General features: G+C 42.6%; 3 protein-coding genes across 14 annotated transcripts; 2 read left to right on the forward strand and 1 right to left on the reverse strand.

The window, feature by feature from the left end:
* The first annotated feature begins 2,505 nt into the window (after window positions 1–2,505).
* On the forward strand, window positions 2,506–160,965 carry LOC106583006 (rap1 GTPase-activating protein 1). 11 transcript variants are annotated; one of them, XM_045705841.2, is made up of 24 exons: window positions 2,506–2,802; window positions 37,006–37,042; window positions 80,740–80,775; window positions 128,864–128,957; window positions 141,227–141,274; window positions 141,653–141,691; window positions 141,865–142,050; window positions 142,419–142,522; window positions 144,450–144,528; window positions 144,667–144,720; window positions 145,097–145,180; window positions 145,439–145,539; window positions 145,894–146,023; window positions 149,549–149,704; window positions 149,945–150,016; window positions 150,113–150,199; window positions 150,496–150,636; window positions 151,688–151,807; window positions 154,016–154,125; window positions 157,012–157,128; window positions 158,140–158,293; window positions 158,436–158,547; window positions 158,638–158,738; window positions 159,320–160,965. In XM_045705841.2, exons 5-24 carry the CDS (start codon window positions 141,236–141,238, stop codon window positions 159,401–159,403), a joined length of 2,070 nt encoding a protein of 689 aa, XP_045561797.1. In that variant the 5' UTR covers window positions 2,506–2,802; window positions 37,006–37,042; window positions 80,740–80,775; window positions 128,864–128,957; window positions 141,227–141,235; the 3' UTR covers window positions 159,404–160,965. The 11 variants fall into 11 exon arrangements, 8 of the variants coding, with proteins under 8 accessions (XP_045561797.1, XP_045561799.1, XP_045561793.1 ...); XR_014382142.1 differs by lacking the exons at window positions 2,506–2,802; window positions 37,006–37,042; window positions 80,740–80,775; window positions 128,864–128,957 and adding exons at window positions 137,780–138,154; window positions 139,915–139,950; window positions 158,858–159,030; window positions 159,151–159,216; XR_014382141.1 differs by lacking the exons at window positions 2,506–2,802; window positions 37,006–37,042; window positions 80,740–80,775; window positions 128,864–128,957 and adding exons at window positions 137,780–138,154; window positions 139,915–139,950; window positions 158,858–159,030; window positions 159,151–159,198.
* On the reverse strand, window positions 160,918–182,781 carry LOC106583007 (protein-arginine deiminase type-2). The gene is made up of 16 exons (XM_014166724.3): window positions 182,475–182,781; window positions 178,764–178,932; window positions 178,208–178,277; window positions 177,629–177,690; window positions 177,217–177,334; window positions 176,802–176,954; window positions 175,463–175,656; window positions 174,385–174,488; window positions 174,155–174,266; window positions 173,793–173,900; window positions 173,535–173,686; window positions 170,795–170,942; window positions 170,456–170,549; window positions 167,889–167,965; window positions 162,157–162,282; window positions 160,918–161,908 (listed from the first exon to the last, which is right to left on the reverse strand). The coding sequence occupies exons 1-16, from the start codon at window positions 182,648–182,650 to the stop codon at window positions 161,675–161,677; spliced, it is 2,097 nt and encodes a 698-aa protein (XP_014022199.1). The 5' UTR covers window positions 182,651–182,781; the 3' UTR covers window positions 160,918–161,674.
* Window positions 182,782–200,491: 17,710 nt separating this feature from the next.
* On the forward strand, window positions 200,492–210,424 carry lrig2 (leucine-rich repeats and immunoglobulin-like domains 2). Of its 2 annotated transcripts, none has more exons than XM_014166713.3 (17): window positions 200,492–201,156; window positions 201,426–201,500; window positions 201,730–201,864; window positions 202,030–202,173; window positions 202,356–202,499; window positions 202,629–202,772; window positions 203,021–203,164; window positions 204,110–204,190; window positions 204,293–204,364; window positions 204,566–204,634; window positions 204,760–204,923; window positions 205,744–206,055; window positions 206,236–206,517; window positions 206,615–207,208; window positions 207,390–207,530; window positions 207,643–207,959; window positions 208,195–210,424. In XM_014166713.3, the coding sequence occupies exons 1-16, from the start codon at window positions 200,969–200,971 to the stop codon at window positions 207,918–207,920; spliced, it is 2,967 nt and encodes a 988-aa protein (XP_014022188.1). In that variant the 5' UTR covers window positions 200,492–200,968; the 3' UTR covers window positions 207,921–207,959; window positions 208,195–210,424. The 2 variants fall into 2 exon arrangements, with proteins under 2 accessions (XP_014022188.1, XP_014022187.2); XM_014166712.3 differs by having other exon boundaries at window positions 200,493–201,156; window positions 207,660–207,959.
* The last annotated feature ends 13,388 nt before the right edge of the window (window positions 210,425–223,812 follow it).

A 223,812-nucleotide genomic window follows, 5' to 3' on the forward strand; every position in this document is an offset into this window, starting at 1 on the left:
CTTCTATTTAAGAATGATGGAGGCCATTGTGCTCTTGGGGTCATACAATTCCTTTGGCTTGGAGGAATGGCTTGGTTTTTGCTCTGACATGCACTGTCAACTGTGGGACCTTATGTAGACAGGTGTGGGCCTTTCCAAATCATGTCCAATCAATTGAATTTACCGCAGTTGGACTCCAATCAAGTTGTAGAAACATCTCAAAGATGATCAATGGAAACGGGATGCACCTGAGCTCAATTTCAAGTCTCATAGCAAAGGGTCTGAACAGTTATGTAAATAAGATACTTCTGTTTTTTTATTTCTTAAAACCTGTCTTCGTTTTGCCAGTATGGGGTATTGTGTGTAGATTGCTGATGATTTTTATTTAATCAATTTTAGAATAAAGCTGTAACTTATCAAAATGTGTAAAAAGTCAAGGGGTCTGAATACTTTCCGAAAGCACTGTTTCTTGAAAGAAAGATTACAAAGGAACTCAATGGTGAGTCACTCAAAGGCCCTTGTCGTAGATACATAGATCTATTCTACTAATAGCAGAATATCTGTCTCAAAGCCTTCCATTCATATGATGATAAATATACAAGACACTTGAAAATATATTAAATGTCACGACTTCTGCCGAAGTCGATGCCCCTCCTTGTTCGGGTGGTGCTCGGTGGTCGACGTCACCGGTCTTCTAGCCATCATTGATCCATTTTTCATTTTCCATTGCTTTTGTCTTGTCTTCCTACACACCTGGTTCCTATCCCATTCATTACATGTTGTATATTTAACCCTCTGTTTCCCCTCATGTCCTTGTCAGAGATTGTTTGTTGTTATGTGCTCGTGTTGTTGGATTGGTGCGCGATGGGTTATTGTACCCATGTTTATTTTATTATGTACTTTGGCTTTGGAGTTTGTTTTTACTTTATTAAACTACTCCAGTTACACCAAGTTTGTTTCTCCTGCGCCTGACTTCCCTGCCACCTACACACACGACGTGACATTAAAGGTCTTGAGGAGTTTCAAGAGAGCTAATGTGGCTGTGGAAATGGGACTTGGATATCAGTATGTTTTGTATGTTCACCGGTAGCAGACGAGTTTCACATCTCTCTATGAAAAGCAGAGATCAAATACTCTGATTAAACAGAGGATGAGATAAAATGATACAGATGTAGGATCTTAATTTGATCACCCTGTTGCAGGAAAACTTTCCTGCAACGCAGGACATTTTAAACTTGTAGGGTATATTGAGGTTGTAAAAGGCGAAGTTTGAAATTTCCACTCTGAAATTTCTGACTTGATTTCCCCTTACGAAAAATGTATAAGCCCCTACAAAAATTTACATTACTTGACATTCATGTAATAATTTACATTTCCTGTTGCTGCAGGATTATGTTCCTGCTATAGCAAACTGGCTCAATTTAAGATCTTACATCTGTATACACTTTATGAACATTTGTGCTTTTAAGTGTGACACTATCATATGAAACAAGTCCAAGATTAAAATCAAGATTATCATCAGTAAAAACTGATCAAACATGCAGTTCAACAGGGAGTAATATTTTTGGTGTATTTTAAGAATGGATACTGGACTGTTATTCACTTGTTGCATGATTCTTGTACTGACATGGTCCATGACTAAAACAAGTTACCCTGTCTGGGATACGTTGTGATACAGCCAGGGAAGTACATTTACTGTTATTATCTTTGATTGACAGGGAGAGTGGGAGAAATGAAGATGGATGAGACTTATTTAAGAAAAGTCACAGACGGAGGGGTCATGACTTTGAAAATGGCAGAGATATTTCAGTTTAAAATACATTTTGAGTCAGACTCACTCTGTCTTTCAGGTGTTAAAGGAGAGGGATGTAAAAGAACAGAGATATATTTAACAGAGCAGAGGGTGGGAGGACTGAATAAAAGTTTTCATCTGTATATCACCCTGTACATGTCCTGTCAAGTAGTCAGATCAGAAGAGAGCCAGTTTCCCCCTGGGCCAATGGGTGTGTCAAACTGCTGGCCAATGCTGTTTTTCTAGGTCTATAAGTATTTGGGGGGGGGGGGGGGGGGGGGGGGGGGGGGGGGGGGGGGGGAACGTATAGAATTTGAGCAGCCTTCTTCTAAAGGGAAGATAACAATCTACTGCTGGTATTCTATCAAGGAGAATAACGATTATCAGCACGTAGCCTGTATGTTAACATAAACATGACTAATCAATCAATCAATCAATCAATCAATCAATCAATATAGATATTTTTTTCAACAGTGAGAAAATATTAAAAGGCTAAGCCTACAAACACATCTTCCCTTCCACAGAAGTGAGTGCTGGTCAATGAGATTGGACAATTCATTTTTAATTGGCGATAATAAAATATGAAAGTCTTTATTCTTCCATTGTAGGGATGGCTTTTTTTTGCTACCTTACTATTTGGCGTGTATCGAACATTGGGTATTGAGGGGTCTGTGGGGATTGAGCACGTGACAGTGACAGCATATTTTATAAGATCTCAAGGAAAAACTGTTTATTTCACTTGCTACGTTAGGTTACACTGTACCAGATCTGCGCTGATACGTCGAGAGCGGATTTGTCGAACATCACAACTGCTCTGCTCAGGCTTTCTGAATAGGGAGAATTGGCCAAATTAAACATTGAGAGCTACCCAAACGCTTGAGACGTGAAGAAACATCGATTAACTGTTTTTTTTTTTGAGTAATGCAAGCAGCCTTCCTTCAACGAGTTCACCTGTATTGCGGTTAGTCGCGCGCCAAGCATACAAGAACCGATTCATCCAGTGGATTCAGCCGTACGGGCTCCACCAAAAGGTAAGATATTGTTTTTGTTTTTTAAGAGTCGGCGTGTTGCATTTTATAGTGTCCATATGGTTGTAGTTTTTATTTCCTTTCACTGATTATCAAGTCTCATAAAGCGCAACGTTCAACCATCTAATTTGTCTTCTATGTTAGGCTATACCTAAATTAGCGAACGATCTGCCGAAACAACCCTCACGTGTTTATTTCACTGACCATAACACGCTCCGCTGATGTACATAGCACAATACATTGTTGCGCTCTAGTAGCCTGTCGAGAGCGCAGTAAGGAGTGGCAACTCCTTTATTTATGATGTAGCAGCCTACACAGTTTCTTACTACCTGGTATATCAAGTTGTATATCACGACTCTGCTCTATGAGTCCCAGTGAAACAGAACAGTTGATATATTGTTATGTAGGCATGTTACCAGGTAGTTAACGTTATAAGACTGTAATAATAACATTTAGACGTATGGCCCGCTGTAAAATAAAGTCCATATAGCAGGTGTCACACAGCTCCTTATTATGCACCTGTAATAGTACTGTCCATGGCCTCTAGTTGATCATGAATACCTATTACCTTACTATGATGGCAACTACAGTTGATAAATACATGATTTGATTTCCAAATATATCCTTGAAGGCCCAATCCAGAAAAGGGATAAAGGCTTAATTTCCAGTTACAAAAGCTGATTTAAAAACCAGTTGGCTTTAGGTCAACAGTGTCAAAGTCATTTTTTTCCGGGGGTTGCTCAGTGTACTAATACCTGTTAGTCATATCTAGATGTTTTATCTACAGTATACTATGACTAATTATCTTTGGGTGCAAGCTATAAGCCTGGTGAATGAGACTCTGACCCTTGTCTGTTTGTATCATTGCCAGAGATATTTTTTCCATCTCAGCAATGAGAGTTAGACTCAGTGCTGCCTGCTGTGGAGCGGGGGCAAGCAGGCAGACGATTTTATCTCTCTCTCTATCCACAGTTAGTTTGCTTCGTCAGCCTTATGTCTCAGCAGAAATTGGAAAAACAAATTAGCAGTTGATTCAGTATGGGTTTTTGATTGCTTGTGCAAACCATTTGCAACAACAAGGAAGGTCTGTTAACTAAGGTTAAAAAAACACTGCACTCTCCAGAAATTCATGGATTGAGATATTTTATATTGAGAGAAAAATGTAAGACTGTCAGTGTCTCCAAGCCTTAACATCAACATAGTATTCCCCTGTTGCTTATGGGTGGATAGGCTTACATTGTCCCCTCCTCTCTGTGAAGAGAAACTGACAGCTGCTTGGGTGCTATGTAGTCCAGGGTCCTAAAGCTATTTGCTTATTGTTTCCTTCTAGACTGACCTTCTGGATGTAATTAATGGGCCTCTACACTTCACAGGAATAAAACAGAAAAATTCCATTATTTTCTGCTGAAAGAGTGGGAGCCTACTGACAGCTCAATTTTGCCGCTGGCCAATGCTGATAGTCTGTTGGCCTAGTTCAGTTTTTGGTTTGTTTATGTAAATTCCACTTGATGATGTACGTATGAGGCCGTGTATTTCAGGGACAGACTGTTGTCATTGGTGATGTTGTCATCGTTGCTCTTGTTACCATATTAAGACGTTGTCATGAAGTTCCTTGGAAAACTACAACGCTCCCTCCCTCCAGTAGTTTTCTATGCAATTAAGTAAGTTAACGTCATCCAGATGATCTGTTGGCAGATATGCCAATACTTTAGGAGCCATCTGAGCATCCCTCATTGGTATCAGCCCAACATTTTCCTGAAATAAGTCTGCTAAATAAGCAAAGATATAAACTAAGATTCCATTGCCTTGAAATTTCCCAGGTTTGTCTTTAAAAACACTTGAGCTGGAACCCATGTATCCCTCTTTCTATATTCTGGAACATGCCTGTGTTAATTCTTCTATGTAAAATGAAAATTAGAGTGAACTCAAGATTAACCATAAAACATTGCGACCTACTCAACAATCTCAGAATCTACACTCTGTGGTGTATATTCAGGAGTCTTGAAGAAGCACTTGCAGTTTAATCTAATTGATCGTTTTATTCCCTATTGTTTTACAATGCTAAACTTAGGGAAAGGGAAATTGGAACAATAATCACAATCAGAAGTAGCATTCGTTCCCCCTGATGCTGCAGCCGTAGCAGTTTGAGTCTAGATTGTCTCCCCCTTTGAAGAGGGGGATGACTGCGGCAGCTTTCCAATCTTTGGGGATCTCAGACGATACGAAAGAGAAGTTGAAAAGGCTAGTAATAGGGGTTGCAACAATTTCGGCTAATAATTTTAGAAAGAGAGGGTCCAGATTGTCTAGCCCGGCTGATTTGTAGGGGTCCAGATTTTGCAGCTATTTCAGAACATCAGCTATCTGGATTTGGGTGAAGGAGAAATGGGGGAGGCTTCGGCAAGTTGCTGTGGGGGGTGCAGGGTTGTTGACCAGGGTAGGGGTTGCCAAGTGGAAAACATGGCCAGGCGTAGAAAAATGCTTATTGAAATTCTCAATTATCATGGATTTATCGGTGGTGACAGTGTTTCCTAGCCTCAGTGCAGTGGGCAGCTGGGAGGAAGTGCTCTTATTCTCCATGGACTTTACAGTGTCCCAGAACTTTTTGGAGTTTGTGCTACAGGATGCAAATTTCTGTTTTAAAAAGCTAGCCTTTGCTTTCCTAACTGACTGTGTATATTGGTTCCTAACTTCCCTGAAAAGTTGCATATCGCTGGGCTATTTGATTCTAATGCAGTACGCCACAGGACGTTTTTGTGCTGGTCAAGGGCAGTCAGGTCCAAGGGCTATATCTGTTCCTGGTTCATTTTTTTAAATGGGGTATGTTTCTTTAAGATTGTGAGGAAAGCACTTTTAAAGAATAACCAGGCATCTTCTACTGACGGAATGAGGTCAATATCCTTCCAGGTCGATTAGAAAGGCCTACTCGCTGAAGTGTTTTTTGGGAGCGTTTGACAGTGATGAGGGGTGGTCGTTTGACCGCAGACCCATTACAGACGCAGGCGATGAGGCAGTGATCGTGCTGAGATCCTGGTTGAAGACAGCAGAGGTGAATTTGGAGGGCAGGTTGGTTAGGATGATATCTATGAGGTTGCCTGTGTTTACAGATTTGGGGTTGTACCTGGTAGGTTCATTGATCATTTGTTTGAGATTGAGGGCATCACCTTAGATTGTAGGATGGCCGGGGTGTTAAGCATGTCCCAGTTTAGGTCACCTAACAGCACGAGCTCTGAAGATAGATTGGGGGCAATCAATTCACATATGGTGTCCAGGGCACATCTGGGCGCAGAAGGTGGTCTATAGCAAGTGGCAATGGTGAGAGACTTGTTTCTGAAAGGTGGATCTTTAAAAGTAGAAGCACATTTGTTTGGGCACAGACCTAGATAGCCTGCAGAGTTCTGTTGTACTATCTCTGCAATAGATTGCAACTCCGCCCACTTTGGCAGTTCTATCTTGTCAGAAAATGTTATAGTTAAGGATGGACATTTCAGGGTTTTTGGTGGCCTTCCTAAGCCAGGATTCAGACACAACTAGGACATCCAAGTTGGCAGAGTGTGCTAAAGCAGTGAATAAAACAAACTTAAGGAGGAGGCTTCTAATGTTAACATGCATGAAACCAAGGCTTTTACTGTTACAGAAGTCAACAAATGAGAGCGCCTGGGGAATGGGAGTGGAGCTAGGCACTGCAGGGCCTGGATTAACCTCTACATCACCACAGGAGCAGAGGAGGAGTAGGATGAGGGTACGGCTAAAGGCTATCAGAACTGGTTGTCTAGTGCTTTCGGAACAGAGAGTAAAAGGAGCAGGTTTCTAGGCGCGGTAGAATAGATTCAATGAATAATGTACAGACAAAGGTATGGTAGGATGTGCGTACAGTGGAGATAAACCTAGGCATTGAGTGACAATGAGAGAGGTTTTGTCTCTAGAGATATCAATTAAACCAGGTGTGGTCACCACATGTGTAGGAGGTGGGACAAGAGGGTTAGCTGAGGCATATTGAGCAGGGCTGGAGGCTCTATAGTGAGATAAGACAATAATCACTAACCAAAACAGCAATGGACAAGGCATATTGACATTAGGGAGAGGCATGCGTAGCCGAGTGATCATTTCGTCCAGTGAGTTGCTGGGAGGGCTGGAGACACGGCGATTCAGACAGCTAACGGGTTGGGGCTAGCAGGCTATCAGAAGGGCCTTAGAGGGACGTCGCAACGGAATAAGTCTGTTGTAGCCCCTTCGTGCTGTTACGTCTGCAGACCAGTCGTGATTGATCAGCAGGTGTCCGTGTAAAAAAAGGGTCCAGGCCAATTGGCAAAATAGGTATAGTAGCCCAAAAAATTGGCTGATGGACCTCTTCAGCGAACATTCCGGTATGCTCTAGACAGCTAGCAGGCCGCGGCTAGCAGATGGGCATTCAGGGGACATCGCGATGGAGGAGCCTGTTGAAAACCCCCTCGGGCGGATTACTTCGGTAGTCCAGTTGTGATGGATCGGCGGGGCTCCGTATCGGCAATAAAAGGGGTCCAGGCCAATTGGCAAAATAGGTATTGTAGCCCAAGGAGTGGCTGATGGACCTCTTCAGCTAGCTGGGAGATGGGCTTAGCACAGGCTAGCTCCAGGCTAATTGGTGCTTGCTTCGGGACAGAGATTTTTGCCAGGAGAAGCCAATCGGATAGCAGCTAGCTAGCTGCGATGATCCAGGTGAAGATCCGGGGATCTGGAGAAAAAGATGTCCGATAAGCTCTGGGTTGAATCGCGTTGTCCAGACTGGCAGGAGTTGTCCGGGCTAAAGGTTAGCTGATGACCTCTAGCAGTGGCTAGCTGACTACTAGCTAGTAGCTAGTTAGATGGCTAGCTGCTGTTGGGGGTTCCGGTTCTAAAGTAAAGAAAATAGCAGATACATACCACATTGGGTGAGGCGGGTTGCAGGAGAGTATTTTGAAGTTGGGGTTAAGAAAAATATAAAAAAATATATGTGAAGAAAAAAATATATAAAAAGATATATACACGGGACACGACAAGACGTAGACAAAAGACGCCTGACTGCTACGCCATCTTGGATCTAAATAATAAGAATGATGCATTAATATATTACACATCTCTCTGTATTCTTCATTGTTCCCTTCTTGCACAATTCACGCATCTCCGCTGGCAACTGCACTGGCCTATCTCTTGTTCGTCTCTCTAGCTCTTGAACGAGTAGCCTAGATAGGCAGTGAATAGCAATATAGTTTGAAACTTACTTAACTAATAGGCCTAGGCCTATTCGAGGAGAGAAGCATAGATCGATCCTCTTGCTTGCTGAATGGCTATAAAATAGGCTACAGTGTTGGCAATGAACTTGCGGTGAAGTTATAATGGTGAGAGCGATGTGAAGCTCTGGTGTGATGTGTTGGCTAAATTGATGCAATGCTGCGCTGATTCATTGCAAACGTAAAATAAAAAGCAGAGAGAAATTAATTCATCCATTCACACAACAAACCCACAGGCCTCTAAGTGGCCGTGCGTGGCCTGTCAGTGTCCCAGATAACAATTTCTATTGGTCAACAGCTTATTTTCGCATGCGAAAAAAGACGCAAAAATGTAACCTGTTCCGAATATATAATTGCAGCAGGATGATATTTCGCAATTGGTGTGAATGGAGTCATAAACAAGATTTATTTATTCGTCCGAATTATTTGGCTGAAAATAATGGACTTGGTGAGAAAGGGCCTTAAGTCAGTCAATGAATGAGAACGTTTTAAATGTGCTACCACCAGAAAAGTCTAATAGTTTGGGAGAAGGACAAATTAATTTGAATGGGACTTGGGGCGCCGATATTTTAAGCAGAGTTTGCCCTCTGAGTACAGCGGTGTTGCACAGGACTTACTGAAGCCAACACTCCAAGTCCCAATATCCTTCAAAGCTGTTTGTTACAAACCAGCACTGAACAAAAATATAAATGCAACATGTAAAGTCTTGGTCCCATGTTTCATGAGTTGAAATAAAAGATCCCAGAAATTTTACATACACACAAAAAGCGTATTTCTCTCAAATATTGTGCACAAATTTCTTTACATCCATGTTAGTGAGCATTTCTCCTTTGCCAAGATAATCCATCCATCTGACAGGTGTGACAAGCTGATTAAAAAGTATGATCATTACACAGTTGCACCCTGTGCTGGGGACAATAACAGAGCACTGTAAAATGTGCAGTTTTGGCACACAAAACAATGCCACGTATGTCTCAAGTTTTGAGGGAGTGTGCAATTGGCATGTTGACTCCAGGAATGTCCACCAGAGAATTGAATGTTCATTTATTTATCATGCCGCGTCCAACGTCGCTTTAGAGAATTTGGCACTTCCTCCAATCGGCCTTACAACCACAGATCACGTATATGGCGACGTGTGTGCGAGTGGTTTGCTGATGTCAACGTTGTGAACAGTGTCCCATGGTGGCAGTGGGGTTATGATATGGGCAGACATAAGCTACGGACAACGAACACAATTGCATTTTATCAATGGCAATTTGAATGCACAGAGATACCGTAATGAGATCCTGAGGCACATTGACATGCCATTCATCCCCTGCCATCACCTCATGTTTCAGCATGATAATACACAGCCTTATGTCGCAAGGATCTATACAGAATTCCTGGAAGCTGAAAATTTCCCAGTTCTTATACTCACCATTGACCATGTTTGGGATGCTCTGGATCGACACGTACGGCAGAGTGTTCCAGTTCCCACCAATATCCAGGAACTTCGCACAGCCATTGACATGGCATTGGCATTGACATTCCAAAGTAGTGGCTTCCATCTGGCCACTCTACCGTAAAGGCCTGATTGGTGGAGTGCTGCAGAGATGGTTGTCCTTCTGGAAGGTTCTCACATCTCCACAGAGGAACTTTGGAGCTCTGTCAGAGTGACCACTGGGTTCCTGGTCACCTCCCTGACCAAGGCCCTTCTCCCCGGATTGCTCAGTTTGGCCATGCAGCCAGCTCTAGAAAGCGTCTTGGTGGTTCCAAACTTCTTCCATTGAATAATGATGTAGGCCACTGTGTTCTTGGGGACCTTCAATGCTGCAGAACGTTTTTGATACCCTTCCCCAGATCTGTGTCTTGACACAATCCTGTCTCGTAGCTCTACGGACAATTCCTTCGATCTCATGGCTTGGTTTTTGCTTTGACATGCACTGTCAACTGTGGGACCTTATACAGACACGTGTGTGCCTTTCCAAATAAATGTCCAATTGAATTTACCACAGGTGGACTCCAATCAAGTTGTAGAAACATCACAAGGATGATCAATGGAATCAGGATGCACCTGAGCTCAATCTTGAGTCTCATAGCAAAGGGTCTGAGTACTTATGCAAATAAGGTATTTTCTGTTTTTTATATTTAATATATTTGCAAACATTTCTAAAAAACTGTTTTTTGCTTTGTCGTTATGGGGTATTGTGTGTAAATTGATGAGGGAAAAAATGTATTTATTCCATTTTAGAATAAGGCCGTAACATAACAAAATGTGGAAAAAGTCAAGAAGACTGAATAATTTACGAATGTGCTGTATTTTCTCTCAGAGCTTTTCCGTCCAACTATGGAGTGAACACAGAATAATTGTATTGTTGGTCTGAAAATTATATCTGAGGTGTTTGAAGTGTCTGGGAATGACATGGTTATCATTCCAGTTAGGTTTTACATGAAAATTCTGCAGAAATTGCTAAATTTGTCATTTTCAAGTTTCTTTAATGACTTTTAATGGGCGAGTCTGCAAATTGAATAACATATTGACCTACTGTAATAAACGTTAATAAACTTACACCCAAGTGAATGAGTGGGATGTTGCTGAAATATTTTTTCTTATTCATGGGTTTTGATCAAATGAAAACTGTAATCAGTGAAGGGCTAAAAATAATGATTTTGACTTAGAACAGAATGACTCATTTCTGGAGCTACAGTACCTGAAGAGCTGTCACCATAAAACATATGTTGATTGCCTTGTCTTTTGACATTTCCAAAAAGGGTTGCTTGTAAGATAGAGGGGCAGAGCTATATAAAGACATGTCTTTGATGGTTGAAGTGCCAGTAGGCACACCATGAGCATCCTTTCCCCATGACTCAGTGTTTGCCCCCTCGATTGCAGGATGTATGCTCCAACGAGTCTCTGTCTGTCTGTCTGAGTTGTTTCCTGATGTGTTTATTTTACAATGCATGCATAAGGAAGTCAGTCAATTTGCGATTCCCTGTTAGAGACTGTTTTTCTTAGGTTACATAAATCATAAAAGTTTAGCCTTTTGTTTTCTATGCAGACATTGAAATTGAGCATGTTCGAAAGCAATCATGATATTACAAAAAAAGAGTGATAATTTAAAAAAATGAAATAATCAATCATATATGCAGCTGAAAATGAACAAAACCAGTGGCTTTCCTTTAAAACTAAAATCCTTAGTTGAAAAAATAACAAAGCGTCACCCCTCTGTTTTAGTAAAAAGCTGAGGGATTGGCCTGGAGAAATAAATCACTCTCAAATTCATACAGACCTACGGATGCAAGGACTGGCCATCGATGATATCAAAATTATAATTATAGTTTAACCATGTTTGTTTACATTTAGGTTAAACGTTACTGTATATTTTGGATTTTGATGGGGTATGACAGTTTAACAGTATTTCTAAGTTAAATTCTCTAAGAATCAATGGGTATGTATAATTAATTTATATAGCAACTAAGGATTCTACCTGCAGTTTATGACCTTTCTATTGATCCCTTTAAGAGTGTCTGGTGCTTTAAGAGTGTCTGGCTTTTTTACACAGCGAGAAATCCATTGTTTCCCTTCAGTCAACTGACACAGACATGTATCTGTAATGGACAATTTACACCACTCTGTGTAACACAGGTTTAATTCCATGGCAATTTGGCTTGTCCAACGTGATGGACACATCCATCTGTCCTTAGTAACAGCGCTGGTATATCTCTATGGCTGCAGGGACCAGTGTCAATGGCCACAGGTAAATGGCTGACAGCTCACACTCTTGATTGTGACCGTTTTAAGAGATAGGTGGCTTCATGTGTGGTGTAACCAATGACTTTGATGTAATGCAGGTTAGGTTTGGGGTTATCCTCAGGTGTTAAGCTCCTGTTATGAAAATCGATAAAACAGGAGAGCCCAATTCACTCAACATTTGCATTGGTGTGAAGCCGACCTGAAATAATTAGTGAGGATGGAACATCTCAGGTGTTACTATTTCCATGCTTTCAACACAGCATACAACAACATAACATTAGCATACAATTGATTCAGATGCTGAATGTACTCCATGTAAATGGTTGTCTATAATTTTAGTGTTACCCACACAGTTAACGGTGATGCTGTATTTATTGACCTTGTATTAAATCTCTCTTTTTTTACGTTAATAAAAAGTCAATTTAAAAATGGAATCCACAGGAGGTTGGTGGTACCTTAATTTGGGAGGACGGCTTGTGGTAATGGCTGGAGCGGAAGAGGTGGAATAGTATCAAATACATCAAACACATTGTTTCCATCTGTTTGATGCCATTCCATTTGCTCCATTCCGGCCATTATTGTAAGCCGTCCTCCCCTCAGCAGCCTCCAGTCAGTAATAAAATGTAATACTGTGCAATATTCAGAAGATCTGTAAACCACACCATTTATCTGAAATAGAGATGTGATAAAAATATAGATAAATAAAACATTCGAAAAAGGAATGAATGCAGAATTTTTGGGGGGAGAACATACATACTCAGTAGTAGCAAGCTGATTTATCCTCGTTCTGTATGTAAAACAAATCCCTATAGTCGCTGTAATGGTATGTGGAAAGGCAAGTTTAATTGATTCAAATCTAAGGATTCTATAATTGGTTCTCAGATTATTCTCGCTCTGTAGTGGTTTCATATTGTGAGATCATATACTGTTTTTTAGAATACTGATTTGGTCCAGTGTATACAGTACAGTATATTACTCCAGCATCAACTAAAAGATGGTTGAAGTTGTAGAGGGTCTTATGTTATAATGGTTTCCTTTATTTTTCTTTATCATAATAGCCATTTCAGCTGCTTAACCAATGAATAACTGTCAGTCTTTTACTACTATGGACCTGAACATTGACTTCCTTCCACTCTTATTTGACAACGGTTCCCTAATTGCCGTCCTTTTTTCTATCGCTCCCTTCCTCTGATTTCCCCCACCCTCTCCAGTTTGTCTTCATTATATAAACTAATTCACTGTGCTCTAAGTGCAAGGTCACTGCCCATGTTTTGCATTCAAATGGAAACATTTTCTTATGGCCAGAAAGTAATTTGCTGCGTCTGTTATGACGGCGAAAGGCAAAGTAAGACATAGTTACTGTGGCTCTCTGCCTTCGAGAAGAGTGGAAACTATGTTCAGTATTCCAGGAAGCCGCTTGTTAAGATATGCCTTATCACACAATGGCTCTGGTTATTGCTAGACAGAAGCTCCAGACCAAATTCTTCATTCCTCCCTTTTCAGAATAGTTTAACAGTGTGTCTGATTTGTTTACATGCGTAATGCATGCCTGCCAGCTGTTTTATAGATTCTCTGAGACAAGCCTAAGATATGCTGTGCCTTTTGTTTTGCACACAGATTTGTTTTTGATTGCCTCACTATTACATTTCATAGAAACATGGAATACATTATCGTTCCAGTAACCACACGCACCGTCGCAGAGACAGAGTAGGTTATCAAAAGAATCCTGAAATGTTATTCGATTTTTGTCTTGTCCTCTCCACCGTTATAAAACACTTTGTCAAAATGTCCCCCTGATGTTGGTGTGAGATTGATCAATTCTCTGTGTTTACTGTGTGTCTAGAATATGAAATTGCCTACTGTAGATGTTGTTGGAACATCAGACCAACTTCTTTGCTAACAGACAGTAACCCCTGAACGGTCTCAGTGAGGCGCTGACAATAGCAGTGGTCCGACGAAGCAGACAGGAGGCTATAAGACTGTTTTGTTAGCACAGACTGGGATATGTTCCCGGGATTCATCTGATAGCATTGAGGCGTTTACCACATCAGTCATTGGCTTCATCATTAAGTGCATAGATGACGTCGTCCCCACATTGACTATACGAATGTATCCAAAGCAAAAACCAGGAAATATTCGCGTTAGCCTAAAGGATAGATTTAATGCTTAAAAGGAACGGGACCCGGCATGGATGCATACAAGAAAGCCCGCTACGACCTCCGAAGAGGAATCAACCATGCAAAATGACAATATAGGAGGAAGTGGAATCCTATTACACCAGCTCTGACGCTCGTCGTATGTGGAAGGGCTTGCAGACGATAACGGTTTACAAAGGGAAACCCAGCCATGAGTGGCCCAGTGATGCAGAACTCCCAAACTACACTAAATGCCTTTTATGCTCGCTTCGAGAAATACAACACAGAGTCTTGCGTGAAAGCCCCTGTTGTTCCAGATGACTGCGTGATCTTGCTCTCTGTGGCTGTGAGTAAAACTTTTAAACAGGTTAACACTCACAAGGCTGCCGGGCCAGACGGAAAACCAGGGCACATTCTCAAAGCTTGTGCAGACCAGCTGGCAAGTGTCTTCACAGATATTTTCAATCTATCCTTGTCCCAGTCTGTAATCCCAACATGTTTCAAGCTGACCACCAAATACACTATATATACAAACAAATGTGGACAACCCTTCAAATTAGTGGATTTGGCTATTTTAGCCACACCCATTGCTGACAGGTGTATAAAATCCAGCACACAGTCTTGCAATCTCCATAGACAAACAATGGCAGTAGAATGGCCCATACTGAAGAGCTCAGTGACTTTCAACGTGGCACCGCTTGATATAGAGGTCCTGGATGGCAGAGAATGCGGCCCGTGTGGTGTACTGGGCTGTCCGCACCACCCTCTGTAGCACTTTGCGGTTGAGAGCAGTGCATTTTCCATACCAAGGGGTGAGGCAGCCTTTCAAGATGCTCAATTTTATACACCTGTCAGCAACGGGTGTGGCTGAAATAGCTGAATCCACTAATTTGAAGGGGTGTCCACATACTTGTATATATAGAGTATCTACCTCAAATACCTAATACCTCTGCACATTGATTTGGTACTGGTACTCCCTGTATATCGCTTAATTCCTGTGTATTTTATTAATCTTGTGTTACTATTTTTCTTTGTATTATAATTTTTGTACTCTGCGTCATTGGAAAGGGCTCATAAGTAAGCATTTCACGGTAAAGTCTACACCGTTGTATTTTGCTTTTTTGACAAATAGAATTTGATTTGTGAGTCATTGTTTAAAGAGTTGTGGGGTCAGTGGGGTCATCGGTGTAACATGAAGAGCAATGATTAATCAGTTTAATAGTAATGCCTGGAGCCACTGGGGAGCACATCTAACCTGCTGTGAGTGGATTCCACACAGGGCTCAGTCTGGGTGCGACAATGACACTCCCGAGGCCACTGCTTTCTTTCTTTCCCCTCTCTCTCCTTGTTCTAGTTGTGTTCTATGAGGCAGCTGAGTTTTAATGGAGAAATATTTCAAACCTTTTTCTTTCAGTCTTTGCAGCCTCTCTTCCTGTGCACTGTAGTGCAGCATTCTCCAAATGTCCAGAGATGAATACATGGAGCCTCTAGAAAGTAGATATTTCCTGATAGGGTGTCTTGGAGCTTTTCTCCATTTGCCTTTTCTATTCTCTCTGGAATCAGATTTGGTTCTGAATAGGTGTGTAGAATGGTTCATAAAGGTGCAACACTACAGAAGTATGGTTGTGTGCTCAAGAGATGGCAAGGACGGTCGCATATAACTATATTTAATGCCTACTGCTTGCATGGGGGATGACAAATGTGTTTGATATTATGATAATGACCTTCCACTTATTTTTCATACATGTCCTTGGGTGATCATATTTTCTCCCCATTAAAATGTGCATAGAAATTAGGAAACTCTGAAAGGGGGGTATGCGTGCAGGGTCACTGAAGGTGAATTACCACATGACAAACAGTAGGAGCATGGTGCTTTTCGCTAGGGGAGGAGGAAGCCAACACCCTATACCGCTGTTGATGCTTCAACAAGTTCGCTCTACCAAAGCAAGGCAGGGCTCAATACCCTAGTGTATGTTTTGGAGTCTTGTTTTATTGGGAAATTACTGTATCAATATCTTCACCAATCTGAAGATGGAATTGGGCCACTTTGCTGTATTGACCCATCCCTCTTTCTTTACCACTAGTACCACTCAGTGGCAGGTTGTCCTGGTGTACATCTTTTTGATATCATTATCTTTTTATTATTATAGTTTTTTTGTACTTTTACCCATTTTTTCCCCCAATTGGTAGTTACAGTCCTGTCCCATTGCTCTAACTCAAGCCCAAATATCATACTTTCACTAAAACAATGACTTTTTGACTTACATTGTTGTGCAACATCATGGATAAGCTCTGGCCATCGTCTTTCAGCACGAAAAAGTGGATTCCACTGTTGTGGGTGTTTAAGAGGCATTAGAAAAAGACAAAAAGGATCTATCAAACGCATTTGGTGTGTCATCATAGTGGTCTATGACTCGTGGTCAGACTTGCTCTGGTGGAACAAACATAAACTTGTGCCTTTGTTAAATGCAAATTTCATGTATTTGAGAAATCAGAAAGGTGTCATAATGTATTTTCACATGTAGGGTGTCCAATCAAAAACGCATCTTTTGACCAATGGGTAAAATAATAGATACTCATCTAAGAAAACCAACGGTCCAAACCTCATGTCCCTATCATAATCCGTTCAAAAGTTTTGGGAGATTTTACACTTGTAGGATGGTCAGAATTAGGGGCACTAAATCAATGGAGGCCAGAGAAAAAAGAGGTCAAATATCAGGAAAATTGCATCACGTCAACTAGGCTGCATTCTGTGCAAGAATTAAAGCTACTGGCTACCTGACAGGCTCACTTTCCTGTTGAACTCATCGTCTTTCATTTCGAATCCGTTGGACAGAAAACAATATAGCGGTAAGATGGCTATCGATTTTGAGACATTACATGTACTAATTTCATATTTGATATACGCTTTTCATATGACTTCAAAATTCTTGTTATTTTTCAAAGATTTTGTTCAAAAACAAGCGTCTCTATGTGAAATATCAACGGAGCACTGAGCGTATACCAATATTTTTATTTTCAAAGCCTTTTACATTTAAATCAGCTAGTGTCATGCTAATTTAGCTTTTTGCGAACCGTGGAAGTAATTTTGAAGACGACCACAAAATGTTAAATACTTAAAAATTGTTATGAGAAGCCCTGCACCTCTATGTCAACTAGGGTTGCAAAGGGCCTGAAACTTTCCGGTAAATTTCCAGATTTTCCCCCGTAAATATTCCATGGGAAGTTAAGCCTGGGAATTTAGGGAGTTTTGCTTAAATTCATCAAAAAAGTTAGCTTATAACAGTGAACTTTTTTTTGTGGGATATATATATGGCAATTCTAGCTCTTGTGGCATATTATCCCCAATTCAAAGGAATTGCAAACCTCTGCATGCACAGTGCATTCTTCCATCACATGTGCAGTGCACTCTTCCATTACATGTACAGCTGATTCAAGATCTTGCACACTAATGAGATGCTACTGAGCCCATACTACTACACTGTCTGAGCCAAGGACTACATGCTTTCTGGTAAGTTTTGATTACATTACTGGATGGGGTGAATATATGTTATATGACATACAATATTTTTTGTTAACTAGTAAATAGTAGCCCACAGCAAAGTATGTTTAAAACATTTCTAACTTGTTAACAATTTCTGCTAATTAGTTTTTGCTGCCATGTGGGTTTTAGCTTGCTTGAGCCTGCTAACTGAGGAGTGTTAATTCACCTGTTTCCATACATGTTTCATTTGAAAACATTAATCTTACAAAGGAGTTGAACAATTTATCTGTACATGGAATTGTAGTATTTTTTTTAACTCATTTTTTTCTCATCTTTATGTAATGAACACGAGGGGAGACAGAGAGCTGGTTTCAAATGCAGGGCGCAGCAGGTGTTTATTGCAAAGGACCACAGGAGGAGGCAGGTAGCTGGGTCCAGGGGCAGGCAGAACGTCATACACAGGGGGTCCAAAAGGGCAATAGTACAGGCAGGGAAAAGGCTAGTAACGTAGTCCGGGAGATCAGGAAATAGGTAGATAACAGGAAATCCTGTTACCTAAAGGGCTACAGTACAGGCAGCGAACAGGCAAAAAGGTGTCGTTAGTGAGGCAGGCAAAAACTATCATACACAGGAGGAATAAATCACTGGAAAACCAGCGCTCTGAATGACGTGTGTCACAAAACATCAACACCTCACAGTGATGGGGTGCAAAGAACTGAACTAAATAGTGTGTGATAATGACATACAGGTGTGTGAACAGGTGATTAGAATTCAGATGATTGGGATCTTGAGAGTGAGTTGCTTCCAGGGGATCTAGGTGTTTGAGAGTGTGAGCTGGAAAGTGAGCTGGAAAGTGAGCTGCGTTCAGGGGATCTACGTGTTTGAGGGTGTGAGTTGGAAGCAGACATTACACTTTACAGGAAAAAACAAAGGGCACTATCGGATGTGTGGAGACATTTCATTTCAGCTAATGTAGAAGGAAAAGATACTGTGCCAAATCATATGTGAAGAATGCAACAAAGCTGCAGAATCATCTGGCAAAGTGCATAAAGTTCGCTCAGCGCTCACAACAAGCAAAAGTCCCTCTACCTCTATTCGAGGTGAAAATGATGAATCAGACACCTTAACGATAGCAACAGCTCATGGTCCTCCTGGAATCAGAAGTTTTTTTTGACTCAATGGAGGAACGTAGTCAAAGAAATGCTGATGAATGTCTTGCTCGAGCTGTGTATGCAACTGGTTCACCTCTGATGCTCACAGGCAATGTGTATTGGAAGAGATTTCTGAATGTTCCTCGCCCAGCATACACCCCTCCAACCAGACATACTTTATCTACTAATTTGCTAGATGCAGAGTTCAACAGTTCAAGTGAAGGTCAAGCAAATCATAGAGAAAGCAGACTGTATTGCAATCATCTCTGATGGGTGGTCGTTTGTTAGTGGGCAAGGAATAATTAACTACATCATCTCCACCCCTCAACCAGTATTCTTCAAGGGCACAGACACAAGGGACAACAGACACACCGGTCTCTACCTTGCAGATGAGCTGAAGGCAGTCATCAATGACCTTGGACCACAGAAGGTATTTTCACTGGTGACAGACAATGCTGTAACATGAAGGCTGCTTGGTCTGAAGTGGAGGAGTCCTACCCTCACATCACATCCATTGGCTGTGCTGTTCATGCTTTGAATCTTCTCCTCAAGGACATCATGGCACTGAAAACAATGGATATACCGTCTACAAGAGAGCCAAGGAAATGGTTAGCTATGTGAAGGGACATCAAGTTATAGCAGCAATCTACCACAACAAGCAAAGTGAGAAGAATAAGAGCAACGTCCATTGGGGTGGTGTTGTCATCATGTTTGAGGGTGGGGAAGGAGTCTCTCCGAGAAATGGCCATATCACAGTCTGCCGATATGGACAGCCCCATCAAGAGGATCCTCCTGGATGATGTATTTTGGGAGAGAGTGGTAAGCAGTCTGAAACTCCTGAAACCTATAGCAGTAGCCATTGCACGGATTGAGGGAGACAATGCCATCCTGTCTTATGTTCAGACTTTGCTTGCAGATGTAAGAGAAGAAATCTGTACTGCCCTGCCCACTTCACTATTGCTCCAAGCAGAGGAAACTGCAGTTCTAAAATACATCAAAAAGCGTGAAGACTTCTGCCTGAAGCCCATACACGCTGCAGCGTACATGTTGGACCCCAAGTATGCTGGCAAGAGCATCCTGTCTGGTGCAGAGATCAACAAGGCCTATGGTGTCATCACTATCGTGTCTTGCCACCTTGGCCTGGATAATGGCAATGTTCTTGGCAGTCTGGCGAAGTCCTCTTCCAAGCAAGGGCTTTAGGATGGAGATGCAATATGGCAGTTGTGCCAACATACCTCATCAGCCACCTGGTGGAAGGGACTTTGTGGATCTGAGGCTCTTTCCCCTGTTGCCTCCATCTTCCTCCAAATCCCACCAACATCAGCCACCTCAGAGCGCAACTGGTCCTTGTTTGGGAACACACACACCAAAGCACGCAACAGGCTGACCAATACAAGATTTGAGAAATTGGTGGCCACCTGGGAAATGTTGAGTCTTTTTGAGTCTGCTACAAGCCATCCTCAACAAGGTTGGAAAGTGACAGTGAAGATGAGGCCTCAGAGTCTGATGTTCAAGAGGTGTACATTGAGGAGGTCCACAGAGAAGACATGGAAGTCAACCAAAGCTTTTGTTTCTAGACTATCATTTTACAGTATGTTGAAAATGTTTTTGGGAGAAGCGATGGATCATTGGGGATCATTCAATATTCCCTTTCTTTTGTTGTTCAATGAAATCATCCCATGTGAAGAGTCAACTCATTTAATTAAAGTTCAATTTGCAACTAAATAGTTTTTTTTCTTTCTATTGGAAGGATTTAATCATTTGCAATTATGTCTACTTATGATAAGGTAAAAGGTTTATGTTTTTGTCTTCATATGATATGTTAAATATATCCAATGCAAAATACATCTACATTGAAACGGTATTAATATTCATTTGCATATGTTTCTGTTAATTCCCATATATTCCCTTTAATTCTGTCACGTCCTGACCAGCAGAGGGAGTAATTGTATTATAATTTGGTCAGGACGTGGCAGAAGGGTATTTGTTTTGTATGGTTGGGGTTGTGTGTGTTATTAAAGGGGTGTTTGGTGTATGTAGTCTGGGGTTTGAGTATATGTTCTAGTGTTGGTTTTCTATGGTTTTCTAGTCTGTCTATTTCTGTGTGGTTTGTGTGGCTCCCGATCAGGAACAGCTGTATGTCATTGTTCCTGATTGGGAGTCATATATTAGATGCTTGTTTTCACCTGGGGATTTTGTGGGTAGTTATCTTTTGCACTGCTAGTTGTCTTAGCCTGTGAAACTGTCTTCTGTCGTTCTTTGTTTTGTTGTTTTTGAGGTTCTCTTTATTTAATAAATTATAAAGATGAGCATCCACATTCCTGCTGCGTTTTGGTCATCTCTACCCAACGACACCCGTTACAAATTCCCAAATATTCCTGTTAATTCCCACGGAAAGTTTCCACCTCTGAATATTCCCCAAAATGTGCAATCCTAATGTCAACAGATTTATTAGTTTACGAAATCAGACTTTTTGGAAATAATGTTAATGATATGTTCACGAAAGACCCCAACGTGAATAATCATATTTTTCTTGGTAAAATGTATTTTATAACATAAGGAAGTGAAATTTCACCACCAAAGCACATTTTCACCCACTCTGGGTAGAGTGGGTGGACAATATATTACATGTAACTAATTACATGGAATCATTTATTCCCCAACCCTGCTAAAAGGTCAGGAAGGAAGGATGAACCCAGTATAAGAGTCATTATCCGCTCAGTGGGCATCTTGGCAGTGCCACCTCCACCATTACTCAGGCAGTGTGCATGGGGACCTTGGCTGGCACCGCCTCTGTCATTATCTAGACCACAGATGGACTCACCACCACCCTATCAATAGCCACTTAATGGCCAGGGAGACGTAGAGAGCTGATGGTTGGTTTCTTGGGTTGCTTCCCTGCTACAAGGATCTTTTCCAAGTCAACATTAAGGATTTACATAAAAGTAAGGGCCCAGCAAGGCCTGACTCAATGCTTTTCTTTGGTCTAATTCATGGACAGAAGAGTGATTATTGGACAGTCAAGTCAATCAGAATATTTAAAGGTTTGAAAATAAGTTGATCTCAGTAACGTAAATGTATTGTTTTCTGAACAGTTGGTGTGTGTGTCACAGTTGTGTAAGCGTGGCCTATTGACTGGAGTGGAATTAGGAAATGGATACTGCAGTGTGCAGCCAAGGTCCAGATGCTCCTGTGAAGCTCGCCTTCAGCATCATGACATCAGGAGGAAGAGGGAAGGTTAGCTGGGGCTCTCTGCAACGCTTATAGGCCTGCAAGGGTCATGAGTCACTCTTGTGACGAACAGATGACCTGTTTGTCTGCTTTCCGCTCCGTCAAATGTCAATCACATCTCAGCTTGTTCCTGTTTCTCCTAGCATTCTGCTTCCTGGAGTGACATTGGTCGTCATGTAACAATGTGTAACTCAGAGGTTTGAAATTCCCAGCTTGAGCTGATATTTGATTGACACATAAGTAATGCACATAGGGGGAAATTCCAACCCGAGTTAAGCATGCGTAAATGGAACGTAATTCCTTTTTTATGCACTATTTTATCTATGTGTATTCTGACCTTCAACTTAAGCATGAGAATAGCATGCTATCCAACCCAGGGGCGGAAATCCCGGGGGGGGGGGGGACGACACGACCCCCCCATCCTGGGAAAAATATGATTTGTCCCCCCCAATATATCACTGAAACATAACTATGTAATTTAAATAATATGAATAATACGCAATGAAAGCAATTGTGCTGATTATAGACACTTAATAGCGCGTTTTTAAGTTTCAAAAGATTGCAACCCCCCCACCCTTTGCCTCACAATGGTTTGATCCACTGCCAGTTCCTTAGTTGGCAAGGTAACAGAGGGGTGGTATCCACTGTCTGAAAGGCACTCAATGAACGTAACTGACGTGAGGTTAATCCAGTCAATCGCGCACACACACTAGCTGAATATGCAGAGCTAGAGGGCAAATATTAACTATTAAGCTAGCTAGTACCTAATCCATTTATGTGGCCTCGTCAAAGATGGAATCTTTGCTATCGTCAATTTATTCCAAGATCAGCACGCAGATGATGTAAGTTAGTGCTTCAAAGTCCCTGTGATAAGGTTAGCGATAAACTGAAGTCCAAACTGAACAGAACTACACTCTCTTCTACCATTGTCTTAAATATATTTAATGGTCTCTTTGCAAAAGCTAAATTGTCGCAAGGGAACTTTTATTTATTTATTTTATTTCACCTTTATTTAACCCGGGTAGCAAAGATTATAGCAAACACCACTGAAACGGAATTGGTGCTCGCTAGCTTTGCAAATTCAGCTATTGTTGGAAGCCAGCCAATATGAAACAAACTATTAAAATTACAAAAGGTTGCAGCATATGTTGTGTAAATGGTGAACTCATACAGCTGTCAACTCTTGTCATTTTAATCCGTTTCACATTTGCTAGCTACCTTTTAGATCGAAGCCCAAATAGAATGATAAAAGATAAGATGATAGAAGCCCATCTCCTACTGTAAATAACCTACACACTGTGTGTAGCCAGCCAGCCAGGTAGAAAAATGGCAGAAAAATAAAAGACGGACATCAGAGTATTTTTCAGTACACCAAAACGCAAAGTAAGAACCCTAGTAGCCTAATATCTCAAAGACTAGTTGATAAAATGTTCATAAGAAAGAAATGAAATTCTAATGGAAATGTTTCACAATGATGGCACACAGACAGCAGAGTTGGGGACAGATATGCAGGGACAGACTGGCAGAGACAGGGAGTCTCAGGTAAGTTTGTTGAGTCTTTGTTTGGCAACATTATGAAAGGTTCTCAATTTTTTTGACTTGCAAAATAGGAACATAATTGGAAAATGCCATGGATACCCCCACTCTCAACTTAAACTGGTGACTGAACTAAGATTTGTTAAAGGCAATGGTATTGCTGTTGTGATTAGTTGTGTAGTTTTGGGTACCGGTAGTTAGGAGTACGGCAAACACCTTATTTCTTTGGTTCCTCAATATACATTCCACCCACTATTCGTTTGGGATGGTGATTGAATAAATGAAGGTGTGTCTACGTATTCTGACCTTGACTTAAATACTTAATAATTCCACTACCTCTACTTGCGAGGAAACCATGAATACGGTCTAGGTTTCTTTCTTTCGTGCATAAAGGCTCTCCAAACTATTTTTTTTAGGATTCATAAATATTTTCCTAACCCTAATAATCTACAAGATCAGAGTATTTTTAAATGTACGAATTGGTGCTGAAACGGAGATGGATATGCATATACAGTTGAAGTTGGAAGTTTACACACACCTTAGCTAAATACATTTAAACTCAGTTTTTCACAATTCCTGACATTTAATTCCAGTAGAAATTCCCTGTCTTAGGTCAGTTAGGATCACCACTTTATTTTAAAGAATGTGAAATGTCAGAATAATACAATAGAGAATAATTTACTTCAGCTTTTATTTCTTTCATCACATTCCAAGTGGGTCAGAAGTCTACATATACTCAATTAATATTTGGTAGCATTGCCTTTAAATTGTTTAACTTGGGTCAAATGTTTCAGGTAGCCTTCCACAGGCTTCCCACAATAAGTTGGGTGAATTTTGGCCCATTCCTTCTGACAGAGCTGGTGCAGCTGAGTCAGGTTTGTAGGCCTCCTTGCTCGCGCACGCTTTTTCAGTTCTGCCCACAAATTTTCTATAGGATTGAGGTCAGGGCTTTGTGATGGCCACTCCAATACCTTGACTTTGTTATCCTTAAGCCTATTTACCACCACTTTGGAAGTATGCTTGGGGTCATTGTCCATTTCGAAGACCCATTTACGACCAAGCTTTAACTTCCTGACTGATGTCTTGAGCATCCTGACTGATGTCTTGAGATGCTGCTTTAAATATATCCACATTGCAAGCATCCCCCTTTTTCCTCCAAATATAATGATGGTCATAATGGCCAAACAGTTATATTTTTGTTTCGTCATACCAGAGGACTTTTCTCCAAAAAGTACGATCTTTTGTCCCCATGTGCAGTTGCAAACCATAGTCTGGCTTTTTTATGACGGTTTTGGAGCAGTGGCTTCTTCCTTGCTGAACTGCCTTTCAGGTTATGTTGATATAGGACTCGTTTTACTGTGGATATAGATACTTTTGTACCTGTTTCCTCCAGCATCTTCACAAGGTCCTTTTGCTGTTATTCTGGGATTGATTTGCATTTTTCGCACCAACGTACGTTCATCTCTAGAAGACAGAACGCGCCTCCTTCCTGAGCGGTATGATGGCTGCGTGGTCCCAAGGTGTTTATACTTGCGTACTATTTTTTTGTATAGATGAGTGTGGTACCTTCAGGTCTACAATTAGTTTTCTGAGGTCTTGGCTGATTTCTTTTGATTTTCCCATGATGTCAAGCAAATAGGCACTGCGTTTGAAGGTAGGCCTTGAAATATATCCACAGGTACACCTCCAATTGACTCAAAGGATGTCAATTAGCCTATCAGAAGCTTATAAAGCCATGACATAATTTTCTGGAAATTTCCAAGCTGTTTAAAGGCAGAGTCAACTTAGTGTATGTAAACTTCTGACCCACTGGAATTGTGATACAGTGAGTTATAAGTGAAATAATCTGTCTGTAAACAATTGTTGGAAAAATGACTTGTCTCATGCTCAAAGTAGATGTCCTAACCGACTTGCCAAAACTATAGTTTGTTTAACAAGAAATTTGTGGAGTGGTTGAAAAAAGAGTTTTAATGACTCCAACCTAAGTGTATGTAAACTTCTGACTTCAACTGTATTTAGATCATTTTCTTTCATTACCCTAATATTCTGAACCCGTTCTCTTGATATTACAGATATTATAGATATTATAACTTAAAGGTACACTGTATTTAATCGGATGTTTTTTTTTCTTTTAAGATAACCTTATTGAAAACTCCATGAGAAAATCTGTTGGCCAGTAAGTGGGATGGTTTTCAGCGGTTCAATTACATTTATTCAGAGCAGCGCGCAAGGTAGCCATATCTGCAAAGGGTGTTACGTGACTGGATAAAGTAAGTATGATACCAAATACTGACAAGTGGTAGGAAAGCCATACATTCCCTATGTCTGATACTGCCCCATAGTGTGGATGAATAAGCCCAGACACAAGAAACACAAATTATGATTTTTCTTAATAAACTGTAATCTGTAGTTTGTTACTGTAGGTAACAACACACAAAGAGAGAGAACATCCTGCCACACTGGGAGGCATGCACACCAGTAGAGGCTGCTGAGGGGAGGACGGCTCATAATAATGGCTGGAATTGAGTGAATGGAATGGTATCAACCACATGTTTTTCATGCCATTTACCATTTCATTCCAGCCATTACACACCATTCCAGACATTATTATGAGCCAACCTCCCCTCAGCAGCCTCCACTGATGCACACAGCACACGCAGTGCACATGCTGAAGTGAAATGCCAGGGAGATAAACTAAATTGTTTTGCAGCTCCCCATGGAGTAGGGAGCAAGGAGCACAGAGATACAATTACCTTAATGAGGCGCTAATGCTGTCTGCCGTACTATAACACTACTCACAGTGTTCAGGCTCACGTCTCAGCCACGTACGTACTTACACACAGACATATCCATCAGTTTGACTACAGTGGCTGGTTTCTTCCTGCACTTTATGACTGGAGAAAGTATCGTTTTCTAGGGCTGTGAAGGTCATGGAATTTTCAATGACGGTAATCAGCCAGCTAAATGACCGCAGTCACCCTAATAATCTTTTGATAGCAACAGTTTTTTTTTATTGACTCACATTTTCTCCTCCGCTCCTGACTGCATGTGCTGCCATAGAAATAGAATGAATAGAACATTCAAGTCAGTAATGGCATAATGAGTGGACTGGCGGCCATTGCTAGTGTACCCATAGGTGCAAAGCAGGAAGAAAAAGCATGGAGTGTACCCATTTATATGTGTTGTGATTTGTTGATTTAACTCAACTGACATTACAAAAAATACATTCCATTGCATGAGCCACACCAGTTAACATAATTTGAATGAACATTTTAAATTTCAGCAAGGAGCAACAAAGTTTTTATCACGTTGTTAAAAGTCCATGTTACTGCAGAAATACCCCGCCGTCCCCAGTAAGCTGTTTGTTTCACACACCAAAAAATTCATCCATAACCGTCGGTTACACGTTAACCTCTTGAGGATACCCTAGGATAGGGGGCGCCACAGCGCATTTTGAAAAAAAATCGTTCCCATTTTCAACGGCCTACTAATCAAACTCAGAAGATAGGGCATGCATATACTTATTATATATGGATAGAAAACACTCTAAAGTTTCTAAAACTGTTTGAATGGTGTCTGTGAGTATAACAGAACTCATTTGGCAGGCAAAACCCTGAGACATTTTCTGACAGGAAGTGGATACCTGATGTGTTGTATTGACTTTAAACCTATCCCATTGAAAAACACAGGGGTTTAGGAATATTTTGGCACTTCCTATTGCTTCCACTAGATGTCGCCAGTCCTTTCACAGTGGTTTGAGCCTTATAGAGTCAAAACTCAGTGAATGACACTAGTTTGAAATTGGTCACAGGGGATGGGCCATCACCATTATGACGCCGGCGGCCATGTCTGCCCCCACCTTTGGAAACGGTTTTAAAGGCCATGACATCATCCCCCTCGAATCTTATTGGCTCTCTTGGTGTTAGAGGCCCTGAAGATTTATTTTATACAACGTTTGACATGTTTGAACGAACCTACATGCGCGAGGATTGCTTTCATTATGAACTTCAGAGCTGCGCTTGGAGAGAGCCATAGGACGCGCTACCAACATCAGGCTAATGGAACGTGAAGTATGGACTTTTTGACCGAAAATACATCTGTTGTGGACCTGGGATGCTTTCTGATGAAGACAACTAAAGGTAGGCGATTATTGACAATATTATAGAAGATGAGATGGTTCATGGTGTTGCGTCCAAGATGGCGCCGAGCACTGTATATTAGCTCATTTTCTGAGTATCGCATCTCCTTTTATCGCAAAGTGTGATTACCCAGTAAAGTTAATTTAAAATCTGGTATGACGGGTGTTCTCAAGAGATATTCATCTATAAATGTTAGATTGACAATATACATTTAAAAAATCGTTATAGTATAGCAATTTATTGAAACGTAGCATTGTTTACCGGGACGCTTTTGAGGGGAAATTAGGTAGTCAACGTCAGACAGAGATGTAAAATGCTGTTTTTATATATAAATATGACCTTTATTGAACAAAAGAATGCATGCATTGTATAACATGATGTCCTAGGGGTGCCATCTGATGAAGTTTGTAAAAGGTTAGTGCTACATTTAGCTGTTTATTGATTATATGTGATGCAAGTGGTTGGTCGGAAAATGGCTATGAAGCTGCTTTTTACGATGGACTCATCTAATATAATCTAATGATTTGCTTTTCCTGTAAAACCTTTTTGAAATCGGACGACGTGGGTCGATTCAGGAGAGGTGTATCTATAAAAAAAAATATATATATATTTTTTATTTAAAAAAAAAATTATGATATTTTTTTAATGCTAATTGGCGATATGATTTTTCGCTGGATTTTGATCCCGCTAACGGGATCAGATATTGTGCCAGCCCTAGTTCTGACTCAATCCATTTTAAAATCATACGCTGTTTAAAATCAATTTTAATGCTATTTTTCTCGTAAAATAGCGATAATATTCCAACCAGACAACGTTGTATTCATTCAAAGAGAGAAAGAAAAAAATGGCGAAGTCTCGTGAACGCGCATCTCCAGTGTCACTGTCCTCAGCTGACCCCCACTCTCCTTTTGTCTAACAAGCCGCCATACCAGTTTAGCCCACTAGGGCACATTCCTCTATCATTTCTTTGTAACCATATCTACTTTGTTTGTTTTTGTTATGCATTTCTGTGAATTACCTAGTTAGTAAATAAATGATTTTAAGACAATTGATGTATGGATGACTCATAGTGAAGACTGGGTTCGTGCAGATAACCAAGAATTTACGACGTTTGGAATGAGACTAATGTGAGGTAAATAATTCATTAATTCGAAGACTAATTGATCAGATATTAAAATATCTGAAAGTTATATTAGGATAATTATAACTTTGTAATCTGAATATTTTCCTTGGTGCCCCGACTTCCTAGTTAATAACAGTTACATGATTAATCAGTTTAATCGCATAATAATAATTACAGAGTTATTTGATAAATAAGTCTTCAGTTTTAATGATGCCAAAGACACGACACTGCTTTCAAATGCTAGTAAAACTAAATGCATTCTCTTCAACCGATTGCTGCCCGTACCCGCCCGCCCGCCCGACTAGCATCACTAATCTGGACGGTTCTGACTTAGAATGTACGTTTGCTTATCCCATGTGTAACTCTGTGTTGTTGTTTTTGCCATACTGCTTTGCTTAATCTCGGCCAGGTCGCAGTTGTAAATGAGAACTTGCTCTCAACTGGCCTACCTGGTTAAATAAAGGTGAAATAAAACATTTTTAAATTGTCCGGGTGGACATTTTATAAATTTTTCAGCAGTCTTATGGGTTGGGGGTAGAAGCTGTTAAGGAGCCTTTTGGTCCTAGACTTGGTGCTCCGACACAGCTTGCCGCAGAGAGAAGAGTCTATGACTTGGGTGACTGGAGTCTTTGACAATTTTTAGTTCTTTCCTCTGACACCGCCTAGTATATAGGTCCTGGATGGCAGGAAGCTTAGCCCTAGTGATGTACTGGGACATACGCACTACCATCTGTAGTGCCTTATGGTCAGATGCCGAGCAGTTGCCATCCCAGGCGGTGATGCAACCAGTCAGGATGCTTTCGATGGTTCAGCTGTATAACCTTTTGAGGCTCTGGGGACCCATGCCAAATCTTTTCAGTCTCCTGAGGGGTGAAAAGGTGTTGTCGTGCCCTCTTCACGACTGATGTGGACATCAAGGAACTTGAAAATCTCGACCCGCTCCACTACAGCCCCGTCAATGTTAATGGGGGCCTGTTCGGCCCTCCTTTTCCAATAGTCCATGATCAGCTCCTTTGTCTTGCACACTTTGAGGGAGAGGTTGTTGTCCTGGCACCACACTGCCAGGTCTCTGATCTCCTCCCTATACGCAGTCTCACCGTTGTCATTGGATGAGTCCTGGAACATATTAATGTCTGTGCTAGCAAAACAGTCCTGTAGCATAGCATCCTCGTCATCTGATCACTTCTGTATTGAGCGAGTCACTGATACTTCCTGCTATAGTTTTTGCTTGTAAGCAGGAATCAGGAGGATAGAATTATGGTCAGATTTGCCAAATGGAGGGTGAGGGGTGTGTAGGTAGATGGTCTAGATTTTTTTCTCCCTCTGGTTGCACATGTGACATGCTGGTACAAAGGAGTTAAAACGGATTTAAGTTTGCCTGCATTAAAGTCTTGTTATGTCCTTATACAGCTGGTTGAGTGCAGTCTTAGCATAGGTTTGTGGTGGTACTGTAAGTAGACAGCTACGAATAATATAGATGAGAAGTCTCTTGGTAGATGGTGTGGTCTCCAGCTTATCATATGGTACTCTACCTCAGGCAAGCAATGAGTCGAGAAGCAAGTACAGGGGGTGAATTTAATAATTCATTAAACATGGAACAATACACAACAAGAGTAGCGTCTGGACATGAAAACATAACTAATACGGCCTGGGGAATGAACCAAAGGGAGTGACAGATATAGGGGAGGTAATCATAGAAGTGATGGAGTCCATGTGAGTCTCATGATGCACAGGTACGCGTAATGATGGTGCCAGGTGTGTGTAATGATAAGTAAACTAGCGAGGTCGAGTGCCGGAGAGGGGGAGTGGGAGTACGTGACAATTACCCCCCGTCCCCGTCCCCGTCCCGTCCCCCCGACACGTGGCCCCAGGTGCAGGACGATGCCAGGGAGCGGGAGTAGACGTGACAGCATACAAGCTGTTATTGACAAATAGACATACACCCTCACGTAGCTTCTCTGTCCTGCCGATGCATGGAAATCCCGCCAGCTCTATATTATCCGTGTTGTCGTTCAGCCACGACTCGTAGAAACATAAAATATTACAGTTTTTAATGTCCCGTTGGTAGGATACTCTTGATCGTAGGTCATCCATTTTGTTTTCCAATGATTGCACGATGGCCAATAGAACGGATGGTAGTGGGGGTTTACTAACTAGCCTATGAATTCTCAGAAGGCAGCCCGACCTCCGCCCCCTTTTTCTCCGTCTTTTCTTCACCCAAATGACGGGGATTTGGGCCTGTTCCTAAAAAAGCAGTATATCCTTCGCATCGGACTCATTATAGAAAACAATCTTTGTACAGTTCGAGGTGGGTAATCGCTGTTCTGATGTCCAGAAGTTATTTTCGGTCATAAGAGACAGTAGCAGCAACATTATGTACAAAATAAGTTGCAAACAACGCGAAAAAATTAACAAAATAGCACATTTGGTTAGGAGCCGGTAAAACGGCAGCCATCCACTCCGGTGCCATTCTAGTGTTCGCCATTCTTGAGATTGTGTAAACAATTTTGTATGCTCTAGATATGAAATATTTAGATAGTTCTACTCATTCACTTTTAAGTTTCAAATGTAATAATTGAATATTAAAGATGATTTGAATTACATTTCGTTCAGATTTTTTCTGTGAGCTCAATGTGCACATTGCACTGCATATTTTCCAGAGCTAAATCAGATCACATCCGAACTGTGCGATGTAGTAGGGAGTTGTAGTTTCCAACAGGCCAATGTTCTACCATAATCCATTGCGCGGTTATTTGTCTGGTCTGTGTTTCTTTAATGCCTGCTACATAAGAGACAGATGAATGTGTGGTCAAGAAGGGATACATAGAGAGCAGTTTCTTCGTGAGGTATCTCTACCTGAAAATACATGATCTAAGTGATTGATAAAAATATGCCTTATTTACTATTAAAATAGTGATTTTGTCAGACAGCATAGGCAGCAGCTCTAGAGAGATGAGATTATGATTTGAAATATGATTTGAAATAATAAAGTCGTCAAATAAAACAAATGTATTATACACAACAAATGTTTTGTTAAAGTAATGTGAATTAACTGAAGGTTAATAAGTGATAAGCAGTCATGGGCAGTCACTACCATCATGGGACTTTTATTTATTGTTTTATTCTGTGTTTTTACAGTATTCAAATTGAGTTTTAAAAAAATAATCGAAACCATAATAGTAAATCTTGCTAATTTTTTTTAGAACTGACCTGAAAATGCACTAATCACTCAGCACTATTGCATGTGTCTGAGAAGCCAAAACCAGATCATTTTTAATAATGTTTAAAACATTAGCCTAATGTCATGTATGACTACATGTGTAATGTCAAGCCCTATGATGTATTTACCATAGGAGAACATTGTTCGATAAAATTGCACATGCTCTGCATGTGTCACTTGATCTGTTCACAGAACTTCATCCCAGTCTCCGTGGAGCAAGCTGAATGTGAGATAACAGTAACATCCTCCTCCTCCTTTCTGTTCTGCTTGAAGAGGTTTCTCTGTATGCTGCAGATGGAGGATCACAGCTATCATCATCAGATGGATGTGTGTGGGTTCTGTTGTCCGAGGGGTTCTGTGTAGGTGTTATAGCCCGAGAGGTTTTATAGTCAACATTATTTTGGTGGAACGTGTCATGGTATTATACAAAGACACCTGGTGGTGAACATGCTGCCTAGCTACTGCACTCTGAGATGTAAAGCTTGAGCATCTTTCCCAGTTTCTCTTCGTTATTCTCTGCATTTTCTGAACTTCAGATAAAATGAGGGTCAGTTTGCTGTGGCCTTTCTTTTGGCATACAACAACAGCCTCCATGGGTTTGAGCTTTTGGTAACAGTCACATCTAGCAGATAACATGAACAAAAAATACTAAAATCAATAGATTCAAGAAAAAGAAGGCTTTCTTTACCACAGTATAAAGGTATTAGTTATTATCTCTTTTATTCTCTGGCAATGTATTTCTGGGTTGCTGATGTATTGATTTCCAAAAGAAAAGCCCTTGTCAACCTTTATAAACCCTGTATTTTACTGCCGTTTCTCCTGTCTCTCACTTAGAGATAAATCCAATACGGCCATGCTATTTTACCATCCAGAGGAAGTGGGCTAGTTATGCAGATTTTGTCTGTGCAGGTGACACAACTGTGTGCAGAGGTGCAGAAACATTGGTAGATCAATTATTGATACGAACACGTTTTCTCAAACTACAGTGGCAAGAAAAAGTTTGTGAACCCTTTGGAATTACCTGGATTTCTGCATAAATTGGTCATCAAATTTGATCTGATCTTCATCAAAGTCACAACAATAGACAAACATCGTGTGCTTAAACTAATAACACACAAATTATTGTATTTTCTTGTCTATATCGAATACATAATTTAAACATTCACAGTGTTGGTTGGAAAAAGTATGTGAACCCCTAAGCTAATGACTTCTCCAAGAGCTTATTGGAGTCATGTGTCAGCTAACCTGGAGTCCAATCAATGAGACGAGATTGGAGATGTTGGTTAGAGCTGCTTTGCCCTATAAAAACACTCACAAAATTTTTGTTTGCTATTCACAAGAAGCATTGCCTGATGTGAACCATGACTCGAACAAAAGAGATCTCAGAAGACTTAAAATTAAGAATTGCTGACTTGCATAAAGCTGGAAAGGGTTACAAAAGTGTCTCTAAAATCCTTGATGTTCATGAGTCCACGGTATGACAAATTGTCGTAAAAAACACATGTCAAAAATGTTATAAAATTATTTGCATTTTAATGAGGGAAATAAGTATTTGACCCCTCTGCAAAACATGACTTAGTACTTGGTGGCAAAACCCTTGTTGGCAATCACAGAGGTCAGACGTTTCTTGTAGTTGGCCACCAGGTTTGCACACATCTCAGGAGGGATTTTGTCCCACTCTTCTTTGCAGATCTTCTCCAAGTCATTATGGTTTCGAGGCTGACGTTTGGCAACTCGAACCTTCAGCTCCCTCCACAGATTTTCTATGGGATTAAGAACTGGAGACTGGCTAGGCCACTCCAGGATCTTAATGTGCTTCTTCTTGAGCCATTCCTTTGTTGCCTTGGCCGTGTGTTTTGGGTCGACCCATTTTTAATGCCCTGGCTGAGGGAAGGAGGTTCTCACCCAAGATTTGACGGTACATGGCCCCGTCCATCGTCCCTTTTGATGCGGTGAAGTTGTCCTGTCCCCTTAGACGAAAAACACCCCCAAAGCATAATGTTTCCACCTCCATGTTTGACGGTGGAGATGGTGTTCTTGGGGTCATAGGCAGCATTCCTCCTCCTCCAAACACGGCGAGTTGAGTTGATGCCAAAGAGCTCCATTTGTCTCATCTGACCACAACACTTTCACCAGTTGTCCTCTGAGTCATTCAGATGTTCATCGGCAAACTTCAGACGGGCATTTATATGTATTCTTGAGCAGGGGGACCTTGCGGGCGCTGCAGGATTTCAGTCCTTCACGGCGTAGTGTGTTACCAATTGTTTTCTTGGTGACTACGGTCCCAGCTGCCTTTAGATCATTGACAAGATCCTCCTGTGTAGTTCTGGGCTGATTCCTTACCGTTCTCATGATCATTGCAACTCCACGAGGTGAGATCTTGCATGGAGCCCCAGGCCGAGGAATATTGACAGTTCTTTTGTGTTTCTTCCATCTGCGAATAATCGCACCAAATGTTGTCACCTTGTCACCAAGCTGCTTGGCGATGGTCTTGTAACCCATTCCAGCCTTGTGTAGGTCTACAATCTTGTTCCTGACATCCTTGGAGAGTTCTTTGGTCTTGGCCATGGTGGAGAGTTTGGAATCTGATTGATTGATTGCTTCTGTGGACAGGTGTCTTTTTTATAGGTAACAAGCTGCGGTTAGGAGCACACCCTTTAAGAGTGTGCTCCTAATCTCAGCTCGTTACCTGTATAAAAGACACCTGGGAGCCAGAAATCTTTCTGATTGAGAGGGGGTCAAATACTTATTTCCCTCATTAAAATGCAAATCAATTTATAACATTTTTGACATGCATTATTCTGGATTTTTGTGTTGTTATTCTGTCTCTCACTGTTCAAATAAACCTACCATTATAATTATAGACCGATCATTTCTTTGTAAGTGGGCAAACGTACAAAATCAGCAGGGGATCAAATACTTTTTCCCCCCACTGTATGCTGGGCTTGAATGACTGTTAACCACAGTCGACCGATTATGATTTTTCAGCGCCGATACCGATTATTTGCGGACCCAAAAAAAGCCGATGCCGGTTAATCGGCCAATTAAATATATATATATATAAATAAATAAAAAAATGTATATATAAAAAAATATATAAAAAAATCTTTGTAATAATGACAATTACAACAATACTGAATGAACACTTATTTTAACTTAATATAATACGTAAATAATATCAATTTAGCCTCAAATAAATAATGAAACATGTTCAATTTGGTTTAAATAATGCAAAAAGTGTTATTCTACGTTGTAGCCAATAGTGAAAATAAAGAAAAACCCTTGAATGAGTAGGTGTATCCAAACTTTTGACTGGTACCGTGTCTATGAAGCCTCTCATCATAATCAAGGTTGCGGATATATCACCGTATCACTGTATTGATAGTATGTCATCTACATTCATGTTGCGTCATTGTACCTTAAAAAATATTGATTTGTGAAAGGTCAGTGGTACTTTTTCTATTACTTCTATATCAGTATTTCTCTATAGTTGTACAGTATAATTTGCCCCATGGCTACTGATATTCTAGTTCCACCTGGAAAGAAGGATATGTAGGAGGTATTCATTTAAAAACTATGATATAAATAAATATGTTTGAGTATTGTTGTCCTTGGTCTCTCCCTCCAGCTCCTCATTACCAATGAGTTAATGAGTGTAGCCTGCCCAGGCCTCCATCTTGATAACAAACTAACTAATTACCTACTGTTTTTCCCACTAATTAGACATAGTGGCTGACAGATTACAGTATAACTGATGATGCTGGTACAGTCACAATGATAATTGTCAGAGTACATTGTTTATTTCTTGTTCAACACGTGACTGTCTGAGCTAAATACAGCATAGTCAGATTCAATAAGCTCATCTCTGCAGCAAATATTTACTTTGAGATAAACACACTGCAGTTTTTAATCAACACTATCACACACTCAATTCAGGCAAATATGTAAAAAAATTATTTCAACAGAAATTGTGCGTTTTTGTGTGGCTTAATTCGTGTGAAAATGCGCACATTTTTGTTCGACTGAATTTGTAGGAAAATGCACATTTTTGTGCGACTTAATTCATAGGAAATTCATTTTGTGGGGGGGGGGGGGGGGGGCAAACTTCGGGACAATCTTTTGAAAGTTATTGGAGCAATGCATTTTGGGCAATTGTGTTCTACACTGCCTTTTTTTGTGTCCCACAAAAAAACTAAAAGAATCCAGATAAAACGCATGTCAAAAATGTTATAAATTGTTTTGCATTTTAATGGCTCCCAGGTGTCTTTTATACAGGTAACGAGCTGTACAGAACCTTTGGGAAGAATTAAACTTGGTTAAAGCTTCACTAGTGTCCGTGAGTTATTTACTCTGAAAAATAAGAACCTAACAACAGGGATGCTGGCCCATGTTGACTCCAATGCTTCCCACAGTTGTGTCACGTTGCCTGAATGTCCTTGGGGTGGTGGACCATTCTTGATACACACAGGAAACTGTTGTGTGAAAAACCCAGCATTGTTGAATTTCTTGACACATTTAAACTGGTGCACCTGGCACCTAGTACCATACACTGTTCAAAGGCACTTAAATCTTTTGTCTTGGCCATTCACCCTCTGAATGGCACACATACACAATCCATGTCTCAATTGTCTCAAGGCTTAAAAATCCTTCTTTAATCTGTCTCCTCCCCTTCCCCTTGATTGAAGTGGATTTAACAAGTGACATAAATAAGTGATCATTGCTTTCACCTGGATTCACCTGGTCAGTCTATGTCATGGAAAGAGCAGGTGTTCCTTATGTTTTCTACACTCAGTGTATGTTGCCATACATATCAATTCACCCAGCCCCCAAAGTAAGAATTTTCCTGGTGGCTTTGTTCTGGCATTAACCTGTGATGTTAACCGCCCATGTGCATTTCCATCAGCCCACACAATGGAACTGCCTGCACATTTTCACAGCTCCACTTTAGGAATAATTGATATTCATGATGCATACTCATGCAGCTGAAAGTTTAATTCAGTTTACTTATGCAGAAAGATGGCATTCACAGCACTATGCAGTTTAGTGTGCCAGTGACTATGACAAGTTTCAAGAAAAAAAAAATATATTTTAGTTAAAATGTTATTCCAACACTGATGGTAGAATACATCAAATCCTGAAATTGTTAGGGTGTTAATTAGGATGTTTACGTTTTCTTTGTAATTTTAAAGGTCCTTTCCTCTTTTTCAGGAAAACCGTAAGAGGAGAATACACAGACATAAAACAGGTAAGAAAATGGACATGTGTATCACACTGCCGACAATATTGAGAGCTAAATGAAATCAAGCTGTTTGTTGAACCTGTAGTGTGTTTGTTGGTGAACTGATGAACACAACATTGCCAGTCATCATTGTCTGTCAGCCAGGAACAAACAGAGCACTTGCAGCACTATTCCCTGCTGTTGATGCGAGCAGCAGCAGCAGTGAGAATAACTCCGGGTTATGAATGTGGCATTTGAAATGGGACTGGCCAGTCTGGTGACGCCATGGGCTCAGATTATTGCCCCAGCGTGGAGGCAGCAGCAGGAGGAGTATGCATGGCTTCAGCCCTTTCTGTTTGTTACGCGCCTCAGTACTGAATCGATTTGGAGAGGGATGGATGGTTGTGTTTTGATGTGAGTGTTTCATCTGCCCGGAGGCAGCATGCATTCTGCGCTCTGCCTGTTTTATCTGCTATAGCACGTTAAGGCCTCCTGTATTTTGTATTTTCAACTGACATTAGTACTCTGACCTGCCGTGCCTCTCTTCTCAGGAGTTTTATAGATACAGTTGAAGTCAGAAGTTTACATGCACCTTAGCCAAATACATATAAACTTGGTTTTTCACAATTCCTGACATTTAATCCTAGTAAAAATTCCCTGACTTAGGTCAGTTAGGATCACCACTTTATTTTAAGAATGTGAAATGTCAGAATAATAGTAGAGAGAATTATTTATTTCAGCTTTTATTTCTTTCATCACATTTCCAGTGGGTCAGAAGTTTACAAACACTCAATTAGTATTTGGTAGCATTGCCTTTAAATTGTTTAACTTGGGTCAAACGTTTTGGGTAGCCTTCCACAAGCATCCCACAATAACTTTGGTGAATTTTGGCCCATTCCTCCTGACAGAGCTGGTGTAACTGAGTCAGGTTTGTAGTCCTCCTTGCTCACACACGCTTTTTCAGTTCTGCCCACAAATCTTTTAAAGGCTTGAAGTCAGGGCTTTCTGATGGCCACTCCAATACCTTGACTTTGTTGTCCTTAAGCCATTTTGCCACAACTTTGGAAGTATGCTTGGGGTCATTGTCCATTTGGAAGACCCATTTGCGACCAAGCTTTAACTTCCTGACTGATGTCTTGAGATGTTGCTTCAATATATCCACAGAATTATCTTTCCTCATGATGCCATCTATTTTGTGAAGTGCACCAGTCCCTCCTGCAGCAAAGCACCCCCACAACATGATGCTGCCACCCCCGTGCTTCACGGTTGGGATGGTGTTCTTCGGCTTGCAAGCGTTCCCCTTTTTCCTCCAAACATAACGATGGTCATTGTTGCCAAACAGTTCTATTTTTATTTCATCAGACCAGAGGACATTTCTCCAAAAAGTATGATCCTTGTCCCCATGTGCAGTTGCAAACCATAGTCTGGCGTTTGAACCCAAAACGTTTGAACGTGGTACCTTCAGGCGTTTGGAAATTCCTCCTAAGGATGAGGTCTTGGCTGATTTCTTTTGATATTCCCGTGATGTCAATCAAAGAGGCACTGAATTTGAAGGTAGGCCTTGAAATACATCCACAGGTACACCTCCAATTGACTCAAATTATGTCAATTAGCCTATCAGAAGCTTCTAAAGCCATGACATCATTTTCTGGAATTTTGCAAGCTGTTTAAAGGCACAGTGTATGTAAACTTCTGACCCACTGGAATTGTGATACAGTGAGTTATAAGTGAAATAATCTGTCTGTAAACAATTGTTGGAAAAATGTATTGTGTTGTCCTAACTGACTTGCCAAAACTGTAGTATGTTATTTTTCTACATTTCCGACTGACTGATGTGCCCAAAGTAAACTGTCTGTTACTCAGGCCCAGAAGCCAGGATATGCATATAATTGGTAACATTGGATAGAAAACACTTTGAAGTTTGTAGAAATATTAAAATAATGTATGAGACTATAAAACAATTGATATGGTAGACGAAAATCAAAAGAAAAACCAACTTTTTTTTACGTCCCAGGCTCTTATAATGGAAAGCTATGCAATTCTAGCTCCCAGATTGCAATTCCTATGGCTTCCAATAAATGTCAACAGTCTTTGTTCAAGGTTTCAGGCTTGTTTCTTCAAAACGAAGAAGAATTTTGAGTTTTGGTACAAAGAGTCAGTGGAAAATCAGTCTGCTAATTTTTGTTTTCTATCGAACGAACTTCTTTCCGTATGAAATATTATAGTTTATTTACATTTTCGGGTACCTGAGGATTAAATAGAAACATAGTTTGACTTGTTTGATCAAAGTTTAGCGGTAGCTTTTTGGATTCCTTTGTCTGCGTGTTGAACGAGTGGATTACCGAAATCGATGGCACCAACTAAACAGACTTTTTGGGATATAAAGAAGGATTTTTTTCTAACAAAATGACCATTCATGTTGTAGCTGAGACGCTTGGGATTGCAAACAGAGGAAGATTTTCAAAAGTAAGTGATTTATTTAATCGCTATTTGTGATTTTATGAAGCCTGTGCTGGTTGAAAAATGTTGTTGTGGGGCGCCTTCCTCAAACAATCGGATGGTATGCTTTCGCTGTAAAGCCTATTGTAAATTGGACAATGCAGTTAGATTAACAAGAATTTAAGCTTTTAACCGATATAAGATACTTGTATGTTCATAATGTTTAATATTACGATTATCTATTTGAATTGCGCGCCCCCCAATTTCACTGGATGTTGTTAATTAATAGGGATAGGCGTCCCGTCAGCGGGATACCTATCCCTATTAATTAACAAGACATTTTTGGAGTGGTTGAAAAACATTTTGGAGTGGTTGTAAACTTCCGACTTCAACTACAGGTCTATACCCAGAGCTCCAAATGATTGTTCTATATTAAACTCAAATATAAATGCAACTTGTAAAGTGTTGGTCCCATGTTTTCATGAGCTGAAATAAAAGATCCCAGAGATGTTCCATATGCACTTTTTTTTTTTTTTTTTTAGCAATTTGTCCCTGTTAGTGAGCATTGCTCCTTTGCCAAGATAATCCATCCATCTGACAGGTGTGGCATACAGTATCAAGAAGCTGATTAAACAGTGATCAGTACAATGGTGCACCTTGTGCTGGGGACAATAAAAGGCCACTCTAAAATGTGCAGTTGTCACACAACACAATGCCGCAGATGTCTCAAGTTGAGGGAGGGTGCAATTGGCATGCTGATTGCAGGAATGTCCGCCAGATCTGTTGCCAGAAAATGAAATGTTAATTTCTCTACCATAAGCCGCCTCCAATGTCATTTTAGAGAATTTGGCAGTCAGTCCAACCAGCTTCACAACCGCAGACCACGTGTAACCACGCCAGCCCAGGACCTCCACATCCGGTCTTCACCTGCTGGATCGTCTGAGACCAGCCACCCAGACAGCTGATGAAACTGGAGAGTATTTCTGTCTGAAATAAAGCCCTTTTTTGCGGAAAAACTCATTCTGACTGTCTGGCCCTGGCCCTCCATGGCTGCGCCCCTGCCAATTCATGTGAAATCCATAGATTAGGGCCTAATGGATTTATTTCAATTGTCTGATTTCTTTTTATGATCTGTAACTCAGTAAAATCGTTGAAATTGTCACGTGTTCTATTTATATTTTTGTTCAGTATTTATAGGAGAAATAGGTATTTCATTTTCCTTCTCTCTTTAATATCTCTCCAGTCCAGGGGCCTCATTTAACAACCGTGCGTACATTACTTACTTAATTCTGGTGTACATGGAGATTCTAGGATTTGCGTGCACCACAAATGATTAGATTTTATGGTAACAAAGACGCCCTTATTTGCTGTATGATTGGAGATTTTGGAACTGGGCCATGATAGTTCCTAAAAGAAAGCTTAATGGCAAATTTGATCGCATTTATGTAGAGGTCTGGGCAGAATGCTGCAGTGTCTTTCCCAAAGTACAAATGATTGCCGCCTAGCGAGTGCAAATACGGGCCGCACATTCTGCAAGATTTATTGTCCTTTCGAACAATTTAAAAGTAAATGCTACAGCCCACAATTGTCATTCTATTTTTATCAATGCATGATTGTGTTTCTATTACCTGCCTTTGTATAGGCTCTGAAATTAAATGAGCTAGGCTGATGTCATGCTCCTAATCCTATTGCACAGCAATACTGTAGCCTACCCATAAAAATCGAATCAAATCAAATTGTATTGGTCGCGTACACATATTTGTTATTGCAGGTGCGGCGAAATGCTTATGTTTCTACCGCCAACAGTGCAGTAACACCTAACAATACATACAAATCCCCCAAAATTTAAATTAATAAATATCAGAACAAGCAATGTCCGAGTCTGGAATATGTAGTGAGCTGCAAAAAGTACTGGGACAGTGACATATTTGTTGTTTTGGCTCTGTACTCCAGCACTTTGGATTTGATACAATGACTATGAGGATGAAGTGCGGACTGTGAGCTTTAATTTTATGGTATTTTCATCCATATGTTTAGAAATTACAGTACTTTTTTGTACATAGTCCCCCCATTTTAGGAGACCAAAAGTATTGGGGACAAATTAACATGTGTATTAAAGTTAAGAATTTGGTCCCATATTCATAGCACGTAATGACTACATCAAGCTTGTGACTCTAGAAATTTGTTGGATGCATTTTGCTGTTTGTTTTGGTTGTTTCATATTATTTTATACCCAATAGAAATGAATGGTAAATAATGTATTACAGTGCCTTGCAAAAGTATTCATCCCCCTTGGCGTTTTTCCTATTTTGTTGTATTACAACCTGTAATTTAAATAGATTTTTATTTGGATTTCATGTAATTGACATACACAAAATAGTCCAAATTGGTGAAGTGAAATGAAAAAATATGCATTCACCCCCTTTGTTATGAAGCCCCTAAATAAGATCTGGTGCAACCAATTACCTCCAGAAGTCACATAATTAGTTAAATAAAGTCCACCTGTGTGCAATCGAAGTGTCACATGATCTCAGTATATATACACCTGTTCTGAAAGGCCCCAGAGTCTGCAACACCACTAAGCAAGTGGCACCACCAAGCACACAGCACCATGAAGACCAAGGAACTCTCCAAACAGGTCAGGGACAAAGTTGTGGAGAAGTACAGATCAGGGTTGGGTTATAAAAAAATATCCGAAACTTTGAACATCCCACGGAGCATCATTAAACCCATTATTAATAAATGGAAATAATGTCACCACAACAAACCTGCCAAGAGAGGGCCACCCACCAAAACTCACGGACCAGGCAATGAGGGCATTAATCAGAGATCAACAAAGAGACCAAAGATAACCCTGAAGGAGCTGCAAATCTCCACAGCGGAGATTGGAGTATCAGTCCATACGACCACTTTAAGCCGTACACTCCACAGAGCTGGGCTTTATGGAAGAGTGGCCAGAAAAAGCCATTGCTTAAAGAAAAAAATAAGCGAACACATTTGGTGTTCGCCAAAAGGGATGTAGGAGACTCCCCAAACATATGGAAGCATGTACTCTGGTCAGATGAGACTAAAATTGAGCTTTTTGGCCATCAAGGAAAACGCTATGTCTAGTGCAAACTCAACACCTCCCATCACCCCGAGAACACCATCCCCACAATGAAGCATGGTGGTGGCAGCATCATGCTTTGGGGATGTTTTTCATCTGCAGTGACTGGGAAACTGGTCAGAATTGAAGGAATGATGGATGGTGCTAAATACAGGGAAATTATTGAGGGAAACCTGTTTCAGTCTTCCAGAGATTTGAAACTGGGACGGAGGTTCACCTTCCAGCAGGACAATGACCCTAAGCATACTGCTAAGCAACACTCGAGTGGTTTAAGGGGAAACATTTAAATGTCTTGGAATGGCCTAGTCAAAGCCCAGACCTCAATCCAATTGAGAATCTGTGGTATGACTTAAAGATTGCTGTACACCAGCGGAACCCATCCAACTTGAAGGAGCTAGACCAGTTTTGCCTTGAAGAATGGGCAAAAATCCCAGTGGCTAGATGTACCAAGCTTATAGAGACATACCTCAAGAGACTTGCAACTATAATTGCTGCAAAAGTTGGCTCTACAAATTACTGACTTTGAAGATGTACAAAGTGTATCTTCAAAGTGGTAGGCATGTTGTGTAAATCAAATGATACAACCCCCCCCCCCAAAAAAACATTTTAATTCCAGGTTGTAAGGCAACAAAATAGGAAAATTGCCAAGAGGGGTGAATACTTTCGCAAGTCACTGTATGTAACTTTTGAGTAACTTTTGTTGTAAATAAGCATAGAATGTTTCTAAACACTTCTACATTAATGTGGATGCTACCATGATTGCAGATAATCCTGAATGAATCGTGAATAATGATGAGTGAGAAGATTACAGAGACATAAATATCCTACTATTTGTTGTGTAGCGGGAATAATTTAAATGAGTTACAGTATGTCAGAAAAGGAGAGAACTCTCCTGCAATATGAGTATGATTTAGGCCTATATAATAAAAGTTAAATAAACATATTAGATGACCAACGGCAAATGCATCTGTTTTATCATTAGACGTATGTTTTAATGTTTTTATTAGCCTACCGTTATTATAATTCCTGTGCATCAAACACCCCAAAATGAACACCCCCAAAATGAACAATAGGCCTATTTACTTGCAATAAGTTGATCAACCTTCTAGAAGTTGTGCACATGCATGGTTTGAGATCTTTGTGGAGAGGGGCACACTTGGATAAATACCAATCTCTGCAGGAAAACTGCCTGCCGCATGCAAGGAGTATTTTTTTTGTGCACACACACCTTTGATAAATTAAGCCCCAGGACCTGTTGATTTCTTCTCCTCTCTCTATGTGTGTCTCCCTCTGTTTGGCCATGTGTATGAAGAGTCTTATGGTCTGGATAGGAGACTTGGCTGTGACTGGAATGTAATTGTCACTGTGACTCTGAATACAGATCACTCACCATACCTGACTTAGTCTGGAAAGTGTATTAAACTGGCTTTCTTTACATTTATTTAACTTGTATTTATTCAGGTGAGCCCAATTAAGACCAGGGTATCATTCTCAATATTGCTCTGAGAACAAACAACTCATGAACATGATAATTCAATAAAAAGCAGATAATAAACTACAACATACAGCAGACACATCCCATCTCAACATCAGGAACCTGCTTGATGAAAGAACCATCCAATGCATAAATGTGTAAACCATCTGAAATATTTATTCGAGAATTAGAAAACATACTGTACATTTTTGTTTTTCCCGCAATATGTACCAATATTACATCAACAAGGGCTTTCTGCAAGGCAACAAAATCAGATTGCAGCTGTAACAGCCTGGTCAGCAGTAAGGGCAGTAGCGTACATAACAGTGTCATCTGCCGACTGTTGCAGGTTTTTTTCAGATAGACCAATATTATTTACAGTGGTGTAAAGTACTAAGTAAAAATACTTAAGTACTAATTAAGTCATTTTTTGGGGTATCTGTACTTTACTTTACTACATTCCTAAAGAAAATGTATGTACTTTTTACTCCATACATTTTCCCTGACACCCAAAAGTGCTCATTACGTTTTGAATGCTTAGCAGGACAGAAAATGGTTAAATTCACGCACTTATCAAGAGAACTTCCCTGGTCATCTCTACTGCCTCTGATCTGGTGGACTCACTAAACACACATGCTTCGTTTGTAAATTATATCTAAGTGTTGGAGTGTGCCCCTGGTTGTCTGTAAATAAAAAAAACAAGGAAATGGTGGCATGTTTTTTTGGAATTTGAAATTATTTATACTTTTACTTTTGATACTTAAGTATATTTTAGCAAGTAGATTTACTTTTGATACTTAAGTATATTTAGAACCAAATACTTCCAAACTTTCACTTTTACTTGTCATTTTCTATTAAGGTATCTTTACTTTTACTCAATGACAATTAGTTACTTTTTCCACCACTGATTATTTATAGAAATAGAGGACAGGTCCCAAAATCCACCCCCAAAATTGCAGGTCCCAATTTACATGGTTTGATTCTGTAGGAAATCACAGTTTAGGGCCTCTTTACACAACACTTCTTTGACGACAGAAAGAGATACTTGTGTAGTGCAAATAGACGGATCCAGTTCAAATCTCTTCAAATCTCATCTACACCACATAGTTATTATTTATTGAAAGTAATTCCAAATACAGTATCAGTCAAAAGTTTAGGCACACCTATTTCCCTGAGCCTTCTTTCGCCATAATAACATTCACAGCCCTGATTGGCGGATAGGATCGTCTAGACTCTAGTGACTACCCCGTTTACCCCTTAAAAATAGGAGGATACATATGCAAATAAAAAATGACTGGGCATTGGTCAAAATAATCAGATTGTGATGTCATGCTGTGGGCCAAAAACTCCATCCCACCTGAACAGGCTGAAAATCCAGGTGTTTTTTTTCTCTCAAAAAGCTCTTAATGCCCTTTAGTGTATCATCATTTTCCAAATGTCAGTGTTTTTTTGACCTCAGTGTAATTTTTTTTTAATAAAAATGAAAATCACATGTTTGACTGCACTGCCCCTTTAATACCAATAGACTATTAGCCAAATTGAAAATTAAAATATCCACATGTGTGAATCATTGCATTAATCAAGTGTGCAACACTATGTGCAATATGGTTTAGATGAGAAGCTCCTGTACAGTTTGAATTGCTGTCCTTATTTTGTTTGTCAATATACTATGGTGTTTTTACAGTGTGCTAATAGCTGCACTCACATGAAGCAGGAATGTGGTTTTGGCCACACCATTGCATTTTAGTCACTTAGCAGATGCTCTTATCCAGAGCGACTTAAAATTAGGGTTAATTAACATTAACATGGATTCAAATCAGCGACCTTTCGGTTACTGGCCCAATGCTTTTAACCACGAGGCTACCTGGCTAGGCTAGTGTAAACAGAAAAGTTGCAAATCTGATGTTAAAGAGAGTGAGATCTCACTAGACATATTTTACTAATGTAAATCCACCCTTAGTTCCAGTGCAATAATTGAGTGCAGCTATCTATGTAGCTGGTTGCTCAGTTATCTACAGTTAGGTAACTTGAGTCATTTTTTAGCAGCAGTAAGACTAATCAATATAGGTTGCACATGTCTTTTTTTTAAACAATTCATTAACTTGGCCAATCCTGCTATCAATATAATAAATCAAATGTATTTATAAAGCCCTTTTTACATCAACAGATGTCACAAAGTGCTTATACAGAAACCCAGCCTAAAACCCCAATGAGCAAGCAATGCAGAAGCACGGTGACTAGGAAAAACTCCCTTGAAAGAAACCTAGAGAGGAACCAGGCTCTGAGGGGTGGCCAGTCCGCTTCTTGCTGTGCACAGTGGAGATTATAAGAGTACATGGCCATTAAGGCTAGGTTATTCTTTAAGATGTTCAAGCGTTCATAGATGACCAGCAGCCAATAATCAATAACAGGTCAGCACCTCAGGTCAGTGTTCCATAGCCACAGGCAGAACAGCAGAAACTTGATCAGCAGCACGACCAGCCAGGAGTTGGAGCGAGAGAGAGACTTAAGAAGTTGTGAACAGGCGCACACTTTATTTAGGCAGAGGCAATAAAACAGAGACGCCACTGTGTCAAAACCTCCAGGTAAAAAGTGCAAGGCACGAAACGGTCACAAAAATAAGCAGATGTTTAACAATTAAACATCCTTCGTGAAATACAGGGGGAAACCCAGCCTGGCGCGTAACACGAAACACGACAAAAACAATTTCACACAAAGACATGGGGGGAACAGAGAAATAAATACATGCAGTGTGATTAGGGAATGTAAACCAGGTTTGCAGGGAACAAGACAAAACAAATGGAACAATGAAAAAATGGAGCCGCGATGGCTAGAAAGCCGGTGACGTTGACCGCCAAACGCCGCCTGAACAAGGAGAGGAGCCGACTTCGTGACAGTACCAGTACCACCCCTTGACACGCGGCTCCAGCGGCGTGCCGACACCGGCCTCGGGGATGACCCGGAGGGCGAGGCGCAGGGCGATCCGGCCGGCGACGGTGGAACTCCCGCAGCAGTTCAGGGTCCAACACATCTGCCACCGGAACCCATCACCTCTCCTCCGGACCGTACCCCTCCCACTCCATGAGGTACTGAAGGCCCCTCGCCCGACGCCTCGAATCCAGGATGGAACGAATGGAGTACGCCGGGAACCCCTCGATGTCCAGAGGAGGCGGAGGAACCTCCCGTACCTCAGATTCCTGGAGCGGACCAACCACCACCGGCCTGAGGAGAGACACATGGAACGAGGGGTTAATACGGTAATCGGGGGGGGAGCTGTAACCTGTAACACACCTCGTTCAGTCTCCTCAGGACTTTGAATGGCCCCACAAACCGCGGACCCAGCTTCCGTGCGAACACCGGGGCCTCACTGCGGTGACGGTCCGCGCTGGTTTTCTGGCACAGCGCGGCTCTCTGGAGGTGAACATGGGCGGCTTCCCATGTCTCCTCTGCGCGCCTGAAACAGTCATCCACCACAGGAGCCTCGGTTTGACTCTGATGCCACGGCGCCAGAACCGGCTGGTACCCCAATACGCACTGAAAGGGGGAGAGGTTAGTGGAGGAGTGGCGGAGCGAGTTCTGCGCCATCTCGGCCCAGGGCACGAATGCCGCCCACTCCCCCGGCCGGTCCTGGCAATAAGACCGCAGAAACATGCCCACATCCTGGTTCCATGAATGCCCTCCAGACTCTCAAAGTGAATTGGGGACCCCGATCAGACACTATCCTCAGGCACCCCGTAGTGCCGGAAGACGTGTGTAAACAAGGCTTCCGCAGTTTGTAGGGAGACCAGGCAGAGGGAGGAGATGACAGGACTTAGAGAAATGATCCACAATGACCAGGATCATGGTGTTCGGTCAGATCGGTCAGAAAATCCACCGACAGGTGTGACAAAGGCCATTGTGGAATGGGTAAGGGGTGTAGCTTACCTCTGGGCAGATGTCTAGGAGCCTTACACTGGGCACACACCGAGCAGGAGAAAACATAAACCCTCACATCCTTTGCCAAGGTGGGCCACCGGTACTTCCCAGTCAAACAGTGCACCGTCCGACCGATCCCCGGATGACCAGAGTAGGGTGACGTGTGGGCCCAATAGATCAACTGGTCACGGACAGCAGACGGAACGTACAGACGCCCGACGGGACACTGGAAGGGAGCGGGCTCTGTACGCAATGTCTGCTCAATGTCTGCGTCCAGCTCCCACACAACGGGCGCTACCAGGCAGGAGGCCGGGAGTATGGGAGTCTGATCCATGGGCCACTCCTCTGTCATACAGCCTTCATATTCTGGGAACCTGGTCTGTAGGACAGGGTAAACACAAAACGGGTAAAGAACATGGCCCACCTTGCCTGACGAGGACCCTCTCTTCGCTGCCCGGATGTACTCCAGGTTGCAGTGGTCAGTCCAGATGAGGAAAGGGTGTTTAGCCCCCTCAAGCCAATGTCTCCACACCTTCAAAGCTTTAACCACAGCCAACAACTCCTGCTCCCCCACATCATAGTTCCGCTCCGCTGGGCTGAGCTTCTTCGAGAAGAAAGCACAGGGGCGGAGCTTCGGTGGCGTGCCCGAGCGCTGAGAGAGCATGGTTCCTATCCCAGCCTCGGATGCGTCCACCTCCACTATGAACGCCAAAGAGGGATCTGGATGTGCCAGCATGGGAGCCGAGGTAAACAGAGCTCTTAGATGCCCAAAAGCCCTGTCCGCCTCAGCTGACCACTGCAGACGTACAGGACCCCCCTTCAGCAGTGAGGTAATGGGAGCAGCCACCTGGCCAAAACCCCAGATAAATCTCAGGTAGTAATTGGCAAACCCTAAAAAACGCTGCACCTCCTTTACCGTGGTGGGAGTCAGCCAATTACGCACAGCTGAAATGCGGTCACTCTCCATCTCCACCCCTGATGTGGAAATGCGATATCTTAGGAAGGAGACAGCCTGCTGAAAGAACAGGCATTTCTCAGCCTTGACGTACAGGTCATGCTCCAACAGTTGTCCAAGTACCCTGCGCACCAGGGACACATGCTCGGCGCGTGTAGCGGAGTATATCAGAATGTCATCGATATACACCACTACACCCTGCCCATGCAGGTCCCTGAAAATCTTGTCTACAAAGAATTGGACTACTGATGGAGCATTCATCAACCCGTATGGCATGACGAGGTACTCATAATGCCCTGAGGTGGTACTAAATGCCGTCTTCCACTCGTCTCCCTCCCGGATACGCACCAGGTTGTACTCACTCCTAAGATCCAGTTTAGTGAAGAAGCGTGCCCCGTGCATTGACTAAATCGCCATGGCGATGAAAGGTAGCAGGTAACTATACCTCACCGTGATTTGATTGAGACCTCGATAGTCAATGCACGGGCGCAGACCTCTCTCCTTCATAAAAAAGAAACTCGAGGAGGCGGGTGAAGTGGAGGACCGAATGTACCCCTGACACAGGGATTCAGAGACATATGTCTCCATAGCCGCCGTCTCCGCTTGCGACAGGGAACACACGTGACTCCTGGGAAGTGCAGCGTCTACCAGGAGATTTATCGCACAATCCCCCCGTCGATGGGGTGGTAATTGAGTCGCCTTCTTTTTACAGAAGGCAAGAGCCAAATCGGCATGTTCTGGGGGGATGCTCACGGTGGAGACCTGGTCTGGACTTTCCACCGTGGTAGCACCAACGGAAACCCCTACACACCTCCCCGAGCACTCTCGCAACCACCCCGTGAGAGCCCTCTGTTGCCAGGAAATGGTGGGGTCATGACGAGCTAACCAGGGAAGGCCTAGTACCACGGGAAACACAGGAGAGTTAATGAGGAAGACTGACTGACTGATTCTCTCCTCATGACCCCCCTGCGTCACCATGGCCAGGGAGATGGTGGCTTCCCTGATTAGCCCGGACCCTAATGGTCAACTATCCAGAGCGTGTACCGGGAAAGGTCTAACCACAGGAATAATGGGGATCCCTAAACTAAGGGCGAACGCTCTGCCGATAAAATTCCCAGTCGCGCCTGAATCGACGAGCGCCTTATGCTGGGAATGCGGGGGAAACTCAGGAAAACAAACAGGTACAAACAGGTGGACACCAGAGGACTCTGGATGAGAGTGGTGCAGACTCACCTGGGGTGACGCCAGAGTGCCCTGCCTGCTGCCTCGACTCCCAGAGGGACCAACCTGGCACCGACCGGCAATGTGCCCTCTGCGGCCACCGATGGTGCACGTGAAGGCCCCTCCTCCAGCCTCCCTAAGCGCAGCCCCTCCCAGCTCCATGGACACCGGAGCAGGGGGTGCTGGAAGATTGAACCGACAGAGCCCTCTCTGGACGTCCACGGGTGACCAGCAGGTTATCCAACCGGATGGACAGATCCACTAGTTGGTCAAAAGTGATGGTGGCATCCCTGCAGGCCAACTCCCATCGGACGTCCTCGCACAGGCTGCATCGGTAGAGGTCGATAAGGGCCCGGTCGTCCATCCTGCTCCGGCGGCCAAGGTCCGGAATTCCAGGGCGAACTCCTGGGCACTCCTTGTCCCCTACCTCAAGTGGAAGAGCCGTTCCACCGCCGCTCTACCCTCGGGCAGATGGTCGAATACGGCCCAAAAGGCGGCGGATAAACTCCTCGAAGTGGAGCGTTTGCCCACTCCAGAGCTCTCCCCGAGAGGCATGAGACGAGGGCGGACACCCTCTCCCTCCCCGAGGGTGCTGGGTGAACGGTGGCCAGGTATAGGTCCAGCTGTAATAGGAACCCCTGGCACCGTGCTGCCTTCCCATCATACTCCCTAGGAAGGGTGAGACGCATCCCACTGGGACTGGATCCAGGAGGGACGGGTAGAGGTAACCCCGGTTGCGCTGGTCGAGGCGCTGGAGAGACTTCCTGTTTCTCCCAGCGATCCATGGTCTGGACAACGCGGTCCATCGTGGCACCGAGATGTTGCAGCATTGCCGAGTGTTCCCGGACGCGCTCCTCGACTCCTCTGACCGGGGTACCTGCTCCTGCTGACTCCATGGGTGGTGTGAAATTCTGTCAAGGTTGTGCGCTACTGGTGGAGGACTCAGGTGCAGGAGAGCAGAGAGTTGTGAAGAGGCGCACACTTTATTTAGGCAGAGGCAATAAAACAGACAGACGCCACTGCATCAAAACCTCCAGCCAAAGGTAAAAAGTGCAAGGCGCGAAACAGTTACAAAAATTAGCAAATGTTTAACAATTAAACATCCTTCGTGAAATGCCACGGAAATACAGGGGAAAATCCAGCCTGGCACGTAACAGGAAACACGACAAAAACTATTTCAAAAAAAGACATGGGGGGGGGGAACAGAGGAAAAATACATGCAGTGTGATTAGGGAATGTAAACCAGGTTTGCAGGGAACAAGACAAAACAAATGGAACAATGAAAAAATGGAGCGGCAATGGCTAGAAAGCCGGTGACGGCGACCGCCGAACGCCGCCCGAACAAGGACAGGAGCCGACTTCGGCGGAAGTCGTGACACAGATAAGATAGGAGAATTACACCAGATAAAACAGACTTTAGCCCCAGCACATAGACTTGCAGCATAGACACTGGAGACTGAGGCAGGAAAGAAAAAAGAGAGATCAGGGTCCAGAGTAACGCCAAAGTCCTTCACGGTTTTATTTGAGATGACTGTACAACCATTGAGATTAATTGTCAGATCAAACAGCAGGTGTCTTTGTTTCTTGGGACATAGAACTAGCATCTCTGTTTTGTCTGAGTTTATAAATAAAAAAAAATCCAAGATTCACTTCCTTATGTCTGAAACACAGGCTTCTAAGGTAGACAATTTTGGGGCTTCACCAAGTTTCATCGAAATGTACAGCTGTTGGTCGTCTGTATAGCAGTGAAAGTTGACAGTGTGTTTCTGAATGACATCACCAAGAGGTAGCCTATAAAGTGAAAACAATAGTGGTCCTTAATCGGAACCTTGAAGAACACTGAAACTTACCATTCATTTCTCAAGGGACAAACCATATACAGATACAAACTGATATCTTTCCGACAGATAAGATCTAAACCAAGCAAGAACTTGTCCGTGTAGACCAATTAGGGTTTCCAATCTCTCCAAAATAATGTGGCGATCACCTTGTGTTTCCTTTGTGACAGTGGAATAATTTTGTGAGGGATTTCGAGGTTCTGATTTGAAAAGTGTTTGAGCCGAATAGATTCATCATCATACAAGGGAGCTGAAGATTTCCCCCTGTTATTTCTGCTGAACGTAGGCTGTGCATCCCCATATCCTATCAACCAAAAGCGGCAGTATGAATAGGGAAAACCTAGTCAGTTGTCCAACTGAAATGTGTCTTCCTCATTTAACCCAACCCCTCTGAATTAGAGAGGTGCGGGGAGCTGCCTTAGTCAACATCCACTACGCCTGCAGAACAGTGGGTTAACTGCCTTGCTCAGGGGCAGAACAACATATTTTTACCTTGTCAGCTCAGGGATTCGATCCAGCAACCTTTCAGTTACTGACACAATGCTCTAACCACTAGGCTACCTGCCAAATACTAATGTTACCGAAGATTGATGAAGAATCTTCTATATCATCTCTAATGCAGTTTGACTATGCATGTTCAGAGACTTTCCATAAAACATAATTTGACATAAAATAAAAAAGCAAGAGAAAAACTCTCATTTTGCTTTATTGCGCTATAGCCTAATTTATTTTGAGTTTAGTACTTGGCTAGAACTAGCAGAGAAAGAGCTTGTGGATGTTATGTGATGAATGGTCTGGCCCTCAAAGCAGTTTAAGTTTAGTGTGTGAGTCAGCAAAAGAGGAATGGGAATGTATTCAGCAAAGATGATTTTTCTCCTCTCCTTTTTGTTTTATCTTGCACTCATAAGCAGAGAAGAACTCACTATAACTATAGGGTAATATAACAGCTACCACCTGCCTCATTTTCATTAGACACAAACATCCCCACATCCTTCATGGTACTATTCCCCAACAACATGTGATACACAACTGTTGTTATGTCTGTAACTGTCAAGGTATACCAGTCATGTTAACTTGTCAAACATGTTCTCACCAGGATCTGCCTAAAACCCAGTCTATTTGTATGAAAAACCGTTGGGACAATTTAACACTACTGTTGAGTTGCCATGTTTTGGTCTGTGAGTTTCATCTCCATGGATGATTCCTCCCCTCCCCCCTCGTAGACTGGAGGATGGCATCATGAGCCTTTAGAGTTACAGTTATGACTCACTCTCTCTCTCCCCCTCTCTCTCCCTCTCTCTTTGTGAGCATTATCTCATCAATCTAAAGAAAACTCCACCTCTTGAGTCATGATTTGTTAACACTAGATCTTATGTGTTTCATAGTATATAAGTTAGTTCTGTAGTGACAAGCAGATAGCATTATGTACCATTTGGGATCTAGTAGGGTAGCCATCAGAGGTGAGATTTAAATTAAAAGGGAAGCAAGGCACATACTCACTCTCTCTGATGGCTACTAGCTTTTGTTGAGTGGCTGATGTAGAGGCATCTATCGCTAAAGCCTTGGGCTAGGCCAAGAGGCTAACAGCTCCATCAATTCAAGCCTCCTCTATTGGCTCATACGGTATAGTAAAATGATCACAACAGAAAAATAAACGTTCAGTGCTTAAGTACCTTTCATGGGTAGCCTATGCCCATTCAGCATAATTTATGCAACCTTGGCTTCAACTGGAGGAAGCTTGACCTGTTGACTATGATGCAAACTTCACTTGATCAGCCTAATGCAGTTCAGGATAAACACATGCAGATGGCAGAAAAACCCCAACCCCAAAGACAACATCCAGAGTGTCAGTAGAGTTGCTGTGAGTGGTTGTTAATGCTGGTACCAGCCTTTTATTGATCGTCACATTACTGTGCTGCAACCTATCCTTCTTGTGGAACCTCTGTCATCAGGTAGGCCTGAAAGACAACCTTTTTAGAGATACCTACAGTAGCAACATAAGCGTTGGAACAGAAACCTTAATAATGGGGGCAACAGTTCTGTTGGTGATCTGCTCGCGCCATGTGTCCTCGCTGTCTTGATGAGCCTTATGGTGGACAGCAGGAGATGGGCAAGGTCTTGGCCGGGTCTTGGGCTCACCATGACCACCACAGGACTGGTGCCGGTCCTAACCATGACCAGAGGCTGGCCCAGGGAGAAGTAGAGGAAATAAATCCTGCCCCTGACAAGAGAGAGAAACACAGGGAACATGGAAATTAGACAAGTACTGTCTGTTCCTAATATATAGTCTAGACAGTAACACAGAGCAGAAACTATAATATTCTGATCACTATACAAAATTATAAATACCTATGCCTAGGTTTCTGCTATTGTTTGAGCCAAAACAGTTGGCATTCATTGGGTTTGCAAAGAAATATTTTGTATATATTTGTCACATCCTGACCAGTAAAATGGGTTATTTGTCATTGTCGTTTGGTCAGTGCGTGGCTGTTTTGTGTGTTTCTGTGTTTTTGGTTTAGGTTCTATGTTTTCTATTTCTATGTTTAAATCTAGTTTTCTATTTCTATGTTGGGTTTTTGGTAGGACCTCCAATTAGAGGCAGCTGGTTGTCGTTGCCATATTTAGTTGAGGTTTGTTTCACTTGTGTTGTGTGGGTGGTTGTTTCCTGTGTTGCCTTACGGAACTGTTTCGTCGTTTTATTTTGTTTAAGTGTAATCTTTAAATAAATTAAGAAGATGAGCACTATACCCGCTGCGCCTTGGTCCTATCCTTACGACGAATATTACAATATTGCATCATACTGTATATGCTAGGCCTTACCTGTGCAGTGCCACCTCGTGAGGATAGGTGGGCAGGTAATAATGGTTTGGATTTATATCACACCTTTAGGGCTGGGTGATATGGCCAAAATATCATATCATAGTATGATATGGTATTTGACAGTATTTTATGTTTTTGAATAATACAAGTTCTAAATTAGCTTTTTGGTCCTACGATGGCAACACATACATTCTAAGTGATTTCAATGGGTTTTTCTCCATTCTGATTGGTTTATTCTGTTCATTTCAACCCAAAAAATGTTTGTGCATGTGAGATCATTTCTCATTTGAGATCATTTTCACAATGCCACGTAGGTATGGGCAAAAAGACTAGGCCTTATTTTTAACCAAATGTTGCAATTATGATTTGACTTGCGATTTAGATGAAAACATTTGGGTGAACTGTTAGAATCATGGAAATAGAATGATTATTATAATTCTATAGTTAGAATATAATAGTGTGCACATTGAATACAGTGTTGACATGACAACAAATGAAAATACTAGGGAGGAGTTATTGTGACAGTTTAGGAACCAAAGTGTTGGTCATTGTTTCTTAGGTGAACCTATAATCTTTGGCTACATTAAATGTGTCTTACATGTAGCCAACATATTCATGCTTTGCCTATTCGTCTTTGATTTAGAAGATACTGTTGCACAAGCACCATGCTGATTAAGGCCTACACCAACACTGGTATCAGGCTGTGTTAGCTAGCTGACTCAGTACATTTATTAGCTAGCCAGCTAACTAGCGATTAGCATTAGCGGATGTTCCCAGTTTGCTGGGACTAGCCTGATTGCCTTCAGAATATAGCCACAGAAGATCTGGGTTTCCAATCTCTCCAATCATACAAGACAACATTAATAAAGCACCGTTTCTCTGAAAAAAACAAAACTCCATTCCAATTATTGTGTTTTTTAAGGCTTGTAAAAAGCCATTTTAGACAGTGGCCTAGGATTTGATTCAATGTAATTATTCACCATTAGGTACCTCTTTTCTAACATAAAGGTCTAAGGAATATTTTTACCAATGCTAAAGTTTAGTTTATTGTATCCAACTGGTAGTAAAAACAGCACTACTGTGTGAATTCTTGGCTTTAGTTTAAGTATTACAAACTACTCTGCGGTTGTTGTTTTTTACCATAGCTCTAATGGGTCTTAAAAAAGTGTTCACATCTCAAGGTGCTACTTTATACTGCATTAAAACATCAAACTCCATTTGAATAACACTTTGTTTTTTGACATTTTATAAAACACTAGTAGAAATAGCCATAGGTTATCAAGGGGCCAAATTCGCTGTCTGGACGAGTTGGATTCCTACAAGCGTAGATGCCATAAAGGCAAATCCAAACTCGTATTTTACCCTTAGCATCTCTCAGTGCCTCAGGTCGTCCATCATTCCCAACACACCCATGGTGATTGGGTTTGGTGTGAAAGGAAGACCGGGGGAGAGGCAGTTTTTCATCCCTTAGCAGAATACTATTATGATGATGAAATGGGATGTTGCTGTTGACCTACACCTCTGTCACTCTGCTTTAGTCACCCCCTCACTCTCCAACACTATTTATGGCTTTTACAGACACTGTCCTCCAATCCATTCCCAAATGACTTGTGCAGTACTATGCACTGTACCATATACTGAAAGGAAGACTGCAGCAAGAGTAATGGAGTGTGTGTGTGTGTGTGTGTGTGTGTGTTTATTTTTGGAAATAGGCACACAGAGGTAAAATAAAATGTTTATTAAAGTGAAAGTTTATCTAAAATGTTCTAATTGATTCCATACATTGAAACTAGTTTGCCTTTTCCCACTCTCTCTCCCTAGTCTAGAACTGGAAATCTGCACAAAAAGCTGGCTTGTGACTTTTTACATTTTAGTCATTTAGCAGACACTCTTATCCAGAGTGACTTACAGTAGTGAATGCATACATTTCATAATTATTTTTCTCCGTACTGGTCCCCCGTGGGAATCGAACCCACAACCCTGGCGTTGCAAACACCATGCTCTACCAACTGAGCCACACGGCTCAGTTGTGATGTATCTTTGTGCACTGCTAGCTCTGCTACGTTGTCAGTCAAAGATCGATTGAGAAATCCGCAATTTGTTGACACATTTCTTGTTGTATTGAAAGCGTACGGCCGAAATAGCTGTTTTTAATCGCACGTACTATCGGAGTCAGGAAATGTGTACTTTTCCACCTAAAAAAATGATAGCAAAAATAATAGTTTTATGTGGCCGACTGTAACAATAGCGGAAATAGGTAACAACTGTGCATGTGTGCTCTCGTGGGGGAATCATAAGGCCCTTATTCACAATCACAGATGTGATTATTTTTCGGGGGAGAAGTGTAGACATTACTGATTAGTTATACAAAGTAAACAACAACTTACAAACATGTCTGACGATGAAATACTAGCGAGTGATGAAGAAAACTACTGGAGGGCCGCTGATGTTTATAATCTGTAATACATTTTTTATGGTTATGGGGCTAAAAGTAATTATATTGTTAGGATACTTATTGACAGGGGGGGGGGGGGGCTTATGAATACACAGTAGACCGGACTACATGCAACCAAATAGGCCTACCCCAGGTGGTTCCTGGGACCATGTGTTTCACGCAAGGCTATATAGTTGTCATAAGCATGCGAGGCTGGAGCCTGGTTCCCTGAGGGTGAGGCACAGCAGGGGCTGGCCATGGCACTAAAATAAAGTAAATGCCACTGCCGCCCACTACAAAGGAAAATGAAAGAAGGCAGTGGCCCTTTGGTGTGACTGAAGACGAAGGCTATCGGAGGGGGCAGGGTGGAAGGACTACAGACCTATCACAGGGATCACACTACGAACAGGGGCCGTTCCACTAATGTACTGTCCATACCTTCAGCACTGTCCATACCTTCAGCAATACAGCTGTCATTGAAAAGCATCAGGTTCATGATCTGGGAAATAGTCAGGGATAATCCCTACCACTAGACTAACGTGTGTGTGTGTGTGTGTGTGTGTGTGTGTGTGTGTGTGTGTGTGTGTGTGTGTGTGAATTAAAGAGACGTACACAGTCCTGGGTGCTGAAACACACTCCAGACATAGAAACAATAGAGTTGAGCAAAACCCAAAGAGTGGCGTGTTGCCGGGGAACAGCATCTGTCATTCATCCAAAAGCTCCCAGTGAGATCAGTCCTTTTGAAGCAGTATTATTTTCAGCCTCTCCTTTTCCGCGTGGTCTGATCCACTATTGCTAGTGTAAGTCGCTCTGGATAAGAGCATCTGCTAAATGACTAAAATGTTTCCAGGGATTCAGGTTGGCATTTTGTGGAAGTTCTGTAATTGATTGCTTTTTCATTATGATTTTCAAAATGTATGTGAGGCTGTTACATTAGGTATAAGCAGCTCAAGGTTGTTAAAACACCTTAATTCATTAATAACGCAGTGAGAGCTAGTAGGCAAGCCTGTGTTATTTCAATAAAGCAGTGTGATGAGACATCCCCACTGTGTCTGTCCCTCTCTGTGTCTGTCCCTCGCCTCTGGATAAATGAAAATAGATCTCAAACTGTGTCCTTCAAGCCTCTGTGTTTGCACAGTCATTAACCCAGGCTCGTGGCTGCTCTCTCCCTAGTTGAGCTGAAAGAAAAATCAGCTCTGGTCTTTTCTCTCCCTCTTCCTCCCTTCATATCTCTCTGTTGTTTTTCTCTAGAGGCCTCTGCCTCTCAGTATTCACCTAAGAGAATGTGTTGCGTGTGGTGTGTATCTGTTATACTGTAGTGTCTGTGTGGGTTGGTCCAGTTGAGAGAGACAGGCAGGCGGGGATTCTGTCCATGTCTCTCTGCAGTATTGCGATAAAAGATTATGCCATATTACACGTTCTCTGCTGGAGAGAGGTGAGAGGAGGAGAGAGCATGGATGCGAGAAGGAATACAAAGTGGCTGTGTGTTTACACGTGATCAGGGGTGTATTAATTCCACCAATTTTGTTAAAAACCGTTTCTTAAACAGAACAAAACGGGCGTAAACATACTTGAATTTGTCCAACAGAACTCTCGTTTGCAACTGTTGGACTAATGGTTACATCCTATATCAGCTAGATGCAGGCAAGAGTGTGCAAGGCGTTATTGAATGTCACTGTCTATCCAAATTTGTCTCCCGACCTGTTAGCACCTACATTGTAAACTTTCATTCACAGGCTAGGTTGTAGCAACCTCATGATGGGTATAGGGAAAATTTGAGTATCATGTAGTAGCCTAAACCTATCGATGTTGCATTGAACTGGGTGAATGGAATATGAATGACAGTCATCCAATATGCTGTAATGGAAAAGGAAAGAAATCGTCTTTTCTCATCTTAAACGGCACTGACCGCCACTGGTTTCTTTCTACTGGAAACTGTCTGCTTTGATGACAGGGTTATTCATTATCTTTCTGTTAATGTGTGTTTTACAATGTGAGACAGGCAATAATAAAATAGCTACTATTTGAATATCATTTTCATCTCTGGCTTGGTCAATTAATGGGATATATTTTCTGAAGATGTTTTCCTTCACCTGGCTCATTATTCTAATTCTCTTCTGTTGGTATGGGGTGTATCGGGGCCTCTGACAGCATCTGTTAACTCAACCTTAAGAAATCGATTGCAGTTTGAGTTTCTCGCAAGATCCTTTTGTTAAAAGACAACAAAGAACTGTAGCTTGCAAGTGACACATCACATAGTGCATGAAATATGACACACACAGCTTTTGAAATAGCCCCTAATATGATCCCCTCCGTTGCACATCTGAAATGGAAAGTAGTTCCTCTTCTGAACAGAGGGGGTGATGGTGCTCTTAGAGGACTGCATTAGTCCACTCCTTGACTGGTATTGCTTTTCAGTGCATTGTGATTTAGTAGATACTGTTAAACTTTAAGTAGGGGACTCTAATAGTACAGGGTACACATTGTATGAATTCTGATTCAGATCAATCTAACCTAACATATTAAACAGTATGGTTAACAGTATTTTTTTTTCATGGAAAGGTGCTATCACACTCATCTCTCTGTGCCTCTGTGTCTGTGTCCTTTTCTCTGCCAATGTTTCCTGATTTAATTGGTGCTGAAGGCTTCTGACAACATCTGTCTGGTTAGTCAATTGGGGTGGGATGGTGGGCGGCACTAAGTATACTTGGCAACAAAACAACAGAGTGTGGAACTGTGATGTCAGTCAGTGGTGGAGAGGGTGGAGAACTAGCAACAAGCATGTCCCGCACACCTGAGGATCTGTCTTTTTCAGCCATCTATTTCCTGCGTTTGAGGGGTGCAAAATCCTCTTGTCATTTAAATCTCGCTGGATTGATTGCTTTCATTTTACTCCTGCAACTCTTATACTCTTGCTTGTGTCTGACGTTTTTTCCCGTTAACAGTATGACCGTGGAAATGTTTGTAATGACCTGTCAAACACACTCCGGTAATGGCTGAAATGGGCTCAATGGAATACATTGTCTTTCCGTTGAATCTATAAGAACACTAAAGCTTCTTGCACTTGAAAAAGTTATCATTTAATACAGTTGAAATGTTTACAAATTAGATGCGCTAAAGTGAATGCAACTTCCAAAAATGAACACTCGGATTATAATAATATTTTTGATCTCGCAAACAATGTAAAGTATGTTTAGATAGGTGTAATCTAGAACAGTTTAGTGTTGCTGCCTGTAACTGATGCTGTTGTACATCCTGTGTGTAGTTGAGAAACAGTAAACATGTCTTTTGGACACGAGAAATGTCGATAACAAATAGACACTGCAACAAAATCCTGCACACATTGCAGTACTGCAAGACAGACGTTGTCCAACCATGACGTGTGCGATTCTTGGTCATTTATCAGACCTTTGCAGACTAGATGGGAAAAACCTTCAGATTGCATCATGGGTGTAGTTGTGTGGACAGAGAGTAAATATAAAAAAATACAAAATAATTTAAATCTGCCTTTTTCATTGTTTTCCTTTTTATTATTTTCCTCTAACCCCACCACCCTTCTGCTAATTGGAGTAAACTAATGGACAACATTTAGGCTTCTACTTCCAGCTTATACATACTATATACATTTTATGGACACAGTATATTTTACAATAGTTATCTTTTGTTTGTTTTTAGTCCCATCCTTCAGCTACCCTCAACCCCTCTCATTTATCTCTGAACACCATCCAGTATTTGCCATATATGTGCTGTAATGTTTCATAAGGGTTCTGAACCTTTCTATTCTCATAGTTTCTACACATTGTAAATTAAAGATAAACATTTTCGCTAAGAGTATAAAAATATTATTGATTAATTGACTATGACTTTTCAAATCACCCAGCAGTGCTATTTGTAGAGTTAGCTCCAGGTAAATGTTGCAATTCTTCAGCCATTCCTGAACCTGACCACAATCATGAGGCTTGGTATGATGATGAAGACCCTTATGATCCCCACAACATTCTTGTGGACACGACTGACACCCATCTCCAAAAAGGCACGGTTGATGAATCTTATGATATCCCCTATCACATAACCATCGGATTTTAGCAGACAAACATCGGGCAATAGCATACTTGATAACCTGGATGAGGATGAAAAAAATAACCACAACTCCCACTATTGGAAGTATCACGCTCACCAAAAAACGTCTCCATGTACCAAATGTGGAAGACAACCACATGACCAAGCCTAAATAATCTGGATTGCAATCATGATATTTAGCGCTCTCAGTCCTGATCTTTTGGATTAGGTCAGTTATTTCCTCAGAATTATCAGGAATGTAAGTACAGCATTCAGCACATGTACCCCCTTGTGCGGACAGAAGATAATCAAGAGCCAAACGATTTTGCATCACCACAGTCCGAATGTCAACCATCTCAGCTGTAATTAACTCAAGACTCTCAGCTGTTCTATTCGCTAGAATTTTCAAAGAGTTAGCCATATTAATAAGTTCCCGTGCTATTTTAGAAATACCATAAGATGGAAAAGCAATCACAAAGAATCTCTCAGTTTCTGTAATCACACTTTTATGACGGTGTGAAAAAGGAGAATTCACAGAATGTCTTACATGGGGTAGGACATATTCCAAATAACATGACCCTTGCCACAACTTTGGTAACCAAGAATAGGCCCTGGAGTATCAGGCCTCCTCCAGCACCTATCTGCAGTACTACAGTTGAAGTCAGAAGTTTACATACACTTAGGTTGGAGTAGTCATTAAAACTAATTTTTCAGCCACTCCACAAATTTCTTGTTAACAGACTATAGTTTTGGCGAGTCGGTTAGGACATCTACTTAGTGCATGACAAGTCATTTTTCCAACAATTGTTTATAGACAGATTATTTCACTTATAACTCACTGTATCACAATTACAGTGGGTCAGAAGTTTACATACACTAAGTTGACTGTGCCTTTAAACAGCTTGGAAAATTCCAGAAAATTATGTCATCATTTGAGTCAATTGGAGGTGTACCTGTGGATGTATTTCAAGGCCTACCTTCAAACTCAGTGCCTCTGCTTAACATCATGGGAAAATCAAAAGAAATCAGCTAAGATCTCAGAAAAAAAATGGTAGACCTCCACAAGTCTGGTTCATCCTTGGGAGCAATTTCCAAACGCCTGAAGGTACCACGTTCATCTGTACAAACAATGGTACGCAAGTATAAACACCATGGGACCACGCAACCGTCATACCGCTCAGGAAGGAGACGCGTTCTGTCTCGTAGAGATGAACGTACTTTGGTGCGAAAAGTGCAAATCATTCCCAGAACAACAGCAGAGGACCTTGTGAAGATGCTGGAGGAAACGGGTACAAAAGTATCTATATCCACAATAAAATGAGTCCAATATCGACGTAACCTGAAATGCCGCTCAGCAAGGAAGAAGCCACTGCTTCAAAACCACCATAAAAAAGCCAGACTACGGTTTGCAACTGCACATGGGGACAAAGGTTGTACTTTTTGGAGAAATGTCCTCTGATGAAACAAAAATAGAACTGTTTGGCCATAATGACCATCGTTATGTTTGGAGGAAAAAGGGGGAGGCTTGCAAGCTGAAGAGCACCATCCAAACCGTGAAGCACGGGGGTGGCAGCATCATGTTGTGGGGGTATTTTGCTGCAGGAGGGACTGGTGCACTTCACAAACTAGATGACATCATGAGGAAAGAAAATGATGTGGATATAATGAAGCAACATCTCAAGACATCAGTCAAGAAGTTAAAGCTTGGTCGCAAATGGGTCTTCCAAATGGACAATGACCCCAAACATACTTCCAAAGTTGTGGAAAAATGGCTTAAGGACAACAAAGTCAAGGTATTGGAGTGGCCATCACAAAGCCTTGACCTCAATCCTATAGAAAATGTGTGGGCAGAACTGAAAAAGCATGTGCGAGCAAGGAGGCCTACAAACCTGTCTCGGTTACACCAGCTCTGTCAGGAGGAATGGGCCAAAATTCACCCAACTTATTGTGGGAAGCTTGTGGAAGGCTACCCGAAACGTTTGACCCAAGTTAAACAATTTCAGACATAAGCTTTTTACCCAACTGGCTTTTCAAAGGCAGCTTGAAATGTAGCCTAAACGCTCTTGTAGGAAGCTGTAACTCCCCATTGCTGACCTATACTTGTCTATAACTTAGCTAATAACAAATGTGCACTCGCAGGTGATTGAAAGACCTCTAGTGGGCTACCTCCACCAATAGAATTCTGCTCCGTTGTGGTCTGGCTCTGCCTACATCAAAATCACAGACTCAATCTTGCAAAGTTAGATTTGTTTTGGTTTGTTGTATAGAAAAAGGGCTAATATAATTAAGCAATAAGGCCCAAGGACGCGTTGCGTCGTACCTAAGAACAGCCCTTAGACGTGGTATATTGGCCATATATTACAAACCCCTGAGGTGGCTTGTTGCTATTATAAACTGGTTACCAACGTAATTAGAGCAGTAAAAATAAATGTTTCGTCATACCCGTGGTATACGGTCTGATATACCATGGCTGTCAGCCAATCAGCATTCAAGGCTCGAACCACCCAGTTTATAATGTTGATTCGATCACACAAAAAACGTTGATCTATATAGTGCAAACTAATGGGTTGAACCTAGTGAAGTTCAATCTCTTGCGTCTCTGCGCAGCATGGCATGTTTTCTGCACCGCAGTCCTGGAGGAAGTGTGCAGCTTAGAGAGAACATTGGTTCCATACAATAAGGGGATATGTTATACCTATGTTATGTCGGAAAAGGTCAGTTTTAAATGTATCTGTCCTGGTTAAAAACAAGTTGTCATCCAATAGGCTGTGATTACATCTCTAATATCCTCGCCCACCTGGAAATTCTGTAAGAGTACTGTATATGCCAATAATGTATTGGTCCGACTGCATTCTGTCCCCCATCAACACTTATAAAAAAAATTGTGCCAGCGAGAATGACATAAGAAAGTAGTCAAGACGACTAGCATTATTTTGCCTCCGCCATGTTTATCTCACTAGGTATGGATATTTAAGGCTCCATATATTCACTAGTTCCAATATGTCCCATGATATTCGTGATTTCCTTAAGTGCATGAGGGTGATAGTTTGTAGTGTGATTTCCTTTACAGTCCATTGAGGTATTTAAAACCATATTATAGTCCCCCACTATTTGGACCATATAGATTAATGAGCCAAATCGGTTTATGGTCCAATAACATATTTAAAAGAATTTAAAAGAAACCTGTTTGGACAATTTTCACATTTTATCAAAATTATTGTTAATTAATATCATCACCCCTTTTGAGTTTCTTTACCAATGGTAGAAGTATATTTGCTCCCCACCTCCCCCCCAGTCATTTTTCAACACAACCTCATCTAAAATTGTTGAGTGAGTTTCCTGAAAACAATAGATATTATATTCCTTCTCTTTTAGCCAGGTAAATACTGATCTTATTTTCTTATTATCTGCTAAGACATTACAATTATAGCTGGCTATACTTATATCACCATTTACCATAATGAGATACAAGTTTCAATTCTATTTATCATAATATATGTTTGTAAATGTACCATTAAAAAGTACCATAATGATTGAGTGTCTATAAAGCTGTACCATGATATTTACACTGCTACTGAGTAAACCTCCAATTGTTCTCCACTATTCCACCCACTAAAACCTCCCCCCATCCCAGGTTGGGTTGTCGTCCCAGTGACTGGCCAACTGGACCTTAGGGCCTTTGAGAGACTGGGACCCATCCTTTAAAAAGAACACACAGTGCCACCCATAGAACAAAAGCAGATGAACTGTCAAAAGCATTTCCAACACCCTCACCTCGATTGTTTTGTATACAATTATAGAAAAATATATATATAAAAAAATCTTGCATATCTTAATTTATTTCCACAATTAACTAATAATATGCACAATAATGTTGGCAGTTCATACGAAGGGTTGTTACCTATAACCAGGATTGGCGTTACAAAAATTACATTTTTGGCAAGCAATTATTATGATTCATCCTATTGTCCCTAACAGCATTACCCCATAGCAACAGATGTGGGATACACACACACACACACACACACACACACAGAGAGACATACTGTACACACTCCCCACCCTTCCCTCACAAACAACCACAAGCTTAGATGTTCAACAGTTGTTCCATCCCTGAGCCCAACTCAAGAGAAGACTTGTTGTGCAGGTTTATATAGAGTTGGGGCAGTTTGAGAAGGCATGCAAAATTCAGCAAGAATGGGGAGATTTGATTAACCAATGTCAAGTCCTAGCTGATGGAGCTCAGATACACCCTTTCCCCTGAACCACACACACGCTGATCCCCCGTTGTGACCATTTTCCCTAGCATCTCTGTGCAGTCAGACCTTTTAATTATTTTGTGCTACCAGGGCCACAATAATTTGCCCCCTCTCTGATTCTCTGAGTGTGACCCCCTCCCAATGGGTTACTGCAGCTTGTGTTACCAGCACTGCCACTACCTGGGTGGGGGCACCCCACCGGAATTCCCACTAGGTACAAGGTTTTCAAGGTTCTCATTAGCAGCTTTGAAAAATTCCTTGTATATTATTCTCACCCATCCGGGGGCATTGGCTTTGTTGGACCTACCCTGCCAGGCAGGCTCAGACACTTGAGGGGGCAGTGCTGCTTTAGTGAGTCTCTGACCGCGTTTATCTTTCTGTCTTGGCTGCGTGTAGGCTACTTGCAGTAGGCATATAAAACAGATAAAAACATATCTTTAGTGTGTGGGTCGCTCAGCTGTTTAGGCTATAGGGTTGGGGACCATCATGATAGGACAATAAATAAATAAACTATATTTATAATTTTATTTAAAATGTATATCCCATATCTGCACAAAATTGAAAGCTCTCTGTCACAACTCCTGCTCGCAGACACACATGGGTTCGGCATTTGCAACCATTTTTCTTTTTCACTCACTTAACTCCACACTTTTCCAAACACAAAAACACTCACCCCACGTTCCATCACAATACACCCGCACATACTGTGCCTTCTATGTCCTCTGTTTGCTGTGCTTTATCCCTACCATATTGATTAATACTTTTATTTTTTTATTGCCTTTCCCAGTTAACATGAGAATCATGTAATGGGTTGTTGACCCTGGGCAATTTCATTGTAACAGAATTAAGCTTAGACTCACATTGATTTCAAAGTGTATCAAATCATAGCACTCTATACACAAGGACTACTCTTAACCCCCCCCCCCCAAAAAAAATAACCTTTTTTTATAGGAAGAACTGTGCAGATACGAAGTTTGGTAACATAATTACACTAAAATCTCCCTCAGTTTTATTCTGTTTACAAACAGTTCTTCCTGTAAATTCGTTTTAGTAAAATGTTCTGTGTAAATTGTTCAAAGTATTCATTATGCATAGAGTTTCATGGTTTGGAAAACTTTGAAATCAATGTATTTTTTTTTGGCATACATTTTAAAGTAGAAAATTGGAGTCTCAGCGTAATTCCGTTACAGTGGAATTGCCCCTCTGCAGACCTCTTTTGGACAAGCTACCCTCTAGTTGAAAGGCATACTTTCATATTTGAAGAAATAGTGCTGAGATAAATTATTTGTGAAAATAAATCCATACAAATGTTCTATTGCACTGTAATGTTAGTATACACTCCCATCGGCCCTGTTTGTGGCTGGAAACTCTACTCACATAAAGTCTCCCCATCAACAAGCCTTATTAAGCAATATCCATCTTCAGATTACTTGTGGCTGACCACAGAACATACCCATTCCCTTATGGTGTAGACGTGGACTGCCTATTGATAATTGTAATGTATATATCTGGATGTTCCATTTGATATCTCACCCACTTTTAGTAGAGCACATGCATCACCAAGGCGATTGAGACTGGCGGACATAGACTTTTTACGCCAACGTGACCTTCCCTTTCACCTGCCCCACACAAATTACTCTGGGTAAATCGTTTTTTTTCCTTTTTTGCATCCCAGCAAAGGACATCTCTGGAGGGGAAGTGGAAAAACAGCAGTCAAAAGAACACTTCAAAGTGCATTACCTTGCAACAATTATAATTTGGAGACGGTAGTATGGATCTAGAGCACATATCAAACTCATTCCACGGAGGGCCGAGTGTCTGCGGATTTTCACTCCTCCCTTGTACTTGATTGATTAATTAAGGTCACTAATTAGTAATTTACTCCCATCACCTGGTTGTCTAGGTTTTAATTGAAAGAAAAAAAGAAAAACCAGCATACACTTGGCCCTCCATGGAATTAGTTTGACTCCCCCAATCTTGAGGATTCTGCTGTCATTCTGTTGGAGAAATGTGTCCAGATTTCTCTGTTGAGGCTTAAGTAAAATGTAAGTAATTTGCTTACATTGTAGTTGAAGGAAACCTGGGAAAGTTATTCTGCTTCAAAAGTTGATAAACTTAGGAGACAAGTAGTAGAAATGCCCTTTGGAAGATTATGAGATTTTCACACTTCCTAAAGAGTGCTTCTTTGTTTATGCCCATTCAGCATCATTCACACCCTCTTAAGCCTTAGCCCCACCCCACCCACACAAGTAAATGCATGAGTCAGCATGACATTGCCCTCACGAAAGTAGTCTCTCTTCTTAAACCCGGCTAACTTAATGGCAGCAATGTTTTTGAGAAATGTAGTACCACTTTTGCAGTTATCTTTCCATAAATCTGCAGTAGCAAAGATTATCTTCACTGAACAAAAATATAAATGCAACATGTAAAATATTGGTCAGGTTTTATGAGCTAAAATAAGACACATTTGTTTACATCCCTTTTAGTGAGCATTTCTCCGTTGCCAAGCTAATTCATCCACCTGACAGATGTCCTATCATGAAGATGATTAAACAGAATGATCATTACACAGGTGCACCTTGTGCCGGGGACAATAAAATGTCACTATAATATGTGCAGTTTTGTCACACAACACAATGCCATAGATGTCTCAAGTTTTAAGGGAGCATGCAGGAATGTCCACCAGAGCTTTTGCCAGAAAATTGAATGTTCATTTCTCTACCATAAGCCACTTCCAATGTCATTTTAGAGAATTAGGCAGTACGTCCAACCGGTCTCACAACCGCATACCACATGTATGGCGTCTGATGGGCAAGCAGTTTGCTGATGTCAACGTTGTGCCCCATGGTGGCGATAGAGTTATGGTATGGGCAGGCATAAGCTATGGACAATTAACACAATTTCATTTTATCGATGGCAATTTAAATGCATAGAGATACCATGATGAGTGGCCCATTATTGTGCCGTTCATCCACCACCATCACCTCATGTTTCAGCATGAAAATGCATGGTCCCATGTCGCAAGGATCTGTAAACAGTTCCTGGAAGCTGAAAATGTCTCAGTTCTGCCATGGTCTGCATACTCAGACATGTCACCCATTGAGCATGTTTGGGATGCTCTGGATTGACGTGTACAAAAAAGTGTTCGAATTCCATTCCATCAACTTCACACAGCCATTGAAGAGTGCTTTCCTCACCATCTTAAATAAGCATGCCCCATTCTAAAATTTAGAACTAAGAACATATATAGCCCTTGGTTCACTCCAGACCTGACTGCCCTTGACCAGCAAAAAAACATCCTGTGGCGTACTGCATTAGCATCAAATAGCCCCCGCGATATTCAACTTTTCAGGGAAGTTAGGAACCAATATACACAGGCAGTTAGGAAAGCAAAAGCTAGCTTTTTCAAACAGAAATTTGCATCCTGTAGCACAAACTCCAAAAAGTTCTGGGACACCGTAAAGTCCATGGAGAATAAGAGCACCTCCTCCCAGCTGCCCACTGCACTGAGGCTAAGAAAACACTGTCACCACCAATAAATCTATGATAATCGAGAATTTCAAGAAGTATTTTTCTACGGCTACCTGGCTACCGGTCAACAGCTCTCGACCCCCCACAGCAACTTGCCCAAGCCTCCACCATTTCTCCACCCAAATCCAGACAGCTGATGTTCTGAAAGAGCTGCAAAATCTGGACCGCTACAAATCATCTGGGCTACACAATCTGGACCCTCTCTTTCTAAAATTATCCGCCGAAATTGTTGCAACCCCTATTACTAGCCTGTTCAACCGCTCTTTCGTATCGTCAGATCCCTAAAGATTGGGAAGCTGCCGCGGTCATCCCCCTCTTCAAAGGGGGAGACACTCTAGACCCAAACTGTTACAGACCTATATCTATCCTACCCTGCCTTTCCAAGGTCTTTGAAAGCCAAGTTAACAAACAGATCACTGACCATTTCGAATCCCACCGTACCTTCTCCGCTGTGCAATCAGTTTCTGAGCTGGTCATGGGTGCACCTCAGCCACGCTCAAGGTCCTAAACGATATTATAACCACAATTGATAAAAGACAATTCTGTGCAGCCGTATTCATCGACCTGGCCAAGGCTTTTGACTCTGTCAATCACCACATTCTTATCGGCAGACTCAACAGCCTTGGTTTCTAAAATGACTGCCTCGCCTGGTTCACCAACTACTTCTCATACAGAGTTAAGTGTGTAAAATCGGAGGGCCTGTTGTCCGAACCTCTGGAAGTCTCTATGGGGGTGCCACAGGGTTCAATTCTCGGGCCGACTCTTTTCTCTGTATACATCAATGATGTCGCACTTGCTGCAGGTGATTCTCTGATCCACCTCTACGCAGATGACACCATTCTGTATATTTCTGTCCCTTTGGACACTGTGTTAACAAACCTCCAGACGAGCTTCAATGCCATACAACTTTCCTTCCGTGGCCTCCAACTGCTCTTAAATGCTAGTAAAACTAAATGCATGCTCTTCAACCGATCGCTGTCCGCACCTGCCCGCCCGTCTAGCATCACTACTCTGGACGGTTCTGACTTAGAATATGTGGAAGCCTGTAAACTCTCCTTCCAGACACACATTAAGCATCTCCAAGTCAAAATTAAATCTAGAATCAGCTTCCTATTTCGCAACAAAGCATCCTTCATTCATGCTGCCAAACATACCCTAAAACTGACTATCCTACTGATCCTTGACTTTGGCGGCGATGTCATTTACAAAATAGCCGCCAACTCTCTACTCCGCAAGCAAATTGGATGCAGTCTATCACAGTGCCATCCGTTTTGTCACCAAATCCCCATATACTACCCACCGCTGCGAACTGTATGCTCTTGTTGGCTGGCCTTCGCTTCACATTCGTCGCCAAACCCACTGGCTCCAGGTCACCTATAAGTATTTTCTAGGTAAAGCCCTGCCTTATGAGAGCTCACTAGTCACCATAGCAACACCCACCCGTAGCATGCGCTCCAGCAGGTATATTTCACTGTTCACCCCCAAAGCCAACTTCTCCTTTGAACTCCTTTCCTTCCAGTTCTCTGCTGCCAATGACTGGAACGAATTACAAAAATCACTGAAGCTGGAGACTTATATCTCCTTCTCTAACTTTAAGCATCAGCTGTCAGAGCAGCTTACAGATCATTGTACCTGTACATAGCCCATCTGTAAATAGCCCACCCAACTACCTCATCCCCATATTGTTTTTTTTTGTTGCTCCTTTGCACCCCAAGTAGAGATACTTGCACATTCATCTTCTGCACATCTATCACTCCAGTGTTGAATTGCTAAATTGTAATTATTTTGCCACTATGGCCTATTTATTGCCTTACCTCCCTAATCTTACTTCATTTGCACACACTGTATATAGACTTTTCTATTATGTTTGTTTGTTTATTCCATGTGTAACTCTGTGTTGATTGTGTCGCACTGTTTTGCTTTATCTTGGCCAGGTTGCAGTTGTAAATGAGAACTTGTTCTCAACTGGCCTACCTGGTTAAATAAAGGTAAAATATTTTATTTTTTTAAAGATGACTGGGACAACATTCCACAGGCCACAATCAACAGCCTGATCAACTTTATATGAAGGAGATGTGTCGCGCTGCATGAGGCAAATTGTGGTCACGTCAGACACTGACTGGTTTCCTGATCCACTCCCCTACCTTTTTTTAAAGGTGTCTGTGACTAACAGATGCATATTTGTATTCCCAGTCATGTGAAATCCATAGATTAGGGCCGAATGAATGTATTTCCATTGACTGACTTCCTTCTAGAAACTGTAACTCAGTAAAATCTTTGAAATTGTTTCATTTTGCATTTATATTTTTAGGGCTCTTCTCTCGGCATGTCCAACCACTCCATTTTCTCAGCTAATCATGACTAGCCAGGAACGATCCTGTCTTTTTCCCTGTTTAGCTCGGTGCGTTCTCCTTGGCTAAACTAGGCTCCTAATTAGAAATGTTTATTCATATTTACGGATCCTACGCAAGTTTTTTATTTTTTTTATTTTTATCAAACGGACCTACTGTGAAGTAGGAACTAGTATCAAATGCCTCAGTTCATGTAACCGGTCACAAATTACATTTCACTAGCTATGGTTATCAGACACAGCACACAGACAGCATAGCTGGAACCAAGACTAAATTCCCCCAGAGGAACATGTGTTTTTTTTATCAGTTTAATCTTGTAAATGTGATTGATTATGCAAATACTTTATCATGTTTTTCTGTCATTAGCTAGTTCATACAGGACATATTAACACTGGTCAAGTTAGATGAAGACAAAGAGTATAATCATCAGTTGTCAAATGAAATAGATTTTTTTATTACCCCTTTTTCTCCTCAATTTCGTGGTATCCAATTGGTAGTTACTGTCTTGTCCAATCGCTGCAACTCCCGTATGGACTCGGAGGCGAAGGTCAAGAGCCGTGCGTCCTCCGAAACACAACCCAACCAAGCTGCACTGCTTCTTGACACAATGCCCACTTAACCTGGAAGCCCGCCGCACAAATGTGTCAGGGGGAAACACTGTACACCTGGCGACCGTGTCAGCATGCACTGCACCCGGCCCGCCACAGGAGTTGCTAGTGCGCGATGGGACAAGGTAATCCCTGCCGACAATGAAAGACTTTCTAACATGGCTAACTAAAATCCAATACAGCGCCTGGGTATTCTTTTTATTACCTCAGCCCACTTTAGATAGAGACTACTGAAGTACGCTGTGGCCAAGCTGTGGAGAAGACACGTCCTAAAGTCATATCTCCCTTGGATGTTGTCTGATGAATCTCCACTCAATGACAAGGGCAAGCAATTAAAAGCATTAGGTAGGCGAGCGGAGGGGAGCAGACTGGTGCGGGCAGGACACTCCTATTCTGTGCATGTTTGTGATTTGATTAAGAGCCTATGTCTAGCCTCAGTCCATTCTGAGCCTAATTGAATAAGAGAAGGTGCGACAGGCACCAGGGCACCCCAACAACACAGCTGATGGATGGAGAACAGAGGAGTAGAGGTCACCCTGTACCACTAGATGTTCCTGGACGGGACACTCTGACCATGGTACAGTGGGCAGGTAGGAGGGGAATACACTTATATAGAAGCCAGAGCAGAGGAAGGGAGAGGAAAAAAAAAATCGGAGGGGTGGCCCATCCCTCATCCTTGGTTGACCTTGACAGGCTTAGGACCCCCTCTGTCAGCAGATCAACTGACATACCACACCCTTTGCCAGCTTTCTGTATGATCAACATTTCTACATGAGATGCAAGTGTGTTTGTTTGGGTTTGACCTCTTTAACCTTTTGGTGTACTGGGTTACTTTTACATAGACTTATCTGACTTGACTGTAGGGTAGGAAAAAGGTAATGGGATTCCAATAGGGGTAAGTACAAGATCAATACAGGTCATTATCTTACTTACACTGTTCAAACTTTTGTCAGAGCCTTGAATATGTCTGCTGCTGCTAAGGAATACAACATTTCCCTTGTGCAATATTAAGATTACTTGAGTAAAGGACATGTTCTATTGAATAACTCAGTGATAATACAACTGAGGATTTAAGATGGCACAAGAAGTTACCTATTTAGGATGAGGATTGAAATTGAGGACATCCCACTGGGCACACACTGGTTGAATGAATGTTGTTTCCACGTAATGTCAATAAAATTACATTGAACCAACATGGAATAGACTTTGAATTGACGTCTGTGCCCAGTGGGATGTGGGTTCTTTCTTTCTGATAGCCTGGAAATGAATTTAGAATCAGTATAAGTGAGGAAGAGGAGCACCTGCTTGTTACCTGGGCAACGGAATGGTCGGACGCACCTTTCTCTTAATCTGAGGGAGATATGACGTACTGAGAGAGCGGAGTAGAGAAGTGAGGAGGAAAGGAAGGAGAGAGGGAGGTGGAGGGCAAGGATGTTTAACAGAAGGAAATGTACTCTTGCAAAACACACGCACCCTCCGTCAGCCTAGAGGATTTAAAGAAAATAACTGAGGGAGGGAGGAAGAGAAAGGAAGGGAGGGAGGTAGGGGAGATGTATGACTGCTCCCATTGCTTACTTGCTGTTGAACTCCGCTGATGTGGACAGTCTCCCCAGAAAGCCTCAGCAGCCCCTAGCTAGCAGGATGTCACAGAGAAAGAGGAGCTTCACTTTCGGAGCATATGGAGGGTAAGGTTGAAGCCCATTCGGACAAAAGATAACATTTACTCATGTCTGTCTCTCTGCATGTTAGAAATAGCCGGTGGGGGAGAGTAATACCTGGTATGGAATTCACTCCATCACTGAAGAATTGATGAGTACTTAGGCCTAAGATCAAATGAGATCCCCTGTGGAATCATGCTTTACATCTTCAGCAGGCTAGCAGTGAAAGGATAATACCAAGGTCAAACAACAGTGTCTGCTCTAAACTACAGCTTGTTAGCGTCTGATTAGCGCTGGAAGTTAATGAAGTGGTCTCATAAGGAGGTCAATGAAACATCATTAGCTCTTAAATTACTTTGTCAATGTTTTGGTCAAGCTGCCCCCTTTCCTAGGTTGTAAAGACAAGGTCAACTTTACCAAAACAAAATAGTCATGTGTAGAAGAGTAATCTGTTTCATTTTATTGTTTTTATTCTCAGCACCACAAAGATAGGAATGGTGGGGGTGTGTATGTTTATTAGTTTGCCTTTGAGAGGTTCATGATAGGTTTTAGATTTGATTGTTTATTTGGAGAAATAAGTGCACTTCAACCTTTTGCTTTGGCTTTTTGGGGTAGAGGGATGCTTGGAATTTGTTGCATTGATCAAATCAAATTTTATTTGTCACATACATAGGGTTAGCAGATGTTAATGCGAGTGTAGAGAAATGCTTGTGCTTCTAGTTCCGACAATGCAGTAATATCCAACGAGTAATCTAACCTAACAATTTCACAACAATTACCTCATACACACAAGTGTAAAGGAATGAATAAGAATATGTACATACAAAAAATATATGAATGAGTGATGGCCGAACGGCATAGGCAAGATGCAGTAGATGGTATAGAGTACAGTATATACATATGAGATGAGTAATGTAGGATATGTAAACATTATATAAAGTGGCATTGTTTAAAGTGGGTAGTGATACATTACATCAAGATGGCAAGATGCAGTAGATGGTATAGAGTACAGTATATACATATGAGATGAGTAATGTAGGGTATGTAAACATTATATGAAGTGGCATTGTTTAAAGTGGCTAGTGATACAGTTATCACATACATTTTTCCATTATTAAAGTGGCTGGAGTTGAGTCAGTATGTTGGCAGCAGCCACTCAATGTTAGTGATGGCTGTTTAACAGTCTGATTTACTTGAGATAGAAGCTGTTTTTCAGTCTCTTGGTCCCAGCTTTGATGCACCTGTACTGACCTCGCCTTCTGGATGATAGCGGGGTGAACAGGCAGTGGCTCGGGTGGTTGTCATCCTTGATCTTTTTCGCCTTCCTGTGACATCGGGTGGTGAGGCCAAAGTTCAAAGGACGCTGTAAAATGGGTCAATATGTTATATACGGTCTCTGTAAAATACACTCTGATGTTACAATTAATTCAATGTTATTGTGGTCTGTGGATAGGAAATGGTATGGTGTATGAAGAGGTTAGCTAGACAGTGAATGTGGCTCATGCATTATAAGGGTCTATTTCTACTGTAGATGTGTAAATGATACACTTCAGCACAGCACTGATGTGCATTCAATGACGTATACTGCTGTGTAGACTAGTTGCATCAAACCCCTTGGGACTGGAATAACTATAACTTCCATCATTTTGTTGACCCTGGCCTTGGGCACTAACAGCTACACGCAGGAAAACATCTCACTCACGAGACAGAGTACAACCTCACCACTTTGGCTGACCCTTAGGCACTGTGTGAATAGAACAGTGCATCGAGTTCAGTGTGTACAGTGTGCATGGACACAGTTTGATTCAGAGTTGGATCATCAAGGCTGATAATCCTCCAGCCCAGCATCAACCGATTGTTCAGGCTCTACATGCTATGGTTGGCACTGTAGTGAATTCTATCGACAGATGGAGATTCTTAGGATGTTTAGTTTATACAGCTATAGAAGTGGGGGAGGAACCACATTCACATGCATGTGTTCGCCCACATACACACACAGTGAGAATGTGCTCTGAATTGTGGAGTAAATTATGCACTCTGCGAAATGGACCTTGTCTCCTCCAAATTAACATTTTATTCTTCCATTTTATTTTTCGTCACATCTTTATAACTGCATGCATCTTTTCATACACAGCATCCCCGAGCACATAAATGTTTAATGGAACTCAGGACATAAGAGAAGAACAATACATAGGGAGATAATACTAATACAAAGAAATGTCTATAAACAAGACATAAAACACAACACTGTTCAGGGCCTCTTTTCTCAGAGCCTTTGAAGCGCTAAGATCATTAGAACCTTCTTACGATGTATCTTTAGTAGCCAAGGTGTCTTCCAGAGCCTTGGTTATTAATGTGGTTCTTAAAAACCTTTGCAGTCTACAAGTGATCCAGTCTACTCGAAGAGCAGCCAAAGGGCATCATTAGATGCCTTTTTTCTCTTCCGCATCACTTTATTCACAGAAGATCTCCGCTAAACGTAGAGTCAAGATGTTTAGGCTTTCTCTCTGACTGTGACTGCCGATCACTTCAGAATGAGGTTTATATGAGTTATATTTTGGGATTTTTGCAGCAATGTGTTTCAACGAGTGCGCAATGATGTACCCAATCTATGATTTAGTGCATTATTATTGGGTAAGCATAATAAGCTGCCTCAATAACCTATTTCAGCCATAGGTGGTAATATCGCTCTAGGAGCTGATCCGTCATCAGTATTGTGGAATAAATCTAATGTTAAGGTACGATTTGAATGGAATAAGCTGATCCGAGAGCTGCGCTGCTTTTCTTACGATCCTATGGGTATGGACACATGGTTTAACGATGCACCTAGCGAATCTCTGCGTGTTTTTTGGGGGAAACACTTAAAAAGTTGGTGGGTAAATAACGATGCGTCTGATACGACGATCATTGTACTGCTTAAGTTACATCGCAACTGCTAAACGAGACCCAGTTCAGTCTCATGGTTCAAAAAGCTATACTCCACCCTTTTGCGGACACAGTGTGGGTGTCACAACGGGTGGCTTGAGGAATCAGGAGAAGGAGAAAGATGATTCCGGGAATAAAGTTTAATAAAATATTCACACGGAAAAATATGCAAAGAACGGAGTGCAGGGTGTTCAAAAATAAAGGCACCACCCTTAATAAAAGAACGTTCACCAGGGACGCAGCCCAAAAACAATACAACGTAACTCCAAGGGGGAAAACCACAGAACCTCATAACAAACAATCAACCCTGACAACGAACAATCCCCCACAAACCACAAACCTAACTAGCTAGCCTAAATACCCTTCCCCACTAACTACTAACACAAAACAGGTGCGTAACTGACCGAACGTGAAACATAAACCGGTGGCAGCTAGTAGGCCGGCGACGACGGCCGCCCGGGCGAGGAGGGGCGTCACCTTCCGTAGGTGTCGTGACAGTGGGCCTCAGGTAAAAATAAGGAATACTGTATGCCATGGTGAAAAGCCATGCTGTCATAACTGTACTGTATGTACTTGTTCAGGCTGGACAAGGTTCTCTGTTTGTTTTCTTTGACTGTATGCTTTTAGTATAAAGAGAAATCCTTGAGAGAAAGGCCCTGAAAATTAAACCACGGGCATCTCAACCTTCAGTAGCTGTATTGGACTCCATTCTACAGAGAAGTGAAGACATGCAGGGAATGTTTTTTTATTAATTAGAAAGCCTTTGAAAATCACTTAATTGACACTTAATATTGAGAAACTATATGAAGTAATAAGCATAGTCACTTTGCTTTAGGGATTGTCTATTCCTAACATAGACATAGGCTACACATTGAAAGGTTTGTTTGTGACTGCACATATTTCAATTAGATCTTTAGTTTTATTCAAGGAGAAAATAGGAAGACTGTTGCCGTGACAATGCCCCAACTTTCAACAGAAGCGGTGAAAGGAAATTACAACAAATAGCCTAGGCAACAAATGCATTGTTGTCAGGAATAGAATTCAGGCCACAAAATCATTTATCTTTGTGTTCTGTCTTTGCGGAAATTACTTTGTCACACGTACACAGAAAAAAATGGAAATTGCCATTAGTAGATAATGCTTCCTACAGCGTGTTCAAAACTATGACACATGCAGTAATTTCAAACCAGAGGATTTAATCAATGTTAAACTAGAAATGCATGACATCTATTTGGGCCACGCAAAATACCATTTTTCTTATGCCATTTTAAGTTCTGTTTTGAGGGTATAATTTAGCACAGGCAATCATTTTGGGTAGATGAAGATGTAAAAGAAAATGATCAATATTTTAAATGGGAGGAACTGCATAAACACCTAGTATATTTAGGAGTGGTTAAAGATTCAGCACAGGGGATGTCAAGTAAACTAATCTTACCAAAAACGATCCGTTCATCTCTGACATTTGAATGTTATTGTTGGTTTATACTTTATAGTACCACACCCTCTTTCCTGAGCGGTATGACGTCTGCGTGGTCCCATGGTGTTTATACTTGCGTACTATTGTTTGTACAGATGAACGTGGTACCTTCAGGCGTTTGGAAATTGCTCCCAAGGATGAATCAGACTAGTGAAGGTCTACCATTGTTTTTTTCTGAGGTCTTGGCTGATATCTTTTGATTTTCCCATCATGTCAAGCAAAGAGGCACTGAGTTTGAAGGTAGGCCTTGAAATACATCCACAGGTACACCTCCAATTGACTCAAATTATGTCAATTAGCCTATCAGAAGCTTCTGAAGCCATGACATCATTTTCTGAAATTTTCCAAGCTGTTTAAAGGCACAGTCAACTTAGTGTATGTAAACTTCTGACCCACTGTAATTGTGATACAGTGAGTTATAAGTGAAATAATCTGTCTATAAACAATTGTTGGAAAAATTACTTGTGTCATGCACTAAGTAGATGTCCTAACCGACTTGCCAAAACTATAGTTTGTTAACAAGAAATTTGTGGAGTGGTTGAAAAACGAGTTTTAATGACTCCATCCTAAATATATGTAAACTTCCGACTTCAACTGTATACTGTTAACATGCAATTTTGTATACGCTCACATGTAAATGTGTTTTATCCATACATTTACAGACAACAACACACTAACATCTAAACAAGGTCATTTGCATGGAAATACATGCTCCCAATGCCAACATATACAGCAGTCAGACACAAGAGAGTGAATACACACACACACACACACACACACACACACACACACACACACACACACACACACACACACACACACACACGAAAGATAAAAGTGTCATGCAAGACACAGTATGATTCCCTTGAAGAACCTCTAGGCTCTGCAGGCTTTAGATATCACTGTCTAAGATATGCTCGTTGCCATTTATTTGATAAGACCGAAATAAATATGTTTTTTACTCTTATGGTTGGTTTGATACCATGTTCTGTATTTTTATTGTTGTTGTGAGCTTTTTGTTATGCCCGGTAACATTTACAGCCAGTGTGTTATGGTTTATTATTTTTCCATTCAGTAATAGCAGTGTATTTAAAAAGGGTTGACTGTTCATAGTATATGAGTAGGCCTACATGCATGTCCCGTGGTAGAAGGTTGTGACATTGTTTTTGTGTAGGCGTGTTTTCCACCGTGGAATGTTAACAGCAAAACAGAGGTTCTTCCTCAATCAGCAGAAAGTAGAGCAGAGAGACCCCTGAAAGACAGCCTGATATTTTTATTCCTATCAGTCAAACACAAACAGGGAGAAAGCGCATGGCCATTTCCTGTTGTCACGCACGACGAGGTGGGACTACTTGTTCGTATGATCAACTAACAGTGCGATCCTGCGAGGTTTGTTTAAGAAATTACACAGTTGGTTCTGGTTATTGGATTGTTAAGCAAATGTTGCGTTTTTTCACATTACTTATCTCATACAACAAGTAGTAAGTCTCTCGGTAGTTCCTCCTCTCCTCAGCCATAGTTACTCATATCTTCAGCAATTTAGAGACAAAAAAGAGCCAAGGGAAACCATGGCTCTTCTCTACAGACTGAACCTTCAGCTCTACTGAGACATCCAGTGGCACCAATACATCTAAAGCATGTTGCACCACTCAGAATTTCTCTGATTCTTTCCGTCAGAGACGGCTGGGTATTTGATTGCCTGTTTGTTATTTTCCATGGTGGATGGCTTTCATTTGAGTTTGATTTGCTATGAATGACAATGACATTTGTTTGATTGGCTTAGTATTCAGGGAGCAGGGATAAGCGGTGATTAGCGCTTGATCGATTGACCAATTTTCAGCATTTATTCAGCATCAACCCCACGACGGCTCCTGTGATTGATCCAGGCAGAGCATTTGCCAGTTTGATTTGTATGTAGCGCTGTAAATGTAGTCAGAATTTCAACCGCTCTTTTCCTACGTGCAAACACCACAAACAAATCCATGGAAAATTTGCCAAGACAATAAAACGGGATGTTGCTCCCTCTATCTCATCAATCCTATTCGCTATGGCTTTTCTCATATCTTGGCTGGGTGGGCTACGGCTGAAAACACTTTCATTTGAAGTGTGCCGGTATTACTGAGTGGGTTTGGGTAATGATGTGCCAGCCTGCTCAGGGTATTACAGTGGGCTCTGACTGTATGACTGGCACCTCAACCAGTCTGCCTACTCACCTAGGAGACTGTGTCAGCCTCGGCCTGAGAGCATGCCCATCAGCTGGTTGGCAGGCAGAGGAGGGAGGGAGGGAGGGAGGTAGAGATGGAGGGAGAGAGAGAGGAGAAGTGGTGAGAGGAAATTATAGACTCATTCATCTGGTGCCATAGGGGTCCATGGAGGTTGATTCTGTTTTTTAATACACACTATTATTAAAAGTCACTTCTGAATTATGATTTTTACAGGTATATTAATGTCGTAGATTTTATTTTCAGCCAAAATAGTCCCAGATGCTTGCACCTCAAAGTTTCACCTAAAACTCTGTTTTGATATTGTAGTCTTTGGTTAATGCGGTGTTCTAGACACTTCATCAGTCTTAGATGACCTTAAACCAGACCAGGTGAAGTGGGAGTGGGACAGAAGTCTGATCTACTATCTCTCTTTGTTCTCTCTCTTTCTAGTGTCGACAAGACCTTTTCAAGGACCAGAAGTCTATGGTGAGTTTACCCCACTCCTTGACATTAAGAAATTCAGTTAATGTTGTGTGGGATAACTTAGTTTTATGCATAGTTGGTTCTAGATCACTTTTAAAAGTACTGTAGATTATCTTAGAGGTTTTAAAGATAGTCACTACATAGCTTCCTTTATCCAGCGATACTGTCCACCCCTGGTTAAGTACTGATTACAGTCAGAATAACAGGGCATGAAACATCACATGGATGTCAGCAAATGTCTTTATTTACTGTTTATATTGTACCAAATATGTCTATGCTCAATGTTCCATACTGCTGTTGTAGCCACGCTTGGGTTTCCTTAGAGAAGTGCTACATCAGACAGTTACATACACTGAGAGTATAAAACATTAGGAACACCTTCCTAATATTGAGTTGCACCCCCTTTTGCCCTCATAACAGACTCAATTCGTTGGGGCATGGACTCTACAAGGTGTCAAAAGCGTTCCACAGGGATGCTGGCCCATCTGGACTCCAATGCTTCCCACAGTTGTGTCAAGTTGGCTAGATGTCCTTTGGGTGGTGGACCATTCTTGATACACACGGGAAACTGTTGTGCATGAAAAACCCAGCAGCGTTGCAGTTCTTGACACACACAAACGGGTGCACCTGGAACCTACTACCATACCCCTTTCAAATGCACTTCAATCTTTTGTCTTGCCCATTCACCCTCTGAATAGGGGTACACAATCTATGTCTCAATTGTCTCAAGGTATAAAAATTATTATTTACCCTGTCTCCTCCCCTTCATCTACACAGATTTTAGGTGGATTTGACAAGTGACATCAATAAGGGATCATATTGAATCACTTGAATCACTTGGATTCACCTGGTCAGTCAATGTCATGGAATGTTTTGTATACTCGCTGTATATTGGCAGTGAGGAAGCCTAATGTCATGGCTGTGGATCAGGGCATCTGGTAACAAAATTAATATTGAGAAGTATGGCCATGTAATATTCCATCCTTGGCAGTATGAGAAAAAGATGTGTGAATGCAGCAGGAGAGGGGGGGATGTGGAAGGAGCGAATAGAGGACCAGGATGATTCTGCAGGATCATCAGACGGTAACATTTGGCCCGTACTTCTGCTGAATTGAATTAAGAGGGGATTGGGGGTTCATTCTGTGCCGTGTTCCAAACAGGTCTGTAGCGCATGCTAATGTAGCGGGAGACCAAATGGAAGGAACGCCTTCTAGCCACTGAACAGTGCAGCTCTGAACAGGGCTCCTTCTAGCCACTGAACAGTGCAGCTCTGAACAGGGCTCCTTCTAGCCACTGAACAGTGCAGCTCTGAACAGGGCTTTTTCTAGCCACTGAACAGTGCAGCTCTGAACAGGGCTCTCGCTGCACTCAGTAAGTCATTATGTTCTGGTGAATTCTATCAGCCTCTACATACAGGCAGATGAAAATCCCAAAGTCATGAAAAGCATTGTTTTTTTAGGTTTGTTTGTGAGAATTTCTCTTATTTCTTAAAAATGAAACTACCATTGATCTATATTTATTAAATTCATTCATCACTGCTATCAATCATTTAGGAGGGCATGTATGACTTACTAAGAAGGGGTTTAATCCTCAAGTCATAGGAAGGATGTCCGGGACTCCATCTACATTATACAGGTCTGAAAGGTGTCACTGTGTAAGACTAGCAGCTTCTCGGTCAGATTTACGATAGCAGGTCTAAATCAAACACAGTATGCCATCGCATCCCTCTTGAATCCATCATAGCCTCAGTCATCCTCTCTCTCAGCAGCCGGCGAGATGTGTGTGTGTGCGTGTGTACGTGACAAGGGGACTATGTCCAACCACTCAGTCACTGTCTCTCTTGCTTTTGCTATTATGGCAGCAGTGATATTGGTGGATCATTCCGCAAAATGAGTGCCTTTTTGCGTCCCTTTGATATTTTTTTATTTTTTTATTTTTTTATTTCACCTTTATTTAACCAGGTAGGCAAGTTGAGAACAAGTTCTCATTTACAATTGCGACCTGGCCAAGATAAAGCAAAGCAGTTCGACAACATACAAATCACAGAGTTACACATGGAGTAAAACAACATACAATCAATGATGCAGTAGAAGAAAAAAAACAAGACTATATACAATGTGAGCAAATGATGTGAGATAAGGGAGGTAAAGGCAAAAAAATGCCATGGTGGCAAAGTAAATAAAGTATAGCAAGAAAAAAAATACTGGAATGGTAGATTTGTAGTTTGAAGAAAGTTCAAAGTTAAAATATAAATAATATGGTGCAAAGGAGCAAAATAAATTAAATAAATAAATACAGTAGGGGAAGAGGTAGTAGTTTGGGCTAAATTATAGATCGGCTATGTACGGGTGCAGTGATCTGTGAGCTGCTCTGACAGCTGGTGCTTAAAGCTAGTGAGGGAGATAAGTGTTTCCAGTTTCAGAGATTTTTGTAGTTCATTCCAGTCATTGGCAGCAGAGAACTGGAAGGAGAGACGACCAAAGGAGGAGTTGGCTTTAGGGGTGACCAGAGAGATATACCTGCTGGAGCGCGTGCTACAGGTGGGTGCTGCTATAGTGACCAGTGAGTGGAGATAAGGGGGGACTTTACCTAGCAGGGTCTTGTAGATGACCTGGAGCCAATGTGTTTGGCGACGATTATGAAGCGAAGGCCAGCCAACGAGAGCGTACAGGTCGCAGTGGTGGGTAGTATATGGGGCTTTGGTGACAAAACGGATGGCACTGTGATAGACTGCATCCAGCTTGTTGAATAGGGTATTGGAGGCTATTTTGTAAATGACATCGCCGAAGTCGAGGATTGGTAGGATGGTCAGTTTTACGAGGGTATGTTTGGCAGCATGAGTGAAGGATGCTTTGTTGCGAAATAGGAAGCCAATTCGAGATTTCACTTTGGATTGGAGATGATTGATGTGAGTCTGGAAGGAGAGTTTACAGTCTAACCAGACACCTAGGTATTTGTATTTAAGGAGATATTGTGCACAAATATTGCACTTTAAAAGCCTGTTATATTAAATGAAGTGCCCTTTAATATACCACATGAAAATTCAATAAATCAGATTTATTTATATGAATAAAGACTTGCTAAAATGCCAAAGAAAATTGTCCAAATATAGATTTTGATATAGCCTTGTTCTGTTCAATGTCCTCTACATACACTACAATGTCCAAAAGTATGTAGACACCTGCTTGTCAAACATCTCATTCCAAAATCATGGGCATTAGTATGGAGTTGAACCCCTCTTTGCTGCTATAACAGCCTCCACTCTTCTGGGAAGGCTTTCCAGTAGATGTTGGAACATTTCTGTAGCGACTTGCTTCCATTCAGCCACAAGAGCATTAGTGAGGTCGGGCACTGTTGGGCGATTAGGCCTGGCTCGCAGTCGGCTTTCCAATTCATCCCAAAAGTGTTTGATGGGGTTGAGGTCAAGGCTCTGTGCAGGCCAGTCAAGTTCTTCCACACTGATCTTGGCAAACTATTTCTGTATGGACCTCGCTTTGTGCACGGGGGCATTGTCATGAAAGAGGAAAGGGCCTTCCCCAAACTGTTGCCACAAAGTTGGAAGCACAGAATTGTCTAGAATGTCATTGTATGCTCTCGTGTTAAGATTTCCCGTCACTGGAAATAAGGGGCCTTGCCCAAACCATGAAAAACAACCCCAATTATTCCTCTTCAACCAAACGTTACAGTTGTTACTATGCATTGGGGCAGGTAGCGTTCTCCTGGGATAGGCCAAACACAGATTTTTACGTCGGACTGGTGATTGATTCATCACTCCACAGAACGCATTTCTACTTCTCCAGAGCCCAATGATAGCGAGCTTCACACCACTCCAGCCGACGATTGGCATTGCGAGTGGTGACCTTAGGCTTGTATGCGGCTGCTCGGCCATGGAAACCCCTTTCAGGAAGCTCCCGGTGAATAGTTATTGTGCTGACGTTGCTTCCAGAAGCAGTTTGGAACTTGGTAACGAGTGATGCAACCAAGGACTGACAATTTTTACGAGCAACACACTCCAGCACTCGGCGGTCCAGTTTTGTGAGCTTGTGTGGCCTACCATTTTGTGGCTGAGCCGTTGTTGCTCCTTGACATTTCCACTTCACAATAACAGCACTTACGGTTGATCGGGGCAGCTCTAACAGTGCAGAAATGTTATGACCTGACTTGTTGGAAAGGTGGCATCCTATGACGGTGACACATTGAAAGTCACTGAGCTCTTCAGTAAGGCCATTCTACTGCCGATATTTGTCAATGGTCATGGCTGTGTGCTCACTTTTATACACTTGTCAGCAACGGGTGTGGCTGAAACGCTGAATCCACAAATTTGAAAGGGTGTCCACATACCTTCAAATATGTGTATACAGTGCATGCGGAAAAAAGTATTAAGACCCCATGGCTTTTTTCAAATTTTGTTACATTACAGCCTTAGTGTAAAATTGATTAAATAAAACATTTTCCTCATCAGTCTACACACAATACCCCATAATGACGAAGCAAAAATAGTTTATTAAAAATGTATGCACAGATGTGGGGAAGGGTACCAAACCATTTATGCAGCATTGAAGGTCCCCAAAAACACAGTGGCTTCCATCATTCTAAAATGGAAGATGTTTGGAGCCACCAGGACTCCTCCTAGAGCTGGTTGCCTGGCCAAACTGAGCAATAGGGAGAGAAGGGCCTTGGTCAGGGAGGTGACCAAGAACCCAATGGTCGCTCTGTCAGAGCTCCAGAGTTCCTCTGTGGAGATGGGAGAACCTTCTAGAAAGACAACCATCTCTGCAGCACTCCACCAATCAGGCCAGACGGAAGCCACTCCTCAGTAAAAGGCACATGATAGCCCACTTGGAGTTTGCTAAAAGGCACCTTAAGGACTCTGACCATGAGAAACAAGATTCTCTGGTCTGATGAATCCAAGATTGAACTCTTTGGCCTGAATTCAAAGTGCCCTGGCACCATCCCTACGGTGAAGCATGGTGGTTGCAGCATCATATCTGTCTAGCAACGCTCCCCATCCAACCTGACAGAGCTTGAGAGGATCTGCAGAGAAGAATGGGAGAAACTCCCCAAATACAGGTGTGCCAAGCTTGTAGCATCATACCCAAGAAGACTTGAGGCTGTAATCGCTGCCAAAGGTGCTTCAACAAAGGACTGGGTCTGAATACTTATGTAAATGTCAGATTTTTTTAATATATATTTTTAGAGGGATGGATCAGCTTTAATATTGCGGATGGATTGTTGCTTCCATCAATGTAATTGTCTGCCTCATTTCCAATCCCCCATATATTTTTGGGATAAATATGTATATCCATATACATACATACTCATACCCATAAACAGTTCAAGTCGGAAGTTTACATACACCTTAGCCAAATTCATTTAAACTCAGTTTTTCACAACTCCTGACATTTAATCCTAGTAAAAATTCCCTGTTTTAGGTCAGTTAGGATCACCACTTTATTTTAAGAATGTGAAATGTCAGAATAATAGTAGAGAGAATTATTTATTTCAACTTTTATTTCCTTCATCACATTCCCAGTGGGTCAAAAGTTTACATACACTCAATTAGTATTTGGTAGCATTGCCTTTAAATTATTTAACTTGGGTCAAACGTTTCGGGTAGCCTTCTACAAGCTTCCCACAATAAGTTTGGTGAATTTTGGCCCAATCCTCCTGACAGAGCTGGTGTAACTGAGTCAGGTTTGTAGGCCTCCTTACTCGCACACCCTTTTTCAGTTATGCCCATAAATCTTCTATGGGATTGAGGTCAGGGCTTTGTGATGGCCACTCCAATACCTTGACTTTGTTGTCCTTAAGCCATTTTGCCACAACTTTGGAAGTATGCTTGGGGTCATTGTCCATTTGGAAGACCCATTTGCGACCAAACTTTAACTTCTTGACTGATGTCTTGAGATGTTGCTTCAATATATCCACATAATTGTCTTTCCTCATGATGCCATCTAATTTGTGAAGTGCACCAGTCCCCCCTGCAGCAAAGCACCCACACAACATGATGCTGCCACTCCTATGCTTCACGGTTGGAATGGTGTTCTTCGGCTTGCAAGCCTCCCCCTTTTTCCTACAAACATAACGATGGTCATTATGGCCAAACAGTTCTATTTTTGTTTCATCAGATCAGAGGACAATTCTCCAAAAAGTACAATCTTTGTCCCCATGTGCAGTTGCAAACCGTAGTCTCTTTTTTATGGCGGTTTTGGAGCAGTGGCTTCTTCCTTGCTGAGCGGCATTTCACGTTATGTTGATATAGGACTCGTTTTACTGTGGATATAGATACTTTTGTACCTGTTTCCTCTAGCATCTTCACAAGGTCCTTTGCTGTTGTTCTGGGATTGATTTGCACTTTTCATACCAAAGTATGTTCATCTCTAGGAGACAGAACATATCTCCTTTCTGAACAGTATGACTGCTGCGTGGTCCCATGGTGTTTATATTTGCGTACTATTGTTTATACAGATAAACGTGTTACCTTCAGGCATTTGGAAATTGCTCCCAAGGATGAACCAAACTTGTGGATGTCTACAATTCTTTTCCTGAGGTCCTGGCTGATTTCTTTTGATTTTCCCATCATGTCAAGCAAAGAGGCACTGAGTTTGAAGGTAGGCATTGCAATACATCCACAGGTACACCTCCAATTGACTCAAATGATGTCAATTAGCCTTTCATAAGCTTCTAAAGCCATGACATCATTTTCTGGAATTTTCCAAGCTGTTTAAAGGCACAGTCAACTTAGTGTATGTAAACGTCTGGCCCACTGGAATTGTGATACAGTGAATTATAAGTGAAATAATCTGTCTGTAAACAATTTTTGATAAAATTACTTGTGTCATGCACAAAGTGGATGTCCTAACTGACTTGCCAAAACTATAGTTTGTTAACAAGAAATTTGTGGAGTGGTTGAAAAATGAGTTTTAATGACTCCAACCTAAGTATATGTAAACTTCCGACTTCAACTGTACAGTCGTGGCCAAAAGTTTCGAGAATAACACAAATATTAATTTTCACAAAGTCTGCTGCCTTTAGATATTTTTGTCAGATGTTACTATGAAACACTGAAGTATAATTACAAGCATTTCATAAGTGTCAAAGGCTTTTATTGACAATTACATGAAGTTGATGCAAAGAGTCAGTATTTGCAGTGTTGACCCTTCTTTTTCAATAAATCTGCAATCTGCCCTGGCATGCTGTCAATTAACTTCTGGGCCACATCCTGACTGATGGCAGCCCATTCTTGCATAATTTCCTGGCCATGGACCCAAAATATCGATGTTTTGTTCCCAGCGCCACTTAGTTATCACTTTTGCCTTATGGCAAGGTGCTCCATCCTGCTGGAAAAGGCATTGTTCATCACCAAACTGTTCCTGGATGGTTGGGAGAAGTTGCTCTCGGAGGATGTGTTGGTGCCATTCTTTATTCATGGCTGTGTTCTTAGGCAAAATTCTGAGTGAGCCCACTCCCTTGGCTGAGAAGCAACCCCACACATGAATGGTCTCAGGATGCTTTACTGTTGGCATGACACAGGACTGATTCTAGCGCTCACCTTGTCTTCTCCGGACAAGCTTTTTTCCGGATGCCCCAAACAATCGGAAAGGGGATTCATCAGAGAAAATGACTTTACCCCAGTCCTCAGCAGTCCCTGTACCTTTTGCAGATTATCAGTCTGTGCCTGATGTTTTTCCTGGAGAGAAGTGGCTTCTCTGCTGCCCTTCTTGACACCAGGCCATCCTCCAAAAGTCTTCGCCTCACTTTTCGTGCAGATACACTCACACCTGCCTGCTGCGATCCCACAGCTGAATCAACTTTAGGAGATGGTCCTTGCACTTGCTGGACTTCCTTGGGTGCCCTGAAGCCTTCTTCACAACAATTGAACCGCTCTCCTTGAAGTTCTTGATGATCCGATAAATGGTTGATTTAGGTGCAATCTTACTGGCAGCAATATCCTTGCCTGTGAAGCCCTTTTTGTGCAAAGCAATGATGACGGCACGTGTTTCCTTGCAGGTAACCATGGTTGACAAAGGAAGAACAATGATTCCAAGCACCACCCTCCTTTTGAAGCTTCCAGTCTGTTATTCGAACTCAATCAGCATGACAGAGTGATCTCCAGCCTTGTCCTCGTCAACACTCACACCTGTGTTAACGAGAGAGTCACTGACATGATGTCAGCTGGTCCTTTTGTGGCAGGGCTGAAATGCAGTGGAAATGTTTTTGGGGGATTCAGTTCATTTGCATGGCAAAGAGGGACTTTGCAATTAATTGCAATTCATCTGATCACTCTTCATAACATTCTGGAGTATATGCAAATTGCCATCATACAAACTGAGGCAGCAGACTTTCTGAAAATGTATATTTGTGTCATTCTCATAGCTTTTGGCCACGACTGTATGTATGTATGTATACACACATACATATGTACAAACATACACATATACACTTTTTTAAAAATATATTTTTATTATTCCCCGCAAACCCTACCACCCCTCCAAAAACAAGCTACGTATGCACAGTACCAAAATAAATGATCCAATGACTCTGCCTCCTCCTCGTAGAAAAATCTGCAGAGCTGGGAAGATTGTATCCCCCATGTATATAACAATCTATTGGTTGCAATAATTTTGTATAATAATTTTAATTGAAAATTTGAAGTTTTGAATCCGGTTTCGTTTTGCGTTTCAATTCACAAATCATGTGCCATGGAATCGGTACATTGAAAATCTCTTGCCAACTATTTTGCAATTTATATGGCCCAGCTGTCAGTTTTTTTATCCTTAAATGAAACTGGTATATTTATTTATTTATCACAATTTTCTTTAACCATTTTTGGTCTTTAATACAGGGCCGACAGACAAGTTCCTTACATTTCCCCCCTTCCACTTGCCTCTTCCATTTTTCTGGTAATGCTTCAATTAGTTGGTTGTAATTTTGGGTAGAGCAGACATTATGTCTGTGTTAGCTGCATGTGTGACATAACTCCACTAGTCCTATTTATGAAATAATTTCCAAAGATTATACCTTGTTTTTATTGAATAAATAATGTTGTTAAGTTCAAAAGAATACTAGATAAAAAAATTGCTGCCACCTTTCAAACCAATTAGGGTTCAGAACTTTAAAGCAAATTATCTCAGAATCATCTTTTTGCAGGTAGAACCTTATAGTCCCAAGCTCTCAATGTCCTCCTGTGCATCCTCTGTGACTTCTAGGAAGATTTTAACCCTCAGAAATTTCTCAAAGTTTTCACCATCACTGTAAAGCCATAGTTATTTTCTTGCTTTGACAATGTCATTTCTGAAGATTATTATTTATTTCATGTTATTAGTGATTAGTTTAAAAGTAAAAAATACACTGTCTCTCATTTTAAGGTCAACGCGGTTATGTGAACTGATCTCTCGTTTTAAAGGGATACTTCGGGATTTTGGCAATTTAGACCATTATCTACTTCCCCTGTCACGCTCTGACCTAGGAGAGCTGTGTTTTCTCTGTTTAGTTAGGTCAGGGTGTGATAGGTGGGTGGGCATTCTATGTGTTTGTTTTCTATGTTTTGGGCGGGTATGGTTTCCAGAGGCAGCTGTCTATCATTGTCTCTGATTGGAAGCCATACTTAGGCAGCCTTTTTCCCTTGGTTTGTGTGGGTAGTTGTTTTCTGTTTTGTTCGTATACCTGACAGAACTGTTGGCTGTCATTTTGTTTTCTTTGTTTAAGTGTTAATTAAAAGTAAAGATGAGCGCTCAACACGCTGCGCCTTGGTCCCCTTTATATGACGCCCGTTACATCCCCAGAGTCAGTTGAACTTGAACTTTTATGTTCTGCGTGCAGTTTGAAGGAAGTTGCTAACTAGCATTAGCGCAATGACTGGAAGTCTATGGGTATCTGCTTAGCGTAATGACTGGAAGACTATGGGTATCTGCTAGCATTGGCTCACAAAACGACCTCCAACTTCCTTCATACTGGACACAGAGGCATAAAAATGGTATCCACAAGTTCATCTGACACTTGGCAAGTAAAATATCCTGAAGTATCCCTTTAATATGGTGAAACTATTCTCTTTTAAATATTTTTTTCAAACGAGACATTGAACATATAATAGTCAAATCATAGCGTAAAAGCAGGTGAGCTTGTTCTACACTTTATGGCCATTTTCTGGTGTTTTGTGGTAGAAAACTGAGTGGGTCAAGCATAACACGTCAAACCTGTTACCCATAGATAGACAGGCTAGAAATGTTTAACAATTGAAATATGTGTGTGAAGCTTGCATTCAAATGCTCTTCACTATTGCACATAACAAGCTTCTATTCCCTCTGTCACGTGGATTTATGGCTGATTTAAGATGAAGTCGTCAACCCTGGTACTTTATTTGGCACTTAATAGATGTGACAGTGTTGCTTCCATCCCTCTCCTCGCCCCTACCTGGGCTCGAACCAGGAACCCTCTGCACACATCGACAACAGCCACCCTCGTAGCATCGTTACCCATCGCTCTACAAAAGCCGTGGCCCTTGCAGAGCAAGGGGAACAACTACTTCAAGGTCTCAGAGCGAGTGACGTCACCAATTGAAACGCTATTAGCGCGCACCCCGCTAACTAGCTAGCCACTTCACATCGGTTACACTCACCCCCCTTTTGAACTCCTCCTTTTCCGCAGTAACCAGTGATCCGGGTCAACAGCATCAATGTAACAGTATAGCTTCCGTCCCTCTCCTCGCCCCTACCTGGGCTTGAACCAGGGACCCTCTGCACACATCGACAACAGCCACCCTGGAAGCATCGTTACCCATCGCTCCACAAAAGCCGCAGCCCTTGCAGAGTAAGGGGAACAATTACTTCAAGGTCTCGGAGCGAGTGACGTCACCGATTGAAACGCTATTAGCGTGCACCCCGCTAACTAGCTAGCCATTTCACATCGGTTACATAGACACTATAGTTGTTTCACCAAGTTACACAGCTCAAAAGGCACCTAATTGGTGGAATGACCCTGTTAACTTACATTTAATTGAGTTCATTGAGTCAACTAATGTGAATTCAACACAAAATCATTGTATTTAGGTTTAAAGTTGTGGGGTATAAAGTTCCTTTACGTTGATATGATATATGCCATTTAGCAGATGCTTTTATCCAAAGCGACTTACAGTCGTGTGCATACCTTTTACATATGGGTCCCCGGCGGAAATCAAACCCTCGAGCCCTGGCGCTGCAAGCACGATGCTCAACCGACTGAGCCACACAGTACACGTTGATGACTTTTTGCATATCCAGTCAGTTTTCCACATCGATTCAACATCACATACATTTTTTGTTGTTGAATTGACATGGAAACAATGTTGATTGAACCAGTTTGTGCCGTGGGTACAAAGTAAACCCCATCCGCCTCGGTTCGTCCCTCGGTTCATTCCTCAGTGTATGTGTGGCAAGTGCCCTCTTGTGGTTCATTATCAATCATCTCCATCTCAGACCCTCTACCCCTCAATAACTGTTTTGGGATAAGCCAACATACTGTATCTTACAAATCCTTTCAAGATGTTGAAATTCTAACAACATAATGTTCTGTAGTGAAACAGTTGTAAACTTTATTACTGTTGATTATGGAACCGCTTACCCTCTAAATCTTTTTCACTGCCACGCTGAAAATATATATATATATCTTCTGAATGTCATGACATTTTTAGAGTTAGTCTTAACTGTGCTTTTGGAAATAACACTTCCCCAAGGACATAAACCAGCTATAAGCAATGGCAAGAACTTTGTCCTGTGTGTGTGTGTGTGTGTGTGTGTGTGTAATAATTTGTTTGTGTTGGAGTTAGAGAATGTTAATGAGGTGGTGTGTGTGTGAGTATGCATGCATGCTTGTGTGTATTTGCGAGTCAGTGAGCCCTATGGGTATCACCTCTGACTGCTGCCACAGCCTTGTTCCCGTTCAGGCCCCAGAGCACTGTGTCATGAAGTGCTTGTCAGTGGTGAGTGATGAGGAGGACTTCATTAACAGGATGTTCCTCCTCTCCACTCTAACACATGCAGGTAGTAGCAGCAGGTCGTGAGGGGAAAAGCTGAACTGTGTCACAGTGTGTACAGAAAAAATGCATGAAATTAAATGAAATGTATGAAAATGTATGCATTCACTACTGTAAGTCGCTCTGGATAAGAGCGTCTGCTAAATGACGGAAATGTAAATGTCTCACCTGTTAAACTGCTCTCTGTAGTCCCCTTGGCATTTCTAATGGCACAGAAAGAAGAGGAGGACGGAATTTGCTCATTCAATTGCTAATGGGGGTGCTTAGGATCCTGATTACTTGACTGATTCTGATTATGCATTGGAATGGGGTCTGGTTATTTTGGGTACTGTAAGTCACTGAACATGTACTCTTGGCCTCATGAGGACAGCAGAGAAAGCTGAGCATTCAGTGAGCAATCAATTTGTCTAAGTGGTGATCCAGACAGGTGTTGTCTACACAAGTTAGATAGAACCCATTCTACTGTATGACCTCTATTACCATGAGGTGACTGGTGGAGATTGTACACGCTTAGAAAAAAGGGTTCCAAAAGGCTCCTTTGGCTCGCCCCATAGGAGAACCCTTTTTGGTTCGAGGGAGAACTCTTTTTGGTTCTAGATAGCACCTGTTTTACTAAGAGTGTGTAGATGTCTTTACACTTCACTTCTAGCCGAAGTGCCTTTTCTGTTTAATGCATAGTAGAGAGCAGGCAGCTGGAGGCACACACATATCCGCCCATTTCCAGATTTGTAATTTGCACCAATCATACCCTGTTAAATAATGTCCCACCCCCACATTACCACTCAAGTATGAAATATTATATGACCAACAATATGACCATCTCCCATCTGCCCTGCTATAGTTGTATAGGCTCATTTTAATACTATAGGGAAAAACTCCCCTGTCCTCAAAATTTGTCTCCACCGTAACACTTACCTTATCATTGCAATAAGAGAAATTAGAATTGAAATCATCATCTACTTACATCATCATACCTTTAGGAAGATGATGTGTTGAAGGGTGACAAAGGAAGGGAGCTGTCTAAAGCGATTTCCCTCCCCATTCCTTTTAATGACTCAATGCCAATCCATCACATTTACCTCTCCAGTTTCCCCCTCATATCTGATGACATGATAATGCATGGGACTGTGAATACCATCCAATCATGCAGGGAAATGTTTCTCAGTGATACCACATACACCACATGGCCAAAAGTATGTGGAAACCCCTTCATATTTGTGGATTTGGCTATTTCAGCTACACCCGTTGCTGACAGGTGTATAAAATCCAGCACACAGCCACGGAATCTCCATAGACAAACATTGGCAGTAGAATGGCCCGTACTGAAGAGGTCAGTGATTTTCAATGTGGCACCATCATAGGATGCCACCTTCCAACGAGTCAGTTCGTCCTGCTAGAGCTTCCCCCGTCAACTGTAAGTGCTGTTATTGTGAAGTGGAACTTCTAGGCGCAACAACGGCTCAGCCACGAAGTGGTAGGCCACACAAGCTCACAGAACGGGACCGCTGAATGCCAAGCGTCGGATGGAGTGGTATAAAGCTCACCGCCATTGGACTCTGGAACAGTGGAAACGCGTTCTCTGGAGTGATGAATCACGCTTCACCATCTGTCTGACTGATGAATCTGGGTTTAGCGGATGCCAGGAGAACACTACCTGCCCAAATGCATAGTGCCAACTGTAAAGTTTGGTGGAGGAGGAATAATGGTCTGGGGCTGTATTTCATGGTTCGGGCTAGTCCCCTTAGTTCCAGTGAGCCAGGCCTAATCGCCCAACATCAGTGCCCGACCTCACTAGTGCCCTTGTGCCCGTAGAGATGTTCCAACATCTAGTGGAAAGCCTTCCCAGAAGAGAGTAGGCTGTTATAGCAGCAAAGGGGTGACCAACTCCATATTAATGCCCATGATTTTGGAATGAGATGTTCGACTAGCAGGTGTCTACATACTTTTGGCCATGTAGTGTATGACTAAGAAATGCTTCCTTCGCGTGTCTAGTTGAGTGGATTGAAGAGGAAACTCATTTCGCGCATCAGTGTGTTCTGTCCTCTTCACTACCTTCCTCCCATCCGTAGAGGCTTGTTATGAATTGTGTTGATTTGCGGCATCTTTCTGCATTAGCATGTGAGAGTGCATTCACTTAGCTGTGATCTAGTTAATCAGTCAGAGTCCTTCCACTAAGGGTCCATATATTCATGCAATTAATCGATTAGATGAGACTCATTGAGGGAGTAATGTCCCATGCAGTTGTGAGCCTTCCCTATAGTCATTCTCATCTAATCAAGGGTTGTTATAATCTGTTTAGTATGAGCTCAGGGGATTGGCTAAAGGAGCTGCCGCTAGATGAATTGAAGTGTGTAGGCTACCTCAATGAAGATACAAAGGGAATGTCAATTTTAACTTGTTATTAGTGCGTTGTCATGCCTTGGTCATTCACAGACTAATTAATGCGTCAGTCAGAAGGATCTGGCCTGGTTTGACGCAGTTTGAAGAATGTTGTCCACCCACTTATAAGTGTAACAATGAAATTAAACTATTCACAGTTCTTATATTGTTCTTATACAAATCCCAGTGCTTTGGGCATTGTGTGCATCAGCATAACAATACCTGAATGATTCATATCCATCTCCAACAGTTCTTTTGAAGCCAGTTTTTATATTTAACTCTGCTGCTTTCATCTGGTGGTATATTCATGGTAGACTGGCGTATGGCTGGCCTTGCTGTTTGCTGCTGCTGTTGGAGTTTACTGCACTTCAGTCAGCCACTGAGGTCCACTGGAGCACCTGTTGAGACCCCTGGCTGTCCACTTAATGACGGTAATCACCCAATTAGTCACCTTGTCAGCAGAGGAAAAGCCACAGAGGAATACGTCTGAGCTTAGCTCCCCCTGGACTAAGATCAGTGGAGAGCAGAGCAGAACAGTACACTGAAGCACACGGACAAAGGATCACCTGGGTTGGGCTGGGGCTCATTACGGAGCAGAGCAGCCTCGCTTCATTCCCAGAGGTCTTGGTGACTGGAGCTGACACTGTGAAATGAACCAGGATGCTGCTGCCTGCCTGTGTGTAATCACGTTGAGCTGCAGGGAACTGGGGAAAGGGGCAGCATTCTGGTCTCACTCCACACTGTGTTTCCAGCACAGGGCTGCCAAAATCAATGGAGGTAGAGTTCCAAACACAATGTAATTATGAGAAGCAGAGGAGGGAGGCAGGGTTGACAGGGTTCTCATTTGCTGTGCGGCCAGCCATATGTAATCCTAGTCCCAGCAGACTCAGAGGGAACGATGAGTCAGAATCCCACAGCCCCAGGACAGGCCAGACAGGAGTTACTTATTCTGATGAAGTTACTCCTTCAGTCACACTCAGTGAGGAGGCCATTGCCCCTCTCCTCACCTCTCTCTGCAACACACTCAATATAGTGTCTGTGCCTCTGGTAACATTTTATTTGAATAAATCAAATAAAATTGTATTTGTCACATGATTTGTAAACAACATTTGTAGACTAACAGTGAAATACTTACTTATGGGCCCTTCCCAACAATGCAGAGAGAAAGAAAATAGAGAAATAGTAAAAAAGTAAAACATGTAATAATAAATACACAATGAGTAACAACAACTTGGCAATATACATGGGGTACCAGTACAAAGTCGATGTGCAGTGGTACGAGTTCATCTGTAGCTGCTCTACAGACTATCAGTAACATTTCAACTATCAACTAACCCAAGCCCCTTATCCTAACCGTAAATTTCACCTACCTTAACCCCTACCCTAAACCTTATTCTCACCCTTTTGTAGGATCAATCCCCCACAATCTTTTTTCAAAGAGTTATAAAATTGCTAAATCTTTTCTCCGTCCCTTGGAAAAATGTGTAGAATTGCAGGAAAATGTACTCTAAAACTTCAATTGTTTTCTCTCCGCTGTCAAATTATTTTGCTTGCAAGGTGAGGTGGCAACAAAATTTCATTTAGGGCCCTGTCATGCCAAATAGTCTCCCCCTGCCAAAAAGTATGCAAACAAAGCTGATTTCCGTGAAGTTTTTTGTTTAGCTAATATCATGAAAACATTACGTCAAGCTACTTTTGGGTACCTTGTTATTATTTTAACAACATGAAATTCATGTCTTAAACATTGCTACATTTCGGAAATAGCAAAGAAAACGTGTACTCTGCTTGACACATTGTTACTTACCTTACAGATCACAAAGTCAGTGAGTTTCCACTCCATCCATATGCAAATACATTTCATTCATACACTGGCTTGTCTGGCTAGCATGTTTTTATTTTAAGCTGCCCTTCCCTTATCTACACTGAAATAGTATTATTTCAGTACTCCTCTATTATGATGCAATTTTTCAATCTCTCATATCTCATTAGTACACCGTTGTGGTTGAATATGTGCATTCGGAAAGACCCCTTGACTTTTTCCACATTTTGTTACGTTATAGCCTTATTCTAAAATTGCTTTAAAAAAATGTTTCCCCTCATCAATCTGCACACAATACCCCAAAATGACAAAGTGAAAACAGGTTTTTAGAAATGTTTGCAAATGTATAAAAAATTTCAAACAGAAATACCTTATTTACATAAGTATTCAGACCCATTTCTATGAGACTCGAAATTGAGCTCAGGTGCATCCTGTTTCCATTGATCATCCTTGAGATGTTTCTACAACTTGAACTAAATTGAGTGGACATGATTTGGAAAGGCATATACCTGTATATATAAGATGGCGCTGGAGAAGAAGGCTCACGTTTTACGTGTCCCCAACCAATTGTGTTTTTTTTTTCATTTCATTGCATTTTTTGTAACTTCTTTTTTACTTATTTTCTCAATAATGTTGCCGCTACCGTCTCTTATGACTGAAAATAACTTCTGGACATCAGGACTGCGATTACTCACCACGGACTGGCAGAATCCTTTTTTTCCTTTAACAAGTCTGATGAGCCCGACGTGAATGATATACTGCTCTCCCAGGAACAGGCCCAGATCCCCGTGATTTACGTGAAGAGAAGGTGGAGAAAAAGGGGCCAAAGGAGAGAGCTGCCTTCGGAGAATTCGTAGGCAATTGAATAAACTCCCACTTCCTTCCATTCTGCTAGCAAATGTGCAATCTTTGGAAAATAAAATAGATGACCTACACGGAAGACATTCAAACCTGTAATATCTTATGCTTCACGGAGTCGTGGCTGAACAACGACACTATCAACATACTGCTGGCTGGTTATACGCTGTACCGGCAGGATAGAACAGCGGCGTCTGGTAAGACGAGGGGTGGCGGACTATGTATTTTGTAAATAACAGCTGGTGCATGATATCTAAGGACGTCTCGAGATATTGCTCATCTGAGGTAGAGTATCTCATGATAAGCTGTAGACCACACTATCTACCTAGAGAGTTTTCATCTGTATTTTTCGTAGCTGTTTACATACCACCACAGACTGAGGCTGGCACTAAGACCGCATTGTATTCTGCCATAAGAAAACGCTCACCCAGAGGCGGCGCTCCTAGTAGCCGGGGACTTCAATGCAGGGAAACTTGAATCTGTTTTACCAAATTTCTATCAGCAAGTTAAATGTGCAACCAGAGGGAAAACAAACTCTGGACCACCTTTACTCCACACACAGAGACGCATACAAAGCTCTCTCTCACCCTCCATTTGGCAAATCTGACCATAATTCTATCCTCCTGATTCCTGCTTACAAGCTAAAATTACAGCAGGAAGCACCAGTGACTCGATCAATAAAAAAGTGGTCAGATGAAGCAGATGCTAAGCTACAGAACTGTTTTGCTATCATAGACTGGAATTTGTTCCGGAATTCCTCCGATGGCATTGAGGAGTACCACTTCATCAGTAAATCATCCCCACAGTGACCGCATGTACATACCCCAACCAGAAGCCATGGATTACAGGCAACATCCGCACTGAGCTAAAGGCTAGAGCTGCTGCTTTCAAGGAGCGGGACTCTAACCCGGAAGCTTATAAGAAATCACCCTATGCCCTCCGACGAACCATCAAACAGGCAAAGCTTCCATACAGGACTAAGATCGAATCGTACTACACCGGCTCTGGTGCTCATCGGATGTGGCAGGGCTTGCAAACCAGTACAGAGTACAAAGGGAAGCACAGCCATGAGCTTCCCAGTGACATGAGTCTACCAGACAAATTAAATAACTTCTATGCTCGCTTCGAGGCAAGTAACACTGAAATATGCATGAGAGCACCAGCTGTTCCGAAAGACTGTGTGATGACGCTCTCCGCAGCCGATGTGAGGAAGACTTTTAAACAGGTCAACATTCACAAGGCCGCAGGGCCAGACGGATTACCAGGACGTGTACTGCGAGCATGCGCTGACCAACTGGCAAGTGTCTTCACTGACATTTTCAACCTCTCCCTGTCCGAGTCTGTAATACCAACATGTTTTAAGCAAACCACCATAGACCCTGTGCCCAAGACCACTAAGGTAACCTGCCTAATGACTACCGACCCGTAGCACTCACGTCTGTAGCCATGAAGTGCTTTGAAAGGCTGGTCATGGCTCACATCAACACCATTATCTCAGAAAACCTTGACCCACTCCAATTTGCATTCGCCCCAACAGATCCACTAATGACGCAATCTCTATTACACTCCACACTGCCCTTTCCCACTTGGACAAAAGGAACACCTATGTGAGAATGCAGTTCATTGACTACAGCTCAGCGTTCAACACCATAGTGCCCTCAAAGCTCATCAATAAGCTAAGGACCCTGGGACTAAACACCTCCCTCTGCAACTGGATCTTGGACTTCCTGACGGGCCACCCCCAGGTGGTAAAGGTAAGTAACAACACGTCTGCCACGCTGATCCTCAACACGGGGCCCCTCAGGGGTGCGTGCTCAGTCCCCTCCTGTACTCCCTGTTCACCCATGACTGCACGGCCAGGCACGACTCCAGCATCATTAAGTTTGCCGATGACACAACAGTGGTAGACCTGATCACCGACAATGACGAGACAGCCTATAGGGAGGAGGTCAGAGACCTGGCCGTTTGGTGCCAGGAACAACAACCTCTCCCTCAATGTGATCAAGACAAAGGAGATGATTGTGGACAACAGGAAAAAGGAGGACCGAGCACGCCCCCATTCTCATCGATGGGTCTGTAGTGGAGCAGGTTGAGAGCTTCAAGTTTCTTGGTGTCCACATCAGCAATAAACTAACATGGTTCAAGCACACCAATACAGTCGTGAAGAGGGCACAACAAAAGCTATTCCCCCTCAGGAGACTGAAAAGATTTTGCATGGGTCCTCAGATCCTCAAAAGGTTCTAAAGCTGCACCATCGAGAGCATCCTGACTGGTTGCATTACTGCCTGGTATGGCAACTGCTCGGCCTCCAACCGCAAGGCACCCATAGAGGGTAGTGCGAATGGCCCAGTAAATCACTGGGGCCAAGCTTCCTGACATCCAGGATCTCTATACTAGGCAGTGTCAGAGGAAGGCCCAAAAAATTGTGAAAGACTCCAGCCACCCTATTCATAGACTGTTCTCTCTGCTACCGCATGGCAAGAGGTACCAGAGCGCTAAGTCTAGGTCCAAGAGGCTTCTAAACAGCTTCTACCCCCAAGCCATAAGACTCCTGAACATTTAATCAAATGGCTACCCAGACTATTTGCATTGACGCCCCCCCCCCCCCCCCCCCCCCCCTTTTCACCGCTGCTGCTCTCTGTTGTTATCATCTATGCATAGTCACTTTAATAACTCTACCTACATGTACATATTACCTCAACTAGTCGGTGACGCACATTGACTCTGTACCAGTACCCCCCTGAATATAGTCTCGCTATTGTTATTTTACTAATGCTCTTTAATTACTTGTTACTTCTATTTCTTATTTTTATCCATGTTTTTTTAAACTGCATTGTTGGTTAGGGGCTCGTAAGTAAGCATTTCACTGTTGTATTCGGTGCATGTGGCTAATAACATTTGAGGTCGAAGGAATTGTCCGTAGAGCTCCGAGACGCGATTGTGTCGGCACAGATCTGGGGAAGGGTACCAAAAAATGTCTGCGGCATTGAAGGTCCCTAAGAACACAGTGGCCTCCATCATTCTTAAATGGAAGAAGTTTGGAACCACCAAGACTCTTCCTAGAGCTGGCTGCCTGGCTGAACTAAACAATTGAGGGAGAAGGGCCTTGCTCAAGGAGGTGACCAAGAACCCGATGGTCACTCTGACAGCGCTCCAGATTTCCTCTGTGGAGATGGGAGAACCTTCCAGAAGGACAACCATCTCTGCAGCACTTCACCAATCGTGCATTTATAGTAGAGTGGCCAGACAGAAGCCATTTCTCAGTAAAAGTCACATGACAGCCCGCTTGGAGTTTGCCAAAAGGCACCTAAAGGACTCTCAGACCATGAGAAACAAAATTCTCTGGTCTGATGAAACCAAGATTGAACTCTTTGGCCTGAATGCCAGCGTCACATCTGGAGGAAACCTGGCACCATCCCTACGGTGACGCATGGTGGTTGCAGCATCATGCTTTTGGGATGTTTTTCAGTGGCAGGGACTGGGAGAGTGGTCAGTACAGAGAGATCCTAGATGAAAACCTGCTCCAGAGTGCTCAGGACCTAACAGGACAACGACCCTAAGCACGGAGCCAACACAACGCAGGAGTGGCTTCGAGACAAGTCTCTGAATGTCCTTGAGTGGCCCATCCAGAGCCCAAACTTGAACCCAATCGAACATCTCTGGAGAGACCTGAAAATAGCTGTACAGTGATGCTCCCCATCCAACCTCACAGAGCTTGAGAGGATCTGCAGAGAAGAATGGTAGAAATTCCCCAATTACAGTTGTGCCAAGCTTGTTGCATCATAACCAATAAGACTCAAGGCTGTAATCACTGCCAAAGTTGTTTCAACAAAGTATTGAGTAAAGGGTCTGAATACTTATGTAAATGTGATATTTTGTGTTTTTAATAAATTTGCTAAAATTTCTAAAAACCTCTTTTTGCTTTTTCATTATGGTGTATTGTGTGTAGATTGATTAGGGATTAAATTTTTTTTTAATCCATTTTAGAATAAGGCTGTAATGTAACAAAATGTGGAAAAAGTCAAGGGGTCTGAATACTTTCTGAATGTACTATATGTATCTATTGTAGGTGTTAGGATACAACAATGAATAATGTTGAACTAACAAATACCATCAAGGGATACCTTACAATTTGCAACAATGAACACCACATGAAACAGCTGTGAAAACCAACCTGGCAATATTTAAGATTTAACTACATAAACATTGATCTTTTTTTGGTTCAGGTGTGTCATTATTTTATGTTCACAGATTTTTTGAACACTCGCATGGGAAACAGAGACTGGAGTACTGAATTCTGGTGTGTGGAATAGAGAGGAGGGTGGGTGCTGTGTGGGTTGGAGGTTTTGCCTGTCACTTGTTCTCAGAGTGTTTGCAATGCTAGGGTTTTTAGTTCATCTTTGTATCTCACATATTATGTGCCCATTATGGTAGACCAATAAACTTTCTAAGCAGATAATGACAACAGCAGTAGCTGTAGATGATGTAATAAAAAGTTGGAGGGTGGTTGGTAATGGAGGACATCAGGTGGATCCACATCTGGGTGTTGGGCAGAACCCCTAGGTCCTGGAGAACAGGAGCAGAGTTAAAGGGAACAGAGACGTAAGATCAGGTATGTAAAAATACAGTTATTGAATTATTGAATTGAAATTAAATGTTTGATTAAACTCTGGGGTGGTGTCATGATCACTGGAGTCATACACCTTAACAGTACCTACCTGGCAGCGGAGGTTACTTAACGTGACCCTGTGGTTAGCCTTTCACTATCTGGACAAACCCCTGGGCCAGTGTTGGTACTGCTGATGGCATGGCGATGCCTTCCACCTCCAGTCTGACACAAACCACCTGTGAGAAAATTTTATGGATTAGTGCAGCGTTGTAACTGGGAGATATGTACTTTTCAACAGTTTTTGAAGGTATAGCCTACCTCAAGCTGGTCCCCCTCCGGCTCTGAGCTCAGAGAATCAGACTAATCGTAACTCACTGGCTCTGATGGATGGGATACCACATGGGGGATTTGGACAGTCGATGGTCCTAAAGTCATTTGAAGAGTTAAATTGAAGAGGTACATAATGGATGGTGACCCCAGCTTGGAGTGAAAGAGCAGCGAGGTTTCCCAGGTCTTGCCTTCCTTTCGTCCTTCTTCCAAACCGCCATTTGCCCGGATGTCGAAGCACTTCTTGTTTCTCCTGCACCTTGTCGATGTTCAGTCTCACCTTGATTGATAACAGAAATAAATGCAATTATATTTAATATTATTACAAGTAAATATCTTTCATATCTCTTGGAGGGCCAGAAAATAAATTAATAGCGGACAATCATTTTTACCTGGTCAAAAACCTCCACATCCTTCTTAGCCCATGCCTGAAGATTGTTCTTGAAGGCGTTATGATCTGGTTCGACAACTTTGAGCACCTCCGGTGGAGTTTCAGTGATCTGAAAGTATTTTATACAAAAATAGCAATAGACAAACAACACTAAGTAATTCACAAATCTGAAAGACAACCGAGACAATATTACAATAATTGTATATACAATTGCATTGTTTACCTCAGTCAACAGCTGCAACTCCCGTCCATACAGCAGGCGATAGGGCGAGTACTTGGTGGAGGCCTGGACGCTTCTGCTGTGTGCAAAGAGAATTAATTACCTTCAGTTTGTCTTCCCACCATTCCTGCTACCCATCAAGGGACTCGCCCATGGCAGTCTTGAGGGTTGGTTGGTCCGTTCATCCAAACCTGGAGGAGGGGGTAGGAAAGGGATATCTATTGACAATTTTTAATTGTTTTATTTATCCTTTATTTAACTAGGCAAGTCAGTTAAATTTGTGTTTACAATGAAGGCCTACCGGGAACTGCCTTGTTCAGGGGCAAAATGACAGATTTTTACCTTGTCAGCTCGGGGATTTGATCCAACAACATTTTGATAACTGGCCCAACACTCTAACCAACCAAATATGTCTGATTAACGGAAAAACTAAAACAAATTGTGACAAAAAAAACACTCACAAAAAACATTGGTGACAGAATATGACCTACAGTTGAAGTCGGAACTTTACATACACCTTAGCCAAATACATTTAAACTCAGTTTTTCACAATTCCTGACATTTAATCCTAGTAGCAATTCCCTGTCTTAGGTCAGTTAGGATCACCACTTTATTTTAAGAATGTGAAATGTCAGAATAATAGCAGAGAGAATGATTTATTTCAGCTTTTATTTCTTTCACCACATTCCCAGTGTGATAGAAGTATTTGGTAGCATTGCCTTTAAATTGTTTAACTTGGGTCAAACGTTTCGGGTAGCCTTCCACAAGCTTCCCACAATAAGTTGGGTGAATTTTGGCCCATTCCTCCTGACAGAGCTGGTGTAACTGAGTCAGGTTTGTAGTCCTCCTTGCACGCACACGCTTTTTCAGTTCTGCCCATACATTTTCTATAGGATTGAGGTCAGGGCTTTGTGATGGCCACTCCAATACCTTGACTTTGTTGGCCATTTTGCCACAACTTTGGAAGTATGCTTGGGGTCATTGTCCATTTGGAAGACCCATTTGCGACTAAGCTTTAACTTCCTGACTGATGTCTTGAGATGTTGCTTCAATATATCCACATAATTTTCTTTCCTCATGATGCCATCTATTTTGTGAAGTGCACCAGTCCCTCCTGCAGCAAAGCACCCCCACAACATGATGCTGCCACCCCTGTCCTTCACGGTTGGAATGGTGTTCTTCCACTTGCAAGGCTCCCCTTTTTTCCTCCAAACATAACGATGGTCATTATGGCCAAACAGTTCTTTTTTTGTTTCATCAGACCAGAGGACATTTCTCCAAAAAGTACGATCTTTATCCCCATGTGCAGTTGCAAACCATAGTCTGGCATTTTTATTGCAGTTTTGGAGCAGTGGCTTCTTCCTTGCTGAGCGGCCTTTCAGGTTATGTCGATATAGGACTTGTTTTACTGTGGATATAGATACTTTTGTACCTGTTTCCTCCAGCATCTTCACAAGGTCCTTTGCCATGACATAATTTTCGGGAATTTCCCAAGCTTTTTAAAGGCACAGTCAACTTAGTGCATGTAAACTTCTGACCCACTGGAATTGTGATACAGTGAATTATGAGTGAAATAATCTGTCTGTAAACAATTGTTGGAAAAATGACTTGTGTTATGCACAAAGTAGATGTCCTAACCGACTTTCCAAAACTATAATTGTTAACAAGAAATTTGTGGAGTTGTTGAAAAACGAGTTTTAATGATTCCAACATAAGTTTATGTAAACTTCCGACTTCAACTGTATAACATCCATACCTTGTTCCAGAGTTCACGACCTCGGTCACTCAAGATGACCTCAGCTTCAACCGTGGGTGGTGAAGATGTCCATCATCACCTTGAAGGTGGCCTCGCCAGTCTTGTCCTTGATGGGTATTACAAAATGAAAATATATTTTTGGTTTCAAGCACCCTTTTTAATGGGTTACAGAATGGAATTTTAGAGTTAAGCTTACTGACCTTAATGGGTATTGCCTCCACCCACTTGGTAAAATAATTGGTCGCCATCAGACACCAGCTGTTGCCATTCCTGGATTTCGTGAAGGGTCCGATGAGGTCCACCCCTAACACTTAAAGTGTTAGAGAGAAGATTTCTTCATTCTTATCCGTATCTGTCATACAGTATGCTGATTTTCATATTTGTAAGGATACTGACACACACACACAAAAGCAAAAAAAATTGTAGTCCTTAGAAAACTATGCAGTATTTTGTTTTTTTATGTATTATTTCTTACATTGTTAGCCCAGAAAATCTTAAGTGTTATTACATACAGTCGGGAAGAACTATTGGATATCAGAGCGACATCAACTTACCAGCACTCTGGCCAGGAATATGACTTTCCCGAAGCGGATCCTTTGTTCGAACCACCCAAGGCATTCAAACTGTTTCCAGAGGCTGACCCAAAACAACGTTGCCGCAGGAGAGGTAGACGGAGCGGCCTTCTAGTCAGACTTCGGAGGCGCGCACACCACCCACCGCTTCCAAGTATTTTACTCGCTAATGTCCAGTCTCTAGATAACAAGGTAGACGAAATTAGGGCTAGGGTTGCTTTCCAGAGAGACATTCGGGATTGTAACATACTTTGTTTCATGGAAACATAGCTCTCTGGGGACATGCTGTCAGAGTTTGTACAGCCACCTGGATTCTTTGTGCATCACGCCGACAGGAATAAACATCTCTCAAGGATGAAGAAAGGCGGGGGTGTATGTTTCATGATTAAGGACTCATGGTGTAATTGTAACAACATACAGGAACTCAAGTCCTTCTGTTCACCGGACCTAGAATTCCTCACAATCAAATGCCGTCATTATTATCTCCGAAGAGAATTCTCGTCGGTTTTTGTCACTGTGGCGTATATCCCCCCCAAGCTGACACCACTAGACTATGCAAACTGGAAACCTTATATCCGAAGGCTGCATTTATTGTAGTTGGGGATTTTGACAAAGCAAATTTGAGAACAAGGCTACCTAAATTCTATCAGCATATCAATTTTAGTACCCAGGCTGGCAAACGTTGGATCACTGCTACTCTAACTTTCACGATGCATACAGGGCCCTCCCCCGCCCTCCGTTCGGGAAATCCGACCACGACTCCATTTTGCTTTCCCCCCCCATAGGCAGAAACTCAAACAGGACGTACCCGTGACTAGGACCATTCAACGCTGGTCTGACCAATCGGAATGCTTCAAGATTGTTTTGATCACGCGGACTAGGGCGTGTTCTGGGTAGCAACAGCGCCTCTTCAATCTCAGGAGGCTGAAAACAACCAACCGAGCCACTGCCTGTTCACCCCGCTACCATCCAGAAGGCAAGGTCAGTACAGGTGCATCAAAGCTGGGACCGAGAGACTGAAAAATAGCTTCTATCTCAAGGCCATCAGACTGTTAAACAGCCATCACTAACACAGAGTGATTGCTGCCTACATAAAGACTTGAAATCATTGGCCACTCTAACAAATGGATCACTAGTCACTTTATTAATGCCACTTTAATAAGGATGTTTACATATCTTGCACTATTCATCCCAAATGTATAAACTGTATTTTATTTTTTGCCATCTATTGCATCTAGTCTATGCCAGTCGGTCATGGCCCATTCATATTTTTATTTGTACATATTCTTATTTCATTCCTTCACTTAGATTTGTGTTTATTATGTAGTTGTTGTGGAATTGCTTGTTAGATATTGCTGCACTGTCGGAACTAGAAGCACAAGCATTTCGCTACACTCGCAATAACCTGCTAACCATGTGTATGTGACCAATAAAATTTGATTTGATTTGACATTCTATAATATTTAACTCTGCTGTGGTCAAATAATGCAACCATTACAACAAAAAAACGTATTAGGGCGAAATATGAATTGTGACACTTTTTGATGGGCTTCAACTACAGCGCCACAGTCTTTACCCACTCAAACTTCTAGCAGGCTAGACAGGTACTGACCTTTAACCACAGTGACAAATTTAAACATTGTGTGCTCTCTGATATGAAATTCATTGAAATCAAATATTTTCAGATATAATGCAATGTGATTGATAAACAAAAGGTTATTTCACTTGCCCAGCTATCCACATCCTTGACAATCCCACACCAGAAGATGCGTGGGTTGATTTTGGCAATCATGTGCTTCACTCCCAAATGGCCAGCATGCTTCTCGGTCATCACGGCCTCCTTCTCGTCAGTGAAAATCACCCTCTTGTGTGGCTGGGTATCCTTTCCCCGTAGGTAGATGTGATTTCCTAACAAGTTCAAAGACAAGCGTTTTCGAAAAACTCAAGTCTATGTACATTTGCACTGATTTCTCTCCCTGTTACTCTCTTTCTCTATCTTTCACTCTTCACACACCTCTCTCTCACTCTCATCCTTTCTCACTTTCTTCCTCCTCCAACCTCTCTCTCTCTGTCAGTGTCTGTCTAGCCAATATACCTAGTTAAAGGATGTTGGAATTACCATAATTGCTTACACCTATCCATTTGATTGATCAGGGTTAACTTATAGCTAGATACCAGCACCTCAATATGACAGACATATAACTAAATGCAGAGCTAGCAACATGTGGGTGGCAAGTGGCGGGACACAATGCAGATAGTCCGGGTAGCCAATGTGCGGGGGCACCGGTTAGTCGGGCTAATTGGGGTATTATGTGCATGAATGTATATTTCAAGTGACCATGCATATATGATAAACAGAGAGTAGCAGCAGCATAAAAGACGGGTTGGGGGGGGGATGACCCAATGCAAATGGTCCGGGTAGACATTTGATTACCTGTTAAGGAATCTTATTGCTTGGGGTTAAAAGCTGTTGAGAAGCCTTTTGGTCCTAGACTTGGCGTTCCGGTACTACTTGCCATGCGGTAGTAGTGAGAACAGTCTCTGACTGGGGTGGGTGGGGTCTTTTACAATTATTAGGGCCTTCCTCTGACACCGCCTGGTGTAGAGGTCCTGGATAGCAAGCAGCTTAGCCCCAGTGATGTTCTGGACCGTACGCACTATCCTCTGTAGTGCCTTGCGGTCGAAGGCCGAGCAGTTGCCGTACTAAGCAGTGATGCAACAAGTCAGGATGCTCTCGATGTTGCAGCTGTAGAACCTTTTGAGAATCTGAGGACACATGCCAAATCTTTTTATTTTCCTGAGGGGGAATAGGCTTTGTCGTGCCCTCTTTATGACTGTCTTGGTGTGTTTGGACCATTCTAGTTTGTTGGTGATGTGGACACCAAGGAACTTGAAACTCTCAACCTGCTCCACTACCGCCCCGTCGATGAGAATGGGGGCGAGCTCGGTCCTCCTTTTCCTGTAGTCCACAATCATCTCCTTAGTCTATGTTACGTTGAGGGATATGTTGTTATTCTGGCACCACCCGGCCAGGTCTCTGACCTCCTCCCTATAGGCTGTCTCGTGATTGTCGGTAATCAGACCAACCACTGTTGTGTCATCTGCACACTTAATGATGCTGTTGCCCTTTCCCACCTGGACAAAAGGAACACCTACGTGCGAATGCAATTCATTGACTACAGCTCAGCGTTCAACACCATAGTACCCTCAAAGCTCATCACTAAGCTAAGGATCCTGGGACTAAACACCTCCCTCTGCAACTGGATCCTGGACTTCCTGACGGGCCGCCCCCAGGTGGTGAGGGTAGGTAACAACACGTCCTCCACGCTGATCCTCAACACAGGGGCCCCTCAGGGGTGTGTGCTCAGCCTCCTAGACCCATGACTGCGTGGCCAAGGTCAATCATCAAGTTTGCCAATGACACAACAGTAGTAGGCTTGATTACCAACAGTAAAGAGACAGCCTACAGGGAGGAGGTGAGGGCTCTGGGAGTGTTGTGCCAAGAAAATAACCTCTCACCCAAAGTCATCAAAACAAAGGAGATCATTGTGGACTTGAGGAAACAGCAGAGGGAGCACCCCGTTATCCACATCGCCGTCAGTGGAGAAGGTGAAAAGCTTCAAGTTCCTTGGCGTACACATCACTGACAAACTGAAATGGTCCACCCACACAGACAGTGTGGTGAAGAATGCGTAACAGAAATTTGGCTTGTCACCTAAAACCCTCACAAACCTTTACTGATGCACAATTAAGACCATCCTGTCGGGCAGTATCACTGCCTGCTATGGCAACTGCACCACCCACAACCACAGGGCTCTCCAGAGGGTGGTGCGGTCTGCCCAACGTATCACAGGGGGCAAAATACCTGCCCTCCAGGACACCTACATCACCCGATGTCACAGGAAGGCCAACAAGATAATCAAGGACAGCAACCACCCTAGCCACTACATCAAAGCTGAGAGACTGAACAAAAATCTATCTCAAGGCCATCAGACTGTTAAATTGCCATCACTAGCACATTAGAGGCAGCTGCCTATATACATAGACTTGAAATCACTGGCCACTTTAATAATGTTTACATATCTTGCATTACTCATCTCATATGTACTGCTGAAGTCGGAAGTTTACATACATTTCGGTTGGAGTCATTAAAACTCGTTTTTCAACCACTCCACAAATTTCTTGTTAACAAACTATAATTTTGGCAAGTCGGTTAAGACATCTAATTTGTGCATGACACAAGTTATTTTTCCAACAATTGTTTACAAACAGATTATTTCACTTATTTCACAAGTTTACATACACTAAGTTGACTGTGCCTTTAAACCGCTTGGAAAATTATAGAAAATGATGTTATGGTTTTAGAAGCTTCTGATAGGCTAATTGACATCATTTGAGTCAATTGGAGGTGTACCTGTGGATGTATTTCAAGGCCTACCTTCAAATTCAGTGCCTCTTTGCTTGACATGGGAAAATCAAAAGAAATCAGCCAAGACCTCAGAAAAAAATGGTAGACCTCCACAAGTCTGGTTCATCCTTGGGAGCATTTTTCCAAACGCCTGAAGGTACCATGTTCATCTGTACAAACAATAGTACGCAAGTATAAACACCATGGGACCGGACCACGCGCCGTCATACTGCTCAGGAAGGAGACGCATTCTGTCTCCTAGAGATGAATGTACTTTGCTGCGAAAAGTGCAAATAAATCCCAGAACAACAGCAAAGCCCTTGTGAAGATGCAGGAGGAAACAGGTTTAAAAGTATCCATATCCACAAAGTCTAGGTATTGGAGTGGCCATCACAAAGCCCTGACCTCAATCCTATAGAACATTTGTGGGCAGAACTGAAAAAGCGTGTGCGAGCACGGAGGCCAACAAACCTGACTCAGTTACACCAGCACTGTCAGGAGGAATGAGCCAAAATTCACCCAACTTATTGTGGGAAGCTTGTGGAAGGCTACCCGAAACATTTGACCCAAGTTAAACAATTTAAAGGCAATGCTACCAAATACTAATTGAGTGTATGTAAACTTTTGACCCACTGGGAATGTGATGAAAGAAATAAAAGCTGAAATAAATTATTCTCTATACTATTATTCTGACATTTCACATTCTTAAAATAAAGTGGTGATGCTAACTGACCTAAGACAAGGAATTGTTACTAGGATTAAATGTCAGGAATTGTGAAAACTGAGTTTAAATGTTTTTGGCTAAGGTGTATGTAAACTTCCGATTTCAACTGTATATACTGTCTTCTACACTATTCTACTGTATCTTATTCTATGCCACTCTGAAATTGCTCGTCCATATATTTATATACTGCTCAAAAAAATAAAGGGAACACTTAAACAACACATCCTAGATCTGAATGAAAGAAATAATCTTATTAAATACTTTTTTCTTTACATAGTTGAATGTGCTGACAACAAAATCACACAAAAATAATAAATGAAAATCCAATTTATCAACCCATGGAGGTCTGGATTTGGAGTCACACTCAATTACAGGCTGATCCAACTTTGATGTAATGTCCTTAACAAGTCAAAATGAGGCTCAGTAGTGTGTGTGGCCTCCACGTGCCTGTATGACCTCCCTACAACGCCTGGGCATGCTCCTGATGAGGTGGCGGATGGTCTCCTGAGGGATCTCCTCCCAGACCTGGACTAAAGCATCCGCCAACTCCTGGACAGTCTGTGGTGCAACGTGGCGTTGGTGGATGGAGCGAGACATGATGTCCCAGATGTGCTCAATTGGATTCAGGTCTGGGGAACGGGCAGGCCAGTCCATAGCATCAATGCCTTCCTCTTGCAGGAACTGCTGACACACTCCAGCCACATGAGGTCTAGCATTGTCTTGCATTAGGAGGAACCCAGGGCCAACCGCACCAGCATATGGTCTCACAAGGGGTCTGAGGATCTCATCTCGGTACCTAATGGCAGTCAGGCTACCTCTGGTGAGCACACACAAAGAAATGCCACCCCACACCATGACTGACCCACCGCCAAACCGGTCATGCTGGAGGATGTTGCAGGCAGCAGAACGTTCTCCACGGCGTCTCCAGACTCTGTCCCACCTGTGGACATCTGGCCCTCATACCACCCTCATGGAGTCTGTTTCTGACCGTTTGAGCAGACACATGCACATTTGTGGCCTGCTGGAGGTCATTTTGCAGGGCTCTGGCAGTGCTTCTCCTGCTCCTCCTTGCACAAAGGCGTAGGTAGCGGTCCTGCTGCTGGGTTGTTGCCCTCCTACGGCCTCCTCCACGTCTCCTGATGTACTGGCCTGTCTCCTGGTAGCGCCTCCATGCTCGGGACACTACGCTGACAGACACAGCAAACCTTCTTGCCACAGCTCGCATTGATGTGCCATCCTGGATGAGCTGCACTACCTGAGCCACTTGTGTTGGTTGTAGACTCCGTCTCATGCTACCACTAGAGTGAAAGCACCGCCAGCATTCAAAAATGACCAAAACATCAGCCAGGAAGCATAGGAACTGAGAAGTGGTCTGTGGTTACCACCTGCAGAACCACTCCTTTATTGGGGGTGTCTTGCTAATTGCCTATAATTTCCACCTGTTGTCTATTCCATTTGCACAACAGCATGTGAAATTTATTGTCAATCAGTGTTGCTTCCTAAGTGAACAGTTTGATTTCACAGAAGTGTGATTGACTTGGATTTACATTGTGTTGTTTAAGTGTTCCCTTTATTTTTTTGAGCAGTGTATATTCTTAATTTCATTCCTTAACTTATATTTGTGTGTATTTTGTAAATGTAAAATTGTTAGATATTACTTGTTAGATATTACTGCACTGTCGGAGCTAGAAACACAAGCATTTCGCAATAACATCTGCTAAACATAAACTTTGAAAATTTCTTCATTTGCAGTCGTGAAAACCATTAAGCGCTATGATGAAACTGGCTCTCATGAGGACCGCCACAGGAAAGGAAGACCCAGACGATAAGTTCATTAGAGTTACCAGACTCAGAAATTACAGCCCAAATAACTCCTCCTTCACAGAGTTCAAGTAACAGACACATCTCAACCTCAGCTGTTCAGAGGAGATTGTGTGAATTAGGCCTTCATGGTCCAATTGCTGCAAAGAAACCACTACTAAAGGACACCAATAAGAAGAAGAGACTTGCTTGGGCGAAGAAACACGAGAAATGGACATTAGACCAGTAAAAATATATCCTTTGGTCTGATGAGTCCAAATTAGAGATTTTGGGTTCCAACTGCCGTGTCTTTGTGTGGCACAGAGTAGGTGAACGGATAATCTCTGCATGTGTGGTTCCCACCATGAAGCATGGAGAAGGAGGTGTGATAACACTGTCAGTGATTCATTTAGAATTCAAGGCACACTTAACAAGCATGGCCACCACAGCATTCTGTAGCGATATGCCATCCCATCTGGTTTGCACTTAGTGGAACTATAATTTGTTTTTCAACAGGACAATGACCCAACACACATCCAGGCTGTGTAAGGGCTATATAATCAAGAAGGAGAGTGATGGAGTGCTGCATCAGATGACCTGGCCTTCCTAATCACCCAACCTCAACCCGACTGAGATGATGGTTTGGGATGAGTTGGACCGCAGAGTGAAGGAAAAGCAGCCAACAAGTACTCAGCATATGTGGGAACTCCTTCAAGACTGTTGGAAAAGAATGCCAAGAGTGTGCAAATTTGTCATCACGGCAAAGGGTGGCTACTTTGAAGAATCTAAAATCTAAAATATAGTTTGTTTTGTTTAACACTTTTTTTGGTTACTACATGATTCCATATCTGTTATTTCATAGTTTTGATGTCTTCACTATTATTCTACAATGTAGAAAATAGTAAAAAATAAAGAAAAACCCTAGGTTTAGGTGTGTTAAAACTTTTGACTGGTACTGTAGCTAAATCCTTCCAGTTATCTAATGTAAGTTAACTGCTTAATGTTACCCTGAATTGTGAATTTCTCAGCCCTCTTTGAATGTTGCGCCTCTTGTCGAGATCAGTGGTGCCTTCATAGTACTTTGTCTAGTTGGAAGATAGAAGAAAATCTTCTCAAGGTATGCCGTTGAAGTGCAAGCTACATACAACAGAAAGCTACAATAACAGTTAGCTAGCTAGCTAACATTAGCTAAATACAACTGTCTGGCTAGCTAGCTGACTAGGCAGACTGAGGTAAATAAGTACAGTAGCTAGCAATGTCAATCTAAAAACAGGTTAAATTATTTATTCCTATTTAACAATATTTTCTTATGTAAAAACCGGTATATGGTAAAGAAAGAGTGTTCTCTTTCCAGTCTTTTCGGTCTTCTGAAGCAGTAGGTAGTCAGCAAGTAGTCACTGTCAAAAACGCTGTCCTTGGAGAGCGATTATGAGGTAATATTTTTGTGACAACTAAGCGAGCACTTATGAGGTGATATAGAACTAAAACTGCTAGGTAAAATAAAGCCAAGCAACCAGAATAGCAACGTACGCTTTAGTTCATTACGTAGGCTGGTCAGAATTTTGAAAATTCTAGCAACAGCCCTAGCAACGGAAGCTAGAACTCATCAAATCCCATTGTGACGCAGGGAAGGACACTTTTTGGCAGGGGGACACTATTTGACATGACAGTCCCCAAAAGGCTAGGGACACTATTTGACATGACTGCATGTGTGGGGATGGATGTGGGTACGCTGACCCGCAAGCCACGGCAGCCTCTCATGATGAGTTAAGATTTTTTGTGGCCCTCACCCCCATCAAAGTTGCCCATACTTGTTCTAAATCTAACCATAATCGTAACCTTAGTGAGCAGTTGTTTATCAACAGATAGTTTGTTGATATGACCATCTGTAGAGCTTCTACAGATGTACTATCCGGACTATCCAAATAAAGTGTTACCATGCCTCCTCCTACACAGTCATTGTTAGCCTCTCAGCATAGAGTGAATTATCTGCAGTATGACAGTGTGTAAATGTAGAGTTTAGCCTAGCTGCCTCCACAGATGACTGCAGGGACTGAAAAGACAGTGACAAAGGGATAGGGAGTGAACGGAAAGGGAGAAAATTAACAGAGGGATGAAAATAGAAACTGATAGATGAGAGAGAGGGAGAGCGTAATCTCCAGTTTAAACTCCAGTCAAATGAGGTATTGTACATTCCTTTAATTAGCAGCACAGTCCAAAGAACATTCGTTTTCTAAATATTCCTCAAATACATTTTGTGGATCCCTGCCTGGGCTGACAATGAGAGTGATTTGGGATATTGACTCCCCATGAGCTGGTTTGACTTTTGATTCTCTCTGTTTGGGAACAATGATCCCCTGCTAATCCTATTGCAGCCATGCCAAAATCTGAGAGGCCCAGATTGAGATGTGTGTCTAGCCTCACACGCCACGTGCCTCATCAGCCCATCCAGGCTGCCTGTGAATTAGTCTGGTCATTGTCTCCTGAGGGGAAACGTTATCTGAGGTAAAAGGATCTTCCCTGTTTGAGTGCCAAAGTAGTTCACCTGGGAGAGAGACAGGGGGAAACCACCGGCTGTTAAAAGAAAATTTAAAAAAAACTGTTTTGAGAGGGGTGTTCTGGATGGGCTTTAGGGAGCTCTGGACTGACTTGTAAGACTACACTCTGAACTTGGTGTGGGCCACAGGACTAAGGCCTAGATTCAATCAGATCAAGCATTAACCGCCGATAGCAGACACCCGCATAGCGGATGTTTTGCCGGTGTCAGGACTGCATTTGAGCCGTCAAATCAACCGAGCAGCTGCTCTTGCGATCATTTCCACAAAGCCACATCCACCCCACTCGTGTTAGAAGTTAAAAACGAGAAAGTGTAGGCTATATATAAGAATAATTCTGCTCAAATTGAAAAATCATTAAATGAAATAATGAAGATTTCTATCATCCTAATCGAGGTGTAGATTAGTTCTCACATTCCAGTGTTTGAACTTGTAAACAAGGCTGCATGGAATTTCTGTTAATGTGACTCCATGCAGCCAATGGCAATGTCCACTTTAGTTATAATGCCAGGAACAGCTTGTGGATTGACAGATTCAATGCAGTTCCACATCTGACACCCCCAAAACAACAGTGGATCTGATTGAAAAGAGCCGTATGTCTTCTTTCCGTCAATGACCTTTGGTTTCCCTAACAATGGACATCCACCATGGTCCTTTGTCTAGCTGAGTTTCAGTGGTCCAGGCAGGTCCAGGTGGACCCTACTCCAGTGTAGAGCTGCAGCAGCCAGAGAACATGCCACAGAGCAAGAGGACAGGAGCAGGCAGCATGGAACCAGGAGAGGGAGCTTCTCTGATACGATCCTCTGTAAGTTGCAGCCCATCTGGTAAGGACTGATAGGGGAGGTGGAAAGAGACATCAGTCTGGCTCAGTGGGGGATGAGAGAGGTTTCTAGACCTGGTAAACATAGTGGTTTAATGATGATGCTATTTACAGATTCATTTGGCTGTGTTTGATCGGAATTGTCCTCTATGAAAGACAGACTCTCATTAGTATCATTGGCTGATACCTGACTTTGTCCGTTGCCTATTTAACTATTTTAATATGTGAATCTATTATCAAAGCTTGAGATTTTAGGTATTTGAGCGACTGTCAGCTGTCAGCCATAGAGTCAAATGGAGCATGGGTTGGATGGGATCATTTGAGCAGAAGTGGTTTTATAAAGTTAGTGAAGAGCCTGTCAGAGTGATGAGGTAGATAATGGGAACTGAGTGATTTGATACTATATCTTGTCTGGTAGATAATGTCCCTCTTAGCACTTTGCTGGTGGGTCTCGCACTGCTGGTATGAACTGCTAAAACCAAACCAACATATTCTGTTGGCTTTCAGTTATGGCTTTCACCACACAGCAGCAGGAGTTGGTTGGGCTTGACACGCCAGGGCAGCTTGTACACGACCCAAAGCCTGTCTGGCCTCACATGGTATGAGACTGTAATCCATCACCAGGAGGACAAAAAGCTAACAAATCAACTCCAAAATCTCCCTAAACCAGAAATGGTGGACGGTTGGGCATGGGGCTACCGCAACAAATGACAATTCAACAACTGGATGCGAAGATCTCCCAGAGTCCCTGACTTGTATGACCGCCATCAGTGAAAGCCTATGGTAAACTGGCGATGTGAAGATGAAAGCACTGAACACCAAAAACTAACTGCACGTTGGCTTATGGAATGTTCAAACAATGTTTCCATCTGGAAAGCTTGCACAGGTTACCAACAAAATGAGGAGATACAAGCTACATATCCTGGGAGTGAGTGAAGCCAGGTGGACTAGCTCTGGTTCCACGAGAACCAGCACTGGAGAAACAGTACTACACTCTGGATGGAAGGACGGACAACATCGTCAAGGTGTCGCCATCATCCTACAGAAAGGGGTATAGAAAACTCTAATAGAATGGAAACCAATCAGCATCAGAATGATACAAGCCAGAGTTATTGGACAACATACTAAACTAACAATAATCCAACGTTATGCTCCCATAAAAACTATGACAAAGTTTAAGAAAAATACCTTTTCTATAACTCCCTCCAATCTGAAGTAGAGAAGACACCTGCTCAAGACCTGCTCCTCATCATCGGAGACCTTAATGCAAAGGTTGGCACCTACAACACCAACTACAAGAGAACACTGGGGAAGCTTGGCTGTGGAGAGATGAATGACAACGGTGAGAGACTGGCAACATTCTGCATCACAAATAACCTGGTGATTGGTGGCAGCCAATGTCCTGACTACAGAAAATGAACAGGAAGCAAGATGGACAGAACATTTCATAGAGGTTCTCAATAGAGGACCCCCTGTGGCTCCAATTAACACACCTGAAGCTGCTCCACCGAGTCACTAAAGAATGGGAAATCTCCAGATCCTGATAACCTCAATGCAGAGCTGTTCAAAATCGATCCTGTATTGGCTGCAAACATCCTTTTTCCAATCTTCACTAACATCTGGATGAAGGGAAAGATACCTTCAGATTGGACCAAGGGTACCTAAGAAGGGCACACTATCCGATTGCAACAACTGGAGGGGCATCACACTGTTATCTGTTCCCAGCCAGATCTTTTGCAAGATTATCGTACAACAGATGTCTTCCTCTGTAGACAAAGTGCTTAGGAACGAACAAGCGAGTTTTAGGGGAGGTAGGAGCTGTACAAACCAGATCTTTGCCCCTCAGGAACATCATTTAGCGATGTAGTGAGTGGCAATGGAAACTCTACATCAACTTTATTGACTTCCAGAAGGCTTTTGACAGCATCCACTGGAAAAGTTTATGGAAGATCTTAAGAATTTATGGATCCCTACCCATGTTGTTAACATCAGAAAACTGTTCTACAGCGACCTTTCATGCAATGTGGGAACGAGCGACATGAGCTTTGCTGTGAAGTCTGGAGTTCGTCAAGGTTGTGTTTTGTCAGCTGTACTCTTCAACCTGTCAAAAGACTGGGTCATGCAGTGAACAGAAGATCATGCAAGAGGAGAACGATGGACCTTGTATTCTACTCTAGAAGACCTTGACTTCGCAGATTACCTGGCTCTTTTATCACACACCAACATCTACAAGACTAAACTGACAGAGTCCAGTCCTTTGGCCAGCAAGTCAGCCTGGTTATCAACTGCAGCAAGACAAAGGTCATATCCATCAACATCAACACAGCAAAAGCAGGCAAAATCAAGGAACAGGACCTGGAGTTCACCCGCAGTTTTAATTACCTTGTTAGTACAATATGCCATAATGGAGGCACCAGCAAAGACATTTGCACCAGATTCAATAAAGCAAGAGTAATTTTTATGAAGTTTTGGAAATCCGGACAATATAGCACAAATAAAACCTCAAAATATACCAGAGCTGTGTGCTGGCAACTCTACTTTATTGTTCAGAATGCTGGAAAATAACAGAAGCAGACCTGAAAAAACAATCTATCTTTCACACAACTTGTGTCTGGAGAATCATGCACATCTTCCGACCAAACACAATATCAAACATACTTAGGCAAATGAAGCAGGAAGCCATGGATGCCATACTCAAGAGATGCCGCTGGAGCTAGATTGGACACGTCATGAGAAAGAGTACAGACTCTATCCCAAGAATAGCTGTCCTTTGGACTCCAGAGGGCAGACGTAAGAGTGGGAGGCCCAAGACAACGTGGCGGAGAATAAATCAAGACCGAGCTTCAACAACATCAGCAAAGCTGGAGACGATGGCCAGAGACCGACAGAAATGGAGTGGCTTTGTTGCTGCCCTATGCGCCAGCTGGCGCAACGGGGATGAGTGAGTGAGTTAGCACTTCACATCATGAGTCTCCACCACTCCATGCACCCACTGCACTCTCGTCACTCATATAAACATTGCCCTTTTATTGAGGAGTCACAGTGAGAGGAATGCTAAGTGAACCAATAACTAACAGCTTGGATGGACATGCTTCTCCGTCTCCCTTGTTATAGTTAGAGAAATAGAGAGAGAAAGGAGAGAGAGAGGGGGGAGAGAGGGAAAGAGAGAAAATATGTGCATGTGGTGTGTGTGTACATGTGAGAGTGCGTGAGGAAAGAGAAAGAGAGAGGGGGATGGAGAGGAAAAGAGAGAGATAGGGAGTATATGTGTGAGAGGAAGGTAGGGGGAGCTTCCACAGTATCATCTGATAGGAGAGGCAGAGCTCTGACAGCAGGTGTTAGAGCACTACGACTGAGTCAGACAGAGAGGTAGAGTGACAGAAGGAAAGAGAGAAAGTGGGAAGACATTTGGTGGTGAGGGATAGCGAAAGACGACTCTGTGAAGCAAGCAACTTAAAAGAGGGAGGGAGAAACTAAGAGCAGGTGAGAGACGGAGAGAGTGAGAAGGAGAGAATATAGGTGTCTCCAGCACTTTCCATCAACGGTCTCCTGGCTAGGTTCTGCTGCATAGAGCAGTGCTGATCTTCCGCTTATTTCTTCATCCGATGCTGGACCCTGCCTCTGCGCTCTGCTCTCTGCTCGCTGCTCGCTCTGCTCACACACTGATGCCTAGAGTAAGTAACTCTGCTTTCATTGTGCATTAGCTGCTGCAGTTGATTTGATTGCCTCCTGTCTGTTTGTGTCCTGGCTGGCTGGACTGGCTGGATAAGCTCCGGTAACTATAATGTGTGTGTGGGTAGATGACCAGTGGAGTGGGGCAGAGGGAAAGGAAGGCAGGAACATTAACTCTAGCTGTTGTTAGCTTTAAGATGGCAGGGGATTACTTAGCATGTTGGCGTAGTAGAGTGGTTGTATACATGATAACGATCCAAAAATCTGATAGTGCTTGGATTCATGGTTTTATGTCTGTAGGCTATGTTTGCAATCCAGATGAGATAACAATTTGTGTCAGTGACACATTCAATACCTTCGGATTAAAATGTTTTATACTCTGTGTCTTGATTTTGCTTTTACTATTACGCTTTGATACCTCATTCATTAAGTACATGTTGGTATAAAACTTTATAATATAAGCACTCCTCAACAGACTTGATTTTGCTGCTGAAGTTAATCACTAGATTAAATTGAATTTTTACTGCATCTTGAACCATGGTATCCATCTCTTGGTTGCACCAATAATCAGTGAGTATTTTCCCTCCACATTGCAGGCGTATCAGTGGTCTGCTGGATATGTTTATACAGTATGACTGGTATGGATTATACCCAACTGGGAACATTGGACTGAGGATATTGAGCTATTGTCTTGGCGCAAACATGTTCTCACTCACTTTCTTTTCCCTCTCTCTTTCTTCTTTCTCTCACTCTCTCCTCTCTCCTTTCTATCTCTCTCTCTCTCTCCTCTCTCTCAAGGTCAAAGGACCCTCCAGAGTCTCTCTCTCTCTCTCCCACTCTCTCGCTATCTTCTTTCTCTTTCACTCTATTGCTGCAGCTCAGGGGCTAAAGAAATTAATGTTGTTCCATTTTGTTGCAATACATGCAAACCTGTCCAGTTCATTTGTATTTCCAGGTGTACTCCACACCCACCAGGGGAGGAGAGCGAGCCAATTTGCATTTTCTTATCAGAGCCCATGACCCAGCAGTACTGTGAGGAGGAAGGCTGTCCAGGTTTAAAATGCTCTCCCTGACTGGAAGTTTCCACAGTCGGTGTGGGACACACAAACAAACACCCACACATAGCATTCATGGTAGTGGCATCTTAATCAGTTGTGATTGAAGGTTGGTGACCTCTTGTCCTCTTTGCCTGGGGCTATTTTTGGACAGCTGTATTATGTAATGGTTGCATGACTCATTCTCTGTTTCAGTTCCCCAGATTAGCCCTGAACCAAGACATTCCCTCTGTCTGCCAATCACTCCTCCGTTAGAGTATGTTAACTGAGGCACGCATGGATGACCACCAGCACCAATCTGTCAGTTAAGCCAGTGTCACTATTAAATAAAATAGATTACATAGTTCTAACTCAGAGGTGCGCAAAACCATTGATCTGGACTTGGTGTATCAGTGTATTTTTTAGAACATTCATCGTATGGTAGGTGTCCCGGTAATTGGTATTGTGATGTGACACATATAGGATAGTATTGGTGGTGTCATCAGTCACACTGTGAGACCATCATCTCTTATCTCTGTCAAACTCACCCTCTGTCAAACTCACCCTCTGTTAAAACTCACCCTCTGTAAAAACTCACCCTCTGTAAAAACTCACCCTCTGTTAAAACTCACCCTTAGTGAAATGATGATGATACACTCCCTGTATGTGTGCATTGTTAGGTGGCTTTTAAGCTGCCATTGATAGGCACGCGTACGCACGCACACATTCTGCTCCCATGATCAGAGCCATTAAGCAGGCTTTGTGTGTTCCTGGGGTGAGGTGACAGGTTTCAGGCTGATCCTTCTAATCGCTCCGTACCTTTAGTGACTCCCTGTGTATTAGTGCCTGGGCTTTACCCAGCCGCTATCTAAACCAGACTAATACCTGATGCCAACGTGTTGCGCTGTTGTTGTTTGGCATAAAAGCGCAGCAAGGCCCTGCTTTTTAATGGGACAGTATAATGACGGCCATGCTTTTGGTTTAGAAAAGCTTTTGACATGAGCTCTCTGTCTACTGTGTTTTCATATTGAATCTATGAAATAATTCTAGTAAAGGAGCGTTTCTGTCTAGGCCTGCCTAGGGTGACATAGAAACTGACAACCACTTTCAGCCATCTGAAAATACTATAGAGCCAAAATGAAAGAAGCAGGCAAACAAAGAGCACCATTATTGCCGTAATAGGGTCAACCTATGTTATAAGAACTACTGTTCATAAACTCTCTTGGATGTCCCCTGTTTACATGTTTACATAGGACTATGTGAATCACCAATGCATTCTAGCCAACTACTACTATACTACCCATGTTCACTTCTGGCAAGTTTCTTCCCTGCCCCCTAATTTTGCCGATGAATGAAATGGCCTAGAGATTAGTAGAACATATTCTGTCCCAAAAAGATCAGACTACAGCAAGTTTGCCAATAAAACCAAAAGAGATATGCATCATTTTTCATCAAGTGGTGATTGAATCCATTATACGATTGATTGGCATTATCTAATGCAACATTTACTAATGTAATGTTAAAGAAAACAGATTACACAATTAACTTTATTTTACAGGATGATATATAATGATGCATAAACCAAACATGGGATAACTTTATGAAATGTGAAGGTGTAGAGTGAAGATGTCTCTGTTTCCACCCCTCTCTCTACCCTGGTGCACTGGAACAATGATGTATTCTGGATAGCTGAACTCCTGTAAATAGTGAAAGGATATTTAGATGTCTATTGGACAGTTTTCCAACCATAAAACTGTAAAACACTCACAATGGGCAATGAGTTTTTCTAATCAGGTCACTATATTTAAAAAATCTTCTGGACCCTAGTGAGGATGAATAGGGAGACAGAGATAACAACTACAATTGGACAATAGAGAAAGAATAGGGCTGAGCTTGCTTTATGCAGGGTTGCATCGTCTAGTATGCACCTATAATTAAAAAGTTATTCACATAGTCTATGTCATCCCTATGTTGATAAATTCATTTCAGTCAATAATTTGGAATGAAAAGGTCTAGGTAGCCTAACCAGCCGAAGCTTGGCTAAAAAGTAAAATTGATCACATTCACAATTTGTACCGACGCAAATCAATGGGCTTATATAGCTAAATGCCTGATGTAACGGCTTTGTTTTCCCGGGCCAGAGGTGACAGGGCGCATAGGCTGTAGGCTACCTGTTGTTAATCAGTAGCCTACAGTTTGTCAGACTGAAAATGATTTATCCATCGTGCCCATGTTGGGCAGAGGTGTAAATGGTATCAAGGAAAGACATAAAGGAAAGGGTTGCATTAGCTTGTGCGAGCCGGAAGTACACCCCCTGGACAGGACACTAGTCTATCGCAGGGCCTCACCCCCAATCTATCTTCTTAATGCTGAGTGCCAAGCAGAGATGCACCAGGTCCCATTTTTAGTCTTTAGTATGAATCAGCATACTGAGAACCACAGCTAGCTAGCTATATCATAATGTATCTAGCAAACACTTTGCATAAAAAGCAGTTAATTTAGAAAGCCAATCAAAAAAATGCATTGAAATCTACCAAGGTCGCACCTAACCTTCCTATCGTTGCAGCAGCTTGCTCTCATGTCGTCTTGGCACACCACAGATAGCTGTACCACAGATTATCCATTATATTGACCAGATACTCAAGTGGCCTCTCATACAATTAAAATAGCAAGGCAGTCAGGAAGAAGCAAGGCAGGTGGGACCATTCTAGCCAATGAGAGGGCAGATATGCATGTGAACAAGAGGAACAACTCCGATTTAATGTGTTTTTTCGTAAAGTTGCCGGGATGTCACATCCTACTTATATCCATACACTTGTAACAACCTCAGCATTACGAAACTTCTATTCGATCAAATAAGCCTCACATAGCAAATAAGCCATACACATTTTTGTTGACCAAATTCGACACACTATCATTGACCTCCATACAAAAACTCAAAAACAAACTAAACAAATGCCACCTGCTGGAGAAGAAGATTTTGGGCACAGTTATCCCTCTCGCTTCACCTATCCTCTCTCTTGCTGTACACATCCCATCTTGCATATTTCCCTCATCTTGATTCCTAGACAAGACCAAGCTAATGTTAGCCATTCTAGCTTTAAAAAAAAAGCTAGTTAGCAAGTAACTTGAGTAGAGACTTAAGCCACGGTTTCTAAATCAGCTATAACTAGCTTGATACAAAAAAATATCTACAGTAGTTTAATAGCTAGCTAGCTAGCTAGCTAGCAAAATAACATGAATGGCTAAAGCTAATTCACTAGCTAGCTAACAATCGCTAACTAGCTAGCTAACTAATGGATTTGAGCTGTCCAATGAATTAATTCACTCTGGCGGCTAACATGTTATTGATGTGTTCAATAACTTTAGCTAAATAGTACTTACATCTTCAAACCTGACATCACATTTTGATAATATGCACCGAGTGTAGAAGAACTTTGTGACAGACAAGTAAATAGCTATTTTCCGGTGTCACAGGAAGTAGGCAGACTGGCTAATCGGAATGTGGAAGTGCTGCCAAAAGTGGGCGTAGCTAAAGGCTATAGAGGAGATTAAGAAATGTATTCACACACCTCTGCTCCAGGTCAACAGTGTATTGTCAGTGATGTTCAGTGGTGTGCACTGATGGATGCAGCAGGGTTAATGGGCAGAGTAGAGCTGCAATTTGCAGATAAAGTATTTCTGAGAAACAAGACCGCTTGGTAAATTGGCTTATTGAACCTCCAAACCACCCCCTGTGCCATGTGATGGAAATGTGTGTGTGTGTGTGTGTGTGTGTGTGTGTGTGTGTGTGTGTGTGTGTGTGTGTGTGTGTGTGTGTGTGTGTGTGTGCGTACGGAGCGTGTTCATGCATGTGACCGTATGTGGTGTGAGTGTGTGTGTATTTGTGTGTGAGTGGGGGGATTTATATATTAGCAGCTCACCTTCCCATGCCAACCAGAGATTGGTTGTTGTGACAATCCTTATTCCTTAACCCTTTAACCCTGTTCTCAACCGGCTGGTAGAGCATGTTTTGACAATGGCTTTAGAAGTGGATATGAAAAGAATCTTCACTTGAACTTGATTCGTCAACTCCCCCAGCACTCCTGCATCAATTTATATAATTTGTATCCTTTTGGGTTGTTGTAGTTCAGTGTTGTGGCACTCTAACTTTGCCCACTCAGAGGGCTGTAAGAACTCAGACACCAAAGATATGAGCTAAATGGCAGGAATTCAGTTGGCGAGAGATTAATTTTGCATCATTTCTGTAAGTAGAGACCTTGAAGAGTAGGAATATGAAAATAAATAGTTAAAATGTAAAAAGGCTAAAAAGCAATAATTTTGCAAGAAAGTGTTCAACCACATGGTTGATATGGTGAAAAATATGATAACATTTTTGACAACACACTATATTAGGCAACATAAATTGGTTAAATCACATTTCATGACCCATGGGGTCAATTAATCAATATTCAGACTTAAGGTCGCCTGTAAAATAATGCCTATAATAGTAATAAAAAACTGCTCTTTGTCATATATTATCTCACAATGTAGTCTGAACATGTGGGAAACATGGTGGAAGAACCTGGATGGATTTGAAATTTAAGAAAAGCATTTTGAGGGACATTCCATTTGGGATGTGACAAATGGACAATTTTGCTTAACGTTTAAACAACCATTTTTTGTATAGTTTTTCTTCCTATTACATATGTATGACCACGAAAGTTATATTTAACGCAGTCATATAACCCTGAAAACACCTTGGGTACAACATGTTTGTCTGTAAGGGTAAACTACGGCTTTTTAAATGCAGACATATAACCTTTTCTGGAGATACAATGCATTCGGATAGTATTCAGACCCCTTGACTTTTTCCACATTTTGTTATGTTACAGCCTTATTCTAAAATGGATTAAATCGTTTTTTTCCCCTCATCAGTCTACACACAATACCCCATAATGACAAAGCAAAATCAGGTATTTAGAAATGTTTGCAAATGTATAAATAAATAAAAACTGAAATGTCACAGTTACGTAACTATTCAGACCATTTACTCAGTATTTTGTTGAGGCACTTTTGGCAGAGATTACAGCCCCGAGTCTTCTTTGGTATGACACTACAAGCTTGGCACACCTGTATTTGGGGAGTTTCTCCCATTATTCTCTGCAGATCCTCTCAAGCTTTTTCAGGTTGGATGGGGAGCATCGCTGCACAGGTATTTTCAGGTCTCTCCAGAGATGTTAAATCGGGTTCAAGTCCGGGCTCTGGCAGGGCCACTCAAGGACTTTCAGAGACTTGTCCCGAAGCCACTCCTGCGTTGTCTTGGCTGTGTGCTTAGGGTCTTTGTCCTGTTAGAAGGTGAACCTTCGCCCCAGTCTGAGGTCCTGAGAGCTAAGGAGCAGGTTTTCATCAAGGATCTCTCTGTACTTTGCTCCGTTCTTCTTTCCCTCGATCCTGACTAGTCTCTCTGTCCCTGCCACTGAAAAACATCCTCAATGCATGATGCTGCCGCCACCATGCTTCACCGTAGGGATGGTGCCAGGTTTCCTCCATACGTGACGCTTGACATTCAGTCCAAAGACTTCAATCTTGGTTTCATCAGACCAGAGAATCTGTCACGTCCTGGCTAGTATAAGGTTAATTGGTATTGTAGTTTGGTCAGGACGTGGCAGAGGGTATTCTTTTTATGTGGTTCGGGGTGGTGTGTTTGTTGAAGGGGCATTTGATTTAAGTATTCCGGGGTTTTTGGGCACTGTTTGGTTTTCATGTATTCTATGTTTAGTCTAGTGTGTCTGTTTCTATGTTTGGTTAATTGGGGTTGGGACTCTCAGTTGAAGGCAGGTGTTGTCTATTTGCCTTTGATTGAGAGTCCCATATATTAGGGTGTGTTTGTTATTTGTGGGAGATTGTTCTACGTTTAGCCTTATGCTTTGCCAGACTGTTTTTGTCGATCGTATTCCTGTTTGTTATTTTGGTGTTCATTTGGTACTTATTAAAACGTCGAGATGAGCATTCACATACCTGCTGCGTTTTGGTCCTCTTTAACCGACGACAAGCGTGACAGAATCTTGTTTCTCATGGTCAGAGTCCTTTAGGTGCCTTTTGTCAAACTCCAAGAGGGTTGTCAGGTGGATTCCAATCAAGTTGTAGAAACATCTCAAGGATGATCAATGGAAACAGGATGCACCTGAGCTCAATTTCAAGTCTCATAGCAAAGGATCTGAATACTTATGTAAATAAGGTATTTATGTTTTTTATCTTTAATATATTAGCAAACATTTCTAAAAACCTGTTTTTTCTTTGTCATTATGGGGTATTGTGTGTACATTGATGAGGGGGAAAAAAACAATTTAATCAATTTTAGAATAAGGCTTTAACGTACCAAAATGTGGGAAAAGTCAAAGGGTCTGAACACTACTACCATAGTTTCGAAGCGCCACTGAACTGGCATTTTAATTTTCTGTAAAGGAATGCCGCTTCTGAAGAAGCACTAACATCCATCACTAGGCAACCAGAAGTCAAGCAAATAATCTTGAGCTGCCTGCACTCTCCTAAAAACGTACTTTAAAGTTTGTTAAATACTGTGACTTACCAAGATATTTAGTAGAAAAAGAACGCGTCTTCCGCTAAGAATCGACTCCTAAGATTCAGTATTTTTGGAACGGAGGAGACTGATTAGTACTTCAGAGAACACAAGCACTCGCATCTTTCATAGCGAGCTTGTGAGGGACGGAGAGAGAGGGGAGGGACACACTTGAAGCATGTCAGCCACCATGCAGATGGATTCAGAACCGTGCAGTAGGCCTATCTTCTTGCAATCTTGCAATGGAATGCTTTTTTTCATAATTTCTTGGCTTATAATGTCTCGCAACTTCAGTAATGCAGGGCCTGTCATCAAAGAATAGGCTAGGATATTCTATACGCAACAGACCGAAGACTGAACACACACTCGCATCATTAGCAAAGAGAAAAAGCAGGCGAGCCAGCTTCACTGTGACAAAAATTTGGTGAAAAAAATATTAACTTTAAAGATCCCAATTTCATTTAAACGTTATAACGTTAAAACATTCGTACCCCTACATTGCACTATACACCACCTGAAAGCATATTCATTTCAATGTAATCGAATATTCATATTTGGACATACAGAATTACCATAATAACATCAGTTCTTATTTAACAATGTTTACCTACCTATAAAAGCCATTAAAACAGACATAAAGTAATTTTTGTAAAATGAAAATTGCAATTCTAGTATGGCATTGCTGGTGTGACCTTCTTCTAACTGCTTAACTGCCTGGTAGAGCTTTGTTATTGCACCAAAAAAACATCAAGATGCAAAAAATAAATGTTGGAAATTCTTATTTGAATTGTTAGAAATAGGAATTTAAGGTGAAATAATTTTTTCTACATGCTTTTCAAGAAGAGACACCTAAAGTTAATAGAGCGCTTCCAGCTTAAAGGCTCAGTAATGGTGCCCTCTGCTCAAGGTTTGTGTGCAGAATGCAGAGGCTCATTAATTGATTTTATATGGGCTGTTAAAAGCCTGACTGCCAGTCAATCCAGCAGTTGACTGCTTTGTGAGATGTTGTGTGAAGTAACATGTTTTGACTCAGTATACAGCTCTAGCCAGAATGCTAATAAGATCCTGTCACCAGAGAAAACGTGCACAGGCAGAGGGAAGGAGTAGGAGATCTTAACCTCCCTTTTCCCTCTGTGTTGTTCAGATAATACAATTAGAATTACTTAGTAGTTCTTTTTCAATGGTTCAGACATCCCAGTTTCCTGACAGCCCTAGTTATAGCCTGTCCTCACCACTTCACAGGCTCAGGAAACAATACTGTAGGCTAGTGGATCAAGGCAGAAAAACAAGTCTGGTTTTACCCCAAGTATTTACTATTGAGAGACTGGAAAGACATTCAGCTCAGTCACATGATCCACAGTGTTAGCATGTTTCTCTCTCTAATGTGGTGAGGGCCAAACTTGGAACTCTATAAAGGCCAGAATTCACACTACTATGTATGTGATCTCTACCAGAGATTTTCCACTCAAAAACAACCTAACCTGATTTTTCAACTGAAATAGACTCTAATCATACCCACATAAAGTCATGATATATAAATGTCAATGACTCTGACTTTTCCTCTGTGCCCCACAGGAAAGAGGATGGAAGGATTCCTCGTATCTCTAACACACTAGAGCCCTCGCTGTCGCACTCCCACCCTTCGTATCGCACTCGCTCGTTATCAAAGGTAAGAGGGGGGTCCAAACCGCCCACTGCACCCACCCTGTCAGCTCTTCTATTCAGCCATGACTTCTTACCTCTCTTCACAAGCCTCTCTCTTACCTGTCTCTTTCTCTCCTGTTTTCTATTCATCCCCACTCCTCTCTGTGTTGTGTTCCCTTGTGCTGCTCTGTGTGCAGGTGAAAGGTGTCACCAATCAGATCGCTCCAGATCCAGTCTCATGGACAGTCTGCTCTGATATTTTTTTTCTTTCTTTTTTTTTCTTTTTTTTTTTCTTTAATCTTTATTTAACTAAGTAAGTCAGTTAAGAAAAAATTCTTATTTACAATGACGGCCTACACTCACATTGAGTGATGGCCTATATGCCACAAGCTCCAGGGGTTGGGTCCGGTATTCATTGAAGTCAAAATCAAAAGTTATTATCAAGGCTATTGTTTGTGGGGGCCTTTGATCTATTACTTTTGATTAAATAATACATAGGTTATTCCAACAGCCAAGGAAAAAGCTTTTGTTTTATAGTCCTGAAGTTGTTAGTGGGTGCACCAACCAAACACCTTAAAAAGTTTTATGATGCTGGGGGCTGAGAGACTTACAGAATACTATAAATTGAGCCTCCCGAGTAGTGCAGTGGTCTAAGGCACTGCATTGCAGTGCTAGCAGTGCCGCTAGAGATGCTGGTTCGAGTCCAGGCTCTGTCACAGCTGGCCGCGACCGGAAGACCCATAGGGCGGCCCACAATTGGCCCAGCATCGTCCGGGTTTGGGGAGGGTTTGACCGGCATGTCCTTGTCTCATCGCGCTCTAGCGACTCCTGTGGCAAGCTGGATGCATGCTGACACGGTCGCCAGGTGTTTCCTCTGACACATTGGTGCGGCTGGCTTCCAGGTTAAGCGGGCATTGTGTCAAGAAGCAGTGTGATTTGGCTGGGTCGTGTTTTTCAGAGGACGCACGGCTCTCGACCTTAGCCTCTCCCAAGTCTGTACGGGAGTTGCGGCAATGGGACAAGACAATTGGATCCCACGAAATTGGCGAGAAAAATGGGTAAAAATGTTTTTATTAAAAATAAATGAAAAAGTATACTATAAATTGGACATATAGAAATAAATATTTCATAGCATACTGTTTTGGCTCCCGGATCCCAGCTCATCACAGGCACATAGATAATCTCATAAAGAATATCTGTCTCTCAAAGACCCACATCTACCCTTCACATTACAGAACTGGAGTGTTAGAGTGAGGTAAACAGTTCCTGTGGTCTAGATTCTAGTGGTCCTTCCTCAACCTCTGCAATCCCGCTGTCACTCACTCAGATGACTCACTCACTCTCATGGTGATTCATTTATGCTGTGGTGCTGTGACTCATTTGGACATGAGGAATACTCAAAGATTAGGTCTGCAGTAATGCGCACGTTTATAGGTGAGTGACCTCGTCAAGAAGCTGTCCATTATAGTCATGCATAATGTCCATGATTATGCATTGCATTCTTATATAAAACATATTCAGCAGAATATGAATCACAGAGTACTTCAATATAACTGTATCCGGTAAATGCTCTTGGTCCAGACTGTATTGCCGTAGTGTATATCGGTCCATATTCCCACTGCTGTGTGCTGGGGCACAGTGCCTCAGCCTGCAGATGTCTCTCTGGTGGTGGTGGTGGTCCTGGAGACACTGCTGCCCTCTGCATCAGTCAATCCCTCTGATGGATGGATGTGTGAAGAGCAGAGGAGAGCAGACCAGAGCAGCTGCTGCAGTGGAGACTGAGGCCTCTTTGTGCTCCTCAGCTCGGCTAGCCAGAGGAAGGTCATGTGGGAGTCTGCTGCTGACGGCCACAATGAATGGATCCTGATGCATTTTCTCCGGCCCGTGGCAATTGGCTTTTGTGCACACTGAACACTCCTTTAGTCAATCAGAGAGCATGATTGCAGAGAATTGGACGGAAGAGTGGCGTGGCCAAAGCATTGGCAGGTCTCTCCACAGGTCTGGGATGGGAAGTTCAGTGATCTGGTGTTGGAATAAGTGGTGGGAGTGAGCTGAAAGTTGTGATGTGAGCTATGGGTTACAGTGGTGATGGGGGATTCAGGTCCATCTTCCTCAGCCCAGTTTGTCTGATGTTACCAACATCCCTTCCGTTATACGATGTGTTTATAACACTACCGAAATAGTCAGGAATAGCTGAAAGTGTTCATGTCCTTGTATGCAAAAGCCTTGTAGCGATCGTAGTCATTGATTCATGGTCAATAGGGTCAATGTTACTGCTGTGTAACTCATTGGTATCAGATGAGCCACAGCGAATCGTCTCTCCCTCAGGTCCTGGGCCTATCAGGCGCCTTCTAACTGAAGCGTTGCCACACTGTTATATTTATGGTTGGAGGGAACGTCATTGCACTCACACAGAGTAGCTCTGGTAATCAAGTCAGAAAACAAAAATGGGTAGCGTGTAGACCCCCAGGCAAGGGAGGGCAGTGAGAGTGCATCAGAGGGAGAGAGGCTCCTTATTGCATCTATCCTAGGGCAATAACACGGTGTGCTTAAAGGACTTGTAAAAGGAAATCAAGGTAAAGTGTACTTGGACTCTCAATATGATGTTGGGGCTTGAGAAAGAGAGCTGTTATCTATTCACTATGCTGGTTATTACTTCTCTACAGTATTTCCCTTTTATCATTCAGCCCACATCCCTTCTCTGTGTGTATGCATGGTTTCCACATGGTTTCCATTGAGCGCTACACCGTGCATTTGACAATGAGCTAAGATTTTAACAGTTTTGACTTGTTTATTACATTCACTTCCCACATCCAGGGTGAATTCTAACTTCCACTTCAGTTTAATTTTTACTTATAATTGATGTCAATGAAAAACAAAGTCAAAATCTGACTAAAGTGTTATGCAATGAACACATACAGTGCATTCGGAAAGTATTGTTACGTTACAGCCGTATTCTAAAATTGATAAAATTATTATTTTTCCCTCATCAAATCTACACACAATACCCCATAATGACAAAGTGAAAACAGGTTTTTAAAAATGATTTCAAATGTATTAAAAATACATAAGTATTCAGACCCTTTCCTATGAGACACAAAATTGGGCTCAGGTGCACCCTGTTTCCATTGATTATTCTTGAGATGTTTCTACAACTTGATTGGAGTCCACCTGTGGCAAATTCAATTGATTGGACATGATTTGGAAAGGCACATACCTGTCTATATAAGGTCCCACAGTTGACAGTGCATGTCAGAGCAAAAACCAAGCCATGAGATCGAACTACAGAGGGTAGTGCGTAGGGGGGTAGTGCGCACTACAGAGGGTAGTGCATATGGCCCAGTACATCACTGGGGCTAAGCTGCCTGCCATCCAGGACCTCTATATCAGGCGGTGTCAGAGGAAGGCCCTAAAAATGGTCAAAGACCCCAGACACCCCAGTCATAGACTGTTCTCTCTACTACCGCATGGCAAGCGATACCAGACAAAAAAGGCTTCTCAACAGTTTTTACCCCCAAGCCATAAGACTCCTGAACAGGTAATCAAATGGCTACCTGGACTATTTGCATTGTGTGCCCCCCCCTCCAACCCCTCTTTTACGCTGCTGCTACTCTCTGTTTATCATATATGCATAGTCACTTTAACTATACATTCATGTACATACTACCTCAATTGTCCCGACCAACCAGTGTCTCCGCATATTGGCTAAACGGGCTAACTGCATTGTGTCCCGGCAGCCACCACCCGCCAACCCCTCTTTTACGCTACTGTTACTCTCTGTTTATCATATATGCAGTGTCACTTTAACCATGTACATACTACCTCAATCAGCCCGACTAACCGGTGCCTGTATATAGCCTCGCTACTGTTATTTTTCACTGTCTTTTTACTGTTGTTTTTATTTCTTTACTTACCTATTGTTCACCTAATATGTTTTTTGCACTGTTGGTTAGAGTCTTAAGTAAGCATTTCACTGTAAGGTGTACACCTGTTCTATTCGGCGCAGGTGACAGATAAACTATGATTTGATTTGAGGGAATTGTCCGTAGAGCTCCGAGACAGGATTGTGTCGAGGCACAGATCTGGAGAAGGGTGCCAAAACATTTCTGCAGCATTGAAGGTCCCCAAGAACACAGTGGCCTCCATCATTTTTAAATGGAAGAAGTTTGGAATCACCAAGACTATTCCTAGAGCAGGCCTCCCGGCCAAACTGAGCAATCGGGGGAGAATGGCCTTGGTCAGGGAGGTGACCAAGAACCCGAAGGTTACTCTGACAGAGCTCCAGAGCTCCTCTGTGGATATGGGAGAACCTTCCAGAAGGACAATCATCTCTGCAGCACTCCACCAATCATGACTTTATGGTAGTGGCCAGATGGAAGCAACTCCTCAGTAAAAAGGCACATGACCGCCTGCTTGGAGTTTGATAAAAGTCACCTAAAGGTGTGCCAAGTTTGTAGCGTCATACCCAAGAAGACTCGAGGCTGTAATCATTGCCAAAGGTGCTTCAACAAAGTGCTGTATGGGATAGTGTTTATATTGATGAGGACAAAAAAACATTTAATCCATTTTAGAATAAGGCTGTAATGTACCAACATTTGGAAAAAGTCAAGGGGTCTGAATACTTTCCTCGTACACTGTAGGTACAGTAGCACAACTGTCTACCTCTTCCTGATAGTTTTTTTGTGTTTAGGCTACTTTCAATGGCAATAAAGATCTATTCTCTCTCAATGTGTTTAAATGTCAATAGTTGATGTCTACGGTGCCTTCAGAAAGTATTCACACCACTTGACTTTTTCCACATTTTGTTTTGTTACACCCTGAATTTAAAATGTATTACATTGAGATTTTAGGTCACTGATCTACACACAATATTCCATAATGTCAAGGTGGATTTTTTATTTTCATTTTTACAAATTAATTACAAATGAGAAGCTGAAATGTGTTGAGTCTATCAGGTATGAAGGAAAGACCCAGATGCAGATCATGTTGAAAAAACAATAGTTTAATATTCCACCAGGGGCAGGCAATTGACAGGTCAAGGCAGGCAGGGGTCAGTAAACCAGAGGTGGGGCAACGGGACCGGGTGGCAGGCAGGCTCAGGGTCAGGGTAAGGCAGAGATCTGTAATCCAGAGGGGAGCAAAGGTACAGGTCGGCACGCAGGCTCAGGGTCAGGGGCAGGCAGAGTGGTCAGGCAGGCGGGCTCGGAGTCAGGACAGGCAAGGGTCAAAACCAGGAGGGCGAGAAAAGAGACTGGAAAAAGCAGGAGCTGAGACCCAAAACGCTGTTGACTTGAACAAACAAGACGAACTGGCAACAGACAAACAGAGAACACAGGTATAAATACACAGAGAATAATGGGGAAGATGGGCGACACCTGGAGGAGGGTGGAGACAATCACAAAGACAGGTGAAACAGATCAGGGTGTGACAGAGTCAATAATAATTCAACCCCTTTGTTATGGCAAGCCTAAATGAGTACAATAATAAAACTGTGCTTAACAAGTCACGTAATAAGTTGCATGGACTCATTCTGTGTGCAATAATAGTGGTTAACATGACAACTCCATCTCTGTACCACACACATACAATTATCTGTAATGTCCCTCAGTTGAGAATTGAATTTCAAGGACAGATTCAACCACAAAGACCAGGGAGGTTTTCCAATGCCTCGAAAAGAAGGGAACCTATTGGTAGATGGGTGATTTTTTTTTTAAAGCAGACACTGAATATCCCTTTGAGCATGGTGAAGTTGTCAGTTACGCTTTGGATGGTGTATCAATACATCCAGTCACTACAAAATGCAGGCGTCCTTCCTAACTCGTTTGCCGGAGAGGAAGGAAACCGCTCAGGGATTTCACCATGAGGCCAATGGTTAATTTAATACAGTTACAGAGTTTAATGGCTGTGATAAGAGAACATTTAGGATGGATAGTTACTCCGCAATACTAACCTAAATGACAGAGTGAAAGGAAGGAAAAATATTCAAAAACATGCATCTGGTTTGCAATAAGAGGAAAATCTGGTTCAGTCTTGCTTATCAAGAAGACATTGAATGTTCCTGAGTGCGCTGGTTACAGTTTGACTTAAATCGGTTTGAAAATCTATGGTAAGACTTGAAAATGCCTGTTTAGCAATGATCAACAACCAACTTGACAGAGCTTGAATTTTAAAAGAATAATGGGCAAATATTGTACAATCCAGGTATGCAAAGCTCTTAGAGATATACTCCAAAATACTCACAGCTGTAATCAATGTTAAATGGAATTCTAACATGTATTGACTCAGGGGGTTGAATACTTAGCTAACCAAGATATATTAGTGTTTTATTTTTCATAATAAAAATAAAAATACATTTTTCTTCCACTTTTACATTACATAGTATTGTGTGTGGATCGTTGACAAAAAAGGACAATTAAATACATTTTAATCCCACTTTGTTACATAACAAAATGTGTGAAAAGTCAAGGGATGTGAACACTTTCTGAAGGCACTGTATTACCCTGTAGCCTTGCGTCTAATAATAATACACTGATATGTTCTCAAACATTTGCACACATCTTTACAATATCGACAGGGTTTACCTTTTTTAGGATATTACTGCTGAACCCAAGTTTGGTTATTTAATATAAAGTCTGAGTATACAGACTGACAAATGAGATGTAATACATTCTAAAGAGCCTAGACCAGGGATTGGCAACTTTGATAGGTGTGGGGCCACAAAAAGACTGCATTTTATAACTAATTTCATGCAATTCTACTCATTTTGCCATATTGCGTAGAGAAAAATGAGCACTTTTAAAGCTAATTTCCTGCAATTCTACATATTTTGCCATAGGGTGGAGGCTAATGTTTTCAGTTTTTAATATAATAACTGATGATCAATTAGCCCCACCCCGGTCAGTAATTCAACCATGCTTACTACAAGTTTAGATAGCTGGCCGCAAGACTAATTTACCAATCTAAAACAATTTAGCTGACATGGGCTAATTGAGTGACAGCTTATGCACATCAAAATGTTGAAATTGCACCTGATGTATTCTACTACTCTAACTCCCAACAGTAAGTAGATACCCAGACTGAGTTTTTAAAAATTGTATTTATAGGTCCGTGGGCCGCCAGTTGCCCATCCCTGGCCTGTACAATGTGTTCTCCTACAAAATCCAACTTCATCTGCTGCCATTAATGCAAATGTACGCTTCGCTCAAAGCTCTTCCTACAGTACAACAAAAGATCCTTCACAGTAAAGTGTCTCCATTTTATTTAAGGACATCAATCGGTATTAGAGGTTTAATGCTGCATACATAGCCTCCTCATTATAGAAACTCCGAACTCTCCCCTCTAGTGTTTTGTCCATTGATTTTCTCTCTGCAGAAATGTATTTTGGTGGATGAACTGACAGCGTTCATCTTCTTGTACAACTGCAGCGCCATTAGAAAATGAACCCAATCGGTTTTCATTGAGAGGTTTCTGAAATGTGTTTCTCTGTGGTAGGAAGTAGGTCAGTATTGGTTGTAAATGTGATAGTGGGTGAGTACCAGAGAGAGGAGGAGTTCCAGAAAATACACAAGTGTACACTTCCACATAATAATACAACTAGACTCTTACCCTTTCTCACCTCCCTCTTTCTCTTTCTCTTCTTCTTACTCACACATACAACCCAATATACTACAGAATGTTTACCCTTCTTGTTGTTCTGAAAGTTGAAGAGATGAGATGTTGATACCCTGACCTCTGACCCTGGACCTTGCAGTATCAGCAGACCCTCTTTGGGCTCCTGCAGCCTGCTGAGTCATCTGAGACCAGGCCTATTAAAACTTTCACAGGGTCAATAAAGGCCCCTGGAGAAAATGGCTGTCAATACAGGAAGAAGGAGGGTCTTACTGTAACATCAAGAACCATGGTGTTTACAGAGCACATCAATAAATTGAGCATTTTCTTCTTAAGTTCATGGAAGGCAGTTTATACACGTTATTCAGACTGGAAGGTAGACTTACTTTACAGTGTAAATAAGCTAGTTTTGAGCAGACTACTGTATGTACAGAATGTATATTTATGATATGTGTTTAGCGCAGAGGATGTGTGGACTATGGCACTCGTGGACTGTATGTTTGCATAGTTTGACAGCTGTGTGTATGATAGTTTAGACAATGTGTATTCTTGTTATATTCAACACAGTGTTTATTTTACCTTTATTTTAACAGGGAAGACATATTGATACCTAAGTCTTAATTCCAAATGCGCTCTGTATAATACTATATAAATATATGATATGCATACACATTTAAATACAGAAACACAGTCATTGTTAGCACAAATAAAACATCACAAATCACCAGTGTGAAAATTAATTTAGCTAGACCATTTGACTTTGTCGTTGTTTGTAGTGTGTGGTGGAGAAACAAGCTTTATTTGAAGTACATTTATTGGGGAAATGCTGTAGAGTGGGAAAGGCCTCTGATGATTGTTTATGAGTTCATGGTGCTTTTGTCCTCAGATATTTATGAGAGAGAGAGAGAGAGAATTTGAAATGTCTCTATTCCTTTGGAACTTTTGTGAGTGTAATGTTTACTGTACATTTTTTATTGTTTATTTCACTTTAATTTAGTATCTATTTCACTTGCTTTGGCAGTGTAAACACATGTTTACCGTGCCAATAAAGCCCTTTGGATTGAGAGACAGAGGGGGAAGAACAGAAAGAGGAACACATTATTCTCACCATATGAAAGGGTAAAAAAGAGAACTGTACAAAGCAAGCGAGGCAGGGCAAATAAGCCAGAGAGAGGCATATTTATTCACAGTGGGAGGTGGAGAAACGCAGTGTCTCTCTCTCTCTCTCTCTACTTCCTAGAGAACAGACAGAGTGTGTGAAAAGAAGAAGAGAGGGGGAGGATCTTTACAGTCAGGCACATGCTCACACAGATATAGTACATACAGACCTATACGCACAGACACACCCATGCATTCTAATGGGCATGCAGAACTATTTAGACATAAGACACAGCAGCAGTTCCTGTTGTGTCTTTAGATGCAGTAGAATACAGAGTGTAAAGTGACAGTAGTAGTCAGGCCTCTGACCATCTGGTCACTACACACACAGTGAGACACACTGTTTTTTGGAGTCTGAGTTTTGAAGTTATGACTGACTTCAGGATGACTAAGAGTGGCCATGTATTCATCAGTCCTGCGGTTATTACACGGGGCCAGAGGAGACGACACAGCGATGTAAGTATTTATTCTTACTGTTGTCAATGAGTAAGAGACTGAGTGATACTGTAGTGCAGATCACTGTGATCTTAGATAACTTTCAGTGTAGTGTTACTCTAAATGCATATCTGATCGACATTACTCTGTAGCAGTCTGAACAGCTGATCTCACTTGAAGGCACAGCTGTGTCTTATCATTCATATTAATTTGTTGATTTCTCATGTGCACAGAGATTGGTTGAACATGACAGATGTGTGATCAACTCATTTGGTTTGCTTGGTTTTGATAGGACAGTTTACAGTAGCTACAGAGACAATTGAGAGTCTAGTATAGGAGACCATTAGGTCAGGGTTGGTCTTTAGTGCAGTTTCCAGTCCCATCACTGTTACTCATTATCATGTCAGCACCTCTCACCGGTCTGTTTGTCTCAGGCAGATAGTTCAGTCGTCCTGCACGTGCAGGCTAGGTTATTACTGCACAATCACAGATTTGGTGAGGTGAATATTTCTGTATGAAAAACAGTAATATCTTAGTTTTGGGTTCCGATACACACTGGTAATTTTGTCCATGTTGGTTTGCACTTATGTTTGTTTTCAAGGCGGCAGTAGGATCTACCAGCGTATCATATGACACTGTTTGTTCACACAGGGAACAATGGGTTGCACCCATGGCTTTATTGAGACAAGCCAATGTTGGTCAGCATGTGTGTATGTGAGTAGTGTGTGTATGCACCCTTTTAGTAAGTCCTGGTGTGCCCATAGTAAATGTATGTTGTCATGTGGAAACATCAGCTTGACACCTCATTCCACGTTTGTTACATGGTACAGAGAGGGCCTCTCTGCGCAACAATCTGGGCTATCATTGGCTATGTGACGCTCTAGCTCACAAAGTCTTTACTTGGTAACTCCCCTAGTTGATGCGTTGTGGTCAGGGTGGAGCTGCACAGCATCAGGGTAGCAGGTTCTGTGGAGAACAACTGCCTGGCTGTGGGTATTACTTCTCTTACTCTATATGAATGTCTCTTATCTGGGATAGAATGGATCCTGCAGTTAATGGGAGCTGATAGTGAATAGAGTTTGCAAAGAGGTTACAGTATTGGTGTTGATTTTGGTTAGAGGAGTATGAATCTGATGGATCTCTGCCTCACTTCTTGCAGGAGTTGTACAGTAGACTTCTATTGATTAGAAATTAACAGCGCTGGCAGACGGAGGGTAATATTAGAACCAGTTTGTAAAGCCAGGTATCTCATTTGTTTTCATTTGCTGACTTATATCTACTCTCCCCATTCCATGTTGATCTAATGGGCTAAGTGTATTACGGTCACTCATCAACACACCTTGAGTGTCCAGAGTTAACACACAGTGCCAGGAAGTCAGCTGAGGTGGTTAGTGGCTGTTTGCAGCCTTAATATTCCTCCACCGCCTTTAGAGGCACTGGGCTGCACTCCTTCAGAGGAATATATATGTGTTTCCAGGAGATTGTTTTCCAGTGTGGAGGAGCAATTCAGTGAATACTGAATGGAGTCTCAGTTGGGCTGGTGTTGTGCTGGGGTGGTGTGACAGGCCTGGGAAAGAAGTGCAGCACATTAATGCCATGGAGGAGTCAGGCAGGCTGTGAAGAAAATAGGACTTGGATCAACAAAACTCCCAGCTCCATATCCAGAAATGTGTTGGGATGAACACAAGTGAAATCTCATGTGAAGAACACTGGAGAGCCAGCATTTTTTACCAGTCAGTAAACCACTCTCCCTCTTCGATTTGTCTGTCTCTCTCCCTCAGACCTCGGACCTATTTGCAATGATCGAGAGGATGCAGGTACAGTAAGTGGTCTGAGAGCTCTGCTGTATACTATCCTCACTGCTTTGTCTTCTTTGTAGTTTCTCCTCTGTGCTCTGAGAGGCTGAGATGGAAAGTGTCTTCGTCCTGTTTCCTGTTTACAACATTTGTGCTTTATTTGTTGTGTAACACTGTTAGGGTTTAGGAGACAAAGCCAGCTCATATTCTTATTCATTTGATGAGCACAGCGTAGTAGAGTATATAAGTGACACAGATCTTAGATGGTTTGATGAATTATGAGTGCTACTACTATACTGCATAATACATACTGGGTCTTCGTATTGGAATATTCCCTCTTTATCTACGTTATCAGCTCCAAGAGCTATCGGTCCTTAAGAGCCTATCAAAGTCTCTATCTCTATGTGTAGCAAAGCTAATTCTAAGCTATAAACTCTTCCTGTTGGAACAGTGACCAATTAGCTCCTTGCGTGAAGCAGTGGGCCTTTTAACTGCTTCTGTTTTAAGTTTGTTTACTCACTCAGATTATCTCAATGACGTGTGTTTGTATGTATCTCCATTAGCTGTTGCATAAGCCCCAGCTACTGTATTCTTCCTGGGGTCCACAAACATAAAAACATAAAAGCGCAACATAATACACTACAAAAGAAAAATAATAGAACATAAACAATTACATATCATACATATTATGCAAATCCAAAACCAACTATATACAGAAAATGAGGGACGTTAAGGTCATTTGCCATGAGGTGCTGCTTGATTTGTCTTTTAAAGCTCATCTTGCTGTTCGCTTGAGCAAGCTGCGACGGAAGAGCGTTGCATGCCACCACTGCTCTATACAGTACTGTTCGATGCCCCAAACACGTTCTGAACTTGGATACTGTGAATAGACCCCTGGTCTGTGTAGTCTGGGATCTGGCTGTTGATGACACCTTCCCTGTTGTCCCCTGTCTTTCACACTGTCACTCCTCTGCTTCAGTTACTACCCTCTCTTTTCTCTTCCACTTACATTTGAATTCTCTCTGCCTTTGCTTCCTCATGATGCTACATATGTCTAGTTGATATGTTGAAACAATGTATTGCCCTTCATCTGAAAGCTTCTCATGTCTCTCTTTTCCTTTGTACCAGTAATGCCAAGGTTCGTTATAGAGGAACATTTGAGACATTATGAACTTGAATATTAAAATGTTTAAAAGTGGCATTGGAGTAAGAAGTCTAATATTTTGTGCAGCTGTGTGAGTGTGTGTGTACTGTGTATATCACCTGTCCCCTGGCATGCCTCTATCTCCCTCCACAGGGCAGCAGAATGGACGAGCAGAGATGCATCCTCCCTCCACCCCTCAAAGTGAGTCGAGGAACGGTAGACTTTGTAACATATCCTCAGCGGGTTGACAGTCTGTATCCAAACAAAGGGATGCTCGCCAAGGCTCTGAGTGTCACAATAGGGGATAATACAGATGTGAATACATTGTTGAGTTTATTGTGTTGGCCACTCTAAAAATGGTGCCGTTTTAGTTGGGTTGCCCACTCAGAGTTAAAGTGGTTTCAGTCTATGATGTAATGTAGGTTCCTATCATTTAAGTAATGGGCTTTGTAGATTGAGCATTTGTATATTGATTGATTGTGCTTTGAACACAAAAGTCACATGCTGCATTTATGAGGGCACTATGATGGGAAATAGAACAATGTTGTTCATCAGTATGACATGTGATTTTCTCTGCAGACAGAGGAGGACTATATCCCTTACCCCAGCGTTCACGAGGTACAAACAATCTGAAACTGAAATCTGTCTCGCATATAGAGCTTTGTGATTCGTCATAAACATTCTGTGTGAACCCACAGTGTGGTAACCCTTTATCTGCTGTTGAATTTAATTCCACGTATTGTGTTTGTTTTCATGTAACCATTAACCTGTGTCATCGTGGTTGATATCAGGTCCTGGGTCGTAGGAGCCCCTTCCCCCTTATCCTGCTGCCTCAGTTTGGAGGCTACTGGATCGAGGGGACCAATCACAAATCCAGTGCCACACCTGGGCCTGAGCAGCAGCCATGTGCTGCCTCCCACATCAAGCTGGAGACCAATAGCATTGCCAAGATCTACAGGAAACAGTTCATGGGCAAGGTGAGCATAGTCTTATAGGCAGCATTCTGCTCCCCATGTTTTTCTGGAGTATTTATTCCAGCTGACATTGGAATAGATTGAAACTGAAATGGAAATAGAAGGAAGTATGTTTTTTGCTAGCTCAGATTCCATCGGGTTGCTTACATCACAGGGTGAGCCTACATCCAGTCATTCTCCTGGGGGGAGACTGTGTTTCTAACAAATGAAAGTATTTTCTGTATTTACCACTGTTAGGTTAGCAGGAGGACCTTCTGTCTGTTTGAGCAGTGGAGCTGAGGGGAACTAGGCCAGTCAGAGAATTAATGAACAAGTGCCTGAGGCATGGATGAGTTGTTATCTGAGGGGATCTCCTGGTAATGTCTCTATAGGAACACTTTAACTACTACTCCATGGACACTGCCCTGGGCCACCTGGTCTTCTCCATGAAGTATGACGTCATCGGGGACCAGGAGCACCTCCGCTTGCTGCTAAGGTACAATTATCTTTATCTCTCCCCTGCCACCTCCTTCTACACATTATCTCCTCTCCTGTTTCTTTTCTCTATTGTTCACTGGCGTTCTCCCCCATTCTCTTCTGTCTCCAGCACTCTCTTTATTTCTCTCCCCATGTGCCTCTCTCTCTCTCTCTCTCTCTCTCTCTCTCTCTCTCTCTCTCTCTCTCTCTCTCTCTCTCTCTCTCTCTCTCTCTCTCTCTTTGTGGCCTCCTCAGTACAAATACTGTTCCTGGACAGTATAGTCAATAATGGACTGCAGGCGCTTGACCACCATGAAGTGCTCAATAACACCTGACCCAGAGCAGAGGAGAGGGCATCGGTCTGCTTCAGCCTCTAAGCAGTCCTGTCCATATTTCCATCCCCATCGAGGTCCACTATGTGGTCAGAGAGAGGTTAATTTAGCTCAGAGTTAGCACTCTAGCCTTAAACACAGGCCACTGAAATTCTCAACTCCTCCCCGTTATAACACTAATGATAAAGTAGCAAGGCGGGAGGCAGCACTCAACGCTCCATGAAAGCTGTGAATGAATTTTACGACCCTTGAGAGAACACTCCAGCAGTAGTGGCTGTTTTTCCCCCTCCCGCTTGATGGAAGAAAGAAGCTGGCGAGCGGGTGGCCCACCTGCTGTCTAATGATCAGCTGGGCAGTTTCCATGCTTCTGGTACAGTCACGACCTCAGTTACGTCAAATACCAACATTTACTGAGTTGGCTCAAGGGCTATACTGAGAAATGACCCATGAAGACAGAAAATATTGAGACGGGGCTCTCTATTCCAATGTGGCCTGAGTTTGCAGGTGGTGTGTGACTGAGAGTAGTTGTGTTAGTTAGTGTGCTCAGTTTGCAGGTATGGTGTTTCACAAACACTAATATATTAAGTCCAGCATAAAAAATGGTGAAGATCAACTTAATTTTATCAAATCTAGAACTGATTTTGTACATTGGATCTACTTAATATTTCTGATGAGTTACTTTTATTGATCGTGTCTTAGTGTTAAACATGGCTTTACATATTTAATCACTTTACATTTGTATCCAGGAATTGTTGAGCGCAGTGCTCATTCCACTAACACTAATTGGAGGTAAAGCTGAAAGCTTTGTAGCTTGATGTATTGCCTCTGTTAAAAGTGGCTCTCATGATGTTACTAATGGTGCGAATGGCTGGTCTCATCATTGATTGTCAGTTTCCCCAACGGTTTTGATATCCGTTCATCATGATCCATTACACTTCAAAGCATATCAAATTGTTTGACACTAATATAGAAATGTGCTTTTCATTCTTCAAACATGCATACAACATTGTGTAAAAGTATCGTAAAGTTGAACAAAACAAAATGACCCACAATGCTCTGAAAACAGAGCCACATGGCAAGTTGTTGGAAGAACTTAAAATTCCTAAGATGAAAGGAAATATTATGAAAACTGAGTAAGTTAAACACAATTTCCCTTGTAGTTGTTTTTACACACAAATATTTGTTTATATTATGCATTTATCTTATGTTGAAATCATTTTTTTTAGGTTGGTTGAACAAGTGAAGAGTAAAGTACTCATTTTATTCAAGTAAATGTTTTTATGTCAAAATAATGATATTTTCAAGAATAATTTACTAACCACCTGAATAATTTTGTACAGTGCCGGTCTGAACAGTTTGTGTTGCTCATAGTTGGTTGTGGCAAGGCAGGCTATGCAAATCACCATTGTGTCTCCACAGCATCCAAGGGAAGATTCTCTACAATAGTTCTGCATCACATTTGCATCAGCAGGGATGTCAACAAAATGGGAAGGAAACACATTTGAAATGGCACCAAAGTGTTGAAGGGTCTTGCCATGGAAAACAAATAGAATCCCCTCTCTAGAAACAGAATGGTGAATATCTATGTGACTGTTCCAACATTTTGTCTTTTAGGACCAAATTAAAAACCCACCATGATGTGATTCCTATCTCCTGCCTGACTGAGTTCCCCAACGTGGTCCAGATGGCCAAGGTAGGCGGACAGAGCCCAGAGGACATGTTGTGGACAATGGTTGGAAAGGGACTTCCTAGATGTGGAGTTGAAACAAAAGTTATTGTATAAAGTTGCAATGGCAGGAGGAAAAATTGAAAGTACATTTTTATTTTGCAGCTGGTGTTTGAAGAGGTAAACGTGGACAGATTTTACCCAGTCCTCTACCCGAAGGTAGGCTCTGTATTCATCGTGAAATGTACAATGGAGTAGCAAACTATTTTATTACTTTTTTATTATACAGTAATATTATGGTCCAGCAAGGAGCATTTATTGCTGTATTAATGTTGTATTTCTCATCTATTTATGTCCCCCCCATCACTGCTCTACATTGATGCTACACTATTAGAAAAAGAAAAGGTGCTACAGTATCTAGAACCTAAAAGGGTTCTTCGGCTGTCCCCATAGGATAACCCCTTTGTAGAACCCTTTTGGTTCCAGGTAGAACTCTTTTTGGTTCCATGTGGAACCCTTTCCACAGAGGGAACCCTTTTTTCTAATAGGTAGTCACCTTCACCTTGACTCTGCTGAATGTACTATCATTTTACAGGCCTCAAGGCTCGTTGTCACCTTTGATGAGCATGTCATCAGCAACAACTTCAAGTTTGGAGTCATTTATCAGAAGTTTGGCCAGGTGAGTGGTATATAGCCTGTGGTAGTAAAATCATATAAAGTCATATATACTGTATAACAGTTGATGGGTTCCTGAGTTTGGAGTATTATTATGACTGTGCTACTCATCATTGCATGACAGCTTGGCCACTTTTAATAGAGTATAGGTGTCTGAGCTTCTCCCTCCCAAAACTAAGAGGATTTATTGTGCTTCCTCCTGTGGAACTGTTGAGTTCAGATGTCTTACTTCCTCTTCACGGCCTTGTATTTCTCTCTGCAGACCACTGAGGAGGAGCTCTTTGGGAACAGCGACGAGAGTCCTGCTTTTGTGGAGTTCTTGGAGTTTCTGGGCGACAAGATTGAGCTCCATGACTTTAAAGGGTAAGAGTGGGCTTAGAAAGACATTGGCATGGCAGATGATAGACTGGTCATGTCTCTTATTGATTAGAATTTACATTGACATGACTCCCTGGGTGATGACACTGCAGTCTTTCAGCCATGGAGATAATACATCTATGTTTATTACCGTAGTTCTGCTCTTATTCTCTCAATTTAGAGCAATATAATATTCTTAGTGATACTGACATTATGATTGAGTGGAAGGGAATAACTGCCCTTCGCATTCACTGCATGATGGATGAGACAGAGTGGTGTGGATGGGCTGTCTGGTTGCACTAAGACTGAGACTACCTGTGCTGCCGCTGTAACAGTCTGGTTCACGCTCTGGCTCTGCAGATTCCGAGGGGGACTGGACGTCACCCATGGCCAGACAGGAACAGAGTCAGTCTACACTAACTTTCACAACAAGGAGATCATGTTCCACGTGTCCACCAAGCTGCCATACACAGAGGGAGACACCCAGCAGGTAACTGTCTCAGTCAACTCACAGGCCCTATCCTGTCTGTCATTATGTCTGTCAGTAGCTGTAGACTGGCTGTATATTATATCTACTTAATTTCTATTGATTAACATCACTGGGTAATAAGTACCGGTTTGTAAAATCTGTGGAAAATATTTTTTGCCAGAGGGACTAGCCACCATGAACAAACACTATTATGCTTTTTCACTGTTGTTCTTTTCTCATGTTGGTGTCCTCAGTGACCCTGTCTGCTTTGACCTGAAGGGGCTATTTTTCATGACAAGTTGTTACTTCCGTGAAGATGGATGTGGAGTAGCTAGGCATGAGCAACATGTAGTTTCCAATTTGATGACAGTCTGGTGGCTTAATGCTTTATCCTGCTGTTGTGAGTGATTTTAGCTACCTCACCTGCCCCCCTGGGAGAGTCATCCCAAGGAGAGTCCATATTCTCAGCAGACGAATGAGCAACAGAGCTGAGCCATGTGGGCACACAGAAGATAGCCTTGTAGGCAAAGACGAGCAGAGATTCAGTGTGACACCAAAGATGAAAAGATGAACAGACACAATGTGTTGAGAGGAAGAGGAAGGAAAACAACTAGCAGTCCAAAGTGGAGGTTTACTTGGTGTTGAGCTTGTGTTGAGATCATTATTGAGTGTCTGTGTTTCACCATGGTTATACATGACAGCTCTCACTCTCTTGTTGTCCATCTGCCCTCATGCATAGTGGCTGTTCTGGTACCATCTGGTACCATCTGGTACCTACTGGCCCCTGTGTGTGTGTGTGTGTGTGTGTGTGTGTGTGTGTGTGTGTGTGTGTGTGTGTGTGTGTGTGTGTGTGTGTGTGTGTGTGTGTGTGTGTGTGTGTGTGTGTGTGTGTGTGTGTGTGTGTGTGTGTGTGTGTGTGTGTGTGTGTGTGTGTGTGTGTGTGTGTGCGTGCGTGCGTGATTATTGAATAGATATATAGCCTTTATGATAATAACAACAACATCTTCCTTATTTCTTTAGAGCTTGAAACAGATGGTTGATTGTTCTCATGTGTAAAACACAGGACTATAAAGCAATTCAGCAGCTAAAGCCCTAAAAATAAATATTTGCCTTACTGTTTCATGCATACTATCAGTATGCTCTGTGCTATTTTATGGCAGAGCTTTGCTCTGCAGTGAATGTCATTAATCAACAGGTGTCATGAATAACTCCCCAATGTTCACAGTGGTGTGCAGAATAACATGTCAAACTGGTGACTGATCAGTGAGTCAACACATGTTAGAGAGCAAGTGCTAAGCTGTAGAGGCCTATAATCACAGTGCAGGGAAATATGATCTCCCAGTGACCAAAATGAAGTTGAAAAGAGGCCCCAAAAAATGGTCATAGATTCCAGTCACCCTAGTGACCCAAGTCATAGACTGTTCTCTCTGCTACCATACGGCAAGTGGTACCAGAGCGCCAAGTCTAGGTCCAAAAGGCTCCTTAACAGCTTCTACCGCCAAGCCATAAGACTGCTGAACAATTAATCAAATGGCCACCTGGACTATTTACATTGACCCCCCCACTTTGTTTTTACACTACTGCTACTCGCTGTTTATTATCTATGCATAATCACTTTACCCCTATATACTTGTACAAATTACCTCGACTAACCTATAGCCTCGTTATTGTTATTTTATTGTGTTACTTTTCATTAAATTTTTTACTTTAGTTTATTTAGTAAATATTATCTTAACTCTATTTCTTGAACTGCATTGTTTGTTAAGGGTTTGTAAGTAAGCATTTTCACAGTAAGGTCTATTTCACGGTAAGGCCTGTTGTATTTGGCGCATGTGACAAATCAAATTTGATTTGATTAGGTTTTCCAGACATTGAAATTAGGTTAATTTTCGGTTCTGAATTAAATTTGAAAATACATATTTTACAGAAGTTGAAAATACGTATTTTACAGAAGTTGAAAATATGTATTTTCCATTTTTTCTTATTATTGTAATGAGCTCCACTCCCAAACAAGACCAATTTTGGTCGGTCCGGACCAGAAGTCTATGTGTCACAAGTTTGGACAGCACAGTACCGCACAGTACAGCAGAACACAGTAGAGTTTATTTCAATACAGGAGAGTTTAGTTCAGTAGAGTACAGTACATCAGAGAACAGTACAGTAAGAGACAGTAGTGCTGAGCGATTACTACTTTTTAAGGTCGGTTCAATTTCGGAAAATTATCACAGATTTCGATTTTGGTTTCGATAATTTTTTTCAACATTAAATGTACTATGCATTATGTGGGTTGAATACTGTAACAACACAGAATAAAACAATTCATAAAAGTCCCATGATGGTAGTGACCTCCCATTACTGCTTATCACTTATTAAGCATAATTTATTCACATTACTTTAATAAAAATGTTCAATTGTTGTTTATATTACATTTATTTTATTTGATGAATTTATTATTTCATTCCAAGTCATTATCTCCTCTATAGAGCTCCTCTAAATCACAATTTTAGTAGTTCGTCAAAGTAAATAAGGCATACTTTTATGACTGCTGAATACCAACTATCAATCACTTAGATAATGTATTTTCAGGTAGAGATACCTTGTGAAGCAACTGCTCTCTATCCCTCTCGATCACACATTCTTCTGTCTCTTCGCTCCCTCTCCATGTCTGCCCCACACTAACGTAGCAGGCTTAAAAGAAACATACAGACCGGACAAGTAGGCGTGCAATGGATTATGGTCATTGAAGTTAATTACCACATTTTCTGCACTAAACTATGTAGAATATGTGCCTGTTGGAATCTCCAACTCCCTACTACATGGCACAGTTCAAGCTTGATCTGATTTACCTCTAGAGAAACTACGCAATGCGCGCATTGAGCTCATAGAAAAAAACAGAACGAAATGGAATTCAAATAATTAATCCGACGTCGGTCGATTAGTCGTTTAAAATAACCGAAATGTTGGTAATCACTAAAGTACAGTAAAGTACAATATAGTAAATTATACTGTACTTTACTGTGCTCTTCTGTACTGTACTCCTCTGTATTGTACTGTACTGAAGTATAAATACTCTACTCTACTTTACTGTACATTACTGTACTCTGCTGTACTGAACTATACTCTAATTTACTGTATTGTACTGAACTGTTCTGTACTGTGGTGTACTGACTGTCCAAACTTCTGAAACCTAGACATCTATGATTTGTTCAGATTTGGTCCGGTTCAGATTTGAAGGGACGTCTGTGGACATTGAAATCAAAACGGTGCTCACTGGGCTGTCCCTTTTTTAGTCTCCACTCACTGAATGGGCTATAGGCTGCCCTATGCCTTTCAATATGCATCACATGACCGCAACTGTTACTTGAAAACTGCTTTTAGAGAGATGCTTCATACTTACAATTAGTAAGCACAAATTGTTTCTGTACTATGCATTTACTGGAGTTTTTACCTGTTTAATTAATCTAGGTGTTCTTGGCTGACCTTAATGCAGTGGTAAAGTTTATGTCCTTCATGGTGACACTGTTGTTTGTGCTGTTGTGTTTGCAGCTGCAGAGGAAAAGGCACATAGGCAACGACATCGTGGCCATCTTGTTTCAGGAGGAAAACACGCCCTTTGTGCCAGACATGATAGCCTCCAACTTCCTGCATGCCTATGTGGTGGTGCAGGTGGAGAATGCCTGCTCAGACAACGTCACGTACAAGGTACTATAAGCCCAGGGACACTCCTCATAGTCTATAACCCTGCTCAAGCCTGCTATTTCAATACATAAAGATTTGGCCCAAGGCAACCTACATATTCCTTACTAGAAATCAATCAGTAACTGAGTGCCCATTATCTTCCTCATAAAGGTTTTTAGGGGCTAGCCAGTATTATATGATTTAGTGGTAGCATAATGGGCTGTTGTCATTTGGATACATTTCACCTCTCTTCTACCCCTCCAGGTGTCTGTGACAGCTAGAGACGATGTGCCTTTCTTCGGACCCGCTCTACCGGACCCAGCCATCTTTAAAAAGGTGAGAAGTCATGAATCTAAGTAATACATAAACTAGGTGAGCCCATGAGAGGGACAACATATTCATGTAGCCCTTCCTCCTCCCCTTCCTCTCTAGGGACATGAGTTCCATGAGTTCCTGTTCACTAAGCTGATAAATGCGGAGTACGCCTGTTACAAGGCTGAGAAGTTTGCCAAGCTGGAGGTGAGAGCACGAGCGTGCCACGGCATGCTGTGCAGTGTGGGGGCGGAGTCACGCTGCTCTCGCTGCGCCACTTTACTATGATGTCTGTCTGTGTGTTTGTAGATGCTGTATGTGATGATGAATGACTGGATCGTGTCGGTTTACATACTCATTACACGTGTGTGTGTGTGTGTGTGTGTGTGTGTGTGTGTGTGTGTGTGTGTGTGTGTGTGTGTGTGTGTGTGTGTGTGTTGCACAAGTGTTTACATACGATTGATTTCTATAGTTCTGACTGGCGTAATGTGTGTTGTTGTCAGGAGCGCACACGGTCGGCCCTGTTGGAGACGCTGTATGAGGAGCTACACATCAACAGCCAGTCCATGATGGGCCTGGGAGGGGACGAGGACAAACTGGAGAATGGGGGTGGAGGGGGGGGGGGCTTCTTTGAGTCCTTTAAGGTAACCCTCCACTATACGAGGTGCAAGCTTAATCGGGCACATGACATGCATGAGAGAGGTTGAATATTATTTCCTGGAAGGGATTCTGGGTATTCAAACATGAAAAATAATGCACAGAAAAGGAAGTGCTCTCTGGCAGTGCCCTGTTGCTGTTGAAGATTCCATAATTAGCTGTTACCGTATCACATTCCACTTTTAGTGTCATGTGACCAGGCGAGGATCAGGGAGTTGGGAGCATCCCTGTCAATGTGCATCTTGCACTCTGACTCTATGTCCTTCATCAATGACCATTAGGGTGGCTGAGCGTGGAGTGTGGGCAGGACAGTGTGCCATGGCAGTGGAGGAGCTGTGATTATGTGTCTCTGAAGAACACTGTAATGGACTCTCATTAGCGAGCTGATGACGCTGCTCGCATGGCAACCCATGTGCCACTATGCTCTTTTCCTCTCTGGCTCTGTCTTGTCTGTCTCTCTCCCTCTTTTCTCTCTCTCTATTTTCTCTCTCGCTGTCTATCCAGCGCCGCACATTTTATTTTTTATTTAACAAGGCAAGTCAGTTAAAAACAAATTCTTATTTACAATGACGGCCTAGGAACAGTGGGTTAACTGCCTTGTTCAGGGGCAGAACGACAGATTTTTACCTTGTCAGCTCGGGGATTCAATCTAGCAACCTTTCGGTTACTGGCCCAAGGCTCTAACCACTAGGCTGCCTGCCACCCCACATCATTCATGGATGAGTCTACTGAGCACCTGCAAGACATTGAAGGATTATATCACTCTCCTCTGAACACCCACTCTCAGACCTCAGACTTATTTTACACTTTCCTGTCAGTGTGAAGCTCTGGAATTGTCTTACACTAATAGACATCTTCTCTCTTTTGGCCTCTCTATCCCTCTCACATATCTACACTGCCCCCAAGTGTTCAAATATGGTCCTGCATGATCTCCATCACTGGTTATCATTAGAATCAGGGTTAGTGTGGTTAAGGCGAGGGTTAGGGTCCATACACACTCACCGACCGTGTCTCCTCGTCTCTCTCTGTACTATGTAGCGGGTGATCCGCAGCAGAAGCCAGTCTATGGATGCCATGGGCCTCAGTAACAAGAAGCCACACACTGTCTCCACTAGTCTCAGCAGCAGCTTTACCGAGACCCCCAAAACCCCAGGGATAGTAAGTAACCCTTTTGGTTTTACCAGAGGCCCACGTGGGCCTAACTACTGACTCCCCTGTAGTAAACACTGACCCTCCCCTAACAACACCCAATACATTCATACCCTATCCTCTCAGCCCTGTGGGATTGGCCTAGACCGTCTGTAGCAAACGCCTTACTCCTCCCTTCCTTGTCTATCCTACCTGTGCTCAAACACTTTATTTAACACACTGTTTCATATATGTGCCCCCCGCCTTAACCCTCATATCCGTCACCTCCATAGTTTGCCATTTTCCATTACTTTTTTCATGGCATTTTTAAATGAACCACTGTTCATTTCACAGTAATGATTGTCATTTTCATATCATGATAATGTTATACAGTCATGCTCAATCTTAAACCATATTAATTGTCATATTGTGAAACCCAGTTCACAGATCTGTTGAGGTGTAAAAGTAGGCACTAGTGCACCTTTTTTAAAGTTTTTCTTATGTGAATGATCCCAAATACCCTTTCTGCCCTTTTACAGACTTAGTGGGCTTTTGACTCAGACTCTCATAACATTTTGAATCCAGATTTGCTTTCTCTGACAACCTGAGAGCCAGTTGAGAAGAGATGAGTTGAGCTGTCTGACTACCCAGAGTCCCTCCCTTGTTACCTTGCTGGCATGAGTGTTGCATGTGCTGCTGTAGCCTCTTTATGCAGCCTAGCATTGTCGCTGCATGAAGCCTATCTGGTATGGAGCTGTGCCGGGCGGCCAGTTGTGAAGACGAGAAGTTAGTACACAGTCTCCTGTATGAATGCACCTATTTCCACTTTGTGACACACACCGTTGCAGAATACTCTGACTGGCAATCCAAAGAAACAGCTGCTGTTTTTCAATTAGTTCGCCAAAGTAAATCTGCCCTTTCACATACTAACTCTTTGGATTGTGACAGACCCTCCTGTATCTCTCTCTATCTGTCATATTTTATTTTGAAAAGCCATAATCAAGATAAATTGACTAAATGATCACGATAACGATAAATTGAAGGATAAGTTTATAGCATTGTGCACCACAATGTTTCCCTTAAAAATAGTACTTTGAATGTTGTTCCATTAACGATCGGCCATATTAGCAAACTGATTTCATTTTAAACATCACACTTCTTTAGTAAAGGCTACTTATCGTAGTGAACAATATCTGCAAAATATCCACGATAAGCTGTCGGTATGGTCGGTGTCGATACTTTTTGGTTTATCATCCCAGCTCTACCAAATACAGTACGTTATGCCACTCTGTGGTCTCGGACTCTAGTCGAGCTTTCAATATGAATGGCCTTTCAACGTGTGCTCAATATGTCGCCTGTCTTCTCTGTCCTATGGTATACTGTGAGCTCATGTTCTAATTTGCACCTTGCTGTTCCAATGCTACCTGCTGCATGAAATCTCATGGTGACTTCGTTTCTCTGCAACTCTCAATCTCTTTCTATGTATCCCTCTTTCTCTTTCTCTGCTTTCTACTGCCCTGTGTGATTCAGTCATTACTTGTCCCAGGGAAAAGTCCCAGTAGGTATCATGGACGTCGCGGCAGTGCCATAGGGATAGGAACAATAGAAGAGGTTCATGTATAATTCTCCCTTCTAATTCACTGTTTCTCTGCTGTTTTCTTTGCTTATTTGTCTGGTTATCTGTCTCTTTGCATAACTCAATTACTGTTGCTTTCTGCCTAAACCAATATTTTTAGATCCATTTATGAAGCAATCATTTTCAACATCTCAAGTGTGGGGTAAAACCACTGGGTTATAATAAAGCTATCATTTAGGTAATAAAGAGTTTATGAAGAGTATCCATCACAAAAAGGGTTTTGGTTTGTGAGAATACTTACTGGTTTATTACCTTACTCCGTGTATCAATTCCTCTCTTTCACTCATGATGAAGTGATGGACTATCTCAAAGTGTCTTTCACCAACAAGCCGCTGTCACTTCATTTTAGTCCCCCCATAACGTTTATCATGTGTTGTAGATAGCAAGTATCATATACTGAAGGCATTTGAGTCATTGTGCAGACTCTCAATGACATTTAACAAATGCCTTTCACTCATATTTGAATGGAATTCACGTTTTCACTGGCTGTAAAACAGACCAAGTAATATCTTAGACAGTGTACTATAGCCTCCATGTTTTACTATAAGTCATGCTACAGGAATATAGTACTGTGGCTGACTAACCTATCCACTACTCCCCAGTCTCTGATCATTCCTGGAAAGAGCCCCACCAGGAAGAAGTCTGGGCCTTTCGGCACCCGACGGAGCAGCGCCATCGGTATCGAGAACATCCAGGAGGTGCAGGAGAGGAGGTGAGAGGAGGGCTTGGGCTACCTGGAGATGAAAGAGGAAAATGGGGAGTGTCAGAGAAAATGGATAGAAAGAGATGGAGAAATTAAACATATCAGAAGTGCAGGCCAATACCACAAGTCACTCTAAATGGCTGTCAGCTGTTACGTGGTTGCATTTTACAGAAGTGTCTCAGTTGCGTTAGCATTAGTGGCTAACGTTAGATAGCCGGTTAGATTAGAGTTAGGGATAGGTTAAGGTTAGGGATAGGTTCATGTTAGGGTAGGATTAGCTAACATGCTAAGTAGTTGCAAAATGCTATGGTTGTGTTTAGCTAGATTTTATAATTAGCTAAGATGCTAAAGTTGTCCCTGAGATGATTCAAACACGCAACGTTTAGGTTGCAAAACATTCGTATTATACGCCTACCTATCATCCCCAACAACCTCCTTACTTTTATTTCTGTCTAAAGTACCTCCCAAAACGTACGACATCAGATTGCCTAGTGTTTTTTTTTTGCCAATGGTATGATGGTTACAAACTAGTGGGTTTGTCCGCACCTTGGCACGGTTTTATGCCTCAAGAGATGGGAGACAACGCGGTAAAGAGAGAGATGAGGCATTCAAAGATACAGGGCTGCCAACTTTTGAAGAAATCTTGGAGTGAGATTTGTTGTGTGAATTTCATTGACCCCTGGCACAATCCCTAGAAAGGGGACTATGAAAATTGTTCTGTTTTCTAGCTCATTTCCTGCAATTCTATATATATTGACATGGCTTAGGTTTATGACCAGAGTGGAAAATAACAAAATAAAAACCACAGGTCAGGTGTATTCAGGATGCTTTGACCATTAAATGAACACTCAAAATTCGACCACTTTGTTACTTTAAGATTTTGGGGGATACATTTTAAAGTATGCTAATATTTTTTGGGGGGGGTATTTTTTAGGTGGTTTGACACTTCAATCAGATAGAAATGAAATGAAATAGGGAGACAGGCAAATGCTAGAAACAGTGGGAAAGTTGGATTGATCCCTGTTATCAGCTAGAAAGTTATATGCAACATGTGCCAGGGAGTGTTACCACTACACCAAGGCTCTGCACAGATATTGTGTTATATTAATGGATGATGGCAGAAGGTAACCAAATCATAGATTACAGTCTCCTTGTCCATAGACTGCTTTCAAGGTAAGGACACAAGCATTTTATAATTTGGGTGGACTATCTCTTTAAAATAGGACTGGAAGAAAATCCTGCTTGCTCTCCAGGAGGGTTGGCCACCACTGAGTATGTTTCCCAAGTGCTGGGTGTTTGAAAATGTTCTTGTTATAACAATTAATTTCTCAAAATCACCCAATCTTCAAGAAACATCTAATGAATATCAATATTCAGGTGGTTCATGCCTACTAGTTGAATATCCTTGCCATCATCTTACTCCACATAGAGAAAATATGACATGTTTATGAGTTGTGAGTCCCCCTACCATCTCTGCCTAGCATGTGCATAATACTAACATGTCAAAAATAATATTTGATTCCTGGAGCTTTTAATATCCAATGCTTATTTGTATTCCTTATTCAAAACTGTCCATGAATGGCTGCAAAAATAGTAGGCATATCAAATTTCAAATATGTGGTTAAACTGGGAAAATTGGTAAGAAGTGGAATAATAAAATACGTTTGGGGAATAACAGTAGTGTTCTTGCTGATAAGAAAATAAATGACCCTATGTTTTAGCCCAGTGTTAAGAATTAGAATTGTTTCACTGATCAGACTAAATAAAGTAAATCGATAATAAAATCTAATGAAGACAAGATGACATGAATCTGCCCTTACACCCTAACCAAATTATTAATACATTTTTTCCCCACTCTAGAATCAAATGTACACTTTGGGTTCACAATCTGTTCGACAAAGTTATTTTCACAGTTACGAATCAGGTCACCCTACAAAACTTCCCTGCTAAAACATAACGTAGGTCTGCTGCCTTTTTGTTGCAAGTGTGGATTACATCGATTTTAGAACATGCTGTCAAAGGGCTGCATTCTGCAATAGATTTATGGACGGGAGTAACAGTAACCTAATTTTGTTCACAACATTTTACATAAAATAGTGCTAGCATGCTACTCTTTTTACAGGTAAAATATCTTGAAATAATATAATTTATTTGTATTTAGCCTGTTTTAGGTTAAACTAAGACAAATATAAAATCAGCGGAATACGTTCTCTCTCCATTCAGCGCCACCCTAATCTGAGAGGCGTTTCTTTAAAACATGCATCCAATCCCCTTGATCTCTCACATAACTAGACCAATCATATGCTTTAATGTGCCGCGTTTCAGAGTGCTGTGAATCGCAGGAGCAGGTGGTTTGATTTCAAAACGATTTGGAGCACAGTTGAAAAGTAAACACGCTAGCCGTGAGAGCGCGAGAAGAGGGTCAAATGCGTGTGTCTCACGGCCAATGTGTGAGAGTTGGCAGCTCTGAAGATATGTGAGGTCACTGGAGAGACATGTTGGTGTTTGACTCTTCCAATCAACAAACCGATGGGCATTAGCATCCTCATCTCAATTCAAGGGGCTTTATTGGCATGGTAAACATATGTTAACATTGCCTTAGCAAGTGAAGTAGATAATAAACAAAAGTGGAATAAACAATTAAAATGAACAGTAAACATTACACTCACAGACATTCCAAAAGAATAAAGACATGTCAAGTGTCATATTATGTATATACAGTGTTGTAACGATGTGCAAATGGTTCAAATACAAAAGGGAAAATAAATAAACATAAATATGGGTTGTATTTACAATGGTGTTTGTTCTTCACTGGTTGCCCTTTTCTTGGGGCAACAGGTCACAAATCTTGCTGCTGTGACTGCACACTGATCTCTCTCTCTCCACCTCCCTCAGTCGGGAAGTGTCCCCCAGCACACAGAGGACCCCAGACAGCGGACACATCTCCCAGGACCCCAAATCAGAGAGCTCATCCAATCAGAGCTCACCAGAGATGCCCACCACAAGAACCAGGTGAATTGACAGCACTCAAAAGGGCTCAGTTGAACCCAGGCTGAAGAATGTGTGTGTGTGCACTGCAAAAAATGATTTATAATATTTCAAGATATTTTTCAAGATAATTTACCTTCAATATGATGATTAAGGTAAAATATCTTGAAATAATATAATTTATTTGTATTTAGCCTGTTTTAGGTTAAAATAAGACAAATTATATGACGTTAGATAATTTAACTTGATAAGAAACAACTAGAAAAGGGGAAAAAAGTGAATTATCACTCAATATAAGATGTTTTGGCTTGTTTATGTAACAGTGTAGGTTCCGTCCCTCTCTTCGCCCCAACCCGGGCTCGAACCAGGGACCCTTGCACACATCAACAACTGACACCCCACGAAGCATCGTTACCCATCGCGCCACAAAAGCCGCGGCCCTTGCAACGCAAGGGGAAACCCTACTTCAAGTCTCAGAGCGAGTGACGTCACTGATTGAAACGCTATTAGCGCGCACCACCGCTAACTAACTAGCCATTTCACATCGGTTACACTCACCCCCCCTTTGACCTCCTCCTTTTTCCGCAGCAACCAATGATCCGGGTCAACAGCATCAATGTAACAGTGTAGGTTCCGTCCCTCTCTTCGCCCCAACCAGGGACCCTTGCACACATCAACAACTGAAGCATCGTTACCCATCGCGCCACAAAAGCCGCGGCCCTTGCAACGCAAGGGGAAACCCTACTTCAAAGAGCGAGTGACGTCACTGATTGAAACGCTATTAGCGCGCACCACCGCTAACTAACTAGCCATTTCACATCGGTTACATTTAGTTTGCACTTTTTGCAGTGTGTATTAGTGGTCATTTACATTTTAGTCATTTAAGTAGACTCTCTTATCCAGGAACAATTCGGGTTAAGTGCTTTGGTCAAGGGCACATCGGCAGATTTTTTTACCTTGTCGGCTCGGGGATATAAACCAACTTTTCAGTTACTGGCCCAACGTGCTTAACCTGTAGGCTTCCTGTCACCCCAGAGTGACCCAGGTGTGTAGTTCCGCCATCTGTTGCAGGGCTCCATACATCCCTGAGGCCCAGGACCTGTCCCGCTCCTCATCCAATGCTAGCAGCTTTGCCAGCGTGGTGGAGGAACACGATAATGTGTGCATCGAGGAATACAACACTGGACTGGTAGGTGCCATTGTTTTCCCACCCACCCTCACTCACTAACATACAACACACCGTAACATAGAGGTTCATGTCTATGTAATTGTGACACACACTCGAAAAAGATCCTGACTGACATTTGCTCTTGTGTTTTTGTTTGTTGCAGGAGAGTCTATGCTCTTCTGGAACACCACACAAGAAGGACTCATTTGCGTACGTCTCCTGGGTAGAGGATAGTATGAGCAATACTAGTGCCACCAGCCAGGTCGGCTCTCCAGGTGAGCTTTTTAATAGTGTTTTCAATACTGCCATAAGGCTCCAAAGGTTTACTTTGTCATGATGGCCCATCGTCTGCCCCTCCCTGACAGCACCTGCACTGCCCCATCAGACTGAGGGGGGCAAAAGGGTAGAGCTCAAAAGGGCAGAGAGCCGAGACAAGACAGAGAGGTCACAGGATAAGTCGTCATCGGTAAGATTGGTTATACTATTTTAATAATCAGATCCACTGTAACATCTACACTCGTTCACTGTACTAGATGTGTACAATGGAATACAATCAAATACAGATTTCGTTCTGCTAACATACAGCACAGGAGGTTGGTGGCACCTTAATTGGGGAAGACGGACTTGTGGTAATGGCTGGAGTGGAAAAAGTGTAATGGTATCAAACACAAACACATGGTTTGATGACATTCCATTCACTCCGTTCCGGCCATTATTATGAGCTGTCAGCACCCTCAGCAGCCTCCACTGACATACAGGTATATATCGGTGTTAATAAATGGGCTTATAAATGTATAAACTTACCCTTCATTGTTGTTCAGTAATTGTGGTCTTTGTTAACCTTGTCAATCTCTTTCTGTGTCTGTCTGTGTGTCCAGAATTGTTAGCCTCTCCCCATTGATCACTACATGGGTGTCCATTAGCAGGTACCTGGAGTTTTCCAAGTCAGTAGATGTAACTAACCATGTGTTACCCATGTCTGTTTTTGGATTGGTTATGTGTGATGACCAGATAGGGTCTAACCCCAATCTCTCTCTCCTCTCACAGCATTCCCATAAGAGGCACCCCCTGCAGGAGATGAAGCAAGCACACGTGTTTTCCACCACAGACGCAGAGGAGGATCAGAGCTAGTCGCTGGGACAGGCAGACCTGGTGTAGGCTAGTCTAGTCTGTACAGCCAAGGTCCATGGACATGCACTTACAGCCCACCCTCATTCTAACTCCATGTGGCTGACTCCCAGCATGCCTAGAGGGGTGAAGGAGAGGAGTGTCCAGCACCCCATCCAAAAGGAATGCCACTCACACAGCATCGCCTCTGGCTGTCGTCTGTTGATTCGCTTAGCCTGCATCTGTTCATGTGGTTTCTCATTGTATAGTCTCCCTTGTCTTCTCAATGGCATTGTTTATTGTTTTGTTTTGAAGGTCGAAGCAGGGGTGGATCTTATGCATTCAATAGATTGGTTTTGCAGGAGACCATGTATGAGGTACAACAGGACTTTCTGTTAGGCTAAGGAGGAATGCATGAGGAGGATATCAGGGTGTTGTCCTGTTGCCATTGTGGGAAGAAATTACATTATTGCACCCATCAACCTCACATTCCACCATGATACTGTACATGTGTTACTCTTGGTGTCCTGGATCCTTTGTTGTCACATCAATCCTTGTGTTTCAATTATGAGTGTAATGGTGGATGTTGACTAGTAACTTTTAGTAAATGTTACATGTTTTTGATAGAAGGTACTTTTGTCATCATGCTGCTGCTGGTTTCAATTTCACTACTTCCCCTAACAAACTGTACAATTACAGTTCACAGTTGATGTTGATAAATGGAAAATCTTTTACTGACTCAACAATTATGCTCATCCTATTTCATGCCATTTAAGCTGAGCAAAAAACATGGAAGTATTGAATTACTGATAAGGTCCAGTGTCCAAACTAAATGACTCATCAGTCTTCATCCCTGTTCCATACTGTAGATAATACCGCAGACATTCCACCAAGGTGACCTAACCAAAGCAGACAGCCTCCAAAGTCAAGCTACTGTCCAGTGACTACAGTCTTCAGCTTTTTCTTTAAATCAAGCTAGTGGTTTGGAATAAAGTATGTGTTTGGATGTGTATACAACTGTGCATGGTGTAAATCTGCTTGCAACCCCCAGTGAACTGGTACCATGCTCGAAATAGGTGTTGTCCCTGGACTGTTCCTGTGATGTGTTACTCCAAACCAGTCAACTTCAGTGCACAATGCACATATACAATCACTTTATCAGTTTCATATAGGTTTTGATTGAGAAAGATGGGGAAACCGGCACTACGTTTTCAGATTGCTGATAGTTTGAAAATCGGACTTATTTCTAAAAATAATTACACTGTGACAAGTCTTGAAGTTGCCTTTTTGATGATTGTGTTAAGCTGCTTTGTAGGAGGGTAACCCCCTTCATATAAGGAATCTATCCAACGGTGGACTTTGCCAACTGGAATCTATCACCAACTGGTTTGAATGTAAAACTAAACAGATGTCTATTAATTTGTACATATCTGCTCTCAATGAATGGAACCTGGGTCTCTTGTGAAACGTCTAACATTGCCTGAGTAGAGACATTTTCCCTCCAATGTATGTGATGAAAATAACTGATATGAAGGGCATGGTTTTCATTACTTTTTATTTCAATAAAATGAAGAGCCAATGTGGAATTTAGTTGTGCTTTCTCTGTTGACATTAGAACATTCGGTTTTCATACAATCTTTCAGTTGAATCTTAAGGATCCCTGTCTAAGTAACACTACATCAAAAATGCAGTTAGTCTTGCATTTAATCATTAAAACACCATTCTGAAGATTACGATGAAATAAAATACTATTAATTGGAAAGATGATAAAGTTAAGTTTCATCATGTTAACAGAGCCTTTGGAGTCAGTGTGTATTGCACACAAACTCAAAATATATTTAAAAAAAAAATTTATCACAAAAGGTATCACTAGTCTTTGTAAAATGCTTGAATACCAGTAGTTGGATTACACCCTCTGGTGGCTCCAGATTATATTTGCACATTTCTCTGTGGTCCTGTTGTTCTGTTGGTACATGCAAGACATTTGGATTGAGCCCCCAGCCAATTCAAACAACATATCTAATTTGCAATGTGCTTGATTCAGGTGATTGTATTGCTCTTCTCGTTGACAGTCCGCTTAAGCCCTTGTTCAAGTTCCAAAGTCTTGTTTGTAAATATTGCTTTTCACCCTTTTGTAAATGAAGCCAAATATGTTTAATAAAGACAAAGGTGTAATACCGTTGGAGGACTACTGTGGTTGTTTGAAGGCAACTGCTGCTGGTGATTGTTACTGCTGTTTATTTCAAGCATGATTCCTTCTTTCTAACTACAACCGTTCCTTCCCCCCCAAATCCTTCACATCTCCAGGTTCCACCACTTGAAGGAGAACGGTTCCCTGCGTACGTTGGAGCCACAGTGAACCTCTCCCAGCAGTTTGTGGTAGGAGGCAAAGTCATCAATGTATGTGCAGCTGAGTCCCAGGCCCCCCATGAGGGAGGTCATCTCTGCCTCCAGGGCACAGCGGCCATCCACCTTGGGCCCAAACGGCTTAGGGATGCCCAGGTTCTTTCCCAACACAATCATGTTTACCTGGAGGTAGAGACATATGCCTCATTTAGGAACTGCCTCTTGGGCTACTTGGGTAGTAGATGACTTGAACATACTCCTTAATCACATGTAGAAAATCATCACAAAACTACAAAGCTGATTTGGCAGCATTTTTGAGAGGTTTGCCATTCTGTAAGAATAATAGGTCCCAGAAATAAAGTAAGAAGTACTTTGGTTCTGGGTTAGGGATCAGCATGAGGTGTTCTAGTGTAGAACCAATGTATTCTCACCATGTCTGGGTAGTAGGCCACTGCCCTGTTCTCTATCACATGGAAAAGGATGGGCAGGTCAATGATGTCATCATCGTCTAGACCCAGCTCCCTCTTCAGGACATCCCTGTTCCAGTCTATACAGCTCTGTAGGGTGGCAGCATGGCTATTACTTTTATTTATTTCACCTTTATTTAACCAGGTAGGCTAGTTGAGAACAAGTTCTCATTTACAACTGCGAACTGGCCAAGATAAAGCAAAGCAGTGTGACACAGACAACAACAGAGTTACACATTGAGTAAACAATAAACAAGCCAATAACACAATAAACAAGCCAATGACACAGTAGAAAAAAAAGAAAGTCTATACAGTGTGTGCAAAAGGCATGAGGAGGTAGGCAATAAATAGGCCATAGGAGTGAATAATTACAATTTAGCAGATCAACACTGGAGTGATAAATGAGCATATGATGATGTGCAAGTAGAAATACTGGTGTGCAAAAGAACAGAAAAGTAAATAAAATAAAAACAGTATGGGGATGAGGTAGGTAGATTGGGTGGGTGGGCAATTTACAGATGGACTATGTACAGCTGCAGCGATCGGTTAGCAGCTCAGGTAGCTGATGTTTAAAGTTGGTGAGGGAAATAAAAGTCTCCAACTTCAGCTATTTTTGCAATTCGTTCCAGTCACTGGCAGCAGAGAACTGGAAGGAAAGGCGGCCAAATGAGGTGTTGGCTTTGGGGATGATCAGTGAGATATACCTGCTGGAACGTGTGCTACGGATGGGTGTTGTTATCGTGACCAATGAACTGAGATAAGGCAGAGCTTTACCATAGACTTATAGATGGCCTGGAGCCAGTGGGGTCTGGCGACGAATATGTAGCGAGGGCCAGCCGACTAGAGCATAAAGGTCGCAGTGGTGGGTGGTATAAGGTGATTTGGTAACAAAACGCATGGCACTGTGACAGACTGCATCCAGTTTGCTGAGTAGAGTAATGGAAGCTATTTTGTAGATGAGTCGAGGATCGGTAGGATAGTCAGTTTTACTAGGGTAAGTTTGGCGGCGTGAGTGAAGGAGGCTTTGTTGCGAAATAGAAAGCCGATTCTAGATTTGATTTTGGATTGGAGATGTTTAATAGGAGTCTGGAATGAGAGTTTACAGTCTAGCCAGACACCTAGGCATTTCTAGTTGTCCACATATTCTTGGTCGGAACGTCCAGGGTGGTGATGCTAGCCGGGCGGGCAGGTGCGGGCAGCGAACGGTTGAAGAGCATGCATTTGGTTTTACTAGCGTTTAAAAGCAGTTGGAGGCCACGGAAGAAGTGTTGTATGGCATTGAAGCTCGTTTGGAGGTTTATTAGCACAGTGTCCAAGGAAGGGCCAGAAGTATACAGAATGGTGTCTGCGTAGTGGTGGATCAGGGAATCGCCCGCAGCAAGAGCGACATCATTGATATATACAGAGAAAAGAGTCGGCCCGAGAATTGAACCCTGTGGTACCCCCATAGAGACTGCCAGAGGTCCGGACAACATGCCCTCTGATTTGACACATTGAACTCTGTCTGCAAAGTAGTTGGTGAACCAGGCGAGGCAGTCATTTGAGAAACCAAGGCTATTGAGTCTGCCAATAAGAATACAGTGATTGACAGAGTCGAAAGCCTTGGCCAGGTCGATGAAGACGGCGGCACAGTATTGTCTTTTATCGATGGCGGTTATGATATCGTTTAGTACCTTGAGCGTGGCTGAGGTGCACCCGTGACCGGCTCGGAAACTGGTTTGCACAGCGGAGAAGGTACGGTGGGATTCGAAATGGTCAGTGATCTGTTTATTAACTTGGCTTTCGAAGACTTTAGATAGGCAGGGCAGGATGGAAATAGGTCTGTAACAGTTTGGGTGTAGGGTGTCACCCCCTTTGAAGAGGGGGATGACCGCGGCAGCTTTCCAATCTTTAGGGATCTCGGACGATACGAAAGAGAGGTTGAACAGGCTGGTAATAGGGGTTGCAACAATGGCGGCGGATAGTTTTAGAAAGAGAGGGTCCAGATTGTCTAGCCCAGCTGATTTCTACGGGTCCAGGTTTTGCAGCTCTTTCAGAACATCTGCCATCTGGATTTGGGTGAAGGAGAAGCTGGGGAGGCTTGGGCGAGTAGCTGCGGGGGGGGCTGTTGGCCAGGGTTGGAGTAGCCAGGAGGAAGGCATGACCAGCCGTTGAGAAATGCTTATTGCTTATTATTATCATGGATTTATCGGTGGTGACCGTGTTACTTAGCCTCAGTGGTACCTAACTACAGGATGCAAATTTCTGCTTGAAAAAGCTAGCCTTTGCTTTCCTGACTGACTGCGTGTATTGGTTCCTGACTTCCCTGAACAGTTGTATATCGCGGGGACTTTTCGATGCTATTGCAGTCCGCCACAGGATGTTTTTGTGCTGGTCAAGGGCAGTCAGGTCTGAACCAAGGGCTATATCTTTTCTTAGTTCTGCATTTTGTGAACGGGGCATGCTTATCTAAGATGGTGAGGAAATTACTTTTAAAGAATGACCAGGCATCCTCGACTGACGGGATGAGGTCAATATCCTTCCGGGATACCCGGGCCAGGTCGATTAGAAAGGCCTGCTCGCAGAAGTGTTTTAGGGGGCGTTTGACAGTGATGAGGGGTGGTCGTTTGACCGCAGACCCATAGCGGATACAGGCAATGAGGCAGTGATCGCTGAGATCCTGATTGAAAACAGAGGAGGTGTATTTGGAGGGCAAGTTGGTCAGGATAATGTCTATTAGGGTGCCCATGTTTACGGATTTAGGGTTATACCTGGTGGGTTCCTTGATGATTTGTGTGAGATTGAGGGCATCTAGCTTAGATTGTACGACTGCCGGGGTGTTAAGCATATCACATTCTAGTCATTTAGCAGACGCTCTTATCCAGAGCGACTTACAGTAGTGAATACATACATTTCATGCATTTTTTTTGTACCCATTGTTTTAATTTCCCTTACATGGTAGTGAATCCAGAGCTAATCATAGGGATGTGAAACTAGAATCCTTAGTTGCTACATCCATTGGACTTAATTGTGTGCACACATCCACTTTGATTCTTGAAGATGAACTTATACATACCGCATGTGCTTAGTTCAACTGTCGCACCCCATCAGAACCCGAAATAATAAAAGCTGGTTCCACTCCGATGTTAAAACACTGTCTAGCCTCAACATGGTTGCATCCATAGCTCTGAAATTGAGTGGTTACATTTCTCCAGGCCCATTCCCCAGCTTTCCACCGAAACACAGGTGTGTGGCCGCTTTGTTACGGGAGTACAGGGATGACATTCATGTCGAGGTAATCTAACCAACCCACTATCATCCTCCCAACCATCTCATAACATCCTTTAATTCATAAAGGCTAAAACCTACACAATCTTTCCAAACACCCAGCGTCATCTTATATACAATAACCCAGAGGCAGTGACATTGTTCTTCAAGCTACAATCCTTAATTAGTTTGACACTAAATGAACGCAGCAAATGAACTACAGTATAATTTGGTTTTTGAAGCTCCTGTTGAGGTCTTTGTGTGGCAGAACAATTGAGTTGAGTATGATCACCTCAGATGGTATAGTCACATTACAACCAAGAATGGTGATTGATGGTGTGAGTTTTCCATCTCCCAGTTTAGGTCACCTAACAGAACGAACTCTGAGGCTAGATGGGGGGGGCGATCAATTCACAAATGGTGTCCAGGGCACAGCTGGGAGCGAAGGGGGAGGTCGATATCAGGCGGCAACAGTCAGAGACTTATTTCTGGAGAGATTAATTTTTAAAATTAGAAGTTCGAACTGTTTGGGCATAGACCTGGAAAGTATGACAGAACTTTGCAGGCTATCTCTGCAATAGATTGCAACTCCTCCCCCTTTGGCAGTTCTATCTTGATGGAAAAAGTTGTAGTTGGGTATGGAAATCTCTGAATTTTTGGTGGCCTTCCTGAGCCAGGATTCAGACACGGCAAGAACATCAGGGTTGGCGGAGTGTGCTAAAGCAGTGAGTAAAACAAATTTAGGGAGGAGGCTTCTGATGTTGACATGCATGAAACCAAGGCTTTTTCCAATCACAGAAGTCAACAAATGAGGGTGCCTGGGGACACGCAGGGCCTAGGTTTACCTCCACATCACCCGAGGAACAGAGGAGGAGTAGGATGAGGGTACGGCTAAAGGCCATCAAAACTGGTCGCCTAGAGCGTTGGGGACAAAGAATAAAAGGAGCAGATTTCTGGGCGTGGTAGAATAGATTCAGGGCATAATGTGCAGACAGGGGTATGGTGGGGTGCGGGTACAGCGGAGGTAAGCCCAGGCACTGAGTGATGATAAGAGAGGTTGCATCTCTGGACATGCTGGTTATAATGTGTGAGGTCACCGCATGTGTGGGAGGTGGGACAAAGGAGGTATCAGAGGTATGATGAGTGGAACTAGGGGCTCCATTGTAAACTAAAACAATGATAACTAACCTAAACAACAGTATACAAGGCATATTGACATTTGAGAGAGCCATACAGCGAGGCATAAAGTAATCACAGGTGTTGACTGGGAGAGCTAGCTAGACAACAACGGGCGAGACAGCAACAGCTGATCAGCTAAAACAACAACAACAACAGGTAAAATGGCGATGACTGGGCAGAGAGGGTCGGTTAACTACACACAGAGCCTGAGTTCGCGGCTGGGGCCGACAGATAAACAAAAAATAAACAGAATGGAGTACCATGATATATGGACAGTCCAGCAGGCATCAGCTATGTAGCCAAGTGATCATAGGGTCCAGGGGGCAGCAATAGATGGAACAGGGAAGCCGCGGAGTAGTCGCTATTACGCTAGCACGCGTGCGACATGGCATTTAAAGTTAGTAGCCCAGGGCTAGTAGAAGCATCTGCTCCGACATCCGACGGAGGCAGGTTGAAGGCACAGCAGATGGAGTATTCGTCCGGCAGACCAGTCATGCTGGCGCCGTGTTGACAAAGGATCCAAGCCAGATGGTGAAAGAGGTATTGCAGTTGTAGTAATTTAGTTTGCTAGCTGGGAGATGCACCTGGCTCACGGCTAACTGGTGCTAGCTTCGGGGCAGGGGCATTAGCCACTATAGCCACTCGGTAGCAGCGGTGATCCAGTGCCAAGGTCAAGAGCTTACGGCGAGGATCTGGTGGAGTAGTGGGTTCAAGCCGTGTTTGGGTGGAGTCCGGGTGAACAACTGAGTAGGCCGGGAGGTGGGCCTCAGGGATAGCTTCAGTACTAGGTAACTCGGTGGGTGCTAGCTAGCTGTGAAGATCAGGAGTAATGGTCCTGGGATTACGGAAGTAATCCGGCGTTGTAGTAGAGAGACAGTCCGATACTGGTAGGCTGGCGAGTATTATCCAGGCTAAAAAAAGGGCTGGTATCTGCGCAGAAGGTAAAGGCCTCTAGCAGTGGCTAACAATAACTAAATAGCTTGTAGCTAATTAGCTGGTTAGCTTCTGATCGCTAGATGGTTCTTGCTATAAGGTTAAAATAATAGCGGTTCCGTATCACATTGGGTGAGGCAGGTTACCGGAAGGTATAACTGAACTAAAATGGAAAAGAGACTGAAAATAAAATTGAAATATATACAAAAAAATACGAAAAATACAAAAGTACACGAGAGGACGAACAAAACACGTCTGCACTGCTACGCCATCTTGGAAAAAAACCAAGCCATGCAAAGCTCTGCTTGCTTCTGAGTAACTAGTCATTCTGGCCTCACCTGGACATAGTTGTTTTCTGCCTTGAGTTTCTCATCACTCAAAATCTTATCTACTGTAATCTCTTCTGCTCCAAGACCTGTGGGATCAAAAAGCTCAAGTTGGTGTTGATGAGTGACAAATACAATTATTAATACAGTGAAACACACAGACATGCTGAAATGAGTCCCCTAACACAGTGGTTCCCAAACTTTTTATAGTCCCGTACCCCTTCAAACATTCAACTTCCAGCTGTGTACCCCATCTAGAACCAGGGTCAGCACACTCTCAAATATTGTTTTTTGACATCATTGTAAGCCTGCCACACACACTATACGATACATTTATTAAACATAAGAATGAGTGTGTTTGTCACAACCTGGCTCGTGGGAAGTGACAAAGAGCTCTTATAGGACCAGGGCACAAATAATAATATAATAATCAATCATTTTGCTCTTTATTTAGCCATGTTATTTATAAAACCTTATTTGTTCATCTAAAATGGTGAATAACTCACCACAGGTTAATGAGAAGGGTGTACTTGAAAGGATACACATAATCTGCAATGTTGGGTTATACTGGAGAGAGTCTCAGACTTAAATAATTTTCCACACACAGTCTGTGCCTGTATTTAGTTTTAATGCTAGTGAGGGCCGAGAAGCCACTCTCCCATAGGTACGTGGCTTCAAAGGGCATCAGTGTCTTAACAGCGCGATTTGCCAAGGCAGAATACTCTGAGTGCAGCCCAATCCAGAAATCTGTCAGTAGCTTCTGATTAAATAAAAATTTTGCAAAACTGCTTGTTGCAATTTTGATGAGGCTTTCTTGTTCAGACATCGGTAATTGGACTGGAGGCAGGGCATGAAAGGGATAACGAATCCAGTTGTTTGTGTCATCCGTTTAGGGAAAGTACCTGCGTAATTGCACACCCAACTCACTCAGGTGCTTCGCTATATCACATTTGACATTGTCCGTACGCTTGAGTTCATTTGCACACAAAATATCATACAATGATGGAAAGACTTATGTGTTGTCCTTGTTAATGCAGACAGAAGAGCTCCAACTTCCTAATCATAACCTCAATTTGCACGTTGAATATAGATGCGGAGAGTCCCTGTAATCCTAGATTCAGATCATTCAGGCAAGAAAAAAAACAGGCCAGTCGTGTGAGAAACTCGTCATCATGCAAGCGGTCAGCCAAGTGAAAATTATGGTCAGTAAAGAAAACTTTAAGCTCGTCTCTCAATACTTTGCCCGTTGATAACCAGCGCACTTGTTGTATGTTGTAAAAGCATTACATGGTCGATGCCCATATGATTGCATAATGCAGAAAATACACAAGAGTTCAGGGGCCTTGCTTTAACAAAGTTAACCATTTTCACTGTAGTGTCCAAAACATCTTTCAAGCTGTCAGGCATTCCCTTGGCAGCAAGAGCCTCTCGGTGGATGCTGCAGTGTACCCAAGTAGCGTCGGGAGCAACTGCTTGCACACACGTTACCACTCCACTATGTCTCCCTGTCATGGCTTTTGCTCCATCAGTACAGATACCAACACATCTTGACCACCAAAGTCCATTTGATGTCACAAAGCTGTCCAGTACAATACAGCATTGTCCCAGCCATATCCGCAGCAGCAGGAAGAATTAAGTCCTCCACAATAGTATAGGGCTTGCCTGTCCTAGCCACTCGGTAGCTCACCATATAAGACGCTTCTAGCTCCTTCTTATTAATGGTATCTGTTGCTTTTATACATGTCTTACTAATCGAAAGTCGTCTTAATTCTCACTCAAAAAACTCCTGTTGCTTATTTTTCAAATTGGCATGTTTTGTTTCTAAATATCTGCGTAAGAGTGAAGGTTTCATTGAGTTGTGAGATAGTACTTTTGCACATATAACACACTGTGGCTGAGGAAAGGCACTACTCCCAATATAAGTGAACCCCAAATCAATGTAGTTCTCATCATATTTGCGCCTCTTCGTTGGTCCAACGTCCCTGTCTGTTGTTCGGTGCTTTCCCGGGTAAGGGGGCAGTAGCTCTTCGGCTGCATCAGATTCACAACTGTCAGTGTCCATGCTAGCTGGGCTAACAACAAACGTAGAATTACTGATGCTAGCATTGGATGTGCTCGTGGAACTAGAACAACTTGTGTCGTCGACAGGTGCAGGTGTAGTACTGCTGGTACTAGCAGTACTACCAGTAGAGCTGGTATGTGTCTCTATGGACGCGGGCCTTACTTTTTTTAACCATTAATCAATTTTTGAACAAACGGAATGAGCAGCAGCTACATTTGGCTACATACGGACCATTAGTGGAATTCCCGCGAGAGAGTAAAGGTTAATGTGATTGGATGTTAATTATTTGACTAGGCTACCTGTATTTGACATTGTGTTGTTATTTCGCTGAACACTAGATGGTTTCATTTTATTTTTGGCAGTGAAACGAGGCTACTCAAGCGAGAAAAAAACCTCACCCAAATGTTTAGCCCGGTTGGAAAATCTAAATGGACTGTTTGAAAATGTTGGCGTACCCCCAACGGCATTGCGCGTACGTACCCCAGTTTGGGAATACCCACCCTAACAAAAGGCCTACCATCAAACATTTTGGCTTGTCCATGCCCGTCATTCTGTAAGCCCCTGAATAGTTTGTAGCTTGCATCGGGGCTGGCGAGCAGAAGCCGGAATCCCTGCAAAAGGGAGACAAAGACAACATTGGCTGTGCCCTTCCTTTGACATCCTGAGAGCTTTACACTATCACATAACCACAGGGCAGCCAAAGTCCGTGTCATGTCCAAGTGCAAATAGATGGGATGAACAATTCTGGTGCTCAAAGGATCTCACTAATTTCTACTCTAGATTACAGAGCAATGTCATTTTACTAGAATTTTTTGAAAGAGTGAAAAAAAAATGTTTTCCTTGAGAAGATTTGTACCTTTTTGTCCGGAGCTGGGACGAAGGTCATGAATTCATCCACATGCCCAACCAGGAGCCAATCAGAGAACAACGCAATGGGCTCCTGGACTTTCTGAGCCCACAGGAAGTCTTGCACTACTTTGGTCATGTTGCGGCCCTTAGTAGCCCTGAAAAGTCAAAAAGCCTTATCACCACTGGCCACATACTTATCTGAATGTTCCACATACTCATTAACAAGAACTTTATAGAAGGAAGTACCAGGAAGGTTATTGAAGTCTTAAATCAACTAAAGATAAATATTGGTATCTAAAAAAACTGATGAATTTCCTTCAAAGCAGCTAACCCCTAGTTATTACCCTTTACAGACAGTCCTTACGGTATGTTGCCTGTAAAAAAATACAAATAAAAAAAAATACAAAAATCGACCAATGTTTTTTTTACCACATTCGTGCAGGGGTAAGCCTTTTATATCTCCCATGCACATGCCAGCAAGTTAGGATTGGGAGTAGATGTGGATCGATTTGAATAAATCCAGTGAATATACTCCATTACAATGAAATCCATTAATAATTCATTTTAGGTCCTAAGAAACATAAGTAATAAAATGTATTTTCAAAAGAATATAATGGTATATTTTGAGTTTAATTATGTTATACTGGTCTGTGTAGCCTATATACTACATGGCTACGCCATGCATGAAATCAATATTTATTTTGTTAATTAAAACAGACACGATACTGATAGAAAATAATAGCAATCTGGGTTTTCAAAAGCATGCGAGTCTCAGGATCCTATTTTCACAACATCTGGGTACTGAAATAGTTGACCACGTGCAAGTACAGTGGGGGAAAAAAGTATTTGATCCCCTGCTGATTTTGTACGTTTGCCCACTGACAAAGAAAGGATCCGTGTATAATTTTAATGGTAGGTTTATTTGAACAGTGAGAGACAGAATAACAACAAAAATATCAAGAAAACCACATGTCAAAAATGTTATAAATTGATTTGCATTTTAAATGAGGGAAATAAGTATTTGACCCCCTCTCAATCAGAAAGATTTCTGGCTCCCATGTGTCTTTTATACAGGTAACGAGCTGAGATTAGGAGCACACTCTTAAAGGGAGTGCTCCTAACTGCAGCTTGTTACCTGTAAAAAAGACACCTGTCCACAGAAGCAATCAATCAATCAGATTCCAAACTCTCCATCATGGCCAAGACCAAAGAGCTCTCCAAGGATGTCAGGGACAAGATTGTAGAACTACACAAGGCTGGAATAGGCTACAAGACCATCGCCAAGCAGCTTGGTGAGAAGGTGACAACATTTGGTGCGATTATTCGCAAATGGAAGAAACACAAAAGAACTGTCAATATCCCTCGGCCTGGGGCTCCATGCAAGATCTCACCTCGTGGAGTTGCAATGATCATGAGAACGGTGAGGAATCAGCCCAGAACTATACAGGAGGATCTTGTCAATGATCTCAAGGCAGCTGGGACCATAGTCACCAAGAACATCTGAATGAATCAGAGGACAACTGGTGAAAGTGTTGTGGTCAGATGAGACCAAAATGGAGCTCTTTGGCATCAACTCATCTCGCCGTGTTTGGAGGAGGAAGAGGAATGCTGCCTATGACCCCAAGAACACCATCTCCACCGTCAAACATGGAGGTGGAAACATTATGCTTTGGGGGTGTTTTTCTGCTAAGGGAACAGGACAACTTCACCGCATCAAAGGGACGATGGACGGGGCCATGTGCCGTCAAATCTTGGCTGAGAACCTCCTTCCCTCAGCCAGGGCATTGAAAATGGGTCATGGATGGGTATTCCAGCATGACAATGACCCAAAACACACGGCCAAGGCAACAAAGGAGTGGCTCAAGAAGAAGCACATTAAGGTCCTGGAATGGCCTAGCCAGTCTCCAGACCTTAATCCCATAGAAAATCTGTGGAGGGAGCTGAAGGTTCGAGTTGCCAAACGTCAGCCTCAAAACCTTAATGACTTGGAGAAGATCTGCAAAGAGGAGTGGGACAAAATCCCTCCTGAGATGTGTGCAAACCTGGTGGCCAACTACAAGAAACATCTGACCTCTGTGATTGCCAACAAGGGTTTTGCCACCAAGTACTAAGTCATGTTTTGTAGAGGGGTCAAATACTTATTTCCCTCATTAAAATGCAAATAATTCTATAACATTTTTGACATGTGTTTTTCTGGATTTTTTTTGTTGTTATTCTGTCTCTCACTGTTCAAATAAACCTACCATTAAAATTATAGACTGATCATTTCTTTGTAAGTGGGCAAACGTACAAAATCAGCAGTGGATCAAATACTTTTTTTCCCCCACTGTAGGCTTTTGCTTCAAATGTAGGCCTATTATAACAATTGGATTACTTTGGGAGTTTCAGTAACCAACAATTTGATGCCTTCAATTGCATTAGCGTACTTTATTCCATATTTTCGTCGTTCAGGAATATTTATTCCCACAGTAATTCTTTATGAATCCATCCAGTTGTGGTTAAGAAAGCTCACCACATGGAGGGTTATGCATAGAGATGGGTGAAGTGACATGCCTTAGTACATTTCATGCTAAGCCATAGGCAGAACTTTACCACAATCATGACTAGGTCATTTGGCGGAAATAAAAGTAGAAGCTTTGTCACCGGCAATACCTTTCATATATAAATAAAAGTCTGCAAACAGTTGGTGGGATGCTAAAGTTGGCGGGAAAATGCCTTGGTTTGAAAGGTGTATATGTTACACTCACGTGGGGAAGGCCACTCCAATGATGATCCTACCCAGTGGGTAGTTCTTTCCATTTACAGTGACTGGAGGGCTAACCTCCAGGTTACCAAACGAGTCCAGGCTGCTCACTTCCTTGCCATATGCTGTCCTAGTCACATAGCCAAAGTCTTGGCCCTGAGGGCACCAGGTAGAGAGAGGTTAAGACACAGGTCCACCACACCACTCACATTTCAGAGATAAGTACATTTTAACTCTAGGTGTTGTGAATGCCTTTTCTTACCAGTAGCACATCATAAGGGAAGTCCTGTAGGTGTCCGTCTCGGGGGGAGTCCAGAACAACAGGGAAACGTTGGTGAGGAGAGTCAATGTAGCCAAACTCAATCTCATCCTGAGAGAGAAACCTCTATTACATTTCTATACATTTTTTTGTGCAGTTAGAAACAAGACACCAGTCTTTGTTCTGATGTCTTTCATTTAAAGAAGAGGGTACCTAGAATTTAAATTCACAATGATTAGCAAACATATGGAAGACATTTTGTTTAGATTGAAAACAGGTTGGAATTCAAAAGTGTTCAAGTGACAAAGAGTTCAAGCACAAAATGGCTTGAAAGATCACGAGCTGAATCCCACGGCTTACAGTACCTGCATCCAACGGTCTCCTCTGTTCATATCCTCAGGGCAAATCTTCAGTTTGCACCCACTGTTCTCCACCAGCCTCCTCATTCTCTTTAAGAACTGTTCATTATCAGTTGTGCTGTGTTACCAATGCACAAAAACACTTGTCTCAGTACGTTTACAGCTGGCATCATTATTTCCATCAACATCAATGCCATCATCATAATTTCTTTATCATCATCATCATTGCCTCTCACCTGCAGACAAAAACCTCCACAGGGTCGAGTGTGTTGGGTGTCATGATCCAGGGAGCCACTCGGAACACCACCTTGTCTGTAAAGATGGGCGTCTCAGGAAAGCCCTGGCAAAAAAAAAAAAAAAAAAAAAACATGAGTCCAGGATAAAGATACATAACCTTGGAAGTTTTAAACTAGAAAATGACATTTATTGAAGTAAATGTGGTGTGCTTGCTAGTCAAAGTATTTATTGTTGTGAAATGGTAGTAGTAGTGGTAGTGATGGCAGTAGTAATAGTTTTCATAGGCTGTGTTAATTATAGTGACCTATTTTACAATAGAGGTTATAGTGGGCTAATATAGTAGGCTAGGGTAAGTACTATATCATCACACAGCAAGTGTTTTTAAGCTCCAAATATTTTTGTTTGAATATTCTGAGAGTTTTGTGCCTGTGATTTCAGTTTAGAATATTGAAGTCTACATTCCGCCATTTAAATAAATGGGGATACAACAAGCATTTTAGTTTATGAAGTAGGAATGGTAGAAAAAGCTGTGTTGAAGAAATCTAAGTTCAGTCAGTCTACCCATGCCAACATTGGGGTTGTGTTTGTAGCTTTAACAGTTCAAGAGCAGAGGCGAATCCAAATACTTCCTATTCAAGCCTATGGAGCTTTTAAGTACACTTTAAATGGTTATAGTTCAAAAGCATAAAATGGTATCAAAAAGCTGTATACAAGCACACTATTCCAGATCGGTCTGCACCTTTTAAAGTTTGAATGGTGTTTCTAGCTTAAACGGTAAAGACTAGTTATGACCTGAATTTTTCCCATTCGTGTCTATGGCCATTAAATTGCATTGGGATTTATGCAAAAATGATTGTAGTGTGAAAAGTATAAGTAGTATAAACAATTATTTCTCAAGCACATTGACCGGTGCCAGTCTGCACATTTTAAGTTGTTTTGGTGTTGGTAGCTTTTATGGTTTTGGCCCTAGAGCTCCCAGTGGAATAATAAGAAGTATGAACAGTTTCTAAAGTTGTGCTTTGCTTTCAGCAAGCACACCTAACAAACAAACAATAAAAGTGTTAAACTACAACGTACCTGAGAGCTCGGCTCCAGCATGCTGAGGTTGATGCTGATTAGGCCCTCAAAGTCTTTGTCAGGGAACCTCAGGCCTTCAACGTAAAAGTTCATCTCAGCGTTTCCCCAGAGGCAAGGTACCTCCTTGGACAGATCCTCACCTCCTACCACTAGTGGGTAGTCCTTCACAAAGCTCTTGTAAAACAGGTTTTCTGCTGCAGTAAATAATATTTTAAATGTAAATAATAGGGCTGGCATAAAGCTGCAATATGTAACACTTTGTATGACCTGACAAAATTAACATAGAAATGTGAGTTATAAATCTGTCATTCTCATTGAAAGCAAGTCTAAGAAGCAGTAGATCAGGTCTATGTGCACTATTTCTATGCTTCATGTTTTAAAGTTTAGTTTTTCCATCTTTTTCTTTTAGTTTTGTTCACCAGCTTCAAACAGCTGAAACAACAATATTTTTGGTTTTGGAAAATATATTTCAGTGGTTTAGATGGTACAAGGATTCTCTACACTATATTTACTTGTTTTGTCACATAAACTTAAATTAACTATTAGAATATTAGCAACCAGGATCTGGCAGAGTGATCTTTACAAATGTTATCAAGTTAACCACAGGGCGGCAGGTAGCCTAGCGGTTAGAGAGGCGAACCAGCAACCGTAAGTTTGAATCCTGGGTCTGACAGGGATGTGAGCTGGCAATCAGAGGGTTGCTGGTATCAAAACCTAGATACTGTTGAGCCTTTGAGCAAGGCACTTAACCCCCCACAACACCTGCTACACAGGCACCCAGTGTGGCTCCAACCTGTATGTGTCTCTTTCAGAGGCGGTGGGATAAAAAAAAGAAATAAAAAAATTGTTGGACCTGAACTCAATGACAAATTCTGAATTTGCTCCAATTAATTTGTAATTTAAAAATGTTTTTACAAAAAACAGCAAGAATATTGACATCTTGATTTTGTCTTAAGTAACATTTAGCAAATTGGGGTAAAGTGATAAAACACACTTTCTTTAACTTCTTTAACCTCCCATTAATATAATATTCAGCCATAAAACTGTAATTGTACACACATTGTACATCACGTGTCAAACTCATTCTACGAAGGGCCAAGTTTCTGCGGGTTTTCGTTCCTGCCTTGTACTTGAATTATGAATTAAGGTCACAAATTAGTAAGGAACTCCCCTCACCTGGTTGTCTAGTTCTTAATTTTAAGGAAAAAAATAAAACCAGCAAACAACAGGCCCTCCATGGAATGAGTTTGACACTCCCGTTGTACATGCAAGGACAGCCACACACACCACATACAAGATCTGAACAGACTGGACTCATTACATCATTTATTTGACTCACTCAGTGTTTGGTGCATGCCTGCTGTGGACCTGGTCCTGAAGACCCTCACACACTCTGCATCACCCTGGGAGATGTGCATGGTCAACTTGTAGCCTTCTGGGAGCTTGGCCGGGCCACTGGTCCGCAGCACCATGGGGGACATATCTTTAAGATCTGACATTTCGAAATATTGGCATTAATGTATATCAATTGTCAACCCATCAACCACACAAGACACAAGGATCCATCTAATCAAACAAGACACTCCTAGCTCAGGCATTTTGTATTTAGCCAACACAAACATAACTGCTGCTCCTCTCTAATGAATCCACACAAGAGACCTGCAGCCTTTAAATGTTGATTTATTGCAATGCCTGCAGCACTGTCAGCCTGGCTGTCAGCTCAGTAGACCAGGACGACTTGGATGTTGTTATACCTGAGACTCTTGTGACCTCAGCATGCTCACTGTCCAGGCTCTTCCGACAGGTGTGTTCTGAGTCACAGTTGACCAGTAGGATGGCACCGTGGCCATTAGGCCCCCACATCCAGGATCCCTGAAGATCATTCAGGGACAAACAAACAAACACTGCCCTGTCAAATGAGCTTTTCCCAATTTGTTTGCAAGAGGTTAGATTACATTTACAGCTGAGTGGAAAAGTACAACATTCAATTGAATTTCCTATGAATGCATTGACAATCTTCCAGGATTATAGCATGAACACTAATCTTCTGACATGCCTATTCATGTTAGAGCGTCTCCTTCTGTGTCCTGCTGTGTTAGGAGACAGAGATAGTGACATCTGTGCTGAAAGCAACCTGCCTGGACAAACCCAGCAGATATAACTAACCTTGTTGGGGTTGTTCCTCTCCACCTGGCCATCTCGATCAGCATCAACATCCAGGGAGATCTCTGTAAGATCGACAGGGCCTCTGTGTCATTGAAGCTCATAAGCTGCTTTGGGTCTAGAATAGACTAATGAAATATACCTTAAAGAGGCCATCTGCAGTTCAAACAAAGCCCCTTGTAAAAAGTTGAGGGATGGGGCTAACATAACCACTAGAGAAATGTAACCACAAATTCATAGAGATGACCATTCATGATATAAAATGATAGTTTTAACCATGTTTTGAGACCATAGAGTGTTTGTTTACATAGCTTACAAACACTGGAGTAAAACAAGCTTATATTTTGGGTTCTGATGTGGTACGATAGTAGACCTACGCTAATGAGGTTATATTCTTCAAGAATCAATGGATATACAGTATATCATTATTTGAAAAGATCCATAAATGGATGTAGCAATCGCAGATTGTCTCTAACACGAAATGTACAACTGACAGATTTACAGTACAAAAGGTATGGTATTAATGGGGTCAGAGTAGTTTATATGTGTGTGCTCTCCTGTCATCAGCATGACATGACATACCAAAAGCGGTGAGGTGAACGACAGCTTTACCCAACACCTCCTTCTTCTTTCCATAAAACATGACCGATAGCTGCAACAAAGGAGAACATTTACAAAGTCACAGGTAAAGTAATAACATCTCTAGACCAAAGCAGTGGTTGTGTTTTGATGGGGGGTCTTCAATGTTATATTCCTGTCCAGATATGTACAGTACATTACTTCAGTGGAGAATCTGGACACCCGGCCCATTTTGGAACTGGCACTGGCTTAACATAACCCTGGAATCCCTTATCAATAGGACTGGCACTGTGGTGTACCACTTCACTTTCCAACGTTTGACATTTCTCTGGTATCAGGTTGAGACAGGGCCACATTGGCATTATTTCTGTGTGGTTTGCATGCCACTCTTGAAAGGAGCTGCGGATACTTGTCTTAATTAAATACTTCCCTGCAGCGTGTTCAGTCACAAGGGGGAATAGTCAACTCTGGATTATTTTAATATGATTTCACATACTGATGTCTCAGAGTAGTTTTCATGCAGCCCCAACGTGAAGTACAGGCCTGTGGCCTACTTTACCTTGCTATCATTTTCCACTTCGCTGGCAGTGTCCATGGTGAGAAGAAGCACTGTATTCCCATTGAAAGGGGTGGGGATTGGTCCACTCTTCGCTGGGGGTGGGGTGATCCTGTACTGCACGTTGGGGCTGCATTTCACAGAGAAGTACGTAGAGCTGGGAGGGGCACTCCTAGGGGAAAAACATACACGTGACAGTTACACGTCACATCCTGATGCTTTGCTTGCACAAATCTATAGCAATAACAGAGACAACACAATTTATTTCTTTTTATTTCACCTTTATTTAACCAGGTAGGCCAGTTGAGAACAAGTTCTCATTTACAACTGCGACCTGGCCAAGATAAAGCAAAGCAGTGCAACAAAAACAACAGTTACACATAAACAAATGTACAGTCAACGACACAAAATAAAAGAATATAAGAGAACAAGTGAATATACTGTGCCTATAGTGCAGTGGACCACCAGCAGTGAGTACAGTTCATAATCTCCTATTTCCAGAGGCAGCAGATGGTAGTGCTCGTTCTACAGTTACATTGTTACAGTCATCGTAGAGGTATGATGTCTACTACATCCCTCTAAAATGAGTAACATACCAAAGGGGGAGAAATACTGGACTGTCAACCTACACTAGTATAATTTCACAAGAATACTGGCAATAAGGATGTACTTACAGTATATATATTATATATATATCAAACTACATCTCAAGGTGTTTATACTAAGTATACACCTGTTTATAAACATTAAGCTCGGGCTGTAAAACATAACACCTGAAGTCCAGGGCTCCAGGCTGGACCAGGGAGGTGGTCCATGCCAAAGGAACAGAGTTTTTCACGGAAGAATAGTATTTACCTGAACAACAGTCTAGGCTACTCTAAACAATACCAAATAGAAATGTCCCTTGAGAGGAAGCATTTCGTTTTTTGCACATACCATTGTTATGAAACCATCTGTATCTGCTGTGTAATAATATCTTGTGGAGTCTCCAATAAACCTACCACAGCCTCAGAGGCACGACAGTTCCACAATATTGTAGCGACCTTAACTCAACACCTAGCTAGCTCATCAACAGGTTCTTACCTCTTGGTGTAACAGTTAACGTGTTGGCTTGACAGTCGCTGGACCTGGGTTCAAATCCCAGTTGGAATTCCCTACGATAGGTTTATTTCTTCAGAATGGTGGTTTGTGTTGGGCTTAACACTCTTTTCTATCCTGTTAACGTCAAAATCATAGGCCATATTTGTTCATAACCCGTCTAATTCAGTTGCACTGTATCTTTGCCCTCGATTGGCAAGACTGGTGTCATATGAATTGGCAGCTTGTAAGAATAACAAAAGAGTCTGTTGACTAGCAGAAAGACATCACTGATGCAGACTCCCTCTTAAGAACATGTGGTCCGACTCCTCCGCTGAATACAAATGCCATGCACAAACAGTCCTTTCAGTCCAATAGAGGGAATGATCCAAATATTTATGCAGTTGGAATATCCCAAATATATGACAACAAAATAGTCAGTTGATCATGTAGCCTAATTAGTCATTTGAAAATATATCACCATCATTTGATATTTGATGTAACTTCTCAGGCTAATGAAATGTAGATAATGGCACCACCACTTTACATGAGACAAATTGTCTATAGTAACTATTACAATCTTGTGTGCCATCTTAATTTTACTCATAGCTGAATAATAAAACAAATGGGGTACATTTTTCCACAAACAATAACAGAGATTATTGTATATTAGCCTCAAATCAAACATTTTTACCAACGCATGACATTAGTAAATATTTTTAATCCAATTCAAATAAATGAATAAATAAAACACGACAACCCATATTTGAGCACATGGGCAGTTCGGTGCGAGACGACCGTTAGACACGATGACGTGTTTCTACGTATGAGTTTATCTAGCCAACGTCGCCATGACATCACCTATAAATGTGATCAGGGATTTCTATTGGAGAAGCAGTTTTAGCCCATATTCATACTGTACTGTCTTTGATTGTATCTTAAAGCTACAATACGTAACTTTTTGGGTGTCCCGAACAAATTCACATAGAAATATGAGCTATAGATCTGTCATTCGTATTGAAATAAGTCTAAGAAGTCGTAGATCTTTGCTCACCAGCTTCAAAAACAGCTGAAAATAAAATATTTTTGGTTATAGAAAATAAATTTCACAGCTGTTTAGATGGTACAATGATTCTCTACACTACCCATATGGGAAAGTAATATGGCAATATATGTATATTACTTATACTGTATGTTTTGTAGTGGCATATATTGTGGAAACATATGCCCATATATGCTTATATACTCTATGTATTGTGGCAGAAGGCAGGGAGAGGTGAGGAGGGGTTATTGAGGGGAGATATCTTGTAGCCTGCTGGCTCCACCCCCGAGCCTTATATGGACTTCCTGCCCCAATGAGGCAAGGATGTTGTTTGTTAAGCCAGGGAGTGCTTGGGGATAAAGGAGGAATCAGCCTGAACAAAGTGCTATATGAAGAGAGGGAGTAAAGAGAACAATATCTGTGGGATTACCTGTTGTGACCTGGACTGTCGGACTATTTGGGCTGCAATCTGAGACTGGTAACTCTAATGAACTTATCCTCTGCAGCAGAGTTAACTCTGGGTCTTTCCTGTGGTGATCCTCATGAGAGCCAGTTTCATCATAGTGCTTGATGGGTTTTTGCGACAGCACTTGAAGAAACTTTCAAAGTTCGTTGTGCTTTGTATTGGCTAACCTTCATGTCTTAAAGTAATGGACTAATTTCTCAGCTTATTTGAGCTGTTCTTGCCATAATATGGACTTGGTATTTTACCAAATAGGGCTATCTTCTGTATACTACCCCTACCTTGTCACAACTGATTAGCTCAAATGCATTAAGGAAAGAAATTCCACATTAACTTTGAACAAGGCACACCTGATAATTGAAATGCATTCCAGGTGACTACCTCATGAAGCTGGTTGACAGAATGCCAAGTGTGCAAAGCTGTCATCAAGGCAAAGGGTGGCTACTTTGAAGAATCTCTATGTTTTGATGTAACACTTTTACTACATGATTCCATGTGTTGTCTTCTATTCTATAATGTAGAAAATAGTACAAATAAAGAAACCCTTGAATAAGGTGTCAACTTGACTGGTACTGTACACATCACTTTTTGTGAGGGTAAGATGTATATTATTAAAATACATAACATTTTAAATGTTTGTCACGTTTATAAATATATTATCATATGGCCACATTACTTTTCCGTATGGGTATACTTGCTTGTTATCACATTTTCAATGTCTGAATTGAAACAATTTTAGCAACGAGGAAATGTGGGCACGATCTCTGTATAGTGCACCTTTTATTGTACCGTTGCATCGCCATATAGCTTACAATTTCGTTAACGAAATAAAACAATGCGGATTTATGCCGCGTTCATGTGATAGTCAGAACAAGGAAACCGGGGACAAACGGGGCTACTGTTAATTCAAAGGTAATCAAATTGTATGTCACATGCGCCGAATACAACTGGTGTAGACTTTACTGTGAAATGCTTGCTTACCAGCCCTTCCCAACAATGCAATTTAAAAACAGATTACATCAGTGTGTTTAATGTCAATTTGTCTCCTACACTAGCTAACAATAATAGGGCTACCCAGCTACTACCGCCTGAAGAGACAATTCTATCTGGGTCGGGTAGCATTGACACATACCTGTTCAGGTTCACTTTCAACACTGTGCCGACAACGTAAAGAGCCCTCGAAGTTTTGTCAAGGTCGAGGCGAAATGTCCGTTGGTACATCTGGTCTACTGGCTTGTCGGTGGCTATTCTCCTATTAAAGAGATTAGGGTGCCCGGTCAAAGAAACTTGCTCCTGGGAAACATTCATGGTGATGGGCTACGTTGCAGTGAATCAGAATTATGGAATGAGACATGGCGGTGTAGTGTATACAGGTCTAAGGATTGGCCCTATTGTTGAGGGGGTGTTTTTCTGCATGTAATATGAGGCTGCAATTACCCAGCAAACCAAACCTATGCTAATTTGCATAAGTCTTCTAGAGTATAATGGCGTACTCAACAATTGGATGTGCATTCCACCAGCTACTGTGCGGGTGGATAATAAGGATCCCAAAAAGGAAATGTGGCTAAAATGGCATAGCAGTCAAATTGCATTTGACCTTACAGTGAAATGATTACTTACAAGCCCTTAACCAACAATGCAGTTTTTTATTTATGTATTTTTTTATTTCACATTTATTTAACCAGGTAGGCAAGTTGAGAAGTTCTCATTTACAACTGTGACCTGGCCAAGATTAAACAAAGCAGTGTGACACAAACAACACAGAGTTACACATGGAATGGAATAAACAAACAGTCAACACAATAGAAGAAAAAAAAGTATATATACAGTGTGTGCAAATGAGGTGAGATAAGGGAGGTAAGGCAATAAATAGGCCATAGTGGCAAAATAATTACAATTTAGCAATTAAGCACTGGAGTGCTAGATGTGCAGAAGATGAATGTGCAAGTAGAGATACTGGGGTGCAAAGGAGCAAAAAAATAAATAACAGTATGGGGATGAGGTAGTTGGATGGGCTATTTACATATGGGCTATGTACAGGTGCAGTGATCTGTGAGCTGCTCTGACAGTTGGTGCTTAAAGTTAGTGAGGGAGATATGAGTCTCCAGCTTCAGTGATTTTTGCAATTCATTCCAGTCATTGGCAAGCAGAGAACTGGAAGGGAAGGCGACCAAAGGAGAAATTGGCTTTGGGGGTGACCAGTGAAATATACCTGCTGGGTTGGGTGTTGCTATGGTGACCAGTGAGCTGAGATAAGGAGGGGTTTTACCTAGCAGAGACTTATAGATGACCTGGAGCCAGTGGGTTTGGCGACGAATATGAAGCGAGGGCCAGGCAACGAGAGCATACAGGTTGCAGTGGTGGGGAGTATATGTGGCTTTGGTGACAAAACGGATGGCACTGTGATAGACTGCATCCAATTTGCTAGAGTGTTGGAGGCTATTTTGTAAATGACATCGCCGAAGTCAAGGATCGGTAGTATAGTCAGTTTTACAAGGGTATGTTTGGCAGCATGAGTGAAGGATGCTTTGTTGCGGAATAGGAAGCCGATTCTAGATTACATTTTGGATTGGAGATGCTTAATGTGAGTCTGGAAGGAGAGTTTACAGTCTAACCAGACACCTAGGTATTTGTAGTTGTCCACATATTCTAAGTCAGTACCGTCCAGAGTAGTGATGCTGGACGGGCGGGCAGGTGCTGGTAGCGATCGGTTGAATAGCATGCATTTAATTTTACTTGCATTTAAGAGCAGTTGGAGGTCACGGAAGGAAAGTTGTATTTATTTTTATTTATATCTTAATTTAACTAAGCAAGTCAGTTAAGAACAAATTCATATTTTCTATGACGGCCTAGGAACAGTGGGTTAAATGCCTTGTTCAGGGGAAGAACGACAGATTTTTACCTTGTCAGCTCAGGGATTCAATCTTGCAACCTTTTGGTTACTAGTTCAACGCTCTACTAGGCTACCTGCCGTCCCAAATGGCATTGAAGCTCGTCTGGAGGTTAGTCAACACAGTGTCCAAAGAAGGGCCAGAAGTATACAGAATGGTATCGTCTGTGTAGAGGTGGATCAGAGAATCACCAGCAGCAATTGACGTATACAGAGAAAAGAGTCGGCCCGAGAATTTAACCCTGTGGCAAACCCATAGAGACTGTCAAAGGTCCGGACAACAGGCCCTCTGATTTGACACACAGAACTCTGTCTGAGAAGTAGTTGGTGAGCCAGGCGAGGCAAATTAAGAAAATACCAAAAAAGTAAGAGGTAAGAATAACAAATAATTAAAGAGCAGCAGTAAATAACAATAGCGGGGCTATATATGGGGGTGCTGGTACAGAGTCAGTGTGTGCGGGCACCGGTATGAGGTAATAGGTAGGTAGAGTTATTATAGTCACTATGCATAGATAGCAGTAGCAGCAGGGGGGCAATGCAAAATAGTCTTATGGCTTGGGGGTAGAAGCTGTTTAGAAGCCTCTTGGACCTAGACTTGGCGCTCCGGTACCACCAGTCTATGACAAGGGTGGCTGGAGTCTTTGACAATTTTTAGGGCCTTCCTCTGACACCACCTGGTTTAGAGGTCCTGGATGGCAGGAAGCTTGACCCCGGTGATGTACTGGGCCGTACGCACTACCCTCTGTAGTGCCTTGCGGTCGGAGGCCGAGCAGTTGCCATACCAGGTAGTGATGCTACCTGTCAGGATGCTCTCGATGGTGCAGCTTTAAAACCTTTTGAGCATCTGAGAACCCATGCCAAATCTTTTCAGTCTCCTGAGGGGGAATAGGTTTTCTCGAGCCCTCTTCACAACTGTCTTGGTGTGCTTGGACCATGTTAGTTTGTTGGTGATGTGGATGCCAAGGAACTTGAAGCTCTCAACCTGCTCCACTACAGCCCCGTCGATGAGAATGGGTGCGTGCTCGGTCCTCCTTTTCCTGTACTCCACAATCATCTCCTTTGTCTTGATCACGTTGAGGGAAAGGTTGTTGTCCTTGCACCACACGGTCACGTCTCTGACCTCGTTATAGGCTGTCTCATCATTGTCGGTGATCAGGCCTACCACTGCTGTGTCATCAGCAAACTTAATGATGGTGTTTGAGTCGTGCCTGGCCGTGCAGTCATGAGTGAACAGGGAGTACAGGAGGGGACTGATCACGCACCCCTGAAGGGCCCCCATGTTGAGGATCAGCATGGTCGATGTGTTGTTACCTACCATTTACCACCTGGGGGTGGCCCATCAGGAAGTTCAGGATCCAGTTGCAGAGGGAGGTGTTTAGTCCCAGGATCCTTAGCTTAGTGATGAGCTTTGAGGGCACTATGGTGTTGAACGCTGAGCTGTAGTCAATGAATAGCATTCTCACATAAGTGTTCCTTTTGTCCAGGTGTGAAAGGGCAGTGTGGAGTGCAATAAAGATTGCATCATCTGTGGATCTGTTGGTGCTGTATGCAAATTGTAGTGGGTCTAGGGTTTCTGGGATAATGGTGTTGATGTGACCCATGACCAGCCTTTCAAAGCATTTCATGACTACAGATGTGAGTGCATGCTTCAGTGTTAATTGCCTCGAAGCGAGCATAGAAGTTATTTACATTTAAGTCATTTAGCAGACGCTCTTATCCAGAGCGACTTACAAATTGGTGCATTCACCTTATGATATCCAGTGGAACAACCACTTTACAATAGTGCATCTAAATCTTTTAGGGGGGGGGGGGGTTAGAAGGATTACTTTATCCTATCCTAGGTATTCCTTAAAGAGGTGGAGTTTCAGGTGTCTCCGGAAGGTGGTGATTGACTCCGCTGTCCTGGCGTCGTGAGGGAGCTTGTTCCACCATAGGGGTGCCAGAGCAGCGAACAGTTTTGACTGGGCTGAGCGTGAACTGTGCTTCCTCAGAGGTAGGGGGGCCAGCAGGCCAGAGGTGGATGAGCGCAGTGCCCTCATTTGGGTGTAGGGACTGATCAGAGCCTGAAGGTACGGAGGTGCCGTTCCCCTCACGGCTCCGTAGGCAAGCACCATGGTCTTGTAACGGATGCGAGCTTCAACTGGAAGCCAGTGGAGAGAGCGGAGGAGCGGGGTGACATGAGAGAACTTTGGAAGGTTGAACACCAGACGGACTACGGCGTTCTGGATGAGTTGTAGGGGTTTAATGGCACAGGCAGGGAGCCCAGCCAACAACGAGTTGCAGTAATCCAGACGGGAGATGACAAGTGCCTGGATTAGAACCTGCGCCGCTTCCTGTGTGAGGCAGGGTCGTACTCTACGAATGTTGTAGAGCATGAACCTACAGGATCGGGTCACCGCCTTGATGTTAGTGGAGAACGACAGGGTGTTGTCCAGGGTCACGCCAAGGTTCTTAGCACTCTGGGAAGAGGACACAATGGAGTTGTCAACCGTGATGGCGAGATCATGGAACGGGCAGTCCTTCCCCGGGAGGAAGAGCAGCTCCGTCTTGCCGAGGTTCAGCTTGAGGTGGTGATCCGTCATCCACACTGATATGTCTACCAGACATGCAGAGATGCGATTCGCCACCTGGTTATCAGAAGGGGGAAAGGAGAAGATTAATTGTGTGTCGTCTGCATAGCAATGATAGGAGAGACCATGTGAGGATATGACAGAGCCAAGTGACTTGGTGTATAGCGAGAATAGGAGAGGGCCTAGAACAGAGCCCTGGGGGACACCAGTGGTGAGAGCACGTGGTGCGGAGACAGATTCTCGCCACGCCACCTGGTAGGAGCGACCTGTCAGGCAGGACGCAATCCAAACGTGGGACGCGCCGGAGATGCCCAACTCGGAGAGGGTGGAGAGGAGGATCTGGTGGTTCACAGTATCAAAGGCAGCAGATAGGTCTAAAAGGATGAGAGCAGAGGAGAGAGAGTTAGCTTTAGCAGTGCGGAGAGCCTCCAAGACACAGAGAAGAGCAGTCTCAGTTGAATGACCAGTCTTGAAACCTGACTGATTTGGATCAAGAAGGTCGTTCTGAGAGAGATAGCAAGAGAGCTGGCCAAGGACGGCACGTTCAAGAGTTTTGGAGAGAAAAGAAAGAAGGGATACTGGTCTGTAGTTGTTGACATCGGAGGGATCGAGTGTAGGTTTTTTCAGAAGGGGTGCAACTCTCGCTCTCTTGAAGACGGGAGGGACGTAGCCAGCGGTCATGGATGAGTTGATGACCGAGGTGAGGTAAGGGAGAAGGTCTCCAGAAATGGTCTGGAGAAGAGAGGAGGGGATAGGGTCAAGCGGGCAGGTTGTTGGGCGGCCAGCCGTCACAAGACGCAAGATTTCATCTGGAGAGAGAGGGGAGAAAGAGGTCAAAGCACAGGGTAGGGCAGTGTGAGCATGACCAGCGGTGTCATTTGACTTAACAAACGAGGATCGGATGTCGTCGACCTTCTTTTCAAAATGGTTGACGAAGTCATCCGCAGAGAGGGAGGAGGGGGGGGGAGGGGGAGGATGATTCAGGAGGGAGGAGAAGGTGGCAAAGAGCTTCCTAGGGTTAGAGGCAGATCCTTGGAATTTAGAGTGGTAGAAAGTGGCTTTAGCAGCAGAAACAGAAGAGGAAAATGTAGAGAGGAGGGAGTGAAAGGATGCCAGGTCCGCAGGGAGGCGAGTTTTCCTCCATTTCCGCTCGGCTGCCGGGAGCCCTGTTCTGTGAGCTCGCAATGAGTCGTCGAGCCACGGAGCAGGAGGGGAGGACCGAGCCGGCCTGGAGGATAGGGGACATAGAGAGTCAAAGGATGCAGAAAGGGAGGAGAGGAGGGTTGAGGAGGCAGAATCAGGAGATAGGTTGGAGAAGGTTTGAGCAGAGGGAAGAGATGATAGGATGGAAGAGGAGAGAGTAGCGGGAGAGAGAGAGCGAAGGTTGCGACGGCGCAATACCATCCGAGTAGGGACAGAGTGAGAAGTGTTGGAGGAGAGCGAAAGGGAAAAGGATACAAGGTAGTGGTCGGAGACTTGGAGGGGAATTGCAATGAGATTAGTGGAAGAACAGCATCTAGTAAAGATGAGGTCAAGCGTATTGCCTGCCTTGTGAGTAGGGGGGGAAGGTGAGAGGGTGAGGTCAAAAGAGGAGAGGAGTGGAAAGAAGGAGGCAGAGAGGAATGAGTCAAAGGTACACGTGGGGAGGTTAAAGTCACCCAGAATTGTGAGAGGTGAGCCATCCTCAGGAAAGGAACTTATCAAGGCGTCAAGCTCATTGATGAACTCTCCAAGGGAACCTGGAGGGCGATAAATGATAAGGATGTTAAGCTTGAAAGGGCTGGTAACTGTGACAGCATGGAATTCAAAGGAGGAGATAGACAGATGGGTCAGGGGAGAAAGAGAGAATGTCCACTTGGGAGAGATGAGGATTCCAGTGCCACCACCCCGCTGGCCAGATGCTCTCGGGGTATGCGAGAACACGTGGTCAGACGAGGAGAGAGCAGTAGGAGTAGCAGTGTTATCTGTGGTAATCCATGTTTCCGTCAGCGTCAAGAAGTCGAGGGACTGGAGGGTAGCATAGGCTGATATGAACTCTGCCTTGTTGGCCGCAGACCGGCAGTTACAGAGGCTGCTGGAGACCTGGAACTCCACGTGGGTTGTGCGCGTGGGGGCCACCAGGTTAGAGTGGCAGCGGCCACGTGGTGTGAAGCGTTTGTATGGCCTGTGCAGAAGGGAGAGAACAGGGATAAACAGACACATAGTTGACAGGCAACAGAAGAGGCTACGCTAATGCAAAGGAGATTGGAATGACAAGTGGACTACACGTCTCGAATGTTCAGAAAGTTAAGCTTATGTTGCAAAAATCTTATTGACTAAAATGACTAAAATGATACAGTACTGCTGGCTGGTGAAGTAGGCTAGCTAGCAGTGGCTGCGTTGTTGACTTTGTTTGAAAGTGTAGCTGACTAGGTAACCTCAATAGTTTCAGTACTACAGTACTTTATCATGATACAAAGGCAACTATGTAGCTAGCTAACATAACACTAATCAAGACGTTCCTTTGTAATGTATTTAGTTTCTATAATGCTGCTCGTTGGTAAAAGTTGGCTAGGTTTGGAAAATGGCGTCGCGGAGGACGAAATTTAGCTTGTCTGGTAGGCTCATGTCGCGGAGGACGAAATTTAGCTTGTCTGGTAGGCTCATGTCCCTGCGCAGCTCTCGGCTGTGCTTCCCTTTGTAGTCTGTAATAGTTTGCAAGCCCTGCCACATCCGGTGTTGTACGATTCGATCTTAGTCCTGTATTGACGCCTTGCTTGTTTGATGGTTCATCGGATCTCATAGCGGGATTTCTTATAAGCTTCCGGGTTAGAGTCCCGCTCCTTGAAAGCGGCAGCTCTACCCATTAGCTTAGTACGAATGTTGCCTGTAATCCATAGCTTCTGGTTGGGGTATGTACGTACAGTCACTGTGGGGATGACGTCCTCGATGTACTTATTGATAAAGCCAGTGACCGATGTGGTGTACTCCTCAATGCCATTGAAAGAATCCCGGAACATATTCCAGTCTGTGCTAGCAAAACAGTCCTGTAGTTTAGCATCTGCTTCATCTGACCACTTTTTTATAGACCGAGTCACTGGTGCTTCCTGCTTTAATGGAGGGCGAGGGAGAGCTTTGTACGTGACTCTGTGTGTGGAGTAAAGGTGGAATGATGATTTTTCCTAGATTGACCCAAACATTAGAAAAAGTGAAACATCGCCTTTGTTCATATTTCCATGAAAGCTGTACACCACCTGGGTACAAAGATTGTCTTAGGGTCATTTTTGACCCGCCATTTTTGACACACACACACACACACACACACACACACACACACACACACACACACACACACACACACACACACACACACACAATGAGACATTGAGATTGTGTGCTACTGATTGAACTCAGACAAAACTAAAACTTTCTTGTACATGTGCAGCATCTCCGCTCCATGACCCCACACATGACTCAAGTTCACAGACAAAATAAAAACAATTTTAGACAAAATAAACTAAATTTCAGACAAAATAATAATTTCTTGAAAGCATTGTTTACTAATGGGGAATGCAGTTAGAGGCTATAAAGGTGCTGTAGATGACAGTCCCCCCAGTTCTCTCTTTGCTGAAGCCATGAGTGCACATTTCAGTGCCCAACAGGTCATAGGTCGGATTTTTTCAGATGTCCAGGACGAACAAGAGAACAATGATTTAGAAGAGGAGGAGGTATCTGAAGAAGAACATGGGGAAGAATACAACCCAGAGCACGATGCATCATCTTCAGATGAAATCCCCCAAGCTGAAAGAGAGATGTTTTTGTCAAAGAACAACAAAATAGCATGGTCCTTGTCACCATATGACAACCAGGGCAGGATGGCAGCACAAAATGTCATAAGGACGACCCCAGGGCCCACAAGACATGCAGTTGCCCATGCCCAGGACATTGCCTCAACATTCTACATGTTCATCACACCAGCCATCGAAAAACATCATCCTGGAGATGACAAACTTGAAGGGTTTCCATAAATATGGAGACAACTGGAAAAGGATGGATTAGATTGACCTGCGTGTCTACATAGGGCGGCTAATCTTAGCAGGTGTGTATAGGTCCCGAGGCGAGGCTACATGTAGTCTCTGGGATGCAGAGAGTGGAAAGGCGATTTTCCGTGCCACAATGCCACTGAAAGTCTTTCACACTGTCTCAAGAATGCTACGATTTGATAACTGTGAGTCAGGACCTGCAAGACGTTTGAGAGACAAACTGGCGGCCATAAGAGAGGTCTGGGAGAAGTGGGTGGAGCGTCTGCCATACCTCTACAACCCTGGGCCTGAAGTAACAGTGGATGAGCAACTGGTTCCATTCGGAGGTACATTTTTATTTTCATATCTGTAATGTAAGTGATTTTCACTGTTAATTGTATTATGTATTGCTGTAATATCATTGATTTATGTGATTGTTTTCTGTGACACTGATACTAATTACTGATAGCAATCTCATTTGTCAAAAGGCCGCTGTCCTTTCCGGCAGTATATGCCCAGCAAACCATCAAAGTATGGCATCAAGATATGGGTGGCCTGTGACGCACAATCCAGCTACGCTTGTAAGATGCAAGTCTACAGGGAAGCCGACCAGTGGAGGCCCAGAGAAGAAGCAGGGGATGCGGGTTGTGCTTGATGTGACAGATGGACTGAGGGGACACAATGTCACGTGTGACAATTTCTTCACCTCTTATGAACTCAGCCAGCATCTCCTGAAGAGGAAGATCACCATGGTTGGCACAGTTAGAAAGAACAAGCCTGAGCTCCCCCCTGCACTCCTCGCAACAAGGGGGAGAGAGGCCTTCTCTTCAAAGTTTGCCTTCACCCCACCACCACTCTAGTTTCTTACCTCCCAAAGAGGAACAAGAATGTGGTCCTCCTGAGCACACTGCACAAAATGGCTGAGATCAGTGATCGTGAGGACAGGAAGCGAGCCATCATCCTGGACTACAACCACAACAAAGGAGGTGTGGACAACCTGGACAAGGTGATTGGCGCAAAATCGGACAGGAAGATCACGTAAGTGACTCAACCCACTCAAGTCGAATAAAACTCCTGGCACAACCTGATGCACCCCTCCTAGGGACGGCATGGGAGAGTACGTGCAAGCCAGTGACTAAGCCCCCGTAATAGGGTCAGAGGCAGAGAATCCCAGTGGAGAGAGGGGAGCTGGCCAGGCAGAGAAAGCAAGGGTGGTTTGTTACTCCAGTTCCTTGCGGTTCACCTTTCGCACCACTGGGCTACACTCAATCATAGGACCTACTGAAGAGAAAAGTCTTCAGTAAAGACTTAAAGGTTAAGATTAAGACTGTCTCTCTCACATGGATCTCCAGACCATTTCATAAAAATGGAGCCTCCAGCTGTTTGCTTTGAAATTCTAAGAACAATAAGGAGGCTGGCGTCTTGTGACCATAGCATACGTATAGGTATGTATGGCAACACCAAATCGGAGAGACAGATACAGTGAGGGAAAAAAGTGAGAGACAGAATAACAACAAAAAAATCCAGAAAAACGCATGTCAAAAATGTTATAAATTGATTTGCATTTTAATGAGGGAAATAAGTACTTGACCCCTCTGCAAAACATGACTTAGTACTTGGTGGCAAAACCCTTGTTGGCAATCACAGAGGTCAGATGTTTCTTGTAGTTGGCCACCAGGTTTGCACACATCTCAGGAGGGATTTTGTCCCACTCCTCTTTGCAGATCTTCTCCAAGTCATTAAGGTTTTGAGGCTGACGTTTGGCAACTCGAACCTTCAGCTCCCTCCACAGATTTTCTATGGGATTAAGGTCTGGAGACTGGCTTGGCCACTCCAGGACCTTAATGTGCTTCTTCTTGAGCCACTCCTCTGTTGCCTTGGCCGTGTGTTTTGGGTCACTGTCATGCTGGAATACCCATCCATGACCCATTTTCAGTGCCCTGGCTGAGGGAAGGAGGGTCTCACCCAAGATTTGACGGTACATGGCCCCGTCCATTGTCCCTTTGATGCGGTGAAGTTGTCCTGTCCCGTTAGCAGAAAAACACCCCCAAAGCATAACGTTTCCACCTCCATGTTTGACAGTGGAGATGGTGTTCTTGGGGTCATAGGCAGCATTCCTCCTCCTCCAAACACGGCGAGTTGAGTTGATGCCAAAGAGCTCCATTTTGGTCTCATCTGACCGCAACACTTTCACCCAGTTGTCCTCTGAATCATTCAGATGTTCATTGGCAAACCTCAGACGGGCATGTATATGTGCTTTCTTGAGCAGGGGGACCTTGCGGGCGCTGCAGGATTTCAGTCCTTCACGGCGTAGTGTGTTACCAATTGTTTTCTTGGTGACTATGGTCCCAGCTGCCTTGAGATCATTGACAAGATCCTCCCGTGTAGTTCTGGGCTGATTCCTCACCGTTCTCATGATCATTGCAACTCCATGAGGTGAGATCTTACATGGAGCCCCAGGCCGAGGGAGATTGACAGTTCTTTTGTGTTTCTTCCATTTGCGAATAATCGCACCAACTGTTGTCACCTTCTCACCAAGCTGCTTGGCGATGGTCTTGTAGCCGATTCCCGCCTTGTGTAGGTCTACAATCTTGTCCCTGACATCCTTGGAGAGCTCTTTGGTCTTGGCCATGGTGGAGAGTTTGGAATCTGATTAATTGATTGCTTCTGTGGACAGGTGTCTTTTATACAGGTAACAAGCTGAGATTAGGAGCACTCCCTTTAAGAGTGTGGTCCTAATCTTATCTTGCTTCCTGTATAAAAGACACCTGGGAGCCAGAAATCTTTCTGATTGAGAGGGGGTCAAATACTTATTTCCCTCATTAAAATGCAAATCAATTTATAACATTTTTTACATGCGTTTTTCTGGATTTTTTTGTTGTTATTCTGTCTCTCACTGTTCAAATAAACCTACCATTAAAATTATAGACTGATCATTTCTTTGTCAGTGGGCAAACGTACAAAATCAGCAGGGGATCAAATACTGTTTTCCCTCACTGTAGGAGCAAGTACATTTAATGCTTTGTGGATAGCAGTAAAACCTTGACTAGCCTTAACAGGAAGCCAGTGTAGAGAGGCTAGCACTGGATGCTATGATACATTTTTGGGTTGTAGTCAAGATTCTAGCAGCCATATTTAGCACTAACTGAAGTCTATTTAGTGCCTTATCTGGGTAGCCAGAGAGTAGAGCATTGCAGGAGAAGTGAAAAAGCATGGATGAGCTTTTCTGCATCATTTTTGAACAAAATATTATGATTTTTTCAATGTTATGAAGATGAAAAAAGCTGCTCTTAAAATATTTTTTATACATTTGTCAAAAAACAGATCAGGGTCCAGAATAACAACAAAGTGCTTCATAGTTTTATTTGAGAAGACTGTACAACCATCAAGATTAATTGTCAGATCTGACAGCAGATCTCTTTGTTTCTTGGGACCTATACCTAGCATCTCTGTTTTATCAGAGTTTAAAAGTAAACCATTTGCCACGATCCACTTCCTCATGTCTGAAACACAGGCTTCCAGGGTAGGCAATTTTGGGGCTTCACAAGGTTTCATCGAAATGTACAACTGTGTGTCGTCTGCATAGCAGTGAAAGTTTACATTGTGTTTCTGAATGACATCAGCAAGAGGTAGCCTATATAGTGAAAACACTAGTGGTCCTAGAACAGAGGAACTTGAAACATACCATTGATTTGACAGAGGACACACAACCAACAGAGACAAACTGATATCTTTCCGACAGATAAGGTCTAAACCAGGCAAGAACTTGTCCGAGTAGACCAATTAGTGTTTCCAATCTCTCTAAAATAATGTGTTGATTGATGGTGTCGAAAGCGCCACTAAGGTCTAGGAGCACGAGGACAATTGCAGAGCGTTGGTCAGACGCTTTTTTAAAAAAGTCATTTAAAACCTTGATGAGTTTGTTCTCAGTACTATGATGGGGTCCAAAACCAGACTGGAGCGTTTCACATACATTATTTGTCTTTGGAAGCCAGTGATTTGCTGAGCAACAGCTTTTTCAAAACAAAAAAATTAGAGGAAAGGGAGATTCGATATAGGCCAATAGTTCTTCAAATTTTTCCTGTCAAGTTTTGACTTTTTCAAGAGAGGCTTTATTAGTGCCACTTTGAGTGAGTTTGGTACACATCCGCAGGATAGGGAGACATTTATTATGTTCAACATAGGAGGGTCAAGCACAGGAAGTAGCTCTTTCAGTAGTTTAGTTGGAATAGGGTCCAGTAGACAGCTGGAAGGTTTAGAGGCCATGACTATTTTAGTGAATGTGTCGAGAGATAGAGGATTAAAAAACTTGAGTGTCTTCATTGATCCTATTCATTTGATGAGAATTGACATTCCAACCTGTCTCTTTTGCAGTCAAGTTGCACATGACAAGATATAGGCTATATCATAAGGATGTGGTAGTGGTGATGTTAAACACTTCTCCAATTGTTGTTGATATCTGATATTCTGCACAGCGTAAGACTAGACATACACCAATGTCATATCATCAACCAATCACATTTGTGAAATCCTTTCGGGCTAAATTCCAGCTGAACTCGGAGAGGACAGTTATAGCCTAACAGTTATAGCCTAATTACACTGAACAAAAATACAAATGCAACATGCAACAATTTCAAAGATTTTACTGAATTACAGTTCATATAAGTAGATCAGTCAATTGAAATAAATGAATTAGGCCCTAATCTATGGATTTCACATGACTTGGAATACAGATATACATCTGTTGGTCACAGATGCCTTAAAAAAAAGGTATGGGTGTGGATCAGAAAACCAGTCAGTATCTGCTGTGACCACAATTTGCCTCATGCAGTGCTGCACATCTTCGCATAGAGTTGATCAAGCTGTTGATTGTGGCCTGTGGAATGTTGTCCCACTCCCCTTCAATGCCTGTGCGAAGTTGCTTGATATTTTTTTTGATTTTGTAAATTTTATTTAACCTTTATTTAACTAGGCAAGTCAGTTAAGAACAAATTCTTATTTACAATGACAGCCTACCCCGGCCAAACCAGGGACAACGCTGAGCCAATTTTACGCCGCCCTATGGGACTCCCAATCACGGCCGGATGTGATGCAGCCTGGATATTGGCGGGAACTGGAAAATTCTGTTGTACACGTTGATCTAGAGCATCCCAAACATGCTCAATGGGTGACATGTCTGGTAAGTATGCAGGCCAAGGAAGAACTGGGACATTTTCAGCTTCCAGGAATTGTGTGCAGATCTTTGTGAAATGGGGCTGTGCATTATCATGCTGAAACATGAGGTGATGGCGACAGATGAATTGCATGATAATGGGCCTTAGGATCTCATCACGTTATCTCTGCACATTCAAATTGCAATCAATGAAATGCAATTGTGTTCGTAGCTTATGACTGCCCATACCATAACCCAACCACCACCATGGGGCACTCTGTTCACAACGTTGACATCAGCAAACTGCTCGCACACACAATGCCATACACGATGTCTGCCATCTGTCCGGTACAGTTGAAACCAGGATCCATCTGTGATGAGGACACTACTCCACTTCTTCTCAGGCCAAGACCCTGGTGAGGACGACGAGCATGCAGATGAGCTTCCCTGGGACGGTTTCTGAGAAATTCTTTGGTTGTGCAAACCCACAGTTTTATCAGCTGTCCGGGTGGCTCGTCTCAGACCATTCCACAGGTGAAGAAGCCTTATGTGGATGTCCTGGGCTGGTGTGGTTACACAAGGTTTGCGGTTGTGATGCCAGTTGGACGTACTGCCAAAGTCTCTAAAACGACCTTGGAGGCGTTGTATGGTAGAGAAATTAACATAAATTCTCTGGCAATAGCTCTGGTGGACATTCCTGCAGTTAGCATATCAACTGCACGCTCCCTCAAAACTTGAGACATCTGTGGCATTGTGTTGTGTGACAAAATTACACATTTTAGAGTGGCCTTTTATTGTCTCCAGCACAAGGTGTACCTGTGTAATGATCGTGCTGTTTAATAAGCTTCTTGATATGCCACTCCTGTCAGGTGGATGGATTATCTTGGCAAAAGAGAATTATTTACTAACAGGGATGCAAACACATTTGTGCACAACATTTGAGAGAAATAAGCTTTTTTTTGCGTAAAGAACATGGGATCTTTATTTTCAACTTATGAAACATAGGACCAACACTTTACATATTGCGTTCATATTTTTGTTCAGTACACTTACAAAAAGTATGCTTCTAATGAAGAGCTACAAAGGCCATATTAGACTGAAAGATATAAGGTCATTTCGGCAAATGTGTGAGGCTCATTAGTTGCTCATTCAACATATTTGCTGCTAGGCATATTAGACTGAAAGATATAAGGTCATTTCGGCAATTGTGTGAGGCTCATTAGTTGCTCATTCAACATATTTGCTGCTACTTGCCCTCGCTAGAAGCCTGTGTTTCAGACATAAAGAAGTGGATGGCTGCAAACTTTCTACTTTTAAACTCGGACAAAACAGAGATGCTTGTTCTAGGTCCCAAGAAACAAAGAGATCTTCTGTTGAATCTGACAATTAATCTGGATGGTTGTACAGTCGTCTCAAATAAAACTGTGAAGGACCTCGGCGTTACTCTGGACCCTGATCTCTCTTTTGAAGAACATATCAAGACTGTTTCAAGGACAGCTTTTTTCCATCTACGTAACATTGCAAAAATCAGAAATTTTCTGTCCAAAAATGACGCAGAAAAATTAATCCATGCTTTTGTTACTTCTAGGCTGGACTACTGCAATGCTCTACTTTCCGGCTACCCGGATAAAGCACTAAATAAACTTCAGTTAGTGCTAAATACGGCTGCTAGAATCCTGACTAGAACCAAAAAATTTGATCATATTACTCCAGTGTTAGCCTCCCTACACTGGCTTCCTGTTAAGGCAAGGGCTGATTTCAAGGTTTTACTGCTAACCTACAAAGCATTACATGGGCTTGCTCCTACCTATCTTTCCGATTTGGTCCTGCCGTACATACCTACACGTACGCTACGGTCACAAGACGCAGGCCTCCTAATTGTCCCTAGAATTTCTAAGCAAACGGCTGGAGGTAGGGCTTTCTCCTATAGAGCTCCATTTTTATGGAATGGTCTGCCTACCAATGTGAGAGACGCAGACTCAGTCTCAACCTTTAAGTCTTTACTGAAGACTTATCTCTTCAGTAGGTCCTATGATTAAGTATAGTCTGGCCCAGGAGTGTGAAGGTGAACGGAAAGGCTGGAGCAACGAACCGCCCTTGCTGTCTCTGCCTTGCCGGTTCCCCTCTTTCCACTGGGATTCTCTGCCTCTAACCCTTTTACAGAGGCTGAGTCACTGGCCTACTGGTGTTCTTCCATGCCGTCCATGGGAGGGGTGCGTCACTTGAGTGGGTTGAGTCACTGACGTGGTCTTCCTGTCTGGGTTGGCGCCCCCCCCCCCCCCCCCCCCCTTGGGTTGTGCCATGGCGGAGATCGTTGTGGGCTATACTCGGCCTTGTCTTAGGACGGTAAGTTGGTGGTTGGAGACATCCCTCTAGTGGTGTGGGGGCTGTGCTTTGGCAAAGTGGGTGGGGTTATATCCTGCCTGTTTGGCCCTGTCCGGGGGTATCATCGGATGGGGCCACAGTGTCTTCTGATCCCTCCTGTCTCAGCCTCCAGTATTTATGCTGCAGTAGTTTATGTGTCGGGGGGCTAGGGTCAGTCTGTTACATCTGGAGTATTTCTCTTGTCTTATCCGGTGTCCTGTGTGTATTTAAATATGCTCTCTCTAATTCTCTCTTTCTCTCTTTCTGTCTTTCTCTCGGAGGACTTGAGCCCTAGGACCATGCCTCAGGACTACCTGGTATGATGACTCCTTGCTGTACCCAGTCCACCTGGCCGTGCTGCTGCTCCAGTTTCAACTGTTCTGCCTGCGGCTATGGAACCCTGACCTGTTCACCGGACGTGCTTGTTGCACCCTCGACAACTACTATGATTATTATTATTTGACCATGCTGGTCATTTATGAACATTTTAACATTTTAACATTTTGACCATGTTCTGTTTTAATATCCACCCTGCACAGCCAGAAGAGGACTGGCCACCCCTCATAGCCTGGTTCCTCTCTAGGTTTCTTCCTAGGTTTTTGGCCTTTCTAGGGAGTTTTTCCTAGGGAGTTTTTCCTAGCCACCGTGCTTCTTTCACATGCTTTGCTTGCTGTTTGGGGTTTTAGGCTGGGTTTCTGTACAGCACTTTGAGAATATCAGCTGATGTACGAAGGGCTATATAAAAATAAATTTGATTTGATTTGATTTGATTTGACTTCACTCAATCCCATTTTAAGTCTCCCTTCTTAACTGTTTTACATTCTAGACCAACCAGAAATGTTTCCTAGGCTAAATATTCCAAGTTTTCCCAGATTCCCAGATATTCATAAAACAGCCACAAATGTGTCTTAATTTAAGGTTAGATATAAGGTTATCAGTGTGGTTAAGATTGGGGATAAGGTTAGGTTTTAAATATTGTAGAAATAGGTGGGGTTTAGCCATAGTTATGACCTTGCCCTAGAGAAAGAGGTAGATGAAGGGAAATTAGCTTGGTTCATTGGAAATGGTAGATTGTTCATATTTTGTGGTAGCCAGGCTCAGCAAGAGAAGATTCTGAAAATGGAAAAGCTTAATGGGAAGAAGATTAAAAGCCATGTCCCTGGTGCTTATGCTAGATTGGGGGGAGTCATTCCTGGGGTCCAAATATCTATGTAAATAGATGATATTAAAGAAAATGTGAAGGGAGGAAGAGGGATTGAGGCCAAAAGGTTGATCAGTTGAAAAGAAGGTCAAAGAAATGAAAGCCTATCAGTGCTTCTGAGGTTTGAGAAGGTTATGCCTGGGAAAGTACAGATAGGATTCCTTAGTTTCAATGTCAGAGAATTTGTCCCATCCTCATTGCAGAGTTTTACATGCCAAAGCATGGGACATGTAGCTGTTCAATGTAAAGGAAGGAAAAGATGTACCAAGTGTGGAGGGGAACATGATTACGGTGAATGTGGGAGCAATGTGGAGGTTAAGTGTTGTAATCTGGGGACGGGAACACAGTGCATCATTTGGTGGATGCCAGGTGCAGAGAGAGGCTAGAGAGGCTCAGAGATATAGAATTAGTCATGATGTATCGTATCTGGAGGCTGTAAGACAGATCGGTGGAACTACAGTGTGGAAGGATGGTGCTTCTATGGCTACTCCTGTGGTAAGTGGGCCTAATGTCTGGGATGGTTTGGAGGCCTGCTCAGAAATCTTGAACTCATGAATGTGTGGCGTCAAAGGACACTTAATAAAGTGGACTTCATAGCTTTTATTGGTAAGGTTATCAATACTACTCGGGTTGTGGAAAGCAGAAATGCCAGGTTGAAGGTTATTGTAGAGACGGCAAAAGAGATATCGGGGGTATCAGATGCTACTGTTGAAATGGTTGTTGATATGCTGAACAATCCTAAGGGTGGATTGTTTGAGCATGATATAGACAACGTTTAATTAATGGGGTGGGCGGGGATGGGTGGTAGAAGTTAGTAGGGATTTATTCGTTTTTTATTTTATTTTCATGGTAGTACAGAATTGAGCAGATCATGATTGATCGTACATTCCAGCACAGTAGGTGGCGGCATGCACTTAAACGATTGTTTGTGGACCGCCATGATATCATAGAAGAAGAAGACGGTAGTTATGACTTTGTGGCTGTGGTAACTAGTGACGACTGAACCCAAGACGCCTTTGTTGTTCCTTCGATTAAACAGAAGTCGGGGAAATCATGTCTACTTGGTAGTTAGCGATTTATTGTGGTAAATTAGCTAGAACACTATGGACGATCCAAAGCCGTTTGATACGAAGTATCTTGGTTACTTGACGAAAGCTAGCTAGGAGTTGTGTTGAGATTGGAAGTGGAAGGAAATTCGAAGGGAAAAGAAGGGGAAAATCAGTGGTAGGACGTGGGATGCCTTGCGCAAGTTGGAAGAAAGACTTTCCCGATGTTATGCGACAAATGGGTTTCCCAACTCGTGAAAGCGGGGGGTTATTTTATTAATATCAAGTTATAGGAATCGGTTGGTATTGTTGTTGAGACATATTTCATAACTGTCAGAAGCGAGCCACGTAAAGTAGCTAGCTACAGTACTGTAGGTATTGATAGCTAGCTAGACTTTTAAAATGGCGGAAGCCTGGCCCAGACCCCCGGCCCTCTTTTTGTTGTTGAGTTTGAGTGCCTGCTGGGAAGTGGATTCCTGCCCTGCTCCGTGCTCTTGTATGAGGGGATCAGACGAAATCCAAATCCTGGATTGCAATAGGAAAAGGTTGTCCTTGGCCCCTCTGGATCCACCTAACGGGATTACTCATCTGTAAGTAGCTAGCCTAGTTAACAGTGGGTTTCCCATGTTCTCTGTGGTGGCTCCTTACCTTAGCAAGCCACCTGGCCTTGTTAGCTTGCGAGCTAAGTCTATATCAGTTGTTTAACTCACTAGATACTATTATCTGGATGTGATCATTTTTAGTTTTTCTTGTAAAGATGGAAAGACAAATGCTACATCCGCTGTAGTGGACTACGTGAAAGGTGGCAATGGAATTCACCTGTGACGTTATGTAATAAATAATGCTATCTCCTTTTCAGCACTATGAATCACAATGATCTGACAACTGTTCCATACCTTGGTGAAGTTACCTCAAACATCACAACACTCTCATTGTAAGTCAAAACACATTAATCCTCCTGTAAGTCTTGCAAGTTGTGCAATAACCAATGTGATTCCTAGATGTCCTGTAGTATGATAGAGAAGTGTTAAAGAAAGGAATCACTTGTCTTCCCGGCCTTATTCATAGCTAAGGTTTATTTGGGTCTTCACATGTTCACATTGATGGTGTCATCATGTAGATCCATGTTGATAATTATGTACATTATTGATCATTGTGCACAGGGTCCACAACCTGATCTCAGAACTGTGGATGCATCAGCTGCAGCTGTACATCTCCTTGGAGACACTTGATCTGTCATCTAACTCTATCTCAGAGATCAAGGCTGGAGCCTTCCCACCAATGCAGCTGAAATACTTGTGGGTCCTGCTTGTAGCATTGTTTTCCAACTATAGTAAACTTCTTCTAATGAGGGAAGAACTGGTCATTTAAGTCATAACCCAGTCTTTGGCCATTACCCAGAAGGGCATTCTACTGTACTTGTTGTCATTGGGTTGTTCATTTTGTGTTTCTTCATCTCCCAGGAATTTAAGCAATAACAAGATCAGTGTCCTTGAACCTGGCTGCTTTGACAACATCTCCAGTTCCCTGCTGGTTCTGAAGCTGAACAGGAACAGAATAACACTGCTGCCATGCAAAGTATTCAGGCTTCCCCAGCTGCAGTTTCTGTAAGTCAATTTTAATCTTTAGTCAATCCATTACCGTAGTAATTATTAGCAGTTAAATATTATTATTTTTTATTCAAAAGTTTGCATTCATGACTGAATTTTTAGATTTCACAGATTCGATGTTGTACTATTTTCAAGTAGTTAAAACAAATGGTTCTAAATTGTCTGTCTGACTACCCTAGGGAATTAAAGCGCAACAAGATCAAGATAGTGGACAGTCTGACCTTCAAAGGGATGGACTTACTGAAATCACTGAAGATGCAGCGGAATGGCATAACTAAGCTGATGGATGGTGCTTTCTTTGGGCTCAACAACATGGAGGAGCTGTGAGTTATTTTTCCTTATTGTCTTCCATTAGAACGATCGTTACAGTATGTGTTTATATGCATGTAGGATTAGGAGTTGTGATACCCTGTCTTTTTAATACCCCGTCCTTTGTTTTCTAATGTATTCAGAGAGCTGGAGCACAACAACTTGACGGAGGTCAACAAAGGCTGGCTGTATGGCCTGCACATGCTGCGTGTGCTGCGGTTCAGCCAGAACGCCATCGGCATCATCCGACCAGACGCCTGGGAGTTCTGCCAAAAGCTGGAGGAACTGTGAGTGTTCTCTACCTAACCCCATCCCCATGGGAGTGCATCTGCACATTTTTTGCATAAGAGTCATTTTGACCCCTTTTATGAAACTGAAGGACCAATATCTAGTTGGGACTTGGGGAGGGTGTATTGCAGATCATTTTATGTTTCACATGTATTCATGCTGATTCTTAAGGGGCCATGATGTTTTAGTAAAGTGTGATTGCACAAGACCATTGTCCAAGCTTGTCTCCTGTGGATGTCCTCCTCAGAGATCTGTCCTTCAACCACCTGACCCGGCTGGAGGAGACAGCGTTCAGTGGACTGGGTCTTCTGGAGAACCTGAATCTGGGAGATAACTCGGTCAGCCACCTGGGAGAGGGAGTCTTCAGCAGCCTGGCCAATCTGCGCTCACTGTAAGGATGTCACACCTCACTCTTAAAAACCTGTGCCTTTCATTCACTCATTATGCATTCACATAACACAATAAACACTAACATGTTTTTGGCGCCTCTGCATTCTGATGAAGGCTGCAAACAACAGTAGGTTTGTGTATTTGTTTTATTTGTTGATTTGTCCTGGCTTTGTTTTGTTTATTAGTCTGTTAGACTGTTGTATGGTAGACCACTAAACTGTAGTATAGTAACTAGCACCTTCATGTTCTCATCGTCATGTCTTTGCCTGTTGTATAGAACTACTCTTTCCATTGCTTAGTTAGACTGTGTAGTGTTTAAATGCAATAATGACAAACATAGACAACTCATAATTGTTTTTAAAGACCTTTGAGACAGGAAGAATAATGTTGAGTACAAAATAAATAGTGAATGTGGCCTCCAGCCAGTAGATTGGCTCAATTAACCAAATACTTTCCAAAATTGCTCTGGGAAGAGAAGGGGCACTAACACAATTGATGTGCTGAGTTCCAAGAAGGCATTGAGCTGCAAAGAGAGGGAGGTCAGGGCTCGGGTTCAGCACACCTCCCTGGGCCCTATGTGGCAGGGGAATTAGAGGGTTAAGGCCCTTTTGAGAGCCACTCAGGCATGAGGAAGGAGAAACAAAAGCGCCCATGACCCGTCCTGTGAACACAAGCCCTCTGCAGGTTTTAAAAGGACCCGTGAACCGTTAAATGCTAAACGCAGCCAATTAATCCCCTCATCAGAACTGCAGGAGCACTGAGCTATGACACTCTGTAAAGTATGCCGCTTCACATTTGCCAAATTAATCAAATTGGTTTAGACACACAGAGCAGAAATTAACTTATTTTCTCTCACCAAGCAAAGAGGCTCAGAGTGAGCTTTGTGCTTCTGATTCTGGGGAAAGTATTTTCTTTCTTACATACTGTATTTCTGTTTGCATTTCAGAGACATACGGGATAATGAGATCTCTTGGGCCATTGAGGACTCCATTGGTGTGTTTGTTGGAATGAAGAAACTGAACACCTTGTAAGGGCATTCTGCATAATATATATTCATTTTGTTGCTATGGATACTGATATCAGCAGAATATTTGTAGGCATATTTCATCTGAGACTGTTTATCCCCCAGGATTCTCCAGCAGAACAAGATCAAATCTATCACAAAGAAGGCCTTTGAGGGTCTGGAGGAGCTTGAGCACCTGTAAGTACCACTACAGCAAACCCATCAGAGATGGTTGGTCTCCATTAACAGACGATTCAGCAGCTATCACTTCAAGCCCGAGACAGGAGATGGTTCTGATTACCCCAGTGCAGCTGTTTTATTGCGCTCGTATCATAGGAAACCAATGATAATGTCATGATGCTTGCATAGCACTTCATTCATATTTATTTTTGCCAACAGCGACCTGAGCAAGAATGGGATCATGTCCATCCACCCTGATTCTTTGTCTCACATGAAGCTGAAAGTGTTGTAAGTAGGACCTACTAATGTCTGAGGTGGTGGTCTTGAGTCCTTGTAGCAGAGGCTACAATATTTACAAATTGAAGAATGCTTGAATCATTTCATAATATTGTGGTTGTATGTCCTGTCCTCAGTGTCCTGAACACTAGCAGCCTGCTTTGTGACTGCCAGCTGCAGTGGCTGGGCCCGTGGTTGACTGACAACCACTTCCTGCAGTCTGTCTCAGTCATGTGTGCCCACCCTGCCAGCCTGCTGGGCCGCAACCTTGTGTCTGTCAGCCTGGAGGAGTTCGTCTGTGGTTAGTCACCTAGCTACCTACCCTGCTGTATTTAGTCTGGACAAGATCTCACTAACCAGGTTTCCATCCAACCTTTCTATGTGAGTAAAGTACATGTCAGATAAAACATTTCACAACAGGCCTGATGGAAACAGCAAATTAGTGGGATCTTTTTGTCGGTAAAATTAATCATGCGCGAAATGGTGGTGGAAACGCTTTTATGCGCAAATATTGTTATAATAACCATCATATGGAAGTAAACTTGGAGTTACATGATGACATTTTGTGTGGTCCTCCCACTACGACTCGGGAAAGCAGGCTGTTTATTAGGCTACAGAATAAACAAGTTATGATGTGGTGAAAGTGCATGGTGATGAGCTTGATGCTCCTTTCCAATAAATACTGAGGGTTTTATTCTGGTGATGATCGATGCTTGGCTGCCGTTTGACAAATAGAAATGATCACGCTCTTTTGTCGTTAATAATCAAATGTAGGCTATACCCACATTGTGTCTGCAAGCTTTTGGCTAGAGCGCACGTGCCAAAACCAGAGTGAGCACATTCGCTTTATAAAACCATCAGGAGAGTTTATCCGTAAACGTTATGTTATGTGCACTACGTTATCACGCACAGCCTTTTATCTGCAATTTGATGAAAACACATTGTCTTGTGGGAGAATGCGCATATAGTTTTTGATCAGGCGAATATTCAAAAATCGGCATTATCTGTCGCCAATTGGATGGAAACCTAGCTACTGACTGGGACAATTATCACACAACGTGTCTCAGAACCTTTCTGGAAGTTTTGAATTAACTCATGGCACTCCCTCCACTCTCCCACAGATGACTTCCCGAAGCCCCGGATTACAGAGCACCCTGAGACTGCCACCGCCCTGCGTGGGACCAATGTGACTCTGAGCTGCCTGGCGTCCAGCAGCAGTGACTCCCCCATGACCACGGCCTGGAGGAAGGACGGGGAGGTGCTGTACGATGCAGAGGTGCAGAACTACGCCCGCTACCAGGAGGGAGAGTTGGTCTACACCACCGTGCTGCACCTGCTCAACGTCAACTTCACAGACGAGGGACGCTACCAGTGTGTAGTTTCCAACCATTTTGGTGCCAACTACTCCAACCGGGCCAAGCTCACAGTCAATGGTGTGGAGGCTTTAAAGTTTTCTCCCCAAAAGTTTTTTTTTTTTTATACATTTACAAACTGTTATCATGACTTGTTCCTTGGTTGGCATTGAGCTGTTGATCTAAGTTTGAGCTGGTATGGTTGGGCTTCCATATCAAGGCATTGCGATCTTCAATCTTTTTTTCTTACTTTCCTCTCAGAGCTACCATCCTTCCTGAAGACTCCCATGGATCTGACCATTCGTACAGGCACCATGGCCAGACTGGAATGTGCCGCCGAGGGTCACCCCTCACCCCAGATTGCCTGGCAGAAAGACGGGGGCACAGACTTCCCTGCTGCCCGGGAGAGAAGGATGCACGTCATGCCTGACGATGACATCTTCTTCATTGCCCATGTAAAGACAGAGGACATGGGTGTGTACAGCTGCACAGCCCAGAACGTTGCAGGAAGCCTGTCAGCCAACGCTACACTCACTGTGCTAGGTAAACTGCCATCTCATTATCAATTATCTGGTCAATACATACAGTTTTATATCGTCATCATTTTATTGGTAATTGTTAAATGTAAATCTCCTCCCAGAAATGCCTTCCTTAATGCGTCCCCTGGAGGACAGGACGGTAGCTCGTGGGGAGACGGCGGTGCTCCAGTGTATCGCAGGGGGCAGTCCTGCGCCCCGTCTCAACTGGACCAAGGACGACGGGCCCCTGGTCCTCACTGAGCGCCACTTCTTTGCTGCTGCCAACCAGCTGCTAATCATTGTGGACACGGGGCCGGCGGACACCGGGAAGTACACATGTATCATGTCCAACACGCTGGGCACGGAGCGCGGCCACATCTACCTCAGCGTGTCGCCATCGCCCAACTGTGACACGGCCGGCGGCTTCGACCAGGACGGCTGGGCCACGGTGGGCATCGTGGTGATCGTGGTGGTCTGCTGCGTGGTGGGCACCTCGCTGGTCTGGGTCATCGTCATCTACCACATGCGTCGGAAGAGCGAGGACTACAGCATCACCAACACAGATGAGCTGAACCTGCCGGCAGACATCCCCAGCTACCTGTCCTCTCAGCGCACGCTGTCAGAGCCTCAAGAGGGATACAGCAACTCTGAAGCAGGGAGCCACCAACAGCTCATGCCACCACTGTCCAACGGCTATGTCCACAAGGGCACTGACGGTAACCTTACTATACTGACTTCCTAGATTCAGTGTCATTCATCTGAGGCCCTTTGACATTACAATGTTTTTACACTCTGTTACTAAAGACAGTTTGCTCAAATTTTGATTGACTGGTAAACTGACTGGCCCCTACTGGTGAGCAGAAAGATGAGTCCCCATCCTGTGTGTGTGTTGTCCAGGTGTGTGTTATGGTGACACAGGCAGCGAGGTGGACACCGAGGCCAACGGGATGCCACACTGCCGCGTGGGCTCTCTGTTTACGGGACGGAGCAGCTTCCATCCTGGGGAGCCCCGCGAGGGACTGGCTGGGGTGCCTACAGGTGGGTTTAGTCATTAGAACCAACCAACAAACAAAACTCGATCTCCTAAACAACACTTTTACAGCACAGTTTGTTGAAAGGTCTGGATTTGTTTCAGAGTAAGAGTTTGTAGTTGACTGTCCTCAACAGGTGGTGCAGGGCCGCTGGTCATCTGCTCAGACTGCTACGACAACGCTAACATCTACTCTCGAACCCGGGAGTACTGCCCCTATGCCTACCTGGCCGAGGATGACTCCCTTGACAAGAGTCTGTCAGGCATCATGGCCCACTTCCCCAAGGAGTCCTACAGGGAGCAGCACACCCAGCATGAGGACACAGCCCTGGAGAGCCTCATCAACAACCAGGACTCCTCAGTCTTCCTCACCAGCCACGACCTCACCAAGAGGCTGAGCACAGCCCTCAGCCCCCCAGAACAACACTACAGCACCGGTGAGAGACTAGCTACAGACAGGCTATCTGACCTCAGTGGCTTGCATGTCAACAATGAGCTCACAGAGATGTGTTTAGACAGTGATTTCACAGATATGTTATCTAACAGTGACCTCAGACTTACTGTGAACTGACACATTAATTTTAAGTCAGTTTTCTGGCACAGTCTAATCTATGAGCTCCTATGGATGCAAACCCTTTTTGTTGAGTAATAATGTATGTTTGGTCTCTGCAGATGTTCCCTCCAGGTTGTTTTGGGGCAAAGGAGAGGACCTGTCTACAGTGCCCCAACCAGGTCTGTCTCAGCAGCCAGTGAATGTGCACAAGACTCCCCACGTGTCCTCAGTTGGCGTGGGGGGAGAGGAGATGAGTGGAAAGGGGGATGCCTCCCTTTCCCAGAGCACACAGGACCACATAAGTGCCTCTTATAGGACTAAGCCTCAAGAGCATACCCACTCCCCCACATAAAGCCTCTCCCCTATACACCCGGCCATCCTCTCTCACTTGGTCCTCTGCTCCAGCCACTACCTCCAAAGAGACGTATCACTTTCTGCCAAAAATGCTTTCTTGTATGTTTACATTACTTTCAATCATGCAGAGACAATTTGTTCCTACGAATTTGAAAAAGGACTGAACAGGTGACTAACACTAACACCCCCCCCCCCCCCCCCCTCCCGGATTCCCTTTCCTCCCACTCCCTCCCTTTCTAGAGGAAACTATGAATGTATCTGTCAAAGAGCCATTTTGGATGCTTCCTTTTTGATTTTTAAGACATCAGAAGTTTGAAACGTGCTAACACTGTCCTCTGTACAGAAGTAGGGAATGGCAGCAGTGTTGGTGGATCTCCCGAGCGTTGTGCTTTACACTTGCAGTTGCCACATTATTTCTACAGTCACTTGTTGGAGCAGCCTTCATGATTTAAGGTACAAGTCCAGGACCACCTCTGCTCTCTCGTCCAGGACTAGAGGGGTCAGAGACGCCAGTCGTTGCTTGTTCAGCAGTGAGTGGTACGTACCGAACAGGGCCTATAGGTCAAGATGGACCCTCACTGAATGGATCCCACCTCTAGCCATCTGTATTGACTAATAGTCTGCTATTATACAAACTCAGACTGACACCAGACATGGTGTGTCTATATGCAATATTATTTTCCCCTATTCTCATCAATGTATCTTAAGCTCAGATTGTTTTCCCTTGTGTCAAACGGAGGCAGTCATACCAACATCATTTTTTGTTTTTTGTTTTTTTTGTATGAACGCGCACTGTCAAAGCAAAGAAAATATTTGTTCATGCACATTTGACAATCATGGTTTTGGTGGCCTCTTTGTGATGGTTTTATCAGAGGGTTTTCAACAGGCATTCTCAGTAACACTCCATCAGGTATGGTTTCTCGTCACCTATATGCACTGATCATATTTTCCTCAAAATCTTATTTTACAGGCACTTACCTCTCATGGTGGTATGTTTTATTATGCAGTGTGCATGCCATTTTAGATTCCTAGAAGGATAATATGCCTTTACCCCCAATTTCATCAACCCTAGATACTGACCAGATTTTACCTTTGGACTGTGAAGAATGTATGTGCATATGGTCATTCATCTATTCAATACTATGTCCCTCAAGACCTAAGCAGAATCGTTTTATTCCTAAACTGCAGTAAGTTTTGTTTTATTTGTTGCATGTATATATGTCTGTCAGTATTATTTTTGTAGTTACTCCTGGGTGAATCCTAACTTGGTATGGGAGGTTTCCACAACATTGAAAGATTTGGCCATAAATGTTGGTACTAAGTTCAACAAGCTTAAACAAAGGCTTTTAATACTAGTTCTCTTTATATCAAGTCTGCAGTGTTTATGTAGAAACATACCTGTTTCCTTTGCTCAAATAAAATCACTGAATCATTTTGGCAATGGAGCAAGGATACTTCAGAATAAAATGTAGATTTGGGTAGGCTATAAAAACACAATGCGTAAACATAAGTGTTTCTTGTCACATGCTCTTTATTTACTGTTACATAACGCATTCCTGCTTGAATCAAAACTTTGAGACATTCCATGTGGCATTGCTTGATAAAGCATCTGGTACAAAACCATTCCAAGCCCATGCCACTGCATTCAATATTAGCTTAAATAGGGGTCACAGATTACACTCTCTGCAGGATAATTATTGTTATTGTAGCTGATCGCTTAACCATCACACATTTATGACTCACTTTTCACCAACACGTCTTAGTGTCTGCTTTGTGTTGCTCCCGGAACATCTTGTTTTTGTCATTCTACCAAAGTTCAGCAGTAATGCTCTGGCAATATTCACAATGCTGCTTGTTTTCTGACTTGTTGAAGTTTTGCATTTTGTCAAGTGTATTTTTGAATCTTGACTTGTACATTCTGTAAAGCATGTATAAAGAACATTTTGTTTCTTGAAATGTAGCTGTAATTAAAATAATAATCACAAATTCTGATAATTCTGACCAGATGTGGTTAAAATGTGTAAATAGGCTTTAAAGAAGTTTTCGATCATGCGGACTGGGACATGTTCTAGGTTGCCTCTGAGAAAAACATTGACATATACATGACTGAGTTCATCAGGAGGTGTATAGGGAATGTTGTTCCTACTCTGACAATTTTAAAGCCTAACGAAACCAAAAAACGTGGATGGATGGCAGGCGAACCACCGCATTTAACCACGGCAAGGTGACTGGGAATATGATCGAATACATGCAATCCATTTATGCTCTCCGTAAGGCAATCAAACAGGCAAAACATCAGTATAGAGAAAGTTGTCACAATTCAATGGCTCAGACACGAGACGTATGTGACAGGGACTCCAGACAATCACGGATTATAAAGGGAAAACCAACCACGTCGCGGACACCGTCTTGCTCCCAGACAAGCTAAACCTCACCGTCGCCCACTATGAGGATCACACAGTGCCGCCAACACGGGCTGCTCCCGAGGTCTGTGAGCTTTCGTTCTCTGTGGCCGACTTGATGTGAGCTCTCGTTCTCCGTTGCCGACTTGAGTAAGACATCAAAGCGTGTTAACCCTCGCAAGGCTGCTGGCTCAGACGGCATCCTTAGCCGCGTCCTCAGCGCTTGCGCAGACCAGCTGGCTGGAGTGTTTACGGACATATTCAATCTCTCCCTATCCCAGTCTGCTGTCCCCACTTGCTTCAAGACGTCCACCATTGTTCCTGTACCCAAGAAAGCAAAGGTAACTGAACTAAAATACTATTGCCCTGTAGCACTCACTTCTGTCATGAAGTGCTTTGAGGCTAGCTAAGGATCATTTCACCTTACCCAACACCCTAGACCCATTGCAATTTGCATACTGCCCCAGTATATCTACGGATGATGCCATCGCATTGCACACTGCCCTATCCCAACTGGACAAGAGAAATAACTGTAAGAATGCTGTTCATTGATTACAGCTCAGCCTTCAACACCATAGTACCCTCCAAGATCATCATTAAGCTTGGGGCCCTCGGTCTGAACCCCGCTCTGTACAACTAAGTCATGGACTTCCTGACAGGGTGCCCCCAGGTAGTGAAGGTAGGCAACAACAGCACTACGCTGATCCTCAACGCGTGCCCAAAAAGGGTGTGTGTTCAGCCCCCTCCTGTACTCCCTGTTTACCCATGACTGTGGCCATGCACGCCTCCAACATCAAGTTTGCAGATGAAAACAGTGGTAAGCCTGATTACCAACAATGACGAGACAGCCTACAGGGAGGAGGTGTGGGCCCTGGCAGAGTGGTGCCAGGAAAATAACCTCAACATCAACAAAACTAAGGCGCTTCAGGAGACAGCAGAGGGAGCACGCCCCCATCCACATCAACGAGGTTGCAGTGGAGAAGGTGTAAAGCTTCAAGTTCCTCTGCATACACATCACTGACAATTTGAAATGGTCCACCCACACAGACAGTGTGGTGAAGAAGGGGCAACAGCGCCTCATCAACCTCGGGAGGCTGAAGAAATGTGGCTGGGCCTCTAAGACCCTCACATACTTTTACAGATGAACCATTGAGAGCCTCCTGTCAGGCTGTATCACCGTCTGGTATGGAACCCGGGAGCACACTGCCTGCCCTTCTGGATGTCTACAGGACCCAGTGTCAAAGGACAGCCAAGAAGATCATCAAGGACCTCAACCACTCGAGCCACGGACTGTTCACCCTGCTATAATCCAGAAGGCGAGGTCAGTACAGGTGCATCAAAGCTGGGACCGAGACACTGAAAAACAGCTTCAATCTCAAGGCAATCAGACAGCTAAATAGCCATCACTAGCCGGCCTCCATCCAGTACCCTGCCCTGAATTTAGTCACTGTCACTAGCCGGCTACCACCTGGTTACTCACTCCTGCACCTTAGAGGCTAATGCCCCATGTACAGTTGAAGTCGGAAGTTTACATACACTTAGGTTGGAGTCATTAAAACTTGTTTTTCAACTACTTCACAAATTTCTTGTTAACAAACTATAGTTTTGGCAAGTCGGTTAGGACATCTACTTTGTGCATGACACAAGTCATTTTTCCAACATTTTTTTACAGACAGATTATTTCACTTATAATTAATTCACTGTATCACAATTCCAGTGGGTCAGAAGTTTACATGCACTAAGTTGACTGTGCCTTTAAACAGCTTGGAAAATTCCAGAAAGTGGTGTCATGGCTTTAGAAGCTTCTGATAGGCTAATTGACATAATTTGAGTCAATTGAAGGTGTACCTGTGGATGTATTTCAAGGCCTACCTTCAAACTCAGTGCCTCTTTGCTTTATATGATGGGAAAATCTAAATAAATCAGCCAAGACCTCAGAAAATTGTAGACCTCCACAAGTCTGGTTTATCCTTGGGAGCAATTTCCAAACGCCTGAAGGTACCACGTTCATCTGTACAAACAATAGTACGCAAGTATAAACACCATGGGACCACGTAGCCATCATATTGCTCAGGAAGGAGACGCGTTCTGTCTCCTAGAGATGAACGTACTTTGGTGCGAAAAGTGCAAATCAATCCCAGAACAACAGCAAAGGACCTTGTGAAGATGCTGGAGGAAACAGGTACAAAAAGTATCTATATCCACAGTAAAACGAGTCCTATATCAACATAACCTGAAAGGCCGCTCAGCAAGGAAGAAGCCACTGCTCCAAAACCACCATAGAAAAGCCAGACTACGGTTTGCAACTGCACATGGGGACAAAGATCGTACTTGTTGGAGAAATGACCTCTGGTCTGATGAAACAAAAATAGAACTGTTTGGTCATAATGATCATCGTTATGTTTGGAGGAAAAAGGGGGATGCTTACAAGCCGAAGAAAACCATCCCAACCGTGAAGCACGGGGGTAGCAGCATCATATTGTGGGGGTGCTTTGCTGCAGGAAGTGCACTTCACAAAATAGATGGCATCATGAGGCAGGATAATTATGTGGATATATTGAAGCAACATCTCAAGACATCAGTCAGGAAGTTAAAGCTTGGTCGCAAATGGGTCTTCCAAATGGACAATGACCCCAAGCATACTTCCAAAGTTGTGGAAAAAGAGCTTAAGGACAACAAAGTCAAGGTATTGGAGTGGCCATCACAAAGCCCTGACCTCAATCCTATAGAAAAATTGTGGGCAGAACTGAAAAAGCGTGTGCGAGCAAGGGGGAATATAAGCAGACAATGAAAGCCCTTACAATATTTGATTATTACATTTCTCTAAAACAGGCTATAGGCTAAATGTGCACCACTAAGTCAGAACAGTAGGCTAAGTTATGAGAGGGAAAGGGACCAAATTATCAGGGCGGGGTACATGGGCTACTAACAGCTTACACTACAACTACACTACATACACTTAGTATTTCTTTCTTAGCTACAGTATTTTTTATTTAACCTTTATTTAATATTTAATAGTATACATATCTCCCTGGCATATTACATCATTTATGCAGCAGCATACAAGCCATTTTTGGACTCACTTTGTGCTGTGCTCACTTGAACAGGAATGTGGCACGGTGGTCCTTGTGGGAAAATGTTGTCATCAACCTTTGTCATCAAAGTCTGGCATTCTCTGGTTTTATGGTGCTTTCAAGACAACTGTGCACTCTGAAGAAAATAAGGTCAAATCACGACGTCAGTGATCTTCAGGTCGGAGCTCAAGAAAGAGGCCAGAGTTCCCGACTTAAAATTCCGAGTTGGATGATCATTGAAAATGTATTTTCCCAGTCGGAGCTTGTTTTCTTCCGAGTTCCCAGTTGTCTTGATCTCACAGAAGTCTGATATTTCCCAGTTCTGAGTTTCCAGTTGTTTTGAATGCAGCAGAAGTCATGCGAGATTGACAGCATGGCTAATGTTTTCAACCTTTTCTGGCCCATGGCATGTGAATGTTTATCCTTTTAATCTTGTAAAAGAGACCCTTAAATCCAGACTTGGGTCACACACCCACTCCACTGAATAGCAGGCTAGTGATTGCTTTGCAACGCTTGCAGTTAGCCCCTGATTCCTTCCAAACCACTCACTGTTGAATTTGCAATTTCCAACTTGTTGTGTAATGTTTATGTTCAATGGCTGATGAGCACTGATATGTTTTATCTAGAATTTCACTTCATATGACAACGATTGAAAAGGATTTGCCAGGAGATTGTCGACGGGATTCATGATGATGACTGCTTGTCTAGCTTGCTAGCTAAGATTTTGAATGTATGATGTTGACATGATCAGTCCAATCAAAGCTAGTGTAGATATAATGTGATTTGACGTCATTTTATCTGTGGCCAATGACCTTGAGCCTTCTTGGAGGGGCACTTCAAATGTAACTCTATAGCAGCACCCAAGGGGCTTGAATTTTCAAGCTCTCCCTTTAGATTTTGTGGTGACATAGTGTCCCCATGAGTGACAGAACTCTGAACCAATCACGGCGCAACTAAAGAACATTACCAACCCCTATGCTCCGTATTTTCTGCTGGCTGCCCCACCACCACAGAAAGCACTGAGCTAGGCTGAAACACCTGAATTTTGGAGCTGCCTTACTCAAGAAAGCATAAAAGAGACTGTTTGTATGCAGCTTTACTAACTGAATGAATATATTTTTTACATTATTTGTCAACTGATGTGAGACGTATTAATGTCAAAATAACATGCAAAACAGGCAACAATTTTTTTTTTACAGGTGAGGATCAAAATGACAGATCGCCACTGCATATGCGTATATTGTATTCTAGTAAAGTCCATTCTATTCAACTATTGCTGTGCACATATTCTACAGATATACTATACATTCTATCCACACACTGTCCATAATGTCTGTACATCCCATCACACACACACAGTACCAGTCAAAGGTTTGGACACACCTACTCATTCAAGGGTTTTTCTTTATTTTTACTATGTTCTACATTGTAGAATAGTAGTGAAGACATCAAAACTATGAAATAACACATATGGAATGATGTAGTAACCAAAAAAGTTAAACAAATCTAAATATATTTTATATTTGAGATTCTTCAAAGTAGCCACCCTTTACCCCAAACCAGATAGGAAGGCGTATAGCTAATACCCCAAACCAGATGGGATGGCGTATCGCTGCAGAATGCTGTGGTAGCCATGCTGGTTAAGTGTACCTTGAATTCTAAATAAATCACTGACAGTGTCACCAGCAAAGCACCCCACACCATCACACCTTCTCCTCCATGCATCACGGTGGGAATTACACATGCGGAGATCATCTGATTACCTACTCTGTGTCTCACAAAGGCACGGCAGTTGGAACCAGAAATCTCTAATTTGGACTCATCAGACCAAAGGACAATTACCACCGGTCTAATGTCCATTGTTTGTGTTTCTTGGCCCAAGCAAGTCTCTTTTTCTTATTGTGTCCTTTAGTAGTGGATTCTTTGCAGCAATTCGACCAAACTTTTGACGAGTACTGTGTGTATATAGATATACACTGCTCCAAAAAATAAAGGGAACACTTAAACAACACAATGGAACTCCAAGTCAATCACACTTCTGTGAAATCAAACTGTCCACTTAGGAAGCAACACTGATTGACAATAGATGTCACATGCTGTTGTGCAAATGGGATAGACAACAGGTGGAAATTATAGGCAATTAGCAAGACACCCCCAATAAAGGAGTGGTTCAGCAGGTGGTGACCACAGACCACTTCTCAGTTCCTATGCTTCCTGGCTGATGATTTGGTCACTTTTGAATGCTGGCGGTGCTTTCACTCTAGTGGTAGCATGAGACGGAGTCTACAACCCACACAAGTGGCTCAGGTAGTGCAGCTCATCCAGGATGGCACATCAATGCGAGCTGTGGCAAGAAGGTTTGCTGTGTCTGTCAGCGTAGTGTCCAGAGCATGGAGGCGCTACCAGGAGACAGGCCAGTACATCAGGAGACGTGGAGGAGGCCGTAGGAGGGCAACAACCCAGCAGCAGGACCGCTACCTCCGCCTTTGTGCATGGAGGAGCAGTAGGAGCACTGCCAGAGCCCTGCAAAATGCCCTCCAGCAGGCCACAAATGTGCATGTGTCTGCTGAAACGGTCAGAAACTCCATGAGGGTGGTATGAGGGCCCGACGTCCACAGGTGGGGATTGTGCTTACAGCCCAACACCGTGCAGGACGTTTGGCATTTGCCAGAGAACACCAAGATTGGCAAATTCACCACTGGCACCCTGTGCTCTTCACAGATGAAAGCAGGTTCACACTGAGCACATGTGACAGACGTGACAGAGTCTGGAGACGCCGTGGAGAACGTTCTGCTGCCTGCAACATCCTCCAGCATGACCGGTTTGGCGGTGGGTCAGTCATGGTGTGGGGTGGCATTTCTATGGGGGGCCGCACAGCCCTCCATGTGATCGCCAGAGGTAGCCTGACTGCCATTAGGTACCGAGATGAGATCCTCAGACCCCTTGTGAGACCATATGCTGGTGCGGTTGGCCCTGGTTTCCTCCTAATGCAAGACAATGCTAGACCTCATGTGGCTGGAGTGTGTCAGCAGTTCCTGCAAGAGGAAGGCATTGATGCTATGGACTGGCCCGCCCGTTCCCCAGACCTGAATCCAATTGAGCACATCTGGGACATCATGTCTCGCTCCATCCACCAACGCCACGTTGCATCACAGACTGTCCAGGAGTTGGCGGATGCTTTAGTCCAGGTCTGGGAGGAGATCCCTCAGGAGACCATCCGCCACCTCATCAGGAGCATCAGGAGCAAATATATATATACACACATCGATATTGCTCGTCCTAAAAGGTTTTTACTGATCTTGGTCTTAAATGTATGCCACTAAAAGGTGCTACATGGTCAATTAGACGTCTCCTCTGTACTCACATCCCACCATACCTTTGTCTGTACATTATACCTTGAAGCTATTTTATCGCCCCCAGAAACCTGCTCCTTTTTCTCTCTATTCTGGACGTCACAGACGACCAATTCTTATAGCTTTTAGCCGTACCCTCATACTTATTCTTCTCTGCTCCTCTGGGGATGTAGAGGTGAATCCAGGCCCTGCAGTGCCTGGCTCCACTCCTACTCCCCAGGCGCTCTCTTTTGATGACTTCTGTAACCGTAATAACCTTGGTTTCATGCATGTTAACATTAGAAGCCTCCTCCCTAAGTTTGTTTTATTCACTGCTTTAGCACACTCCGCCAACCCGGATGTCCTAGCTGTGTCTGAATCTTGGCTTAGGAAGTCCACCAAAAACTCTGAAATCTTCATCCCTAACTACAACGTTTTCAGACAAGATAGAACGACCAAAGGGGGCGGTGTTGCAATCTACTGCAGAGATAGCCTGCAGAGTTCTGTCCTGCTATCCAGGTCTGTACCCAAACAATTTGAACTTCTAATTTTAAAAATCCACCTCTCCAAAAACAAGTCTCTCACCGTTGCCGCCTGCTATAGACCCCCCTCGGCCCCTAGTTGTGCTCTGGACACCATATGTGAACTGATTGCCCCACATCTATCTTCAGAGCTCGTGCTACTAGGTGACCTAAACTGGGACATGCTTAACACCCCAGCCATCCTACAATCCAAGCTTGATGCCCTCAATCTCACACAAATTATTAATGAACCCACCAGGTACAACCCCAAAGCCGCAAACACTGGCACCCTCATAGATATCATCCTAACCAACGTGCCCTCTAAATACACCTCTGCTGTTTTCAACCAAGATCTCAGCGATCACTGCCTCATTGCCTGCACCCGTAATGGGTCAGCGGTCAAACGACCTCCACTCATCACTGTCAAACGCTCCCTGAAACATTTCAACGAGCAAGCCTTTCTAATCGACCTGGCCCTGGTATCCTGGAAGGATATTGACCTCATCCCGTCAGTAGAGGATGCCTGGTTATTTTTTAAAAATGCCTTCCTCACCATCTTAAATAAGCATGCCCCTTTCAAGAAATTTTGAACCAGGAACAGATATAGCCCTTGGTTCTCCCCAGACCTGACTGCCCTTAACCAACACAAAAATATCCTGTGGCGTTCTGCATTAGCATCGAACTGCCCCCGCGATATGCAACTTTTTAGGGAAGTTAGAAACCAATACACACAGGCAGTTAGAAACGCCAAGGCTAGCTTTTTCAAACAGAAATTCGCTTCGTGCAACTCCAACTCTAAAAAGTTCTGGGACATTGTAAAGTCCATGGAGAATAAGAACACCTCCTCCCAACTGCCCACTGCACTGAGGATAGGAAACTCTGTCACCACCGATAAGCCCACTATAATTGAGAATTTCAATAAGCATTTTTCTACGGCTGGCCATGCTTTCCACCTAACAACCCCTACTGCATTCAACAGCACTGCACCCCCCACAGCAACTCGCCCAAGCCTCCCCCATTTCTCCTTCTCCCAAATCCATTCAGCTGATGTTCTGAAAGAGCTGCAAAATCTGGACCCCTACAAATCAGCTGGGCTTGACAATCTGGACCCTTTCTTTCTAAAATTATCTGCCGAAATTATTGCAACCCCTATTACTAGCCTGTTCAACCTCTCTTTCGTGTCGTCTGAGATTCCCATAGATTGGAAAGCAGCTGCTGTCATCCCCCTCTTCAAAGGAGGTGACACTCTTGACCCAAATTGCTACAGACCTATATCCATCCTACCCTGCCTTTCTAAGGTCTTCGAAAGCCAAGTCAACAAACAGATTACCGACCATTTCGAATCCCACCGCACCCTCTCCGCTATGCAATCTGGTTTCAGAGCTGGTCATGGGTGCACCTCAGCCACGCTCAAGGTCCTAAACGACATCGTAACCGCCATCGATAAGAAACATTACTGTGCTGCCGTATTCATTGACCTGGCCAAAGCTTTTGACTCTGTTAATCACCACATCCTCATCGGCAGACTCAGTAGCCTTGGTTTCTCAAACGATTGCGTCGCCTGGTTCACCAACTACCTCTCTGACAGAGTTCAGTGTGTCAAATCGGAGGGCCTACTGTCTGGACCTCTGGCAGTCTCTATGGGGGTACCACAGGGTTCAATTCTTGGGCCAACTCTTTTCTCTGTATACATAAATGATGTCGCTCTTGCTGCTGGTGAATCTCTGATCCACCTCTACGCAGACGACACCATTCTGTACACTTCTGGCCCTTCTTTGGACACTGTGTTAACAACCCTCCAGACGAGCTTCAATGCCATTCAACTCTCCTTCCGTGGTCTCCAACTGCTCCTAAACACAAATAAAACTAAATGCATGCTCTTCAACCGATCGCTGCCTGCACCTGCCCGCCTGTCCAGCATCACTTCTCTGGACGGTTCTAACTTAGAATTTGTGGACAACTACAAATACCTAGGTGTCTGGTTAGACTGTAAACTCTCCTTCCAGACTCACATCAATCATCTCCAATCCAAAGTGAAATCTCGAATTGGCTTCTTATTTCGCAACAAAGCATCCTTCACTCATGCTGCCAAACATACCCTCGTAAAACTGACCATCCTACCAATCCTCGACTTCGGCGATGTCATTTACAAAATAGCTTCCAATACCCTACTCAACAAGCTGGATGCAGTCTATCACAATGCCATCCGTTTTGTCACCAAAGCCCCATATACTACCCACCACTGCGACCTGTACGCTCTCGTCGGCTGGCCTTCGCTTCATAATCGTCGCCAAACACATTGGCTCCAGGTCATCTACAAGACTCTGCTAGGTAAAGTCCCCCCTTATCTCCGCTCACTGGTCACCATAGCAGCACCCACCTGTAGCACGCGCTCCAGCAGGTATATCTCTCTGGTCACCCCTAAAGCCAACTCCTCCTTTGGTCGTCTCTCCTTCCAGTTCTCTGCTGCCAATGACTGGAACGAACTACAAAAATCTCTGAAACTGGAAACACTTATCTCCCTCACTAGCTTTAAGCACCAGCTGTCAGAGCAGCTCACAGATCACTGCACCTGTACATAGCCCATCTATAATTTAGCCCAAACTACTACCTTCTTCCCCTACTGTATTTATTTATTTTATTTATTTTGCTCCTTTGCACCATATTATTTATATTTTATCTTTGAACTTTCTTCAAACTACAAATCTACCATTCCAGTGTTTTTCTTGCTATACTTTATTTACTTTGCCACCATGGCATTTTTTTTGCCTTTACCTCCCTTATCTCACATCATTTGCTCACATTGTATATAGTCTTATTTTTTTATTATTATTATTATTTTTATTTTGTTATTTTTTTTTATTCTACTGCATCATTGATTGTATGTTGTTTTACTCCATGTGTAACTCTGTGTTTTTGTATGTTGTCGAACTGCTTTGCTTTATCTTGGCCAGGTCGCAATTGTAAATGAGAACTTGTTCTCAACTTGCCTACCTGGTTAAATAAAGGTGAAATGAAAAAAATAAATAAAATAAATAAAAATTGCAGCACTTTACTGACAGGCATTCACTATTTCTTGCACTGCTGCACTTTTGTGAAGTGCTGCACTTTTGTGAAGGAAGTTGTCAAGGAAGTCAGTTTGTGTTTATACCCGACTTACCGCCCCCACCTACCGTCAACCAATCATGGAGGCGCATGGTGCTGTGCTACGGACACAGATAGAACATCGAGACAGATATTACTGGATGTATATATGTGAAGCATCCGGTTGGCGGTTTCACTCACTACCAAAATATGGCGAGCAGTGGGAGAAGATCGAATGAGATGTATTTTGGCCGACATTCTACAAATGTTTTAATCAATTAAACATTTGATCTCAATACAGTTTTCTTTTTCCAAAACTAGAATATGTTATGATCAGAGTGGACTAGTTTGGTAGACTTTTACTCTTTGCAAAAGTTTTAAAAAATGACGATGTTAAGAAGGAGCGCAAAGGCAAATGTAGTTATTGCACATGCGCACTTCACGGAGTTGACGTACTAGAAAGCGCCAATAGGATATCGCTTGGCTCTGCCCACCTCGCCTGTTCTGCCCACTATAACTAATTTGTTCACATTGGAAACGACAAGCTGCGGTCTATCTTGGTTTAGTTATAAAAAAATCTTTGGTATGGAGCTCAATTTGGCCTCTGCATGCCTCTAAAGGGCTCCGCAATTGCGTCAGACGGAGCCTCCTACCACATTTACAGATCAAGCATAAATTGACTTTAAGCCTGTTTCATCCTTCCCATTCGAAACAGTTCGCATATATTATGACACATTTGTGAAGTTTTTGTTCGTTGGAGTTCGGCAGAGTTTTTGGGGGGCTGCTGGCGCACATTTCTCTTGAGGCAAATCGAAGTTTGGTAGCCGAAGCCTACGCCCCTTCGTCTGTGATTAGTCAACAGTACAAGTTGAGTGGGAACTGTGGACGGGATACTTCACTGAAGTGTTGTCATTCAACTTGAGACGATTAGTTTTCATGCACATATTTTTACTTGAGAAATAATGCACCAAACATCTTATTCTAACACCTTGGCAAAAACGTAAATTAATTCGATTTCCTGATTTCTTAGATTAATTCGGAACCGACGTTCGCTTCGCCTAGCAGACGCTTTTAGGGCATATCATGCTCATATAGAACAAAGTATGTGGAGAGGTTTATCAGATTTTTGACTAATCCTTGAGTCTTAGTACTTTGAAGTGTGCAGGGTTGTAGAACAGAACTGGGCGTGAGTTTGTCTTTTCCTCAACCTCATCAGTCATCAAGGCAGTGCTGCTCACCACCCTCCATCAGTCAATGAATTATTCAATACAGTGTCTAGGGTGGCATCATCTCACCAGCCAAACACACATCTGATCCCACCATTTATATTTCATCCAGATAAATTATTGTATGCAGATGCAAGCCATTTGGAACATGCCACACAGCATAGTCTGCATTGCAGAGGGTAAATTGATAGATATCTGGGTGAGTGGATTTTTTTATACTATTCTCGGCAATTAATAGGTGAGTTCGGGATACATTGTAATGCCAGCAATTTGATTTATTTCTGTTGAATTGGACTATCCCTGTCAGTTTGTAAAATATCTGTGTATCACAGAGAAGACGGAATAAGGGCAATAAAGTCTCAGATTAAACAGAATTTACTGTATACAAATTATTTTTAATTGAATGAATTTTAATGCCATGCCTCCACTTCTGCTGGGTTGAAGTGATATATAATAGTCAGAGGGTGGCACTGTGGAGACGTGTACAGAATATTAGACAATTTGTATAGGGTTATAAGGAATTTGGTCTCCCAATTTGAATGCGTTTTAACAGCAACCGTGTAGGCTATATTTGGAATTCTAAAGTTCCCTGTTATCTATCACAGGACTCATCTTCACCCAAATCATTCTTCCATGCAATAGCTACTGAGAGAAAGCATGCACAAATGTTTATATATCTATATTGGTAACACTTGATAATAAGGATGTATAAAGAGGCTATACGTAGTTTATACAAACTGTTATAGCATGGGTATTCAACCAGGGGGGATTTTTTCCCTTCTATTTTGTACGAATATCGCTCGCAACAACAGAATAAATATTTGAATTACATAACTACAGTAGAAAAGAGGCGCATATCTTCTTTCGAATGATTATACAAATAACACTCATTGAAGCAAATTATATTCACTGGGGTATCTGACATCGGCTTTGAAAAAGAATAGGCTACCAGTGCGGGAAGTGCCGCTGGCTGGTAAGCTTTCTTGACTTGGACATACATTTTTGAAACACATGGCTGACTTTTGTTTAAAGGAAAAATCCACTAATTTTTCCACTGTTGATACAGATGATGATGTGGCAAGTCAGACGTTGCTTCTTGAAGGTCCTAAATCTTGACTGCTGACATGCAAAACATTTTGGGACTGTATTAACACTAGACTAATGAAAGAAATACCTAAATATGGATTTGAGTGTATTTCCCTTTAACCAGCTAAACAGCTACTCAAGTTACCTTTCTAGGCAATGTTAGAGTTTACTCTTCTTCTTCCAATTAGGTAACACTTTATTTGGATAGTCCATCTGTAGATGCTCTACAGACTATCAGTAACATGTCAACTATCTACTAACCCTTATCCTAACCCTAACTATAAACTTAGCAAGCAAGCATTTGTTTATCAACAGATAGTTTGTTGATAGTATAACTACAGATGGACAATCCAGACTATCCAAATAAAGTGTGACCTCCAATTATAATGTGGGGAGGTGAAAATAATGAAAAACTATTTACCAAATCTATTAATTTTTTTTAAATATTTTGTCATTATCATTCACCTGGTAAGACAAGGCGTGAAAATAATTCTGCTAAGATATGATGGAGGTCCCTGGGTCACCTGTTTGCCAGGGAGGCAGGCAAAAGTGTAAAGACCCCAGGTTTATAGCCTTTATTTTAATACGTTGGATTCTTTTTTTATGTTTGTGTGTGGTTATTTTGGGTGCAATATGGCAAATTGTGTATTGACCAAAG

Source organism: Salmo salar, chromosome 22, assembly GCF_965601325.2.
Source record: "Salmo salar chromosome 22, fSalSal1, whole genome shotgun sequence".
In the NCBI taxonomy this organism is placed as follows: domain Eukaryota; kingdom Metazoa; phylum Chordata; class Actinopteri; order Salmoniformes; family Salmonidae; genus Salmo; species Salmo salar.

Excerpts from the sequence above, each read along its gene's own strand:
- LOC106583007 (XM_014166724.3), bottom strand. The coding sequence starts at position 182,650 with ATGAATGTTTCCCAGGAGCAAGTTTCTTTGACCGGGCACCCTAATCTC. Across the intron at positions 178,278-178,763 it reads AAGTGGAAAATGATAGCAAG|CTATCGGTCATGTTTTATGG; the intron begins GTAAAGTAGGCC and ends CCTTTGTTGCAG. Across the intron at positions 173,687-173,792 it reads TCCCTTATGATGTGCTACTG|GGCCAAGACTTTGGCTATGT; the intron begins GTAAGAAAAGGC and ends TGGTGCCCTCAG.
- lrig2 (XM_014166712.3), top strand. The coding sequence starts at position 200,969 with ATGGCGGAAGCCTGGCCCAGACCCCCGGCCCTCTTTTTGTTGTTGAGT. Across the intron at positions 201,865-202,029 it reads CCAATGCAGCTGAAATACTT|GAATTTAAGCAATAACAAGA; the intron begins GTGGGTCCTGCT and ends TTCATCTCCCAG. Across the intron at positions 207,531-207,659 it reads ACTGGCTGGGGTGCCTACAG|GTGGTGCAGGGCCGCTGGTC; the intron begins GTGGGTTTAGTC and ends TGTCCTCAACAG.
- LOC106583006 (XM_045705837.1), top strand. The coding sequence starts at position 138,068 with ATGACTGACTTCAGGATGACTAAGAGTGGCCATGTATTCATCAGTCCT. Across the intron at positions 142,051-142,418 it reads GGAAACAGTTCATGGGCAAG|GAACACTTTAACTACTACTC; the intron begins GTGAGCATAGTC and ends ATGTCTCTATAG. Across the intron at positions 158,294-158,435 it reads AGGAATACAACACTGGACTG|GAGAGTCTATGCTCTTCTGG; the intron begins GTAGGTGCCATT and ends TGTTTGTTGCAG.